This window comes from Anguilla anguilla, chromosome 16, assembly GCF_013347855.1.
Source record: "Anguilla anguilla isolate fAngAng1 chromosome 16, fAngAng1.pri, whole genome shotgun sequence".
NCBI classification, from domain to species: Eukaryota; Metazoa; Chordata; class Actinopteri; order Anguilliformes; family Anguillidae; genus Anguilla; species Anguilla anguilla.
In genome coordinates, this window is record NC_049216.1 from 27,814,179 (window position 1) to 28,102,536 (window position 288,358).

The window sequence follows — 288,358 nt, forward strand, 5'->3', positions numbered from 1 at the left end:
CCTACCCAACAGGTACTTTAAATTAAACAAGCCCACAGAAGAGCTAGTATGCTTCAAGTGCCTGCAAAAACATATGCATGTGTGAGTTGTTTGATCACAAGTAGAATGTGGGACTGGACCTCAGTTTTGCAGCCAGATCCGGAGTTTGGCACAGTTCTGTGGTGAAAGGGTGTCGAGGCAGGGCAAGATGTCAGAGTATTCTAGTAGACTAAGAGCAAGCAGTGGACCTCACCAGGCCATTAATATTCCTGTGTTGTTACTTCCCTCAGAACTAATTGCTCACACTGGGGGAAACAGACAACGCTGTGCAACCAGGCAATGTGCCATGTGACATTATCTGTGCAATTAACCTGAAAGTCTGCCCATGCAAATACTGGGTGCAGACAAGCAAACAGAGAAAATGTAATCAGAATGATTTTCAAAAGCACCTTGGTCACAGTGTCAGACCAGTTTTTGTTTTTTTAGTTTTTTGAGGGATGGTAATTTTCAATAAAATTCATATTATTATATTTATGATTCTTTCTGAATTATGTGGCACAGTGGTGCAGTGGGTAGCACTGTTGCCTCACAGCAAGGAGGTCCTTGGTTAAAATCCTGGCGGGGGCCTTTCTGTGTGGAGTGGCAAGGTTTTGTCATATCTGTGTGGGTTTTCTCCGGATACTCCGGTTTCCTCACACAGTCCAAAGACAAGCATGTTAGGTCAATTGAAGAGTCTAAATTGCTCCTAGGTATGAGTGTGTGTGGGTGTGTGTATGTGCCCTGCAATGGACTGGCGACCTGTCCAGGGTGTATTCCATCTTGCCCAATGCATGCTGGGATAGGCTGCAGCACCCCCCATGACACTGACCAGAATAAGCAGGTTAGGTAATGGATGGATGGATTCTTTCTGAATCACATTCCTATATACAGCTTAATTTTAGTTGCCCCTGTGTTATAAAGTTGTATTTAAATTCATACAGGTTGCATACCATACATCGAATAGTCTAATTCAGTGACACAAAATGAGTAATGCACCAGTGCTTCTCTTGCACCTCCTCTGTGTTCACATCAGCATAATTCACCTTCTAGATACCTTTATTTTACTCTGTATTGTGCTGACAAGTGAGGCTGATTGTTCTTCTCAGATTCTGATATGGTGTTTGTTTTCTGTTTTCAATGGATGTGAATGAACTGAAAGCAAACAAGGTACATTATGTAAATGCTACTCCCAAGACCAGTTAAAGATTACCACTAGTGTATGAACATAGATGGGCATGAGCATGTGTGTATATTGGGGGAGGGCTGGTGAATGGGGATCTATCTTTCAATTTTCTTTATAGCTGCAGACAGTTTAAGACCAAATGTGATCTCCAGTCAATTCCCTTACATCCCATTTGTTACAATTGAAGCTTTCTACAGTTGCCTTGTGATTCTCTCCCTCACCTTAGATTAGACTGGTAGAAATGAACACTAGGATGACAGTGAGGGGATGTACTGTGTATGTTAGAGTAGCAGATAAACAGTGCTATTTGCCTTGTGCCCAATAGTGAAGACAGAAGAAGATGTGTTCTAACAGTTATCCAGCATGGCTTGGGTTTCAATCAATTCCCCTCTCAGTCAGTCAGTATCTTTCCTACAAGGCTCTCTGTCATTCAATGCTTATCCATTTCACCCAAGAGTGGTCCATTATTGATATTACAGTGATGGGATGCCAGCAGAGGAGTGGAGTGTGACTGACAGGACCACTGTGTTGGCATCATTCTGTTTTCCAAACAGCCACGCCACTCGACACATCACACTGCAGTCTTCAGAATGCATCCCAGTGAACATGTAAAGGGGTGCAGTCATCACAGTACTCTTTCAATTCTAAATATGTCTCAGAATCCATACCCCCCCCTCCCCCCCATATTACATATCTGTATCTCTGAGCCTAACTGCAACATACAGCTTTGATATTTGCATTGCCATATAGAAATGGCGGCAGAATAAATGCAAATATTTATAGCAACAAGAAAACAGGGAAGATATTGTGAAATATAACTGAAAGGGAGATCCCAGAGAAACAACGAAAATATTAAATTTAAGGTGCAATTTTCTACATGAACTATGCAGGGGGTAAAAACTTGTTACACAAGGAGACACTATTGTGACACTGTGAGAAGGGAATTGCATAACAAAAGCATAACAACCTCTATTGTGTAATTAAAATATTAAAACCAAATAAAAAGAGAGTAAGAGCCCACTTTAAGGTTATATTAATCTTAAAAATAAAAATAAAAAGTTAAAAAAAGCATACATCCTGCAGCAGGTTGGATACATGATGTATACGGATGTTGTTGTATCTATTGTCATCACAGCAGTACACAGCACGTGTGTGTCTTTCATCCTATTTACACAAAATATTTTTTTCTCTTAATGATTAGGCCATATACATAATGATATCTGTTACAACATTGATACAAAACAACGCAAGTCAAATAACACAGTGTTGTCACTCACATGTCAGTGGCATGCTTCCCAAAGTAATTTCATGCAATGATACAAAAGCACGCTGAGGGACTCTTGAGTAGAACATACGCCCTCCCATTGCTTTTCCCTGCTGACGCATCTGGGTACGGGTATTATTGGTGAAAATAAATGTAGTGCCATCCATGGCCTCAGCAAGAGCTCTCTGTGGTATGAGCACTCATGCACAGTGTGTAGCATCAGCAGTAAGACCATACTTTGAGTGGACCATATCAGCGTCACCGTCACTTGATGTAATAAAAAGACTGAAACAACCATACAAATATTGATAGATGGAGTCCGCTCTGCTAATCAAAAGCTGTTGTTGATCTGTCTAGCCATACCGCTCATCTGTTCCCTTTCAGTTGAAATTTACTTTATCAATGACGCTTCTGACTTCAAACCTCTATCCTCTTAACCAAATAAGCAAACACATGGCATTGGCTGTGCTGGTATTCCCCAATGCCATTACAACACATGCCACTAATGACACAATAAGGGTACGGTCCTCATTAACCAAGATCAGTTAATAAGCCTATAAAATAAAATTAAAAAGCAGTCGAAGAAAGCTCCAGTGCCTCTAAAATGAATATTTATCAACCAGTATAACTAACTCAATAGTTAATTTGTATTCCAGACTTGTAGCCGCAGTATAGATTAACTAAGATCAGTCATTTGACATCTATATCAGCATCCATCAGTCAGGATGGCACAGGTTTCTTATACCACCTATCTGAAGTTAAATGATGGCTATTGTTGTGAAAAAACGGAATAAAATGTGTTTTGCGCAACTGTGGTTTCCAGACGTGTTGCTGTGATTCCCAATGACTGTTTTCATTAAAGAATCACCTCCTATATCTCCAGAGAGTTTGGGCTGGGAATGGATCTTAACACAGAACACAAAGAGGAGTCTTTGAAAAAAAAGAAAAAAAGAAAAAAGATATAAACTGATATTCCCAGGATATAATATAATATAATATAATATAATATAATATAATCTGTTATTTTCATTATTTTATTAACCCTCACCATTTACTTTCTAAACAGACATTCTGTAGTGGTAATTATTTTCTGGACCAGAGAGCTGAATATACTTCCCAGGAAACAAGACTGATATCTGTGCTGCCTTCCTTCTGCCATACAGAATGATGCATTCAATTTCAAATGGAATTATTCATAACTGAGTGCAGTTCCAATGCACAAAAAGCCAACGTGTAGTCATCTGCTCAGTTGTTCAGCTGTCACTTGTGCCAATCATTGCGCATCGTCGCATCGTATCCTGTGCTACTCCGCAATTTTCAAAAGGAGGAAAAAGTATTTGTTGCAACAAGACCAGCAAGGCACCTGCAATTTGGTTAAGTGGAGAATTTAATTGTTTTTACACCGAGTTGTCCTTCTGTAGACACTCGCCTGCTGTGCCTTCTCTTTAAAGCTGCCTACATTAACGACATTACAATGTGAAACACATACCAGTTAAACTGGCACAACCTTCTGTTCCACACAAATACTACATACAGCCTCTCAATATGACAAAATAGGCAAAGAATATTTTGTCAAAAACCAATGATACAAATAAAATGATACTTAATTTTTTAGTTATTTATTTATTTAGTGCATTTTTTAAAAAAGCTACTCGTACTTTATGCCAATAAAGTTGTATTTAGGAGTAAACCTGGTAGCCAGTGTTTTGATTATAATTTGGCAGGCATTTGAATGCTTTAAACATTTAAAAAAATCTTGCCTGCCAATCTAACCTAATGTTAAAATAAGACATTCTGGTAAAAAAATGCTGTCCACAATCAGTAGCCTACACCTTGTACTGCTATGGCTATTTAGGGACCCAAAGGAAAGCTTACTGACATTTGGACTCTGCATGGAATCTCTCCTCTTTCTTCTTCAGGGTTTATCCGTGGGATTGGAAGGCCTCAGCTTGTAGCCTAAATCCGAGCACTAAAGCGACTGGGGAAATTGCTTATTTTTAACAAATGCTACCTAGCCAAATCCTTGCTGTAGAAAACTGCATAAAGTGCATGTCATGAGATGTTATGCGAGTACTGACTGCAGTCTAATCCTGGCTGTAATTTGCTTAATTAAGGTAATTTGGGTAAGGAATTATATAACCTGGTGACCAACGTGGCTTGAAAATATCATGCCTTTTCCAACAGATAGCTTGAAATATCATGCTTCTGTCATAGAAATTTTGAGCTGAGCCTAGCTACCCACAATTCTCAAACCGTTTCTCCATCCACACTGTGCTCGGATAAATCACCACACTGTTCTGGGGGTTAGTTTCATGCATGAGTAGTGGTCTATAACGCTCTGTGTCTCTGCTCATGCGGCTGTGCAGACAACAGAGCTGACAAGAAAGATCCCGTGTCACTGCTGCAGCCGATCACGCCGTCAACCTCTGAACATCTCCATTAAGCCTCACATCCAAGCTTGCTCCCTACAGGTTGCCATTGTCAACTGCATTGACAGAAAAGAGTTGCCACCACCCTCTGCTGAATTTTATTAAAGAGTAAATGAAGCAAGGCAGATACGTGATTCTTTTCTTGGTCCAGCTAAATGAAAGAAGGCTTTTAAAAGCTACTCTAACACCTCCTTCAGTGCAGGCCAACTGTATTCACACACATAATTACTAAACATAAATAGTCCTCCTGCCTCTCTTCTATTTTGTAAGCCATTTTACAAATGAGTCAATCTGACTAAATTGATCATTAGTTTGGTGACAAAGTCACTATTGTATGTCCTTTGTTATTTTTCATGTTCTTCAGATTAGTAGTGTCAAACCACACAAGATAGAATCTGTGCATTGAGTCTGCTTTTTGTACATATGTGCTGCACTGTAAAATGCAAGATGTACAACAAACTGCAAACTGCTCTGTAAACACTGAGCAGCAATTTGACTGTTTCAATCTCCCTTTGGCATTGTATTTGATAATTCAACACCACAGAGCAGCTTTTATTCTTAAAATCATCAATGTTGGCACTATCATGCCTCTTTTGACAGAAGCAGCCAATCCAATGTCCAATTACTACCTTTTATCATGTGATACCCAATTACTCATCAAAATTACCCAAAAGCATGTAGACAAGGACTTCTGTGTAATAGAAGGTTCTATATTTCCAGCACACAGGGCTGAATGTAACGACAGAAATGGAAAGAGCAAAATGGTTTGACATAAAATTAACACTGTTAAATTAATCTGCAGCCAAATTATTCTGACAACTGACATCTAATATTCAATGGAAGAAAGAACTTCTGTCACAAACACAGACACCCTGTCATTTTGCATTGCAAATGTTTGCACTGACATGTTTCTGTATAAACTGCTTTGCATTTACATTGCTAAACAAAAGGTAAAATTCCAACACACTGAATACATTTGATTTGACCTTTGGAAACATAGTGTTATAATCATTTCAAGAGGGGAAAGAATGGGGAGAGAATTTAGAATTCAAAGAGGGTTCAAGTCACTCTCTCTCTTAAAAAGCATTCAAACAGTATCAGCTCAGCTTGATAAATAGACCCTGTCTACTACAAGTGTTTGGACAATATACATTTAATTTGCATCAGAAAAATAAATTCAGAGTAGATGTTCCTTAATCTGTTCAATGGTGCAATGTTGTGTAAATACAGCCAGCTGCGAAATATTAATACTTTTAGAAAGATTAGCCAATCAAAAGCGGGAAATGAGGCAAATGGTAAATGGACTGCATTTATATAGCCCTTTTATGCAAAGCGCTTTACAATTGATGCCTCTCATTCACCAGAGCAGTCAGGGGTTAGGTGTCATGCTCAGGGACACTTCGACACGCCCAGGGCAGGGATTGAACCGGCAACCCTCCGACTGCCAGACAACCACTCCTGAGCTATGTCGCCCCATAAGGCGTATTTGCAGTCTTATACTGGTGTGCAGGGGTTATCTTGACATCCTCCACTAAAACCAAAAAACTCAATGTACTATGCTACACAACATTCTGGTGAAGAGAAATCAGATCAAAGTGAAAATGTTTAATGACAGCCTTTAATGATTTATGAATGCAAACTACAGAGAACCAACCAATCGTTTTGCAATGCAAGAGCACACAATATTAATCACATATTGTTAGTACTGGCTGCTGTGTACACAGTGTCACATTGGACAAACACACAGTAGCTTCATTTTCTTTTTCAACCCACCATATTACTGTGCACCACTTCAAGCTAGCTACTTGTTAGTTTCTGGACAATGTATGGACCCTTGCACCATTATATAATATAACCGAACAAAGCATCATCATTTTTCATCCTATCTTCATATTTTCTGTCAATCTTTTAAACTTTAATTCAGCAAACATTTCAATCAACAAATAGTGAAGAAGGGTAAATGTAATGTCTGCTTGGTTAAAGTTGGGTAATTTTGTCACAAGTGATAGACACATGACATAGGTCTGAATATGATAGCAAGCGATGTGGAATGGTTTTCCTCTGAAACAAGTTAATGCAAATGAGCAAAAACTAAAAACCAAATGAGGCAAAATATCAGTGATGTTTATGGACTGTGTGACAGTACATCCCCACTACAGCACTCACATCTTTCATATTCCCATGGGTCCTCATTACCACACTTTGTGCACTGGTATCATGAATCAAGGGTCACACATAAATCAATATGATACCCCCTGAGGATCTGATCTGTCCAGGAGGTCAGTAATCAAAATAAAAGTTCTATGTCAGCACCCAGCCTCTATGAGTCACATGTATGGGGTGTCGGGGGTCAGTGTGAAATCCCCCCAGATGTGCTTCCTGCTAGCCATCATCAGCAGGTTGTGACCCTGTGGGTCCCCACCTATATAACCGGCACAGAGTGTGGGGGTTCTGTCTCTGTACACTGCAAGGTCCTTTGGAAGCTGTGATTGTTCCAGTAACAGAAGAGCCCTTGCAAACTAACGTAAAAAATAGCGCCTGAACAATTGCTGTACAGTATGCCTTGTTAGCCATTTAAGTCGTGACCTGGGGGTATGGAACAGGCACAAAGGTGTGACCTCCACCTACCCCAAGACTCAGCAGAGTAAAGGAGCGGATGAAGAAACGGAAGGATGTTTGTAGTAATTAAGCTTATGTTACGCTGGGAGATCACCATAAACATATGAAACAAATGGTTTATTCAGCCTTTCAACTATTTTAGGGCCCTATTTTTGCTGTCCAGGCACAATTGTCAAATGCTAGTGGTAACTCGAGGCCCAGGCAATCTGACAACAGAAGCACCACTGGGGACAAGGCAATCTGAATAGACCTAAACACTTTTTAAACACAAAAACAACAGGTATCTGAAATTCTGCTATTTTGGGACATTCCCAAAACACATGCAAACATGGTTCTCCTGAACCCCGTTGACAAGCTTGGCAAGATGAATCTGAGATGAACTTCACTGGAAATGAGGGTTGGCATAATCTCCGTGAGAAAATTTTAAATTAATGTGCCGTTAGAGGCTTTCTGAGGAAGTGAAAATATTCTTCCACCATCGAAGTTATGCAAATTTACTTCAGGACTTTTAGATTAAACTTCACATTTATTGTAAAGAAAAGATATAAATCCAACTTCCGTGGGTCATTGCTGTAGGACCATAGAATGTAATGATACACCTCCAGCACAAATTGCTTAACAAAGTCTAAGATACAAAAAGAAATATAGCAAACCAGGATCATTGAACATACACATATAATCTATTGTACGGATATTTTGGTTTTCCTAGGGACCATAAATGAAGGAATGTGAACCAGTAATTAGTCAGTTATTTCTCCATAATTGGGAGTGTGTGTGCAATACAGGAGTAAGCCTACATGGAGAGAATGTATTAATTGCACCCCACATTTGCAAGGCATCAGTAATAATGGCACCCAGCTTAGAAAATATAAGATGTAGGCGATAAATTTTGTAAGGTCTTTACAAAGACTGTTTGGAAACAAAAATATCTGGGTGAAGCCAGTTATTTATAGCTCTTAGCAGAAAGGCCCAGTAATAATGTTGAAAATTCAGGTAAGCAAGACCCCAAGATTTAGGGCATGGCAAAACAGACAGAGTGATCCTAGGGCACTTTCCATTACAAATAAAATTAGTTCACAGTGCACTAAAAATAAAAAAAGTGACTTGCGGCAACGCATTCATTTTGACTGCTGATATTCTTCCATGCAAAGTAACTTAAAGACCGTGTTTCATGTCCAACTTTAGTTTTGAAGGAAAAGTGTCATAATTATGTTTTTAAATATTGGCAATATTATAACAATTCATTATCCCAAGACAGATCAATCTGTCAGCACATGTAATAGTTGAAGCAAAGTGAACAGCAAATTAAGAGTTTTCGGAATATTTGAAAATGAATCAAAAACTCAAAATATGAAAATTCAAAATGAAAAATAATTAGCAACAATTGTCTCAGATCTCCCGGTAAGTTTATGAGAAACAGAAAGGAACAGACAGTTAAAAGAATGGTTTTATGAAACCATGCCCACAGTCCACTGACAGCATGGAGTGTATTGGGGAAAGAAACAAAACAAAGAAACAATGGAAATAAATCTCTCATTAAGGAACATTATGTGGTTGCTAATGTGGTGCATTGTTCCAAAGGCTAGTGAAATATTTCAACTGGGGGTCTGTTTCACGCAGTTCTGCTAATTATAACATTACAGACACAAAATAAATCACTTCATTATTAGCAATTCAGAGATAACTAGACATTTGATTTTCCCTTATGTTCACTGTAATATATTTGCTACGCAAACATTATTTTTGTAATGATATCATGTTTTTACTTTTATCTTAGATTCATTCTCGCCTGTTTTTATGATATCTCTTTATTCATGTCGGGCAAATATAATTTTTTATTGCCACAGGATGTGACAAGCAAAATACATGCCTTATAGGAATTCCCTGTTTTTGGGTTGGCTGATTACAGGCTTCAGAATCTATATTTTTAATCTTATGCAAACTTTTTTTTTCCTTGTTTCAGTTTATTTCCAGTTTCAGTTCTTTTAATCTTTTATCTTACATGTTAGAAATACGTAAAATGTCATATGTATGTGTTTTATGTATCTTACGGTATTTGCCAACCGTGTTGTTTTCTCAACTAAATTGCCCCACATGTAAAGTGTAACCGAACATGTAAAGTATACATTACATGCCCCCGCCAAGGCGTAACTTGGCGGCATGGCATACCTGCCATCCCAATATATGGGTGTGTAACTGAATGTAACTGAACTGACTTAGTAAGGCATGTGCATATTTACTCACATTTCCTTCCTCCTTACTGATCCTCCAAGGATTCCTGCGGCTATGAAAGGGTGACGCGTCAGAGCTGTGCTTTCTTCCGTCAGGCGTGGTGCGTCCTTTGCTCTGCTCGTCTCTCTTCTCTCTCTCCCAGAGAGTATCCCATGGGAAACGGCCCCTGTGGAGGAGCCATGGATGTCATCCGGATGCTGCCTCCACTGTCTCCCCCTGACAATTTCGTACAGTCTCCCCCTGACAATTTCGTACTGTCTCCCCCTGACAATTCCGTACTGTCCACCCCTGAGAATGTGATACTGTCACCCCCTGGCAATTTGATACTTACCTGGGCACTGGCATCCTGTCACTGCGTGTCATTATGTCCCTGCCCTGGATGGCATGCGCTTCAGTGGCTAGGGAAAACAAATACAGGTGTTCTTTGGAAACAGAAATTTGTAAATACATTATAACTTTGTAGCGATTTTTTTTATATTTGTAATTTTTTTATTTGGGATGTTCTAACTATTTCATTTTATTTTGTCCCTTTCTAACATTTAACACTTAAAATGAAATATTTATGACAAAGACTTTTTAAATTGCTGACCTTCCTGTCAGTATTGTTTGGCACTGGAGATTTTCTATTGCCCACTGGATACAATTATAGGCTGTGCCATTCAGAATGGACATCACTGTTTTGAGCCTGAGCAATCTCACTAGCTGACCACAACCAGGAGTCCATAATAATAACAATAATTACTATAAGATGAACATTATTTCCTCCCAATACTTGCTCAAATACTGAAACCCACCACAAACAACATCCCATTGCTCAGTCAGTCATTTGTGACTGAGAAAAGTGGCCATTTACTACACATGTGACTGCTTTCACTGCTTGGCAGTGGTAATAGTGTGTGAAGCAAGTGTGAAGATTCAGTGTGAAGAGTTTTATTACCCGTAGTGTGAAAGTCCACAGGTAACCTACTTAGGGGAGGAACACAAGGCAAGAGAGCCAGTCAGCAGTGCAGACATGCGCACTGCACTGTCGACAAGAAGAAGGCAATGTCATAAACAAGACGAATGCAGGCAGGGGATATCTGGACAAGAAATAACAGCAGCCCAGGGGGAGTTGTGTACCAAGAAATAGCAAGGATATTATACTTAATGGGTGAGAAATGAGGCAGCCTATTCCCCCAAGCCCAGAAACGGACTTGTTATGCTCTGATTTGCTTGTTAGGAAATGACAAGCTCATACATCACAAACATATTTTAGGAAATAACGTATAATGTTACCTGTCTGTGGCTGGCGGTGCCACCTTGCACATGGTCTCATTGATATGCTGCCAATCACTTTCAGACTCTCTGACATTCTTTCATTGAGACCTGGAAATAAATAAAATTAAAAAGTACAACTACTGTATAGACCCTGACCCTCTCCTGCCTTACTAACCCAGGCCATTAAAACTGGAAGTGCTGTAAATATAGAAATATTTATTGACAGCATTCCATTAAGAGTGATGAGCGAATGTGTTCAAAAATATACTGTAGCACCTAAATGGTAAAATTAGTCTAATCATAGATAGATAGATTACAATCTCAGGATTGTAATTACTACAGAGTAAATATTTCCAATCAATTAAAAAATGGTTAAGGAAATCTAAAATTGGCCTTAATATGACTAACTCTGGACAAAAGAAAAGGCTCATCATTCTTTTTTTAAAATTCTTACAGATGTTTTTGATTGGGAAAATGCTTGCCCTATTTTTCATACATGGAACTAGCTTGCTTTTTTATTTTTGTAAATTGGGACTCGGTCATTACTTGGGGTACCTTATGTAGATTGTTCTATTTTCATCCATCCATCCATTATCTATACTCACTTATCTGGGTCACGGGGGGGGGGGGGGGGGGGGGGGGGGGGGGGGGGGGGAGCTGGAGCCTATTTCAGTGTGCATTAAGAAAGAGGCAGGAATACACCTTGGACAGGCCGCCAATCTATCGCAGGGCACACACACCATTCACTCACACACTCATGCCTGTGGCCAACTTAGAGACTCCAATTAGCCTACCTACCTAGGTGCTTCCAATGAAACTTTTATAATTTACTGAAGTCAAGGATACTTGTATTCTAAAAGTCAATTCTGGGAGTGCACTGTATTTTCATATTGAATCATTCATTCGTAATTTAATGATGGAAAATTCAGTAACCTAAAGTTATCAATTGCCCAAGGTAGTGTAAGTTACAAAGCACTTCTGGCACTCACTAAAGAAATACTTTCTCTTTGGAGTTGTTTTGCATTTAAAGTTGACATGACATTTGACCAGTTTGGGTCATGCTCCTACTGACAAAGATTTGATACCTGGAGTCATACACAGTGCTCTTCATAATGTTAGGGAGAAAGACATATTTTCTCTTGGTTCGGCTCTGTACTGCCCAATTTTATATCAGCAATCAAACAATTCACATGTGGTCATAGTGCAGATTCTCAGCTTTTATCAAAGGGTGTTTTCATAAATTTAGGTTTCACCATGTAGGTTTACATAACTTGTACATAGCCCCCTCCCCTTTCATTATGCAAATGAAAGTAGTCATGTTTAGAACTTTGTCACTATGTAATTTCTACATGGTGAAACCAAAATGTATAAAATTGCCCTTTAATAAAGAGAATGTTTGTTTAATTATTTTATTACAAATATGTCATTGTGCCTAATATTACAGGGGGTACTGTATGTTCATCATAAAAGCGGGGGGGGGGGGGGGGGGGGGGGTGTTTCTGAAGTTACATAAGCTCCATTTGTCTCTTACAACACTCCTGTGTACTGGAACCTGAGGCATTTTGTTTAATATATTATAATTCCTGTAACCTCTAACAGTTATTTGGGATAACTGGGATTGCAGTGGCCTGCAGGTTGAAACGGCTGTCCGATATCACAGCCAGGATTGCCTCTGTTTGACACAGCCAGAGATATCCCTTCAGCTCAGAGTGGAGAGAATGCTGCCAGCTCCCTGTTGCCCTGCCTTCACAGATTATACACACAGGAGGAAGATCCGGTCTGACATAAGACGGTATCCTGGTTGAAAACTTGCCCCGCACTGCATGAGCCAATCACTACAAAACAAGCAAGAAATAAAAAGAAATAAACAAAAATGAAAATGTAGGAGATGCTGAGAGGGAGAGAGGTGCAGTCCGTTGACATATTTAAAGGTTCAACCTCTTTTCCATTTGAAAGACTGAAAATATAGGATCATTTTTTCAGGAGTAACGCATCCACCCAAGCTCAGCCTCCACATCATTCACAGGGCCTGGGAGAGAGTGAAAAGTGATGGGCTCTACAGAGGTACTTGCACAGGCAGAAATAGCACAATGTTTTAAACAACACTGCAGCCAAACTGGGGCAGCGCTGTGATTAATGCTGAGAAAGGCCAAAATAACTCCAAGGAAATGTGGCTAACACCAATAAAAAACTGGAACACTTGCTATGATTAATACCAAGAAAGACTGGAACTCTGCCCTGGTTAACACTAAGACAGGCTTGATAGCTGATTATCATTGTGCCAGACTGCAACTTCCATATTTAACTAATCTATTCTTGGCAGACAAGGCATAAGCCATTTTGTGAGGAAGACAAAATAAAAAGTTTCCTATAGAAAGACCTGTATGTGATTGGAATGGTGGAAGATTGGTTTCGGAAAATTACGCAAGGATGTCAGGCAGGTCACTCCTGCAAGACTATTGCATTGCAAAGATATTCCGCACAATTTCCCTGCAGGATAATGGCAGGGAATGGATAAATGTTCTTTTACATGTTTTATGCAAGGTTTACGATTTAATGGGTGCACTAGATCATTCAGCTATTTCAAAGTATATGTTCTTGCAGAAATTTATTTGGCGCAATTAAAAATGTACAGTTTCATGTCCTGCATAAATTTTACTAGGTTCTGTAGCAATAATAAAAAAAAATCAATCAGGTTTAGATCCTGCATGGGTTTACCCATCTTGCAGGAATAACAAAAACCTGCAAGTCCTCACCTACAGGAATTTGATACTTCTGCACAATGCCTACATGACACCTCCACAATTTATTCATAAATGGCAAACATTCTTGTAGGACATTTTTTTTATAAGGGTGTAAGATTTTCTTGACCGTAGTTTGCAGTACACATCTTCAAAATCCACTTTATCAGAAATGCGTCTTTTCTGACTGATTAATCCAAAAATATTTGACAGCATATTACTCTCATATTTCCCTGAAATACAGAGCAACAAGAATATCCTACTGGATATCCATTTGATGTATTCAAGGTGCTAGAATGCACAAATTAGGAAACCTCAACCTGCCTCAACCTGGCTGACAGACATGCCTACAAATCAGTGGGCAATTGTGAAAATGATTAGAATTAGCTGGAGGATATCTTGCACAAAAGTGATGCTGAAGGGCAAATGTACTGACATAATGAATATCAGATAAAATTATAATAATTGCTTGCATTCTAGAGATTAGTGCGTTGTTTGGAAGAATATTTATGACTGTTACAATATGTGTAGAATTATCTTTGAAATCAGTATGTATCTGCAATGCTTTGGTGGCCATTAATGTATCTGAACTACAGCTTACATGAATGGTTTTCCTGTTCCATCTGTACTGCTGAGACTAGCTCTTCCTGTTACTCATGCTGTACGTAGCCATGTGTTATTCAAGAATCCACACAGAAGACATCACCATTAACTTCATCCCACAGGGACTTGTAAATGATTTGTGTATTTCAAGAATGAGAGGGTATTTTATTCAGTAGAACTGGCAGTATTGTTGGTCATAATCCAAAACAAATGATCGGTAAACCAATCAGCACAAGGCAAATACATTGCGCAAGTGATTGCATCGTACAGATTTAATGAGCCGTATGTTTGCTCGGAACTGTGTCTAAAGATCTCTTTCAGACCCACGTTCTTTTTTCATTCAGATTGAACTAAATAATAGCCGAAAATACAGCAGGTAAATTGGCTTCAGGGACACTGGGACATTCTTGTTGTCTTAATATTTATTTATTTATTTATTTATTTATTTTATCATAATTCTATGCCATTTTGTTGTGAGATTCTGCCCCATGGAGTATGAGAAATTATTATTTATGAGGTTTTAGATAGTATCCTACTTCTTAATTTCCTTATGATTGCTCCCTTTATGGTCCCATTCAGCTCTCATGCATTCATAATCAAATCAGACCTTAATATTATCTGCCATGCTGTGGGTTAGAGTCTGATATGCAGTGGGACTGAAAATGAAAATGAACTTGTCAGTTACCTTAAAACCGATGGCCATCATTCACTCATGAGTAAATAGTCCGTATTACGATCCGTATTTAGTCTGTTAACATTCTGCAAACAAAACAATCAATGTCTGTTTTGGTATGAACTCGATCAATCTGATTACAAACAGCATACTGTAACTACAAATTCACTCCTGTCTAATGCTGGTGCAACAAAATGACTTCAATAGTAAAAATAAGCTCAATGTCACTTTATTGCTTTACCATAAAAACAAGTGTACTATTTTAAACAAAATCCCAGGGGAGTTTATAAGCACAGACATTAATTATGTGCAAAGGAATTACAAACAGCATGTCTGATATAAAAATACACCAACCACAAAGGTCACATTACAAAAGGAGGAGTAAAATTAAATTCTGGCTGCATCAATGTGCACATTACACTGGCAGTATTTTCCCCTGCACATAAATTAGAGTAGCGCAAATTAGCGAGCCAGCCCTGTTCTCAGTTGGTTAACTCACTATGTAATAACAAAACACAATTTTCTTTACATGTGATTGCTGTACCCAAAGGCCTGTGATTCATCCACAATAAATTCTAACCGCATTTTGAGGATTATTTCTCTGGGCAGAGTGTGGATGTTTAGCCAGTTTAGATAGGTGCAAAACAGGGATGCTCAGTGGAGACATCACTTTATCAGAGCATGGCACTGTTCACCCAGACCAGATTACAGACTAATCAACCACTTGCAGGCTTATCTCCATCATACACTTGTTCTGTTATATCTACAGCGCTGGGATTGGGCAAAATAAGATTACCATTTGGATATGCACTACGGATCACTACTGTGATCCAGTTTGAGGCAGAATTTGGTGTCAGGGTGAGAATGGAGTTCCTCCTTTTGAAACTGCAAAATCTGAGAATTTCCTGTTGCCACAAGCAAGTAGAGGGCTTGGTTGGCTTCTCCTGCTGTAATGAAATACCTACTGAACAGTGCCATTTTCCCAGCAAAGTCACATGGATATGGTAACTTTGAGATAAGGTCACCACAGCATGCTGTGATTCTGAATATGCGTTTGAACAGGTTAAATTTGCCCAGATTTAAATTTTCCTGCATTTCGTTGAACTCTCAATGATAATTACTGTGCCCCCGGTCAATAGAGCCAATTAGAGTTCCACTCTCCAAAAGAGATTAATGAATGCATTTTCAATGAGGAAATAATGAGACTAGGAAGAAGCTGAAGAGGTCAATTTTGACTCGCCCTAAAATTAGCATGAGACTTGCGCAGAGAGAATGCAAAGAGTATGGGCCTACAATACGAAAGTATTGCATCTGTACCTTGGCTAAACTAGTAGCAGATGGATAAATGATTAATGAAGTATCCAACATCAGCTCACACAGGCCGAGAGTCCACAGAGAACAATAATTGATTAAATCAAAACATGAAATAAAGTGCAATGACCTAAATGAAGCACACAAAGAGAAGTTTAGAGAAAAAGGTTTCTGAACCTTAGTGCCTACAAAAAAAAAAAAATCAGAACACATAAGGATCTCAACAATGATCACATGATGTGAATTTAATAAATGAAAACAGTTGCAATTAGATTTATGTACATACATAAATATACATACATAATTACACAGAGAAAGATACAGTACATTGGCTAATATATAATTAGAATATTAAAAGGAATAACTTATATCGCACGTAGCATGCCATAAAGAAATTATGAATGTGACACACAGATACTAACAGTAATGCGTATATGGCACAATACATAGCTGATAGACAACTAGATATTTAGAAAGTATGTTATGTGTCACATTCTTCTTTCAGGTCCTGTGTGCGCAACAGATGGTTGCATTGAGTCTCATACTGAGGTACAGGTTGTTCCAAATTTGGGCTTGAAGTTCAGATTTCAGAGGGGCCCACTTGTGTTTTTAGTGTTAGCTAGCTTGGCTGTTTGATTGAAGAAAAGCAACAACTAGGAAGAAAAACAGACCCCTGTGAATTCACTGGTGCCATTTGGACCATTGATTTCCACATGCTTATCAGGATAGAATCAGCTGACCTCCCAACAGAGACAGTAACGGTCTTATCTTAAACCTGTCACTCAGTCTTACCAGCACTCTCATACTTTTTAAATGTCAAATTGTGCTTTGAGTCCTATATCTGAGCACATATTGGCTTTACTGTCAGTCTTTTAGCGCTCTGAATGAATATCATTTTCTCTTGTTAATATGTATTGTTAATCACTTGGGCTTTTAATTCTCATTCATTGTGTACCTGAAATAAATATCTTCAATATTTTTTTAAATTGATTTGTCTTCTGAGTACTTATCAAATCATCAAATCATTTATCACATAAAAAGCTGTACTGTTATTCTTCATTTTGAAGGTGATAAATAATTCCAATGCATATCGCAGGAACATTTTCTGTATATGTGTTTCCTACACATATACATACTGCTTAAAGGGTAAAGCACCACATAACAACATCCCCAAATGTTATTAGACTAATTAATTTTGGTCTAGAGGTATTTCATTAAATTAAACTGAAATTGTTGTCAGAGGTGATAGAGATTCTTCCCAAAGTCAACAACCAGAGCACTCTTTGGGAAATTTGCTTTTTAGCTATCTTTCCCAGATTCATACAGGAAGACTGAACGAAACAATACAGCCTGCATGCTAACAGTGTTACTGCAGCTCTATCAATGGCTGCAGATGGACAGAACTAGCTAGCTTAGCTCCTACCATATGATCTAGTCTAATCCATTTCTACAAAGCAAATTAGCATCATACGTCGATTTCATTTGTTTTCTATTAGCGTTGTCATAATAACTTTCTCATGTGCATCAAGTAGAGGCTAATTCTTTAATTGAAAAAGGGCTATAGCTGATTTGACAGTATCTCACTTCCTAATTCTATCGCATCACAAAAAATGACGTAGGCGATCATTCTGAAGACTGTTGAAAAAGGGAGGCGGGGCAAAAATAGGAAGCAATTTGATCTTTTAGGGATTAGTTCTTGTATTTATTTCAATAAAAATATGTTTTTAACTGTGTAAATCATAAAGTCTTCCATTCTTCCATTTGGCTGGTTTATTTAATTTCCTATAATATCTTGCATATCCTTTAAAATATGGGCACAAGATTGCATTGTGAATGAGTGAAATATATTTGGGCATGATGCACTGTTCATTTTTCATCTTTTTTATTATTTAATTATAAAAAAGAGTTGATCAATTCATTACACCTTACATTGTTTACAAAGCCTTTCATTGTTCAGAACAGGCAAAAGCCAAACTCTTACAGAGGCTCATTCCCAGTATACTACTGGGTGTTCAGTGATAAAAAATTGTTGTATTGATATGAGATGAAAGTACCCCTGTATATCATATTTCATTCGCCGTACGATAATGAATTGGCACATTCATTCCCATTAGCCTCTAGGTCAGTGAGAGCCTGCTTGACTTATATATTCCTACAGAACAAAGCTGTCAGTCTGCAGGAAGCGGGGTGAAAATCAGATTTACTCAACGAGAAAAAGGGCCCATCTGCTCAGATCACTTATGCAGAAGTAGTCATTGGCTCAGCTGTCTCTCTTCCTCTGCTTCAATATTACTGCAGTAAAAAATAAATGCAAGGTATGATTTTTCTGCCTCTAATAAAGTATTAATATAAATACATTGATAAAAAAAAATAAGTGTCTGACACCAAGACAAAGAAATGCCAAGAGATCTGGGCCAAGATCTGGCTCCTGTTAAATATTGGAAATTCTGATTTTTTTACTCACCCTTTGCTCTGAAATGTGCCAGGTGTGTTAATACATGCCTTCCGCTACGACGCACAATTCCATTGGTTCAGTGAACTTCACAGGCAGTCCCCTCGGTTGTCTGAATGAAAGGATGAAAGAGGAGCAGTTGTGATATGGTTTATCTGATCCTCTAAAGACTGTCTTACAGGATTAAAAGCTGGCAACCCAGGAGCATACACAGCAGTGACTTTTTAATCTTTCTACCAGGGAGTGCTGCCATGGCCAATAATGACGTACTACTTCCTGGATTTTTTCCCGCTTGTACTGAATCACATTGTCTCTGGACATTAAATAATTCACTATGAAAATGAACAACCAATACATACATCCATTAACAGAAGAGTACAGACTACAAGCCTTGAAAGGACTTCTGGCACCAGGCATTTTCCTGCTGGCAGGCAAAGAAATGCAATTTTATAGATAACTATTCTCTCCAATGTCATTTCAGTAGAGAAATCACTATTTTAAAGTAATGAAGAGCCCTCTGTGACAAATAAGAGGGCGAAAGGATAACACACTGTGTAGTGACATTACATTAAAGGGAAATGCTAAAATTGCTGCTCGTGGAGATTAAGGAATCTCAAACAGAGAACGGGCTGACATAATGAGCTTCACAGATATATAGTCGTGATTCTGAAGTGAATAATTGCTCTTTAAAATGACTTAATTTCCATTGTATAAGGATATACATGTTCAGCAGACGTCTTTAAATGTTGGGCACACAGCAGGGGGGTTGGCTTGCCACTCAACTGATGATCTCATTTCCTGGCAGGTTTTCATCCTTTTTAGTAAATTTATATCACTGATATCAGCTTAGTAACTTGTTCACAATGAAGGGAGGAGGAGTTGTACAATATTTTTAAAGAAGAATTATAAAATGTGAATGACTGACGCGAATTCTCATTGTTTTCGTGCCAGATTCCTTTAAATAGCCTGCTTCCTACATCCAGGAGAGGAGCACAACCTAAACCAGACAAAGCCAAGTAATCACCCACATTTTGCTGCTCATGGGTAATGATGAATCATTTATATTATCACAAAAACAGTGAAAATAGGAGATGTGAACCTGTTACAATGGAATACAGAACAAGTAAATTCCAGTTTCTAAACTTGAAAGGTTGAAATAAATAGCCATGGTTCGAATAGCTTGTTTCTTTACTCATGTTCTCTCATTTTTCCCGCACAGTATGTGGTGACTAACACATTTGTGTTGTATTCAAAACAATACTGAATGTCTGCCAGTGTGCCCATAACTTTAGAGCACTACATACTGAGCCGTCTCAGCCATCATATTGTTCTGCTGTAAATGTATACCCACTGGCCTGTGACTGCAGATTCATTCAGATTCGAAGCGGATGGGGTTAGGAAGAGAGGTCATTTTCATTATGTGTCATGCTGTTCCAAATGAAAAATGTCATTTAGAAGCATAGAGGGGAAAGTCCTGCTGCATGTTGGATTCAAGCATGATTGCATAGTTCAGTGTTCTCGGTATGAGGAAATCAGAAATGGTGTTGATAGGAATGGTGGAAGGATATTTGTGCAGGTGTGCTTGTCATGTGGGGGATCACAACCAGATGCATGATGTCATTTGATTTTTTGCATTTCCAGGTGACATTCACTTAACTACTTAACTATTAAAGAATTCATCAGAATTCATTCATTGTTCATAATGGTCTTTTGTCCTGTTTCTGAAACAAAATTGCATTAATTTGCATAAAATAGTTACTCTTTCCTCTGATGTCTTTTTTGAAAAATGAATGTGAAATGAATGAGAATTTTTAAACCAGATTTTAATAAAATAACTATCATTTATGTACAGTACCTACAGCCAACAGATTATGACCGTGCTGCAAAGGATACATCTTAACAAGATGTTCTGCTTGTGCATATGGATTACAGTAAATATACAGGGCAATATTACTTCAGTCAATCAGTCCTCCTGATCACAGCAGATAATCATATAAAAATACATTGTTATTACAGAAACTGAAATACATAATGCTACCTCCTGAATTCCTCATGAACTGTACCCATGAATTCCTCATGAATTCCAATGAATTCCATTACGTGATTGTGGCATTCAATCCAGCAGCAAACCGGATTGGTCTTGGCAACGCCGGCTGGTGGAGGGAGCACACGCACCTTGGTTGCGTTAACCAATCATCCCAGGTGCTTAAAGGAGTCTTCCTCTCCACAGTTCAGGGGTGAGACTGGAAGCACACACCGAGAGTGCAAGTCTGAGTTTGGTTTGTACGGGCACTAAAAGACAAAGAAAGGCTGGCAACTGAAACGTTTGCCAGCTGAGACCAGCGGAAAGCTGACATGGCTGTCGCTGGGTTTCACATTACTTTGTCTTTGTTATTTTAGTTTGCTGTTTTAGTTTTAGTTTTCACCCGGGACCCGTGAGGGGGGAAGGGTGAAGGTGTTAATTTATTAAATTTTGGTATGGGTTGGCATTGGTGTGCGTGCGCTCTCTCTCTCTCGCTACGTGCGGCAACCAACGGTGCACACCCGGAACCGCCGCGTCTCCCTCCCAGGGGTGTCACACTGGCGTGTGACAGTGATCTTGATCATGAAAAAATGCTTAAATAACAAGCAGAGGTTATTAGTTCTACCATCTGGCTGAAAAAAAAATTGTGCTAATTAGCTAATCCAGGCAATTAGAATAAAATACCGGGGGAGAACTTCAAAACATGGATTTTCCACCTCCGATGAGTAATTAAATGCTATCCTTAAAAGCTCATTATTACTCAGTAGCTGCGTGAAATTACCCATCAGATAACTGACAAGGAGAGAAGAGGAGGAGGTGTCAGAGTGAGATGTTACTAGCCGCACTCCAGGGAGCCCTGCAACTGCAGCACAGCTGACAAGCTGAACGCTGGAAGCGCGAAAAGGCCAAGGTTCAGGACCAAAACCCCCACAGCAGCAACAAGCTCTTTCGCGCACGCGTCGCACGCCGTCTGTGCTCCCAGCTCTCCCCTGGCTCCGTTTCCTCCTGTCAGCAGGACTCCAGAGTGCCACGGACGCTGTGAAGTGAAAACAGATCCACTTCCTCTCTTCCTGTGTGACAGCCCCTGTGATGAGAGGGGGTGGGGGGGAGAGAACATGAGAAACACCCAGTGCTGTAACATAGGCTGCATATGTACATAAGACACCCACAATATTACTGATATCTTCCCTCAAAACTAGCAGAATTTCAATTGCCTCTCAAGCTGTGGAGGCCTTTTTTTCTTTTTTTTTGCGCTTCATGCTAGCTTCAGATTCACTGGACCCAGTACTGCTCTGTCCAGATTATAATTTTTTTGTTTGTTTAGCTGCAACATGGTGGTGCAGTGAATATCACTGCAGCCTCACAGCAAAAAGGTATCGAGTTCAAATCTGGACCGAGGGCCTTTCTGTGTGGAGTATGGATGTTCTCCCTGTGTCTGTGTGGGTACGCCAGTTTACTCCCACAGTCCAAAGACATGCAGGTAAGCTAATTGAAGGCTCTAAATTGCCCATTGGTATGAATGTGTGAGTGAATGGTGTGTGGGCCCTGCAATCGATTGGTGACCTGTCCAGGGTTTATTCCTGCCTATCACCCACCACTGGGACGGGCTCCAGCTATCCTTCTGTATAAGGAAACATGAAACCTGGAATACAGATGGGCTTATTGCTTGTTGTGAACTCTTTACCAGCCAATCAGAGCCAAAAAGCATCCAACTGATTTTGACTGAAATCCATTTTTTCTGATTGATTTCATTGTAAAGTCTGGCTTCAGTAGGCCCCCTTAGACAAGAGGGAATTTTACAATATTCAATAAATTACAGCATTTTGCCAAATATTTGAGTCACAGTGAAAGCAGTGACCAATATATAGTAGGATACAGTAAGGTATAGCAGTGCTGTGATACATAAAATTCTAGTAAGAAGTAAATCCAGCAGCATTGTGTTTGTGTGAAAGGAGGTGTGGGCATGTGTGCGTGTGTGTGTGTGTGTGCACTGTATATGAGTGTGTGTGTGTGCTTGCGTGTGTGTGTGTGTGCGTGTGCGTGGTGTGTGTGTGTGTATGTGTGTGCATGTGCGTGGTGTGTGTGTACTATATAGGAGTGTGTGTGTGCTTGCGTGTGTGTGTGTGTGTGTCTGCATGTGTGTGTGTGTGCATGTGTGCGCGTGGTATGTGTGTATATGAGTGTGTGTGTATGCGTGTGTGTGTGTGTGTGTGTGAGGTGTGTATGTATGCGTGTGTGTGTGTGTGTGTGTGTGTGTGCGCGTGTGCGTGGTGCGAGTGTGTATGTATGTGTGTGTGTGTGTGTGTGTGTGTGTATGTATGCGTGTGTGTGTGTGTGTGTGTGTGTATGAGTGTGTATGTATGCGTGTGCCTGTGTGTGTGTGTGTGTGTGTGTGTGTGTGTGTGAGTGTGTATGTATGCGTGTGTCTGTGTGTGTGTGTGTGTGTGTGTGTCTGTGTGTGTGAGTGTGTATGTATGCGTGTGTCTGTGTGTGTGTGTGTGTGTGTGTGTATGAGTGTGTATGTATGCGTGTGTCTGTGTGTGTGAGTGTGTATGTATGCGTGTGTGTGTGTGTGTGTGTGTGTATGAGTGTGTGTGTGTGTGTGTGTGTGTGTGGTAGGTCAGAGAGGTAGGTGCTCCATGATGACTGCCCTTACTAAGGCCTTTGATGGTGATGCTGGTGCAGAAGATTGCCTGCGGCCGTTTTCCCACACAGCACGCCTCCTCCACAGTGCATCTCAACTACATCTTACAGAGGCGATGAACACACACACACGCACCCAAATGCATGTACACACACATACAGACACGTGATACCTAATGGCAAATCCACTGGAGAAAATTCACTTTTAGTACTTTGGCTAAAAAGCACAGGCATATAACCTCTGACACAGCGGATGTTGCAAAAAATGATCACAAGATGATACAATACATTTCACATGATCTTAAAAACTAAAAACAAACCACATTCCAAACCCACACAGTTTGAACACTAACAGGCAGTAACAGAATAATACCATTGTAATCAAACTCAACGTGCAGTCAATGCCTATGGAGAAAAACAAGTGTTTGTCGAGAAAACTGGAAAGAGAGTTGCATACTTGCATAGTCCTGTCCCTTACTGGAACCAGTTCAAGAGCAGATTATCCAGACACAGTCAGTATTCCTTACCCACTCTGTAAAGACAGGTGAGTTCTTGTACAGTCCTGGTTTCAGTGGTTTGTAAAATGTTAGAAGGGGATTCCAGAATGACGTGTGAAACAGATTCCCTACACAGCCTGTAACGCCACTGTCCCTGCTGTAAAATGTCCTGTTTCACTGATTTGATGTGCGTCACTCTGCCATCTTAGTCACAGGCTAAGAGATGTGCTTTCATTGTCAGGATGAAGGCAGATATGCAAATGTGCCATTTTAATGTTTACCTTTTGTTACATTTTAAAGCCCTGCAATGTATGGATCAGGGCTTTCTTCATCAAATAGAATATTAGATAAGAACTGCTGAAACACTAGGTTTGCGTAAAATTCTGTTTAATATATTCTAAGGATGTGGTCAGCGATAGTATGATAGTTATGGGTTTTTCAAATTGCCAATGCTATTATTATTATTATTATTATTATTATTATTATTATTATTTATGCTCTTCTGATACCCAATGTTTTGTTTAGGCAAATAGCATTCAAGTGAACAAATCAAGCACTACAAGCTAAAATTGCCATTCTAATGGATTGTAATTATTAATAAGATATAAGTACTATCAGTAAGAAATGTTTTATTGGATAATGAAACCATGAAGTGGCCTTAAACACATTCACAATTTTCTCTCACCACCAAGCCTGAGATTCCATAGTAAGGTACAATAAATATGCATAACAATGCACAAAAAAGCAAAATGAGGTAATATATTTCAGAGCATGCAACGTCCCACGGATGTTCATCAAATGCACAAATTGGCCCCACAGTTCGTCTGAACAAAAGACAAACGGGTTTCTCAGTGTTTTAAGCTCTTGAGTACAGAAGTGATTTTCAGGACCACAGGAAAACCTTGGGGTTCATGAAGAGCAGAAAAGGATTTCTCTGACAGGATGAATGCTTTATGTTTATGGTGAAAGGGAATCCATTACGTGTTCTCCAGGGGTCAGGAGAACCAGTGAGGCTGTTATTGTATTTTCTCAAGGGGGGGTTCTAATGATGTCCAATCAACTGGTCAGACAGAGGTGATTAAAGATAGCCATTGATGTATAGGGGAATTGCAAGACAGGCCTGTACCTGAGTCTCGATTTGTTACACACCCTCCATGTGATAATCAATGTGCTTTCACATAAGACACCTTCAGTAACCTTTAAAGAACAAGGTTACTCATGTGAAAGCACATCCATTATCACTAAAGATCCACTGTTGTTCGCTAAAGGTCCACTGTAGACGGATACAATCCCAAAGTGTCTAACCTCTCAGAAATGTGATCAATATCTCAGGATTAAGAAGGAAAAGGTACTACCATTTTTGAAACTTTTCAACAGAGAATGTCATCATTCAGCTATCAGATCAGCATCAAGAATGGCTGAAAAAAAGGTTCATATATTAGACACAATCAGACACAATGCATTCTGGGACTGTACAGGGACTGAAGAGAATGAGAAATCTTTCACTGAGCAACTGGTAATTAATGATCCATAACTTGAATTACAACAGGCATTATGGCTATTAAATCGACCACATGCAGATCATCCCTGACTATTTGTAAGTTATAACTGGAAAGACTGAGAACAGCCTATTGGGGCACTATCATACTTAAGACCATTAGCAGTCACCAAATTATCCATTCTTAGGAATTTAATTTGACAAAAAAAAAATCTGTCTGTCAGCCAACCATAGCCTATTACTTGGCTGAATGCTTCATGGTCATGCAGCTCCAAAATATCTAACAATCGTAAAATCAAAAGCAGACCATATTCTTCTTCATACTTATAAACATCCTTGGAGATAAATATTCTAAACAGAACACACAATGGAATTAACAGATGGGCACAACTGATGTATTAATTAAAGAAAAATGCAGTGCTTCTCGGTGCTCATACTACCCTGTTGCCATATACTACAATATGTGTGATGCTAAGTGTCGCTCATCTTGAAAGAATGGTGGCTCTAAATGGTGTTGGTGGGTGAGGATTAAATCCCATTGCACTAACATTAAATAATATGGGCTCTTGGTTGACTTGGCCACTCTCTCAATGTGATCACCAATTCCTGTTTTTTTTTAAATAATTTTTTTTTTTACTGGTCAGTACATGGCTTGATTCACCACCACAATATATTGCATGGCAAACAGAAATATTTGACAGGGTTCTTAAATGACAACAAAACCCTGCTGTTGTTGATATTGTTACAGTATACTTATTTCTCTTAAACCAAGTTAGCAGTCATGGGACATACAGCATTGCACCATAGTTACAATTAACAGTGCAATCAAATCTTAATTGGCACGTCTAATTTCATGGTCTAATTTTTAAGGATAACTCTTGTATAGAAATTTGACCCCGTTTCCATGAGTTCTATGGAGGGATATCCTTAAAGCTAAGACCAGTCCAAAATTGAAAAGAAAGAATCGCCCCTTTGCGCCCTGACAAGCAGGGCAGGTGGTCCAGCCTCAGGCAAGCACAGTAATCTTGTTGCTGAGTCACACACTGACTTGAATCAGGGCATCTATATGGCTGTGCTGTCCTCACATCTACGCAAGGGGATGGTGGGACACCAGGGTGCGTTGATTCTATCAGACAGAGGTAAATGTCACATGGATGCCAATTGGATTTGGGCATGGAAGCTAGTCTAAATAAAACAATTACACTATGAGTCAGGGGTGCGGAATTTTATTACATGACTTGTCAGGATTACAAACACACACACACACGGTTGTGTTTTGTGCTTGCTATTTCTGCTGAGCCATTAGTCTTTGTGCCGCAGTCAAGACGTCAGCAGGGAAAAAGAGCTGTTTCACCCCCAAAGCTGCATACATCAGACGGCCTGAACCCCCCTGCGGTATAATCATTACCCTTGTTTTTGCACTGTAAAGCATTTTTGTATAGTGCAGTGCATTTAATAGTGTTCATGAAGTAAACATTCCATAGCCATCTAAATGAAGGGTATATGAAAGTTATGGAAAAAAGGGAACATTGCTTTAACTGCATGATTGGAAGACTGATGTTTAATAAGAGACAGGACTGCGTTTAATGTTTTATCCGTTTCATATTTGTAATGAAAGGCTTGTCAACAAAGGCCCTCCATCAGTACTGGGGAGTCACTGATTAAAACCATACTCAGGATATTCTGAAATCTTTTTTTTTTTTTTTTCCTTAAGCCTGCTCCCTGTTCAGATGTCCTTGAACAAGCCATTCCAGCCATGATCCAGCATCCATCTTGTGTCATCTGTTGCTATGTTAAGCCACACTGGCCTCCATGATTCATAAAGTAGCATGACGGCGGGTGATTAGCTTTTCAGGTGAATTACAGGTACAGATTGCCTGCATCGGGCTGTTCTGTGAAGCAACTGCGCTATGTTTCTTAGCAAGGCCGAGAGTCAAGGAGTCAGATGGCGCAGTGGGTATCAGGACAGGGTTTGGGAGCCAGACACACAGGAAGGGGACAGACACACTCTGTTCCGTCATGCTCAAACACCAACACTAATGCAGCCTGAGGTGAACTGCAAGCGCCAAGCGACCAGCAGAAATGCCAGGTTGCCTTGTACGCAGTCCTGCGAACACACTGGGCCTCAATAGCAAGAAAAAAAGGGCTATACAAGCTAACACTTGTTGGTCCCAACTTTCCAGAATTGTAAAGGAATGGACTTGCCTTATGAAAATAACATGAGTTGCTTACTACTAACTGTGAAGAGAAACAAACCCCTGCATGGGGAATCACTTCTCTTCAATCCCTTCTGTCAGAACGCTTGTAAAGTTTTATTGGTGCATTTATCTGATTTCCACAGATATACAAGAGCTCGGGGGGACAAGATATGACCTCACCTTCCATAGTGCTGATGATTATGCCAAAGGACAGCCTTGGGGCACATCCAGGAACACTGTGGCACTGACAAATGGCGCAAGATAGCAGTGAAATCCACTTCCTGTGTTGCAAAGGAGGAAAGGAGTTTATTGTACAATCATAGCTCTCTTGGTGTGTCTGCGTAGAAACACCATAAAAACTTATATTAATAAACGGAGAATCTAAGTAATTCCTCCCAAGAAGGTACTAGGTTTCCTCTGCTTTAGTCCACAGCTCAAAGGAAAGATGTCATACAGTAGTTTTATTTCTGTATCATGCCTAGGCTGTCACTGGTATTGCAGTCTTCAACTTCAGACTAGCAACTTCAGTAGCTCCAATAATGTAATGGAAACATGACTAATCATGTTTTTCAAAAAATATAATAATAATAATAATAATAATAATAATAATAATCATAATAATAATAATAAAGACCTTTCCTTTTCGTACCTCAACAGAAATTTTGTTGTGAGCACCAAGAAGGAAGTCGCAAGTGCCTACGTTCCAGGGTGTTTTAGCAGTTACAGATAAGGAATGGTTAGGTATTACTGTATACAATTCAAAGATAACAATGCAACAAGCTCAGATATATTCAAGAGCACTCAAAGAACTAAGGGACATTATACATTTATATATAAAAACAACTTACACACATTTATGCAATTTCTAAAAAAAAAGAGAAATTTACCAGAAAACTGCATGAGTAAAATACTCATGCACTTAATCTTTTCAGATTTAACATGACACAGTCTTTGATATTTTGTAGACAGTAAGCAAAACAACAACTGTTTTTATTATTAAATATATTTCTGTTCTTAGGTAATGCTGTAGAAAAAAAGGGAACCTGCCATATTTATATATGCTGTACGTACACATCGATTAATACATAATATATTCATTTTGCACAGATTAGCAAGGGACAACACCATGTTTTCAGCATGCAATGACCTGCTTATCTGTGAGAATGTTCAGTATTTGTACTTAACTCTGCTGACTTATAGACATTTTGGAGTTGAGAAGAAAGCTTTTCTCTTTACACAGTCCCAATTGCTCAGAGAATATTTCATGCATGGCCAAGCAAATAATGCCAACTGCAATAGACCACATTGATTAAGCCTTGAGGTCAGACAGCAATATGGCATCACTCAAGCTGAAAACAACTGCTCCCACAGGTGATTTGGATGCAGAGAATCACCATCGCAGAGGTTATGCATAAGGTCACATATACAGAATTGGTAGCTCCAGGGCAACATACTGAGGTCTATTATTTCCACTGATTTCTGGATAATGTTGCGAGTGAGACTTCGGATTGGTCAGGTGTGACTGGGTGCGAAGTTACTGCGCCATTATTATTGTGTTTTTATTTAAAATACACTCTTACCCAGAGCTGCCTACAGGGCAATCAAGGTATGATACATGAAAAGCATTACACAAGAGCTGCAACACTGAGGGTAGGCATACAAATTATAATATAGTACAACAGATTTACTGCATAAGCTAAGAGGCAGAAGTGATATATCACCACACACACATTCTTACAACCGAAAAAAAAAACTTTCACAGTCAAAGATAAGCTTCAAGTTATACAATATGTGCAATATATTTATACTGTATAATTATATTTGAAACTTGAAAAACATTACTGCAATACAAGATTAAAACATACCAATGAATTTCATTATATTGGAGGGTTATATAATTTCCTGTTGATTTTTGATGTACGTCAGAGCCAGATGGATCATTGGCTAATTGGGGGACACACTGGCCAGACAGCTACTGAAACATTGCAGTGTTCAAGCTGAATCACAGTCAAATGCCTGATTTATTGAATTTCAACATACACTGTTGAAACAGTAAGTGACACACAGTTCATGTATTCATATTCAACTGTCTTCAACATTCTGCAACCTTTGTCCATGTACATGGCATGCCTGTCATTTGTCATTATTCAGGCCACACTTTACATTATACAAGGCCAAGTAGACTGAAATTCAAGTTTTGCCATTATACATACAATGTGACATTAGCGATACAGTTCCTCTGTAGGTACAGTGTACTTGCACAGGCATTATGGCTTCTGTTAAAAAAATTGCAGATATGTTGTGCATGCTGCGATACTCAAGATAAAACCTGTCTAGATAGTAACAGTACTGAATTGTAATGCGCAAGAACATGTCTTCAAAAAATAATAACTTTTTTTCCAATTCCCATCAAGCATTTTACCAATATTTCACAGACATCACTAAAGGAGGAAAATTACCAATGAACTATTATAACCTTGCATACACTGTCTCTCAGTAAGGTCTATAACATCTTATTGGCATGACTTACTATACCAATACAATGCCAATATGGCTTGTTCAGTGGGTGAAGACAAGTACCCACACATGTACAGTATACACAATTGATTTGAAAGTTGCAATGATAATGGTGAGTCACCAAGCCTATGACTGACGATGCACATATCCTGTTAGTGGAGTCCTTCTCAGTTACATCATCAGCTGTAATTTGTACTCCGGCTATCTGTATCATCACCTGCGGATATTAAAGTTTTTTAATGAGCTTTTCCTTTGAGGACAGTAAGATGGTTTAATGAGACTGGTGTGAATTTTACGGAAAAGCAAAGGGGTTTATGCCATAGAGGCATACTTTCAGCTAATGAGAGAGCAAAGCACTATTGCACTACTGCAAATAAATAATAACAGCTGAATTATCAACATTTTTATATATTACATAAATGTGGTTATTTTTACTTGCGCATTTCCACTTACTAGATATGCAGAAGCAGAAGCCACCAGACATCAAAAAATGCACAGAAAATCTATGAAGTTACAGCAAAATGTGTTTCTGTAATTAGAGCAAATTCAGTTTATTTCTGAGTTGCACAATTTAAGATTTATTTTATTAACTCTTTCTTCATCACCGGCAAAGAGAAACCATTCAAATGCACACACACTTGCTGGCAGATAAGTGTTACAAGGGGAGTGTTTGTGTTAAACTAAAAAAAAGGAAAGCACTACATCTAAACTTTATATTAACAGCCTTGCAATCCTCTGAGGATTTAATTTAAAGTTGACTTCAAAACTTCTATATACTTGTTAGCAATTCCCTTGTCCACACTACCTCTTATATTCGTGACATTAAATGACACAGTTTTCATGTTTTGAAAATAACTGTACTTCATACAGGAGCCAATTTCTTTTCTACATCATTTGAAATATGAGACTCTTTCAATCAGAACATGATTGTGCTGTGTACCAATGGATTAAATTCTCTATCTTGGGTGCACCACATCCAGATTCAGTTATGCACTGGCATTTAGGTTACATGAGGGATTAATTGCATGATTAGCAAGTTACCTAATTACTTGGGTGGTACACCCTAATTGGGTGTACCACCCAAGTAAATAAATACACAAACAAATAAATAATTAAATATAAAACCAACAATGATAAGATTCACATTCTGTACATTTATACATTTTGACTGACAGTTCTAAATTAAACTTGTATTAATTATTTGTGTAGCCCTAGTGGGCCCTCTGAGAATCTTCACATTTGCACTTGTGTCTTTGACCTTGTTTGATTGGACGCCTCAATGATTTATGTGCTGTGTGCAGTTTACCCCGCAAATGAATGGCAAATCCTATTATTGATGTGTCTTCAACTGCAGGAAATCAGACTTAACAGATTCCCATCAAGGGTATTTGTTAACAATTAAACTCCATGAGTCTTTTTTCGAGGGTTTCTGTCACTATCATTATAATAGGCCTCATTCTACTCTGTAACAAGAGAAGATGCAAAATTTAGACCCGACAGCGGCGTAGAGGATTAGTGGCCAATGCAATCATACACACACACACACACACACATACACACATGTGCACGCACGCAAACACACACACATACATACACACACACACACATTTAGAGGAAATGAATTAAGCGAAATAGAGTTTTGTGCTCCACTAGGAGAAATAACAAGTTTATATATCACATGGGACTACAAGTTAAAAATCACTGAATCAGAACAGAATAAAACAGAATTTACTTTTTGGTATAAATATACTTTTTTGCCACAATATGATCCTAAGACATACAATATATACAATGTGGCCTACACAGAGATGATTAATTTAAATATTACAGTTTCGTTATACCGCTCTTCTACAAGATCCTCATCTCTTTCAGACAGTGAGAAATATATATAAAGGATCTTAAATAACTTACAATGATTACAACATTTCTTCTAATTATGTGACCAAATTAATACTGGAAGAGCTATAGCAAATGATGCTCTCAACCCTGATCCCAGATATCCACAGGGTCTGCCTGAGAAGACCTTAGACACCACATGAGGAGGAAATTGTGTTATAAAGTTCTTTCATTTATAAATTAAGCGCTGCAGAACAAAAACTAACAGATCCTTTGGCACTTTAGGTCCAGGGATGAGAAGCCCTGTTGAGCCTCAGGTACAGAAGGCAAGCTCAGACTACAGGCCATATCATTTTTTCTGTACTACCATTCTCTGTCTTAAAGAAAGATCTTAAGTGGCTATATTAAGCGGCTCTTTGGATTTCAGACTTACTTAAATTGAAAAATATTTTCTCAGTAGAGCGCAAGTGGTTACAGATTACAGCTTGGGATGACGGATTCATCAGTGGCTGTACCCTGAAGCTTCTGTCAAGGTCTCCCACCCTATATGAAATAGACAATCAGCTGAGTGACAAATATGTGAAATATTTCAGATTGGTATACTTCCACACACCATAGTAAAACTTACCGAAGGAGACAAAAGGTCAGTAAAGGCCAAGTAATTCATTCTTTGAAATACAGTGTCAACATTTTTCGTAGATCTATATCTTATGTAGGAAATGACAACTTAAAAGTGCACAGAATGTTTCCCCCATAATGAGTGTTGAAAGAATCAATCGTTGCCTAATTCTGTTCATTACAGGAGGGTAATTCAATTGTTTGTTTTGTGTGCTTGAAACAATAAATCAATTTCATCACACTGCTCAGTTATTAATAATTACATTCATTTGAATCTTGCATTGATTCATGACAGTGTATGTGGGCATGTGGAAAAGTTTAATTTAGCAATTATCCATTAAATGTTTCAATAATACTTACAATAGGCCTCATTCACAAAACTTAAAAAAAAATATTTTTACTTTTGTTCTTAAAAATGTACCTATGAAAAACCAATATGGAATTCATGACACACATGCTGACCTTTATTTTTGTGCATATCCAAAGTGTACGAGATGAAGAATGCTGACTAAATTTTATGCACAATCATGTTCATGTAATTAGCATAAGGAAATAGCCATGTGCAAATACAGATGAAAAATGATGAATGCCAAATAATGTTCTTGAAAACGTTCTTACACACAGTTTACAATCAAATGTCCTTCGTGAATGAGGCCGAATGTGTCAATAAAAGAGGATTGCTTATCAAAAACATATTTATTTATCAAATGGTGAATTTTTCTTCCACTAATGGTAAAATATAAAATATGAAATTGCCAATTGACACTGAAATACTTTAAAAGTGAGTTCTATTATAAAAAAAATTACAATACTATATTTGTACTTTTTAATTTAGTCAGGAAAGCAAGTGGGAAAAGATCTGGCAATTTAATTCACATTCTTAATTCTTTTTAATCAAATAGAAACCTTTTCTGATTTTTTACTAATTAAAATTAAGAAAACGTTTAAATGCCATTGCGAAACCTGAGGTCAAATTTTCTTCCCCAGGAAGAGTCACTTATGAAAAAGTATTAAAGCATTTTATTTGATTGACCCAGGCTTCTGTATTGGATTGGCATGTAAATAAGCAGGACATGCAAAATACTTTTAGTCTCTATAGTGCATAGGTTAATCACAGCCAGTGATCATGTTACATGTTCACCTACACCAGTATTAGCTTGAATGATATCAAAGGAATTACAGGATGCAATTAGACATGTCACTGAAAACATAACACAAATTGCACACTAACACAAATGCCAGACAATAGATCCTCACAGTTAGTTGACATTGGCCAAAACAAGTTTCTTTCACAAGATATTCCCCCAAATACTGTGTTCTTGAAAAAGTATGTCACGTTGTACATTAAGCTCCATTTCAATCATGCATAATCATTTGAATTTAATTTCATTTGTGTTTGCTAGTCTTTACCCAAGGAAAGCAGATTAACCACACACACAACCTTTCATTCAAATGTGAGATTTAAGCAAAGACAAATCCATAGACATAGATACTAAATGATTTTTTTGTAATCGTGTAAAATGCAATGTAGAACAAATGCTTTTAATGCTCCTGAATGCTTCTACAGCAATCATTAATATTATAAAACCTTAATACAGAGTACATATTAACTTTTAATGAGTGGCTCTTAAATGTACTTAAAGCTTAACGTGGATAAATAATGACTGCATGTCTTAGCAAAGAATATAATAATTGCATGGAAAACAATGGGATGGTGTTGATTTTGACAGCTTGGCTACTTTTTAATAGCACAGTTGCCATTAGACAGCCTGCAGAGTAGTTCCTTAAGTATCCTGTACTCAAGAAAGAAATATATAAAGGCTGGCTTAACTTTTCCTATTTGTACAATTTTGGTATTGCATATGAGGCCTTTCTTATGTGGACAAAGTGTTGTCTGTGTGCCTGAAAATGCACACATACAACACTTTTTAGTTTTTTATCATCATTGGAAACAACCTTTAATACCTAGCAGGAAAGCATATATATCGGTAATTGTTATTCATTTAAATGAAATTGATGGACCATACAGATTATTCATTTTTTTTAAGTGCTTCCAGTGTTTTATTACCTTGCTAGATTTAAATGACAGATTCGATAATTTTGTTTCTTACAACTATTGAGCTCCTTTGGCAAAATTTTTTACCTTGGAACAAATCACCACACATTGTGCTGACTGCCACCAAGTGAAAGTTGTGCGATGGCACAGCCGGGCATTTGCATTCACATGAAATTTGCATGCACAGAGTATAAATTAGCTTTAAGGCTATAATGAAAATTTAATTCAAATAGGGAGGATTTTACCCCCCAGTGCATCAGTGAAACGCTTTTGAATTCCTAGATGTTCCTGCTGTCGGAAAACTGGAGAGGCCTTCAGGACCTTGGACAGCAGCATCCTCAAGGGTGGAAAGCACTGAACTGAGCTCAAGGGAATCTTACAGTATCACAGCACGAATGGAAGCGGAGCAACAAAAACACTGTAATTCCATCACAGAGAATTGTTTCGTTTGTGAATTACTCAGTGATATAAAAATAAAAGCGGGTTTAAAATTTTAGTTAAAAAACACACTCATGCGTAAGGATCAGAGAGAATATTGCATAAATAATTCTTGTTAAATGTGATGAACACCGCATTATGCTTGGTTCATTTGCATATCTAACTCTTCAGGAATCCTCTGTAAAATTAGAATTTTTGTGATGTTTTTGTGATAGAGTGATGTCCTAAAATAGTTGTCTGTAAAAAGGTTTGGGCATTAAGGCAATCAGAATTAGTTCTATTGGGCAAGAAGGATTTAGTTACAGAGCTTAGGTGTGGCAAACTCTGAATATAGTTCAATAGGTCAACTATTAATTACCCTCTTTTTCACCAAGTACCCCTCTGAAACAAAAATCTGGCTCCCTAGATGTGACTGGCTACACAGTCCCTTACATTCTTAAGAGTTCTCTCATTTGAAAAGTGAAAAGGGTGCATATTAAATAATAATAATAATAATAACTTGATTATTTGACACAAAATATAAGCAATCAACAAGGTTTGAGTTCTACAATGATTGTCATTAAGTAACAAGTCCAAGAAATGGACAAAGCAATCGCGCTCACAAAGAGAGGAGACAGTCTTTTGTGTCTTGGCATTTGAAGTGTACACTCTATTACCCAAGTAATGTGCAGCCCTTTTTTCACCATAGCATTCTGGTAGAAGGTCATCTCATATTGTAGTCTGAAATCAGAGTACATCTTCCTCTTCTTTTTTGTTAAGATCCAAATGAGTCATCAACTCTCTGTTTTCCCCTACCAGCAGTAAGTCTATTTGACAGGCAGTACAAATTTGACATCTGAGTTTGAATTATTTTGGTCTTATGGGGTTAATTGCTAATTGAGTGGTCTGCTTTGCACCACATAATTAGAAACATAGTATTACTGTTGTTCTGGTTGATAATAATAATAATAATAATAATAATAACAAATACCACACTACTATGTTTTCAAACAGTAGTTTGTAAATAGCCAGCTATTTGTTTCATTTAAGTTCTATCTGTGTATAGAAGTACAGCTTTACAGGGCATAGCACCTGTGTTCAGTATTTTAATGTAATCCAGCAACAACATTTCTCTCATTCTCACTCCCTCTCTCATGTTCTCTCATTCTCTCACCCCCTCAAGCAGGCATAAAGGAAGCATACTGTATTTGTTCCTGCTTTACCTTAAATCCACACCTGAACAGTTTATTTTTCAGTAGGTTACACAAATTACCAACCATTAAGCTCATCAAAAATTCTGCCCAGCAAAAACTACTTGAAGAGCACTGACTGCTTGAAAAGACAATATGATTCTTGCTTTCCATCCTTCCTCCACTGTGTGGCACCATCTTATTAGGGCTAAAACCCCAGGATGATAAAACTGGATTAAAATAATTTGAAGATCCCTGGCAAAAATGTTGAAGGTAACTCATTTATATTGCAAAAGGTGTTGAATTCAGTTTTACTGATGGTAAGCCACTCTGGATCAGAGCATCTGCTAACCATGAATGGATTCTTTTTTATTATTATTCCCTAATGTTCATTCCCAGTTTGCATTACCTAATCTCAAATGTAGGACCATCCCAATGCTGTAGAGAGTGAGATGATGGGGATGAGATTTGCTCAGAGTACTTCCGCAACAACACTGGAGGGCCATCAAAGGCATAACATGTCCCCTGGAGAAAGGATTTGCTTCATTATTATGTCTCAACATTTCACAGAATCAGCACTCATTCATCCAGTGGCTCAGAGTCACTTGCCAGGCCTTTTATCTCACACTAGTCAATATTAATTTCTTGCCATTTTTCTCTCGTCTCATAGAAATAAATTCACAGAAGCTGCGCTGTATTCATGCAAATTTTATACCAGAGATTGTTTTACCCATAATAATCTTCTTAGCCTAAATTTCTGTAGGAATGCTTACCGTGAAACAACTCTATATTAAACTGATAGCGTAGATTAGCGTAGCTTTTAGCATATGATATTATGAGACACTTTTGACTACTAGCACAAGAATATATATTTGCTATAAACAACAGGAAAGCTACGTGACCCAGTCAGCTTTATGTTGTCCTTTAGTCAACCCAAATAAACACAGAGAAAAACACAGAGATTTGTTTGTGCAGATGAAATGTCAGTAGTTCCGATTATTAGAAGTTTCCAAAATCATGATTACACTTAAATATGTCTCTGTGGATTACAGTTAGGCTGCCACTCATATTGCAAAAGTTTGTTAAATTTGTTGTTATGGGATTGTTTAGATTTAAGACATAGATTAGCGCCTTAGGCAAATGATCATTAGTTTTTTCCCCCAAATTTCATGAGGTATTCAATAACCTTTTCCATAACGAAGAATCAGAATGTTATTTGTAATATGTACATTACTTTTCCACTTTTTCCCTTTAGTTTTTCCCTGCCAGTATCATCTCTCCACCACTCTTGTGATAAGCACAGCTTTTCTGTCTTTCACTATTCCCAGCCACCTCCCTCAGGATTTGCAGCCATTTGCATCCCAATTCATCTTGACAGCTTCCAATATAAATCTAAAAGAAATGGAGGTGCTGTGTTCTGTTTTAACACCCCCAGACTCCAGAATTCTCTGCCCAATCTTCTTAGGCATACAAACTAAAAATATTGAAAAGAATATTTAAAAGATATTTTTAAATGCTGTAGACTAGTTATAAGAAATATTAGCAGAAATAATAATAATAATAACAATAATAATAATAATACATTTCAAATTAATAATAATAAAACTAATATTGCATTGTTGTGAAACAGCTGTAGATCATGAAATGTAAGTTTCACCCCCCCCCCCCCCCCCCCCCCCCAAATAAAATATGTAAGAATCTGGGAGTTAACACGACATGTTAATTTTTCTGCCTTATTTTTAAGCATATTTAATTTGTTATGTAAAGATTGATTAGCTTTCCCTATCCCCTGCCTTCCTCTGGTTGAGTGACACAATAATGCTCCTCTTCCTCAAAACACTTTCCCTAATACATGCAATTTTGTTCAGGTGAAGAGGTCTTCAGTTTCCACGAGCCAATCATTTCATCACTATGCAGTCACTATGGAAACAGAAATAGTTCACTATGCTCCTGCAGTGGTCACCAAACGAAAGGAACGGTCTTAAGCGGCCACACACAGTGCTGATTGCCTCATGTTAAGTCACTGGAGAACCACTGGTTACTATACAGCAGGGGTCCTCAATCTTATCCAGAAAGGGCCGGTGTAGGTGTAGGCTTTCATTCCAACCAAGCAGTTACACACCTGATTCTACTAATCAAGCTCCTTAGCAAAGACTCTAGTGGTTGATTAGTAGAATCAGGTGTGTAACTGCATGGTTGGAATGAAAGCCTACACCCACACCAGCCCTTTCTGGATAAGATTGAGGACCCCTGCTATACAGCCATAATGAGCATGCGTACGCCTTCCAAACAGCCAACAATGTGCCCTCATGCACACAGGGAAATCAAAAAAAAGAAATCAAGAATTCCAAGAAAAGAAATCAGTCTGATGCCCTATTACAAGTCCAACTGAACCACTCTCAAATTATTATTTTTGTACAGAACAATAATTTTTGTAAAAAAAAAAAATCTGCGCAAAATTAAAAATAAATCCATGAAATGCCAGTTTTTAGTCTCCAGTGCATTAGCTGTTGTATATTAATGATGTGAAACCCTGGCTAATGAACAGTCACATAGCCTGTCACGAATGTATGTGGATTTTCTACAATGGGCATGCTTATTACCACCAATTCTTACCAAACGCTGAAAATAAATGTGTCATACAATGTTGGGCAATTACTGATTCTATACTGTATTAAACAATTAATTCTTAGAATTAATTTAGAAAACTAAGTCTAAATAATCTTTGAATGTATTTATTGTTCCTAAATGCACTGGTAATCTCCCCATGACTGTCATTTAGCCATGAAAAAGCATCATGGTGTGTGTGTGTAATATTTTCCGAATATTATTTTTTGGCAATAAAATGAACATGAATGACAATGCAATTCAATAATTTGAATTTTAAAATGAAAACAATAATTATAATATACTGTATATATACACACACATACAAAATATGACCAAAGGTATCTGGACACTCCTTGTTTTGAGGCTGTTTTTCATGGTTTGGGCTAGGCCCCTTACTTCCATTTTTAATTTTAATGCTACAGCATACAATCACATTCTAGACGATTCTGTCCTTCCGAACAGTTTTAGCATGACAATGCCCTCAGGCACACAGCGATGTCCACATAGTAATGGTTTTGTTGAGAACAGTGTGGAACTTGACTGGCTTGCACAGAGCCCTGACCACAATCCCATCCAACACCTTTGGGATCAATTGGAAAGCCAACTGCAAGACAGGCCTAATCGCCCACTCAGTGCTTGACCTCACTAATGCTCTTCTGGCTGAATGGAAACAAATCCCTGCAGCGATGCTCCAACATCTAGTAAAAACCTTCGCAGAAGAGTGGAGGCAGTTATAGCAGAAAAGGGTGGAACAACTCCATATTAATGTCCGTAACTTTGTACATGCTACACACCGGTGGTGGGTGAAGTGAGTTCTCACTCATCACTGTAAAGCACTGTGAGTGTTCAAAAAAGTGCTATATGAATGCAATGATTCATTCATTCATTCATTCATATAAAAACACAAAAGAGCAACAAACCATTCCTGTTTCCAAGCCATTTCCAAACAATTTCTCCCAGCAATGGTTTGTTCAAGGGACATTCAGGAAACCATTTTGGGATCATTTACCCGAACTTTTCAGGAATGTTCTGGTTTAAAAAAATAAAAACTGTAAGCTGAGCATCCAGATCATCAAAAGTGTTCTTCACTCACTTTCAAATAAAAACAGACAGATTATATATGTACATTTGAGTTCTGTCATAATCTAATACCCAGAACATCACATAGTATTAGGTAATTGAACTTGCTGCTAGACATACTGTAAGCTAAGCCATGAGTGGCTCAGTTAATTGCATAAACATCATCACACTTTGGCTAATATTGGTTATTAGATACTGAGAAATATCATTGTAATGCAAACAGAGATACAAAGCAGGTCTTCATTCCTCGCTTTGAAATCAGTTCAAATGCAGTACTGGATAATTCAATATCACCATGTTTGCAGTTCTGTTTAATAGCAGCACTGTAAAAATTGCCTCTTTTCTTTTCATCATGTCTCAGAGGTATTCATCCTCAAAAGATGACAGTAGTTATTGGAAAAATCCAGTTCACATAAAAGGACAATGAATCATAATGCACACTTCATTTCAAGGCTATCTTCAGTTTGGAGGAATCGGCAGTCCTGACCTTGTTCGGACGCTGTAGTGCATTCGATAACCAACCTTAAGCATGGATTTATTTCTCCTCCTCGCAGTGCTGCCCAACTCCCACTGAAGGACAAGGAAAAAAGAACCGAAGCATCGCATTCCTTCTCCTCCCTGAGGAAGTATGTCTCCAGGGAGTAGATGACATGGCCATTCACAAACTTGTCTCTTCGCTTTACTTGTGGGGCATCTGAAAGGATTAAAAAAACTGGGACAGAACTGCCACATTTTTTTTTTCTTTTATCAAATCAAAATTTGGACCAAATTCGCACCACAACTTAGTAATAACTTTACAGTGGTAAAAAGTTTTTTGTGTGGACACAGTATGTGCACGTTCTGTCAGCAGAGAACTTAGTGTTCCTCGTTCTTTCAAGAATGTCGACACTTATGCTTAGACTGAATCAACAACTGTCCTTAGCTTTGACTCACTAACTGCATGTTGTTGTTTTTTCTTCAGCAGTTCACCAAGTTCAGCCATCATGGAAAATCATTGAAAGATTCTACCGGAACATTTGCATTAATAAAAAAATTAAGGACCAATATTGATTCAATCTAGGCTTCTTATAAGGCATGAAAGTAATTATTTCGCAACTCCAAGGCATCTAATACTGCACAGCACATGCATTCACCATGTGCATCCATGCACCTTCTCCTACATAATATGTCTCAGATAACCTATTCACATGCAGTAGCATGTCTGATTGAATAATATCAGACAACTGAAGGAAAAGCGGACAAACACATACGTACTGGGAATAGCATGAATATTATAGCAAAGTAAAATCCTCATAATTCCCCACCACTGTTAAGTCTATTATTCCCAGAAGGTATTCTCCAATGAAGACTTTGTACTGTATATATATATTCTTTAGTAGTATACATAATATCATATAGTCAGCAGAATTGATCGTATTGACAACTATTGACCAATTTGACATTTGAATTTCAAATTCAACAGCAGGGAAAGAAAGCCTGAGAGAACAGATCGAAGAAAAACCAAGAATATAGCAAATAGCAATAAATATTTCATCTTTATTCAGGTGTTTCTGTTAAAAACATTCAAACTTCACAAGAAGAGGGTCTTCTCTGTCTGACAGATAAATACACAACCATAGCCACCGTCATTCAGTCAACTGGCTGAGAGGAATATAAATCAAGGAGCCCACGCTAGTACAGAGTACAGAGCTTCATTTTCTTTCTTTCAAATCATACTGAAAAAGAAGTTACAACATATTTAAAACACACAGAAGCATGCATGCAATAAAGCATTTTACTTTACCCCTCATGTGCTGTTGGAAGTGGAGAAAAGCTCAGTACATATTTATTCTTACACAATCTCCCTTTCTGGATTCAGAAGTTTGACTGTAAGTATGTGAAACTCGTCTCCTTTTCTACATCATATCCACACCAGTGTGTGTAAGAATCATAGCTTTAAGAATCAGAGGGACTGAGGAATTATATTTGTTTTATTTGTACATTAACATACACAAACACACAGCTAGATGTGTGAACATTGACTGACAAAGGAACAGCTCAATTATTTCAACTTGCGCATTTTTCAGGAATGGTTATGAAAAGAATTAGAAATAGTCAAATGAATAAGCAGTCCATTTATTCATGAAATTAGATTTTTTGTTATAATCACATTTTTAATAGAAACACAAATCATTAAGCATTAGCATGTTCTATATTAAAGTTCTGGCCATTAAAAACAGTGTCTGGGATTGTTCATGTACTTTTTAGCCATGGATTACTATCCCTCCACCCTGTTATCACTGATTTTGGATTTACCAAGTTCCGTCTATTGAATATGATATACTGAAGTGATTAAGTTATTTGAAGTATTTTCATTTCTGTAAATGTCTTGGCTTGATGTCTAGGGGAAGCCAAGCACTGACTGGTAGAAATGTGCACTGGCAGCACAGAATGACAATGTCAAACTAAAATCAGTTCTGTGGTGAAGACAGACACAGATTTGTTCATTTGCCTGACTGGTGGGAACTGCAGTTAGCAGATCACAACTATAAAATGGTCGTGGATGCTCTGAAAGCCTATGATAAGTACTTTAATTACCTTTCAGCCGTTTAGCTTTGAGTGCTTAAAATATGAAGAGGGTCTAAAAATCATTGATTGTATTTTGTGTATGATTTAAAAAATATACACAAATCAATCATTTAACAACTTTTAAATAGTTTCCAAGAGACAAAATTGTGAAACAGTTTAGAAAATTACAATGCCTGGATAATATTTTATTCTTAGAATCCCTGAATCATTAAAATCTCTTTAAATACTGAACAACATGTACATGTTTTGTTTGTCACAATCTACATTTCCATTCAGACATTTCTGTAAATGCACCATATTTGTATATTTTAAAATAAACATGCAAAAGTAAACTCTGTAACAAAAATTAAGACTTCTTACAATATTTATTTAATCTTTTAGAATTCAGCTCATATGTTTAATTCATATATGGCATATTTTTCACAGAAAACTTAGGTGACGGTGACATTTGAAAACAAGACACTTTATACGGTACATGGTGGGTTTGCAAGAAGAAATTTATTACTAACTTTTTCCAGGTAAAGGGGAAAGTGATTTAATGGGCTAATGATAATAGGAGTTTAGCCTGTTCCAGAGATCACACACAACCTTGCCTGCTTCATCTGGAGGTAGCAACAGACTGGGTTATACCACCATTTAGTCATTAACCTGCCAGACGTAGTCTGGTAGGTTTTTTATTTTTATATTTTGTCTCTGCCAAAGTCGCCATTTTAAATACATTATGGACATTTTAATTAAGGAAGCTGAAACTGTCAAAAAAAGAAACCGGAGATCAGTGCATACAAATATGTTTCCACATGCATCCAGGTGCATTTAACACAAGCATGTTTATTACTGGGTACCACTAGATGGACCTAATGAAAGCTGTACAAATACAAAAGTGTTACATTTTCACTTCAAAATATCAACTTAGTTTTTCTTTTCATTCTTCTTTTGTTCTGTTCATTGCGAACATTTATGCAGCATGCCATTTTACAGGAAACAAAGCACAAATAGTACATTCTCATTTAAACAAATTAAATAGTAACTGTCAAATCAAATCTTTGCCTTCAAAGAACTGTACACCAGGATGAACAGTATTTCCCAAATGATATGAAATCAGCAGTGGATTCAATAAATGCATCCAAATCTATAACAGTGTCTGGTGGTTATGGATAACAGTTCTGCTATTGCATGATGCTAATGAAGGGTGGCTAAGCAGGTTCTTGCACCCTCTCCTCAAATATCTGCCTACTTTAATGGTCACTGAGGTAGACACTACCAAATGGCCCATCCGTGAAGTGTTGAAGAAAAACATTTTTACAAAAGAGTAAAAAAGGTTTTAGTAACCCTTACAAAAAGTAATAATCTTATTGTTGAAGCAAGCATTAATGATAATATTTACAATTTTTCCACCAAAAAATACTGCATAATATGAAAATGTGAAACGACTCCTATCATTTTAAAAGTTTCAGAGTTTCATGCTATTAATCACGTGTTATGTGATATTAATTAATAAACAAATCAATTAGTTTGTTTTATCAGATTGAATTATGAGGCTCATATTGACATGTAAATGGTAATTTAGCTAAACACCATGTACCTTACAAGAAAGCACAAGTGTATACTGTCTGCACACATGCTGTATCATCACAGTACTGATGGAGGAAGGGCTTCAAGATAACATGTAACTGTATTTTGTAGGAGATAAGTGGTAGCTATCAAGATCCAATGGGTCAGTGTGTCATTTCAATTAGTAAAATGTGATGCATGCTTGTTTTAAAAACTATTATTAAAATTGTTAGATAATGCAATGGCCGTGCAACTGATCAATGCTGGAGAATATAGTATATAAAATGTATACAGTATATTAAAATCAGAGACATCATTTAAGTCAAACATTTTAGTGCCACTGATAGATGTGGGGTACAGGAACAGAATTTCCAGTATGAAGTATACTGACTACCTTTTGCTGAAATATTTCAATATTGAAGTCTTATCTTACAATATAGCAAAATCACTCGTTATTATTTATTTTGGTGTCAATAAAAACAACCACATGTGCATAGGACGAATGTGGCAGTGCTTAGAGCCTGATTATTTGAAAGGACAGAGCCAACCACCAATATGAGGAGGAGGAGCAAACACGAGCATCAGCCAATGAGACTGAGGAGTATACAACAAACCGACAATCAGAAGCGGAGGACCACACACCAACAACAGAAAACAGTAAGGAAAAAATACGCCAGGGGCCTGTATCACAAAGCAGGATAACGGAGTTAGCTGGATAACTGCACTCAGTAAAACCCAAAACAGCTCCTTTTACATCAGTCCATGGTCAGATTTGGGAGGGTTCCGTGTTTTACTCAGCACAGTTATCCAGCTACCTTAGCGATCATACTGTACATGATAAAGGCTCCAGGTCTTTAAAGTACAAACATACGTAATACTGTACTTATGCATTTTATGTTGTGTGCCTGTAAAACACAATATAAATGCAACTTTTGTCAAAGCCATTCATTTAATTGCAGAAATGACTTTTGACAATGAGCTAGTTGATCTTGATGGAATGTACATCAAAAGTCAGTCCACATCAATGATTACTGATTTTCTATCACGTTGTACAGACTATAGAATCTGTATATAAAATCCCTCCAGTACTTGTGTTGCAGTGGCATATGCATATGTCATACACATTCATATAAAAAAACAGGAACCCAGAAGCAAAACAGCACAGCAGCTTTTGATTTGATTGTTCAAGTTGCATTATCAAAGGTTGCATTAATGAATCATAGTGAATCCAAATGAAGAGAATATACACTCGCAATTTCCATCATCTGTTTATACAGTTGCCATGTCGCTGTGTTGGAGAGTAACTGCTGTAATTTCTTTCTAAAGGGAACATTCTGTCAGACTCTCTCAGTCAGCTGAACAGCTCACCTCAGAAAGGCTTTGCATAACTGAGTACAAAGGAAGAACATTCAGAAAACATGCCAAAATTAACCGAATACCAATTCACACAAATGTTTGATATTTTAAATGAAAAGATGGCCAGGACCATTCCCACCTGACCATTCCCATGAAACCATTCCCACGGAAATATTACAGGAAGAATGCATGGTTAATCATCCTGAATAAGCTAAACTACTTTCCCACACATTAAATCCAAAGACATAGCAGTTCACAGATCTGTTAATTATATCAGCACATTCCCTGTTTTGAGTTATACAGTCTTCTTTGTTCAGTAAGAAAGGGCAGTTTTGAACACCAGGGTTTTTGGAACTTAAATATTTTACATATTGGACAATCACAATCTCACCATTAAAGTGACCTATCAAGATCTTAATCCTTCACCGTTATTCTTTAATAATACCCATAAATTGAAACGACCAAGCTTGGCAACCTTGTTGCAGTAGTTAAGGAGTCCAACTGGAATCAGCCAGTTAGAATGCTGAGTGTTTGTGGACATGCAGTCGTCTTCAAGAAACACAGTGTTTATATAAATATATTCCCTTTTTTCCCAAGTAACCTTGTATATGTTTTTCTTTAATAATCAAAGAATAATGTAGTTCATATTACATCCGTTTTGATATCTGTGCTTGATCTCCGACAGTCTATGTATAAACCTGCATCAGCAGGCCAGCAGTGAGCTCAAAAAGAGAAATCAAAAGCAGGGAATAGGAACGAGGCATGGAGAAAGACAGAAGAGTTCACAGGCATTATAAAAATGGGGACAGTCCGGAGAAACGTGCAGAAAGAGGTGAGAGAGGAATTGCATGTGGCAGGCGTTGCAGAGTCCTGTGGTCCTGGTGGAAAAGTGTACGGGGTTTGCTTGAATGCAGTCTCCATGTTACACCATGGTTCTACACCACAACCACCCCCCCCCCCCACCCCCCCCAAAAAAGAGTCTAGCTCCCATGCTGAACGGATAGGGTAGGCAGCAGAAAAAGGTATTTTTCAAACAAACAAAAAAAAAATTTTGTCCACATTTTAAAATCTTTTTTTTTTTTTTTTTTTTTTACTGTATTTTGCCAGAACACTCCTGCCATCATCCACTCACCTGGATGACAGAGGCTGGCCGAGCTGTTCCTTTGATCTCTTTCTCTGTTATTCCGGCGTGTGTGGGACGGAGTTGGGCCAATCCACGACGGGGAATTTGGGAGCGAAGGCCTTGTGGCTGTAGTACTCCACAACCTGCTTGGGCACCTCAGCCAGGACACATTTGGCCAGGGCAGCAGGGGAGGCCTGGGTCAGGAAAGGTGCAGCGACAGCAAAGGCGCATTAGCCAGCTAAACACAGCTCGCGTCTTAGCGCTCACTCAAGGTCAAAGTATCGATTACCACGGGCATACGAAGCCAGTACATCATTTCAGCAACACTGCGAGGCCCAAAAGCTGGCATACTGTCATCAAATCACACTCATACTAAGGAACATAGAAAAACATGGGTGAGAAGTGCATTTGAATTGCATTTACAGTTGCTCTATGGGCTTCAGCCAACCGGAAGAAAAGTCCTAGTGGGACTTTGCACAAAGGAAAAATACAATTGAATGAGGCCATTTTACTCATCCTCCTTCAACTTCAATCTCAGAATGAATGGATTACTTTTGGCTGTACCCAGCATGCGTTCCAGGGAGCTGTTATATAACATGCTCTACCCATCTGCCCTACTTGTCAGTTTATCTCCATCCCTGCCTGCCTGCCTGCCTGCTTCGTCATGGCTCCACTTGAGGGTAATGCCATTTTCTAAAGGGCTTAGGAGGTCACATTATTTAAGCTAATGACAGCCAATATGGCAATTACAAAACACATGGCGCTTTTTGACCCCCCTCCACCCACACCACAGCGTTCATGCGCGCAATTTTAAATAGAAGCGCCCAATTTAAGCAAAAGCTAATGCCCTAACCTACTTTAAATGAGTTTGCCCGTGAAAGAACCGTGATAGGGTCGCAAACAAGCACTTCAGTAGGAGGGATTGCTGGTAACAGCACAGACCCTGCTCCATACAAAAACGAACACGTGATGTGTGAGTGAGCTAGACCCACTGTTGATGTATCCCTCAATTAAACTCACCGACTGAAACCTGAACGGCATAAACTTGCCATTTTAAATGAGGCCGGTACAGATGTGGAGAAGACTGGCCATTACTTATTACTTACTGGTTCTCATGAAGACCCACACAGCGTCTAAACGCTAACCAGCTCCTGATCTAATAAATAAAACCGCTGGAGCAAATAACTGCTTATTTCTCTGCCGCTGAAGTTTGATGTGTAAACATGAGCCGTTGACTGATAATTCTATAATTAGTTATGGGCATACTGTATGTGGGCTGCAGACTGACCGTTTTTAACAGTCTGTCATGTACGTATTAAATAAAACTAAACGCAGAGCAAATGAAGGCAGACTTACTGTCTTAAACTCCCTGAAGGGCACAAACTGGACAATGTCCCTCAGGACAGGCTCCCCTTTCGGGGAACGCAGGACCCCGTCGTCCCCATCCAGGATCTCCATGTCAGTGAAGTCTGCGTTGCCCACGCCCACGATGATGATGGACAGGGGGTGGTAGGAGGCGCGCACGATGGCCTCACGCGTGTCCGCCATGTCCGTCACCACCCCGTCAGTGAGGATCAGCAGGATGTGGTACCGCTGGGCGAAAGGGGGACCGGGCTCAGTGAGGAACATCTCCACTGTCTGACAGAGACAGCTCCCAGGCCTGAATCCTTAAAATGACTAACTGCTTGTCTTCAGTATGTTGCCTTTTTCAGATTCACTGCTCTTTTTCAGCTTTTTTTTTTTTTTTTGAAAAGCAGAGCACTCATCATCAATTTTCACACCTTACTTGGATACAGTCCTTATCCCAACCAGATCATTTGGTATCGCCCACCCACAGTAAAACTGAAATTCCACATTTATTGGTTTATGCTGAAGTTGAACATGTCCCTGGCGGCCATCGGCCAAAGCAATTACTTTTTTTTTTTTTTTGCAATAGCAACCTAATGTCCTTAATTCAGCTACATTGATTATGGAAACTTGATCAGTGATGGAGAAAGTGGTAAAGATTAGGGTTAAATAATAAATGAAGACAGCTGCAAGGACACAGTCAATGGAGAAAGGTCACAATTCTCTGTACTTCTCAATTAGTAAAAAAAGAGTAGCAAACACACACAAATAGACACACTTAAATGATTACAGAACTTCTTATTTCATGCGTTTCACAGAATCCAGTCAATTTAATCAAATTCTAGCGATTGGAAGCTTCCTGAATCTGTCGTGCCAAGGCTATAAATATTAACAGCAATGAGAATGGCGGGTATGGCTAGTCCTCTCTCTTATTCTACCAAAAACGCCACATAAATATAAGACAGAGTTCCACAGCGGGGACACTCACTGAAGCATCTTTGGTGACCTCCTCTCCCGCTGCCACTTTGGCTATTCTGCTGATGATGGGGGCCACGTTGGTGGGCCCGTAGAGCTGGATCTTGGGGAGGCAGTTCTGGTACGCTTCCACCACCCCCTGGATCTCTGCTCAGTGAGAACAACAGGCAGTTACGGCCACTCTGTCGCGGCTCGCGGTGTGACGGCGCTGCAGGGGAACAGGCCTGTCAGAAGACTGAGATAAAGGCGTCACCCTGACACCGAAAAAGGCGAGTGAATCGCGAGAGCCGTTCGGCTTCTTAAGCAGACGGTTGAAAGGGGGGGGGGGTGGGGGGGGGGGAGGGAGGGAGACAGCCTCTGCATTGCTCAGGACGTGAGAATCGACTCCAGTGGCATAACCTCCAACACGTTCAATGCTCAAATACACTAATGATGTGAACAGGTACAGGTACAAAACAGATTCTAGAAGAGTCATTAAATAATTTCTCTTACCTTCACATTCATCATCCTCTGGGTTGAAATTGATAGCAAAGTCATGAGAGACCTGCATGCGGGGAGATGACGCATGATCAGAGGGAATTCAGGTTACATGCACCATGCTGGGAGATCGTTTGTGACAGTTTCGGGAACAGTGCTGCCATAACATGATGCCCCGAATGTCACAGAGACCTCAGTGAAATGGGTAGAAACTCCCCTCTTCACTAACAATTACCTGAGCTCGGATTTAAGCATTCAAGAGGATGCAGAGTTGGTTCCCTGTTCCGTTTACATCGTAAAGTACAAGGAGATGTGAATTTAAAACAAAAAATTCTGCACGTTTCAACGCTGTACATAGTATTATTAAAGCAGTATTTTTTTTGCCTTATTCATTTGAATAATGAAGCATGGTAACACATTATCACCTGTTTTTATATGATGTACTCTAGCAAGGATTTCATTTTCAGATATGATGAAAAAAGAACCAGAAAAAAATCTCTTATGTAAAAATGCATTTCACTCTGGGCACATCTGATGTTATCTCAGGGTCTGATTCAGATAAGCACACTGCATGTGCAGATGTCATATCGATAGTGATTTACCGTGCATTTTTCTGACCAGAACATTCAACCACAAACCTCTCCTCCCCCACCCCAAAGGGGTGCCAGTCAAAACGGCTATATGTTTTCTCCATGCAAAGCAGAGACAATTTCCAAAAGTAAATATTTCCCTTGAAAATGAAATGTTTGTCAGGCTATTATTTAAATTTCAGATTGCCAATTTATGTTTCACTCGACGGGTTAGAATTTCTCAAAAGAACACAGTGAAATGAAAAACTGAATTAAACAGGACAAAGTGAAAAATTATGTAGCACGATCTGGCGTGGCATTCAGGACGGGTCGCATGTAAACACAAAGGAGAAGCAAATGCTGACTGTGACAAAACGAGCACTACTGGTACTAATCGAATTCTGACAAGAAAAGCATGTTTCAAGGTCGTGCGGCTAAAACTGATCACGGAAGTAAAAGACCTACACTGTGAGATACGCAGAACAAGTCGAATCAATTCAAACACTGAATAAAACATGATCATCTTCACACACAGCAGAATGAGGGAGGACTTCAAGAGCAGGCTTGGAAATTGTGTTCGATGGATTACATCAGTTTTGTTTTAGAATCTAGACAAAGGCATTTTAAAAGTGACCGTGCAGACCTTGAATATGTGTCACAACTTGAGAGCTAGCTTTACTAACATGATGCAGGATCACTTTAATTGCATTAATTAATACAATTAACAAAGAAAATGTTATAATAATAGATGGATTTTACATTATATAAAATAAAAATAAATATAGCCACTGAAGGGTAAACCAAGCCAAATCAATACAAATATAATTAAATCACCACATTTACCAGCAAGTCCATAAATTATTAATAACAAAGAGAACCCAACCTACCCATGTACTCAATACACATTCCAGTGAACAAATAATAATTATTGATCTTTTTTCAGATTTTCAGCTCATATGCAATTAATCACATGTTACTGGACTGTAGATAGCTATTCAAGGCCTGTGAATTGTGATGTTTATTTAATACAAAGATGCCAGCTGCCTCTTTGTTTTCTGGGTGACATTGTACCACACCATGCATCATATCAGTACCTTGCTTACCTCATAATTTGGTGGAATTCTGGCCCCGAAGCCCAGAGCAGAAAATCTTTTGTCACTGAAAAATGCAATAACACAGACATCATGCTTAGACGTAATGAACGGCAATGCAAGATTAGTGACTCAAAGCCCTGGTCAATGCGGAACTGTTGTGCGTCACTGGCTCTGCAGAGACATTTCAGAAAATCCTTAAATTGGTCCCAGTACCCAAACAGCAAATTACATTTTCACCTCGGCTCTCGTATAATTACGCACACCTTCTGCATCCCCTATTTAAATCACTGTGAGTCATAACACTGCATTTGTTACCTGTAGTTATTGTTTAAATTTGCAATAATAAGTTCCCGAGTAGAAACAGTGGCCTTGCAATTGCTGGTGTAAGTATTAGGGCCAAAATGAATTAATAACCTCCCTTGGCCACATTATGAAATTACATTACAATTTTTTTTAAAACTGTGCATGTCAGATTTCCGTTTTAAAATGAAAGGACAAGTGAGATCAGGCAGGCAAAAGAATAGTGGCACAGTAGGTAAGAAGACCTCAAATAAGGTTATAAAGATGGAAGAGGAAAACAACAGGAGACAGTACATCAGAGAAAGAGAGAGAGAGAGAGCGAGAGAGAGAGACAGAGAGAGAGAGAGAGAGAGAGCGAGAGAGAGAGACAGAGAGAGAGAGAAAAGAGAGAGAGAGAGAGAGAGAGAGAGAGAGAGGCTGAAAATAGCACAGTAAGAGAGGCAGAACCAGCAGGGGAAAGCTGTGAGACACAGATCTGATCACTCAGCCTGACACACGAGAACAAGGCTTCCTGCAAGGATTCATTCTCTAGGCCGGCTGGCAACTCAAACGCCATAACACCAAATTAGCAGAGGAGCAAAATAAATTAAAAGAGATTTACAGAGTAGGCCACATTTCTGGCAGATGAAATGCAGCAAATGGGAGAGACGGGGTGCCGAGGAGGCCCGGTTAGTCACCAGAAGTGTACAAATGGGTTTCCATTATCATGAGATCTCCAGACTGGTAGCCCCTCTGAATCGATTTGGTGCTCTATAAAGGAGCCAACATAATTGTAATAAACATAACACAGAAGCATAGATGCATTGCTCTGAGCAACATGAATACTATTTCACAATCACTGCCTCTCAGCACCCTGTGGTAGAGACAAAGCATCCTGTGGTTAAAAAAAAAAAAGAAATCACTACAAAAGAGTTACAGCTTTACATGGAAAATATTACTTTCCTGTCTTACTGAGGAATTACTGGGAGAGTCTTTCCTGCCTTACTGTGGGTCTGAGTACATGTAAAATATCTCTGTTTTTATCTATAGCAATGGCTCATTTCTTTCTCAGGTGACACTGGCTCCCAAACTGAGCGATGGTAAACAAGCATATCTTCAATCTCAGATAGCATCTAATGAAGGTCTGGATGCAGGAGAAGATGTTGACATGTCCAATTAGCTGTGAAATCCATTTAGTCTTACAAGGGAGAGAGCGAACAATACACCCACAGCAACTGCCAGGGGTAATAAACATCCTACTGTATGTTCATCAGCTTCAGGCACTGCTTTTCCTCAAGATTTTAACAGCCTCTCGCAAGTCAAGTTTCAAACACATTTCTTTTATCAGTGACTTAATGAATAGTGAAAGGAATGGCAAGATCCTTTTCACCCAGCCACAGAGGGTGACTGATTCTGTTATAATGTGGAATAGTGATTCTGGAACCAGACTTGCAATCAGTATTAGAATAAGTCGACTTAGTCATATCCTTGACAAGGTACTTACAATTGATTTCTTCAATAACAAGCAGTTGTATTGATCAATATGGTGGATAATGTCAGCTCAACATACAAGTAATAAAATGAATAAAATTGCACAAGCTGATGAGGAAAATGATCATAATCTGATGAAAAGGAGCAATACTATGCTAGTTATGACAGAAGAACAAAATTCTCTCTAAAAGGACAATAGTGTTCAAAACCCAGAGATTTATGAGCAAGCATGTTTGAGCTACCTCAATTAAATGATTGTAGCAGAGCACCTACACATGTACGTAAAGCATAACCTTTCTTCCTTTTTTCCAAGCTACGACTGTAAGTCCTGCACAAGGGCATTTGAAATGTACTTACACCAACCACCTTGAAACATCCCATTATAACACAAAAGCTCAACATGCCCGATAAACCTCCGGAGAACCAAAAGCCAGCTATTTTTAAAGCAAACTGACTTCATTTGAAAATCCAGACTGAATGCAAGGGAGGGAAGATGGCAGAGAGAGGATGCATGGCTTTCTCAGACCAACCGAGGCACAGAATCCTCTCATTGTCTCTTCTCCCCGGCTCTCCTGTGTCTCTGGGGGAAGACACCACCCAGCTCTGCACTCGAGAGCTGCCAATTGAGCTTCCTCACAGCCTCACAGAAAGCCATTTCCCAGGCTCTTGTAAGTGGCTTATTCTGCCTCTAATGAACCCCACGGGACACGAGTGCCCAGGAAAAGCCAGAATCAGCCGGTAGGGAGATGAAAACCCACTTGAGTGAAATAGGCCATGCCAGAACATGGCAGCCAGCACACGTCCATTGACAGAAAATAATGATAAACGGATAAACAAAGCACATAAAAGGATATGGGAACATCTGAGGGACGGATGGAGCTCTTTTTGTTGTGATATTTTTGTTATTCAAGTGAGTCACTGTGCCATGGGCAAGAGGGATCCAGCTTCAAAACACTTTCTGTAGGTGTACTTCCTCTGTTGCTTCAAGCCCACAGACCTTGCACTGAAAGCATTTCTCTCTTTTGGCAGAGCTTCAGTCAAGCAACGTTGGATGTCCCTGAATGCCACCAACCGTCTGAAGTAAATAAAAACCAGACCACTAATGATATGCAAATTTCAGGTGCTCATTAAATATTATTAAATATAATTTTTACAATTCTGTCCTAACCTCATCATGGGATTTGATACCATCCCTAATCCTTGACGCAATGCAGTCAGCAATATTCATGTTATAAGTATGTTAGTACTTGTTGTATTCGCTTGAATTGTTAGAAGTCCAAGCAGCAAAGCTGCTGTAACCCCATTGTTGTTATTAATTATTATTATTATTATTATTATTATTATTATTATTATTATTATTATTATTATTATTATTATTACTTTGCCCCAAAAAGTATCTGGATCTCAAACTGAAAGGTGTATAGCTACCAAATTTGGTACACTATATGATCAGAAGTATCTGGACACCCCCTGTTCTGGGCCCGTTTATCATGGTTTTGGCTAGGCCCCTTAGTTCCAGTGAATGTTTGACGATTCACATTCTAGACGATTCTAGACGGTTGGGGAAGACCCTTTCCTGTTTCAACATGACAATGCCCCCACGCATACAGCACAGTCCATATAGAAATGTTTTTGTTGAGAACGGTGTGGAAAAACTTGACTGGCCTGCACAGAGCCCTGACCTCAACCCCATCCTACACCTTTGGGATCAATTGGAAAGCCAGCTGTGAGCGAGGCCTGATTGCCCAATCAGTGTCTGACCTCACTAATGCTACTCTGACTAAATGGAAGCAAATCCCTGCTCCAGCATCTAGTATAAACCCTTCCCAGAAGAGTAGAGCTTGTTATAGCAGCAAATGGTGGACCAACTCCATATTAATGCCCACAATTTTGGATGAGATGTTGAATGTCAGGTGTCCACATACTTTTGGCCATGTGGTGTAGCTTGCAAATGTCACCCACGACTCAAGTCACAGAAAAAAACCTGCTTATTCAAACTCTTCCTAAACTGCTCAACCGATCACTATTTGCATTTTTTAAGATGAAATGTTATAAAAATTATGTTTTTCTCCAAAACATTTTGCCATACCACTCTTTGTGGTGAATGTAAATGTAAAGAGGAAGTGGGGTGTAACACCTGAACACTGCATGAAAATCACACAAAACTTTCACAGATGTATTTGGCTCATATCCAGAAATTGACCACAAAAATATTTACGTGCTATTACATCACCTTCAGATAAGCCATGTTTTGTGTGTTTTTGACCATAACTCAGGTTTAGAACAAAAATGTGGTGTCTATACATTCAGCAAAGAGGGCTGAATAAGATTTACAAAGTTGTTTAATTTCTGCCATATTTTATTTTCCACTATTTGAAATATTACATTCCACAGACAAAATGAACACATCCAAGACTAGAGGGCTAATGTTCACGAATAACAGGATTTTGACCCATTGGAGTATGCTGATGAAAATTTATCAAAATAATTTTTGTAATCCAAAGCGGTCGGCCACAACATACTTTCAAAATTTCTGGGGAATACAGGTAAAAGGATGTGATGCGTAAGCTGAATAACGCATGTGGCCTGGATGGAACTTAGAATCCCATTTTTGAAATCCACAAAGCATATTCAGAACAAATAGCTGTGCACTATAGTGCCACCATCAAATGAACCTTGCATTTTTCATATTTTTGACAGTAACTCCTCAACTACGCGGCCTAAATTCAAAATCCTTCCATTAACAGATTCATCAGACAGGCGTTTTGTTTTATTCATAGCATCCTGACAAATGATACACAAGAATGTGCAGTTGTGCGCCATTTCTGCAATGCTGCTTGGACCCCGTTAATTGCTGCTTGTGGCTATATTTTTATTATATGCATATCTGTGAGCTTTAATAAAAGAAGAAAGCTCATTAGAATACAGAACAGCAATGATTCAACAGCCAATGACCAATAACAAATCCACCCACAAACCTCTCTTTGTTTGAATGATGTTTTTCTTTTCCTACATCAACATGTATTTGTAAAGCAAATTAGAACCTTCTTTTTTTATTTTCCCCATGTACAAAGCATTCCTCAGTGCAGCACATAATGTTGTTGTCAAATTGTCACAGGGAAATATGCTTGAAACTATTACAAGCACACCCACAGTAAGAGTTGCAGGTGGGTTTCCTTATTTTGAATGGTATAACTTCTCAGTAATGAAAATGTGTGTCAAATGCCATGCCATATCTCCTCTGTGTGCCATATTCTGTATATTTCCTTTTTGTTTGGTGAACATTAATTGGTTTTGCATGTGCATTTGTGAAGTTTGAGTTTTATTAACATTTAATAACATTTGACATTATTTAAGTATTGTGTGGACTGTTATCTAGAAATCATACACCACATAAAGTGCAGTTCGTAAGTATTTGGATTGCGGCCCAATTTTCATTGTTTTGGCTGTGTACTCCAGCATATTAGATTTGAAATGAAAAAATGAGGTTAAAGTGCAGATTTTATTTGAGGGTATTTACATCCATATTAGGTGACCTAAACCCTTTTTATACATAATACAGGCCTGGTAAAGCATCACCAGGGAAGAAACCCAGAATCTGGTGATGGCTATGGGTTGCAGACTTCAGGCAATTATTAAATGCAAAGGATTAAATAGGATGACTTCATTTAAGATTATGCTAATTTGTCCAGTTACTTTTGGCCCCCCTAAAATAGGGGAACTATGTATAAAAAGGGTTGCACTAGCTGCACGGTCACCCAAAATGAATGTAAATTGGACATTTTTTTCATTGTTTAATTTCAAATCCAATGTGCTCGAGTACAGACCCAAAATAACAAAAACTGCGTCACTGGCCAAATACTTATGGGATGCACTGTACATTTCTGCAGCACCCAAAGTTTACCGAGCAACTTTATCGAGCCCACTAATGAGGGAACAGCCACCAGCAACGAAGATATTCATAGAGGAAGATCTCAGTCTAATGTATTCATTTTTCTTTTTTTGTTTCCCCACACCGTACCAGTGAGAAAGAACATTCATATTCTAAATGGGCTTCACAGTTACAGTCTCAGCGTGTTCAAATGAAAGTGGAAAGTAGTATTTCAAAAAGCAACCGTAATTACAGAATTTGTGCCCTGAGTTTTATTTTACCCATGTAAACTCCCTATTTTGCGTATCTATCCACCTACTGTATATGAGCAATCAATGTTAGAAGAATTACAAAAGCATTGACTCCTTCTGCTATTTACATTATTGGTGGATTGATGATCTGCTGCTGGGATGTGCCTCAGAAATGTTTATGATTATTGCCAAGATTAGCACTTTTTAAATGCTTGATGGTTTCTTGCAACACACCTGACAGACCTGTTAAAAGGGCTTTGAATTTTAAAAAAGCTAATAAAAGCATTTTTCCACTAATAATTGAATGCTACTTTTATTCATAAGCAGTGTCAGTAAAAAAATGCATCATTGCACTAAAAACATCCGTCTCAACAGGTTCCAACTTTCACCTGTCTTTTCCCCTTCAATTTAAATAATTTAAACAGAAAGCTGGCAATCAATGCTAAAAGGCAAAGTTAAATAATGGACTGTAGTTCATTACAACATAACAAACCAACATTTCTGTTTTTTCCTCTTGAAATAAGTGTTTACTACTTTGAAGCATGCAATACTCAAGCATTTAATGCATATGACTATGCACAAAAACTGATGAGACCTTGCATTAAGTACAGCTTAAACAAAACGCAACAAGGTACTGCAGAGGAAAATATGTCGTAGTAATAATTACAGGAAACTAAAGGAAATTAAATGATGGCCAGCAAACCAAGGTCCTTCTGTGAACATTCATTGCTGATCATGAATAATTCATTAGGACCCCAGCATGTCATTGTGCGAATATCTTAAGGCAACAATTGCTCTGCACTAACCAGAGGTGTATTTCGGGCAGAACGGAGAATGCGTCGATGTATTTACTATGCAAAATAAACCAGCAACAATCCTGTGTTCACATTTAGCCTAGATTGTAGAAAACAAAATTTAGCTTGCGGGATGTTATGCATTTAGCATTCCAATGTTTATATTCAGTACACTAGCTGCTAACTAACAGCTTTTCAGTTTCTCCAGAATCACAGATAATTTTGTGTTGGCACTTTTGAAAGATCCTTTGCCATGACCTGCGTGGCCTTGAGTGGAACTACAATTTATGAGCAGAAAAAACTAAATGTTGATAAACCCAAATTCCACTTTCTTTGGCATCCCCAAACTTTTAAACCATTGTAAAAACTGACAGCAACAATTGTTGTCTCTGACAGCCTACGCTGTCTGAACTGTCTATTACCAATCTGGAAATTATGAGTCATCCTGATGCCAACATCTCATGAGTGCACTTCACTTGTTAAAACGTACATACTGCAACAGCAAACAACTTCAAGTAAAAATTCTCAAGAGGAACTAAAAAGCTGCAAGGGTTTGAAAATAAGCAATAAATGTAGCGTTCCAATGAATATACTCTCCTTTTTATCTTCTGACTGTGGTGGACTGGTCCCAGAGGATCACACTGAAGGTAGAGTGCCATGGTTTAGGCTGGTTAAAGTAGGAGGGGGTTACTGGGGGTAACTTACAGTGGGCATCCTGGCCTGGCTACTGGTACAATTAAACCAGCATCAACAAAACCTTATAAAATGAAATAAATTAAGCATTGACACTGTGCGACCTCAAACAATGGAGGTCCATCCTCCTTCTGCCTGAGGAAGGCTAAAGCACTCTAACACCAAGATTCCCTGACATCATAAATGCAGTGCAATATGTGGTTCTTCCACTTGAGTAAAAAAAAAAAAAGAAGCATATTCAATCATAAAAATGAATGTGATCATCGGCAAATACCTGTCATAATCCTGGCAAATCTCTCCCACTGCTATCAAGGCCTTCAGATACTCGTTTGGCTGGTAGGGGTTGATGTAGTGCAGGGAACAGCTGTTGCGTGGGTCCCCATTGGACGCGGTGAAATCAATGGCCACCTGGAACAGTGACAAATTGGTAGAGGGGCTTGTGGCCCATTTCATAGTATACAGGTGCAGCACACATTGTTAACTTTCTGAAACACAGGGCTTGAATAGCAAATAATACATAATATTGCCACAACCAATAATGGTAAAATAAATAGTCCACCGACCAAACTATGGCTATTTGGCATGTCCTGATTTGAGGGATAACGGTCTCTCTCACTGGTAGAGTATCGTGGTCATAATTACAAGAGAAAATACACTATAACCAAAAGTCAGAAAATAAGGTTTTTTTTTTTTTTAACAGAAATCTCAAACTGACAAACTGGCACATAACCAACTCTCCCCAGTTGACTACACTTGCCAATGGTTTTCAAAGAATTTTTTTCAGATCTGTTTCTGAGGGAGGTTTCTAACATAGCAGGCCCTTTAATTAATATTCATTATTGATGGCATAATCCAGTCCTAAGGGGATGGGCAGGGTGAAGGGCAAAGTTTAAAAAGGGATTCAAATTGATCTGGAGCAGCTGCCTCTGGCAGAAACACGATCTGCAGACCAATTATTCACACTACACAGCCCCTAATGGCAGCAAGTGAGAAGAAAAAGAAGAAGACAAATTTTCAGCCTGACATTTTTATTGACTATATACTGTACAGTAAAATAATAATGATTAAAAGGTAGCCGAGGACAGCAGCAGTTGTGTTCAAGCTTGTTTACCTTTCTGTTCACCTTAATATGTGAATGCGGCCAATCGCCAGTGTATAATATAAATGAGATAAATGAATCAATCCCAAATCTATTTTAATGTATAGCTTCAACAGTACTGGACACCGAGCACTAAGCTTACTGTGAAATGAATTTGGCATCCTCCCATGATGTAATCCAGAAACGAGTAGACTCTGTGAAGCTGAAGGGGAAAAGTGGATAAGGTCTTAATTATATGGTAAGTACTAGGAAATGAACAGTGTTATTAACCTCTGGCTTTATTTTAAGTGCTTAAGGAAGTCGGTATTGATTTAAGCGACAGGCCTCTGTACAAATGTTATAGGGGCTTCGGTAACTGCAAGTGACACCATGAGATACATCAATGAGAGGACTGACCAATATAAATACCAATTCATATATTAATGAGAGAGTTCCCTGTGTTCATATCAGGAAAAATAGAATATTATATTAGATATTTGCCACTGAAGACACGGCCTGCTGGTCACTGACTGAACTCAAAATATGTTGGTCTTCAGCATAATTGAATGGCAATACATATGGACAAGGATGTTTTTTCCACACTGTTACGTAGTAATTCTGCAATTGATCTACTTAGATTTGTGCCCTCATACCTTGAGGTCATTGAGAATGACCACCCCGGAGTTCTTGTAGTTCCTCTTTTTGAGTTTGTACTTTGGATTTAAGCAATCCCACGTGACCTTGGGACATACAAAGAGAAAGTCAGCACAAGGAAAACAATGGAGACTGCTAAGTTGCCAGTTTATACACACTTCTGGCATTGTCAGCATAGCCATGGGATTTGTAAGATCAGTGTTATTGTCCTCACTGTGATGCAGTGCATTAATGAGAATGATGCATAGTAAATGCAGGTCAATTGCGGATTCTCTCTTCTCACTGACCTTGTTTCCTCCGGAAATTGTCTGAAGTTCTCTGAACGTGGTGTAGAACTCCCCGATGAAGTCATGCTTGCCCCTGGAGTCATAGTCCCAGACCAGACACTGTTAAACAAATAATTATTACTCATCTTTCACTTCTTTTTCGCTCCAATAATGACTTCCTATGTATTTGCTGTGTAAGTCCCATTGCTTGTTCAGAGCAGGTACCCAAAATGTACAGTGCAAACATGCGTGAAGTATTCGCAATTTTAGTTCCACTGCGTTACATTTCAGACAAGCTCAAAAGATACACAGTAGACTTCAAAGGTATGCATATTTACCACTCATTTTCTTAGCATAAACCAGAATTATAAAAAGGTATGTACTTATATTAAGAAAAGCTTGCATCAGGAAGTAAATACAGAAGGGAGGGAGAAAGAGAGACTGCTGAGAAGGAGAGAGAGAGAGCTTGTATCAGGCAGTAAATAAAAAAATGGGGGAAAGATAAACCGCTGAGGAGACAGAGAGAGAGAGAGACTGCTGAGAAGGAGATAGAGAGAGAGAGAGAGAACAGAGAAAGAGAGGGGGGCAGAGAGACAGGCAGACACTGACAGAGTCAAAGTTTTGCTGGTCTCCCCTGTGTCTGTGTCCTGCTCTGGGAGCTCATTAGCGTTGGCAGCACCACCTGCGTCCGTGGAGCAGCGCTTACCTTCAGCTTCCTCTCCTCGTCGCAACTGCACAGGGAGATCAGAGACACTTTAAAGGGCTCCCACACAGGGTTCAGGTTGTTCTTGATCACCTGTGAAAGGCAACAGGAGCGTCAAACACACAGCAGCCTCTGCATCTGAGGAGAGTGGTGATCTTCAGTTTTCCTGCTGCAGTTGAAAAAACGGATGTCACAAAGAGGTACCGAGGTACTCCTATTCAAATGACATAAATATTCCAAAGGCTTCCTAACCTCAGTTCTGTGAACGAGTTGTTCAGACTCGTCGTCGTTGATCCGGAATATTTCCAAAAAGGGATCAGATTTACTGAAGAGATCCTGTAAAAACAAACAAAAAAGGCCAATGCTATTGTAAGGTCATGCTAATTGCTGAAACAGGGAACTTGGATTTTTAAAAATCACATTAGGATGCTAATGGAGAATCCAGATTCCCAGAAATGCAATTTGGTAAGAGTTTACTGACTCTGAAGAGCACAGGCAAGAATATTACACCTCACTATCTGTGCAGGAAAAAAGAGACATCTTGTTCCCATTTTCACAGCTTTTATCCAATACATCTCTGTGGGTGCAGACATAAAATCAGGTATCCTTCATCTGGTTGTCATAGTAACATCTTGCCAGTAATGACAAAACAGACATATTGCAAGTGGACATGTGCTCACCATCAAAAGGTGAGGATTTGTACCATTCATTAAGTAGGCTAATTCACATACTTGGCCCAATGATAAATGAGAGATGCACCACTCTAAAACATCTTATCTTTGTATGAACTGCACCAAATGTTCTGATGCATGAAAGCAGGGCACATTATCGTATGACTTAGTAAACTGTTGCAATGAATAAATGTGACTACAAGCATCAAAAGAAAGTCACATTTAACACAAATAACAAAAGAAAGGGCACATCTGAAAAGCCAAGCTTTTCTGAAACAGAAATAGATACTACACAAATGAACAGTGCCCCAGAATCTTGCCGCAATTCATCTATTCATTTGTTAGCCAGGCAGCTGGGAAATCTGTGCTGCAATAAGTCTTGTATAACTGAAGCAATCAAATTGCTCCCATTGATACTGTCCTTGGTTTTTGAGCCCTTCATGATTGCTGACTGCATCATTAAAATAAAATAAAAAAATAACACAAAGCCTTTTTTAGATTTAAGATGCATGTACAAATTAGTGGTGAGAGTCTTCTGCGAACTACAGATAATGTACACAGATTCTTAAAAGATGATCCTCCCTGCCTAATGAGATACTCAAAGTCATCTTAACAGACAGATTCCATTTACAGATTACTGACTGGTGATTAATCAGCCTTCACATTTGCCAGACTAATCCCTTCTTTAGTAAGGTTTTGTTTTCTCAAGACATTGTTCTCTGCCTTCATACGGGTTACATATTTCATTTCATAGATCCATATGGCATTACCACTACCATGTACCTGTGCAGCAGTTCTTAAATTATGGTCTGGACCCAAAGTGGTCCTCATGTTATTTCTGGGTCTCCACCCTGGGTCACACCTAATAAATACACCATCACCACCATGCACCAATGTGCACAATGCTTTTATATGAAGGCAATTTGCTCTTAATGTGGAAGAACAGAGATAAACAGCCTGCTGCAATCAATGCTAGACAGAGGCAACACGTGTGAGAAAATGGCTGGCAGCAAAGTTTGCAAACAGTGTAATGGGCCATTATATTTTATGTTCCCGCTAAATTAATCGCTACAATTGAACATGTGGACTAGCTGATAATCTAAAAAAAAAAAGCATAGTAAACCTACAGCCTCACAGTTACTATCATAAGTGTATAATGTGGGCAGTTTTCCCATTTGTGCATGGGCATTGTCGCTGCTGTCCGCTTCCATGACTGTAAAACAGCACAACTCATGTATGAAAGGCTGGCGGAGAGCCCTCGCCGGTGTGCCAACGTTCCTGTGGTGCCGTCGGAGAAGCGGCAATCAGCAACTTTGAAAATAGCTGATAAGTGCTTTAAACATTAATGTTGGATGGGGCTAATGCAGTCGTTTCCCTGCCACAGTACGGGAGGCTCTCCGAGGTTGCTGTGTGGATGTTTGTGTTTCAGATCCAAAATTCCGGAACCGTCCTCCCGTGCATTTCTGCAGGCAACCTCGCCCCAATCAAAGCATAGATTTTATCACAGAATTTCTCCATAGAACTTTTTGGAGCAGGCTCAGACTTTTACGTTTGCCCTTATTCAGTCAGACAAAAAAAAAAAACTCTTAATTTTATTTATTTATTTTGATCCTCGGTGAGAGGTGCAGGGTTCAGAAGCGAAGCAGGCAGGCCGATATTCTGTGATGTCTCTCGTGATCTGACATTCTGTCTGGCCCAGGTAAAATGCAAAGATTAATACGTTTCGAAAAAGGAAAAGAGAACAGGGGCGGGGAAAGAGACAGATCGCCAGAAAAGCAGTTTTATATGAAGGGGGAGTTTGGCGCAATGCCCTCAGAGAAAGTGCACATGAGAGAAAAAAAGAGAGCAAGAGGGAGTGATAGAAAGAAGAGGAGGGGGGTTGTAGGGGGGGGACGGGTGGGCAGTGTCCCACAGAGGGGCCACATGGCTCAGTTTAGTCATCTCTGCATTCAAGGGGAAGCAGTTTGTGCCTCCAGACCACTCATTCTCACAGTACACCATGTGAACATCAAGCACTACATTCTATTCACTAGAGCCAAGCTTCAGCAGGAACCTTGCCTCCATGGCACTCTATGTGCTTCCATGGAGGACAAGTAAGACAAATGTTATTTTCTACTTTTACTTTTGGTTTTTCTACAACCTGAAAGAGATCCACAGACTCGGGATGAAGCTTAGTTAAGCCTGTGGCTGAAAAACACCACTGGAGTCATTTTAACTCTGCGGTTTTTAACAAGCAAAACAAAGCATATAAGATTGGCCAGTGGGGGCGAAAAGTAATAAGCATATTTGGAAATCAAAATTGCATTGGGCCTCGCCTGAGCTAAAATGTATTTTACAAGCAATTGTCTTATGCTTACAATTATTAATGTGCTTCAAAATTTCCTTCACTTCCTTGCACACAAGGGTACAATCAGTTCGATCCACAAACCAATTTCAAAGGGGAAAGACCAAGAAATCACAGATAAATCTGCGTTGCTGGGGAAAAACAATGAAGAAACCTTACCTTATCGTCCAGTTTTTTAGCACTGAAGGAAAGTTCAACATATCCATTGTTCCCTGAAATTTCCTCTGCATGAATCTAAGAGAGAAGAAACAAACATGCGCTTGGCATTTTATGGACATTTTAAGTTGTTCATGTCATTTTAAGTTGTTTTTCATTAGAGGTGATGAGCTCACACTGGCGAGCATGAGAAAACAGTGAGAGAAAAAGGCAGCAGGACACGCCGAGGATAACACGGAGGAGAAACTAATCTGCTCTTCGAATAAGAGGACAAGCACTGCAGGTCCTTTTGCTGCCTTCACTCACCTCTCACCTCATATCAGGTTAATATCATAATAACACACATTTTACCTTTTTTTCCCCGCCATCGCCATTTTAACAGGTGCAATTGTTCTTTGTGCGACTGGGCCCAGTGTGAAGCAAAAATAAGAGTAACAATGGGAGACATTCGCTTTATTGTTATATAACATATAATCATTACATATCTCATCTAAAACAATTAATGATTCAAGCGTTTGGAACACCTGGCTACATAATGACTATCTGTGGCCACTGGCTGACATTCAGCTGAGATTTAAATGTGCCTATAGGCGGTCCATGATTGCAATCTGATGCCTCCCCATGCTTACAATTCTATGACTGGGCCACAACAAGGGCCGTTAAACCCCAGTCACGTCAGTGCAGCTCAAAGCAAGGAAACTAATTTGTTCAATGAACATGGTTATTATTTTGAACAATTATATAACTACATAACTGCCAAAACAAATTGCACATGCACAGAAGTTCAGAAAGATATAATTATAAAAGTTTGCAAGTCATTTGTATAAAAATGGACTAGTTTTGAAATGATACACCTTTAAGCGATAACATTGATTACTGCATCCAGACGAATGTGAAACATGCTGAAGTGAGTTCTTGCATTGCTGGCCAAGCAAATGTCTGAAAGGGGGCTATATGAGTGAGATCTAGGGGATGCTGTAGCGGAAGCAGAGTCAGACATACAGCCACTCAGATGTATTAAGGTGAAAGAGCGGTAAAGGCAGCGTTGCAAAGGAATGTTGTACTTGACAGTTCAGTGAACCGTGATATTCAAGTGACTTTTTGACATGCTTCTTCAGTGGAGTAGTAAAACATACAGATTAACTCAAGACAGAATGTAGAGAATTTTCTAACCAAAAAACTCTTAATTAATAAAGATTAATGAAAACATGGTTAAGTTCCATAATTATCTGCAGAAACATATTTTTGTATAATGTAGGTTTTGCTCATTACCATGCACTTTGTACTTCAACACTTCAGTTTCCACAAATAGTTTAGATTAAATGACTATGCGCCCACACTTTAATTTCAGCCATAGGTCCATCATTTAATTAACAGAAAACATAAGTTGAAAAAAGTTATATTTTCACTCTTTGTAACAGGAATATCCATTTCTGACACAAGAAGGCAAATCATCCCACGAGACATTAAAGGCATTAAAATCTACAGCTCTTTATACTTCAGGAGCTGAAATTTCGGTTGGAATGACAGACGGCATAGACCTGGGTTCTCCAGATCCAGGACTGCAAACCCCTGCACTAGACCCATTATACCATTTTATTTTACTCGTGGGCACTCCCCAGTCTTCAATGAAGTACAGTAAGTTCAGGCACTGAATTTCATGAGAATAAGCCTACCGTTATGGTGGATTTCCCCGCGTATTTCCCATATTTCAGAAAAAGAGGCTTCACCATCTTCTTCTGGGCCACAATCTGTGGGACACAAAAGGCTTATGGCTTATCCGGGGCAGAACAAAATGTCCATTACTACAACCCATTATCTCCCATCAACACTACACTTTTTTAAGACAGTTAATGGTCCAAACAGAGCAGTTTTCCTTCAGATCCATCCTTGCAGGTTGCCCCCTAGGTGAGCCCGGGCAGTGAAAACACTCGGCTTATAATTATGCTCATTATTAGGCTGCATAATTCACGGACAAGCTCTATAGTCAACAGTACAGAAATAAGCAGTCCATTTCAAGAGTGGTTTCTGCTGTTAGGCATGTATGCATTGTATGCATGTCAGGATGCAATCTGGCTCGTCTGTTTAAGCTATAAGTCTTGTACTATGCCTATGAATGTACAAGAAACAGCTAAGGGGCATGTGGTAGTGGTACAGAGTGGCATTTAATCCACATACTTTCCAGGTCCTCTGAAATCTAGTGGGGGGGGGGGGGGGGGGGGGACTGCTCAATGAATATTTCTTAGGACTCCCTGGTAATTGACTCACTTAGTGGCCAGCCAACTGTTCCAGTCAGTTCACACGTAAAAACATTCACTTCCATCCATTAGCAAAGCATACAGTGGAACTGCAGACACCACAAGCACAGGTTCAGGACTTTCATCCAGCCAGCCGCAATGTCCCCGTTAATGACTTCATTCCATCCCAGCCACCTCATAATGTTTTCAGGTCATTTGTTCCCGCCGGCTTTTGTGTTTAGTGCCTCATTCTCCAAGCCTGCTAAGTTACACTGAATATAACAGGCAAACAGAAAGGCTTTATAGAGAATTCTACAGATTAGCCAAAGGCTAACTCAGACTACCGTGCCTAGTTTTTTTTCTTTGAATATAGGACAAAGACCATAATGCAAGACAGAGGATATGGTTAAAATTTATTTAATAAATTGTGTTGAACAGTAGCACACCTCACCCCTCAAAGAGTGTGTATAGCAGGCTAATGAACTGAGGCAGGTTAGAGGGAACTGGCTCTGTCCTACCTGGCCCAGAGTACACTCCATGCCCCCCAGGAAGTCATCATCACGAGTGCCAATGCTGTGCGTCCCATGGATGTCATAGACTTCAAAGCGCAGCTTCTGCACCTCCTCAAAGTAGTAGTCCAGGGTAAAGACCTTTCCAAAAACTGGGTGTAGGTTACTTTTGATGACCTCTGTCCTGTCCAGCTGCAACAGAACAAAACAAAATGACCTCAGCTGCGGAAACTCATCTTGGTTAAACCAAGCATTTCAGTTCAGCAAACTATATTGAACTCTGCCAGGGGGGCTGTTCGGAAATGACACTTTCCAGTTTAGCTAAACTTGATCACCTTGTTTGAAGGCAGAATAGTGGTGCATCCTTTTGCCAGTTAAAAGTACACAATCTTCTACATATTTAAAATTATTAATATTCACGGTATCATACAGCCCCATCTGTCAGAGATTTTTATAATTCCTCTCCCTGTTTTTACATCTAAAAATAATGTTTACACTGCTTTCCTCCCTCTTCACAATATTTAGCCGTTGCAGATGTGGCTATCAAGCCTGCATTGCCCACAAAAGCCAAGGGAATTATTTTAGGAAAGAGTTCAACAGTTTCACAGGCTTCCAGGAAGGCAGATTTCACCCATCTGTGCGACTGTATATGAAGTTCTTTCTTGTTTATTTACTCTCTGGATGGTAGTAAATCTCAGATCTAAATCCTGTGGAAGACATTTTATCTGAAACAGAGAGCTGACAGGCTCGGAGTGTTTGATCAGGTCAGAATGTACTGCTGTTCCCTTCCTGCACATTTGTTTCAAAGCCAAAGTTTTATCTCATGAATTTCTTCAATCATTGTCAATAAAAATAGGTAAAAGACGTATATATTGGTTTTGTATTTATTTCTCAAAATAAATATAACGACAATACATATGAATATAAATGGGAAATAGTCTCTGTGGTGAAGCAACATTTCTCAAAGTTGCGGTGTCAAAATGCTGCAGTTTTATGTTCCTCCATTAAAGACCTCATTTTGCATCCGTGCACTCCAGACTATTTCCTTTTTCAATGGGGTGACGTCTCTGAATGATATCTGGATTATTCTAGTTGCAGGGCTGACCCTCCATCCTGTGTGATTTAGTATTGATTTTACAGCCATTATATGATTTGAAAGTGCTTACATTTTTCTCACCTGAACACAAAATTAAATTATTAGCAGAATACCACCAAATAATAGTTTAATGTCAGGCAGCCTACAGTACTTCCCATTCCTAAATTGAATCAGAAAAGAATCAGAGAGACTAGTTTTTGGTTTTATGGACCAATATTATGGAACTCTTCTTTTGCATACATAAAGATTTATAGTGAAAAACTTTAACCTCAAGATTTATTTAAAATAGCTCTTACACAAAACTGCCTTTTTATGCTAAATTCTTTCCTGTTGTTTTGATTTTAGGGCAGTGATACATGTTTCTTTTATGTCTAATGTTGGGTTCTTGCAATCATCATTGTACTTATTTTATGAATTTACATTACTATGGCAACTAGATTGTATTGTTTATTTTATGTTTATATTATGAATGATTCATAGTTGACACTGTGAAGCATTTTGGCTGAATAGTATGTTTTTTATATTTATTTAATATTATTATTATTATTATTATGATGGCTATTGTTATTATTGTGCTTGTTATTGTGATTGTTATTAATATTATTAGATGTAGGCATAGTGGTTGCAGTAGTAGTAGTTGCGATATTTCCCTTTCAGAAATTATTTTTCAGCTTGCTAGCCTCCATAACCTAGAAAGTGCATTCATTAATTTCAGTTCAGCCACAAATGAGCATGGCCCATGTGGATTTGCATTAGAAATAAACTAACAAGCTGACTACTAGGGATTAGGAAGAGGCATTAGACATACACTTCAGAAAGAACTCTCCCACGGATCACAGTCAATAAAAAAAACTCAGTGAACAGTATATGCATTCACAAACTGCTGATGGCCATCTTAAAAACCCAACACCATGGTAATACAGCATGCAACTCTTTTTACACATTGGTTTTCTTCGGTAAAAGGTGTAAAGGTGGCTTGCTGAAAAAATCATAAATGCAGAGGATGAGTCATTATCGATGTATGAGTCTTCACATGAACAAAATAATTTCCTGAAAGAAGTGGTAGGAGCAAGGCTGCTTAATTATCCTTTTTCATCTGCCATCTGCCTGGACAGCTCTGTCGACACTTGTGTTTATTTGTGCAGCGAAAGGGAATTGGGGATGCAGAGGCAGGGATGGGTGTCGGCCACCAGAGAGACTATGTCTCTCGTAGAACATAAAATATGCTCATGACTTATGTAAGAGGGACTTCTGAGGTCTCTGGGTATTATATATTCATCCTGTGATTGATTTGGGTCAGGGCCTCGCAGCTAGTCTTGGAAGACTTCTTTTTTTTTATAGAAAAAAAAAAAGAAAAATTCTTTGCTAATCAACTGCGCTAATCAAGAGTCTTTGCATTAGGTCTAATCAACTTGTTTTTACTCATGAGGTGGCACAGAGAGTTTTCTCTGAAGCCTGGTGATAAAAATATTGAATCTATAAAAATATACACATATGCGACAATAGGTGAGGATTACATAAGCATCTTTTAAGCAAGATATTTTATGGCTGAAATAAGATGTGGAATATGAGGGGAAATGCAATTCACCCTGGAAGTGCCCAATTTCTGTGTTATCCACTTGCATTTCTGTTCTCTATACGTATCACTGCATTCCTATGCATATAAACTCAGGCGGTTAACGTAAAGGCGGGATTGCCTGAGAATATTTAATGCATAGGTTGTGAGGAGCCATCACAAAAGAACATACAAATGAGACAGAAGGATAATTATCTTATTTTTGGATGTTGCCAGACAGATTTGTGGAGTTGAGCAGTCTGTTCTTCATGCCTTAAGCCCTGAGAGTCATTGCTGCAGTTTTGGACCGTTTGTCCATGGGCTGAAATCCAGCACTACAAGGCAGCACAGCACCCTGCATCTCAGATTGAACCCTGGCTGGGAAGCGAGGGCTGAGGCTTTTAGCTCAATGCTTCCAGCCATGCCTGGTATCATACATACAACTGTGGTATCATACATACAACTGTGTCACCTCTTCTATAAAGAAGAAAGGGGATCGAAGCATTGCACATGCGCCAGCCCAGACTGGGGGGCCTCCTACAGCACAGAGAGGCCCTACAGGCCCCTGGGGGGATCTTCATATTAATAACAAGGCCCTGAGTGAGACAGAGAGAAATTGCCGCGTGCATTGCGTACAGTACACAAGGTGACCAGTGATATTGGTTTCGTCCTCCCTACATCAGCGTTGATGGCCCTGAGATGACACCACCTGAGGCTGAATTGCGATCCAATCGTGGTGCACAGCAGCAGCAATATTGGAATCATGTTTCACATTGTGAGGCGTCCATTTCAGGGCAGCACAGCATCGCTGTATCCACATATTGGCTTCCTAAATGGCGCATTATTGCGGGATAGAACCAGCCTATTACTGAAGGAGTAATATAGCGGAAAGGAACATTCTCTAGTTCTTAGTAGAGGCACCAAATAAACTGATTTCCAAGCGGGGGAAAATATCACAAGGTTGCATCTTACCCAACAATTTTAGGCATGTGACCAGCCAATCTGAACCAATCAACCGAGAGGTTAAATGAGAGTCTGTGTATACAGCGTACCCTTGGGGGTAAATCATTTACATTCATAGTTTTGAAGCCCTTTGTTAGTCACAAGCAAGCTTGTTCAATCAAAGCCTTGGTGCTTCCACATCTATTTTCCTATGCCGATAGTATCTCATTAAATTGTAGTGCCTGACATTTCAGTAGATGGGATTGAATTACAATAAAATGTATAAAGATAAATAAAACTATCAAATGGCGACACAGCCTGTAAATTCCACGTGAATATGAGGAAGAATACACAAGTATAATGTAACTATAATTAAATCTGTAGTAATGTGAGCGCAACCAACAATAAACAAGTGCACAAATCTATGCCAGCTGCTCTGTAACAAGATGTACCTGACATCTTTTTCAGTACTCATCGTCACTTACTCCTTGGACACTGGGAGATGGCGTTTGGAATCTGTCAGGCATGCATGAGTGAATAAACTGTATTACCCATCAATAGATTATTCTATATTCCCACTCAGGATATTAAATCGGTTTCCCCCACATTTCCCCACTTTAATGTGCTCCTTAAGAAGAGAAACCTCTTGACTGGCAGATGCTGAATGGCAGTGGTGTATGTTAAAATACAGACCGAGAGCACAGCTGCAGAGCAGCCAAGGCACAGGAGATTACTGAATACTGTTACCATAATACCGTCAGATGGACAGCTAAAGAAAAACACTTGGGAGAAGGACCTTGCACTTTTGACCCTGTGCAGCCAGACTCAGTGACAGCATCAACATTGCACTTGCGTCAAGGTCAGGTGTCAAAAAGGCATTTCACGCTGACAGAAAGCTTGGGAGCATTTTCTTTTCACTCAAACATCCAAACTCAAAGTATGTACCAGGAACTTGTTTTTCATCCACCATCCCTTAAGCTGTTATTGCAACCAAACTCTGACCTACTTTTGACTTCATGACACCCCATTATAATGGACTTGTCAGACTGTTCTTTGATCAAGCACTATTGAGGGAAAAAATAACATATTTCTCATTTATTGTTTCTGATAAGGGCAGACGTATAGTGAGTGCTTCGTTTAAGCTATTACTGTATGGAGGCATCAGCCACTCAAGGCTGTGGTCTGAAAGTACATTGAAAATACCCCCTGAAACAGTGACTCATGGTTTATGATGATAAATTGGTATATCCTGCTTTACCAGACATACTTGGATTGAAAATATGATATACAAAATATTTGAAAAGTCTCTTCCTAAATAAAAAATGAGGATGCTTCTTTTTTATCATTTGCATACCTTCTGCATTATATAGTCCAAGGAAGGTGGCTGGCTAACATTATGAACCAAGCTACCATTCTAAAATATTATATTTATATTGGACAGACTTTAGTTTTTTGGAAAACTGGCAAACTATTTAATTTTAAAAACAATGTAAAACATCCAAGTTTACTGATGACCCACGAGTACGTACTGTATAGGCCACATCATTCATCATGGCCCTGAGTATGCTGCCATTACACTCTAATGCAGACCCTGTCATGCCTTCTGGCCTATTTCATTCATGGCCATAATGACCACGTAATTCACCAAAGTACTGCATGTTCAAATAGAACACAATAACATTATGAAAGCAGAATTCCTGATGTTTATTCACACTTTTACAGTTTGTTTTCAAAAATTGTTCATGCGGAGGACTGCCGCAAAACACCACTGATTATGTCGCTAATCAATGCTAACTGAAAGTATCAGAACAAGAGTGCAGAGCTCTTAATTAGTCTTTAATTCTCTCATTTGCATTTGCCGTGAAAGACATTAATTCACTTCTGTTTTATTCTCTTTCTTGTTATGTTGTTACATATTCATTTGCCACTTCCTGTGGTAACAGAAATAAGTGCTACCACTTGATTTTACTCCCTTTTAAAATGGCCAATTGTGCTATTCTTTCACATCACCATGGTGCCACCCACACCTACGCAGGAAACACTGCAACTGAAACACATGGACTCCTACAATGCACCCACAAACCATTGACTACTTTCCACACTACTAGACACACAGCATGCTGTAGAAGAGCTAGTGTCAGTCACAGAGGTACACCTCTCAGTGATGACAGCTGGTAACCTGTGGGTCCAGGCAAATAGGTACGGGTCACTAATGCAGCTGTAAGTCATCCTCCTCTGGTGGGAGGAAGCTGGACTTGAATGCCCAATGACTTTATACACCAATTAATTTCAACACAGAGTGAAAAAAAAAACAATTACTGTCACTCTTTATACATCTCTGCCAACTTTGCATCCCAACCAGGCATATTTAATGGAGTCTCTAAAGGAGGAAGACAGGGTTTACACTCCATACCAAACTAATATGAAATGATGTACATCGATCACCAGTCTTGAGATATGGCTGTTCCCAGTCAATTCACAGAACCTCTAAGGTTCACAGTTTCATGGCTATACAGACTCAAGCCCTATTAATTCATCCAGCTTAAGTGAATACTGTGTAGGTACACATTAAATATTTACTCACATAGTGGCATACTGAATACTGCTACATACACAGAGCTAAAAGCCTAAAAGAAACTTCAAGAAATCTGAGGATATGTTTTTTTTTTTTGATTAAGGGAATCTGAACTACGGGAGCCAGCTGTTGAACTGCAGGTGCATCAGCCAACAAAGTCAAGAACAGTTCTTCTTGCAAAACTCAGAGATAAGATACTTACAAAACCATTCAGTCAAATAATTTCACTCTTCTAGATCTGGCTTTAAATAGAATGTCTTTCATGAATAATACAGAGCAGCTTGATCAAAGACTTTTGCTCAACCAAGAGCATTCTTCTGCAGCACTTTTTTTTTCACCAACAAACTTTGGATCCGAGACATGAAGTAACAGCAAACAGCAATTTTAATCAGTTTAACCGAAGAAACACAGCAAAAAACGTTCTAGACACAGAAATGGGAGAAATTCTGACTGCAGAAGAAAACAGTCAGCTATTCACAGATATTCTGAATACGCATTTCACATCTGACTGCTGAGAAAAAAAAAGCATTTACCTAAATGTCCCAAAACAGGGAATGCAACATCACACTGGGTCTTTACAGTACCCCCTTATTATTCAATTTCCCTTTTTGTGAAAATGGTGCCATTAATGTAATCAACAGGGTTTTCATGTATCCTGTTTGGATGGTTCTGAATAATTTGGTCAGGGGTATGAATAAGGGGATAGGAATAATTTGGCCTGGGGTATGATGTAGGGGGTAGAAATAATTTTGTCAGGGGTATGGAGTAGGCGGCAAGAATCATTTGGTCAGAGGTATGAATAAGGGGGTAGGAATAATTCGACCAGGGGGATGAAGAAGGGGGTATGAATAATTTGGCTGGGGTATGAGGTAGGGGGTAGGAATAATTTGGTCAGGGGTTTGAAGTAAGGGGTAGGAATAATTTGGTCAAACGTATGAAGTAGGGCTGTAGTAATCCACCCTGTTCCTGGAGATCTACCATCCTGTAGGTTTTCATTCCAACCCTAACAAAGCTCACCTCATTCAACAGCTAGAGCTCTTGTCGAGTTGCTAATTAGTAGGTGGACTCAGGTGTGCAACATTATAGTTAAAAGGAAAACCTACAGGATGGTAGATTTCCAGCAATATGGTTGGTTACCACTGAAGTAGGGGGTAGGAATAATTTGGCCAGGGGTATGAAGTATGAGATAGGAATAATTTGTGCAGGATGCAATGTATCCATTTGTACAAATGCAAATTGCCTTAAACAACTGTGTCTTATGAGTGAAAGCAATTAAATTTAGTATTACTTAGTTCCGTGTCATTTGCCTGTAAAAGAGTGGGGCTTTGAAAAATATAAATGTTGAAATTCCTTGCAGTGAATGGTGAAAAAAGAGCCATGTTTCCACAATTAAAAAGGCATTTACAACCAAAGTTGTCTAACATAACCACCAAATGGCATCTGCCACTGAGAGGCATCCCAGTGGTCATCAAAACATTTCCAGGAAAGCATTTGACTTCTGTGAGGGCTTGCATTTTGAATCATTACATCAATTGCTACTCAGCTAATGAGCTCTCTTTCTCTGCAATGGCAAACCATCAGACTTGGCGTTTAGGGTCTTCAACACAGATTATTTTCACATCACTGCTTTTCTCACTATGCATTGCAATGAAACACAACGATCACCCAAGGGTCCCTCCTAAAGGGCAGCAAATGCATTTTTGCCTTCATACCCATGAGATGCGACGTCTACATTCTGCAAATGTCATCTGCTGGAAAGGATGTCTGCAAATGACACGTCAGACATTTGGCTCACTGACTGGTTGGCCTTCGATGCTAAAAACAAAAATACTCTACTTATTGTATCTTTTAAATAATATAATAATAAATGTTCAGATATATTATTGTCATGTTGTAAAAATTGCTGTATTTATGCACAACTGAAACTCATCTTGAAAATATTTTCTCTGCGCATTTCAGCATTAGGATAACATTTATTGTTTTCAGCTGTATACAGTATTATCATTCTTGTAGCATCAAAACAATTAATTAGTATGTAAAACAGCCATAACCATCGGGGAATGCTTCCAATTGCTGGAGATCTTTTGTCTATTACTACTCCATTACACTGGTTAGAAGAGAATGCATTTCAGATGCATAGCTCCAAAATATTAATTCTCACACAAACAAGAACAAGGCATATTCCACATCCTCATTTCACCTTTACCTTGTCCACCTGAATGATGATCTCGGAAGATCACATTACAACTGACAGCAATGCCAATGGTTTTTCCTTCTCTGTAATTTATGGTTTATGTCTACACCTACTCAAAACTGGTTTGAGCACACAGGTGTATTTAAAGTATAAAAATATGTATACATCTTTGTCACTTCTATTAAAGTAGGTTTCATTCAGCAAAAGTATCTGGCATCTTCCATTTAAAAACCACCTGTTAAACAATTGCAGTTATCTATTTATTTTTGGTAGAATAAATGCAATATTGAATTTACAAGGCTGAGGACCATAATGATACATCTAGCATTGTGTGGTGTCTACTGTGTGAAACTGGATCCATTTCAAAGAAAGGTACGCAGCAGCCATTTAACCAGACTTAACATACACCTCCCTTCTGCAGTCACCACTCTGATCTGGCACACAGAACTACTATAATGGAGGTGGGATTAAGATTCCATACTTCACCCTGACATTTCTGCACATTGAGTTACAACTGTTGTATGAAATGTGCTATACAAATAAAGTTTGATTGATTGATTTTAACATGGACAGGTCCTTGCTTGGCACTTAGTCCTGTAATCATGCTTTATGGCGTGTAGTTTTTAATGAAGCACTTGTCATTTTCTCACTCTGAAATATCCATACATAAATCCAGCCAAATCCATCATTTTTTTCCACCTGAACCACAGGTATTCCCATGGCAATATGCAAAGCAAGTGGAGAGTGAGTCACAGTTTACCATGTAAGCGTGTGAAATCTGTGAATATCAGTAGGCGGGAGACTCACCTCAGTCCATTGTCCTTGTGCTTGCACCATGATAATGACACAGGGGTCGGACTTGTTGAGTGTATCCCGATCCAGCAGGGCCTTGCAGGAGACCCTAAGCTCCACCTTCGTCACGCATGCAGTGGGGACCACACTGAGGGCAGCTGCCGGTGACATCAAGTCCTGGATGTTATTCATTCTGACCTGAGACAGGGGTGAACCCAACTGTCACAGGATAAGAGAACTAGCGTCACAGTCCAGAGCCACAGGACCCTTTAAGTACACGTATCTGAATTCAGTTCTTGGTAGCACTAAGAGCTTATAAGTGCACTCATAGACCTGGATTGCTGAATAAAGTAATCCTGGGGGAAATCCTTTTTTCAAACTACAAAATGTATGACTATTCCTGAAGAAGGCCTTCTTTCCAAGAAAGGTGGACAAGTGTCATTTCAGATGACGTTTAGTCCACACTCATCAGATCTAGCAGTTGAGTATGCAAACACCAACTAGATCATTTGAAGTGGGCGAAGAGTGGATTGCTTTAAGAGTAGATTATTTATTCCGGATGTAAGTGATCAAGTTGTCAGCAAGCTGTTCTCCATGAATTTGATTGCAGAAAACATTCCTTTGTAAATCTGGAGATTGCCTTGTTTCAAGTCCACCCCAACACAGGAGCCTACTGTGAGCAATAAAATAAAAAATGTTAATAAATAATACATTTAAGGATAATCTCTGGCTACATCTATCATTATTGCCTTAGCCACAAATAATGCAGAAAGAAGGATCATCAAAAACAATACTACACTGATCATTCTCCCACAGAAACATACATTTTCAACCAAAGGAAGAGCAATGCAGCTGAAAATAAGTCTAGCCAAATACGCATGCCAAAAATTCCCAGATTAATCCATAATGTTTGCATTTCATGAATGAACACAAACCACAACAATACAAATTGCAATGTAACATTACTTTTACCTAGCACATAACCAATTATGTTAGTTACACTGCTGTAGATTCACCCCAGAGGACACAACTGCAAAGACATTATTCAACAGACTCTACAGTCAACAAAATGTAGGCTACAGATGCACATGCAGGGACACACCCCTTATTCCTTATCTGTAATATGAAGATGGAACTCAAGATTCACAGACAGGGTTAATGACATGGAATGGAATACAATATAGTTACATAATTTCAAAGCATGTCAGTTGACCTTTAAAATAGATAAACATTTTACAGTATAATTTACATAGAGGAAACATTTACTACATTTTCTACTACATTAAGATATTTACTCTGATTAGACTCTGAATTGATCATGTCATTTCATAGTTTCATGAATGTGAGTACGTGTTGAATGGACTTCTAAACCAGAATCCTTAAATTATGTAACCATTAACTTGAATGCGTTCATTGGTATGAAGTCATTAATATTTACCGGGTGTGAAGGTTGAGTAAAATGGTATTTCAGCATTTTCTTTACAACGTTGATCTGTCCCGGACCAATTCTTAAATCGGACCTTAAATATACAGCTAAAGGACAGGCTAGCATTCACTCGAAGCTGTTATGCCTCGTATATTGGTGCCGATTTTAATAGGCGTCGTTCGAAGACATGGCCGTGCATATCTATGCACCTTTAAAATTACATTTTCTCATTTACTTAAAAGGGCGAAGTATGCTGCTGAATTCCCGTGCTACTTTTAGCCCTTTTATTTGTTTAGCCAGGCGCTTTGAGTAAAAATCTATGACCAATTCAGCACCACCAGGACGGACAGCATGAGGATAGCATCAAGAATTAACTTCATATTTATTAGATGTAAAATTATAGCAAGTTGTAAAAAATGTGGTTGCACGAATCGATACGGAGAAGGATTCGTGGACAGTATAAATGAAACCTGGGACGATATTACAATGACTCCTATTATAAAGGCTTATTGGTTACATACGTGAAATTAATTACTACCGGCATTGCAGAACTGTTTTTTTATGCTAAAACGAGTGCTCATGAACTATTCCTCAAAACTAAAATTTAAGACAGTTCATACATGAAGCCAAACGTTTCCATGTGAAATGCCAAACCCAAATATCCGTATTTATGAATACAATTATTTCCACTGTCCAAAGTTTATTCTCGCGACCCGCGGATATGCTACACATACAAATATTGTCTGCCAATAATTTCTGCGCGCGTGAGTAGCCTACATCCTAAAGACTGGGGGGACGGCTGTTGTACATGGGAAATGTTCCAAAAGTATCTAGAAACTGCAGGGACGCGATGCTATTCTGTTCAACGATGTTACCCGCAACAATTTAGAGAAAAAACGATGAGGGGGAAAAAGTCACAGTAGCGTAGCCTACAATGCGTACGAACCCTGGTCAGACTCGACAATTCCCTTAGAACAGAGCAAAATTGTAGATTAATGCGATGTTTGTATAGACTACTATTTCAAATAGGATTTGTAGTTCAATGATTGCAACGTAATTTAAACGCATGATTATGCAGGCGAAACTATAATTAATACGCACTGACTCGTTACGTGGTTGAGGTCTATTTTAACACGATTGCTAGCCATGCCACATACGACAAACGCGTCCAGAAGATATTACGAGAAGCTGAACTCGCCAACTGCAAGTGACAATTCAACTCAAAGTACCAAGGATAACTCCGCGTGACTTGTTTTCCCATCACTTTTGTTACATTCTCACCCAAACACATGCACGCTTAGTGCTAAGCTTTCCGTGAATGAGGCATCGGTTTAGTTTCAAATAACTTTGTAACATCTTGATACAAAATACGTAGTTAAAATAAAATACAAGGACTGCACACGTGCATTGAAATGAACGGACAATGTAACAAAACGTAAACGTATCAATGAGCTGTGAAAAAAAGGATGGTCTACATTTGGAACGTCCTCCCACTTTTATGATACTATACCACGAAAAAGCAGCCAAATTATTCTAACAACTAGTGCTGAATTATGAATAAATTTACTTGATGAATAATTAACTAAATTAATAATTCAATAATTATTTCGTCAGGTAATTAGGCTACTCTACATCTTCAAGGGCTCACAATGAAATATTTTGGGAATATTTCTTACCTGCAATATTCATCAGAACATGCACTGTTTAAACCTTTCCAACACAAACTCAGGATGCGATGGAGATAGCAAGGGAGGGATCTAAATAAAAAAGGGCGTGGGGGTTGTGGGGTGGGGGGTTGGGGGGAGCGGGAAGTGAATCACCGGTAGTTCTTTCGCACGCTGCGCCGCTATTGTCCTGTAGAGGGAGATACAGAGGTACTTCTCTTGTCGACCAAACAGGCAGAGCTGTATAACATGAAAATTGTCCAGAAACTATAGATGGGTGTACAGCCATACCTGAAACTTTGTACATTCGGTGGCATATTCATTGTAGATTAAAGTCAAAGGAAACAGTCCCTGTGTTATTAAACTGATTGAGTAGTCGCTTGCAGCCAAACTCAAAGACAAATTGATACTGTTCCTGCCATACATCATTGCTCCAACAATGAATAATGGTTGTCCAATGCAAGCTGATGTTTTAGTTCTTGAACCAGATTACACAGAGGACTATGTCTGAAAACCCTGCTCTATTAGCAGTTTGTAAATCCAGCCAGGGGACATTAAAACCTAGCCCACCCATCTTTTCAGTAACCACCTGTAAGCCAAGATACCTAGCTATAGTTTATCTTACACTTATACATCATATAACTAATTGCAGTTAGCTATATAACAAGGAAGCATCCATTCAAAAGCCTCTACAAAGCTTATAATATAAATGCTTGGTATGGCCAAACAGATTTCAAAAGTGTTCTCGTCTGGGTGCCAAAACTGTTGTACTTATTTTATAGCCTCTTTCAACATAGCTAATTTTTCCCCTTTAAATATAATCCTAATTGCCTCTGCATCTGTTGAAAAATCCAAATGGGGTCTTGCTAGAGGAAAGGGACCAAATAGTTTTTCCCCATTCAAATAAGCTATAGCAATTGTGTTTGTCATTATATATTACCCAAGGGCTTTCATTATACTTGTGTCATTGGAAATTATATTATTTTGGTTTTAATGATTTTAACAATATCACACTGTAATGCTACGAGAATACATCTTTTCCAGAGCTAGTGCTAAATCTCACATTGCATAATGAATGCACATCATGCATATTACTATAGTTTATTGAACACTGAAACCATTTACAGTGAGGTAGCACATCTATTTGTTATGATAGGAGTCTGGATTTGAACATTTCTTTATAATTAATGATGATCTGACCTCCACAGAAAAAATGAAATGAAGTTAAATGAAAGAGCATAAAAGAAGAGGTAAAGAAATAGGGTAAAACACCCGTGGTAACATAGGAGTTATGTGCACAGTGGAGCAGAAGAATTATAGCTTGTTGCTGGTGTTTGTAACTTATTCCCTTGAATGTGTTTCACTTGAAAGTCAAAATCACAGCTCTCAAGAAAGTTCATTACCCCTATCCTATCAAACTCACCATCAACTGGGACTGTACAGAGCTCACTCTCTTGCTCTCGCTTTCTCTCTAGCATGTTCACTTCACCAGCTAGTTTGCTCACCATATGCATCATCAGATGCAGCACTGGATTTCAGAATCAGCTACATCAAATCACTCTGAATGGTGACACTACAATTAGAATTATTTTAGCATTGCATTGATTCAAAATCCCAGTTTTCCTCCCTTCCCCTCACGTCTAATGGTCTGAATCCACTTTTTTCCTTATCATTGGCTCATTCTTTTTCTCATCTCAATCTTGTAAATCCACCGACTGCTCATAACTTTATGGAGTGCAACAGATTGTTTTTCCCCATCGTGGGTGTGGCCTTCACCGTGTGACGCATTATGCACTGTCTCCTTATGGACAGTCCGTTACAATGGAGGCAGTATTTGGTTGTGGTTCTTATTCCACAGGCAACAATGTTTATTTCTGCATCAAGGACATGGTTTCAAGGACAAGCTGTGCTAATTTAAGGGACTGACAGTTTTTGGGGTTGCTAGACACTCCAGAGGAATGACAGGATCAATGATTATTGGCTCTAATGAAAACAAGTGGTGTTGCGGAGCATGGACCACAGGTGAGCCGAGGGTCACAGACCCTTGATATCGTTTTAATGTGCGGCATTAGTCACTCCATCTCACCAGGAGGAAATTAACTCTCCTAATTTTCTACTAAACAGTAAACATAATTTTAATAGTAACAAATATTCCTTTATATAATAAAATGAACTAGTGTAAGTAACAGAGTGTCACCCAGTTTAATTTACATTAGTTAGATGGGCAGTTAAGTGTTTAAGGGCCACGCATAATTCAAAATATTTGCAAAATTTAAAAAAATCTATAAATAATCACTTGCTTAAGGGAGACAAATATCCAACTGACATATCACGATCACAGTGTGACACACAATCAAAACAGAAAATATAGCTCACTATTTACTTAGCAGCTCTTCACAACTAATCGGTTAAGAAACAGTTGAAATGCATTCAAAAACATTGGCATCAAAAGAATAACAAACAAGGAAATGGTAAATTTGGCACATTTACCTCTTCTTTCCATCCATTCAATCACCCATTTTCACCCAGTATTCATAGAATTTCACAGGAAAAGTCTCCTGAGACAGAGTGATGATGTCATGCCCCCACCTGTCTTGTCCTGCAGTAAAGTAAAAATAATATTCTGAAATAGGACGACATAAACAAGGCACACTTCAGTAGAAACAAAACCCTTTGACCTGAATTCCCCAGCGATTCGGTTGTCTTGTTATCAGACATCTCTGGGAACCACCACCTGCCAACATTGAGCATCGATCAAAAAGCCTTCCTGTCACTGCTCACCATCCTGCCACAATGCTAAGCAGAAATGTCTTTGCCCTCCTCTTGGAAAAAAAAAGTTTTTTCTTGTGCAGTATTTACATTTGCCAACACATAAACAAATACACCAGTGAAGGCAACAGTATGAAATCGTTGCCAATACACTAGCATTCTGGTTTGTTTATTGTGTCCCTTTGTCTCCAAATAAAATGTAGAATAAAGAATGTAACACAGGGAGTTAGTGCAGCATAGGGATTCAGACCCACAAAAATGATCTGGAATTGATGTGTAAGTAAAGTACACTCCAGAAATGTAGCCATTATGAAATCATTTTTATTCTTAAAAAGATGTGTAACAATTATTCACACCACAACATGTTGTTTGGCCATTGCAAAAGCTTGATCCTGCCTTAAGTAAACATTTTTTTGTGGATTTGGAGGAATGCTGTGGATCATTGTCCTCCATGCAGGAAGGTCCAACCATGACCCAGATTTAACATCCTGGCAGAGGCAGACAGATTTTGGCCTAGTCGATGGTGCCATATATTCCAATAAGGTTCCCAGGGCCTTTGGAAACAAAACAGCCCCACACCATAAGATAGATGTACTGTATCAACCACCATCCTTCACAGAAGGAATTACATTCTGTTCTGCATGACCATCCTTATTTTTGCACTAAACCCACCCACACTGGTGTTTGTGGCCAAAATGCCCAATTTCTGTTTCATTGGACCACAGAACCCAATTCCAGTGACATTTCACAAGCACTCCATGCACTTACGTTTGTAGTTTGATGACAGTAGAGGGTTTCATCTGGCAAGCCTTCCAAACACATTGTTGGAAGGAGGTGGAATCTAATTATAGTTTTGGTGATTTGTGATCCTTGGAGCCAAAACACACTTGCACCCGCTTCCAAGTAGTTTCATTACAGTTGCAGGGGTTTTAAAATTCTTAGGTAATGCTATAATTGTAGAGATGGGTATTTTCTGGTGTGTAGCTTTTTACAACCAATGCACAACTTATGAATTAAACAAATGTTTGTCTTATTTCAATAGTGTGTTCACTAACCTTCCTTATGTTGATGACTAAGGGAGTTGGGTATGTGCCACGTTATATTTATACCCCAGTGAAACAGAAAGTCATAGATGACCACTTAAGAGTTCCTGAACTTTAAAAAGTAAAATATAAATGGCAAAATACAGCTATTAGCTATTTTGTTCAAAATAATTTCTAGGGGTGCAAATAATTGTGATTTCTTTTTTCTTTTCTTTGGAGAAAAATATTTATATTGTTGATAAATAAATATTTTTATTTGAACAATTGTACCTCAATTAAGGGTAAGATTTATATCACATTTGAGTCCAAAATCAAGCTGATAAGCAACAGTGATATTTTTTCTTTGTCTTTTTTGCTCATCTTTACCAAGGATGGCAACAATTCAGTTGTATGAAAACAATGTCTGTCTAGACAGAAGTTATTTCACAGCAATACAGATAAGTAAAAAGTATGATTTTTGGAAACTGGGGGTGTTTATCACCAGTTAAATCATTATACCTTTGCTATGCATTTCATTTTTATCATTAAAATTTATGTTTTATAGATAATAAAGACTGGCTTATGCCCAGTTTCAAAGCTAGACAACAGGCTTCAGCCAATGAGCCTCATTCACAAAACCTTTCTTAAATTATTGCTACTTTCGTCCTTAAAAATGTTCCTATGAAAAACCAATATGGGATTCATGACACATGTTCAGACCTTTGTTTTTGTGCATATCACAGGTTTATGAGATGACGAATGTTGACTGTTCATAATTGTTATGCACAATCCTTTTCATGTGATCGGCACAAGGAAACAGATAAACCGGTAAAAAAAATGACGAATGCCAAAATGCTTGTGGAAATGTTCTTACACATAGTTTACGATCAAAAATGATCATACGCATGTTTTGTGAATGAGACTGAATGTGTTTACTACGCCACTACTTGTCCACACGTGGTAAAAAAATTAGACGCCAGTCCATATTGCTAGAGGAATGATTTCTGCTCTAATCCTAATATAAAGACATTTGTAAGATTGAGATTAACATTGTTTCACATCAATGGCAGGCTGGTGAGTAGGTATAACTTCCTCAAATGGTATGGCGTACATCATAAAATGATACACTATTGACAGGAGACCAGCACAATAAAAAAATTGCCTGAAATGCTATATATAGTAAAAGGTAGCATACACAGAGTGGGTTGCGTAGCATGTTGCAAAATTCACCAGCTCTAATAAATACTGACAATTAAAGAATTCCTGTGAGGCGTTTCACTTTCACCCAGAATACATTTATGGATTCAGTGCATCTGCAGCTGCTCGGAAGCATGTAGAAACACTTCGCTTATAGTGAGGTCCACAGGGAGCTCCATCCAGTTCTTCGTAGTGGTGCAGTTCACATTATTGCAACCTCCTCCAATTCTAACCCTTATACCCACAGTGAAAATATGAAACAAACTAGAATCTGGTCCACAGCAATACAGTGGGATTTTCGTCTTTTATCTCAACTTCCCCACGCAGTACTTTAGCAAGTGCGGCTAGGTTAAAACATTTACAGACTGTTTTTCATTTTGCAGTTCTGCACAATCAGAACTGTAATTCTGATATATAGATTTATTTATGTCAATGCATCCCCAGAACAAGGCCAATGTGGCAATATTCAATTCACTTCAAATTATGTATGAATTCAACACATTTAATGACATACAACTGTTTACGTCTGAGAATTACAAAGAGCAGAAAACATGTGCCTGGATAAGATCTGGACCTGTATTTGTACACAAGTTTAAGCCATAATGGCAAATTATTTAATTCAATAAATAAATCGTTTTCATAACCAAACTCAAACCCTTGGTCTTACAGCAGCAAAAGTCATTAAATTTCTGGTACATCCACAGCTATAGTGTTGGTGCTTGGTTCCCTAATTACCAATATATATTTAAGATATAAATTTAAATATATGTTTTGCACATATGAAAGTGCTATTCATTTTGTTTCCTGAAAGGTATCAGAACACTTGTCAAATGCTAATGAAATTAAAAAGGGAGAATTCTTACTACCACTGAAATGCACTGAGATTCACAACTAAGTTTATGAATGAGTAGCTCATAGGGTTTTATGTTCCACTTCCCATGAAACTCAACTATGTTCTCTTATTCGTTTACACCACCTGTGTCCTGCCTTGCATGGCCATTTGGAATGAACGGGAAAGACTGCTCGGGGATTTCCACTCGAGATCCGTCCTGCTGTATCTCACAACCACAGCCATCTGCCATCTGTTGTCAGGAGCCGGAGATTTACAAGAAAGCCTCTTTGTAATTTTATTCATGTATTCATGCACATGCTAGTTGACAAAACTTCAAATATAGAATGTGGAGAGAATACATAGTACACCAATTAATGGAGTGCCATAATGCAAACAAGAAGTGCAGTTCGTAGACGTATGGAAAGCTGACATAGATTATAAATAGGCACTTCTAAGCCAATTCACATTTTTTTGATATTCTGCAGTATCACTTTTAATGGGATATTGAGTGGCAAACCTGCTATTTGATTGATTATGGACCCAATTGGCTATAATTTCTTGGTTCCTCAGACTTGCTAATAATCTATCAGGAAAACCTTTTGAGTCCTTCTCGAATCAATCTCCAGATCTGATTACTCTACTGCTCATTAAATCAGCAACGGAGCCAGCACTGTCCCAATGTCCTGTGCTGCGCACCCCAGAGGCCTTTCAGCTTCCATACAGCAGTCAGGAATCAATCCATTCCCAACTGACGTCAGTTGGCTTGCGTGAGTCAACCCATACATCCAGCGCTGCCTGTGAGAGATGAGGCATTCTGCATACATAACACATGGACCCGAGCCGGCAAAAATTCCTCCATCGCGTATTTTTACGAGCCAATTAATATGCGAGTACAGTGAGCGAACTCTGACCCACAGAGATGCACCACAAATAGAAAACAGAGAGGAGTGTGGAGAAATTTGTGTAACACTCCCACTACCCTCTCAGCAGACGTGCACCACAACTGTATACTTCTGAATGGAAAGGCGTTACAGAGAACAATGTTGCCGTCATGACGTGATGTTAAAGAGGGAATTCTGAACAACCCAGCTAACACAAAATGTTCTCACAATGTTACTGGAATGTTTTGTCAATGTTATTACATTGGCACTACAATGCAGCAACGTTGAGAACATTTGATGGCTCTTCAGCATTCATGTGATTTCAAGGAGCATATGAGCTCTCTGAAATCACATGAATGAGATGAGTAGCTGTGTAAGCTATGCATCACCCCGAGGCAATGCAATACAGTGTGTGTTCAGAAGTGCACATACTAAACACAATGATAAATGTGACCTGTTTTCCATGATTTTCTACCTCTATTTGCAAGGCTTCAGTTTCTTTAGGCTCCTCCATAAAATCTCACATTTTGTCAATGATCCCTCTTTATGTGCAGCTTGCTGTCCTGACAAGTACCTGGAAACCTAGTTACCATGGTGATAAGGAAACCAGAACTGTATTTTGTTTCTAAATGCACCTCCATTGAAAATTGTTTTTCCACAATATAAAATTATGTAACTGTTAGAAGTGTAGGCCAGGGGTCTGAGGGGCTCCAAAATGTCAAACCACCTCTCTCAATCAGATTTCCTTTGATACCGATTCAATGTCTGTGTTCATAGGATTCACCTACTTGACTATTCAAGCACATTTGCCGTTTCTGGTGTCTCCAGGCAAGTATAAACATATTTATTTGTAATTCATTGAAGAATTCAATTTAATGAATCCTCTCAGGAGGCAATTTTTTTTTTCCAACTGGAAAAAAAGCTTTATCAATTAATTTGAATGCCTCACTTACAGGTACTCTAGCTAAGATTTGTATTTCCAGGACACAACATTACATGAAACTAACGATTACAAGACGCTGTATTTAGTTTTAATTAATGGTACCAAAATGCATGGGTTAGCAAACCATAGTGAGCACAAAAACTTATCATGCTCATACAGGTATTTACTGCCACCACCTGGTCAGAAGTGAATATTTGTTTTGTGAAGCCAATTCACAGCCTTTTAGAATTTAGCCCATTCACTCATTTCTTCAATGGAAAGCTCATTCACTTCCCACACTGAATGCACAGCAGGCTCTTCCAAGAACAGAGCATAAAAATAAGCAGACAAGCAACCAATTTAGACTACAGCAACTGAGACACTGTCCCTGGCTGCACACAGCAAAGTGGGCGCCGCTACGGGATGCAGTGATCACCGGAGCTAAAAACCTGAAGCAGCCCACAAAGCTGTGTGCTTACCAACACACGACCGCCCGCCCACATGCAGGTACTGACAGAATGCAGTTCACGCACATAGTTGTTGCTAATATCAGCCTCAATTGTGGTACCAAGGTTTGGTGGGAGTGTGGCACATATTTTCAGAAAATAGCACCCACAATACTGGTCCAGAATCAGATCTATGCATTACCCATAACCCCAAAACATTCCGCTAACAAATTAAAAAAATTTATCAGAATGAGCAACTTTCAAAAAAAAAAATTTTTTTTTAAACATTACCCGTTTCTGGGGGTTAGCCTATCCAAAAACAGCGTGCAGGTTGCATTTCCAACCTAATCAAAAATATATTGAAACCATCACAGCAGACAAGTATTGTTTACTTATCTGTCCTAGAATCAAGGACAGGAATTAAGTAGAATTTTTCACCAGCACTTTCCCAAACTGCTTGACAAGCACTTCCCTTCCCACTAAGGCTACATCCCCAGATCTTAACAGAAATAAGGGATGTCGCACACCAGTTGTTTTTCGTGGTTTGTTTTTATTTTGCAAAGTTCCATAGAAAGGTTTATTTCTTCTTCTCCACATCCTGTTCTGCGGCCTCCTTGGCTCTCTTGGCGCGGATGCCGAAGAGGCGGGCGTTGGCGCGGGCCATGCGCAGGCTGGCAAATGCTTTGAAGTTCTTCTCGTCCTCAGAGATCACGCGGGCCTTCTCCTTCTTATGGACCTGCAGAGCGGAGGAGCCAAAGGGGTCAAGGATGGGCTGACAGGTACATGCCACTGCACACCAGACTATAGAAAAGAAACTGAGAAGCACCGACTCGCACAGACTTTCCTAAGAATAAACAAAAGTAAGACAGAATTCAAGTGAATTTGGTCTGGAGAGAGGGCTTACATTTCTGATGGGCATGATAGGGCCTGGCAACTGTGTGGCCATCTTGAGTTCCTCAGCCTGGAGAAAGCACAGCAAAGTAAAGCAGAGGAGATGCAGTGAGTGTCAGGGACATCTTGCCATCTTGACCATTCATTCATACATCTTTAAGACTGATCACAGATTATGCAGTCGTCAGCTGGAAAAGGGTTCAACGGAAATCATCAAAGTAAGTGGCAGAGATTCCGGAGAAATTGTCATCACACAACTGCAAATCCAAGGTTCCCTCCCTATCAATGACTATAAAACAGACCATGAAATACCACCTGCAACATTTTGTGCTAACACCTGCTGAAAGTCCCCCAGTGCTGGATAATACAGAGGGGGTTTAGTTTCCCGCGAGTGGAGTGAAATGAGTGACTCACAGAGCTGTCTCCCTTCCTGGGGGCGGTGGCCTTCCGGGGGAAGAGGATGAGCTTGGAGCGGTACTCCTTCAGCCGCTGCACGTTGGCCTGCAGGGACTCTGTGGATCTGTTGCGCCGACGGGGGTCCACAGAGATGCCAATGGTGCGAGCCACTTTCTTATGGATGCCAGCAGCCTTGAACACATCAATCAAAACCAACCACTGAGCAACCAGCATGCAGAAATAGCCCTAACGGTACACACAATTCACCCTCACGAGCAATGACACTTCAAATCAAACTTCCTTGCCTGGTAGACCTTACGGCTTTGCATAGAGGTAAACAGAGTGGAAATGTGGTAAAATTTCAACTTTCATCTGCAACGGCCTGGACTTCTAGGGTGAATGGGTCATTCAAAAGTAAAAATTACTAATTAATTAAATAATTAATTGAGTTACATTATGTTCAGCTTTTCTTTTGGCATTAGCATTTCCAGTTGCACAGGAGGAAGAAGGCTTCAAGCTACAAGCTAGGTAAAGGTTATACCAGGCAGTCATCAGCTAAAGGGGTTCAAGGAAAATCATCAAAGTAGTACAGAGATTCCGGAGAATGTGTCATCATTTGACTGCTGGTAGACCCTTTGGATCCTCCTATACACACACCTGCTTACTGAAGGCAATACCAACACAGGTATGGCTGGATTTAATGAGACTAGTTTTTAATAAGTACAGATGATCTACTTCAGTGTTGCAGACACTGACATTTCCACAGCAAGTAAAAAAAAAAAAATCAAACTCAAACATTGTTTGGAAATTATTGCAGTAGGGATGTGCCTAAACTTGGATATTGCCAGCTTTTATTGCTATGGCAGGACCATCTGTGCACATGCAACATCCCAAAAGTGTAATGACAAAAAACATAAACTGCACACTGAACACAACCTAAGGAAAAATGGCACTGAAGACAGTACTGAAATCTTATCGTGACGGTCAATACCTTCAGCTCCTCCAGGGTGAATCCCCGTCCAGCGCGGACCTTGGTGTGGTACCTGATGGTGGGACACCTGACTGCGGGCCGCAGGGGACCAGCTACCGGACGTGGTGCAATGCGGCGTGCTTTGGCTTGGCGGGCCTTTCGTCTGCAAGGAGAGGCGAAGACCAGTCAGCAAGACATCATCTTTTTATCAGTTTAAAGTTTTCATAGCCTTCACCAGGTTGGCAGTTACCAATACACACGACCATTCAGGATAAACATAATGCCATTTGTGTACTGCTGATCAAAGCTTTAAGTCTAATGACTACATGGCCAGTGTGGTAATACCTGCGGAGCTTCCTGGCAGGCTGGTTGAACCAGGTGCGTACCCTCTTCTGCCAATCTTTATGGAAGTGAGGGTTCAAGAGCATTCCATTCCTACTAGGGGCCATGATTAGCTACTTCCCTGTTAACACGAAAATAAAAGGAATATTCAGATTATGCAAGGTTCCAACACACAGAAACATCAATCACATTTGGTCTCAGAGTTCATTAGCTAGCAAGCAAAATATAAATCTGTCCATTTATATTTAAAATCTGAATGTGCAACTCTTGTTCAACGAAATTTCAACGAAGTTCAACGATTTTTCCTCCGTCTGCAATCCCGCGCACTTTGTTCAATCGCACCACACAAGTAATCACGCTCTTCAGTGCTTTAATTGATGCAGTTGGATATTTATATACAAGTATTCGAAAAGCCTTTAACCGACTATTAGCACATTAGCTGAACAAGACCGTTACTAGCCAAGTTAGCTAGCTTACCAACACTTGGCAAAAAGGATAACATAAAACCAAAATGTTCGCCTACTTTTATTAATGCTTGACAACGAGAATCAGGGTACAAATCAGCGGAAAGACCAGCCGTCGAACCAGTAAAATTTAGTACTACGAAGAAACTGCATAACACACAAGCGGGCACGGGATGCCAGACACAACCACGGGTCAATGAAACCAACATAACACAGTCATCCATTCAGTGATAACTTCAATAATGAGTTTTTACTAACGGAAAGACAGCATGTGTTATAAATATGGGTTATACAAATCCAACTATGCTTCAAAATAAAGGATTAACATGGATTTTATCAAAAATGAATCACCACAAAATCCACATACCGTCCAGTGAGAAAATGGACGAAAGGGAAAAGGAAGTACACGCTAAAAGAATTGTGGGATATTACAACGAACGGCCAATAGCAATCGGTATTCTATTCTTCTTTTTCTCCTCATATGTCTGACAAATACAACCCGTTACTGCCATCTACTGCGTTGGAAGTCTAACAGTCACATTTCAGTAATATTCTGAAGTTGGAGTAAGAAAAAAAATATATACGTATTATTTATAATATTTTACTTGAATAGATAAATAAATAAAGCACAGATAGAGTAAGATTTCGGTAATCTTATATCTGATACAATAACGGAATTATTGCATTTATTACTGTTATTGTTTTGTAATATATAATACTGCATTTGAATATTACATATTCATTTAAGATATGTATTCCTTAATTGGTGCCAACAGATGATAGCACATGAGCGGAAAAAGTCGGACTTATCTCACACCCAGATGAGAGAAATCTAACATTTCACTGCGCTAAAATTCCTCAGAAAATGTTGTTTTCCTCAACAACATTTGTGTCACAATTATTATCTTTCTAACAAAATCTAAAATATGTATATTGCAATATATATATATATATATATATATATATATTTAAGATTACTTTTTCAGTAAAGTCCATTTATACAGTCTTTACAATAGTCTTTACAAACTCTTAAGTGGTCAACATTGACTTCCTGTTTCACTGGGGTATATATGAAGTCACATATATGCTAAACGCCCTTCAATATCCATTAACATGAGGAAGGTCAGAAAGCACAAAAATGAAATATTAGACATATTAACTTTCTGGAAATCTGGAAATGCCTATAAAATAGCTCAATTCATGAAAATACCCATATCTACTATTTGGGCAATAACAAAGATGCTTAAAAGAAAAGGAGCTGTGATGGATTTGCCTGAAAGAGGACATAAATGTATTTTGCCCTCGTGCACAGTGAGGAAAATGGTTGGATAGCAAAAATTTTAAAAATTTAAAATTCTCTAAGAATCCCAGTTGTAACAAGTTGAATTATTGGACTTGGGTTATATGATCAGATGAGACCAAAACAGAGCTTTTTGGGTGGAGTTAGCCTAAAAAGAGGTCAAACAGAGAAGAACCTAATCCCTGCTGTGAAGTATGGTGGCGGATCTGTGATGTTGTGAGGCCGCTTTGCTTCCAAAGGCTCTGGGAAACTTGTTAGGATACATGGCATGGTGGACGTCAAGAACCAAAGTCTTTGACCAGGAGGCTAAAACTGGGTCATGATTGGATCTTCCAGTATAAGAATGATTCCTCCTCCAAATTCACAATAAATGCATAACTGACCACAGAATTAAGCTTTTACAATGGCCATCTCAGTCCTGACTTAAACAAGCTGTGGAGAAGCTGAAGAGGAAAGTCCACGATTGAAGACCAACTACACTGACGGATCTAGAGGGATTCTCCATGGAGGAAAGGTCTCAAATCCCTTGCTATAGTTTTTCCACCTTATCATTATAGGGGAATATCCAGTCTTTACAAAGTAAAAGTGCACAAAGTACTAAATGCTGGGGTGTTAAAAATTATGATTGACTTCAGAGCAATGTTGTACCTATAAGACAATATAACTTTCTCATATTTCTGAGCAAAACAAGCATTACATAAAAAATAAAGTGAATCTCTATGCAGTCTGAGGATCTATCTCCATTTTCAGCTTTCGGCATTAGTAGCACCATCTCTCTTTGAATTATGATTTGTTTTTAGCTGATGACTATGTTAGATTGCATCTAGTGTATTGTCAACAAGCCAGTTGTTTATTGCAAAAAAGGCAATGACAAAAATCTAAAACTGTCATAAAACAAAATTCCTTTTCAGCACATGCTTATGGAACAACATATTCTCAGTAATTGTATTTGACGATGAGACACATACAGGAATACCCAGTTGAGCAAACCCTGAAATAAATATATAAATAAAGTATTTTTCACAAAATAACCACTAGATGTCTGTCTAACAGAAGCTAATATGGTCAAAGCAAGACCTCTGCAAATGCATGCTACTCAAAACAAGATCTTTAACATGGGTGATTCAGGTGCCTCTTGAAAAGCAAACTGGTTCAGATATAAGAGCAATAGGCCATGTAATCTTGTAAAATTATCTAGGATTTTGCATTTACATTTTTAACAACATTATTGCTGTACTTAAAAAAAACATTATAACACTATTTACAGGCTTTCGTTCAGAAGAAGAAGCAATTATTTTATGTTTTTCTGATTTAGCAGATGCTCTTGTCCAGAGACTGGCAAATATTACTTTTAAAATACAGTCCATTTACACAGCTGAATAATTTTCCCTGATTTAAGTACCTTCCTTAAGGGTACAACAGCAATGTCTACAGGGGAATCCAACCTGCAGCCTTAGAGTTGCAATCATGATGGAATAACTGGAACAATGTTTTCAATAACCTTAACTGATAGAACAAAGGATGCAGGTATCTGCTGTAGATTTGAAAAAAGGGAAAACTATGGGTTAGTAAGGGTTAAAAACATGATTTTATATGTATGTAAGCTGGTAAGGGCTTTGCAGATTAATGTTTTTTTAAGTGTAAACTGACTGCTCGTTACTTCTCTTGGCCAGGGCTCCCTCGATAATGAGATGGAAACTGCAATGCGACTCACCTGGTAAAATAAAGGAGAAATACACTATATGACCAAAAGTATCTGGACACCCCAGTGTATTAGCAGTTGTATATTAACAATGTGAAACCCTGGCTAATGAACAGTCACATAGCCTGTTACTAATTTATGTGGATTTTCTGCAATGGGCATGCTTATTACCACCAATTCTTACCAAACGCTGAAAATAAATGTGTCATACAATGTTGGGCAATTGCCAATTTTATACTGTTAATTAATTTTTGAAAACTAAGTCAAAATAATCTTCTAATATATTTATTGCTCCTAAATGCACATGTAAATGAGGTGATTGTCATTCAGCCACGGAAAAGCACCATGATTTGTGTGTGTAATATTTTCTGAATGTAAATTTTTGGCAATAAAATGAACATGAATGACAATGCAATTCCACAATTAGAATTTTTAAATGAATGAACAATAATTATATATATATATAAGTATCTGGACACCCCTTAGTCTGGGGCTGTTTTTCATGGTTTTGACTAGGCCCCTTAGTTCCAGTGAAAGCAAATCTTAATGCTATGGCATACAATCACATTCTGGGCAATTCCATGCTTCCCCAACAGTTTGGGGAAGGCCTGTTCCTCTTTCAGCATGACAATGCCCCCGAGCACACAACAAGGTCGATACAGAAAGGGTTTTGTCAAGAACAGTGTGGAAGAACTTGCCTGGCCTGCATTGAACCCTGACCTTAACTCCATCCAAAACCATTGGGAACAATTGGAAAGCCACCTGCAAACCAGGCCTAATCGCCCAATCAGTGCTTGACCTCACTAATGCTCTTCTGGCTGAATGGAAGCAAATCCCTGCAGCAATGCTCCAACATCGAGTATAAAGCATTCCAAGAAGACTAGATGTTGTTATAGTAGCAAAGGGTGGACCAACTCTATATTAATGCCCTTAATTTTGGATGAGATGTTGGATGCCAGGTCCCACATTGGCCTTGTAGTGTACATTTTTGAATCTTTGTGAAGCTCTAAAGTGAGATACTCAGTGTGGAATTGCAGGAGTTAATGATACCCTGGCCTTGTCTGCTGCTTTAACTCCCCTTCAGCTCTGGTCCCGTGTTCATATTGCCAAACACAGGCCTGACCTGCTTTTCACTTTATCTTTTTAGATCCTTAATATCTAATGAAAGAATGTCATTACCAAATGTTTTTGTTAAAAGATATTAGCCCAGGCCTTATTGTCAGACTTTGTTGGCAGAGACATGGTGGAGGGTGTCTTTGATAAGATTTGTTTTTATCCAGTGGACCATACTTAAATTAAACATTGGATTGCCAGCTTTATACTGTATATTACTGAATTTTGGCTTGAAAAAACTTTATAAATTTAACAAAACGCTGGTTAATTCCCAGGTGAAGCCTATTACCATACAAGCTGAGAAATAAAGGTACAGTGGAGGTATATTTATGTTCCTAAGGGAACAAATTTCCCAAATGTTCCCTGAAAGTACAGTAATGTAATTTGAGTACTAATACAGTAAGTACCTTTTACAAGAAAGGTACAAATTAATCATGTATTTCTCGCTAGCGGCACAGGTTTATATTACCATAAGGCACCACCCCAGCGACAAGCATTTGTATCTTTATAGGCACTTTTTCATACTTTTGTTCAGAGTGTAGTTCAGAGTCATGTGGTCCTTGTAGATCTTCTCATACTGTTCTGCTCTGAAAATGGACTACTCAAATACTTGTCTATGTTGTCTTATCTCATGGTTGCCTGGCCAATCACAGGTCAGAACCAGAAGTTTATACAGGAGTGTCCAAAACAAGAATGGTTTTTTTTAACTCAACTCTTAGACCTGCTTCTCAGCCCTTGATATTTTCAACATCTCATATGACAGGCCACTCCCAGCAAGGGGCAAGAGAGTCATTGGGGTTTCGGCCTGTGAGTTCTTGGACAGTGGTCATTTCCCAATAGCCCTGCCCTGACAGTTTGCATTTTACCAATGATATCAAAGGAAAGATCTATGCCCTTTTATGGGACATAGCGAAGGAGTTAACCATGGTTTTTCAGCCATGTATCTTGGCCACTAACCATGAGCACTTTCTCCCAGCAAACCAATGAAGATGAAATAAATGTAATTAGCTTCCATTGGCAATCCTTTTGCTGGAAGAGACAGTTATACATCTAATGGATTCTCGCTGAAAAGATCAGCAGATTGCTGGGGTCGGGGACATTGTGTTTCTCGCTGTTCCTCATGGAAGACTGGCCTGTGACTTTATTTCCATGTATGAAATTATTAAAGTTGGAAGGAAGAAAATGTCAGGAGAAAAGAGGCTCAAATAAAATAAAAAACATTAAACATCAAGGGGAGCACCCTGAAATCTGGCCTTCTCCTCCTTCAATAGACAGGGAACATGTAAACTTTAAAGGGCTCGGGATACAACTGGAGCTTAACTGTAGTTAATATCCAGTGCCTAATGAATTTTGACAATTTTTTGATATAATTGTCTTAATAATGATTGGACATCCCCCACAACCTTGTATTTTAAGACAATAAAGTTATAAAAACAGAGTACAACATGCAACATCTCCTTGAGACAGCCCTGCTTGGAAAATGAATGTCATTTCTTGTTTTTGTTATTTCAGTGGTAAAACATATACATGCTATGCGCTGTGTCAGCGGTTATTTACCTTATTTTGATGAAGACTCATACTTTCTATAGGTTTTGTAATGTCTTAGTGCTATTACATTCTGTCTTGAGTCACCCCCCCCCCCCCCCCACCCCCCACCTCCCACCACAAATGTGAAAGTCTACCCCTTTTTGGATAGTAGAATTCCTGTTTTTCAACTTAGCAGCTGAAGGACAAGGTTTAGCAGGATATGTGATAAACCAATATTGTTTTCACAATGAGTGACTGACATAGACCGACCAACCACGACTGCAAAAACAACACTGGGACAGTCAGCAAACATCTCTGGCACCATGGATACAACAGAAAGACAAAGCCCTTGGTAGTGGTGCTGGGTACCTGATGAAAAACAACATAATTAAATTCTCACTTGGTGGAGAACCTTGGAAGAAATACAAAATGTGCAGATGCTTCTGAAATGAACATTCTTTTCATTTGAATCAGTCTTGTAATTTACATTCTATGCAAAAAAAAGAAAAAAAAACTCTCTTGTAGTAAATAAACTTCTGAGATCTTCTGACCTTTTTTTCCATTAGGAGAACACGACTTGCAGTGAGATAGTCTGGTGGCCATGTAAATACAGCAAGAATGCCAGCATATGTAAAAGCATATTTTACTTTCACTGTCCCACTTATTTTGCCAAGGTTTAGTATGCAAAGCTAAATCAGATTTACCTAAATTATTTCTTTACTAAAGGTCTCACAGACAAACATCTAAACCAATTCTGTTTCATCAATAATTCCAAAGGTATTTTCAGTGCCTGTGTCTTTAACGTGGAAGTGTGTGATGAATGACAATGACAGAAGGAAACAATAACATTCTGAAAAAAGCTCACACGCATCTCAACATAAATATGCAGTGATGCAACCTAGTCCCATGATCCAGTCATCAGATTTCAGCAATGGCTTCATTGTTGCTGTAATTCCAACATTTCCAATGCAACCCACTGCATTTTTTTGGACAAAAATACTGCTCTGTGGTCTGTGTTAAATGTATTATCTGACACACTTGACCAGTAAACTGTACACCGCAGTGCATTCATTTCACCAAATATGTTAAGTATTCACCACATGCACTAAACCATTGGCCTTTACCGGTGGCATTCAAATGGCTGATTTAAAAGATCCCTGCTTGGGAACTACCAATTAGAGTAACTCAGTGGTGCTTATGCAGTTGGTTGTTCAAAGCCAAGGTTGTGTGAGTTACTGCTGAGAACAGAATTAGCAGGAACACTGCCATGCCATCCAGAGACCTGTCAGGAGAAGTGAGAGTGGGAGAAAGGCACCGGAGCTGCTAGAGAAATGAGAACGGGGTCTTCCCAGAGGACTGCAGTACACAAAGAGAGCATGTGACATGACTCTAAATCCAGACAACAGCTCTGTGCTCAGCGAGATGACAAATGAGAAAGATATTCCAAAATTCCACTTGTGAAAACTTTTTTCTTCGAACCCAGATTGTACTGACATGAGATCCACGTGCAGTAGTTACATAGAGACAGCAGAACACTGACCCCTAGTTTTTAAAAGACAGCATACAGGCCTGGTCTCATTCATTCGGAGCTTCATACAGGCTGGTAGAAAGCAGAGAGGGTAACAGATTGAAAAGGGATGGCATCTTCAATGATGCAGTGGTGGGGATTGAAGATCCTCCCAAGAGATTCATTACATTACATTTACATTACATTACATTACAGGCATTTGGCAGACGCTCTTATCCAGAGCGACGTACAACACAGATTCACAGATGGTTTGAACCAGCTACCGCATATACAGTACCACATGTCTTACCTGTATCATATAGGATTTTCAACAGTCAACACACACTTGTCTTCATATCAAATAATGGTCTCACTTTGGCGTTAGTTTATTTCATAAAAGTGTGGCGCATAACATAATTAGGACATGAGTGCCTCTTGTATTATTTTTTACTGGAAAGTATACATAGACATGTGCATCCCATCTATGTACACAGAGGGGAGCTGTCCTAATGTGTGACTCAATGTTCAGCATAACATTATAACTGTTACATTCTAAGAAAAGTACATTTCATAAATAAACAGGAAAGCATTTTAACATTAAAATGACTAACCGCCAGCAGCAGGCACTCATTTCATACCACCCTCTGACAACAAATATTTCTGCCACTGTTTTTTTCGCTTGTGTGAATCATAGCCAGCCAATAACTGCATTACTGTGTCAAATCTATAAACTGCAACAGTGGATCAAAGGCTATAGAACCGCTTCTCATATGTTCCCCAAAGACTCATAGTCATATGAAGAGGAAATAATCATTCTTTGCGTCCTCATATTTTATTGCTTTCCTTTTTACAATGAAATTCAAAAATACATAAACATACTGTATGTCCTAGCCATATTTAAGGTATCTTTGCGCAGGGATGAAACTAACATAGCAATTCACATGAACATGCTATATTCTATGTTGCTGAAATTATAACAAAATCTACATATCACTACAACAGCTCAGTTGACATACTCATAATGAAAGGATAAAATTAATAGAATTGGCATTTCCAGTGCCAGCATTAACATATTTAATCAACTCTAGGTAATCAAGTCTTTCCAGTTTCACCTTATTTTATTTTGATTTATCTTTTCTTTAACCAGGAAAATAAGTGAAAATATGCCTTATGGTTTAATCTCATATACCCTACTTCATATATTGTTTGTAAAAATGGCTCAAATATACTTGTGTATCACACTTTTCATATTTTTAAAACTATTGCTTGTCAAAGACAAATCACAAGCATTAAAACATGCAATTTAAATTTGCATAGATACAAATATAATTCCAAACATATGCATAAGTTTGGGGAAAACCATGTCACCCCCAATATTTTCATATGAATGAATTGCTAGGCAAGCTAGTATTCTTGTGAGACATGACATTTCACTTTGTTGTCCAGCAGTGTGCCTGCCCCAAAGCTGAAATGAAACCTACGCCTACGCTTCCAAATAAATTCACAAAGATCATCTCTGCATTTAATGATCATGACTGATTTTGTTCAGTGGTCGGTGGTAAATCCACAGTTGAGTGAAAATGCGTTCTCAGCCTTGGCGAAATAAACTGTCATTGTAAGCAAAACACCCTTGAGGAATATAGATGTCAGAGATCAATTTGATTCATCGAACCTTGATTGGTTGCCACACTGAATTCTGAAACTGTCATGGAATACCTGTATACCTGACCAATGTTTGCAGATACTAGGCCAGTATCTTTACAAAAAAAATATATATATTTTTTTAATTGAATGAACAGTATCTGTGCAAAAAACATCACAGTCCCTTTGGGTTGTATTGCCCATAAAGAATGTATTGATTGTAAAAGTAATTACATTTTTAAAATTATTATTAATGATATTTAATGTGCATCATGTAGTCTTTATGTTTCTAAAGTGTCACTCAAATTTATAGTGGTTTTCCATAATACCAAATACAGTCAACTCAGTTCTAAATGGTATTTTAACTCGCTTAGAAGTGAGTTATAAATTATTATATAGGGATTTAATAGACAAATGAGCAGCAAATATTACACATAGCAACTGCAAATACACATTGAGCTATTAATAATTTACTGCGGATTCAAACAGTTAAATAAATATTCGGCTCACCTTAAACTAATATTACACACACCAATTTTTATGCATAACACTTTACAATATATAGCAAAATGCATATTATTTATAGATTCAGGACGTTATTGTTTCACTTTACAAATATGGCTTCATTAAAATATGGCTTTATTACATGCACACACAATAATATTATCTTCATTACAGAACACCTTGTTTGTAAATAGTAACCATATAGAGCTATTTTCTCTGAACGGTAGCGCAGGATTTGAGGAGGCCTGATGTAGAATCCTGTTTTGATTTGTGAAAATAAATATTCATTCCAAACAGCTGCAAGGTGCAACTGAACAGTAAAACCCAATCTTGGCACCACCATTTCATCTCTCTTATGTCAACTTCATAAGAAATCAGACTGAAAACATTACTTATATGTTCCACTCATACTTAACCATTCTAAAGTGTCCAAGGGATCATTAGTACAACTGATGACCACAACTTCCAAAACAATCTTGTTGTTCTCCTTATCACATACAATACTCAATGACCCATGGTCAGATAAATTATATTATTTTATATGTATATTCTATTCATAACTTAATCACAAGATAATTTGTTTGAGATAATGTGCAAACAATGCTTATTTGAACTGTGTTCTCATGAATGTACTACATTCTTGAATAAGGTGGGAGGGGTTAGGAATTTGAGAACCAAATGCGCTGGCTAGTCAAATGTCAGCATGCCTAAACTTCCCCTGTTTTTCACTTGTAGCCCACTAATTATGTGGGTGTGGGTAGAATTAACCAGAAAGTGTTGTAGAACTCAATGCTTCTTTTCAAATTTTCAAAGTCAAACTTACAATAATAAACTACAATGCCTGGACCTTAGTAAAGGTGTTTCTATTGCAAACACAGCCAACGTTTAGTGGAGGAACTCCTGCAGAACTTTGTGTACATAATCAACAATGTTAACCTACAGACTGTAGATTATCTGTTGGGATCATCTTGCCATTGAATACTTCTGAAAGTTAAGATAATTTAATGATTTGTGTGAGGAGAATTATCAAATGACAGTAAGATAGATTGAGAGAGACAGATAGACACATAGATAGATAGATATTTTATTCAGCCCCCAGTGGAAATTTGGTTGTTTCACAGCACAAAACAATTGACGTCAAAGATAATGCTAAACAAATCAGAATCTATTTCTGGTTTTCATGCCAACTTCTGGCCTTAATGACATAATCAGCCTTAACATTTGCATCATCTGACATTTTAGCTACATTTCTTGATAAACACATGAATAACAGCCAAAGACTGTTCCTGTGTCCCCATATGAAATGTTTTACTGTGATCTTATCTCAGAGTGAACCAGTGTTGATGTACACAGCCAAGTGGCTCATTTAGCCAAGATAACTGGCGGACACAAAAACCTGCATACACACAGGCCCTCCAGAACCAGAATTGCCCATCCCTGCCCTCGTGTTATTAAAAGTGCAAAATGAAGCAGGTATGGAGAGGAACCTAATAGGTTGAGTGGAACACTTGGGAGTTGTGAAATGACCAAAATAAGAGTACATCATCAGGACAGGGTCTTCTTCTCCATCCTGTTCAGAACTACAACATAAATGGTCTCCAGAGGCCCTTCTGATGTGGAGCTAATCTTTTTTTATGACATTATTCAGCCTCTAAAGGTCACTCTTCTGTACATTGCCCCAAATCCCTGCATACAAAAGCATACAACCGGTGACAACTCTGTGATGAAACATCTTGCTACACACATTAAAAGCTCTCCGTGTGCCATCGCAATTTTAAAAAGTGAGTTTACTAAAAATATTTTGCCTAAATTTTAAATTGGAATTAAATTCGACTGTTCACTTTCCTTTCATAACACTCAATTTCACGTAAAGCAATCAATTAATTAAGGACTACTATGTCAACCAAAAGAAACAATAAACAAAACGAACAAGAAGCTTCATCAAAAACTGAAGTTATTCATCACTGAATTCTACGGTCCTTGTAATCTGTTAAAGACTGTCATGTGACAGGCTTCTGCCCACTTCTCATCATTGACGCGCCTGCGTGAGTGGGAGGAGTCGCAAAGAAAATAGAGGAACGTAGCTACTGACTGAGTAATAAGTGTGGAAGCGTTGTCAGTTTTGAAAGGGATAGAGAAAGAAACGCAGCTAGTTACTCATATTTCAGTATACAGTTGAGTAAAGGTACATTTGCGTTTTTCTTACTTTTCTGTTTTCATTTCTTCAACTTTTATTCCTACATCTTTTCAACATTACAGCGATCGCTAGTCTGTTACATTTCTTATCAAGAGGGTGTCCGATTTCCCCTCCTCAGAGGCATTGCGATGCCCTCTGATTTCATATCGCTGCTCAGCGCTGATCTCGACCTTAATTCCCCAAAATCGCTATATTCTAAAGGTAAAACCAAATTAATTATTTGACTGGTGAGCATGTTTGTGTTTGTCTGTGGGATGATTATCTGTTCGTCTTGTGTGGGCCTTATCTCTTTAACGTTACGATTCCATTTACTCTGAACGTGTGTGGTAGCTAGGCTAATTGGCTAGCTAACCTTGGCTAGCAAGTTACGAGTTTGTAGGCGTGTTGTGTGTTTTCGTAGCTAACGTTACGTTCACTCCATACCCAGAACGAAACAGTATGTTTACTTAAATTGACGTACATTAAAGTGGCTGGTGTCAATTATTTTGACTTTACGGACTCTGTTAACGTTTACCAGCTATGGCAGCTATTGTATTATTGTTAGACTAACATAGCTAGACTAGCCACGTTACATAGCTAGGCAACAGCAATAAATGATGTTGCTAGCAGCCTTGATCATTTTAGCATGTTAGCTGTAGAGAATGTAAGCAATTAGACTAACTGCTTGACAAATGATTTTGATCTGTAGCAGTTAGATCTAATGTTACTTCGTTTTCCTCCAACGTTTGAGTAACTTTGAAATCATGGATTGGTTAACCGTGGCTTGGCATGTATCTAGACTAATATTGGTGGTAATGTTGAAGTTGTGGCTTGCTAGGGTACTCATCTCTGAGAAGGAGGCGGAGCTGGCTAGTTAACGTAGCTAATAGTAATACTTTGGGGGACTGTTTCGGAGCCATAATCTGTTTTTCCGGGCAACGCTGGAAAGGAAATGCTACTGAGAAAGTAAATGTAAGAGTACAATTGTCAACATATCTGTAATGATGAGATTATGTACATTATTTACGTATAGAGTTTAAGGCGAGTATTCGCTTACCTAGCGAGGTCTCGTTAGCTAATGACTGTTCCTGAGAAGAATTCTGTTTTTTTGGGGGGGGGTTTGGTATAAGATATGGTTCATGCTCTTGTATGCAAGCTGTGGAGCTAGTGTGATCTAGCTTTAATGGTTTATTTATTCTTAGTTCATGACTGCTGGGTTTGCACGATGTGCGCTAGGCTAGCACGCTCTCTGTGCCTGCTAGCATGGTAACGTTAATTTAACGTTGCTTTGACAGCTGACAGTCACCTGAATTGACTAAATCGGATGCACTGTAAACTATGGGCTGTACAGTACATTTCTTAGAACTTGTTTTGTGTTCAGGCTCGTGGGGCTTCTTGAAACATTAATTCAAGTATTGTTGATATTTGTAAAAGTTATTTGTAACGTTAATAAATAGGCTATTTGTAGTTGGGTTTCCAAATTTTAGGCTGAGATTAAAGCTAACCCATCGACCTGTAAAATAATTCTGGCTAAAACCTACCTAGTGGAGGCAATCAGATTGCTGGATACTAGCTAACGTCAAAAGCTGTAAATTCCTTTTTCGGCTGCTCTGTGTGTGAGTTCGTGCGTGCGTGCGTGCGTGCGTGAGAGAGAGAGAGAGAGAGAGAATAGTGTGACCGACTGACCTTCTCTGGTTTGAGGTCTTGTCGGCCATAAAGCAATGTCACCAATATCGGGCAGAATTATGTATCCTGTTAATTTTGTGTAAGTTAACTAGTTAGCTAAGTAATGTATCTAGATATTTATCTTATCTGTTTATCAATAATTACATTGCTCCAGGGTAAAAAAACCCCCACATTTGCAGAAGACTGAGGGACAGTACCGCATGTCATGGTTGTGTCCCAGAAAACGCAGCACGTACAAATAACATTTCATTATGGTCTGATTAAAACCCTATATTGGCAGCAGACTGGGTAACACCACCATATTTTATGGTAGTTCACAGAAAACATAACTGGCTTGTACAAATTAATTTCAGGTGGCTATATTTTGGACTGATTATTGTATTTATTCACAGTTTGTAGTTTTTATTCTAAAAATAAAACTGTCAAATTAATCCACTGATTTTTTGATCCACACCCCTGCTGAAAATTCCAGCTAAGACTAGTCTGGTCAAAGCTGGTCTGTAGGTAGTTCTAGCTAGTCTATGGTTGGTTAAAGCTGGTTAAGCTGGTAGAGTAAACTGGTGCCCAAACTGTTAGACTAGCCAGGTATAGGGTGGTCAGCTGGTTATTGCTTATTTTGTAACGTGTAGGCAAAACAGGCTTTGGGGGGTCCTCGTGTTTATGTTTTGGAAATCCACAGACAGCACGAATCACGGTAAAGTGTGTAGCCTTATCACGTCATGGGTCCAGCAAATAAAATTCCCCTTATATTCCCAAAAATGTACTAATTCGGAGAAACATCAATAGAACGTTCATTGTCTGCTTACAGTGTTGACTGTTTAGCCTTTGCATACAAGCTGACAGTACTGCGTACATTGAAAATCTCTGGAGCAAGATGAGCCCACCTAAAAAGTACTGCCAGTGGGATCTGCTGTGTGCAAGCAATGACTTAACATGGAGGGCATAACATCCCAGTACACAGCTAGCCAGTGGCAAGCTATTATAGTGACGACTGAGAAGCATTTTAGACATTGAAGTTACGTTTCGAAAGGTAACTTAATTGGCAAAAATTATTCAAATTCAGTGAAGAACTTGATCCCATATTATATTCGTGAGCATCTAAATACATTCTCAAAAATATTATTTATTATTATTCAGTATGCTAATGAGTAAGGAGTAGGCCTCATTCTGAATAATAAATGTGGTATGTGAAATTGTGGAATGTGTTTGACATGTTGAATGGGGTGAAGTGTTTGAATAAAGCTTCAACCAGTGCCCCTCAATCAATGGATTAGTAAACTAGCTAGCTAATGTAGTTGTTTTCTACAATCTTTCAGACCTGCTGCTGCCAGAAGTGGCGTGGGAGTGGGAGAGAGTCACAAGGCGGAGGGAAAGGAAGCTAATTTCAGCACACTTCTTCCACAAGCATACAGTATATAATATATAGTATTTTATACCTTTAAAGACCCATAATATCATTTGGTTACCAAGTGTCCTGGAGTCTCCAAATGGCCTTTTTGGAAACTTGCCTAGACAGAGCTTGGGAAAAAAAAACAATACACAGTACTCATTTTTGGTGCTATTGTCATCAAATCTGAACCAGGATTTGTCCAGCATTGTGGCAGTGGCCCCATTGCGTTAAGCTGACCAGGCTCAGCCACAAACATCTGTATCTACTCAAAAAAATAAATAAAATAAATAATCTTTTGGGTGAGGAAAAAAACTATCACTGTGTTTGAGCTTCTGTTACTTTGTTTCTGTAATATTTAGAGTAATTCTGACTCTAGGAAAGCAAACTCCCAACTTGGGTTAGGCTACCTTTCAGAAGAGACCAGAATTATGCCCATAGCTGAAACGATTCAAGAATAGTAACCATTTTATTTTGGATATGTCATTTTCAGACTTGTGTTAAAAAAGGAGTGCTACAGAAGGGGTTAAGCTGGAACTTTCTGCAGTATATATAATTCCAATATGTAATTTGAATATCAGCATGTAATTTTAATGCAAAGCCTCATACAGATAGACCGTTAAAATCATTAAATGTTGATGTGTCCAGGGCCCATTCCTATATTAGGGCTCGCTGGAAATGTTTTATAATTTAAGCATAAATAGCTATGTGTCAGTTGTGCCTGCACAGAAATTGGGCCATAGGGAAGGGGTGGGGACATGCCTCTGCTGACATATAAATTAAGCTATAGACTAGTGGGGAAAAAAAGCTATGCTAATGTGGGGGAGGGGGGGGGGGTTAAGAGGTTCAGCATGATAACTCCCAGAGGGTTTTCAGATAAGGTGAACTACCGTGTGAGAGGACACTATTACACGTTCAACACTAAAAGCTAGATCAACATTACATTACATTACATTACATTCATTTGGCAGACGCTTTTATCCAAAGCGACGTACAAGAAGTGCATTTTCATGATCGTAGACAACTGCTGAACACGGGTTCAGTAAGGTACAATTACTTATTTTGTACAGCTATTTCTAGCTGAGAACAATGAACACTATCCTGGTCTAACATCTGCAAAGCCAAACTAGGCAGAAGATTAAGCTAGAGTATTAGGACAAATACAATTTACCAAGAAGTGCAGGGATGGGGCAACATGTAACAAGTGACAAGGAAAAAGGGTTTTTTACAACATATTACTCATGCTGTGTTTAAACTGGTAGTTACTCATCACTGTAATATGTGCTAAAGCTGTGTTTTGATTTTAAACTTTTAGACTTTTAGGAAATATGGACAGACATCTGAGGGCTAAACTGAATATTTAGGCCTAGATGGTTTTGTTTAAATGTGGGGGTCATACAAGTGATGACTACATTAAATGTGACACCACAGCCCATCTTCCTTTTTTAACTGCTGCTGGAGTTGTCTAGATTGAATAATGTTTTGGTGTCCCAACATTTTATTTTAGGGAATGCTTTAGTTCAAATTTCCTTACTAGAATATGTTTCTAATTTAGTTTAATGTGTTGTTGATTTTTTAAAAGCACCAGTTTGTGCAGACCTGTCAGTTCTAATGGTCTCTGGACCTAGTGTAATCACAGTGGAATCCATGGGAAGAGTGCTTACTAACATGAATTCTGAAGCCTCACGTGGATGATGGTGGTCTAAGCTTCTATGGCTTCTTTCAATCAAACCTACGTATCTGTCATACCCATTGCTGTTTCTGATAGTGCTGTAGAAAGTTTTATGAAGCATTTGAGTGTACTATGTAGTGCAATTAGAAAATCTTTAAGGATAAGTGGATAATACCACTTGAATAATCACTGTGAATTATTCATACAGAAAAGTCTAGGCCTATCCATAGATTTGCTTGTTTCTGTACACTGCAAGTCAGTTCATGTGCATAAGGTTGGCTCATGTTTGTGTTGATGTTTTGGAGCACTGCTGATTTTATAGACATTTTTCAGTGATTGGATTGTTGTTTTTTTACAGATTGTAATTGCTTTCCAAATCCAGTGTTTTTTCCTTTTTGAAATGTTAAGGGATATAGTGTAAAGTCAGCCAGATTTTATGGTGTGGTAGGGATGCCAGTGGTTTGTGGGGGAGAGCGCAACAACCTCTGCATAGTCTGCCTAGACGACTGGTCTTCAGTGTCGCTGGTGCATGAACAAAATTTTATTTTGAATGTGCACTGAAATCTACCTTCTCTGGATTTCAAGAGTAAATGTTAGTTGTAATGACTGTAGGTTTTCTGTGGTCAAGGTAACCTAAATTCTAAATGGAAGGTCTGTTAATTTTTTTCTGGGACTCAGTCTTTGTAGGGAAAGGGCCTTCTGTTATGACTGTTTAGCTATATTTTTCCTGGATGTATTTAATGAACTACTTGTATAATAATTTGGAATCAGTTTTTCCTCAAATGTTTTAATTTAAAGCTTAATTAGCCTAATGTTTTCCACCATGCTATATTTAATGCATCCATTTTGTTTACTAGTATGCTTCTAGGAAGAACTCTATGGAGCAGGGAAAGCCCTTTTCCCATTTTTTTCAGAAGAACAACCTTTTTGTATTAGAATCTGCAAGTCAGATCTGGCCCGGAAAAATCTTTTTGTTGTGCCCATATGATTGGTATAATTTTTATTATTATTTGTAATGTAGAAACAGATTCAAACACCAAGTTTCTGCTGTTAGGCCAACTTCTTTTTCCAATTTCTTATAGAAAAAATAATGTTTGGCCTGATTTTGTTTTGCACGTATACATCTCAGAAGTGTATGCTATTTAAAAACAAAACAAAACAACAACAAAAAAAACTTTATTTTATGTAGGCTAATACGAAACAGAAATGGAAAACTCCCCCTAAAAGCCCCGGCCTGCATTATTTTAACCAATCAGACCCTCTGGTGGAAAGTTTACTAGACAAAGTTAGCCTACTTGGAGGGAAAATAGGAAAGTTTTTGCTGGCGACAAGTGCAGTCCACAGTCAACTGTCATGTTTGAATTTGGACTTGGTGTCAGACAGACAGTGGTTTTAGAAGCCTTGGTGATTTTGTGCATCTGTCTGCATGCACTGTGAAGTTCCTGCCTACATATTGAACTGGATGTTTCCCTTAGGTTATGATTTTAAAAATGATCTTTTCCTTTCTCTTTAAAGTCATTCAGAGGAAATCAGCCCAAAAATTTAAGGGGGCTGGGACAGTGAAAACAGGGGCATTTGAACAAGTCATAATGAGTGTATTTTTACAAGAACAAGTGTGCACTTACAGTAATCCTGATAGAATGTGAAACCAGCTTCATACCCTGCCAGCTTATATATTAATCAACTTTATTTGTACAGCACCTTTATACAAAAAAGCAGCTCAAAGTGCAAAGGCTGTGAGTTGGCTTTGTATACCAGTTAAGACCCTTTACTCTGAATGTTCTCAGAACCATTAAGTGGTTTGCAGATCACAATGGTTTTTGTTTCTACTTTCTATTTTTTGTGCTCTGTGTATTTGAAAATGCACTTATTTTTATTTTTCATAGTATTTTCCTAGATGCAAAAAATGTTATGGTGGTTTTATGGGTTTACTCATGTTGAGGGATTTGAGTCGCAAGGACCTTTACGGGATTGATGTCATTGCTGGATTCATGCAGTCTGGGGTGGTTTACAGGATCTAAAGCAGACTTAACCTGCAGTCATTACCTATTAATGGAAACCAAGCAATCAAGGTGTAGTTGTCTCATCAAGATTCTGTGACTTGTTTTGATAGTTTATTAGCCTACTTCTTTGCAGTGGACAGAATGATACCAAAGGATAAACGGTTTTTGCCTCCTTGTCTGGAATTGTCTGACCCCCCATGTCCGTGTGGCAGTGCTGTTTGAGAATGTTTCCCTAAAATGGGACCATGTTGGAATGTGGTCACTGTGGTATGCAGCTCAGAAATGACCGTGAACAAAAAGACCTCAATATCCGGGAAGCCTTTTGTGTCTGGGAACTGGATGCTAGGCACTCGGTATTCCAAAGGTGTCACATTCCCAGCAATAGGAGATGTATCTTTGTGGAGCTGCTGTGATCCTACCCTGAAGCGCTGGATTTTGGGACCTGCAGTAGTGCTGTTAGCTGTGGTAAAGTATCAGAGGAAGTAGGCCTACAAGGTCTGCAGAAGTTAGGGTGCTGTGATGAAGGGAGGACTCATGGAGTTAAATGATGGCCGTCATGCACCTTTTGGAAAAATGACCATTTTCTTTGCTGTGCCATCACCATGCTGAGATGTTTTTGAAAGTACCTTTGGTTTATGGTGCCCTTGGGGTAAATAGGGTTAGTTCTCAATTCCTGCAGACATTTTTTGTCAAAAGTATTCACTCTTGTAATTAATAGTTCTTACTCCTTAGAAATAGGAAATGCATCTACCGATGCTTGTAAATCATGAGTTCTAACCATTAATCACAAATCCTGAACTTTAAAGCACATCCATTATTTGTTCATGCTTGGTTACACAGAAGTATGTTTCTTTATTTGTAAACATGATCCACGGTTCTCTTTGACCCAGAAAGTAATTATTGATGATTTCTCACCATTTTGATCTATGATCTGACAAACAAAAAAGACATGACCCCAGCTATCTGATTTATAATGTAGCGTAGCCTATGCTTTGATTGTGCATCATTACCAACTTTTTGAAATAGCATAAATAATATAACACAAAAATAATAGAAAAAATTGGCTGAACTTTCTTAAGACATTGTTGAAGCTGAAACTATTCTGTTTCAGTGGTTAATGAGTAATAGGCGATAGTGTTTTAAGACAGTAATTCCACAGCTGACAATGTAGAAATCATCAGAACCTCCAATTAAGAACTGTGACCTCAAAATGAACACTAGAGCTAGACATTTTGGCAGAATGCTAATAATCTGTTACTTGCTTTTGTAGGATTTAAATGAAGTTATTGTCATCAATGTTTTTGCTTTTCTCCAGATCTGTCATTTCCTTGCATGTCTTCCACACCAACAGCTCAATTCCACACTGTTTAAAAAAGGTAGTGGAATTGCAATCCTAGTCAATGTTGTCTTCAAACCGTTTTGACATTGGCTATGTAGGATGTCCCCCTTAGCTTGATTCGATTCCTGTCTTGTCACTCAACAACAGTTGTACCCATTTTAATTGAATTGTCATGGGCAAACATTGGTTTTAAAGACGAGTAACTGCCATGTAACTGTAAAATTGACCTTTCATTGAGGCTCAGCCTGCCGTGGTTACTGTTGCTATATTGTACTGTAATGGGTTGCGCTAATTAAAATGAATTCTGGTCACATAAATTTGCATTGCATTTACATGTAGGCTAGTATTTTCACGTTAAATATGCTATATAAGGTGGCCCTTATATAAATGGCTGCTTTTATCATTGATTAAGCTTTGAAGATTTCCTTGTACATGCATATAAAAGAATCCTGCTTAAGCACAATTTGTACTCCAATAACATTTCTATGAGAATGTTATTTTTTTAAGTGATTGATTGCACCAGTGTGGACTAAATTCTAAATAGGATAAACCAGTAAAATGAAGCCTCTGCCATTTTGAGATGATCTCTTGTTAAAACATGAGTCTGTTCGTAGGAAAGATGTGCTAACTTCATATCCTGTGTTATTCTGTTCTGTCTTGCGTATGATTTGCCCCCCCCAGGTTTCTCCCTTAGAATGACAGCTGCTTCAGAGCGCTAATGAGAACTCAGCCTTTTGATACGAAAATGATATGCCAGCATTAACAAAACAGCTGGCTTCCTCCTAATAAGCACACTTGCTTATGCCACTCTGTACTTTTGCTGACTTTAATTTCTCCACGTACAGATCGTCTTCACTAATTTGCACAGCCCTCCTCTTGGCCTTAGCTTTGCAGAGCCCCCGGGGCCAGTGTGCACTAATGAACTACAGGGTCATGTGCACCAAAGATGCAAGCTTTGCTATGGCAATGGAGCTGGACATATGGACATGGAGCCATAAGTGATGGCAATCCACCCTGGAGATGCTTATAGATATGTATTTTTAGCAATTACTCACTTGAGGGGTATGGAGAGATTTTTGTTTCCTTAAATGTACTTTCTCCAGTCTCATTAGTAACTTAGGGTGAGGAATCTCTCATAAGAACTCAGGTGAATCTGCTCTGTGGTATAATGAAGCTGACAGTAAAGTTATTTAGAAATGACAGAACCTTTGGACCAGAGGCAAGGCAGACTCTGGCTGCAGTTAAAACAATAACTGGCCTCAAACCTTCTTTCACATGCTCAGCATCTCCTGGTTTCTCTCGCCCAAACAAAGTCTATACTTTTCAGATATGGGATTGAGCTAAGAAGCTGAGGTGGTGGGATAATGAATTTTCATTGTACGTGTGCAGCTTTCAGAACGTTAGCTCCACTTGTTATTCTAGGTGTACGCTTTCTCAGACTGCCTAAACGCCACAGAATGGTTTATCATTAACTATCACATAGGAATTGGGCTGGGCTGTGTGTAAATGTGTATGTGCGCTCTATTAATATTGACTTTGCTTTGTTAAACAAACTGGCCTGTGTACAAGCCTTGCTTGAAAACAGTGGATTCACTTGAATGTCCACAGATGCTCACTTATCGCTGAAGGCCCTGAAATAGTTTTGACTGGCAATAAAAACAAAGCCGTGTTCATCCATGAGGCACAGGCTAACATTGCGACTGCTATGTTTCTTTCCGAGTTGCGCTTTCTGTCCTCCCTCCATCTGTTAGCACACAGAGAAAATTAGGAAGGATTTTGCTGTGCCCTTGTTTTTAATCTTCAAATTAAGCCAAATTTTGAAAGTGGCTGTTCAGAGTTTCTATGACCTGACTGTGTTCCTCAAGGGGTTCATCATCCTTTTGAAATGCTGATTATTCTGTATTTGCCAAGGCCGCACAGTTTTAACTGATCTGTTGCTTGGATTGGTAGTTTCTTTGTTTTTGGTTGTATACTGCCACCCTTTTTGCTTTTATTCTCCTGCTGTGTCTTTCTGTTTTGTAGCTGGTGCGAGCACATAGCAGGCAGCAGACTCGCTCTCACAGTTCGTTCTGATAAGATCACTCTGGCTAATTGGGCATTGGCCGTTGGGACTCCTGGCCAGAGTCAGCCCTGGCACATTCACTATTCAAATCAATGCCAGGGGGTGCACCAAGTGCTCTTGGGCTTTATCTGAAGGGCCATTTGGGAGGCCACAGATATTAATGATTAATAATCATGCTTTCACTGTTTTTTTAAATTAAATGGGTATTCCTTTTTTATCCAATGAAGTATTCTTCTCGCAGGCCTTTTGGCGATTAGTGTAAATGGCATATTGGTAATAGCCTTTCCGCAATAGAAATTGATGGTTGGAACAACATCAGGCTGCGTTTATCATTTCTGTCAGTTCTTTCAGATCATTGGAGATGGTAGCAAAGCTGTGGCTCACTATTGCCAGTCTAGGCTTAGCTGTGCAAAAGCAAACCAGTAGCCTACTGGATTGCATTTTGGTTATTTAAACCTGCATTAGCCTAACACATGTTAGAAGTTGAGAGCATCCTCCTTACAGGCCATAGCATAGCATTGCATGCACCACCGCAGCTAAAGGGGTACTTTTTCTTGTGAACGCTGGTGTGAGAAGGGTGCTTTGCTTCCAAGTATCCCTCTCAAGCCCCAAGAGGAGGCCTGTTGCAGTGAATACTGAAAATAACTTGCCTGAAGTGAATACTTGCCTCATTGCCAAGTTATACTCAGCTGAATCCTCTGGCTTTGATTTCAAAGCCTGATCATGTGATCAGCTCATTTACAATTTTTAAAGCTCTGTTTGCTTTTACACATGGCAGAGCTCTACAAAAAAAACAACTTTTTTTTTTTTTGCAAATGATTTGCTAATAGCCCTTTGTCCTCTTTTTGTGCAGCGATTGAATCTATATTAGATTGTCCGCATATAACTGCAGACGGTTTATAGAATAAACTGTTTTCAGAAGCTCAAATGAAGATATGTTTACATACAAAATGAGTCATTTTTATTTTTTGGAAGATGAAATGACATCCTGATGTTGCACTGAAGGCCTGAAATCTTTAGTCTGTCAGATTATGGTGCTTCTTGTCTGGGGGTAATTGATGTTTCGATGAAACCATCTTGTCATCTTATTTATGAATTTGTCATTTATGATGAAGTGATTACAGTTTCTGTCTTTTTCCTTCCTTCTTTTACTCAACTGAAAGGATGTGGTAAAAGTTGTTAAGTGAGACGGTTAGAAGGTGACCAAAAACAATATTGCTCTAGCTCACCTACAGTGCTGGATTTCTTCTCTCTCTCTCCGAAGTTGTGCAGTCAGTGGAGAGTGTGATCTGTAATATGTGTATATATTTCAAAAGAAACATAATTCAGAATTTCAACAAGCTCACATCTCTCAGTTCCCTGCCTTCTCCCCCTCTATATGTGGATTGACTTGACACGGTTAATAAAATATTGATGACACTGATATATTCTAAGACAGTAAATCTCATCCAAAAAAGCAGATCTTGACAGTAGTTCAGAAGAAAATGCAGATGACATCCATGGATTTAAATGATACATTTTCAGCATCCAAATTTAAATGATTTTTGATCTCATCAAGTCTTGATGGGTTTTTTTTGTATATCGAGCAGTGAAGAAGAGCTAGGTTAGAGTACTGTTTTGGAACTGTAGATGACATGACAAACTGTACCAGAACATTATCTGCATTCCCTACACAACCTAATTTCTCTTTTGATTGTCCTAGTTAAAAAAAGGTTAAAATAAAAATAAATGTGACTGCATCAAAAGCATAGATTCATCTCTGGAACTTGGAATGGATTCTTAATTCACCCTGTACGTGTTGTGCATTGATTCAGCACAACGTGTTTGTGAACATTTGCACAGTTCTTTTGAGATTTTACTGATTATACATCCCTGTGGTCGTGTTGAAACAGGTATTTATCACAGAGCCCATTGTTCCTTTTCCTGAACGTGTAATGCAGTGCCCTATTTGGAAGGAAGTTGGTCATTGTGGTGCATTGTATGTGCAGCATTAAAGCATTCTGACACTAACTTCTTAGTGTCCTCCAATGGTACAGAATATTCCTCATTATCATTATTGAGCTCCATTCAGTGAATCCTATACCATAGAAAAATGCACCATTTAAAGAATCAAAATGCTCAGATTTTTTAACAGAAAAGGCGAAATGCAGCGCATTGTTCTGCAAAAAAAACATTGCAGGAATAAAGCTGTGACAAACCAAAAGCAGAATAAGTAACACAAATAGTGTATTTGAATGTATTAATTGGTTAAAAGTAATTGTACATGAACAGGTGATGAGCAGTTTTAAATACAGCTGTGTCTGTGTTAGTAACATTTCACATCGTTGAAACGTGAATAATCCTTTTTTTTTTTTAAGTAGATGACTACATTAGGTATATATTTTCTTGGTGAATGTCACAAAATGAGTGAATGAAATGGATCCTTGAAGCACAGTAGGTTATTATGATTTAAGTTAATATGGAGGAACCATCTTTAAACACGGCAAAGGCCCCATATACCATGGCCCACCTTCCTCCCCAGCCATAGGTCCAATTAATGGGCACTGCCCTGTTTCCTGATCGTGCTGTTGCTTCGGAAACGTGGAACAAGCCCGGAATGACCAGAGTTTTTAAACTGGCCTCATGCTGTGGCCAGAGGCTAGCTGTTTGCGTGGGATGGTATATGTCATCCATGGAGGTGGCAGCATGCCTCTTCAGTCATCACCAGTGTGATTGAATCAGCCTGATAGAACTGCAGTGTCGATTCACTTTGCTTGGTATGCCTGTGAAGTGGTTTGTGGTCTTAAAGGGCCAGCAGCACACCCTGGGTTCGGCCAGATACACGGTTACAGTTGTTATTTCTCTTCTACCTGTGTTCTTCCACTGCTGTAAATTGAACCCAGGAAATTGAGCCCAGTTTTGCATTAAATCCATTTATACAGCTGGATAATTTTACAGAAGCGATTCAGGTAAAGTGACTTGCTCGATGGTACAGCAGCAGTGCCCTGACTGGGAACTGAACCTGAAACCTTTGAGTTACAAGCCTGGTTCCCTAACAATTATAATACACTGCCACGCTGATTCAGAAATGAAACCCATCATGTGATAAAATTTTCAATGTCTGACAGTGAAGACACTGGCAGCTCAGCTGCTCCTCTCTGTCATCCAAACAGGTTTGCTGTTGTTAAATGCCTTGTGTTAATATTCTGGATTCATACATATTGGCTATGCAAGGCCATACTGTAATGGTCCAAATCATGGAGAAATCCATCACTGACTCTTTCTTGTTGGCGGTGAGTTGTCTCCATTGGTGCTGACCCACCGTCTTTTAGCGTTCGCTATACGCATCACAGAAATAATGCTTGCACATAGATTCAAACACTACGTTAACATCAATAGAAATAACTGCTAGCTAGCAGAGTGGTATTCCGCCATATTATGTAGTGTGAGCATGAGAGAAGTTGCAGCACCTAGTTAGCTAGCTACTCGAAATTTAGTCATAGTTTGCAATGTTGCAACTGGTCAAGTTTCCCATTTCAATAAAAAAATTCATTTTAAAGGTCATGGCTAAATAGGCTGCTACTGATCAACCTGAAAAGCTAGCCAGAAAGTAGTATATAATTTCACCCACCAGTTAAGGCTACCCCCTGTCCAACACTTTGGCCAGAGTTCTCTCTCTGGTCTTTCTAATAGCAGCCACTGTCTAGGCAGCCAGAGACCGCCAACAACAATTTCTCCTTCCACATTTCGTCAGCTAATGAGTAATGTTACACTATTTAGTATTTGGTTGTCATCTCTAGTGAAACCTCCCACACCACCTCCTATTGGTAAATTTTGCTTATCCAAGACCTTGCATTGACAACAGTTCAATCTAAAACTGCCACACACGCACAATGGAAATGGGCTTTATTGTATTTATTTCAGCCTAATGGTCCTCCTCAGATAACATCAAAGTATTTATTTGACACAGCCTTCAAAAGGGTTTGGATCCTGGGTGTGTTCCAGCAGTCCCACTTCTAACAGGGATTAAGGTGACCAATGAGGAAAGGCAGCAAACCAATAAAGCACTAAACCAATTTTTCAACTAAATAAAATGATGAAGAAAAATCTATGAATAAATCAAAAGGAATTATCAAGAGCATTTCCACCTTATGGATACCATAGGCTATATGGCACCGCCTATGTGAAATGAAATGAAATATATGTGATTATGGAGACTATTAAAGCCAAGAAGTTTCAGTATTGGTTTTTGGATTAAAGTCACTGATATTAAAATCTTAATGCTTAAAATGTCCTGTTCATTCATGTGCACTGCTTAAAAATGAAAAGTAGCCCACCAAACGTTCAGAGAAATCTTGGTGATTTCTTTTTGCGTTTTTAAAGAACTTGGAACTTAGTAACTTGGGCTCATTGTATCATGTGGTGTTCGTTGCCCCTCTGCCTTAAACATTATGATGAAATAGTATAAATGTGCTTTTCTTTTTTTATGGGCCAACCCTGTCGGAAAGATCTGTAAACGTAGTTTCGGCTTACTCCTTTAACTTAAAGTGGTCTCAGGGGGTTAATCGTTAACACTAACCAAACTGCAGTAAAAAGAATCATTGGCCCCAGGTCAAAATATTCTTGCAATATTTTCTGTGTGTGACTTTGTTTCAACTTGAAAGCAGCCGAACGACACAAGATGTCCACACACATTTCTCATTACCGACAGCACTCAACACACAAGTCAGTGCTGATAATTTGCTGTGGAGTTTTATACAGAGTAACATTTTTTATCATGCTCAAGTAATAAGCCTTTTACAGTGTTAATGCAACCGTGGCAGTGTTATTGTTCATCATTTTTCATGGTGCCCTTTGTTTTTAAAAACATTTCTTGGAGATGGGGAGGGCAGTGCTAGGCTAACCTGAGATGGGGTGCAGCTTGGTCGATCTGGGCAGTGAGGAGAGCAAAATCTATTTATTTATTCCATGTTTAAAATGGTTGGCATTTCGCCTAGTATGTGGCCTGTGCCAAGTGTCCTCTTTGAACCTGTTTCCTGTATTGCCAAATTCAGGATTTGGTCCATTTAAGACTGCAACTGTTACTTTTTTTCTCTAAATATTTCCCTGTACTTCAGGATGGTAATCCACATATTGAGCTTTGTTCTCTGTGATAAGGAACTGTTTAAATTCTGTTATGGGTCTGTTCTGACAGGAATGTTTTAGTCTTACGTTGCACCATACTTTTATTGCCTTTGATGGCTACAGTTTTATCAGTTTTTAAGCCTAATGTGGTACTCCATGCTCTTAGTTGATCACCGTTATTGAAGGCGCTTATTTCAGAAGGTTCCGCCCCACGCCACTGTTGACATGTTAGCCTGACACAGTTGTCAGTACGGAAGCATTTCAGAGTGCTTTTCAGGTTGTCTGGAGGTTGACTGATAGTTCCTGATCTATGGTATCTGCAATTGGAGAACCAAACAGTGGCCAACTGTGAGTTCTGGATGATCCTGCCTTGCATGCTGTTCCTGTTCGTCCATTTTAAATCTGGATGTTTGAGTGACCAGCGATGTGGAGTGTTTGGGTACTAAACGAGAGCCAAGCTCATGCTTTTGTTCCAGTGAGGGACGACGTGATCACAGGGTCATCTTTCACCGCTCCCTGGTGAGAGGGAGAGAAAGTGTTTGGGGCTGACCAACTTGCCAAAGCTCCTCTTAAGGCCCTTTTCTCTTCATTGCTCCACCTCTGTCCTCTGCTATTATCCCCAGTGGATTAGTTTACCACTGCTGGAACTGGTCACCATGGTAAAAGCATGAGATTAAGTGGCTGTCCCTGAACCAACAAAGCCCGTTCTGTTACTGCGGTCATGCCGTTGACAGTTCTAATCTAGATTCAGGATTATAATTAGCCTGGGAGTGTGAAAATTACTACCTGGACTGCTCTAAATAAACATTATGATTTTAGCTCCCTATTAAGCTCTTAATAGCAGTTGCAAATGTGCCATGGTCCTTTCTTGCTCCCTTTTTTTGTACATTTAGGCTAAGTCTTCCCACATTGTCTTTCTACTATGAATCGTGTTGCGTTACATGTGCTTACATGTGATAGTTGTTTTTGTGTGTGCCTGCAAACTAGGAGGTAGGTTCATGGCTGCTAAAATGTTTTACCAAAAGTGTGGTCACTGATCTTTACAGTGTGGGTTTAGTGATACAGTGAGTGTCCTTAATGGGTTGAGCTATCAAGGTTACTTAGAAGATGAATATGCACATCTCTAGTATTGATCCCGAAAAATATTAGTAAGACCCTGTTCCAACATCTGTTTCTCTGCAGAAGCAGCAAGAGAACTGCAGAGAAATAAGATATGATTATAACAAGCATGGAGATCCCGGCCACAACCACACATCTTACAAAAATTGAAGATGAGGGGATCTTTGAGGAGATTGCATTCATCAATTCCAGACAACTGGCTGAAAGTAATATTTGTAGTAAATCAAAGTGGAAGTATGTATTTATCTTGTTTAAAATATCATAGGCATGAATTATCCTCAATAAAGGAATTCCTACTTATGACTGGTGGATGGCATTTTTGTCACGTCATTGATATTTCACACCAGAAACTAAACCTTTCTGTGCAGTTAAATGGTTATGTAATTTAAACAGCTTCTTTCTCTCCTGCTGTGGTCAGTTCTAAACAGGAATAAAAATTAAAAAAAAAGGTTGAACATCAATATTTTTCCTCTGCAAGCTGGCGAACATGAAGGTGACACCAGCGAGCAATAAGCAAATTCAGCAAATATGTTCAAGTGAGAAATTTAAACAATTAAAGCCACCATACTGGAACACTTTAAAAGCTGCACATATCATTAATGCTTCAGAGTTCTTTTTAGTTCAGAGCCGTCCTGTACCTAATTTCACTGTTCATATGAACTTTCACCAAAGCTAATGCTATCTGACCGTCCAAATGCTTAATCGGGATTCATAAATGTTTGTGTTGTAAAGTCATTCTCTTTAAAGCTGTAAACTCTCTCTCCGGTGCCCGAGCATTGGGGGTCAGACGGATTTCCTGGCACAGTTTATCTGTTCGGCATTTCAAAGACTTCCGCTGCAGTGCAGCTCTCCTTGTAAAAATATAACGCAACACAGTTGTGCAAATTCCCTTTCCTGTGTTTTGCTTCTTTTCCTCTGAGTCACCAGGCTGGGCAAGATGGCATTGCAAAAGATCCAGGCTTTGCCATTGGCTGCCTTTATTCACAAAAAAGGATACCTAATTGCCAATCAGTTTCCTCAATACTGAAGTTAATGAAGTTGTACTATGTGATGATGGCCGTTATACGCAGGGTCTCCGTTTCGGTATTCTGCTGGGCTACCACAGGAATGGCACAGAGTGAGCGTGGGACTCGCTGATACTTATGCTGTCCCTTGACACTTGCCAAGAATCGCCCTGATCGTTCTAACAGGACCCTCAATAACAACTTGGCCCTACAGCGCAGAACTGTATCTGAGGTTTTATATTCTGCCCTCTGGTTCATGTAAGTTGAAACGGCGTTTCCTCCAGTGGGGAAAACGTACGGATCTATGCTCGTATGCGAGTGCTCTCTCTGTGGTGGGGGAATGAGCAGGGTAAAATGTGCTTCTTGCCAGAAGCCATTTGGAAAGTGCAGTAATGAGTGTTTATATTTAGTCCTTTGATAGCTCCACGTGGTGTTTATAAATGAGTGCCTGTTGTAGGAGAAAGGACGCACTCTCATGAATTGCATGTCTAGGCATGGCCAGGTTGTATGTTCTGCTGTACGTAACTGAGTGGGATTTTTGCTGGGGGGGGTTTTTTTTTTTTGGGCAACTATAGCTACTGTGCAACACATTTATGCAATTCATATAGGGACATGATTTTAGTTTTTGCATGAAGAGAAATAAATCAATAGATTCAATCAATCAATAGTCTTTTAAAACAATATAGCCAAATATTTATTTTTCCGAATGTGCAACTAGAATAGTTTAGACTATTGAGCTATGCCCCTGGTAATTCACTGACCATTGTCCCTACCTATAGCCTATTTCACATGGAAAGAATATAGCTATGAATGGTTCTTAATTAATAATTTTCTGGAAGGTGAAATACTCAGTAGGTAGTAAATTTTCTTTTGGTTGCCAGTGAATTTTCACATTGGTTCAATCAGAATGACGGCCCTGATTTTGACTGTAGTGTTGTCTAGCCCGTTGGCCTTGTGTGTGTGTGTCTGTGTCTGTATGCGTGAATGCGTGTGTGCGTGGGTGTGTGTGTGGGCGTGTGTGTGTGGGCATGTGTGTGTATGCATGAATGCATGTGTGCGTGGGTGTGGGTGTGACTGGGCGTGTGTGTGTATGTGTGTGTGTGTGTGTGTGTGTGTGTGTGTGTGTACAGTACTGGCTTGTATAAATAACCTGCATTTCACAGCACGCTGTCACACACACGCTGTCTCTGAGCCTGGGTCAGGTTCTCTGCTGCTCCTACTTACAGTAGACATGTAAGAATGATAGAGACACTGCTTCTCCAAGGAGATTCTCTTATATTTTGCATTGCCATGAACTCATTACATCCTCCTATATTTGCCTGATGATATTTCTCATCTAAATATTTTATATAATCCTTTGCCTGAAGATGTAGTTTGGGTCATTACTGAGAATTATGCTTTAATGCATGCTTTATAAACCAAAAAAACTTTTTTATTGCTATGCTGGTAATGTAATAGTTGACTTTATGGAGAACATTTATATTATTTTGATATTAGTGTATATTTTTCATTGGTCTTTCAGTGTCTGGGCCAATTGAAAACATTAAAACTGATATAGGCTAATGTCTAAAAACCCCAGAAAGTGAACTGTCACTTTAAATCAAAGTAGCATTACGCAGAACGTGTATGCTCTTGGACATGTAGCTGTGTTTATTTGTATAGCGTTACCATGCTGTTAAATAAGACCTATAATTCTTGGCAGTTTTGAGTCCGCGAAGCGTAACCTGATTCCACCAGGTGGTCTCGGGTCATCTTTAGATTAGAGGCAATAAAACACAGTGGTCATGAACAGTGAACCCAGTGACACCAGAATCTTGCCATAAATCCTGGGTTGCTATTAATTTTCTGAATGTTCTTGAAGGGATGAATGGATCCAAGACTTAAATGGATATTACTGATATACAGCCATCAATATCTTATACTTCGCTTTCTTTATCTCAGTAATTTATTTAGCTACATTACGTTGGTTTAAAATGACACTGGCAGGTTTCTGCATTCGTTGTTACTGTAAGAACTATGTTGCACGTAATGGGAAGCACATGGTAGAAACTGTGGAATGAAATGAACAGGCCCGCCCTCCCCTCCAACCTGGTGCTGGCGTTTTATTGGTTATGGAGCAGTGCTTGCGTCTACAGGTTAGGCTAATGTTTGCACAAGAAGTCATGCATGGGCTCAGCAGTCACAGAGCTGTAAGCCAGAGGGGCTGGTGCAGACACTGTGACTTGTTTGTTGAGAATGCCTGGGCAAATGGCTGAGATGTTCAACTGTCATCTCTGCATTCCAAAGTTCTGCCTCACCTCCGCCTCCCCAAAGCGTTGGCCTCAATCAAAATTTAGATTGAGGTCGGTTGAATGATTGTGCAGAACTAGGAACCATCCAGAAGTAGGTGTATACAAGAACTTTGTCATGCTTTATAGGATAACATCAAAAAACTTTGTTCGTATGTCCTAGCACATTGAGTGAAACACGCTGAGCAGTTGAGATATGGCTATCAGCCAGTAAAATCTGTTAGTGCTCTTCATAGGAGGGAAGATCCTTGAAATCAACATTAGTCATTAGGAGTTCATTCTGATTTTCAGAGTTGCTCGGGAAGGGTTAGATGAAAGTAAGAGTCAGTGGTCAGGGGCACACTTGTATTTTCTTTTCAATAATAATTTCCTGAGGTAATGATCTGTGGCTGGGACAACAACCCCTCTCTGGAAATGGAGAAGGATGGCGGGTGACAGAACGCTGTGTATATATCCTTTTCTCCTGCGCGTGTGAAAAAGCGATCTTTGTAGGCCAGGATTGAATTCAATGTGCCATTAAAGATTCATCGCGCAATGAACTGCTGTAGACGGAAGGGGCTCAGATGACTGACCAGGTCAAAGGAAAGCATCGGGGAGCAGGTCGGAAACCAGACTGGTTGTGTTGCTATAAGAGTGCCTCTGAGTAAATATTCACCATGCAGACAGGGTTTGGAAAGCTTAGACCGATGTGCTTTCTGTGCATTATGCATGCAGTGTAAAGAAAGGCCAAGCCTCATGTGGACTGTGGGTTGTACGTAGACGGATGATACACCTATATCAGCAGATGTCGAAATGGCTGCTCATCTGTGATGGACGGCTGATGTAAGATGGGTTTGGAATGTGTGAAGGAGGTTGCAATCTGATGAAGTGTGTGGGAGTTTACTTAAAAGTATGCATTGCTTTTTTGTATAGTCTACTCAAACTTGTTCCACAACACTGATACTGTTAACTCTTTCCAGTTATCAAAAGCTAATAACTGGAAATTTAAATTTGTCTTGCCTTTTCAGTAATTTACACCACGATTATCAGTGGGCTGCTAACTTGGTGGTGGCGTCAGCCAACCATGTGACCTTGCTTGAACCTCTGTTTGAGCAGGCAGTATTATGGTGGCTGATGTGGATGGATGACAGCTTTCTTGCTGTGGAATATCCTTCTTGTCCAGGTGCTCAGTTTGGAATGATGGCCTGATCTCTGATTTATACCATATTTTTTTCACCATTTTATTACAGTAGTGGTGCTTTGAGAAAGGCTCAAAGCTTTGCCAATGTTTTATAACCAATCGTGTTTAACTGTCATAGTGATCTGTAATGATTTAAAGAATGCCAAGGTCAGTGTCCATTTCTCATGGTGAAGAAATTAGGTCTCCTTCATATCTGTCACAGGGGGTGGTGAATGGCTCAAGAAAGAGGCCAGTGGGCAATTTTTGAGGTCAGGGCTAACATCTTTTACAAAGAAGCTATCTTATCAATATTGTTCCCACTAACATGGCCACTGTTTGGGAATCATTAACTTTGGCACTTACGATCCACCAATAATACCTTAGTGGCCATTAGGTCTAAGCGTTTTAAGATGTAGCCTACTTTCTGTCACGAGAGCTTTCTTGTCTCTAATTTAGCCCATTAAACATGGAATATAATATAACTTGGAAGTTATAAACGTTCCCCTAGAACCAAAATTATTTTTTCCAGGTCAAAGGTCATCGAGGATCCTCTTATTATAGTCTTGTTTACAACTTCCATCCTGTTTACAACTCTGCATAACTGAATATTTGCTTTTTTAAATCTTCCTTGAAAATTTTTTATCCTTTCTGGAAAATGGGAACCTCCACAAATGGAAGACTTAAGAGCTTTTTCTAAATGTACTCTTGAGTTCTTGTTAAATGGGTGCTCATGGGGAGAATGCATTTCAGCTGGTTGCTCTGCCTTGTTACTATGCTGTGACCTGTAGCCCATATGGAGTTGTTAACGACAGTCTTAACCCCTGAAGGGAGGTCCCATAGCCATGCCTGTTTGCTTCTTGTGAACGAGCAAAGTAATGTACTGGTTAAGTCCATCATTTCTCAACCATTCCTGCATTCATTTCCTTCATATCTAGGGCTTATGCCATAGTTAAGTGGCAGCCATGTTCCTTAGGTTCTTCTGACTGCCACCACTTTGTTGGTCTCAGAGCCCTACTGTTGGAACCTTAGCATAGTAGATAGAAAGTTGACTGTATTAAGGGTTTTCAGCAGAAGTGCCTCACCCATGGTGTGAGGGCTAGTAGGAGCATGTAGTGCTGGAGCTATGTAAACTACATGTATGGTGCAAGAGTAATTATCTGCAGAATCAGAGAGAGAGAGAGAGAGGGTAAAAACATGTTTTCTATTTTTTTATGGAGTTGGTAGTATTGGTATTAGTCATATCTGTCGTTCCCTGCTTCACAAGAGGCAGCCATATGTCCCGGTACGGAAAGCAAGCCCTGCTGTGCTTTTGAGAGGGGAACCGATGCAGTGGAGTGGGAGTCTTTACTGTTTGAATGCCCTGTGACTGTGGAAACACTCTGAAGAAGCCAGCCTCTGTTTCAACACCACCTCTGTGCACCGGGTACATATTTTCTGTCTGTGTGGTTAGCAGACTGTTCACTGAACAGGCCTCCACTGGGTGCACGTGTTCTCACATGTGCCGAAAGTACTCGGAGGGCCTCCTGCACAGTAACCGCCCAGGGGGAGCTATTAATATACTGCATGCAAAACCCAAAATTGGCCCGTCTTCAACACGGAGAGATTGGGTGAAGGCAGAGGCCTTTGTGCTGTTTGTGGGAGGAGAATGAGGTCAGAGGCATGCACCGAGCGGCATGGAAACGGTTACTCTGCTATGAGTGCAGTGCCTCAGTCCTGTAGTAAACAGCAAATCCAGTTCAGTGTCTCTCTGTTAGGCAGTCAGTCATGACGGTAAGCAGGCTCAGTGTTGCCATACCCTGGGCTCAACTTCAAGTAATTAAAGCTGGCAGTTGGCAGAGAGTCAGGCGAGTGTAATGGCTGTGGTAAGTGCATACCATAATATTTGGATGGGGAATTCATATGCTACTAAAAGTATTGTTGTATTTCCCTGTTTTTTTTTTTTAAACTCTGGAACATGCCTCCAGTTTACTCTACGGGAGGATTTTATAGCCTACCCCCTTTTCTCTGACAGAACTGTGCCAAGCCAAGTCAACCTGGAAGCTGGTCTGGCCTGGAGGAGGAAGCTCACTGGGGTTTTCTTTTGCAGTAGCTAGGCTGTAATGTGTCACATGCATCTCAACAGAACGCAAAGCAAGGCCACTGTGCCTCAGAGTGTCAAAAGATGTGTCACACATGTGTCAGTCAGATAGCATTCCAAACCGTGAGAAAATACTGACTGTTGGCTTTATTTCATAATTATCCTTTTTTTCCTAGTGGTGCGGTTGTAACCTACAGCTATTGGTACTTTGTGTGATACGTAAACCTAGAACTTGATGAAACTATAGCTTACTTACACATCTATATCACTATGGAGGACAAGAATGAATGTTTGATGAGGTGGAACTAATGATACGATGCGAGATGGACATGTAATCTTTCAGCAGATAAACTGCCAACTGGGATTCACAGTGTGTTATCTGAAGTGTGCTGTAGCACAGTGACTCCATGCAGTTTGGTAATACTGATTGGCCTGCTTGTTACAATATTACTGGTTGTCAGTTGACGACAAAAAAAAAAAAAAAACGTCCAAGTCTAGCCATACCTTCTCCAGTGAGCCTAATTCTGGGATAAGAGTAGAAAAATGTCATGGAGCGGATTACAATTTTTACAATATAGGCCTATACAATATACACTATATTTATACACAATGGCATTTGTTCAGACCCTCACTGTCCAGGCGCTCCTGGCCTCAGCACCACCAGAGGATGCGGGGATGCTCTTATACTGTACCCATTGACCTTGAAGTCCTCATTGACCTAGAGGTAAAGGAAATGTAGTGAGCTAGTCATGACCTCTGCTCTGTGGTTATGGTCTTTCTGTGATTTAGGGCATGTCAGAAACCTGTGGGCGTAGCTGAGGAGATGGAAAACCAATAGTTGGGGGAATTTGTGACCCATTTACAAAGAAGTAGGCATAGGCCTAGTTAATTTTCAAATGTAGCCTTCATATGGAAATATTTGGAATTTACCATCTTTCATGAATTAGTCCACAAATCATTTTTTTCTGACCACAATGCATCACTGTTGTGATAAAGTCCCGGCTACTCGCATGAGGATAAACATTTGATGTTTTAGGACAGATGTCAGAGGATGCTATTGGAAAGAAAAGGTGGCCAGTGTGTTCAGTCATCAGCATTGTCATCATAATTGCCAGCTGAGTATTGCATGGATCTGTGCTTGTTCACATGCCAAACATAGCTCGAGGGCAGTGTACTCTTGTTTCCTTAATAATAACCCTCTGCCATCCTGGAGGGGGGCACTATGTGGGCGAGGGGGCGGGCTGTTACCATCACTGAAACAAGGCTGCATTAAGGTCTCATTTATTCCTGGCTCTGGTTGTAAGACATTTTTGAACTGTCCAAGTATTTTCCAGACTGATGGCCAAGCAGGACAATGGTCAGCTCTGGTGATTAGCCAGGGGCTGTGGGGTAAATTTAGAGCTGTGCTCGGACAGGCTCATGATGGTCTTAACTTCTGCCAGAGTTTAATGTGGGCCACATGTTGCATGGAGGTTGCTGGGAACCAGGAGTGGTTCACTAAAAGGTGAAAAATAAATCTTTTCCCCCCTAGTACTTTGTGTGAGAATTTTAGCTTGGATTTTGTAATGCATATGCATGTATTTATCAGGTTTTGTTTTGCTATTGCTGCCTTTGCACAAATGGACGTCCAAGGCCTGCTTTTGTTTAGCAGTGCGGCTGCAGACCCTCCAGCTGTGTGATGCGCAGATTTAGCCGTTTAGCGCAGGCTCTTGTCCAGAGGCTGACTGCGTTCCTCTTTCTTCCCAGAATCGGTCTATGACCTTCTTCCCAAAGAGCTGCAGCTGCCGTCGTCGAGCGAGAGCAACCAAGCGGCCATGAGTCAGAAGAGTGGTGGCGAGGCCGGCCCCCCGCCCCCAGCGGCCGTCGCTTCAGGTAAGAGCCTGCTGCCAAACCCCCCCCCCCCACCGCCTGCCCCTCTTTACCTGCTTTGGTTTCGGTGAGCAGTGCTGCCAATGGTACCATCCTGTTTCCTGGAGGCTGCCCTTCTTTAGACTACCTGCAAGACCGTCCAAAAAGGAGAGGCATGAGTTCCAGCTTGTACCCGAGCTCAAAAGAAGCTGCTAGAAAAGTTCAGCCAAAATCACACATACTAAGCAAGAGTCTGTTAACGTCTAAGTAGGCTCAGCGATAGCACCATTTCCCCAGGTCGTTCTTCATCCTTCAGTAAATGCACAGTACTGAACATCTGAATGTGCAGTCCTGGATTAGACTTTCATTTACCCATTTCTGAGAACACAATCACTTGGCTCTCACTTTGGACAACAAGCAGTTTTTTTTTCTGGATATAAAGTTTTCTCATTTTAATTTGTGCATCGTTTTTTTTTTTTTTTTTTTTTTGCTTTGCATGCTTATCTTATTTTCCCAGTTAATCCTAAAGAGTAATCATTGCTGATCATGTCAACACACTATTAGTGCCTGACTGTTTGGGCTTCCTTGTTAATCATTCTTAGTACTCAGGCTTATTATCATACTGACTGGGTATGATCTGAACCAAATTGCCTGGCCGTAAGCTGTAAGTGTTTTTCTATTGAGTACATGTTATCAGAACATGTACAATGCACAGTAGGACCTCTGAGATATGAATGCATTGATAATGGACATTGTTCCAAACTCTGAAATGGTCTCAACTTAGTATATGATGTGAAAATGCATTGTATAAACATATGCTCATTTCAGAATTTATGCATCTATGCCATTATATTCAATATTCTTATTTAGTTTTTTTAAGATGTGAATTGGGAAACTGACCTGCAGCTCCGCCTCTGGTTGAACACTGTGCCTTGCAGTTGGAGTCTAAGGAAACTGTCCTTTCATTTACTACTTGTGACATTTTTCTGTGTAAGAATAACATCCCTGTCTCTGGGACACAAGGCCTAAGAATGGCATGTTATAAAAATGGCAAAGTGATTAATAAGGTGGCTAAAATGAACAAAAAAATGAAACTAAATGCAAATAACTTGAATTCTACTGGGAAACCAGTCATTTCCCATGAATTTCACAATTGCAGTTGGCGCAAACTTAATCTAAATTTGCCACTTCTGTATATAAATCTCTACTTTTTAAAAATTCCACCAGTCGCTCAGGACTGAGAGACAAAAGCTGGATACAAAACCATTTCGGTACTGCTCACAAAAACATTGTGATCCAAAATGTTCAAATGGTTGAGTCAGATTTATTGGAAAAACTTTTTTTTTTTTTTTTTTTTTTAAACATGTTAACTTTCATCTGTTGCAGCTTATTTGTATTCTCCACCTCTTAACATTTGAAGTTAATTTGGTGTAATTGCTATTTATATTTGGATACTGGAATTGCACAGTAAGATTATACATACAGTGCAGTCTGTAAGTGCTTGGACAGTGATACAATTTTTGTAGTTTTGGCTCTGTACTCCAGTTTATCGGATTTGAAATGCAACAATGAATATGAGGCTAAAATTCAGACTATCAGCTTCAATTTGAAGGCATTTACTTCCATATTGGGTGATCAGTGTATGAATATTTATACAAAGCCCCCCCCCCCCCCCCCCCCATTTTAGGGGTTCAAAAGTAATTGGATGAATTAAACATATCCGTAAATAAAGTCATTGTATTTAGCACTTGGTTGCCAATGCTTAGCATTCGATTACAGCCTGAAGTCTGAAACCCATAGACATCACCAGATGCTTGATATCTTCCCTGGCGATGCTCTGCCAGGCCAGTACTGCAGCCATCTTCCGCTTCTCTTTGTTCTTGGGATGGTTTGCCTTCAGTCTTGTCTTCAGCAAGTTAAATGCATGTTCATTTGGATTCAAGTAGGGTCGTTCTGTTATTCTTCTCCTGAGGTTTACCAGTGGTTTGCATCTTGGTGTCGCTTCACTTTATGGTGGTCTTTGAAACATCTATGCCTACATCCTGGAGAGTGTTCTTGATCTGTTCAGCAGTTGAAAAGGGTACTTTTTCGGTCATCCACTACAGTGATCTACCAGGTTGTTTTCTATTGCTGGGCTCACTAAAGCCTTTTTGCTTCTTAACAATGGCTATGTCTGTGATCAGTTTATTTTGATTTTTCAGCCTTTACTGGCATTGACACTTCTTTGGTTCTCATCTTGAGAAACAATAGCAACAGACTCCAAATGCAAATCCCACACCTAGAATCGACTACAGATGTTTTGTTAGCTTTCTTGTGCATGAAACAATGATGCAATGAGAGACAGCAGGCCGCTGGGCAGCTAATTGTCCAATTACTTTTTGCCCTCATATTCATTGTTTCATTTCAAACTTCAGTGTGCTGGAGTACAGAGCCAAAACAACAAAAATTGTGTCACTGTACAAATACTTACAGACTGCAGTGTATGTATATCTGCATGCACATACCAAAGTCAATTAAGATTTAAAAAAAAAAAAACCAAACACATTTTTGCAAGTGTTGGTAATTATTTGTATATAATTTATGCTCAACATTCAACTGATGGATTAAACTAGCAACAGCCTTTACAAAATCAATTCTTACACATTTTGGTATTGACTTGGAAAGAAAACATCACAACAAATTTAGAGTGAAAACCCCACAATCTTCACAGATTTGATTTGTACAAATATTAAAATTCAAAATGCAATTCACTTTAGTTTTTCTACTCTGCCCCTTATTAAAGTGCCCAGGTTTAGAGTGAGTTTCAGTAGAACCAGAAGTCCGTTGCCTTTGGACATCAGTACCTAACTGCAGCCAATTGCATCCCTCTGACGAGGCGGGACATGCTGGCTGTAGCTGAAGGAAGGTGAAGTATTTTCCAGTTTAAATGAATCTAATTCGGGACTGCAGGTATCACTGCAAATTGGCCTCACTTCTCCTGGCTATTTCCTCCTCTTTTATCATTTTATTTATTTTAACCCGAATCCTGGATTCCAGAATTTTTGTTATGTATGGCTTTTGTCAGAACACGTTTATAGTGTTAGTGCTGGCGAGAGCACTATGTTCAGCTCTCAGCTGAACAGACCGAATGACTCCCCCTCTTGTAAACTGTAGTTAGGTGTCAGACAGGTTTGGGGAGGGAGTTGGGGGGGAGGGGCAGGTCTTTCTTTGGGCCTCTCCGTCTGCCTCTGCTTTTTGCTTCACCAGCGTGAGGCTCCACCCCCGCCCGTCGTCTCTTACAGTCATTCACTCACTCACACTCACCCCCCCCGACTCATGCTAGCCCTCTGTTTAGCAGGTAGCTCCCTGCTCATGCCCTGTCTGCACTGGTGCTGCTGCTACTGCTGCGCAAGGCTGCACGTAACACTGCACCTGGGCTGTGTGTCTGCGTCCACACGCTCGCTTCTGTGCCCGCCGCCCCGCCCCCACCCTCCCTCCTCATTACTCAAGGCTGCTGTTTCCCCTTTGCCTGTTGCCCCAAACCCATCGTCCACATCCGTTTGAGTGTGGATGATACTCAGCTTTCCTCATTTCAGACCCTTTTCCCAGCTCTGAACCTTTACTTTCAATGGTTGCCTCTTTTCAGTAAATCGGAGCAACATGCTCATTACACAGTCAGATGGAAGTGCTCACGTCAACCTTTTCCCTTGACTTACAGGTCATTTGTTATCAAACCAGTTAAACCTAGTTATACAGATCGAAAAAAAAGAAAGAAATCCCACTAAAACTGGGGGAATACCTAGGCTGGGCGTGAATTTGAGGAATGGAGTCTAGTGTGGAAGAGGGGTCCGTGTAATCTCTCTGGGCGTGTTTGTATATGAACACTGCCTTGTATGCACAGCAGAGCAGACTGATGTTCTGCTCACTAGGCCCCCATTAGTGAAAGAAAACTGCTCCGTTGTCATGGAACTGGCTCTCGTTGCCCGTGGTGACGGTGGGCCTGGCACGACACCCTGTGGGGCCTTTACAAGTCAGGGCTGCACACACGGTGCCTCCCCCCCGCCCCCCCCCTACAGCAGACTCCAGACTCCACGCCCCACTTTTACAGGGCCAGCTGCTGTCAGGCTGAGGTGCCAGGAGGAATCAGACTTTTAGTTTTGCCAGGCAAGGTTTGCTGCATGAGCAGTGAATGTGTATTTCTCTGTTTATGTTTGCAAGTAACATTGCATTTTGATCATTATATAATCAAGAAAATGCCTCAACAATGACGCAAGAGGTTAAAACGATGATTTTAAATGTTATTTTTGCCCTTAGAGAAAGCTGATGTGTATATTTTGGTTGTGCTTAACCATTTTAACTGATTTGCTGTCATGTTTTAGGAATGACCCAACATGCTCAAAGTGAAAGTTAATGTTTTTTTTGTTGCTAGGATGCTAGTCCTTTTGCTGTTAATGGGCTTGACTTACATTTCTAGCTCTGACCCTCAGAAACAGGCCCTGTGATAGGTTGCCTGACAGTGCCTGTCTTATCGGTAATTAAATATAGTCCAAGGGACAGTTATCTCATCAAATTTCACCCAGGGTACCATATAGGTCAATTTAACTTCCTGTAATAAATGTCTTTTTATATGTTATTTATCAATTCTTTAAAAAATATATTGTTATTGAATGATGCTTTGCCACTGCAGTTTGACATGGTGCTATGGAACACACTGTCATAAGCAATGGCCTGCCTGGAGGCTGCAAATGGGTACACTAGACAGCCTGGCACAGGATGTGAGGTCATTACAAAAAACAGTCTGTGTAACCTTCTTAAACAAGAGGGGATAACCATCTCCATTCATCTTCACCTTTGTTATTAGCTAAAAACAAGACAGTGATTTAATTTGATCATGGGCCATTGGCTCACAAACTCTTGTCTTTTTAATGCTAATCACCTTGTTTTTCTTCAGCAATTAAGCAGATTCTTGCAGTTCTTATCTGATCAAGTGATCGGTAGGACTCATCGGTCTATAAGATAGGTAATGTAACTGTTATAAACTAGATGCAACTTATGTTGCAATACTTGTAGTACTGAGCTAACTTGACTGTTTCCATAAACTGTGTGTAAAATATTTTTTAGATTAGCAAGTGTTCTTTCTCAGTCACTGGAACTATATATAGGACAGGGCAGGGTTTAGGCCACCCCACATCTAGTACCAGTCTGTCTTTAGACATCCAGATGTCTTCTGTATCCTGCTGGTGGGCCTTATTTTCACTGTCAGGGCTTTAAGGCAGACAGTGCTCCCTTTCAGTGGGATCAGGCTCAGAGGTGAGGCACCATCCTCAGGTGCGAGCAAGTGCTCATGGACACGTGAATCTGGAGTCTGACAGTGCCAAAAGAAGCTGTCACACCCCAAAGATGAAGCTTCCAGTTGAATAAAATGAGAATAACATTCTTAATGGATACATTAATTTATATGAATCCTATTTCACAGTGGAGGCTTATCCGATGGTGCAGTCTTTCATTTTTGTTGAAGACAAAATCCGAAAAGCCATGGATCGCTGAGCGCCAGTTGGTTTGTTCTGTGGGAGGCCAGTCTCATGCAACCCGGTTACTATTGCTCTCATCTGCCTGAGTGCATGCAATGATCCCGCAGGTTACAATGATAACTGTTTTTTTTTTTTTTTTTAAAGAAGCAGAATACTCGCAGCCCATGGTTAAATGCAAAGTGGAACAATGGTTTGCAGCCACCGTGAGCTTTTTATCCTTTATTATATTTGCTTAGATCTTATGCGAAGAAGCTGTTTGTGGGTTTGGTATTTAGGTCTGTCCTTCATTGCATTTTAAGCTCTTACTTGCCACGTCTGTCAAACACAAATTTGTGCTGGGCATCCCTTCTGCTCCCTCTAACACATGCCATAAATAGATGAATACAGCGCAGTCTGTTCTGCCTTGAAAGGGGAATGAAGGTCCCATTGTTTCCAGCACAGAGCTTATGTTTGGTCTGTTACTAGTGACTCTTCACTGAAACAAACAAACCGATTAATATTGTCCTCGCTGTCAAGCTTCACAGGGGGCACACAAGGAGCATTAGAGACTGAACAGCAGGTGTCATTTGGGAGCCCCCAAAACCTACAATTTCTGAGCAGAGAGTTGACCTTCTTATCGGTTTGTATTTAAGTTGCAGTTTGTTCCTGTTACCTACCTTAAGCTTCATCACCAGCATAAGCATCCATACCAGACTGTGATCATGCAGGTGCACAGCACCGTGGCTTGCAATGCAAAACAGTCAGATGACAATCGGTGATTAATTAAAAATAATTTAGATATAAATGTCATGGTAGTGAAATAAATTTGGAACATCTAACAAGTCGCCTGTGTGTTTATATAACTTTGGCTCCTGGCTTTGGTGTAATTAGGGATACGCTTACATCCGGTTTAAATTTGGCTGCAGACAATCAATCAGGTGTGTCCCTTAAGAAATCCACTTATTTTACTATTAATGGATGAAAGTAATGAATGCCTAAACACTTTAAGGGTGCAGAGGGAGGACCTGAAATGGCACTTGCTCAATGTGTAAATGCTAGGCTTCACTTCTCAGTCAGACACCTTTCTCCGGCATCACATTGGACTTCCTGATTTAGTTGCTCAAGCCTCAAATAGATCTGTGATCTTGCTGCTACTTAGGAGACTATATTTTCACTGTTCAATGCTCAAACAGCACGACATGAAGTTACCAAGGGAAGGCGAAAAATGTTAAAAATCAAGATGGAGATTTAAAGGAAAGGCAGTCTTCAGTATCTCGCAACCTGAATTTATATTCTTTTCACTGCCTGTTCTTTCACGCTCTCCTTTGTCCTATTCTGCCTCGCTCAGCTCATACTGTTTCTTGCAATGACGGTAGTAGGGAGGGTAATTCATATCGAATCTCTAACTCAGACAAAGCGGTTGGATTAGAATAAGCACATTTTGCTGAGCCGAACGTGTTCAGCAAAGCTTTCTTTTCCCCACTGCCAGAGCAGAAGCGAGCTCACTGGCACAGATATGCTCTCCTGGACTTCCCCACTGCCTTTTTTAAGCCAACAGCAAGACCCAGCTGTCATTCGCTGGTTTTATTCAGTGCATTTATGGTGTTAAAAACCCCCAATGTGTTATGGATTGAAGCATTGGTTACAGAGCTCATCTATTCCATAAGCTGAAGCCTTTGTTTTTGACCAGGACATTGGCCTGATGTGGAGTCAGCTGGGCCACATGGACCTCTACCAGCATGGCCACTTATCATTTTTGACACACAGAGACACACACACACTACATTCTATCTTCTGCACCTCTATTTCACTTCATGTGACATCATGGAATGGGTTATAGAATGTAAAACCAGTTGAGCCTTAGAGGTTTGGCTGGATCTGACAGAGCTTGGTTGGACAGTTTCATCTGAAGAGTGATGGACTCCCCTTTCTGGACAACTGTCCTCAGTCTGTTTGAGTGAGTGAGAGTCAGTGGATGGTTGTTGACAAAATCCTCCAAATGTTCTAATGTAAGAAAATGGACAGTCAGATAGGGTCCTCATAGTGGCTGCAAATCATACAGTAGGTTTGGTTTAGAGCTTTAAAATGAGTCATCTTTGCATGGAAAACATACTCTTTGCCCTTTAAATAACAGCGTTTGATTTGATTGGCCTTTAAAGTTTGTTTGCTTTTTTGTGTTTGTTTGTTTTAAGCTAATCCCCAGGTCTTTTTGTTCTTTTTCTGAACTGCCATTTTAGTTTTTATGGTTTGTGACCGTGGGAAATGAATGTGTGAAAATGGAACTGGAAGCTGAATGTTATGTGGCAGGTTAGGAGTTATCTGTTGGGTCATTGTGGGCTGTGGTAGGCGGGTAATGTCTGTGCTGAGAATAGGATGGCACACAGCTGCTGCCGTGGCAAATGAATGCCACTTTTGTTGGCACCCAGCGGCCCAGTATGGGAGGACACAGCTGTGTCTTTGCGGTCCCCCATCACCATTTGTTTGCCTCCAGAGTGGAGGCAGTGTCCTTAGAGCTCGAGTCAGAGCTGGAAAGTTCTCTTGCCAAATCCCCCACTTAAAAGGATTTTTTAAAAAGCCTTGGCGGGTTCACTGTGCCTTTAAGAAACACTTTATTTTTGTGCCCCTATGCTTGTGTTTGTTGTTTGTTGTGTGTGTGTATGGACATTGTCGTGAGAAACAAACCCATTACTCTGTCGGCACTTTGATCTCTGTGGTCTTCAGATTTCAGGGTCATTCTACTTTTGCTCATGCTACTCTACGCCTCTAGTATTGTATGTAGAAATAACAAATACAGCTTGCTCTCTTAACTTTCAGTAACTCAGTTCACTCACATTGTAATTCTATATCTTTGTGTGTGTCTTGTAACGGGCACCTTAAAGGTACAGTTTCTCCATGTGCTTTGGGCCTCTAAATTTCCTTTGTGGTGTCATGGTGATTAATGTATGATGATTTAATAACGTAACGCAAAGTGCCGCACAATTTGAAAGCATTCTTGTGCATCAGAGCAAGGCCTTTTCACTCTGTTGTCTTTTCATCAGTCACCTTCCCTATGCTGTCTTTCCACATTTTAAATATGTTAGTTTTAAGCTACTCTATCGTCAAAATTTGTATTTTTGTCTCAGACGTTCCTTATCTTTCTGGGTTGTTTTTTTTTTCTTCCTTTCTGTGATTTCACTCTTGTTATAGCCCTGACAACTGAGGCATATTATGTTACACATGGAAAGGGTATCATTGTGAACTTTAACCTGTGGAATCAGTGAGACCCATAGGAAAGTATGTGGTACCATTCCATTGCTAGCATTCATTAGGATTCTACACTGATGTCGCAGAAAGGCTGATAGCCTCCATGCTAGATAAGACTGTGTGGCTCTCTAAATTTGTCTGGAAAATCCAATATCGGAGGGGGGGGGGGGGCGGGGGGGACAAAAGAAAGGTTGGATATGTCTGATCTGAACTGGTGCCATGCTCTGGAGTAATTTAATGAAAAAGAGAACATTTATAGGTATATGTTAAGAAATGCTTTTAAGAATAACAATCTCTAGAAGCCAATGTTTTAGTTGGCAATGGGCCACAGACGTCTTGTTGGCATCCTTCCCTTCATGTTTGTTGGCATTTTTGAGACTTTCCTATCTAAAAAATTGATGGCCTATGGGAAAATGAATGGTATTTTCCTAATTCCTTCAAAATAATGAATGGCATTTGGGTTTGTTTGCATATGTGCTTTTCACACATTTTTTGTAATCTAAAAAAAAAAATGGTCTAATTTAAAAAAAAAAAAAGAAATTGCTAACAGCTAAGTGGTTAGCAACCCATTGCACAATTTCATCATCGCACACAGGGCTGTTTTCAGCTACCTTTCATGTGCGTAAACTGTTGGCTGTTACCTGTTGGTGTAATAAATGCCACATATTTTTATTCTGCATAGTTCTCCTTTGATCCATAAATCCATATATGGGTAAAGTTATTTTGCGTTATGTCAGACTTCCAAGGCTCTTAGGGGAAAATGACCTTATCACAGAGGTTATCATGACCCAGATGACTGGGTGATGAATGTGTCTCACTGATAAGGTGTTTATAGTGCGTATATAGTGCGCTTTGGCTGTACACAGAGGTTATTTGTTTACAAACTGGATGGCAGGTTATCCCTCAACATTTATTATAATTGATACGTAATAGCTAACTGCTAATTAGCTGATCATACACCATATACTGTAGACATAATATAAATGATTATGCTGTGTTTTGCTCTCTTAAATAAGTTGTTTGATCAGACAGCAATGTAAGCCTATATAAGTTAGCTAGCCAGTTAACTATTGCAGCCTTGAAGTTTTATTTTTTTAATGGAAAACCAGTCTTGCCATTATCCCTTTGAACTTAGATGTTCAACATTTGTTGATTTTATTTTTAAGTTAAAGATCTGTGTATGTCACATTTTAATGCCACAAAGATTACTTGTTTTTGATTAATGAATCATGCTTTCCCTTATGTTCATTGCTAGGTTGGCCAGCTTATTTTCTGCAGTAGCAACGTCAAAGTTACAGGAGTCCACACTGCCTTGCTATGCCTAGTTAATGCGCACCGTGCTGTCCATATGAGAGAGGCTATTTTTAATCAGACAGAAAGCCAGTACAGTCTCATTTATGCCAGTTCAGACAGCACAATGCTAGAACTAAATTACGTTGTGTGAAACTCTGAAACAAAACTGTATTGGACGCGTTTTCAGTTTGTCATTTAGTGTGGCATAAATTGGCACTAAGACATCATGCACAGAATCCCTATTCAATTTTGATAGGCATGTTTATCACTGCTTCTCATGCTCCATCATAACTGCATCTGTTTCCCCTTTAATCACCTCTACAGGATTAGAAAATAATGAAACATTTGGAATGGGAAACTTCCAGTATGTTGGAAAGACTTAAGAGACTTCTTTAGTTTTCAGTATATAAAGTGTATTGCATTGGCCTGAGGTAAAAATTCAGTAATTCCAAGGTGACCTTGGTGAGGTCTTTCCATTAAAGAAACGTCTCCACTGGGTGTAATGGAGCAGAAATATGCCTCATTCACCTCGGTACCCACAGTCTCCCTCATTAGGGGACAGTACTTCAGCAGGTGGGCTTCCAATGCTCATTTCAGCTTTGACTAATACTGCTCTTATGCTGCTACTTACCACTGCTTGCAAGGCCTGGCGTAGTTTGGTCAGTGTGCCTGTGTGCGTGCCAGGATGCTCCAATCCGGTGTTGTCAGAGGGGTCAAGTCTTGGCCACGGCACTGCAGTGCCTGTCAAAGATGAGGGAAAGTATAAGTGCTTTGCTACATTCCTAATATGTGGAGGCCCTCAATGCATAAAACGTTCCCAGCACTCATTAAAAATGTTTTAGAAAGGTGTAATAATGAAGCACCCTAGCTACGTTGAGTATGCGTAGGTTTTATTCTGAGCAGCTTTTAACTACATTTATAAGCCCCTCACTCTGATGTATTAAGTTCCCCATCCTCCATCCTCCATCCTACATTCAACACCTTTAATGCTGGAAGACAGCACGATACCGCCTTGTGTCTTGACCTTCATTCAGCACTTGATGCCTCTGGGAATGCTTTCAAAATGTAGTCACCCTTTGCAGCCTCCGCGAGTCTTCCAGAAAGCTCTAGCCAAACCAGGTCAGGCGAGGTAGGGAGCAGGACTGGCAGCTTTTGCATTTGAGTTCCATTTTCACTAAAGTAGCTTTGTTCTCTTTTAATTTTGACCAAAAAAAAAAAAAAAGATAATTTCATGAATGACCAGCTTTTGTTGCTCATTCACTGTCTCATTTTTATTCCAGGAAGTTCCCTCTGAAGCAGGGAGTGTCTGCATATAAAATGGTCTGCAGTTCTCTGCTTCATAGGTCAGAAGCTTGTTTATTTTGTTTCTGTGGCTACGCTCAGTCCCAACCAAATTATCTGAACCTGTAACGAAAAAGCTCCAATTGGCATGCATCATTTGACACATAATTTTCATTAGTTCCAAACAATTATTTAGGATCGACTGTTTTGTTGTACATATTCATATCGATAAATATACATGGTACTCTGTTTGTTCTGCCTCAGTTATTGTATCAGTATTTTTCATTCATATATTTTAAATTTAATACAAATATATGTGAATTTTTCATTCATGCATATTTTTAAATCCGTACAACAAAACCTAATGTTCTGATTTGGGAAACATTTGGCATATCATTTTCAACTGAGGCCAGTTTATTTCCCAAAATTACAAATTTCAGACACAAAATCTTATTTTTATTCTACACTAAAATATGAAATAATGAACAGACAGACAAGCATGCACACATACACGTGCACAGAACGTGCACACACACAGATTATGATGCTACATAAAACAAAACAAAAAAACTGATTTGAAATTGGGAGTCTTTAAAAAAAAAGAAAGAAAGAAAAAAAAAAGGACAAAAAACCCAAATGCAATCATCCCCAAATTTCGCTGCTTGACTGGGACTGCTAGCCAACACTGATGGAGAAGCCCTTATTCACTGTCCAATTGTACACACTGCAGATGCCAGCTCCACATCCTCTTCTATGCCCATGGGAGGTCCTCGCTCTGCTTTTCCTGCCTCTTCCAGCCCCACCATGCACTCCTCTACCTCAGTGACCGACCAGGCCTCTGCTCACAGCGGCTGCACTCCAGGTCCGGGGGTAAGTAGCCGAGGGGTGGCGGAGATGCTGGTCCTGGAGGGCCAGCTGTCGGTAGCCGAAGCTGGCACCAGCAGCAGCGGTGGCAGCGTCCGGGCTGGAGGCAACGGGGGTGGGGCAGGGGCTCAGCCGCCCCAGCAGCAGCAGCAGCAGCAGCAGCAGCAGCAGCAGCAGCAGCACCAGACGACCCCCTCCAAGCGCCGGACGGTCCTCAACATCTCGCCGCCCCCGGAGGACCTGCTGGACGACAGCCGCATGTCGTGCCAGGAGGACCCCCTCCAGGACTCGGAGCAGAGCAGCAGCATCTGGATGGACGACTCGACCTCCAACTTCAGCTTCATGAGCTCCAGCTCCTACAACGACAACACCGAGGTGCCCCGCAAGTCTCGCAAGCGCACCCCGCGCCAGCGCCCGGGGCCCAAGCCCATCTCCGCCCAGGACGCCAGCATGGACGTGTTCGACGCCGACAGCGCCAAGGGGCCGCATTTCGTCCTCTCCCAGCTGGGCCCGGACACCAAGAACTGTCCCAAAGGAAGGTCAGTTCTCAGGAAGTGCTCACTGCTATCATGGCCTATGCATTTTGTGAAGCCATGAATTCTAAATGAGCTTGCTAGGTGGTCAGGAACTTTTTTGGATAAATATATCTAGTTGGCACTTGTAGATGGAATTATGTAATTATAGCTAAAATTGTGTAAATGTAGTTGAATTTAACTTGTGTTATATATTTATTCAGCCAAGATTAGTATATATATATATACAGCCAAGATTAGAATCCTAGAATTAAGCATTACTGTATCGTTTTGTAATGTGCATGGCCTTTTAAAAAATATATTTTAGCATAATTTTATTTATGCTAGGTAATGTTCACTTTGATTTTCGATAGATAAATCGTACCACAGTGATCGTCAGGTTGCTATGGTGATCAGGGAAATAGGGTGTTTGTTCAGAATGCTGGTTTAGAATCCCAGTTCTGTATAGTTAAATCAATGCAGGCTTTAGCAGATGGTCAAGCCATTTGGCTGTGTCCGATTGGCTTGTAGGAACAGTGCAAAATTAACAACTGCTGCCAAATTAAAACTAGGTAGCTCCTAGAGCTATATCCGTCTCAGGATTTCCATGAGGCCAGCGAGCAGCGGAAAGACATTTTTACCTGCTTTAAATTTAGTCGACAGTGCTCACTGGCCAAAACGTAGTTTACGCATATAAAACTGTTAATCCCATGCAATCACAGTCTTGTATTAATTTAATTACCAAAGAGCTTAAAGATAAACTTAATAAAAAATCTACATTTAATGTTCTTGGTACATTAGTTTATGCTATAATACATATAGAAAAGGTAGTTTGGTTCAAAATGAGTGGCAGTTTATTTCACACAGTATTGACAAAGGTTTGTGCAGTATTACACACACTTGAATCATGTGTAACATGTTCATTAAAAGGATGCAAAACAAAATTATGTAAAAATGAATATTTCAGTATGATACATTTCCAAATCACTTGAGTTACAGCTAAGGTGCCTGTGGGGAAATGACTGATCTGATACTTCCTGGCATTATTCGTTGTGTGACAGAGAAAAAATGACTGTTTTAAGACAGTGTAGGTAATACATTTCCTGTCTCTAACACTTTCATATTTCGTTACGTTAGTCATGTTTGCCAGAGACAGTCCAGCAGTTTATGATGATGCACCTGAACCGCATAATTAAAAGCACGGATCCCTTTTTCCGACCGCCCACACAACTACTGCGTAACATCGTCAGAATGCTTCTGTGTAATCCTTTCCTTTCCAGTGTTCAGAACTGGCACAGAAACGTGGTAAGAGAGCACTGACTCCTGGAGTCTGAACCCCATTGTGTTGCAGCGGTTCCGAGAGCCCCCAGACGCCCATCCAGAAGGGCGGCACCCTCTCCGGTCAGTTCCCCGTGAAGGCCGAGGGCAAGGAGCTGAAAATCCTGGTCCAGCCCGAGACCCAGCACCGAGCCCGCTACCTGACCGAGGGCAGCCGGGGCTCGGTGAAGGACCGCACGCAGCAGAGCTTCCCCACCGTGAAGGTAGGCTCAAAACGAACGGCAGGCCCCTGTACCCGCGAGCGCTGTGTTTGTGGACAGTGAGCACAAGCACACAGAAAATTCTGTGTTGATACTGCTTTTTCTTTTTTTAGCGCACCCCTATCTGTCCTCTAGCTATTACCACTATCAGCCTGGGACAGCATCACTGTTGCAAAACAGTGAGTAAATAAGCACGTGTGTAAGAGCCCCGAGCTGCAGCGCTTGTGTTGCCAGCTCACAGCTATTTGTTTTTCCTTTTGTTGTCTTGTGAGGGACTTGTCTGCTGGTATTTGCTCCAATCATGCACTAGACCGCCTGATTTCACTAACTATTTTACCTCCTGGGTTCAGGAAGTAAGCTCATTAGTGAAATCAGGTGATGTTGTGCATGATTGGAGCAAATGACTGCGGACACTGTGGCCAACAGGACCTGGAGTTGAGTAGCCCCGCTCCACTTCCTTATTTTAAATGGTGTTTCGCATACTGTGGATCACATGAATGTGCAGTGTGGGAGAAAAAACAACTTGGGCCGCTTTACTTGAGAGATTAATTTCAGCGTTTCATTCATCCCTTCTTTATTGTTTGCATTTATTTTCCCACTTGGCCTTGGATAATTAACACACTGTTGTATGCCTGCTATTTTAGTAGCTTTCTCCTGAAAGAAATCATCATTGAGGAAGAGGCAGTCTTGCACATTTTTTTGAAGTTGTTAGAGAAACTCTTTTGTCACAGGACTCATTTCAACACACACTCTAATTATTGCTCAACACCATCTGAAGTTAAGCTGTTGATATTAGTTTACTACTGTTGATTAGCTGTGTACTTCATAGCCTTATGCATTTTCCCCATTTATAATGGAGTAATCTTCTCCCCCAGTTGGAGGGCTTCAATGAGCCAGTGGTCCTGCAGGTGTTTGTAGGCAATGACACAGGCCGAGTGAAGCCACACGGGTTCTACCAAGCCTGCAGGGTGACAGGCCGCAACACCACCGCGTGCAAGGAGGTGGACATCGAAGGCACCACGGTCATCGAAGTATGCCTGGACCCCAGCAACAGCATGACCCTAGCGTAAGGACCTTTTCACGTTCACACACGTATGCACGCTGCACGGTCTCGCAGACTGCATTAAAGAGGCTAATACTTGATTTGAATTTCAGGTTTGATTAACATTTGTATTGACATGACATGTTAGTTAATCAAGCCTGAGCTCTTTATCGTGGAGTGCAAATGGTTATTCCCATCCTGAATTAGAAAAGCCTCTAGCACCTGGTGTGTGTGTGTGTGTGTGTGTGTAGTCAGGCTGTTGCAGTGTTGTGAGGACTTTGGACTGAACAACAGCTGAGCAGGTGTGTTTGCTCTGAGAGTCCCCGCCCTCGGCGGGCTGGCCCCTGTGGGCTCACGGCTGTGTGTCTCTGCAGGGTGGACTGCGTGGGGGTCCTGAAGCTCCGCAACGCAGACGTGGAGGCTCGCATCGGCGTGGTCGGCTCCAAAAAGAAGAGCACGCGGGCCAGGCTGGTGTTCCGGGTCAACATCCCTCGCCCCGACGGCTCAGTTCTCACGTTACAGACCCCCTCGTCCCCCATCCTTTGCAGTGAGTGCCTTACCATGGTCCTAACTTCTGCAACCAGCTGTCTAAGAGATGAGCTTGGCCATTTTTTTTTTTTACATACTGAGGAATTAGAGGAAATAATGTGAGTATCTTTAATTAGTTTTGAAGTAACACAAAAATGAAATTAAAAATTAAATGATTCATAAAACAATATATACCATACAGTCTGTTACTAGATTGTGTCATCTGAATTTATTTAGGGTATATACATCCATATTGGGTGAACTTTGTAGGAATTACACCCCTTTCTATACACAGTTCCCACACTTTAGGGGTACAAGGAGTATAGAGCATAGAGCCAAAACAACAGAAATTGTGTCACTAACAAATACATATGGGCTGTACTGTATATAATGTAAATGGGCAAAATCTAACTAATGGTTAAATAGATATAAAGTTTAGGCTGGTTGGAGACAGCTGTTAACATTCTTGCAACTTTACTGCTGGTTTACTTATCATTGGTGCTTGTGCTGTTGTGTTGGCACCACTGCACTGCCCACTAGGTTACAGAATGAGGAGCGAACAAAAGACCCCTTTTTTCCACTGTGCTCAAAGGGCTAAATTAAAATCACCCCAAGCAGACAAAGAAAAGCTACTTGCAGACCTGACCTAAATAAGCTTATTTGGCTAATAGTATCTACGTGTTTCTCGTGGGAGAACCTCTATTTATTTCTTTGTAACATTTCTCTAAAAGCAGTTGGTTGGTAAGAATCCCTTGTCATTAACTCACTGGATTAGAATAACCATAGTGACAAGACTGAACACCATAATTTGAGACATCAAATTCTAACATCACTATAGTGAATTTTAACAATTTTATTCCTTTGTCAAAAGTTAGACTTACTGAATTTTCTGATTACCATCATCTCCCTGAGGAAACATCATTTCCTAAAGGAGACTGTAAAAATTGATGCTTTATAGATGAAGTTGGCAAAGCTGGCATGTAGGGTGGCACAAACAGGAAAAACCACTCACAGGCAGACAGATTTCTTCCACGTATTGTTTAAGGTTTGGGAGAACTGTACTGCGGGGGGGGGGGGGGGGGTGCAAGCTTCTATTGTTAACAGGAAACTTTGAAATCTAACCCGTGGTATTTCTGGTCAGATGGCAAAAATAGGACTCTCTTGACAAGGCAGTGTTATGTTGTGAGTGGCAGGGGTGTTGAAAGAGGCTTCTGAAAGCAATGAGAGTGTGGACTGGAGTGAGGGTGGGGCTGATCCTGTTTATTACAACTTTAATTTCAAAAGTTGTGGGAAAGGGGCTCTGTGAAGAGGCAATCCCACATCTCGATTCATGACTAACACAGCAATAATAACCATTAATAATTACCACATTAGTCCCAATGTTTTTATACTCAGCTGCTCTAAATATAAATTACATTTATTTAGCAAGACTTGGAAATGAATGGTGTTTGGCTGGGACCAGAAATGATCCTTAGCTAAAATGCAGTGCAATTCAAATAAGCTCCCTTTCCCCCCCCCCCCAAACACTAACATTCACCTTCCAAAGAATCATGTATGCTCAGTAATGGGTTTAAGCTGTTTCGTTGGCTTCCCCCTTGATCCACACACTTTGTGAATAAAGTGATGCAGCTTAAGAGTGAACCTGCACACTAAACTGCACATTACCCCACTTTAATCTTGGTTTGTATAGGTTTTGAGTCTCTCCCTTGACAAATATTTGTTCTTGAACAAGTGTGTCTGCAAGTTTGTCATTCATTTTTAGATCTTCACAGCACAGACAAAGAGTCTCTCTTTTGGCCACAGATGTGCCTTTGGTTTAAAAGGAGTGGTACAATTTCAGAATGAACATGCTTTGAAGTTTGGCACAAACTGAAGAGCAAAAGACCTAAAGTAAAGCAGGACTGAAATCGTGTTGTGCCAGTGTGGACTAGGATTAACTTGATTGTATGCCTACGGTCTGTCCACAGCCCAGCCTGCAGGAGCTCCAGAGATCCTGAAGAAGAGCCTGCACACCTGCACAGTGAAGGGAGGCGAGGAGGTCTTCCTGATCGGCAAGAACTTCCTCAAGGGAACCAAAGTCATATTCCAGGAGAATTCAGCAGGTACACTGGGAGGGTGTCTAGAAATCCACTGTGATGTGTGCATGGTTTCCTGGAGCCAGATGTGTTGGTGAAAATGTGGCTGTTTATGTGGTTTTCTTGTGGTTTATGCATGTCTCTTAGTTTATGTATCTGTGTGATAACTGATTACTTTTTCTTCCCTCAAGATGAGAACTCCTGGAAGGCTGAGGCTGAGATTGACATGGAGTTGTTTCATCAGGTAAACATACCTTTCCGAGGACTTTCTGAGAAGTCTTCAGTTTTGCTGTTTCAGATTTTCGCAGTGCGTGTGGAAACTCCAGGGCAGTGCATTTCTCTATAAGGAGTAACCGTTTATGTGCATTTCCCCTTTTTTGTTCGATGTAGAATCATTTGATAGTGAAAGTCCCTCCGTATCAGAACCAGGCCATCTCATCTCCCGTATCTGTGGGGATCTACGTGGTGACTAATGCAGGGAGGTCCCACGATGTGCAGGCTTTCACATATACACCAGACCCAGGTCAGTGTTCTCTCCTGTTCCAACGGCAGTCTTCAGCAGCACTTCCCTTCTGCTGTAAGACCACGTCTTTACCTCCAGCTCTTAGACAGGCTCAAATACAATCTACATATATCTATGTAGATATATCTACATGCTATATAATACAACTGAATACAAATCTTTTTCAAATCAGAAATGAATGGATGTTAAACAATGGAACAAAGCGAGGATGTTAATGATCTCTCTCTTGAGAATCGCTCAGCCAGTTCATATTAAGCTCCACATAAGAATTTTCATCTTCTCAAATAACATGTACACAAGAGTCAGGACTGATTGTTTTGGGCTGCTGACTGGCCCATGGGATTCGATGTTTGGCACGCACTGAGGTTTGGTGTGGAATTATGACCATGTCAGTACAAACTGTGCCTAGCAGCCCCGTAGGGCACTGCGTAATTAGTTGCAGTCTCCCTTGCTGAGGGTTGGTTTCTGTTGGGGATATTGTATTACATCTTGCTAGAGTGACTCCTCTGGTCAGTAATGCATCTGCGTTACACCTGCCTGTGCTACAGTAGCTGTGCCTGAACAGTAACTATGCAGCTTAGCTAATGCACAAAGGACACTAGAGAAATGAGACAAGCCTGCATATACAACGGGCCATTCCATAGTGGAATAAATTAAACAAAATCTTTGTTACTGTGCATCCAGCATATTTTAGGATCTCACATTTAGAATGGTTTTTAGTGTGGGACCATGGCCTTCAATGACAGAAGGTAAATCCATGAGCAGTGAGAGGCGCCTGAGGAAAAGCTTTAGAAGGATTAGAGAAAGGTGATGCGTTTGAGCGGGGCCACAAGTTCACACCACAGTGCAATGCTGTTTTTGCAGCAGCGAATGCGGTGGATGTGCCTGTGAAGAAAGAGGCTCCATCTCCGGCAAATCCCTGCTCGTTTGAAGATCAGATAAAGGGTGGGTAGCTGAACTGCTGTACACAAGTGCACTTTAAACCATGGGCACATCCAGCTCCTCATATTCCAGCAAATGGATTCGTAGAATGCTATTCTCAACCTCCCCCTGCTGCTCAGCCAGACAGAAAAGCAATCCTCATAGAGGACATTTCTTCCTATGTTTTTTGGAATCTTGAAACCCTGCAATCGTTGAATGTAAAATCAGTAACCAAGCAATTATTCAGTCAAAGCAGATTAATTGCCTCTTTGAAATTCTCTGTATATAATGTAAACTGTGTGTGGGACTGTGTTCATCGTTTGTTGTGTTTTGGCCTCTATTGCGACTGCATGCTAACATGACTTCTCTGACATTGATGTCGCTAGTGATAAGTGGCGGCTGTAGCTTGGACAGTGCCTTGATGGCCCCATTGATGCCTCTTATCAAGAGGGAAGACGTCACCCCAATGGAGGTTTCCAGTAATACCTCTGCTGCCGGTGTCTTCAAGGTAAAACGGAACAATGAAAATGACTTGTCTCATAAAGTGCAATCTGCTTTGATCCTCCTGTACTGAAAAAGCTCATTGGTTCAAACAAGTGCGTTGCTGAGAAGTAATTAACAACTGTGTACCCTTTTCTAAGGCTTTGCCACTGATTTCCTTCTCTTTTCTGGTTCTCAGCAGACCTCAGATGGCATCGGGTCGGCCCAGCAGTCCCTGGCCATGAGCTCTAGTGTCCCGCCTAACAGCATGCCCTTCCCCAGCACGATGCCTCTCCAGCCAGGGGAGCCAGAACAGCCGCAAGCTCCCGTCTTCACCAACGCCGAGTCCTTGAGCACCATACAGAAGCAGGACATTGCACCTAACACCTCCTTCTCTGTGCCTGGTGACTCCCTGCTCCAGCAGGTACCCCAGCAGTTCCTCATGGAGCCTAGAGAAAGCCTGCCTCAGGAGAGACCCGGAGGCAGCGCTGGGGTGGGGGTGGGCCTGGCTCCGATGGTGGAGGCCCAGCAGCGGCAGGCCCAGCAGCTCCCAATCTTCCCGCAGGATGGGGTGGCCCAGCTGGAGAGGGCTGTGCGGGAGCTTCAGGCCGGGGGCTTCTCCAGCGCGGGCTCTGGAAACGACAGCCTGGTCCAGCAGGTGCTGGAGGCAGCCGCGCAACAGCAACTCAACTCGGTGCTGTACAGCACCACTGACGAGCTCATGCAGCAGCAGGTCCAGGAGAACATGAACAGCCTGCAGCTGCAGCCGACTGAGAGCTCCCTTGCCAAGCAGCAGCAGCAGCAGCAACAGCAGCAGCAGCAGCAGCAGCAGCAGCAGCAGCAACAGCAACAGCAACAGCAACAACAACAACAACAGCAACAAGTTCTGGAGAACCTGCAGCAGCAGCTCCAGTCGGAGCTCTTCCAGCCTACGTTACCCATGCAGTGCGGCCTCTTCCAGGGCGGCTCTCGAAGTGAGGCCCCCGAGAAGCAGGGCTCCCCACAGGCCATGGTGCAGACCCACGCCTCCCTCTTTCAGCCGTCCGAAGGCCTGCTCTGCCCCGCCTCCCAGCAGCAGCAGCAGCCGCAGCAACAGCAGTCGCTCTTCCAGCAAGCGGGGGAGCTCCTCTCCATACAGACCTCCAACTTCCTCCAGCAGCCTCCCTCTCACCCTTCCCCTCCCCAGCAGCTGTTCCACACCCCCAGCCCGATGGGCGAGGCGCAGGACTCGCAGGGGACTATGTTCCACACTCAGAAGACCTCCGCCACACGGGAGCAGGTGCAGGCGGCCATTTTCCAGAACACCCTGTCTGTGCTGACGGGCTCCACGCTGTCTCCCGAGCAGCAGTCCGGCGCCTCCGGGCTGTTCCTCTCTCCCAACACGCTGCCCGCTCAGCTCACCGTAGACAGCAGCCAGCAGCAGCAGCAGCAACAACAACAGCAACAACAACAACAACAGCAGCAGCAGCAGCAGCAGCAGCAGCAGTTGGCTTTCCTCACATCCCTGCAGACTTCAGCCGCAGAGCCCCAGTCGGTATTCCAGCCCCAACCCCAGCTGCAGCAGAGCACCCCTATGGAGCAGCAGCAGTCATCTCAGCCTCCACCACCTCAACAGCCACCGCAACCACAAGGCTCCCTGTTCCAGAGCCTCTCTTCCCACCCCACTGCCAGCACGCACACTCCGAGCCAGCAGCAGCAGCAGCAGCAGCAGCAGCAGCAGCAGCAACAGCAGCAGCAGCAGCAGCAGGCCAACCTACTGTTCTGCAGCAGTGCCATGAACCCCCAGGATCAGCCCCCCAGTATTCTCTTCAGCAGCCAAGGCCAGATGCCCCCCATGAGCAGCGGCAGTCTTCCTTCCCAGACGCCCCAGAACCCCGCTCTCCTTTTCTCCCAGGCCACCGCGGTGGCGGTCACCCAGCAGGAGCAGTCGGAGCCCATGTCCTTCCAGGACCAGAGTTCAGTGACGGGGAATCCTCCGGCGAGCGAGCCCCCCCAGCAGGGCCTGTTCCAGGATCAGCAGCCCATGCAGCTCGCCCCCAGCTCCAGCAGCGCCCCCGAGCAGTCCGTCACCATCTTCATGACCCAGCCCAACATTTCGGCCCTGCAGGGTGGCATGGGCACCCAGGACCTCCCACAGTCCACCATGTTTGCCACGCAGAATGGGGTGGCTGGCCTACAGACCACGACCTCCTCCCCTGTGCAGCAGCCGGGGTCTCTCTTCCAGACGGCAGTGAGCGGGACCATGACCCAGCCGGGCCAAACACAGCAGCCTGGCCTCTTCCTCTTTGGAATCCAGAACGGTGAGGACATCTCCCCCTTTCACCGTTAGGTGTTCACATTGTGGAAAAATTTTGTATTGTCATTTAGCAGAAGCTTAGCAGACTAGAAAGTATTTGCAAAATAACATCCAGTAGTTTACCTTCAGACTATGACTGGATGTTCATTTGTGTCTTTTTAAGTCTATATTTGTTGTGCTAGTTGATGTAATTTAGTACACACTTCATAGCATGTTCAAAAAGTAAGATCTAATGGAGGATGAAGAAGGCTTAGATTTAGATTTGTGACATTTGTACTATTGAGCACAGAACCAATACCAATATTTACCAGTGTTTTAAAAAGTCTTCAGAATATTCAAGACTGACAGCATAGGGGAATACCCAAGATAAGGACATGTGCTTAACAAATTCCTAGTGGAATGTAATGTGTTGGGTTCTGTGGAGGCTAAATAGGTCAGAAGCAGCTATGCTATCAGTGTCTATTTATACAGTAAGCTGAATTCCATTCCAGGGGAAGAGTAGTGTTGACACCATGACTGATTTGGTCTCACACAATGCCATTACAAGGACAGAAAGAGATCGTACTGAGAGGCTGCATTCCAGCCCCCACCCAAGCACCCTGTGCTGACTTTTGCAAATAAAATGCACTTCTCTCTTAAGTCATTTGCTATTTGAGTTCTGAAGTGTTTCCCCTCAGTCTCAACTTCCTCCATTTTCCACTTGGTTTGCAGTGGGTTCAAAGGTTTTATGGCGTTAGTTGACACAGCACAGATGAAGACCCTATTTTCCCATCAATCTTGGGGGGGAAGCCCTTAGTGTCAGTAGATGTTGAACAGATGGGGTTGCAGTCTTTGACTTCCTATTCTCTCCGCCTCTCAAGAGTGTGGCCCGCTGATAAACTCCCCTGGGCCGATGCTGTCCGATCAGCTCATCGCCATCAGCCAGTCGGGCCAGAACCAGCGCGACAGTGATGCCCAGATACAGTCCCTGCTCAACCAGTCCATGTCCGAGTCCGGAGGCATCCAGAACAGCATGACCGCATCGCAGAAGATCGACGACCTGCTGGTCAGCCTTCAGGGGCAAGGCAACAATCACTCGCGCTCCTATTAGTATGGCTGTGGGACGCAGGTGAGTAACCTCATCTAGAGCTCCTTCATCTCTTCGAGACTTAACCGAACTTGGTGAGAGCCTTCAAAAAGGTTCTCCTGAATGCTTCCTATTCCAATATACCCAAGCCATTATAAATACATTTCTATGCATATTTTCCTTGCCTTGCAGGACCTAAGGCCCGGTCACGGCGGGGAGGTTGAAGAGGTACAGAAGAACCGGGGAAGGTCCTGTGCCCACAAGCCCCATCAAGCAGCTCACAACTGTAAAATTCATTCCTCGTGTAAGAGTGGCACAGGGGGGCAGTGCCAGCCTTCTGCCAGTCCTGGGGTGGAGCGTGGAGAAAGAGAAACCCTACATGCGATCCGATTCATTGTTGTGTAGCTGTCCGCCGTTTGGCTATAGCTGTGAATGAAACATATCACGTGGTGGAATGTCTGTTAAACACGTCAGTTCTCAGTGCAGCACTCTGCAGTTTTTAGTGGTGTTGCAGCAGTCAAATACACGGGAGTCCTGAATTGTGCAGGACCGCTCTGTGTGTATTCGTAACCGTTTATAAAGCATTGTTCTTTTTAAAAAATAAAACTCTTTGGGGTAAGAAAAGAAAATATACAAATCAAAAGAAGCCTTTGATATTTTTCACCTTATACATTCAGCACTTTATAACCCTTTCCTTTGTGACCAGTTACTCCTTATATTGACCTATAGCTTTCTGTGTATACTCTGTAGTCAGCAATTTGTTCTTTTTACTAATTATTTGGAAGCGTTGATTGTTATATGGATATTTTACTCATGTGTAATGTATATATTTATACTATTTTCTTACTCATGCATGTTTTTGAGTCGTGGCTTACATTTTATAAAGTTGGATTCATGACATAAAGTACAAAAAATTAACTCCCTGCTCTACCCCATTCTTTCCCAAAACTTAATAATTATTACACCATTAATTTCTTTCTTGCCCTGGCTCCCCAATGATTCAAAAGGAGATGAAGTCAAGGGATTAAATGATTGAGGAGGAAAAAGCAGACCCATATTTAGGTCATTAATTTCCATCAGAAATGTACAGCATTCTTTTTAGTGTGAAAGTGCATTTTTTGTCTGTATGTGAATACAGACATGCATATTCATAACCGTATGTGTAACGATATACGTAACTTTTGTGTGTGTGTAATGGAATAAATTATTTCCTAATGTTATTTGTACTGTTTAAGTACAACTTGTACATAGTTTGTTTGTAGTCACATCTCTGTGGTAGATGTTGTGATCTTATGATGTTCTTTAAATGTCTGCCACATTTGTGCTGGGCACATGAATTGGTATCAGATCAGAAAGCTTTCCAGCCCCTTGTGTTACCAGTGGGACATTCAGAAGACAGCCTAGTTTCCTAAAGGCAATGTTGCATTCCTTGCCTCTTTGATTTTTACATTGTTATCAGTCTTTCTTGCTCTGCTTCGTGGTGCTAACTGCAGGAGGGATGGAGACGTGTGTGTTTCAGACATTCAAGTTCATATTTTAATTAATATTCTTATATTGGTTAAATAAAAATCCCTAATACTAACTCCTTCTACCATGGGTCAATAAAGGAGACTGATCGTCTTTGGGGTCTGAGGCCATGTCTCTAGGATCATAACTCTTTTTAGTTATGATCTAAAAACAGTCAGTTTGCAGTGCAAATTACAAATGGATATAGTAAGTGGATGTCAGTTGGTGGTTGTTGGTTGAGGCTTGCATTTTTTGGAGAGGGAAAAGTAGTAAAGATTATCTGTGCTCTTTTGCTTTGTTTTGCGTAAGTAACTGTAATTCTCAATGTCAAATGGAGAGTGAAGCTTTGCTCTGCTAGAGAGTTGATAGTACCTGACTGGAAAGGAGGCAGAACTGGTTGTGCTGTTTATAGAAAGTGTGCTGTTGAGTGTTCACTAAACCAAGGGGCTTGTCTCTATATTTGCAACCAGAGGAATAGCTCAGTGAAGCCTATTTTGGATGTTTTTGTGGTGTTTTCTGTCACCATTTTTGTTACTCTTTTTTAAAAAACTTATATTATTATCATTACCTTTATTAATTTAGCAAACAACCGTTGTTGATGGACAGTGTATGTTTGACCTCTGGGCTGGTGAAGGTGATTGGAGAGGGCCATATAGTCCTCTATTGTCCTGACCTCAGTGTTCAAACAGTGTTCTTTCAGTTGTTTAAAGGGACCTAGCGCAGAAGGATGAGCCACAAACATACACTGGAGAAAAGAGCTGTCTATTTAGCCACCTTCAACTCAAATACTGATGCTTTTTCCGTATGTCACGGTTATGTGTGTGTGTGTGTTTTTTTGTGATATTTTAGAGTAATTGTACTATCATTTTTTTACTGGTTTAGTTTTTAGACAATTTCCCATCTCCATTAATCATATCTAATTTATGTTTAAAACATTAGCATTGTATGCCTAACCTTCATGCTGTATAGTTTACCGGTTGTTCATGGTTGGTTTTCAGTACTCTGCTGTTCTGGTCTCTTTTTTTCACAATTGCTTCTTTCTTCCCTGCTGAACCTGTACTTGGGTGTGGTGTTAACATGTGAAATGTCAGCATGTTTAGCACATTTTCTCTTTGTAGATTAAACGGCAAAGTAGACAAATTCCACTTTATTTGGAAACTTAAGAGTTAAATGTACCATGTACAAAATTATATAGACACAGATGTTGTAGTTTCTCCATTTAATATACTGTTGTTCAAATGCCTGGCTAAAATCAGTTGTACGGTATTTTGTCCAAAGCTGACAGTAACAGTCCTGAGATTGATGTTTTAATCAAGACTGACCCTCTACTGTCACATCTTGAATTATTAAATCATCATCTAAACTAAAAAAAAGCACAGAAGGTTCAAGGACAGTAATGCCAAACACAAAGCCATATAAACAGGAAAAAAATAATCCAACAACTCTGATTTCAGAGTGTAATTTAGAAGAAAAAAAGTGTACATTACCTCATGCAGTGTGAGTAGCATTGTGGCTACTACATCTGACATCGGACCAATTGAACTGATATTGACATTCTTTATATTTATATATTTTTGGCAGCAGCTAAATGAAGTCTTTTTGATGTGTCATAAATACCCAACTCTTTGTTAAACATCATATTAAGTAATTATATTTCTAAATTGTCACTTGATAAAATTGAGTTGTGCTTTTGAGGGGGCCAATTTATTCTTTGCTGGGGCACAGATTTTGTTTTGCCTTCACGGCCACACCATGTTAAGACTGATGTAAACATTAACACAAGTAAAAGTGTTGTGTTCAACTTACACACACACACACACACACGTGTGTACATATATAATATATATACAATTATATTATGTCATCTGGATCAGATGCCAACTTTATTCCAGGGGTATCTGTCATTACCGTATCCTTTTTTCTCTTTCTTTTTTTTTTTTTTTGAAGGAAATACATGTGCCTTGACAAATATTGTATTTATAATAGGAATCAGATTCCTGTACCGTTGCTGCCTATTTCAATTCACCAGTGGTACAGTTAGTCAGTGGATGTCCTTAGTTCATGAATGACTAATAAGCCCTCAGTCTTCTAAACAAATTAGGTTCTCTTTCTATCTTTCTCTCTCTTGCTCTCTCTCTCTCTCTCAAAAATGTCCAAAAATCTAATGACCAGATAAATGTACTTTTGTAAATTTTTCATGCTTATTTTGTAGTCAACCATTTGTAAGCATATGTGTTGCAAGACTGACTGTAAGTGCATTTTAAGTCTTGTCTCAAACCGCTATGAAGCATGACCCACCTACATATCTGTTACCATTTTTCCCCTGTTTAGTCATTTGTAAGACTTCACTATGAGGGAAAGGGAAAATGATAGATAAACGTTAATGAACGGTAACTTAAAAGGCTTCCTCCAGGGGAGCAGCTGTATCATGTTCTGAAAGTGCTATCTTCACTTTGTGAAGATGGACTTCTCTGCTTTCTAAACACACCACCAGCATTCTGTCTTATTGTTTTTAAACATCTTTTTAAAAAGTATTATCAGTCAGTCATTTGGTCAATTGGTTTGCACACTATTGTCATTGTGTGTTCCTTTTCCTGTCTGGCTGTTGTTTGATGTGAAAGCTTGCTTTATTACCAGTACACGTGCCCTTTATTTCTGGGCTTCAGTAATTGACAAATAGCACTGACGTGGGGTGGGTCGAGGGAGCCTATGTGTTTTTAGCTACCATGTGAACAACTTGTTAAATATTAAATTTGAAATATATATGTATTTTGCTTTTGTTGGGGCATTTGTATAATCTTGCAATATATTTCTGTAAACTCGCTGCTATCTATATCAATAAAAATAGATTTTAAGTTCTTGTTTTTGTCATCTTTTTTTAACATTAAAAAAAAAGATGCATTAGTTTGTGAGGTGTGTGCATCAGTGATTTATGTGTTGAAACTATACTTCCAGTAGAGACTTTCAAAGGACCACTTCAGTAAACGCCTAAAAGAGAAATCAGATTAAAGACACCAATCCAGTTGAATTTAGGAGGGGACTAAATAAATGATAAATCCAAGTGAAAATCACAGACTATCAAATCTGATCAGAAATTGGAAGAGAGAATGGCAACCATGCCAATGCCATACTTGAGGACTTGAATTGATTTCAAAACCTTTTCTGTGTGCATTTGGAGTGGAACTCCAAGCAGTGGTCCTTGATTTCAAAACATTAATTGGTCTGGGGATGACTGTTCTCTGGTCACCCTGCTGGTTATAATGAACTCTTAAATTGTTAAAAATGTTTTTAATTAATCATGTTAGGGTCAAAGATTGCCTAATAGAAGCTATTTTTATTATTATTATTGCTACATCTTCAGGAGTCCCAGAATCATTTGCACTTTACAGAGTCCTTTACAACTTTGCATTGAAACTGAAAGTGGCCTATACTATAGGATTATTATAAGCAAACAAAGTACTACACAAACAACAGTGTTTTACAGAAATGTTAAAAATATCATAATACACTAGATCTACCTATGATATTCGTATAGCTAACTCTAGCAATCCTATAGTACATTTTTGTAAGGGAATGAAGAAATAAATATGTGAAAATATAACTAAATTCATAAATAAATGATTAATATATAAAAATAATTCATTGTTAAATATAAATAAATGAATATTGTGTATTAATTATTTTATTTTTATTTACTTCTTATTTCCTTCTGCTGACATGAAAATGTCTATTGGCGTTTAATATTAGCCTAAGACTGGTCATTTGGTGCATGGTACTGACTACTAATTGATCCGAACAGCTATTGTGCAAATTTTTCTGCCAGACCTTCCTCGAAGAAACATAAAATTTACTTTCTAAATCTAGCTTTGGGCAAGTTAGCAAGCGAGCTGAAAATTAAGAAAATGAGCGCGTTAGACGCTTCATTTTCAATAGGAGCAAATGTAACTGCCCTGTTAAATCATTATTTTGCTTGCTGTCTAATAAGGACGACTGTAACTGCCACTTAAACACACTGGGATTTCAGGACAATGTTTTCCATTATACCTGTACAGTAACGATTGGATTTTTCAAGGATACACGGTTCTGTGCTGGACATTCCGCCACCCCGTGGTTAAAAAAAAAAAAAACTACAACACGAGTGAGCTCTGTGAGCTGATTAAATTTTTTAAACCCGCCCCCAATGAGGTTCTACTACGCATGTTTTTCTACCAGTTGCCTTACTGCCCGGAAACAGTTCTTTCCGCTGTGCACGCCGAAGAAGATGGCGGACGCGACGGTGATGGATGGAGAAAATAAACTCAGTAAAAAGTAAGAAAATATGTTCTATTACATTGCATTTTTAATGAGGCGCTACATATCATCTGAACTGTTGTATGAACAAGTGGGACAACGCGTGCGTAGCTAGTAATGATAGCACCCGTTAAACTGTGCAGTTTCACAAAATTTCATCAGCGCCAATGAAGCACTATGGGACAATGAGTATTTAGACCTTGCCACGTGGTTTTTAGAGAACACGAAGTCCAACTATCTCTATGGTTGAATGGGATTGTACGCATGGTTTTTGTAGTTTTCTTTTGTAGCGGTTCTCGGTTGCTTACAAGAAGTTTCGGTGGAATATGACCACATCTCCCACAAGCCATTGCGACAAGGTTACTTGCTTTAGAATCTAGTGTTTTTAACGTGTGAAAAGATAGAGACTACAACTTCCATCAAACAATTTTTGCCATTATAGACCAATGCTTAAGGAATTCTCTTATAACTAGCCGTACTATAAAGAGAAATGACCGAAACGTCTTTTAGAGAACTGGTAGCTAATGTATAGACGTACATATGTAATTTATGTTCGTCTCTGCGTCCGCCAATGTCAATTTTATCCAGTTATGTTTTAGGATAAAGGAAGCTAAGCCATATGACAACAGCTTACTGTATTACTTCTTTAGTGATACGTGACTAAATATAACAGACTATTTGCAATTTAACATTAGACATGTAGCTAAATAGTTAATGTATTTGATGGGTAACAGGCTGTGATAAACTTTACTACTTCACTTAGCCTAACTAATTCACGTTTAGCCATTTGAAGAGTAGGTTTTTGGAAAATCCTATGTCAGTATTCTAGAACTCTATTACTTTCAGTTTCCACTTGTGATTGTTACATCAGCATTACATCAGATTTAAGAACATTCCCGTTTTAAACTTACATTGCCTTCCGATGCAATCTAATTGCCAGGATAATTATTGAAAACGTGTTATATGGGGTAGCATTTCAGGTGACGCATGTGGCCACTCTTGGACAGCAGGAAGGGAATCTGAGAGTCTGTGCTGCCTCGCTTCATGTGTGCTTGTATGTCTGTCTCTCCAGGTCTGGGCAGTGATTGAGTAGCTCAGTAGCACAGCTCCTATCACCATGCTGACTCTGGTCAGATTTGCCAGGCAGCAAGTGTTCCAGGCCTTTGGGGTCAGGGCTCAGAAGTCAGAGTTTGCTCGTCCCGTTTTAGCTGCCTTGCCCACACAACTCCAGGGAAATCGTTGGCGTGGTGACAAAAGGTTGGTGGCTTTTTCTGTTTGTAAAGAAAAATGACCAACCTTTTGTCATCATCCTGAAAGATTCAGGCTGGGCTTGCATGTACTCGTAGTAGATCTCTACTTAGACTCAGCCTGATGTGAGGTTCGCACTGCGATTAGAGCAGCAGTTAAAGGTGAAGGTGAAAATTGGCCATACTGAAAAGTGAAAGTGAAAATTGGCCCTACTGAGAGCCTTACTCTGGCATTGCTCTGTACACAGTGAGCTGAAGAGGCGCCTGAAAGCTGACAAGAAAGCGGCAGAGAAGGAGGCAAAGGTTAAAGATCAGGTGGAGCAGAAGAAAGAGACCAATGACAAGGGAGATCAGAACCTCTACAATGCCGACGAAGAGACTCTGGACCCCAATGTGAGTTTGACAAGAACTGTGGATCAAATTGAGCCGTGACAAATTGATTAATACGTGGAAATGCAGACACAGATTCTTGATTAAGCCATATGTAGGTCTTATATACTGTATGGTCAAAACTACGCTGACTTTCTGGTTAATAATTATAATACACCTATTGCAACAAATTGCAGTATTAAAGTCAACAGACGTGTCAAGTGCTTAGTGTATTATTTCTCAATATAGCAATACTACAAGATACGCACACAAGCCATCCAAGGGCTGAAGGGCACGGCAGAGGACCCATACCCTCACAAGTTTCACGTGGATCTGTCACTCACAGAGTTCATTGAGAAGTACAACCACCTACAGCCTGGAGACCAGCTGATGGACGTAGTCCTCAATGTGTCTGGTGAGAATTACGAACCTCTTGCTGTATTTCCACAGAAGAAAACCAGTTTTACTGTGGAACACTATAATAATCATGGTCTCTTTGAGCATTGCTTCTTCTGTGTTAGTAAAAACTAAGATGGGTCTTCCCTTCCTCACTTGAATTTAGGCCATGTTTTACACATTTTCTTAACTCATACTGTCAGTTTAGTAAAATTTAAAGTGTAGCATTTGTATAAATTTGTCAATGCGCACAATGCTTGTTTTCATTTGGTGTGCAAACAATGGCAGTTGAATTTCAAATTACAGACATGATTCTAAAGGAAAAGTAGCTAATTTTCAGAATGTAGTCAGGTTGTTAAATTTGCAGAAACCCTTTTGAATTTTTTCATAGTAAATGCCGTTGTCATTTGTATTGTCAATTGTGCTATGCAGGTCGTGTTCACGCTAAGAGAGCCTCAGGTGCCAAGTTACTGTTCTATGACCTGCGAGGTGAGGGAGTCAAACTTCAGGTGATGGCAACATCCAGGTATGCAGCTCAGGCATGTAGAATAACCTAATTTTCTCAAATTGCAATTCATTACTCAGATGTGCATTTTAATATGTGCTTTGCTCTTGCTGTTTACCTTATTAGGAGTTACAAGTCGGAGGAAGAGTTTGTGCGCATCAATAACAAACTGCGGCGTGGTGACATCATTGGTGTCCATGGCAACCCTGGGAAGACAAAAAAGGGGGAGCTGAGCATTATCCCCATTGAGATTACCCTGCTATCTCCCTGCCTCCACATGCTGCCACACTTGCACTTTGGCCTCAAGGATAAGGTGAGCCAATGACAAATCTGTTCACTGAACTAACATATAGTACATACCTGACACAAACATGTGTACCTTAAAATAAGGTACCATAGCAAATATCAGTGCAAACAAGACAGGCAAAGAGAATTTGTGGGTCTACAATTATTTTATTTTTTATGTTTATTTATCCTTTATTTAACTGGAAAAACCATCTTGAGATCAAAATTTCTTTTACAAGTAAAATTTTTTTTTTTTTTTCAAAATTTCCATAAAACAGTTACAGACAATCCCCTTCTGTCTTTGAACACAAAAAGTGTTTACATAACCTTTAATTGCTTCATCAAATTGGAAAATTATCATGGCATCTTGGAAGATGATAGTTATATACTTTCAAAACGTTATTTCACGAACAACTTTCAGAACTTTTAGAAAATACCAGTGCATTTTCATCTTTTGCTCTGTCATTCCCTCCTTGAAGGAAACACGCTTCCGTCAGCGATACCTGGACCTGATATTAAATGACTTTGTGAGGCAAAAGTTTGTGACACGTGCCAAGATCATCACCTACTTGAGGAGCTTCCTTGACCAAATGGGCTTTCTGGAGGTGAGGATGCATCACAGCTACTGATGAACCGTTGGGCCATGGTTTTACTGAGAGTTTTTAGTACATGTGACTGGTAGGCAGCTGGCAGCATCACTGAAATCTAAAGCATATTCATGCTGTGTAGTTTTGTTATATTATTGTAGCACTGTTCTTGTATGATGAGAACTTCAAAGATTGATTAGGAAAAGAATGTAAACCATTTGAACAATTCATTTATTATCATTCTATTTTACAATGTAACTCAGTATGGTTTGTATGACAAGCATTTTGTGTGATGTGTATCAATGTATATTATATCTGTAAGTTTAAGTTTTTAAGGGTTGGAGCGTGATGTTGACGGGCAGTTGCGTTGACAGATTGAGACGCCCATGATGAACCTCATTCCAGGAGGTGCTGTGGCACGACCCTTCATCACCTACCACAATGAACTAGACATGAACCTATATATGAGGATTGCCCCTGAGCTTTACCACAAGGTAACATACCCTTCACACTGTCTGCACACCTGAACTAAGCACAGGATACATACATTGAATTGAGACTTGTGTGGTGGATCACATGACATTGTATAGAATGCTTGAAGTAATTATAGAATCGACAGCATGAGTAATTGATTTCCTAATAATCTCTTTAGAGGAAACTGAACTGTTTCTTTGCGACCAGTGAACAAAATACAGTCCATGTGGGCTCCAGCTCATAGCTTGGTGTCTCTCTTCTGTGCCCAGATGCTGGTGGTCGGGGGAATTGACCGCGTTTATGAGGTTGGGCGGCAGTTCCGAAACGAGGGCATTGACCTGACTCACAATCCGGAGTTCACCACCTGCGAGTTCTACATGGCTTACGCAGACTACCACGACCTAATGGAGATCACAGAGAAGCTCCTCTCAGGTCAGTTGGGGAGAGGCCTGGACCAGACAGGCAGAACGGGGCCAGGTGCAGCGCTAGCACAGCCCATTTCTGCTGTTTCACCTACGGGTTGGAATTTCTAACCACTAGATATTGATTGAATGCATTGTTGTGTGTTTTGTCTGCACTGAGAGTCTTTGTAGCTCTACTCTGAAAGACGTGGATGCAAGTATTCCTCTCCCCACCCACAGGAATGGTGAAGCACATTACAGGTGGATACAAGGTGACCTATCACCCAGATGGACCTGAGGGGCAGGCTTACGAGATCGACTTCACCCCTCCCTTCAAGAGGGTCAGCATGGTTCATGACCTGGAGAAAGAGATGGGTGTGAAGTTCCCACCTCCGGACACCTATAACAGCAATGGTGAGAACGGAAGGCCCTAGAGACCCGGCTTAACTGCTGCTTTGCCCTTCAGACGTCCAGTGCAGAACACATTTTCCCTTTCTCCAAGCTGTCGATTCAGCCTTGCTGCAAACGTTGGTTGTTTCCAGGAGATGTTCCAGTGAACGCTGGCAGAGGTTTTAATTCATTAAGGCAGTTAGATGACTCACATCTTCCCCTTGGTGCTACAGGGTGACACATTTCTGAGCCATGTTTAAATGGCGGAACTGGAAAGAACAATAAAATTCACTCCCTGACATTGACTCCTTTTAATGATATAGTGATCAGAGCAAGTGAAATGCCAAATACTGAATATGGGCTCCTTGGCACTGACTGTGCAGTTATGCACCATTGTGTGGCTACACAACAGCCATTGATTGGTTCCTCCTCAAACTAGACTTCTCGGGTCTCATTGGCCCATAATTCTCTTCCAGAGACTCGCAAGTTCTTTGATAAGCTGTGTGCTGAGAAAGGGGTGGAGTGTCCAGCTCCCAGAACCACCGCTCGCCTCCTTGACAAGGTACACCTCAGAGCTATGTCACAAATCTGATTGGTTAAAATAATAATGTAGTGGCAACCCTGACACTGGCCCTCTGTGTCCTTATGTTCTTACAGCTGGTGGGAGACTTCCTGGAAGTCAAGTGCATCGACCCCACTTTCATCTGCGATCACCCCCAGATTATGAGTCCGCTGGCTAAATGGTGAGCTGACAATATCCTTTCAAAGCAGAGCTGTTTGAAGATGGTGTAAGGGCAAAAATCTGACAGGCAACAGCATATTTCCCAGACTAGTCTGAACACTTGTCTCTTGCTCCCCCCGCAGGCACAGATCACAAAAAGGGCTGACTGAGCGCTTTGAACTTTTTGTGATGAAGAAAGAGATCTGCAACGCCTACACTGAGCTGAACGACCCAATCAGACAGAGGGAGCTCTTTGAGCAGCAGGCCAAGGTTAGCCTCGCGTGACAAAGCGATGCAGTCTCACAGCAGGCAAAGCCCCAAAGGATAATTTATGCTTGTGCATGGAACCCTATTTATAAATCAGAGTTAAGCACTTTAGGAATGCATTAAAAAGTGCTGTATCTGCCAGAGGGCTGACTCTGCTGTGCCGTTTTTCATCCGCGAACCCAAGGCCTGTGCTTTTCATGTGAGCTGTACCTGCTGGTAAAGGTGTTTGCCTTGCTGTGTTCACCTCAGGCCAAGGCGGAGGGCGATGATGAGGCCATGTTCATCGATGAGACTTTCTGCACAGCGTTGGAGTATGGCCTACCACCCACTGCCGGCTGGGGCATGGGCATCGACCGCCTCACCATGTTCCTCACAGACTCCAATAATATCAAGGTACGGGAATATGGCTGGGGCGTCTAGTAGTGTCAGTGTCACTGCTTAAGCATATTTCATGTAGATATGAAAGTGTGCAGTTCCTGTAACAGCATACACACACACACAAAACGCACTGTAACACAATTATGTTCTTAATTTTTATGTATTTGAAACTTAATTGGGGAAACTCACAGGGCTGTCAAAGCAAATGACATTAGGTCAATACAGTCTTGCACAGAGCTGGGCAATAGGGAGAAGAGGTGCTGACTGGGGTAAACCCCATTTACTTGGGTACAGAATGCAGTTTACACTAAACTTGTTGCAACAGTAAACTTCATGTTTTAATACCACCTGTCTTGTCCCAAACACAAACTTTTCAGAGCATCAATAAATGAATGTATAAATAAATATGCATGGAATATCCATGAACATGCCAAACTCGCTGAACTCAAATTTCACCTCCATTGAGTGTTAGAAGTGCATGTGTATGAGATGTATTTTACTCTAATCAGTCATGTGTTGAGTGCATGTGCAGAATGGTATCAGGGAGCATAGTCTCGTATGGAAACTCCAGTTGGTCTGCTAATCTTGTAAGGACATTGCTGTGTGGACTTGAGAGTAATGGGTCTTCTGATGAGACTGTTCTTTTACAGGAAGTCCTCTTCTTCCCTGCCATGAAGCCTGACGACAATAAAACGTCCGCCCCCACTGAAGGCACCTCCGTGTAGTCTTTTAACCCTTTCATGACCCTTGCAAGTAGAAAAATCATTCAAGCCGTGGGTGTAACAGCTGGGAGATGATTGGCTAGTTTGTTTCAGGTTTCTGATTATCAGCCATGTAACTTGGGGGGGAAACCGTGTAACAGCTGTGCTCTAATAAGGGAAGGACTATTTTAATTGTTTTTCCAAAATGTTTGATTATATGGAAATAAACTCAGAATTATGTTTTATTTTTGTTTCACAAAGCTTGTGATTGTTGCCTGGGATGTCCCTAATTATCCGAAAATTGAAAGGAACACAGATGTAAGGTTATTGGGGTCTTGTTACTAAGTGTATTGTTTTCTTGTCGGTAAGGGCATTCTAAACCTGTTTTGAGGGAAAGTGAAACTCAATCCATAAAATGCAGCCTAAACTAATTTTAGTGAGATGAAAATAAAACTATTCATGATTAAAATGTTAGTGTCATCTTTTGCTTTGTGTTTACTTGGAAAGCTTGATTTCAGTTAGAAAATTGTTGCTGCTCTAGTAGTCCAGTATAGATAAAGTTTTACTTTAAAAAATGTTTTTTTTTTTCATTTTGTCATTGTATTTTGTTATGATCACTATGTATTCATTATGAAATTCAGGGGTATCAAACTCAAATCAAAAACGATTGCAGTGTCTGCTGGAACTTGTGGTTTCCTTTCTATCAATTAAGGCCTTGTGAGGTGTGTGGATTCCCAACCAGTGACTGCAATCAATGTTGCGGAAAGCTAGCAGTGCAGGGGGATGAAGCATAGACTGTATAAAAATAGGGATGAAGCCAGGGGCTCATTCCAATTGCTTGCATCCATTCCTTGTGTCCCTTCCTAGCTCCTTGCTTGACCTGCTGGAGGATGCAAGGAAAGGATCGAGGAAAGGATGTGAGGACACATTGCTTGCCTTCTCATTTTTATTCTTGTATCTTCCCAAGCACCCTTCCAACTGACACTTCACTAAAGTATTTAATTCCTAGTTTTTTTGCACATAATCTTTCAAATTCTTAGACCTATAAGGAAACACTCCACATAGAACCAGCATTGGCTGCAACTGGCTGCTGACAGCAAGGAAACCACAAATACCTGCAGGCACTGCAGTCCTTCCAGGACTGGAGTTAGACACCTCTGCCCAAGCTGGTGTTCGCCAACTTTTGTAGGTTTTCAGTTCACGGAAATCCAGTGCTCAAACTCATTCTGAACATCTGTTCTGCTATGCATGTTTTATACAATAATTGTGGGTTATATCTAAGGTGGTTAAAAGATAAGGCTCTGTCCAGTTCTGTCAAACCCCCATAGTCTGTGATAAGGTCCAAAATGCAGTTGTGCCATAGACTGTAGTAAAAATATGGACCAAGTCACTGTGATGGTCACCCATTGACTCTCCATAGGCTTGGTGAAAATCACTTTAAAGCCCAGGAAATACAGTTTGTGGACCGCCCTGTACAAATTGGAGCCAGAGACTGCTCACTAGGGAAAAGGGGACCCTCATTTGGACATGTTCCGGTTGTCCACTAAGCAACTGAGATGCAGTGACTAAGCACTGAAGCAAACTGTGCCTGATTTGTTCTCACAGTCTTATCCAAATAACACAATAAAAAATGGGGACATATGAAGACATTAAACGCAGAAAATACACCTATTCCGACTACATTTTCTTGTGGTGGAAAAATGACTGACTAAATGGTTTGACCGTATTGTTATCATTGACTTTAATAAAAACGGCTGGCTGAAATACATAATAGGAGTCAACCGGAGCCAACCGAGCTGGCGCTAGTGAGCAACGTCTCTCAACAGCAAGTGAGCCATGTACCATAGAGCGTACACGGGTCTGCCGAAAGCCTGATGAATTGTGGGATTGTAGAGTTGTGTTAGTCTCTTTTAAAACTAGCTCCTTGTTACCTTCTGTTTCACTTTTTAGAAGAAAAATGCCAGACTTACCCGTCGAAAAAGTTGTTGTTCACCCGTTGGTGCTGCTTAGTGTGGTGGATCATTTTAATAGGTAACTTGATTTGATATTATAATTGTTGTCATTCTGTGTGAAACTGTAGACTCGTTGCTGTCACGAAAATGCCCAGTCACTGGCAAGTGTTAAGATTAGCAACCATGTTACAAGCAGGGAACATGCTATATCAGTTGAATTAGATAACAGCCATGTGTGAACTAAGAAACGATACTCCGAGATATAACATAGCATATGCTAAGCTTAGTGCATGTGTCTCTTTTTCGAGGCAGCCAACGTCGTTATTTACCCCAATCAGTGTTAGCTACGGGGTTTCATGGGGCAAGGTGTGTAACTGTTAGTCCTACTGTAGCTGAGAGGACCGAGGTTAAAATCGGTAGTGTAAACTGGCAAGCCAATTTAGCGAACACTAGCTATCTAGTCAGGCATTCTGATTATTGTTAGCCAAACAAGTTCGCAACCAGGCTACTGTATGTCACTACCGAGAATCTCCGGTACTTATAGGTATAGGTGTAGCAGTAACCGAAACCATCGCAAATCGCTAGCTGTATATTTAGAGTTATACATGAAGGATTTGGTATAGTCTTTGATGTAATTTGAACAATTCCAGGCATACTGAACAATGTAATGTGTAACTTCCAGCCAATGCTTGCCCCACACCCCTACCACCACCACCACCACCAAACAATACACATTCAATGCGTTATTGGTATAATGATTTATTTTTACTGATTTGAATTGTTGATGTATTATTATTTATTTATTTTTTCTAGAATTGGAAAAATTGGTAACCAAAAGCGAGTTGTGGGTGTGTTGCTGGGTTCGTGGTATAAGAAAGTTCTTGATGTGTCCAACAGTTTTGCAGGTGAGTTTTTTTTGTGCCAGGTAAGTTCATGGTGAGGACTTTTGCATATGCTGATTACGGTATACTCTTGCCGATAAAGGTTTCCTTTAAGAGGCCTGTAGATTAGCTGTATGCTTGTTTGGGATTGATGGATGTATAACTGCATTTGCAGTACCATTTGATGAGGATGACAAGGATGACTCAGTGTGGTTCCTTGACCATGACTACCTGGAGCATATGTATGGAATGTTCAAGAAAGTAAACGGTAAGAATAGTCAATGTACACTTACAAGAAAGAACTCATTTTGAAACACCTTTTCCAGTAACTCAATGCAACTACAGTTTAATACTAATTTTTGAATAGTTAATAGCTAAAGTTATTTCTTCCTTTTTTTAGCCAGAGAAAGAGTAGTTGGCTGGTATCATACAGGCCCAAAACTACACAAGAATGACATTGCAATCAATGAACTCATGAAGCAATACTGTTCAAATTCTGTGAGTAATTATTTTCTGCCTGAGCAAAATTCTGTATGCATGTTTTAATATGATACTTTAGGAAATGATGCACAATAGAATACAATATACTTTCTAAGCAGGTCCATGTAATAAAATTTCTGCTTTCTGTCTCAGGTTTTAGTTATTATTGATGTGAAGCCTAAGGATTTGGGTCTACCCACAGAAGCCTACACCTCTGTAGAGGAAGTACATGATGTAAGTACTTCTGGCCTGAGTGAATAGGCAGTATAAATTAGATGTGCGTCTGGCAAGTTGCACTGGAAATGGTGCCGTTTGTTGTAATGATTTAATCATTTCTCAGGATGGCACTCCTACATCCAAGACATTTGAGCATGTGACAAGTGAGATTGGAGCTGAGGAGGCAGAGGAAGTGGGTGTGGAACATTTACTCAGGTAAGAGATCTGTATGGTTTTAAACTTGGTGACAAAACCCACAAGAGACTAATAAAGTATCATCTTGACATTAAAACCTGGTTAAATGTTAATTGAAATTTTCAATTGCTTATCGACTAAATGGCAGGTAGGCCTGTGATCAGTTACTATCAATTACAAAGTGAAGTTATCTTCTTAATCTATTCGTGGATGCTGAGCCACAAAATTGCAATTTTACTAGCAAAGACTGACCTCACTCGAGCATAAGAGTTAACACTGCGCTACAGTACCTTTTACTTGTGGCGTGAGGATTGTCCTATGCACACAGGTCTTTTGCGTTCGGAGAGAACACTTGCCTGGCAGCGCAAGTATTGCCTTTTGCTCACGTGTGCGAGTGCTTTTTGATCATGTGGAAAAAATACTCACGTGCGTGAGTGTCTTTTGATCTTATGGAGAGAAAGCTTGTGTGTAGGAATGCCTTTTGTTCATGCGCAAAGTTTTTAGTTTTTCCTCGCATGTTTTTTTCACTGATTTGCCACCACAGATCTGAGCTCAATTTTGGGTTTTATGTAATGTGCTCTAAACCTCCATGTACAGGCTCCTTGTACCAAAATTATTATTATTACTATATTCTACTCTTATGTGTGCAGTAATGACGTTTAAATTTAAACGAAGTTCAAGAGCAAATGTATACAAAACCTGTAACTTCTAATATACAAAAATAAGCTTCTTGACTGTACCTTTTTGTGAGCATGCCTAATTACAATGACGACAGGCTTTGTGAAGATGATTGTAATTGGACATATTTTGCCTACTCCTCTGCAGAGACATTAAGGACACAACGGTGGGCACCCTATCACAGCGCATCACAAACCAGGTGCATGGGCTGAAGGGACTGAACTCCAAGCTGCTGGACATCAAGAGCTACCTGGAGAAGGTGGCCACGGGTAAGCTGCCCATCAACCACCAGATCATCTACCAGCTTCAGGACGTATTCAACCTGCTGCCTGATGTCAACCTGCAGGACTTCATTAAGGCCTTCTATCTGAAGACCAATGACCAGATGCTGGTCGTCTACCTGGCCTCCCTTATCCGCTCAGTAGTGGCCCTTCATAACCTCATCAACAACAAGATCGCCAACCGTGATGCGGAAAAGAAAGAGGGTCAAGAGAAGGATGACAGCAAGAAAGAGAAAAAGGAGGACAAGGACAAGGACAAGGACAAGGACAAGGACAAGGACAAGGATAAAGACAAGGATAAAGACAAGGATAAAGACAAAGACAAGGGAGAGGCCATCGGTAAGAAAGATGAAAAGGAGAAGAAATAAGTGACTGTAGACAAGGATCAACAACAGCCATGCCTATATTTGAGATCGGTGCAGGTGTTATTTTTTAATAATAAAAAAATAATAATAATAATTTTTTCTTTAAATTTTATTGTGCTTCACCTACTGTTATCATATGCAGTACAAGGTTATGTCGGCACTGTATTGATCTTTTTTTAATTAAGAGGACATTTTCTGAATTTAGTAAAAATAAGAATAAAGTGACATGCATTTTTAAAGTTGTATTTTCCTTCAGACAAAAAAGAGGTTAGCATCAAAATGACATCATTAAATATGATAGAGAATAATGAAAGGCCAAACGTTTTCTAATATACTGTAATCCAAAGGATTTGAGTGAGTGGAAATGCTGTATACAATCACTGCAAGCATATCAATTCCTTATGAACCTAAAGTTATTTTAATTAAAAAGTCCTTGTATACCTTTTAAGTATTTTTTGTGGAAATTTCATTTAGGTTTTTTAAGTAAAGTACCACCGTTCATTTCTATGAATGTAAATGGTAAAATAGACAAAATGTTTTAACAGTGTGCTTCCTGTTAAGATGCACTTATGTTAAGATGCATGTGAAAACAGAAGATAACTTAGTTTAGCTACTTGTGTACACATTTCAAAATGATAAACTAAGTGATTAGTTGTCACTTAAAATAGGATTTTCTATATCACAGATGCATTTTTTAACGTATGTCTAAGAAGATAAGTTGCAGTGGTCATTGTATGAGATTTCTGCGGATGTGGTGAGAGTGTAATGTCCTCTCAGACAAAATAAAGTAGTAAAAAAAAAAAAAAAAACAGTATTGTGGTCACAATACAAAATACAAATTTAGGTTCCAGTACACTGTAGTTTGTGTGAATCAAAACGGACAACAGGAGCAAATGCTTTGAAATTTGTTTCAGGAACTTCTGGGGGATTAGTGTCATGAATAGAAAAGGTTCAGCTCAATACGTCACCAATCAGTGCAGTCAATGTCATAGTTTAAAAGAAGCATCTCGGACATAGCCATCTTGTCCAAGTCACGTTTTCCTGTCAGTGGACCAGAAAGTTTGTCAGTAACTGATGCACCATTATATCAAGACAACCACTATCCATGTGAGGTTTGGCACGGCATTTCCTGGCCACAGTCCTCGGGCTAACCCTTGTTTTTGTTCAGTGGTGACTGAAACGGGTGGTAAACAGCAGATAAAGGGCTTTCCTATTCCAAATGAACTGTTAACAACCTGCCTTTCAGTGCAAGGAACATAATGAAGGAAACAGGACAGAGATTTGACCTGACTGGATTGTGCTGTCCATGGATAAATAAAAATGGGATTTCTCATTGATGCAAAGGAAGAGGTACACTAAAAGGTCTAGGTGCATTAGGTGCATAAAAATAACAGTGTGCACAGAAATGTTGTTATATCGGGCAACAAGGGGTTGTGCTTTGTCAAAAAAAAAACAAAAAAACATTTTTTTACAATACCTGTACCTGCACAGGACAGATTCAAATCCAAAATGAAAATGTACATCCAGTTTCTGAAGGTATGGGCCAATATGTAAAATCTAACCCAAAGTGAACATCCATACTAGGGTGAACTTAATGCATTTTAGAAATATGTGATTTTTCTTAATGCTGAAGGTATAGCAATATGTTACTTTTCACTTTTGGCTCGAATGATCGTGATATTAATGAATAGCATTATATGTGATGTTTTCACATATATAGTGAAGGGGGATTTTGGGAGAAATCACTTCACACCCAATTTATTGCACCCTGTGTGGGTACAGTTATCATCTTGCACCACAACACTGAACACAAGGTGACTGAGGTGGGGAGGATGTCCCATAGGATCTTTGATGGCCACAGGGGGTTGTGACCTTGCTTTGATGTCTCATTCAAAAGACGGCATCCTCCACAGCACTGACCCCATCACTGCACAGGCGTATTCCGTTTTTGCTCGCTCAGAAGGTAAGACTGCCTCCTACTGGGCCACTAATCAGCCTTTGTTTTCATCCACTTTGCAAGAAAACTTCATCCCACAATATACACAACTTTATCCCACAATATATTCATTGTTAGTAAACGTGTATCAGCAATGTGCAATTCATTCCAGGGCTTATTATCTGATATGTGTAAAATATTTTAGTTTCAGATCATTCACTATAATAAGCACAGTGGATTTCACATGACATTTCTGTTATAACTCAATATAGATCAATAGTCCTAATATTAAAATTAATTACCATTTCAAAGGATTAAGCAGGGTATCTATACACAGTGTGTTTGTCCTGTAATCCACCATCCTTCTTCCATTTTCACATTGCACTAAAGGCCATTACATGACATAAACTCCAGCAATCATTGTAAGAACTTTAGCGGTATATTTATGCTCCCGAAAATTATACTAATTAACAAAATTATACAATTATTTCCTAATTCGACTTAAAATGCGGGCTCCATAAAGGCAAGGACTGTCAGCAACGAAAACAGCATTCAGAAAATAGGGCATTCAAAAAAAAAAGGTTTTTTTTTTTTTTACTATCCTGAGTTCGCCTTCGTAGTCAGAGAGTGTACTGAAGCACAGGTTATAGGTGGTAAATCAGATTAGTGAAAATGGATTTGTGACGTCAGGGTTTAAAACTGCGTGTAGCCGGCACGGTAAATCGAGAGATAGGTAGCACAGACAACAGTAGGCTAAGCCTTTTTTTAGGGGGCGGACATGGCACTTCAAATGTTGTAATATCGAAAACGAACAAACGGCGGAAGGATGGCTTCTTTTCTGCAGGTAAGGGAATGGCTAGCAATACAATAATAGCCTTATAATAATTTGAGCGCAAAATAAAAAGATGATATGCGGTGACGTTTATTTTTAATTTTGGAGATTGCACGACGTTTGCTGGCAGGACAGAAGCGTGCCAGTACAAAATCATTGCGGGCAATTTGCAAGAAATTGATGTGTAGCCCATGGTGCGACTGCCTGTTCTATCAACCCTATTTAGCAAGCCAGCCACAAAGCCAATTGTAAATTGAGCGCCTTAACTAGCTGCAAATTACGGTAGCAGCCAGGGAATTTTATAGAACTTGATCGTTTGCATGTACAAAAAAGATAAGCTATACAGAGATTGCTATAGTATATTTGGCTTGGGGTGGAATAGGTTTAAGAAACACTGATGCAGAGTATTAAAAAATAAAAATGCATGCATGTTCGCCCTTAATGTCAGTTAAACGCGAGTTCGCTGTAGTTTGTTGCTAAGGCGACGCCAGCCAGATTCGCCTCACGTTCACCTTCATATGCGTACTTAAATAACACTATTTTAGAACATGCATGTCAATATTTTCAAAAACAACTTGATAGCTGGATCATCGGAATTCTAGTGCTTTTATGTTGTCATTTGAAACTAAACCGGGAAATACTTTGCTAAACAAATGACCTCTTCTCACTGCAGATTCCTGATGCCGAAAAGGGCCATGATTTGAATTTGTTTTGTGTTCCCAAACACTATGAAGACGATTTGGAGAGGGTCATTATTCCACATGGAATTATCATGGATAGGTAATCAACATGGAGAATGCTCTCATGTTCTCCATAGTAGTATTGAACACTGCCATATAGCCTACATGTGGAATTTGACCTCTTGTATGAGTTAGTCTGATCATCTCTTACTGCACCAGTTGTTGGCACACGTACCTGCCTGCAGAAAGTCTTTTTTTAATTCTTTTTTTTTTTTTACCATTAGGGATCACAATCTCTCACTACCCCTAAAACAGTTCTGCCTCACAATGGAAGTCTGATACTGCTAGATACTGATACTGAAGTGTTAGATATGTGTTTTCAAATTCTTTGTTCATTTATTTAGTTGACAGAACAAACATGCCAGTCACACACCAGCACCCAATGGCAACATGAACATATTTGTGTTTGTTTTTGCAGAACATCGGATCTTCTGTTTGAACATAACTGACCTTTTTTGTAAGCTTTTGTTTGTAAGAGCAACTTCGTGTTTTCCTCTTTCTGTAGGACAGAACGTTTGGCCCGTGATATAATGCAAGACATGGGAGGACACCATATTGTTGCTCTGTGTGTTCTGAAAGGTGGTTATAAATTCTTTGCCGACCTGCTAGATTACATCAAGGCACTTAATCAAAACAGCGATAAATCTGTACCGTTGACTGTGGATTTCATTAGACTTAAAAGCTACTGTGTGAGTGACTCATCCGTTTCTCTTCCTTTTTATCCATCACTGTCACTATTTCTGTGTTTTTTTTTCAGTAACGGTTCATTTGGTATTTGTAAATTGTGTGTACTTTGCTGCAATACTAATTCCAAAATAATTGTTAAAGGTGCAGTATGTACGTTTGGAGCAACAAGCAAGAGAGAGCTAGATTTTGGAAAAAACATTCCACAACATCCCACCCCCTCCCCTCAGCTTCCCTCCAAAGCCCCTCCCTCCAAACACATGCTCGCACACTGCCTGACTGGAGTACTGGAGAGAGGACATAGCTGTAGAGCATTGAAAAATAGGGAGAGAAGTGCAGCGCGTCATCTGTCATTTGCAGATGGAAAGGAAAACGCATAACGCCATCATAATGACATTGCTATAGTTTTTACTTACAGCTATAGGCTGTAGCAAGCATGATATTATTGGGAAGAATAATTGAGTTTAATGCAGTATTGCTGGCTAGGTAGCGGTAGAGTTTGCTTTAGCTGGTTGCGGTAAATAAAAAAAGCTAAAATAAAAGCAACAAAGTTAGTGATACTGCATAACCAAACTTAATTTAGAATAAAAAAATATTATTTTTTTTCTACAGCTCATTTCATGAAGCAGCTGCAAGTAACTAATCTACCCAGCTACTTGACAATTTATTTTTGTTTGCATCAGACCTATCCAAACCAATCATTTTATAGCTAACTAGCTTTAGCACTATCTCTGCAGCGCCACTGCTCTGCTCTTATCAGTGTAGTCCTGCCCTGCCTGCTCTGACAGGGCCGTGAAGGTGCAACAGGATTGACAGGCAGGAAGGGAAGCCTCCTTGCAGAGAGCTGCCCTGATTGATTGAGACTCAGGCGAGGTGAAATTTGGATTGGCTGATTTCAGAGCCTGGGACAGTCAGAGAGACCGTATTTTTACATTTAAAATTTTTTAGAGCTTTTAATTTATTAATGCCTGTCAAGATGTGAAGGACATTTAACCAACTATGAACAAAAGTATTCTAAAACAAAGGTACATACTGCACCTTTAAGCCTACATAGCATTGTGCAGTGTTGTGATTTGCCTTTTTTTATTTATTTTTTTTTTTGCACAGTCTTGATGCGTGTACATGTATGTTAATGTTTTTGCCTTAAGAGGATTTCTGAATGCTTTTACTGGCCTTGCTGAATGCTTTTAAGACAGTTCACAGACAGATTCATCTCGCTTTTTAAGCTGTTGATGTTTTCTAACATTTATAGATCCCTCGGTACTGTTCATACATGCACAAAATTATTCACACCCTAAATAAAAATAATCAAAGATGACTGCATAAAATAAATAATACAAATAATGAGCTATAGTGTGAAAACAAATGAGAAAATTAACACTAATGCAATTTCTCAGAGAAAACAATTATTTAAAAATATTAGGCTAAATACTTGGCCACAAATGGATCTTTCAGCAAGATCCCAGGCATACTTCAAAATCAATTAAATGTTTAAATGTCCACAGAATTGCTGATTGGCAATAGCCATTGCAGACTCCAGAGTTGTATCTAAATAAAAAAGTGGGTTTGACTGAAGAGAGCAGTGCACACGCACAGACAGAAGGCTCTTAAAAAATTCTATATGGAGAAATGGTCTAAGATCCCCCCCCCCCCCCCCCCCCCCCCCCCCCCAAAAAAAAAACAAATTCCATAGTACTGGAAACTGGGGTGGGAATATTTGTGACACTTGTGTTGATTAATTCCATTGAATCATTAAAATAAAATATTTTCCACACATTTGAGAATTAAATTTGGAATTAATTATGTGGAAAATATTATACTTGTGTTTATCAAGGGTGTGAATAATTTTGGAGGGCACAATAACACACACAAGCAGGCTAATAACATGTCAATATCATGTTTAGTGAAAACCTATGGAATTCCTTATTTTTTTAAATTAATTTCTTAAATCATTGATTTTGCACCTGCAACTTTTATTTTGTATGTGAATACTATGCTTTACTGAAAATACAGAGAAATTGTTTATGTTTTGTACATAATAGTCTTTGTTTCCCCAGAATGATCAGTCTACAAACAGCGTTAAAGTTTTTGGAGGAGATGAGCTGTCCACCCTGACTGGGAAAGTGAGTGTGTAAATGTTATTGCATTACTTTATTCATAATGGTTTAATGTGCCTGCTCACACATTTTTAAAATTCTTTCATATCTGAAAAACGCCAACGATGGGATGATGAAAACGTAAATGTTTTAATATTAGTTGGAAGTTGGAGAGGGTAAAATTAAGTACAAATGTGATAATTAAGATTTTGCGGCTCACACTTATGACCCCGGCCTGAATTGATTTACACACTTTCCTCTACAGAATGTTCTGATTGTTGAGGTAAGATCATTTAAATACATTTTTCTATTTATATTTAAACACATACTGTGTTTATGCATATTTTGTATCTGAATTATAGTCTTAAATCTGTGGCACAAGTAAGAATATATAATAAAACCAAGATATTACTTGTACTTTACTATCAAGGTGCATGTTCTGATGACATAAGATGGCAAGTGACTTGGGGGTTTTTTTTTTTTTTTTGCATTTCAGGACATTGTAGAAACAGGCAGAACAATGCAGACTCTGCTGTCTCTACTGAATGGATACAACCCCAAGATGGTTAAAGTTGTGAGGTAAAGTTGTATATATGTACTACTATCTAACAGGCTATGCATTAAATGGGTTTGAATACGGAAAATGGAATTCACTTGCAAATTGCCTAAATGCTAAATTGATCCTCTGATTCGTATATTCTTACAGACTGGCCATTGGCCATAACAAAAAGCTTCCATTTTTTATCTCCTGTATAATGTATTATATGGACACAGATGGAGGCTGCACTATGAAATGTATATCTTGAGGCATCCACTTTAAATAGGACCACAGGTGCTAAGAAGAAGATTTAAACCATGTTCTGGCATAATTGTTACAAAATTACCTACAGACCAGTCACAGTTCATACCATCATTATTATGTAAGATTGTCTTATTTTTGCAATCTGCTGGGGAAAGCAGGAGTTTTGTTTAATTAATGGTCCAAAGTTTGTTTTCACTATATTGTGCAAGTTGCATGAATTTGCTTTGGTTTATTTACACATCTAGTAGTGTTTTTGTATGTGTGCATAGCAAATTGCAATATAGTGTGCATGTGCTGTTTTGTAAACATATTGAATGCATGCAGTGTTATTTCATTACAGCCTTTTGGTCAAAAGAACACCAAAAAGCTTAGGATACAGGCCAGACTGTAAGTGTTTTCTTACAAAATGTGATTTCTCGATCCTTGAGCTGTATAATGTGCTATCACTCTGAAATGACATATCATTGACAACATGAAATGCAGAGCAGAGTGTATTAACCATGTTGTGCTTAAAAGGTAGCATTTATACAAAAAATCCCTTTAGATGTAGTTGAACCCCAGATTTATGTACTAGCGCACGTGTTCAGACTGATTATGCAATGCTTTTAGGCTGAAATCTGATAAGCTCCTTAAGTACATCCCAGAAAGAGGTATTATTTGCACGTTATATCCTCGTCCTTATGAGACACGGAAATGTAGGTAAAGGCTATGCACTAATTGATTTATGAGTCAATGCGGTCCTCAAGTTTGAGCTGTCAAATGTTTGCTAATTGAACAGATTATCCAAGGAGGATAAATGGTTTTTCTAAATTGCTGAAAAGCACATAGGCACACATGTTCATTTATGTATCATGAGATTTTTTTATTCAAACCATTCTAATTTGATGAATAAGAAATGTAGCTCCCACTCTTCTAAGTGATTCGTGAGACACTGTCATTGTGAAAATGTATGCATTCAATTTGCAGACATCGGCTTTGAGGTCCCTGATAAGTTCCTCGTTGGATACGCCCTGGACTACAATGAATATTTCAGAGATCTGAGCGTAAGGGTTTCATTTTCACAATGCATTGCTCTTCTTCCACTGATATTAAAACCCAAATGCAATTTCTTAACTGGACAATAAAAATAGCAGACCCCAGTGTGCTTAGCACTGGCTGTGGGTATTTTTAATTGCTTTATTTATTTATTTATTTATTCCACAGCACATCTGTGTCCTGAATGAAAATGGAAAAGTGAAGTACAAAGTGTAAGAGAGGAAACTCACGACTGCTCATCCACAGGAAATCTAGAGCACTGTGAAGCTCCGTATTTAGTTTTTATTTCTTTCGTGAATGTATTTTATTTTTCTAAGTGAATACCCTTATAAATGAGTGTGTGGTGAGAATTCTCATTTTTTAAATATCTTTTCTTTCTGTTCACTAGGTGATTTTACAAAAGATACAAAATATTATTATTGGTTATTATTAGTTGGTTTATGCCAATGAAAAAATATTCACGTTTTCCCCATAATCATTACGTTACATATTAAATCTCACATAATGGGGAAAACATGTCTGGGGACAATGCAAAGCAGAAGTTCACTCAGTTTGGTTAGTCCTTGATACACACAATGTTCTGCATTGTAATGTTTTCCCCAAAGACAAAAATAATTTTGATCATTTCTTTTAAATATGGAATGTAAGACTGAATGTTGTTTCATGTCGGCTGGTGACAAAACTTTATTTTGTGAAAACTATGTATTTATTTTGTGAGAAGTTCTAAAGATACATTATTTGCAGCAATAATTATTTTTGGGAGTTAAAAATAATAGATAATATTGGTAGATAATAAATTTGGATCTAGTACTATCTCTATGTGACTCTGCTTATTTGATTTATGTATTGTCATGTTTGTGCCTTTATTTACACACTTATATCAGTAATGTTACAGATATGTAGGTCTCAAGTCAGTTGAGCTGATTATTAGCAAAAGAATGAGATTTCCCCAGTCAATTACATAAAATGTGCTCAATTTGCTGCTATGCATTCTTTATTATGATTACAAAACAATATTTTTTCTGTTCATTTAAAATGTTTGGTTGCATTCAGAACATTAGCGATATTATAACCAACATTTCTATTTGTAAAACTAATTAGTTGTGGCAATTATTTAAAAATTGAATAGGACATGTATCAATGGTTAAAACTGGATAAAGAATAAGAAAATGTGAATGCCAGGGAAGCATAAACTAGGCATGATACGTTTCTTTTGTGATTAATTTAGAGCGAATAAAATTGCTTTAAAGCATTTTTAAATGATTGTTGCAGAATAAGAAATATTCTTGATTCAATAAAATATTTTGGATGAAAGGCGTAGTATCAGTGAGTATTTTCATTTACTGTTATTTTAATAAGAAGAATAACAAACGTATTGTTGCTAAAAAATAATCAATATTGGTGATGTTCTGCTGCATTCTGAATAAAACATTTTAATGCATGCCATAAGCACCACATATTCACTCTGAATTGATAAGCAATTCCTCATTATTGTTATTCATTATATGTCATTATATTTTAATGATTATTTATGTGCCATTTAGATAACATAATATTGTATACACTGATATAATCTCATTCACAAACCTAAGAGATGATCATTACTTAAACCATTAGCCACACTAATAACTTGATCTAAGTGGTTTGTAATGTTGATCATCTGTGACCAATTTAAAATGTTTCAAGCCATTAGCAAGCAACAGGGTATTTAAGATTTAAGATTTTGCTCCATGTAAAGATGGGCTTTGCCTCAGTGTACTAAATGACTTTTCTTCTGTAAAAACTTGTGTATCAGTTAAATAGCATAAATTTCCATACTACAGGGTCTGTGTAATCAATATAATGGCAGGAATACAGTTCATATCCTATTAAGCAAAGTGAGGAGGTTTACAAAGTAATTAAAATGTTTTATTTCGATGTGGACAATCATTTGGGAAATATTGGTATGGCGCATTTACCCTCTTGTACAGTGGGTGGCAGTAATGCGCGTCCCTAGTGAAACATTTGCCAAATTAAATTGAAGAAGAAAAATACGTCATATTTGTGAGACAACGCAAGACATAGGACATGACTTTTTAAATGGATCTTACTGAGAACGGATGGACTGTATTCATTAGTTTAATTTATTTCAGTTTAAATATTACTTTTGCCACCACCTTAACATCATGATGATGTCACTTTCCAGATTTCTTCTAAGAAATGAAGTAAGTTTAAAACGTAGTTCGTTAGGCAGTCTATTTAGCTAGCTATGTTACAGGTAATGTGACAGGAGTAACGACTGAATATTAGGTAGCTACGTTAACTCTTCACAATAGTATCAGCTAATAGCACGCTAGCTACAAGCTTACCTGGCTGTTATAGAGGCGTATTTGATCAGTGTCATGTCAGATTTGATAAGATCAACTACGATAATAGCTGCCTGCTTATACTGTAACTAACTACTTACCATTATGTTAATTAACGTCATGATGCTAACGATGCTTTATTCAGTACTATTGTTACTTACTCACCAGTTATCTTGACAGTATGTTTTAGGATTTAACTGCGTGCAAAGATTTATGTCATCCCGAACGAATGGAGAAGTCAGAATCACACAAATCCTAAAAGAGAGCTTCCCACAAGCAACGTCTGTTAAAGTCGTGGATATTTCTGGTAAGTATGGTTAACCAACATCATCATTTCAAATAACTGGCTCGACGGTTGTTAAGATGCGATTCCTTTTCTCTTAGTATTTCTTTTAAGAAAAATACATTGGCTTGGAATTATTCAATTAACATTTGTCCTATAACTTTGAAGAATCAATCACGGGTTACTTTTTTTTAAATGGCTAAGTTTGGTAAGTTAGTTTTAGTTCTTGCAAAGCTCACCAAACTATGTAGGCTAAATGAAAATAATATTGATTTTAGTCTCTGGTCAAAGGATAAAAATAATTAATTGTCTTTGAATGACCCCCAGGCATTGTGTGATAATACATGATGCCCTCTAAAACCATAACGAGTATGTATAAGTATGTATATCAAACGTGATTAAACTTGTATGTTTTCTAGGTGGCTGTGGAGCCATGTATGAAGTACATATAGAATCAAATGAATTCAAAGGAAAAAGAACAGTGCAACAACACCAACTAGTGAACCAGGTGATGTTGCACGTTCTTTAATATTATATGAACATAACTGGGCGGGGAAAATGTCAGATTTAAATTTGCATTCAAAAGAAGTGTATAGTATAAAGGCTGGGGAAATTGTATACAGTTGGATGTAATTTATTTGGGGGCTGGTGTTGGGGGTGCTGCTTTAATCGATCATTGTCCATATTCTTATTTCTTCTACAGGCACTTAAAGATGAGATACAAGGGATGCATGGATTAAGAATATTCACAGATGTTCCCAAAAAGTAGAAACAAGAGTTCATTGAGACAGAAGAAACTGTTGATTTGACCAACGGTGGAAGACCTCTGACGGCATTAAGTAAAAAGCAGCAAACCCCAAAGTACCTCTTTCTATTAGATAATGTGTTAATATTACAGGCAGCATAACACGATGGTATAACTCTAAAGTTGTTTGTTCAGTGACAAATGAAGCATTTCAGCGATGAAACAACAAAAATAATTACACATTTGCCACTCCATGACTTCATTTTGTAAATAATTTAAAATGCATGTATGCATTTTAAAAGTATGCATTTAAGATTAATCACACATTTGTTGCTCTTTATTTTTAGTTTTAAAGTTTTACAGTAATGCTATTGGAGTGTCAGTTCTGTCTAAATGCAATCTACTAAGAGTCGCCTCTGTAGAAATGTATATGCATAGTGTAACCAATAAGACAAGAATTAAACTGAACACTCAGTCAAAATGTAGTATTTCATGACTGATGTTTAATCACTACTTGACAGACATCTTCTCAGATGTGATCAATAACATCCATGTTTGTTCTTCCAAAGTACAATCAAAGTAGTCTCCAAATTGTGAGAGTTGAGTTGATTAGTAGATTAACAGGAAACCATGTGTTAAAGATGTTGTAATTGTTTTACTGTCTATCTATTTGTTTTTATAACATTTTTCAGACATTTTAGCAAGTTTAAAAAAATTTTTTTCCCATTCTTTAGAACCAAAATAGACATGTCCTTTTTTCCAACTCTGAAAAATAGGCTGTCTGTTGTTATTCTTATAGATTTTGACAACTGTGCCAGAGCATAACCATGAATGTCACACTGTTTTATTTCTAAATTTAAATGAAATTACTGTGAAACTATGCACAGCACTACAGCATCTTGCAAGTATGCAGTTTCCCCAATATTGTCACAGAAAACACTTGCCTTTATTCACCATAAGTGCTGGAGTTCTCACAAAGTACATGTGAGATCCATCAAAAAGTGCACAGTAAGCTGAAATTCCAAAGAGCTTGAGTGTCATAACGTAATAGCTCTGCTTCTCCATTGTGAATTATCTACAATGGCTTTAGGAGCTCTTCCCATTTACTGCTGTAGAGACTACTGCATTAACTTTAAAGACACGCAATTTCTGTGGAAGTCCTTGTACTCTGCACATGAAAGTTCAAAAAAGTTGCTCCAGCTTTTATTGGCAAATTAATACTCGACTATTCTGCTTGGTGTGATCTTGTTGTACAGTGAGCTTATTCATATGGCCAGTACAGTACCTGGTTACACCACGAGGTGGCAAAGTATTCCTGAAACTTGGTTTTGACTAATGGCATCCTCAGCCAATTGAAGAGAACAATGCCAAACTAAAATGTTGTTTTCTGAGTTGTGCACCACCTAACAGTGATTTTCTGAGATGGAAAAACCACACAACGTTTTTCAGCTTTATGTAATAAATTCCTTGAGGAAGACTGATTGTAATGGGAGGCCTAACACTGAAATTTTCTCCATTACAAGTGGACAGCTACTGTGCAAAAAGAGGTGAATTAAGGACTCATTCCCAGTTTAGCTGAATCCAGAGGAAGTGAGCCAGATGGAATAAAAGCTCAGATGATATAAAATGTAAATGGATATATTTCTGGCACTCCATGATCAGAGTTTCATACCTCTGGGCTAAAGTACTGGATAAAGCACCTCAGCTGAATTGAAAGCTTAACTTCAAATAAAATGATAGATTTCTAGGGCATAACTTTGAGGGGGACGTTTTAACTAGGAACTTTAACAGCTTTAACAACTCTGTGATAGATGCATCTGTATTGGTTACTTGCACAAATACTACGTGTACATGGATTCATTGATTCTAGGATGTGGAGCCATTTAAGACTGAACAGCTGAACAAAACTACTTACCAAAACGTTGTTCTTGACAGTTGAAATAAGAATGAAAAATAAAAAGTTAGAAGGGTCCACTATTCCAACTGTGTTCTTTTCTTCATATTCGCTTATGTCTCATCGACTACGTCGAAGTAAATCCTCTCATCATAGGCCTACTTCTCAATCGAGAAAACGGAATGGAAGATTGGACTAATAATAAGTAACGGTTGTGTGCAGCTCGTGCATCCACGTCACTTTCCAACTCTGTCTTTTTTATCAGTAGTCCTAACAATTTTAAAGAAGTTTTTTGAATGGTGAAATGATGAGCAAAAAATGGCTTTTGTTTGGCTTCATTTGTTTCCCCATTTTCAACATTAACAAGATGTTAACGCCTAAATTGACGCATACGTCAACACGTAGCCTAGCCGGTAGATTGGCTGTGATTGGCGGAAAGTCCATTGATGTGTCAACTGAGGATATAAAAAAAGGCTATATTGAAATAGCCTATTAGCCTAACAAACACGAGATAAGAGGATTTGTGCTCGACATGGCTTGGTTTATCCGTCAATGGCTCACATTCTATGGCTACTCATTTTATTTAAGCTCACTTCTGTAGCTTAGGTCTATTTTTGAAAATGTTTCCCCTCAAGTGAGGCCCTCCACAGTGAACATTCTAATTTATTGAGTTTTAACTCTATGTAACATTGGCTCCTGCTGCCAGTTGGGGCCTAGCCACAGAACTGAATAAAATCAGTTATGTGGGCCTAGAAATTCCGTTTTCCTCTTGACTTTTTAGCTATAACTAGCCCGTCACTCGCAACAGTGCAGCATACTATGGATCAAGGGCCCCCCAATATGGTGACGCCGTTGACTTTTTGTTTTAGCTTATGAGAGTTGTCATGGAAACATTCTGGCCAGATTGCAACACTTGCTATGCCCACCACGCGGTTACATGTAGCAAACGCATAGAAAAGAATATTAGCTGCAGAAGCAGCAGGCACAGTATTGTCTCTGCAGCAGAGTTCTCCATTTTTAATATACTAAAGTAACCAAAAGCACTATGTTCTTGAACATTGTAACGAAATATCACGTTCTTTAATTCATTGTGTAAATGTATTGTAATGATTTTATGCGATCCGATGTTTTTATTTTATTGATTTTTTTTACAGCGTTTAAATAATAATCTAGACTACCATCCATCAGCTGAAGTTTTCGGCTGTTCTGTGCAGCCGAGGTAAACCAGCATCTCAATATTTTCAGTAGGCTATCCAATCACTCTAGTGCACATTTATACTCAGAGTTACGGTAAATAGAGACCACAGAAAAGGCTAAAAATCTGTTCAACCATTGCCTGCTGCTTGCTGCGTACTGAGGGGGACAACCACTAGCGTATTGGAAGCGACACCTGATACTAGGCGAAAGAAGGCATCGCTTTTAGAGCATCTCAGGAAACCTAGAGACATGGCAAAAGAGGGAGTGGAGAACACAGAGGAGACGCAGCAAATGATAGAGAAGAATGCTGGAAAAGAGCAGGAAAACCTATTGTCTGCATCAGGCACTAAAGAAATGCGAGCCGTGGTATTGACTGGCTTCGGGGGTCTCAACAAACTCCGGGTCACCAAGAGACCGATGCCAGAACCGCAAGAAGGAGAAGTGAAAATCCGTGTCAAAGCTTGGTAAACGTTCATTGACTGTAATTGTAATTGTAATTGGGACACGTTTGACACTTTATTGCAGACAGCTTACAATGGTCTTCTTCCCTTAAATCTAATTTTCTAACTTTTTATACGTTGTGCACGCTGCCACTTCTGGACCGTTCTTGATTGGCCCAACGTTATTGCAGTAATTTTCTGGGCAATGTAGCTCGCTGTAGCGGTATTGCATAGAAGGCTATAATGTACATTCAGCAAGGTATTAAGTTGTAGCTTGCAAATAGGAGTTTGTGTCATGAAATGTCTAACATAGTTTGTAAACAGAACGCATGTTTATACCTATAATGTTTAATTAATCATTATCGTAGGCCTACGTTGTTTCATTCAACTGTTTTATTATAGCCCATAGGAAAAAGGACTGTGGCTAGGCGGTGCCAGAAGTAGCCTAATGCATAGCATAATTCGGTATTACAGAAAATTCAAATCAACCGAGTCAAATGTGGCTTTTACATGTAACACTTTATGTGTGTGTACACCACGAGAAGTCATATGCACTGTTTCATTTACATGACATATCGATCTCTTTCACCCACACAGCCACAGGTGCCTGAATGATTTGCGCAAAATCTGCAGCTAGGTGCATACAACACTGAAATGTGGCGACAATAGACGATCTGCGACATTGAGTGTACTGTCGCTCCTTCCTATTTGTGTGATGAGTTTACATTTTCTTCTCCAAGATGATTCATAACACAAGCTTTTGCCCTGTTGCAGCTGTTTTTTTTTTCTTTTCTTCATATTTTAAATTTGCATGCGGGTCTCAGTAATAAAACGAGAACTTCGTCTTTTAAACCTCCGTATATTTGAGAAGTTTTATTTGTATGCTAGCATTAGTACTATCAAGAGAGCTGTCAGTTTAATGTATTTAAATATTAGACCTTTTGTGTCGATCATTAGTTTTATTAATCATCATAATGGAAAAACGCGATTACATTGTATTGTAGCGTAGAGATTTAGGGACAGTAGCAAATGGTAAACATGGTTTGATTTTGTTATCTTCTGCAGTGTTATGGGTACAGTGAGATTATGTCCTCTCCTCAGTCAGGGACCTGAATTCTTGAGAGATTGGTGTGGAGCGAAACACACTGTTGGCTATTTATTCATATCCTCCCTGTACCAGATTTAATTGACTGTGACCAGAATGGTACTCTCCAGCCCCTCAGCTCTCCGTGTTAGGGGGAGCTTGGGAACACACTATACTCCAGTATCCAATTTATGCTTCATCTCTCCCACCCACTACTTCACTGGGAACAGATACAAAATAATACAGCCTGACAGCAGAAAAACTAGAATGCATTGCTTTTGTGCTTTAGGCTATAAAAGTGTGATTTCATCTTTAATCAACCTCTTGAAAAATTCAGGGGTTTGCTATATATTTTATTCATAAAATAGAGCATTAACATATGCATTCTTTTTTGAAGATTTGTGACATGAACCAGAGTGTCCTTGGAAGATACAGCATAGTTGTGCTTATTTACTTGGAAGACAGTGATGACCCTCAGCAAGTTGATCTGCTCTATGCTTTGTTATGAATACTAAACTAATGGTGCACATAATTAGGCACACCACCAACACCATTCATTTTGCACGTCTCCATGTAACTTTGAATTAATTGTTTTTATAATGAATATGTGTAGTTTCCAATGATACTTGCTATTTAATTTGATATCATTAGAAATTAATTGCTTGAGCACAAGTAAAAGTGGCACACAGAAAGAAATTTGATAGTGATCACAATAATAATGTAAAATTTCATTCTGCAGTGGTTTGAACTTCCTTGACTTGATGGTACGCCAAGGAAATATTGATAACCCACCCAAAACACCACTTGTCCCCGGATTTGAATGTTCTGGAATAGTGGAAGCAATGGGAGACAACACAAAAGGATTTGAGGTCAGTCTGAACATAACCTTCATGTCAGTTTCACACAGTCAAGTCATCAATCTGGGGCCATTTAAGTTATGGTGGGTTCATAAGTAATTTAGAAACATACAGTACTCATGAGAAACTTGAAACCAGTAAATTCAAATAAGAAAAGGTCAAAACCTTACTTGTTTCCAATTATTAGATGCTTGTTCAATGTTTTTCAGCGAACTCACCTGATTGGATTAATGATCACAATTATGAAGCAGTAATTAATTGATGGACATACTTAAAATGATTCATTGCCCATTATATCCAAAGTAAACATTGCTATGATTCGCTCAGTTTTATTACTTCAGGCTCTCAACAGACAATATTTTCTTCTTGGTTTAAAAAATGGTGTACATCTGCCTAATGGTGCAAGCAGATAAATGGAACAGAATCCTTAGTAATCCATGAAACACTGAACACCCATTTGGGTATTCTTTTGAAATAGGAAACCTAAACCACTATATTATTAAGACAGTTCTACTAAATATATACTCTTAACATGAATGAAACTCAAATTAATTTAAATTGTCTGTATGCCTTTATTGTCCTCTCGGTTTATAACAGGTGCCATACTTGTCTCAGCTATGGATCACATGAAAGTTGTTCAGTACTGACAATGCTATTGCCCTTTAATAAATTGGCAGGTTTCAGACATGTCTACCTTTCCTAAACAACTTTGCCCCACCCTTGTAAGCCTCTTTATTCAGGTTATGGTGCTGAATATTTATGATGGTGATTCAGACTTCAGCATAGGATGAGGCCACAGGCTAAGCCGTGACAATCTATCTATTGTAACCGTTTAAGAAATGTCATTTGCATCAGTCATTCGTAACCTTAACTTGACCTGACAGAGTGTGCATATTAATAGTGTTGTCATGGGTTACCAGACAGTGGAAAGGAAATGAATGCTGATTTTTCTCCCTTATAAACATAGATCAGTCAAGGTTTTCAGGTTAGGGATTGAAAACTATTTTTGAGAAAGTGCCAATTAATAATAATAATAATAATAATAATAATAATAATAATAAATAACAACAACAACAACAACAATAATAATAATAATAATAATTTTATTTATAAAGCACCATAAAGAAAGATGTTAGGTTATACAGAAAAAAATTATGGTAAAAAACAAAACAATAATAAAAATATTTTTTGTTTAAAAAAGAGGGGAGTAAATGTATGCATGTGTATGTGTGTGGTTAAATGTCTTACATGTACACTTTAAATATGCCTTTCAAGCTGTCAGTACACTGTTCTCTAAGTCAGCATCTTATCAAAGAGGACATGTAACATCTTTTAGTAACAAATATCACCCTGAAAGAGAATTTGACTTTGGTTTTGTAAAAAACAAATACCATACTCACAATGGAAAAGGAGTGAAGACACAATATAATATGACTACAAAGAGATAACAACTGTAAGTAGTAGTGGTGTGTGAACAGGCCACAGAACACAGTAAAACAATCTGAGTAAATATATTATTTGCATAATTTCGCTACCTAAATTCCAGCTAAATTATAATTTATGAAGTAGCCCTGCAGAATTCCATGCTTTCAGGTAAATGTTATGCACGGCAGTATGGAAACAATTGATTCTAATATATACCAAAACAGTCTCTTGAAGAAGGTGGAAACAGCTTTTTTAACGACAGTATTTTAAGGTAAATTTTAAGCAAATAATTGAAGAAAGAAAGAATAAACAAATAACAAATAAGTTTATTCATTTTCTGCTGTGGAAGCTGATTTCACAGATAACTTGTGTCCTCTAACTTGTTTTCACAACACAGCTACCAGACCAGGTGAAAGGCACCTGAAAGTGGCCTTTTTTTGTTAACTCTTCCAATCAAGACCATTAATATTTCAACCCATTTCAGATAGGGGACCGGGTGATGGCCTTTCTGAATTACAACGCCTGGGCAGAGGTGGTGTGCACACCCCTGGAGTTTGTCTATAAGATCCCAGATGACATGACTTTTCCTGAGGCCGCTGCTTTCCCCCTGAACTTTGTGGCCGCCTACATGATGCTGTTTGAGATCGCCCATCTCCGGGAGGGAATGTCCGTGTTGGTTCACTCAGTGGGAGGAGCTGTGGTAAGGCAGCCCTTTGGAAAATGATAATGCTGGAGGTTATCATCAGTTCACTCAAATCAGAGCAGAGTTGTGTTAGACAAATTCTGAGTTTAAAAAAAAAAGAAACTTGAAATGAATGGTGCTGATGTTATATAGATAAGATAGAGACAGCTGGTATCACTTTGTGAGAAACCATTGCAACTCATAGTCAGAGAGGCAGCCAGCAAATAGTATGAGCTGCAGCAGATAGTGATTTGCATAATGGTGTTACCATGATTAAATGTCAGATCAGGAAACAATGTGCTGTATAAAATGCATAGTTTAAAAGATGCTTTGTCCTGCAATGGATATCGTGCGCAATATGTCAGGGGCATGTCGTGCCTAATAAAAACCTAGCCACCTAGTTCAGTACAAATATACATTGACATTGAATTTTTGTTGTTTTGGCTCTGTACTCTAGCGCAATGAATTTGAAATAAAACAATGAATACGAGGTAAAGATTCGGACAGCTTTGATTTGAGGGTATTTACATTGATATTGGGTGATCCATGTAAGAATTACAGCCCTTTTTATACACAGTCCCCCATTTTATGGAAGCAAAAGTAAAGGGGCAATTGGCAGCTCAGTTCTTGGCCAGCTGTGTGTGTTTGTATCAGTAGCTCATGCTCAAGAAGGCTAACAATAGGCCAAGAGTTGCTTTGAAGTGTGCTATAGCAGAACAGGCCTGTTAATACGGCTGATCTTACTACCTGACTTTTACAGAGAAGTCATTGATCTCACATGTCACTATGATGACAATATTTAGCATACGTAATATGCAATTCAAAAGATATGGGGGAAAAAAAGACCAGACATAAGATTTAAATGTAAAAATGTGCTGAAAAAGTGTTAGTGCATATTACTGAATGATTTATAGAGTCCATTCAGCATTCAGTAATTATTTGTATTTGATGGAATTCTTTTGATTCACATTATATTATAATGACAGGACACTCTTGTCAACAGCGACTTACACCGTAGGAGTGCACCCACCTGAGTTATGTTAGCAGTAGTGGCAGAGCTTGCTGACTGTATTCTGAGATGTTGACATGCATTAGTATTTAAATAATTTACATGCATTGCAGCGTTGCAATCAATCCGTAATTGAACTGAGAATTGCTGATAAATTTGAATTGAAAATGGTGATAAAATAGAGAATTTGAATTTGAATGAGAGGAAATTGAATTTTTTTCAATAGAATTGCAATACCTAATGTATGTCATTGTTCAGTTTAAACAATGTTTACTTTGATGTCAGTGGTATATTGTTACAAGGACTATTTCTAAAACAAGTTTGAAACAGTTACTTTTTAATACACATCATTATGAATCATTCTTTTCATTTTTAGAAACAATGTAGCTAATTTTGAGATAAGTTTGGATGTAGTCTGATAATTAATGTGCATTTTATTCAGCATTTGAAAAAGGCATTTCTCAGAATTCATTACTTAAAAGATTGCTAAAGAAAAACAATTGATTACTGACTGTTTCACAACACCATTTGACATCTGACCTCTAAGTAATATTTTAAATAATATTGGGATTGTTTTAAAGTGATAGGTGGTTTTGTAAGCTGCCAGAGGTAGATTAATCATAAATGGGTAGAGTTTATTTTAATGTCATTGATTTAAATTCCATTTCCTTTTATTCCAATTCAAATTCCAATTCATGGATTGATTTCGAATGAATTCCAAAATTTTGCATTTACTTCAACTCTGATACTTTATTTACAAATTACATTCAGAAACAAAAACAATTTAATATGAACAAAAAAGATTCATGTGAAAACAAAAAGATGTTAGGATTATTGGATTTTTACAAAGAACCATGATGAGCTGTGCAATCTATTTTAATTAGCTGGTTCTACAGTAATATTGCCTGGCAATAACATTTCTGAATAGGTCTGGTCTGTTCTATTCAGTTCCCCAGTAATTGTGCAGCTTTTCTTCTGAATAATGAGATGGTGTTGTGATGTGCTGTCCTTAATTATTTAAGAGAACTAGCAGCTTAAATACACTTTGGGGACGTTCCTCACAAACTGCTAAAATGTGTAATTTGTTAGCCTGCTGTGACATCACGGTTGTGATTTTGTGGGATATACAGCAATTGTAATGTCTGGCATGCACTATACATATATGTAAATTTTATGCATGTGTTGGCACTTTAAAATGTTGTACAAAGTTAGGTGCGAAAGAAGGGATCATGCCTTGCTGTGCTCATTTTCTGTTGTGTGTCAGGTGCTCATCATTGTTCTGACAGTGTTCTACAGTGACCAAGCATGTATGAAACTGTTTAGAATGTTAGCAGGTGGGCATGAGATGCTGTGCAGTCTTCGGAATGCACAGACTGGCAATGACTGGTGTGTTTTTTTTTTTTAGGGACAAGCTGTTGTTCAGCTGTGCTCCACCGTACCCAACGTCACAGTCTTTGGAACAGCTTCTCCCTCCAAACACGAAGCCATTAAAGACTCTGTGACTCACCTCTTTGACAGAAGTGCTGATTACGTGCAAGAAGTTAAGAAGTAAGTACTGATGCTATTTTACTGTGAGTTAAATTTAGGCATGGCAGCACTGAGGGAGTTACACAATGATATGAAGAAACCCATTCAATGACAATGTGAAATAATTTCAATGTATTATCAATGTTGATGGATCAATATTCATGCAGTTACTTATAGATACAACAGCACTATGTATCATATAGGGCAATAGCCAGTTTTAATATATTTCTAATTAAAAATGATTCAATTGCTATTACAGTAAACATACACATTGGACTAAGTGCTGTAAATATTTATTTCATTCATTGCCTAGATTTCTACAGTCCTTATTGTTGTTGTAAAATCACTTTTCATGTCCAATGATTCCACAAATCATACTGTGGCAGAAGTAGGAAGGAAGTAGCGGTGAATGACGAGACATACACTGTGGTTGCACATGAAGAGTCCAGCGTTGATATGAAGATGGCATTTGGCATTTGTTTTTCTGGCCTTAAAGAGGCACTGGTCTCTATGGCAACATAAAGCTCTGCATTGCAAATAACCAAGGAGTATGGGTGAGGTGCCAGCTGGTTCTTGACGCCGATAAACCTGAAACAGGCAAGGTGTGGAGGTTATGCAAGGACCTGGTTTATTCAGTACACAGATCTACTGTGCTGGAAAATATGGTGCTTTTCATTCTTCTGGGACATTCAGTTCTGCCACTGCTAAATGCTTAGAAGTGTTTAGTCGCAGAAAATTTAGACCATACAAAGACCATATTGACCTCACTCCATAAAGCGATGTAAATTCCTTACTGTTCTTTGAGGAAACCTGTGCACCTGAATCTCAGCTGTAAAGCAGTCTAATGATACAATGCTTTGGCAGTTAAATGACCTCGAGTAGCAGAGTGGTGGTCTGGGAAATGGCAGTGTTCATGAAAATAGTACTGTCAGTGCAATGCGTGATTTTCTTTGTACTTATTACAGCTACTGCTGTGTGCCCTTAATGTACTCTTTGGGTATTCCATTGGTCCATTGGTCTTGTCAGTTAACATGAGGTCAAACTGATTCTTAGAGGCTTGAGGTCTTACTAAAGGGTGAAATGTGTAGGAAGAAAAGCACATGCTGTAGATGCAATAAAAAATGAATATCCCAAAGAGGGAGATTAATAGGCCTTTCATCTCTGTGGCCTTGCATACCACCTGGGATCAGGAGGAAAGTCAAATTAAATGGCTCTGAAGTCAGCCGTCTTACAATAGGCATCACAAGACTGTTGAGCTGTTCAGCTTACTGGGCGGCCTCAACGCCACACAGACTGCTTATTCATACCAGAGTCAAATTGTACTGTAAGTACTTAGAAGAGCACTGCTTCTTCTCTGTGGAATGCCATACACATCAGAATTCATTGGCTAACTTGCGTAGGGCCTATTCACTTCGCTTATTACCGGTTGGAGATAAGGGCATGAATCAAATTAATAGTATATATGATCCAATCATACTACAGTAGTTGGAGTTATCAGGTATAATTTGAGTCAACTGAAAACAATTTAAAAATAATTAATTATGCCTGTTAATTCGCTGTCTTTCAAATGAGGTGTTCAACTGAGGTCCTGAGTCACAGTGGTCATTAAAGGAGCCATAAAGGAGACTCTTATCGCAAAAATTAGGGGTTTCCCCGCTGTCTTGGCTAAATTCTCAACCTGCCACCTAATCACTACCAGTTTAATTGGCTAAAAATTGTTCTCTTCTTCTCCGCCTCATCTAATGTGTGGTGAGTCTTCTGGCACAAAATGGCTGCCATGCCATCACCCAGGTGGGTGCTACACATTAGTTGTGGGCGAAGACATTTTCCCCTCATCACTGTAAAGCGCTGTGAGTGTAAGAAAAGCATATATAAATGCAAGGCATTATTATTATGTATATGAGATGGTTTTTTTCCCTTTTTTTCCACTTGGCATATCCAAAGTGCACACTTATTTAGATGGTAGTTCAAATCCATGTCATTCTGAGCATGCACAAAATGCTTCAGTATGTTCGCTATAAAAGAATAATTTGCATGGTCCTGTCAGTAATGGTTTCTCTTTCACAAAGAAGTAATTGCCTTTAAAATAGATTCTCATTTGCTCAACCCAAGACAGATCACTGAGAATTTGAGATGTAGGATGATTCCTTTTGTTGCTTACCACTCTACAGTTTCACTCAGGATGCACTGGACCTTTTAAACGCAATTTATCCAGCGATATCAAATGTGCGTTTGTTCTCTGATAATCTTTGCTGATGGTTAGGTTATTTAAGCTGGTAAATGAGCATGGGGTTTGCGTAAAATATGAGGCTTAATTAAAAATATAATGTCAAATAAAAAACATCATTATTTTAAGCCTATTATTAGGAGCCTTTATTGACCTGTAATTCAAGCCAATTTTGGAATCCAAGAAGATGATGTTTGAACTTAAGAGTTCAAGGCATGAGTATTAGTCAGAACGTATGGCTATCCTGGCTGTTTCAATGAAAAACACTGACTCACGCCTTAATTTACTTTTGTGAGCAGATCATTTTATAAAATGATCTAACTGTGCATGATTGGGCAGTCTTTGTTAACAGACTGAGTCAGAGAGTTCATGTCTTTCATGTTTTCAAGGAGTACGTGCCCACCAAATTGAATCCTAGTTGTTGCTTTGTAGTATAATGTAATATAAATAATGATGTTTCTGATTTGAAATTTTACGTCACAATGACGATGCTCTTGTAATCTCCTGAATTAAAAGAAAATGACAAAGGGGTCATACTTACTCAAATCTCACTCTCATGAAACCAGTTTGAAATAGAATATGCTGATTGCCAAAAATGTCCATTTATGTAATTGGTGTAATTTGGCGAAAGGTGAATTAATGTAACTGAAGATTTGGGGGGAAAGCTTGGAGTCGGAACTGTGTGTAACTGAAAAGTCATGGATGACAGTTCATTCTCTGCTATTTGCAGGGTCTCTCCAGACGGGGTGGATATTGTGCTCGACTGTTTGTGTGGAGAGAACACTGGAAAAGGCCTGGGTCTGCTCAAGCCCCTGGGAACGTACATCCTCTACGGTGCGTATAACAGGAAGCGCTTCACCACCAGACGCATGACTCACACAGCAGGCGCTGTCAGAGGCTGCTACCGTAAACCAGATCCTCGCCAGACACGTTGCCGTTTCAGTTTGAATCATGGCAAACATGTTGAATCATGGCTAACATTATTATTATGTATATGAGATGGTTTTTTCCCCCTTTTTCCACTTGGCATATCCAAAGTGCACACTTATTTAGATGGTAGTTCAAATTCAAATTCAGAATTCAGTTCAAATCATGGCTAACATTTTTTAAAAATTCAGTTTGAATCATGGCTAACATGTTGCTGCTTCAGTTTGAATCATGGCTAACATGTTGCTGCTTCAGTTTGAATCATGGCTAACATGTTGTTGTTTCAGAGCTCTCAAACTCCTTTGCATTAGCATTTTGTCCAATTAACAGTATTCATTGCCATTTATAATGTGTGTATATCCCCTTATTTGTGGAGAAATAAAACGTCATAGTGGTATTGTATAACATCGTATTGTAATAATAGCTACAATTGTTCATGTCAGTGTTCTAACTCATTTTCATGAATGGTGTTTATATATTAATGGGTTTTTATGTTGTTAAGGAGGCTGCATACCGTATCTCCACATACTTTCTCTGAATTTCAGATATTCTTGAAGCAATACAATTACAAGATTGGTTTTCCAGTGCATTCCATTTATTAGATTGATGGTAAAAAAAAATCAATGTCTTCTGTGTTCTAGAACTTTATGACCATGAGACAGAACCGCATACAGCAATATCATTTTGCAAATGCGTAATGCAATTTGTTTCTTCGGTTCCTTAAGGTTTTAGTTTCGAAATGCCAAACTATTGTTGTTTTGTGGGTCTAGTCGAATGATAAATTGTGCAAAACAAGTGGTGTCATTGACATTTAGTGAAACAGCTGGATATCGTTTCTGTCTGTCAGATAATTATTCTATGTGCTTTTACTGTGTTCACTTTGTTGCCACTTCCATTTAACTGCATTGTAATATTGAATTGTGCTGACAAGCTCTTCTAATTAACTCTTCGTGGCATGGTTGATCTTACCTGGACTGTTTTATCGAATAATTTCTGAGATTACAGTGCCACAGCGATGCTTTGAAGGTTTGAAAACCAGTCATGCCTCTAAATCACATGGTCAAGAATTTTTACACGCCCTGTTCACATGCAATTTAAATATATGCTGTGTATTTAGAATAACTTGGAGATATCTGACCTTTTTCAGAACATTTATCCGATTAGGTAGTATTTATTCCAGCTGCTGAATTAGATTCCGTGAAATGACCAGATGTTTCATCTTGTTAGTGTTGCCCCTGCTGCAGGCAATGTGATTGGTGCAGTAATTGTGATTTGTCTGTAATTTGCTTACAAATTACTGTACAAGGCATACTGTTCACAATTTCTGTCTCACTGTAGTCACCATATTTCTCTTCTCTTAAAATAGCAAATGAAGTGAAGTTGGCTGCGTGAACACTGTGTGAACAGCACTGATATTGGCAGACTTTGTGAAAGATGATAACGACAAGACAAATTTCCTAAAAGGAGAAAAAAAAACATTTAATATCTTGGCAATTGTAATCTATTTTAAGGACGTTTTACTAGTAAGAATCTATAACAGCTACCAGAAATGTGATTTGGACAATTTTGTAATTAAGATTCTGTACTTAAATTGTAGCATTTATTGAATCAGCTTGATTTTGGTTTCATTTAATTTGTCTTAGATTTGGGTTTGTCTGCTTAGTTTTGATGTGTTTTAGGGAAAAGCATTTTGTATTTGTTTTTACCGTTAGTGTTGTCGTAACCAACCATATCTGTTTATATATTGTATGTAAGTTACTGGGAAAAAAAATTACATGACATTTCCTAGTGGGATTCATACAGCTTGACCCTGTTTGGAAAACAACCATGCAGGAGAAGCTAAAAAAAGCAGGCCAAAATAATATTTGTCTTATTTTATTTTGCTTTGCAATGGCTTTCAGCCATGTTAGAAAGGTTACACTGGAAAGAACAATGCCAGCCTTAGATTGCTAGATTGCATTAATGTCTGTTTGTGTTAGGTAGAATTAGAAAGCAGTCAGGGTATTCATATGCCTGAGAGTTATAATTGCAAAACAAACTAATGAATCACATTAATCGTATTCATCTTTTTTTGTTAGACAGGCTGTGCTAGACAGATAATACATGATCCAGAGCTGCCAACATTTTCCTCTCCACAAAGTTTGATACTATTCGCAGCTCTCCTAAGGACTTGCACAGCAAGCCTCCCACGCGTGGCGTTCATCTGAATGGACTATATAAACTTGTGCCATGCTCTTCCAGGTTCTTCGAACATGGTGACAGGAGAAACCAAAAGTTTCTTCAGCTTTGCAAAATCTGTGAGTATCGTTGAAGCTGTGATCTTTTTTTCGATTGTTTACTGTTTGTTGTACCTTTTCAATCAGGATATCTTCAAAGAAAAGAATCACATAACACTGCGTAATTCATATGATCAGTGCTTATTTTATCTTTTTAAAGAGATAGAGGTCATACATGTATTTTTACATTAACATTCAAGGTTATAAGTTATAATATCTTGAGAAAAGAAATACATGTCAAACAGTCTAGTCTAGATCAGTCTTCGAGAAGTTGTAAAATGCTTAATGGCTAGTGACTTAACTGTAGCTGTCTGTTTTGTGTTTGAATGGCAGTGGTGGCAAGTGGAGAAGGTGAACCCCATTAAGCTCTACGAGGAGAATAAAGTCATTTCTGGATTCTCGCTGCTGAATCTTCTTTTCAAACAAGGACGAGGCAGTCTGGTAAAGACGGTGGTGCAGAAACTCCTCTCTCTCTACGACCAAAAGAAGATCAAACCACGGGTGGACTCCCTGTGGGCTCTAGAGGAGGTAAGGACACTTGGAGTGGGGAGTGGTGGGGGATGAAGGAGTTGTGGACTGAAGGAGCATCAGTAGTACTGTAGTGCTGACTGTTTGGCCACTGCAGTGTATGATGTGCTCTCATACGTAAGCCTATTTTCACAGCCCAGGGGAAACGTATGGTTATTAACATTGGCTGCTTTATTTCCCTTCAATTCCACTTCATCAAGGTCATAGGCTGGTTTGATTACTGACTAAAACAAAGGCCTGTGCCTACAGCATGAGTGCGTTCTATTTAAATAATAAAGAAACAGTCATGCAAGTATAACAATTCCAATGATAATAATGTAATAATTTAAATTAGCATATAAGTTAACATAGAAACATTAGAAACATACATTCTACTGTACAGTAGGTACAGTATGTATTTTTAATTTAACAAATACGTAAAACAATTTATTTGAATAGTGTTGAGATGGTCTCTCTCTCTCTCTTTTTTTGTCTTTTTTTGACTACTGCATGGTCACTTGTCTGCCCCATTTATTCATGTTCATATGTTCATATGCATGCATTGGTAAAAGCACAACAATAGCACAGTGCACCAGTGTTAGAGTTGAAAGGTGTGCTGTGTTGGTTAAAGCCACAAACATTATTTAACACAAAACTTCCTCAGAGCCCAATGTTTTTTATGGACACACCTCTATTACGATGCCCAACCCATGTAGAGGCAAACAGATTTACTGCAGACCACAAAATTACCAAACCGGGCAGAGGGGACAAATACCATTACTACCGTCGTCGCCAAAACAGGGCCCATAAATTCAGACGGCCTACATCTGCTTAGAGAGCAGCCATTGATCTCACATTTGGACCTGTGCTATACCAGTCTGTGGAAACCAGTTCAGTTATTTTCCCACTGCAGAGAAGCAGGTTTATGGTGCTGTCACCTTTCATAAATCTTCTGTGTTTTCGTGTTTCTCCGTTATTTCTAGAACGGATCATAGTGGGGCTGTAACAGGGCCGAAGTACTAAGTTACGCCCCAATAAATAAAAATGGAGGCTTTCTGCTCCGTGTCCGTTTGCTGTCGTGTGATTGACAGTGTTGCCTTCTCCGACCCGGACGCTGCTCAGTCTGTTTCTCAGCCTGCTGCAGCACAGCATTGCAATCGCAGCGCTCCGTCGTGGATGAGCAGAGTAGGCGTGAGACTCGCAAGACGGCGACGTTTGCGCTGCTCTTCAGAGTGTGAAGAAAATCAGTTCGGTGATTGAAGTACGCTTTGTGCACAGCCCCCTTTGTTTTGCCTTCAGCGTCTTGTTGATTAGAAGGAAGGTACACCGCAAAATTATAATAAAATTTACTCTGACAGAGCACAATTTACACAAATAAGAAAATAGAGCAATATTCCTTTTTGGACTGGTATATACCCTGCTAGAATTTAATTAGCACAGAATATTTTTCTTTCCATTTAGATTTTTGCCTTGGCTTGAATTCAAGCACAGACCTGAATGGTATGTGGTAGTATATTGGCAATACTCATATCTTACTTTGCGTGTTTCTTCTCTTGTAGCCTGTATAGTGCTACATTCTGCAGCAAAATCTGGCATTCATACAGTATGTAGCTGTGTTCCCTTCATTGCACTGCTGTTCTCATTTCTCACTTTCTGGCCCCCATGAAATGAAAGGGTTTGACTTGTGTGTGATCGATTTTACTTCTTTTTATCTGTAGGGTTTTTATTATTTCAGGTCTTTGCGTTTACCGGAATGGATTGTACAGCATGGATTTCTGTGGTCTTTCAATCAGCCTTTCAACATATCCTCCATCAATGAAGTCATGTTGAACTGAGTGAATTACAAATGTTGTGCACATTTTTAGTCTGACACTGATTTTTTTTTTTTTGCCAGACTCCTTTTTGATCTTATGGCTTGATCAGGCCAGGGCCAGGGCATGCAACCCCGCCAAAACTTGCACCTGTAACTACAGGTCCAATCTCCTCTGCAGGGGAGCACCTTTAATGGCCAAGCCATTCAGTCCCATCAGTTTGGCGCTTTGAAATTCAGTGAAAGAATCCGTTGGGCCATATTATTTTGTTTGATATGTCTGAGAGAGTTTCAAACTGGCGCCAGGCAACAGGAGACCATGGAGCAGGCACAGATTCTTGGTTACCAGGCTCTTAAGAATTTGTTTTCCTTTCAGAATAGCCAACGCAGTGGCCCGTGGTTCACATTCTCACACTGTTATCACATGACTTATATTAGAGTAAGGAACAGTGGATTTGAGTGGTGAAAAATATTTAGGTACTTTTGCTCACTGCGAGTTTGTTCTTTCTGTAATTGCTATGCCAGCCGAGTTGATTTTGGGGGAAAAGTGAGAGAGATGACCAACTCCCCACTCATGTACAGGGTAGCCATGGTTTCAGCAGTTTGTTTGTTTTAGAGACACATTGCAGAAAGCAAACTCATACAGGGGTGGGTGGTAACTAAAAATTGATTGTAACAGCCATGAATTTAAATTGAACTGAGCAATTGACCAAGACTCCTGATGAATTTAAAAGCTTATTGAAAAAGAATTTGAGAGCACAGCTCCTATTTTTTCAAATGTATTATGTTGAAAGACAAGAATTCTTTCCAAGGCTAGTTTCCAATGGGAGCCATATATATATGATAATTCATTTAAATGATACTTTATATATCTTATTTGAAATCATTTGTTCAGATTAAGAATGTTTAAAGAAATACAAAGGAGCAGTATATATTCATAGAAGGTTAAAATCTCATCAGTGTGAATGTAGGGAAACAAATCAATCCATCTCTTTGGCTCTTGTGTGCTTTCACTAGACAAAATATCTAAGGCTGTTAAAACATTGTCACTATTGGAATCATCAATTTGTCAACATTATGGAACAAACTGTAATTGTATGGTGTTAATGTTAGTGAATGAGATGTACCTAATGCTAATGCCATGGTGATATTATTAGTTAATATCTTAATGCCTTTTTTTATTGGTTTATTGGTTTTAATGCAAATCAGGAATAGGACTGTTGTGCTGCCATCTCCAGTAGGAAATGCTACAATGGCTGGGAAGACTACCTTTACATATGTTTTAGCATTTTCTTCCTGGTTATTTTTATCTCATCTTGTGAGATGGGTTCATCACGTGGTTGCCTAGGAGCACGTTTGAAACTGTCAGATATATACATGATAGAGCCTTCCTAACCGATCTTTCTTCCTCGGTTGATAATACAATCCAGCCTTACAACCAGTACTTACTTTTTTTACATAGCTTTTTGTTAAACTGAAATGAGAAAAGCAAAAAATGCGTATTTGTTCCACGGATAGCTCATCTATCTAATGGATAATTTTAAAAAATTTAATGAAAACCTTTTCAATTAAAGCTAGAGATGGAGCGCACAAATTTGTGGTTCACTAAACTGTGGTTCACTAGACATTCATTCAATTCATAACCATGCTCAAGGCACACAGTGATACACTCAAGAGGGTTTTGTACTTAATCCTTTGTGTCTAAGTGATCAGAGAACCATCTGTGTGAAAAACTGCTCTTTTTGAAAGGGCTTAATATTGCTTTGTATTTTACTCTAAGGAAAGCTCTGCTAGCAGCAGTCTTGCCAGCAAGAAGGAGGAGGCTTGGGTTCAAGGCTTACGGAACTTAGTTCCCTAGTATGGGATCCATGTAATAAAAGATTAAATTTGATCCATGTTCTCCTTTAAATACAGATTTTGACAGAGAATACGGTCAACTGGTTCTGAATGTGAGATGTGGAATGGAGTGTAGTTGTGGGTAGTTGCAGTATAATAAATGCCATGGGCATGATTTTGTGAGCTAACGTGTGGAGCTAGCATATATCTGTCATCTTGTATTTAATGGCCCTGCTGTCCTTAAGCAACTGCATATTTGTGTGCTGGCTGACTTTCCATTAGTAAAGACCCTACTTCAGTTCCATTACCTAATATCTAATAACATTGTACTCCCAACGGACCTCCCAGGTTGCAGGTGAATAGGCAGGCCGTGTTCTCTGAAATTGCACTTTGTTATTACCTAAGTGAGTTATCTGTCTGTGGGATGTGTAGTCTTCAGCACATCTCCACCAGAAGGCAGTCACTAATGAGGGGATGGACATAGCAGGTGGGTGGTACACAGGGAGGGAGGGCTGGAACCCCAGAACCCTGAACCTCACCATGGTTAACCAAGCCACAGTTCACAAAATGGACAACAATTGGACAGTTGTACATTACAGATATATAAAATAAAAATGGTTAATTATTCCCTGTTTCGTGAATGAAATTGTTTATTTTAAACGTTACAGAATACGTATCTGGTTTTATATAACGGTTTCATAACCAATTCCATTTTATTCCTGACAAGATGAGGTTCCTGTTTTCAGCCTGTTTTTTATTGCTGCTGAGTTTAGAATGTCAAAGCGGCATATCAAACAGGCTGCACCTTACGAACACAAACACAAGAGATAAAAGCCGGCCTCTTGAAGCTTAGTCTTGCATTTGATTCAGTATCTCAGATAGGTGCCACTTACACATGATGCTGTGTGTTGTTGTTGTTGTTTTTTCCAGGATTCTGCTTTGATGAGCGACTTTGAAGCTGTAGGCCCAAATTACACTTACCAGTGCAAGTCCAGAGCATGACAGAGGCAATTCAGTTTCAGTCTGATAACTAAAAATACTCGGAGCAGTGCCGGATATCATCTTAAGAGTAATGAACAGCAAAATATCGCTGCGCGCCTTGTTGATATTTACAGTAGGCCTTGCTCATAAATTCTCAAGGAGACTTATTGATGAGACCAGATGAAAATATATTGGATCACATCTGGTTTTCTGCTGAGCTGCAGAGGAACCCTGATCCCTGGACTTGTTGTGCAGGGAAGGACAGATCATCCTGGGTCGTCTGCCCGGAAAGCAAATTACTGTGAAGTGCGGTCTGCACAGTCAGATGCTCACTGCCTGCTGGGGCTTCCACAGGGCTTTCAAAGCTGATCATTTAACATGTCTCTCTCGGCTCATGAGCTATTGCCTCTCATGAGCACATTTGACAAGCAGTGGGTGCTCTGTGACACAACAAAACAAGTCATGTTGTCCCTTAGGAGGGAAACAATGTTTAAATTATGCATGGATGTCTTGTCACTTCAATAATTTTCCAGAGCCAGCACGTATTTGATGGAAGAAGTGTCAGCGATACAGCAAGTGCTGGCATTATCCGATCTCTGTCCATTATTTCACTAGGGGTTTTTTTTTGTGTGGACAGACTATTAATAGCAGAGCCACGTCATTAATTTTGTGGCAGAACAGGGAATATGGTGCTGCACCTCTCTCCAGCACACAGCTGCTTGAAGCTTCAACATCCCTCCTGTAGAGCCAAGCTTTGCAGCGTTGCTATGGGGACATAACCGGCATTGCTATGGGACCTGGTGTGATAAATGTGTCAGAGCAGGTTGACCCTCTGGCCCTGTGGTGAGATGGTGGCATGTCCAATTTCTCTTATTGATTGAGTACTGATGATATTTAGAGGACTTTTGGCTCTTGGCTTGATGCTCTTATCACCCTATTTTTCTTTTTGAAAACACAGTTTTAGGACAGATTCAGCCAGACATAATGGACATATGGCTGATGAAATGTTTATTTTTGTACAGTGCTACAGAACAGAAATAGCCTGTTAAAAGCACTGTTCCTTTTCATTTGCAGTTTAAGCATTGTAAGAGGACTTCCATTTGAGATATTACCGTGGACTCTAATACACATGTTCTAACAGAATGGGTTTTCAAAGTAAATTCCAAACAAAAAGCATTAGTTTTCCTCATCAAATAAATTATGTGGTTAAAATGCACTCATTGGGGGGTATTTATATACACTTTGGCTTCACCATGTAGAAATTAGAGCACTTTTTTTACATAGTGCACCATAATGTTTGGGACATATTGATGTTATATTAATGAAATTTAACCTGTTTAGGACTTTGTGGCATGTTCTTTCCATGCAATGACTGCTTGAAGTCTGTGACCCACAGACATTACCAGCTGCTGAGTATCTTCTCTGCTAGTGCCCTGCAAGGCCTGTATTGCTGCCATCTTCCGCTCCTGCTTGTTTCGGTGTCAATTTTTTTGGCTTTGAAAAACTTTGTTCCTTTAGCGGTATGCTTAGTATCATTGTCTAGCTGCAGTATGAAATTGCTGTCCAGTGAGTTTGGTGCCATTTGCTTAAACCTGAGTAGAAAAGATGCTTCTGTACACTGCAGAATTCACTCTGCTGCTGCTATCAGCAGCTACATCATCACAGAAGACAAGGGAGCCAGTACCTGTGGCAGCCATACATGCCCAAACAATAACACCCCCACCACCATGTTTCACAGATGAGGGGGGTGCTTTGGGTCTTGGGCAGTTTCTGTTGGCCTCCACACTTTGCTCTTGCCATCACTCAAATACAAGTGAATCTTGGTCTCATCTGTCCACAAGACTTGTTTTCCCCAAAACCCTGCAGGCTCTTTCAGGTACATAATATATAAAAAAACAAACCTTGATTCGAAATACCACTTGAAATGATTGGGGCTCAAATATTCTTCCAGATTTTTGAGCATTACCAAATTGCTTGAAAACTACTGTAAATTATACAATAAATTGTATAATGTAATCATTACTCAAACCAGAATGATTCTGTTTTTGACATGAAATTGCTTTATCAGTACAGCTTTGCAAAGAACAATCCTGTAAGCTGACCTGGGCCCTCATAGATGGACAGTAACCTTAGGAGTTTCACTGATCTAATCTTGTAGGGGCTGTCTGTAGTATTGCTTTGTCACAAGAAACTGTTTTGGATGCCTCCCTAGGTATATTGATAGCTTTGTTGGAGCTCTTCCATCATTTGTATTTTAAATTAAATTTTTAATGTAATTTAAAGTCAATTTTATAGCATTTCTCTAAAACAGAGAAACCAGCAAGACTGCAGCTGAGTAAGTGTGTCTGTGTGGTAGGGGTGAGCCTAGATTGCTCAAAGCACTGGAGGAACTGCTGATGTTATTTAATGGATTTTCAAATCAGGACCAAATGCTGTTTCCCATAATTGGTTGTTTCCTCCAATACAGAATGCTGCATTAAATGGTTCAGAACACAAGGCTGCATTTGATTTGTTACTGGAAATGAAGCACACATTACATTTCACAAAGGGTTCTTTGGTAATGGCTCTAGAGGATGGCATAGAAAACCTAGAATAATCTGATTTAAAACTCCTTTCTCTTGATCATAAATCTCCTACTGAAGCCATATCCATTCTCTCGACAATTAGCAACCTCAGTCTGCCATTTTATGTTTATTATTATCAGTTGAATATTATAATTTGAGTGAAATGTCCATGAGCTTGCCCAAGGGTTCCACAATTGCTTGAATTATCTTGCACTTAGGGTACTGCCAAATTCAGCTCAACAGGTGCACTTAACCTGATCATCATTATAGGCACCAAGGGAGTTTTTTGGATTAATGAAAATTGAGTTTAATCAAGTTTAAGTTTAATCAAAGAGCCCTGTCAGGGCTGTACATGAACAAGGTTTAGATTTACACAGTAGTATATGACCCTTTCTATGCATTTGATGTTAAAATATAGTACATATTACTCTTTTTTCTAGTGAAGTTAAGTTACAGTAACATTTTGTCAGATGATCTTATTCAGAATGCCTTACACCACTTAGATTATTTACATACAATCCTTTTATACAGCTGGGTATTTACTGAAGCTATTCAGGTTACATACTTTGCTCAATGGTCAAACTGCAGTGCCCCTCCTGTGAGTCAAACTCACCAGGGTTACAAGCCCATTTCCAAAACTTGGAAAACTACACTGAGCCTGAGGAATTAATGGAATAAATTTACCATTGTTTATTATCGATGAATTTGCGTGTCTTCCCCAAACCTCCCCAGACTTCGATGACAGTTCCTTCCTCAGGGAGACCATCCCCCACCCCCAGATCCAGACAGATCCCAGGCTCATCCGCAATTATGCTTCCAGCTGCGCATGTTGTCCCGTTATGACAAATTCTAAATCTGGCAACCCTGCCTGCCATTATGTAGCATAATGGTTAAGGCAAGGGAATGGGCATTTACGTGAAATCACAATAGTTCGATGATGTACATCTGTTTAGAATGCTATTCTTGGAGCCCCTTGGAATGACTGAAGACCAGAGAATAAGTGGTTTATTTCAATGTAAATTCTATTCTGAACCATTTTTAATGAGGCCACTCAGATGACACCTTTTTTGTGATAATTTGTTTTAGTGATAATTGTCGTGATTACTGGATAGCCATGAGTTAGATTAGCATTATTAATGACATGCTGCCCTCAAGGTTGTTTGTTATTTCTGGATTATATGCATTGAAAAATCTGTTTGACAGCCCTCTTCACATGTGAGATCATGTCAGGATAATGCAGTGTGTGTACGTAAGGTTCTTTTTTTCCACAGACCAGCTGGCCTCAGGATGTTATTAGGCAGATGTGACAGATACCCATAAATGAGAGCACTTCATTTCCTCTGTTGGTTTAAAAAAAGATGAATATGATCGTGTTAACACCGCATGCTCGCCTCGACATTCGGAAGCAGTTTGGATAGTAATAGGACTTCTCAGAAGGGTAAGGACAGATGAGACGTATGAAACCGCTGTATTTGGGCCTCTTCATTCTCCTTGCCTCTGATAAAGCACCACTCATTACAAGGCCCCAGGCATCCGAGTAACAGCTTGCTGTGAGTTCAAAAGCTAGTCATTTGTAGTGGCACCAAAAAACCTCAGCGGTAATTGGAAACAGTAATTGCCTCTGAGAAAAACAGCGTGTTAGAATAAGACCGGACAAAAAAGAGGCACACAATTTTAATGAGTACAATATTGCCGAGGCTGTTTTTGTGTAACGTTTTTTCTGTGCATTCGACGGTGCATGTGGAATAGTGCTGTGCCTAATGAAGGAAGGGGGAGGGGGGAGGGGGGAGGGGGGAGACTGAGCTGGAGAACATTGAGAGACGGACAAGGGAGCCGAGAGGCTGTGAGTTCAGCTGGGATATTTAATGGGGCTGCGCTGGGGTCATGAGGTATTTCAAAGTCCAGCCTCTCCCTAATCCCCACAGAACATTCAATGTAATCCCTTTTCCCTCCTGTAGCAGAGCCAATTAGTTACCATTTTTCTCAAGGTCTCTGGCATGCATATAATTCTGCTGCAAAAGCAATGAATAGACGTGGTGAATAAATCCTATTGGAGACCCCGTGTTACATCCTCCATGGAGAACAAGCAAGTCTGATCACTCTGTGCATGTCTGTTTGCCTGCCTGAACCAGGTAGCTGAACTTGTTCAGGGCAGATTGCAATCAGCTTTAGTGAAGTGACATTTTGTATGGTATGGAAAAAATTATGGTCCGGGACTATTGCAATATCTTTTATGGGTGGCAGAGATATTCACTCTCTAGTACAGCGGTAGGGGTAGGTTTTTATTTTAGCCCAGCACTATGACACCTGATTCAATGAATTAATCATCACACTTCTATCAAAACCTTGATAAGTAGAATCAGGTGTCACAGTGCTGAGCTGAAACAAAATCCTGCACCCATACCAGCCCTTTTCAGATAAGATTGGACACCTCGGCTGTCATGTCACTAGTTTCTTGTGTATTTTTACAAATTATATTTCCTCACAGAAAAGCAGTTATTTTGAAATACGTTTTATAATGTTTTTTTTTTTATTTTTATTTTATTTTTTTTACGAAATACATTCAGGCAGCTGTGCAATTAATTTTATGACATGGTGACCACCGCCCGACCACCACAAGCTCGGACCTTCAGTGAAAATGGTCACAGTGCACTTATTTAAATATATTGTGCTGTATTTTTATTTTATTATTTGTTGTGGGAAAGCATGTAATGCTACAGGGTGTGGTTACCAAAAAATGAACACAGTCATTCCTTATTCGTGAAAAAGGAGAGTGGACAGTCCTTGTATTTTGTGTATTATGTGCTTTTTCATTTTATTCAGAGGGGCAGAGCCGAGAGGGATACAGCTTGATATGAGATCACAGTACAGAGGGTGCCATGGTGGAAAACCGAACACTGGCTGCATGGGCATTTGTATGTGGGTAGAGGGTTGGCCGCCCGATGGATTGTGCCATATGGCCTCCCCTAGACTGTAATTTCTAATGACGGACATGCCAACATTTTTCCACTTGCCAAAATGCTACTGTAGCTTTTGGGGCTGCTGAGTGGCTCATCCTGTTAAGACGGGATGTAGTGTCTGGTGGGCCCTGCACTTTGGTTTTGAATCTAGACCCTGCCAGTGCCGACTGTGGCCTGCAGCTCCACAGGGTGACGTGCAGTTGGCACCAGTGTTGCCCAGGGAAGGGGTGGTTTCAGTTGGCAGGGGTGGCAGTGTCTCATCATGCACTAGCGATCCCTGTTGGTGAACTGTCTGCCCACAGTTTGACATGTGGACTGCGGTGTGAAAATAAGCGGCAGCTGATATTATGTGCTTTGGAGGAGAACACGTTTGATTGCGCTCTGCTGAATGTACAGCAGAAGTTGCAGAAACAAGTGCTGGTGATGAAGAAGTTTGGGAAAATAAAATTTCGAGAAAAAGTAAAAAAATATAAGCTATTATACCTATTGCATGATTTATCTATACATTGTATGTATAACTTATTTATTAAACCTATCTTAGTAGTTTTTGATTGATGTTCAGTCATTTCTGCAGTTAATTCAGTTTTGATTGATTTTCTCGCAATGAGAAAGGCGGCAAGGAAAAGGTGTAAGACTGAGGTGAAGCCGAACTGCTGAATGGCCGCTTTTGTGCTATAGCACAGAAACCTGGACTCTCCTTTATGCTCTTAGCCACGCCATAAGGCCCGTGATGACGCTTTCTTTACAAAGGATTGTTCCCCTGTCTGTCTGACCCGGAGAAAGCCGCTGTTGTCGTCTGTGTTGGTTCTGGACGCTGCACAAAAGAAGCGTGGACATTCTTTGCGGTCTGCACCATTAATCTGATTAAGGGGGTATTTTCAGGTCTCGAGAACCGGGTCTTTGTTCAGTTGTGTTTTAATCAGCATTTAGATTTGTTTTGCCCTCTCACAACACTTTTGTATATTAAAAAAAATAGATTCTTTTTCATTTAACATGGTGGTGATACTCTTCTAGAGTAGAAAAACAAAGCCACTAATATGCTTGCTTAAGAAGATGCCCTGTATAGTTATTTTGCTTAGAAGAATCTGGGTAGAATTGTTAATGTGCTACATAAATCTCTCACTTGAATTGGCTACTTCTCATGTAGTGGTGTTTTCTCGATGCCTTCAGAATGCAAATAGCCAAGTCTGATATTGGATTTCCAAGAATGACTACTTTTGAATATTCAGATGAAGTTGGAGGAGGTCCTACCTTCTGGTCATGTATTTGGGAAAGAAATGCCACATTGATGGCTATTTTCCAGTCAGTGCATGGCGAGCTGTCGAACTGGCCAAATGGTATTTTTGTCATGGATTTTGATGTGCCTGAGCCATTTGGTAATTTTGTGACTCGCCATGTGCCAAAGTGGGAGGGGAGCCACTGCTGCGGGTGTGTCAGTCAATATCTCATAGCACAGTCCACTTTTGCATGCAGGTTAGGCTAATTGGGGAGGCTAAATTGCCCATACGTATGAATGTGTGAGTGATAGATTGGCAACTAGTCCAGGGTGTATTCTTGCCTCTCACCCCATGCACACTGGGATAGGCTCCAGCACCACCCGTGACCCTGACCAGGAATAAGAGGGTATAGATAACGGATGGATGGATGTCCTCCTAAGGATATATGACAGTTCTCAGACTCGACTTCCTGAACAAGTGGTGGCTGGTGCCTTTTTGTACTTTGCCAAAGTATCCTGTTATATTTGAAAGGCATTTTCATGCCAAGAATGCACCTCAGCAAACCTCCAGATTGAAAGTGCCACTGGCAGGAGTCCACTGAAGCAGTGTAGAACTCTGTACATTAAATGCTGCTGACCCTTGCAAGGCACCTGTCCAATCACACACAGTTTTTATTTCACTCTGCCATTTTATTCTGCCATTCCTGGTCATATTACTCAGTGCTGACCCTGTATTTACTCATTTCCTTTTCTAGAGAAGACCACCTGAGCTTTCTTGCTGTCAGTTCAGAGAAGGCTGGGGTGGGCTTGGCAGGAAAATGCAGTCCATTCTCCAAAATCAGGCCCTGTGAAGAGGCTTATTAAATCAGAGACGGTTGTGAGCCAGCACGGCTCAGCACCAGCCCTCCTGGCCTTGGCAGGAGAAGTTCACAGGGTAGTGGGGCATGTAGTTCACCAGGCGGTCACACTCCCCCAGAGCTGGAGTGTGTGGGCGGGGACTGCCAAAGGAACAACTTAGACACAACAGTCCCGTGGAGTTTAGGATGCCTCTCCAAAAAATTAATCATTGTCTACACTAGTATAAATTTTAACTGAGGGAATTTTGTTTTGTACGCTGTGGACTCATGTAAACTGTGTTAGAATTGACATAGCACTAACCGTTATTTTGTGTGGAGGCGATTGTAAAAGGGCCCTCTGGTTTGTGTTCTGTAGCTGACACAAAGGGTTGAGGGGGTGTTTGACCGTCTCCTCTGTAGCACAGTTCTGCTGCCCTGTCCACTTTTTGTTCATCTGTTTTGTTTTGCCCCCCACCATGACCCACTTTTGTTTTGTGCTCGACCTCTGCCTTCCTTCACAATGATGGAGACCTGATTACCCAACAAGCTGAATATATAACAAAGAAAGAGGTTTCTTTTTTCACATTACTCATTAAAATATTGGGAAAAGGTTATTTATTTATTTATTTATTTATCAAGGAGCATAAGTGGTTCATTGTTTTGTAATGAAGGAAATTAGGTTAGGTATGCTCCAGCCTTTGCTGAATCACGGGTGCCAGAACCCAGTCCTGGAGGACTGCAGTGTCTGCTGGGCCTCAGTGTATAAATGCATTTAAGCCTTTGTGTGGTTAACCAATCCACACATATGTGCATGAGTTATGAATTACACACGTTTTTAATTTCAGTCAACAGTGATGTACATGTGTTTCTTTTGTGCTCAAAACTTGGGCTTTTTTCAGAAGAAAAATTGAGTCATCATGCAGTGGAAATGTCTAGCATTGTCATGTCATGCTGGACTACTGCCAGTGAATTATGCACATGATTGCCACTGCAAGTCCCCATAGATTTTAATGATTTTGTTAAAATGGTGCAACTGTGGCTATTCATGCATTCACCTCCTGTATTTTGATTCATCAAACTCAGCTGTTTTTAATGTGCATCACTTCACCTGACTATTTCTGGAACATTTGAATGCAAAATGGGAATTTACTTGGACTATATTGGAAAATAATTCACAGAAATTGCTTCTGTATTCAGTCAGAAAGGCATTTCAGAGGCCCTGCTTTGATTTCCTTTGGTGAAGCTGCAGACATTAATTGAATTTTCTCAGCCATAATATCATTTTAGACAATATTATTTCAGCAAGCAATTCTGTTTTAATTGCCTATATGGACAAACTGTTACCAATGGTGAAATTTCATATTTTTGATGCTATTTATCAAAGTGCAACTGTGTGTGTGTATGTGCTTGCATGAGTGTATGCATGTGTGTGTGTGTGTGTGCATGCGCGTGTGTGTTTGTTGAGTGATTCAGTGAAAAGCCCTGATGAGAAGAACAGTATGAAACAGAGAGGGTTATTAAAGAGGAGCATCTTTCACCCACTCAGCTGTATGGCCGGTAGCTTCTAGACTTATAATCACAGAACCTTTGTCTGTGAGTCACACTCATTCAGAATTGAGAACACACACTTGTTCCAATCCTGGAGAACAGGACAGTTTCCTCCCCCTGTGTCTCAGCTAATCGTCTGCCTGGATTGGCCTCCATCCTCGCTCTAGTTGCTAACTGCCGTTTTCACACAGTACAGTACTCATTGTTCGTCCTTTCTTTGGAGAGCTGAACAGAAACTTTTTGTCTTCTTCTGCGTGCATTTGCCGTGCTAAAAAACAACTGACCCGAAGGGAATGGACATTAGATATTTCATGCATGAACTCTGTGGGTCTGTCCTTACTTTTGTGACATGAAAAGTATCAGGAGATATTGCTACTGTTCCAATAAGGCAACTGATTTATGCAGTAATTTTATCCTTACCAGATGGAAGATTTACTAGATGCATTTAAAAACACTTTCACTTTTGTATCTTGCAAGTGTGCATTCCTTGTGTATTGGATAGATTTCATAACAGTAACCGGGACAAAGTAAAATTTGTGATTTGTTTTCCTCCAGTTATAATCCAGTCCTGTTTCATGGTTTTTTTGAAGATGCTGCATATTCTGGTTGTGTTTGTATGACTGCAGTGCACATTTGGTAGCCTGTTGCTACACATCTGCCGTAGTGTGTACATTTGAAATTGCTCAGTCATAAAGCAGTCCTGTCTGATAGTGAGCTACCTCTTTGTTTTTGCAGTTTGTCGCAGTTTAATGCTTAATCTCGGTGGGGGGTGGGGGTATGGTGGGGGGTGAGTTGGTTAGCTGAGCTGAACTGTTCTGAGGCTGATAAAGGAATTGGATACAGGTTTTAATTGACTCTGAAAGGACCTCGCTGGTCTCCCACTGGAATACATCCCCCCTGTGTTCTTTGCTTTTACTGCCACCTACAGCTCAAGGCAGAACAGTGCACTGAATGTGAGTTAATAATGTACAGTAGGTGAGCTGAGAGGCCTCTGCTCCTGGCCAGTTTGCTGTGACCACAGAGATGTATATATGCCATATTTATATTGCTTACTAGTATGTCATACGCCATTACTCACACTACTAACCATCCATCAACAGAAATGAAAGGTTTGACCAGCTGACAGAGACCTGGTAAGGATGTGTATTATAATAATACAATACTAGCTTGAAGAATTTTTTAACATGATTTATATTTTAGTCAGTCAATAAAACAGAAACTGTATTTGGATAGTGAAACAGTTTAGAATCTACCGGTTTTGCATGAATCACCAACATCTCGATCTCCATCAGAGGATTAGGCAGCTGGCGATGTGAGTGTGGCTGTGAATGTGGGCGAACTGCAGAGGACTGAAACGCCGTGTTTCTCACAGGTAAAAGAAGCCATGCAGAGAATTCACGACAGAGGTAACCTAGGAAAACTTATCCTCGATGTGGAGAAATCACCCACTCCTTTGGTAAGTGCATCAGAACCCTTAATGTGTCCTGCTGAAACGAAGCTCTGCATTTCAGATATGTCTGCTGGTAATGGGAACTGGTGGGAGTGCAGAGGAAGTGACATTAGCACATTACCCTCTGACGTTAGGCCTTGTATGCTGATGTCACTAATCAAAGCCGTGTATGTTTAAGTTCCTGCTGGAATCCCGTCTCCCTGCACCAAGTTAAATGGGGTATTTTCAAGAACATCCATATTATACTGAGAAACCTATTTTGTTTATATTATCATACATACTATGAGCCATGAGTACATGCTGAAAAATGACTAGAAAAGTTTTTGATATATCGTTTTTGTGCTTTGTTTGTGTTATTCTGATAAATTTGACATCTGCTTTTCAGCATGACAGTTGGATTTATATTGATTTATATTTGAAACATATTATACTTTTATACATATATACATTTTCCCCATGTATTAGTAAATGGGAGCCAGTTTTTCTCTTGTTTCCTGATTGAATAAAATTAATCAGGAACAAACTCTGGAAGGGGATATGGTTTTCTTTTCCCTGCACTACTAGTGCATTCTGTATCATCTGTTTACGGTCATGGCACTGTCAGTAGTGCTATTGTACTGGTAACTTTTTACAGCTAACTTTCTATGCAGTTAAGTTCAAATACAGTTAAGTTCAAATGGAAGAAATAATAGCACTGTGTGGGCAAATCGGTGCCAAAGGTATATAATGCACTAGTCTGATTAGACTTCCTCTCTTCCAGATGGCAAATGACAGCACAGAGACCAGTGAGGCTGGTGAGGAAGAGGAGGAACATGAGGACAACAATGACAATAAGGAGCGGATGCCATTCATCCAGTAACAGGTCCTGCAGTGGCCAGTAGAGAAGTCTTAAAGGGACTGTCCCAGGCCCTGTCAGCCTGTACCTTGTGCACCCTGAACAAATGCTGTAGTGCACTCTGTGTGTGTGTGTGTGCGCGTGCGTCTGGGCATTTTGTGCATTGTGTGGGTTGTATTTGTCTGCCTGCAAGCAGTTTGGGAAGAAAACGTGGCTTTTAAAATTTGTCAAAAAAAACAAAACTGAAGTGCCATTCCATGTGCTGTATTAAGAATGCGCAATATTTAGCATTGCAGGAAAAAAGCGGTTGTGACGAGATGCTGCCTTTTCTTTACAGCCTACTGGGTTCTGCTGTAGTGTAGGGCAGTGTCTGTACCATGTGCAGGCATGTGTGTGTGTGTGTGTGTGTGTGTGTGTGAGCTGGTGTGTGGCTGCGCTTCAGTGAAATCATTGTCAGAGCATTCTGGACTGCTGCAGAAAAGTATAGCCGCCTGGAGAGTGTGCCGTTCCGTCGGGTAGTCACTCTCAGCTTGATTTGATTGTAGTGTACGTGGCTGTCTTTGAGCTGCTGCACACACGCCATTCACAACGGTCAGTCAAGACACCTCCACAAGCAATCATCTCCTCTTCTGGCTGACTGCTCCCCAGAAATCACTTTTGCCTTTGTTGTTATGTTCGCACTGCCGGGAATGAAAAAAAAAACACCCTGGCAGTGATGTTGCCATGCCCACAGATGAACTTCTTTGCAAGGAAAAGCTCACTATTTTCAGTAGAAATGAAAGGCTCTGCATCACCATTTCCCCACAGGTCAGGGAGGACTGGCAGGGATTACAGTGTTCCTCTCATACTGTAACAGTTATACACTTCCTGTCGTGTTAAGACATATATATCCGATTGCAGCTGAGCTGGAAGAAATAAGACTTAGGAAAGGGGCAGATACCTTCACACCTTTTCCTAGCCTCCATTTCTCTTCATGATTTAGAAACCTTTCTGTTGAATTAATGACCATAGTGTAGAGTCCTTTTGAGGTTCTCTTGTCCATTTTCTCAGTTATGCTTTTTGACAGCCACTTGCTGTCAAAGCCAAATGTGTGCCATAAAGCAAGACCAAATGTTCTCCAAGAAAGACAAAAAATTAAATTCAAGTCCAATTTTCTAAATTTCCCAAACACAGTGGTAACTTCATTTTGAGTTTTACTGAACTTGCCAAAATAGGAAAAAAAAATGAACACACATTTATTTTGATTGAATCCAAGCCATTGTATAGTATGCCCATAAAATAACCTAGCAACTGCACAGCGCTTTGATTTGGTCACTGTTACAGGTGAACCTACCTTTTTGTTTTCTGTTTGACTTTGTCTACTTTTGACTGCATTTGTCTTATAATGCCTGCTACATTATGTTTACTTTAGCACCTACGTATTGTTTGTTGTACCACACAAGGTTACCCGAGCCTGAGTCTGAGTTATAGAAGGGCTGCCTGGCCTGTCTGCACCAAGGAATTATAGATTCATAATTCATCTCAGTATATTTGTATATTGTCTTAAGTAAGTTGTCTCTAAACCAAGAACCAGCATAATAATAATAAACCTACAGTACATGCAAGGACATTATCAATGTTTTACTGTTAACAGTGAGGGTTAATTTACGATTTAATTGGACAAGAATAAATATTACAAAATGAAAATTTCCATGTCTACATAGAGCATGAACTATTTTAAGGGTACAGAAATAATAATGTCACACTATGTTTTTGAATTCTGATACGCTTACTTTTATTTGGATATATTTGCAATTAAAATGATATAAAAGATTTATAAGTAAGATATGTATGGATTTCTGACAGAATCTATGTGATCACCAAGGGAATTCTTCCTTTCAAAAGTGGCAAATCTGACTGTACAAAAAGTCCAAACTTACAAGATAATTTGGCAACCTTGCACTTCCTATATGTATACAGTATATATATGAAAAAAAGAATAACGCACAGTGTGAAGGATAAATAATACCATATATGATTAAATATTGTACAGATTTACTGTAACAATGACAAATATATTTTTAAATCAGTATTTTCACATGTATGTTCGCATATTTTCATTTCAGGAAAAATCTCAAAAGATGTATTGGAATTGGAATTTCAGCTGATATCAGTTTAGTCCTTTTAGTATTTCAGGGAAGCATAAAGCACTGACACAGTACAACAGTAGACTCAGTACACTACTAATTACGAAACTAGCTGTTATCTGTGCCATAGCACATTATTGGAGTGTTGGTGGGTGGGTGTTGTCTTTAGGTATATTTCCATATTTTTTTCTATTCCATAAAAGAAATATACTCTTGCCTAATCATAATTCACATGTGTGTGTGTGTTTCCTATTTTAAGTATTTGTTCAATTGTCATGTGTTGTCATACCATTGTTGATCAGAATTTTATGAGAGCACAGGTCTCTCACAGAATTGCTGTCTTTCTAATGGTATATGGCTAATGTGAGATATTTAATCTTGTTAGTGCAGAGCAGAGGCTTACTGTGATTTGAGGTTCATATGAAAGTATTTTGTTGTATTATAGGTCTTGGGTTAATATCAGATTATGTTTTACTTTGTATCTGCAAAAATCCTGACCAGCTGCTAGCTTTAAACAATCCAAATGGAGATGTAGTTAAAACTAACAGATCATTTTTTAGAAAAGGAAAACTAAATCATGGATTATCACTGCAGTAAAGTGACTGTAGCTTCTTAAATTACTGTGTAGTAGTGAAGCACATGGGATTCTAACTTACACTTGCTTAGTTGCCAAACAACTCATATTTCCTCCCATTTAAGACCTACGAATGAACTCTGAAATAGAATACAGTATAGCACACATCCATGGATGAACATATGGAAAATGAATACGAGTATTAACTGAAGGAAACTTCAGCAGATCCATGTCTGATTGTCATGTGGCAGTCCTAACAATGGTTTAGTCTAAAGTCTAGGCCAATCAGCAGTGTTTATATAAGTTCAGCATGATGTGTAGCTTTTCGTTTGCCTTAAAAGAAGAACTTCATAGGCTTATTTGTCAGCACAAGGCTGGTTTACAGACAGATATAGAAATATTGTCCTAATGTGTTTGTTGTTCTTAGTGCTTTTGTTATGTCGTGCATACGCAGCCAGTTGTTTACTTGAATAAAATCTTCTGCAGACAGCTTCATGAAGGTGCTGTGTTATCTTTTCACTCTGTCATCATAATGAATCTGAGCGTACCAACAGACATGCTAGCTGTCAGCTTGGAGCTCCCTTTTGCCACAGGGGTGAAAATTACCCAGAATGCAGTTCAGGTAAATGCCAGAGAAACTAAATTCATAAAGTTTCTCTTAAAGTCCACTTTGAAGACACTCAATGCCATTGCTGAATGTTACTAATACTATAAGAAGTTGTGTCTGCTCAAATGATTAAAAATGACACTGAATGGCTACATTGATATATGATATCCCTCAACTGTAAGTAGATTAATTAGCGTATAAACTTGCTTGTCAAATAATTCTGTCACAATTTGACTGTTAAAACAATTTTTGGCAGAAGGAAGGGGGTGAATCTGGAGCTGGCCATTGAAGTGAATTCTTTGATTGAACTATTAAACATGCATTTTTTATAGTCATATAAATTTTGTATATAGTTCAGCCCACATTCTTATTATGAATGTTTTCTCTTCAGATGGCCTGTTATTAACGTCAAGCATCAATGTGTTTTTGCAAACAGTATCAGCATGCAACTAGGTTTGTAATTATAGTTGTTTTTTTAATTAAAATCTATAACATACTTTTGAAGTATTATTTAAAGATGTAATTTTAGATCTTAAGAATGCTATTACACTTTTGTATATTAGTGAAGATATGGTATAATTGAGAACAATTGGATAATGTTCTGTTCATATGTTAGAAGATGTTTCTGTTTTTGCCATTTTAATTTGACTTATTTTTGCCTAATAAGTCATGGCATATTTTTCAATGAGCACAGCTACAATGTGGAAAGCTCTCTCTCTCAGTTAGTAATGTCCACACAGGGCATTTGGTGTGTTTATGGGTCTCCCACACAAGTGCAGAGGACACTAGACGGACAGTGATGCTGTCCCATCTCCAGGGCCTGACCCTGGTGTCATGTGATGTTTGTCACTCCAGTGGGGATAAAGTTGCACGGTGTGGCACCTCACTGTCAGCAGCATCTGGATTGATGTCATTTCTATTTCAATTTGCGGTCTGCCAGGTCTAGAAAGGTCTTTTACATTCAGCATCTGCGTCAGTCATGCATTCCTACTGTGAAGTACATTTATCATTTAATTTCATTTGCATTATGCTGAAGCACCAGTGAAAGTGCTGAGAAGTATCCAGTTGAAACTGCTATTAATCAACATTTGTCTCTGAACCATGCCATGCGTATCAGTTAGACTAATGCCTGTGCATGTTAAAATTTTAACTTTGCTTTTGACCTTCCCAGATTTGTTTAGGTTAACTAACTTCTCACACACTTCTAAGTTAAAGCTCCAACAATTCATCAACGTCTTTTCACAAGTAAAGCATGTTAGCTCTTTTATTTAGAGTTCTCTTCAAATGAAAACATGTAACTAATGCTTAAGAGAATGCAGACTGGAGCCTTAAACGGATTCACTTTCTGTGGAGCAACCCTCTATCAGACAGTAGTATATTTCTGCACAGTACTACACTCTGTGTATGTCAACTTATAGCTGTGCAGCTTAAAATAGCACAACCTAATCCCTGCCAGAGGATACGTGCTAGACCACTGTAGTCTTAACAAGTTCTCTTTTCACAAAATCAGAAGCCCAGTAGGACACTTTGGTGTTTGCTTTAAATATTCAGGTTTACATAATGATCTTAGGCACAAACTGTAGTTTCCTTGTTGCTGCAGTCTTGGCCTGACTTCAGGGGTAGTGCTTATTAAAAAAAAAACAGTGATATACTTGCCTTCATAATGTCTGAGAACAAGTTCAATGGTAGCATCACCTGATAAATATGTTTATTTCCTGGTACCTTTGAGGCTGATGTCTTTGAATAGCAGCCTCGGGTGTTATTTGTATATAATTATACACAATTGACTATGTGGTAATTTGTTTCTAATGCATCATGTTGTTTTGTGGGGGTCTCACACGTGTAATCAGTATGCATATTTTTTGTCCCAATTTAAGCTGTGAAGTATGCTTATACATTTTTATTCTCGTTTAAAGTGTCATTTCTAACATTGCAGTCTCAAAGAGCTTATACTCATGACTACCAGATGAGTCACTTTTTAATTGTAGTTTGAGTAACTGTCACAATTGTTCATATATATCAAGTAGAAAAGTGACAATTGTTCATATATATCATGTATGAAAGTGGAACAGTCATTTAGCAGTAAATCAAAGGGCTGGTTGTGTAATGAGTGAAAAAAAAACTGAAAGAGTTGCATGCAGTCTCAAGCAAATATTTATGAATGGGCAGAAACAGGGGGATCTTTGTGGTCTGTCCACCCTGGGTATTTCAATCACCTTCTGTAGTTCAAAAAAGCAGCAAGCAGCACAAGTACACAGATCAGGCCAATGAGATCAAGTCGCGAGACAAGGACGCAGTCAGTTAGAATTCTGCGAGCCGTCCAGACGGTGTTCTGACATTTTTGAGTGATATAAGCAGCGCCCCCGTGTTGAGCTGCAGACATGGGACGTCCCGGACTGGTTTTTCTTCTGGCCCTCATCTCCATCTCGCTGCAGCAGGGGAACAGCCTGCCCTCCCGCACCAGGAAAGCAGTGTCTACCAGGCAGACAGGTAACACGCGCTAATGACACAGGCTCTCGGGAAACGGCACCTACTGCACTCTACTGTGATGGGAGATAAAGGGAGTATGATAGGTTGGAAGCCTTTTTAAAAGATGACGGTGAGGGACATTTATTTGGTTCATCCTTGGTGAAATTTAGATTTAAATTCAAGTTGTAGTTAGATATAAATATTTAAAAGCAGATAAAAAATCTACTGTTTGACATGGATATTTACTTGTAAACTTGTGGATATTATTTGCGATAACAGGCTTGTTGATTTAAATATTAAAATGATATTGTGCTACCCTTGGTAGTGCATTGTTTGTACATTGTTGAGTACATTGTTTGGCAATCCCCTGTTTGTTTTTTTGTCCATTTGTCCAACGGAGATGAGGATGACCTGAAGTCCCAGATCAATAAGCTGTGGCTGGAGGTGAACTCACTGAAAGAGATGCAGGCTCTGCAAACAGGTGAGCTGAAGGATCTGCTGTCCTTCTCCGTTTAGTGTTGGGAGCCTAAACCAAGCTGACGGAGGCAGTGAGGTGACTCATTCTCTTCATGAAGGAGACAAAGCAGGCATAAAGCAATCAGGTGGCCAGTTTCTAGTTTACAGTAAGGGCTCTATAGTAATCTCACATGTTAGCGCACCTGCTGCCTTCAGACCTGATCCAGAATTCAGAATCCACGGCACAGCGCATTCAACTCTTAGAGTGGAAATATGACAGTGTGAGGCAGGAGATGAGACATCACTTTTGCCCTGTGTTGTCACAGGTGTGAAGCCACGATGGCATAAACGTAGAGGGTTCCTGTCACATTACCCACGGCCAGGGGAATGATTAAACGATTGCAATGCTAATGGGTTACAGGAAAAGCCCAGTGAAATACATATAAGCCAGAGTCGGGAAGAACTGAACTGAACTCGTATTTCAAAGCGTTGGTTTTTAATATTTCTCTACTGCGATAAATGGCTGGCTTGAGCACAGAGGCTAATTCATAGCCTGCAGCTCTGAGCCCTTTTGCACAGGGTGCATATCTGAAATCTGCTTGCGCACGGCGAGTGCATATTTTACAAGTGCGCACTTGTGTGCAGACATCGGTTTCAGGACTGGGTGTTGTGCAGATCCACAGGTCTGCACATCTTCTGGATGGGATGAGACCAGACACCATTGATTAATTTGGTGCATCCATCTAACATGGATGACTGACCAAAGCCAGTGAACAAACAGCTTTTACAGGCGGCCGCACCAGGAGCCTGGATGAATAATGTGATCGGGTGGCTAAAAATGGTCTGTGTGGCTAGAAGTGAGTTTGTGATTCTGTGAGGGTTTAGGCATGGTGACTTTGGTGTTTGCAGTTTGTGTTCCGTTGTTCCTTATGATTTTTTCACCTGCTCTTAATGCTGTAACCTATGAACTTATGATTCTGAAATGAGTTTATGAATTGCTGATTCTGTGATCGGTATTTACAATTTTTATGACGTTATGATTTTTGCTTGCTTTTAATGCTCTGACCTATCTAGCACCCAGGGACAGCAGATGGAAATCTGGTGCAGTATATTTATTGCACACCATCAAATAAATTTTAATAAAATGTTTATTTTTTAAAGTCTACACAATTACATCGTTCAGAGAGGCATGGGTTGCTTAGGTAATTGGTTTTAGTGTGGGCTTTAGTGTAGGCTTAGCTTGATTATCCTGCTTTACATTAGCATTGCAATACCTATACCTTACCAGAAAAAAAACATATTATTTTATAAATTTAACTGCATGGTCATACCTACATACTCTCGCAATTCAGTAGTAGAACTGCCACACAGGGTACTGCTCAATATCACAGCTCACCAGCAGGGGTCAGCAACAACTCAGCTTGAACCCTGCAAGAGCATTCACTGCATTGATTATAAATGTGGGTATGGTAGTACTTGTATAGTCATGATGATTTCTTTTTTATAGGCCCCTTTTTCAAAGAGTCTTAGAGCACTTTTCACTGAGGGGATAACTCACTTCATCCAGTATCTATATAGTGTAACACCCACTTGGGTGATGTCTGGCAGCCATTTTGCAGCTAATTACACAATCAGCTCTAGTGGGGAGGCAAGGAATGTATATGTATTCTGTGAACTTATTCACTTGTGTGATGCTAAATTTCAAACAAGAACTTTCTAAGTGTGCTCTTGAGTAAAATCCCTGTAGTTCAATGTTCAGAAATTCAGTACTTCATCTAGACTATTTACTATCACATGCTGATCAAGACACATTTTCCTTCGTAATTTATTTGTAGTGGTAATACTGAATTCAATGTTTCAGTTTGTTTCTGTTGGGAGAAGGAATTTTGAAATAGAACATACATTTTGTTTCTGTGTTTACCATTAAATACAGAGTGCTTCTGTCCCTCAGTCTCCACCAGCTGAAAGGGCCAGTATATCCTACTGGAAACTTGGTTTGGGACACGAGGACATAGTAAAAATGCTATGCTTGTTTAAACATTCAGCAAATGTTTGTAGAGGCTTTAAAATAGATCCACATGCTTCACTCATTGATGCTTTTCTTAAGAAGTAAGAATAAAACACATACTACAGTAATCACTCTGTTGAATCAGAATTGATTTCCTAAGCGGACCACCATCAGCTAAGCAGTTAGTTGCTTTTAGATGAAAAAGACCTGAATGACCAAACTGGGCTGGATCAAACAAAAGCCAAAACACTTTCAGGGACAATATATGAGCCTTCCATGGTGAATATTTGCCCTAATGGGTTTGGAAAATGTTTTCAGAGAACTGGTGCATAATTCTTGTATTCTGCTAATGTGATGATACATCAAAAGGTCTGCAGAGTTCAATTAGTGGTAATTTGACCTTTGTTTCTTAGAATAGGTATCATTGGATGTACAGTGCTGTGAAGTATTTGCCCCCTTCCGGATTTCCTCTATTATTAGACAAAGGGAATCTGAATTCTTAAGAATTTTCTGGTACAGAGCAGTGTGACAAATATGCAATAATAGAGGAAATCGGGAAGGGGGCAAATACATTTTGATGGCACTGTATAGTTTATCTCAAGAAGCCAACAACAGGGTAACTGATGCTGTAATGGAGTCACCGTGTCACTCTGTTTTCAGTTTGCCTCCGTGGCATCAAGGCCCACAGGAAGTGCTACTTGGCCATCGAGGAGCCGAAGCATTACCACGAGGCCAACGAGGACTGCATCGCACAGGGCGGCACGCTGGCCATCCCGCGGGACCTGCTGGAGAACAGCGACCTGAGGGACTACGCCCGGAGGGTCTCCCCGGGCTCCAGAGAGCTCTGGATCGGGGTGACGGACATCGTGAAGGAGGGCCAGTACGTGGACGTCAACAGCGTGCCGGTCGGCTTCTTCAACTGGGATCGCTCCAAGAAGCAGCCCACCGGGGGCAAGAGGGAGAGCTGCGTGGCGCTGTCGCTCCCCGCCCAGGGCAAGTGGCACGACGAGGTCTGCCGCAGCCTCAAAAAGTACATTTGCGAATACCTCATCCCATAACCGGCGCGTCGGCGTGGTGACGGGTGGGGTCGCTGGTGCCCAGGTTCTTCATGCTGGTCATTAAAAGAGATCTAAACAACCCCATAGGCTCGTTCCAGTTTTTCATGCATCCGCTGATGAAAGAGGTCTGAGACACCGTTGCCTAATTACCAGCCCCCAATTTGGAGCACGGCCGGTTCTTTGGAGTTTTTATGAATCAAATCATAACAAGGGCTTGCGAACTAAGTCAGTAATTTAGACTCTGTCTGTCTTACTTTCCAAGCAGTATCCCTGGGACAAATAGTCACTACTCTGTGTGACTGACAGTAACCGAAACCCAGATTGTACCAATTACTGGTATACAGATTATCGTATGCTGTTCCAAGGTCGGATGCGTAATCCTCAAAAATCAACATCTTCAGAACAGAAGCAGGCTAATCACCAATGCATTAAAAAAGGAGTCTAGTTCAATTCTTAAAGCCTCTTTTCTTCAGCACTCTAGCTATAACACAATTATTAGTTATAGATGATGAGGTGTGGCCCTTGTTCACTCTGCACAGTAGGACAAAGCAATCATAGACTCCTCACAAAGGCTCCTGATTACTCCTACACCAACTGCTGGGCTTTTGTAATGGTACAAAATATATAGCCTACAGTTTCTGTGATATCCTCGTCCTTCTGCTCTCTGTATCATTAACTTTTCAGAATCAAATAATGACTTTGCACATCTTGCATTGTGACTCACTCACAGGCTGACTTATGTCAATACAGGAGTACAAGGAGTAATAATCCTCTATTTAAAAAAAATTAATGGAAAATGATTAGTTGGCTTAATATTGCTAACACACAGTGTCCTTGAATTTTCCAAATACATGGATTCTCTGTGTTTGCTGTTCCTGCAAACACATTTGTCACAAAAAACACAATGCAGCAAGCAGAGTAACGTTTCTCTTGTTTTAAGAGACCAGGGGGTGGTTGAACATGCAGCTCAAAGAGCCTCTTCTGTCTTATGGGCTCGGTTATAGAAACATTTAATTCCACTGAAACTCAGGATTGCAAGGAGGCAGTGGAACTTCATTCAGAGGAGAATGATAACGGCTGAACAAATAGCCTTATCTCGATAAAACAGAGACAAAATTTTCAGGCATATTGCCTTTCACTGGAATGACACTACTGAATTTTATGGGGGTATTATTATCTCAAAAATAAATAAATAAATAAATGTAACTGATCCACAAATAAATGCAGAGATATTTGTGGATCCAATACATTTATTTGTGGATCAGCTGCATTTATTTGTGGAACAGGTCCATTTATTTATTTATTTTTGAGGCAATTATACCCCCATCGGATTTCCACTGTAAATGAATGGCTGTCTGCCTGAACCAGACCAGGCGATGGAGGCAATGTGAAACCAGCTCCCTGCTCTGTTTAATAATGGACACAGTGCTACCATAAGCCACGCTCAGAGGTAAGGACATTTTGTACAAATAACTTTTTACATTAATATTCATGTCTTGGGAACAAAAAATGAAAACTTAACACTTATATGCTAATACTTAAATTACTTGACAAAAATGTCTTTGTCACAGATGCAGTTGTCTTAATGTGACAAAAATACTCTTTATGAACTTGAACTGCTGTCAATGTATTTTTACTACAGCATGCATTTTCTGTTATAATTTATGTTTCAGAGGTGAGAGCAATACTATGCAATCACCTACACTGATATTGTGAATCAAACCAGCTGGATAAATAGATGATAATGCCTAATTAATGATCTCTGGGTGGAAGTACACAGAGCGCAAGCTGATGACAATGAAGATGATTATGATAAAAATAACTGTAAAATTAATCATTGGCATCTTCTTGACTGTTACAGTATAGTTGTATATCATGGTGAACATGTGGTGAACACAAGAGAATCAAACTACATGTAGTGATTGGGACTAGAATGGAGAATCCATATATGGAGTGACTGGGACTGTCTTTCTTTTGATGCTGTGATGATGTGGTCAGTAAAGCCGCCCTGCTCTTGGAGGACGTGACAGTGTCTGACGGTCATCTGCAGTGAAAGAAGGCTCAGAGGCAAATGCAGAGGGGCAACTGTAGTGGGTAGGTAGCACAGGCGGATGCACGGTGGTCAGATTGGGTGAGCTGTTTCTGTGTGACAGCAAAAACGCACAGCCTTGCTTTCGGGTAACTCTTTACAGACGGAAGAAAATACATTAACACTAAATCACATAACCAAAGAGCAACTGCATTAGTGACCCATAATAAATATGGTTTTCTGAAGATTTATTTTAATGAGTGAGTTCAAGGTTCCCCTCAAAGTAACCTCCCGTGACGTCCCTTTGATACTGGAGCCGTAATCTGCATAATGATTGACCAAGCCAAACCAAATACTTGCAGCAAACTATTTTTAGGCTGTTTTCAGATCAATTTACAGTGTTTCCACACCATTCAATGTGAAATATAATGCCCGGTTTGGTAAGCTGTTCTTATAAAATATATGGTTACCTTTTCTGGCCATGCTCAAGCCTTAGTTCAGGATTGGCAGAAGGACTGCTCAAGATTAGACACAAGCACACTCATTAACATTACTGTGTGAAAAAACACAAGAATTTTTCTATTCAAATTTGATTTTTAAAACACTGTCTGTGAGATACTGTTCCGCTTTTGTTTTTGTACATGGGCTGTTCAGATATATTCTATTGTTTTCTGAATTTTATAAAGTAGACTGATTTGGCAGGTATCATAACATAAGATAACATAACATAATGACGAGAACAGACCATTCAGCCAAACAATGCTCACCATTTCCCTGACTAAATTAGTGTTCTGGTTACCTACAGACTAGATAGCATCTAACACCTTATCCAGCCTACTCTTGAAAATCCTCAGAGTTGCCCCTGCTACGTGACCTGGCAGGCTACTCCACACATTGACTACTCTGCATGAAAAAATTCTTCCTCATGTCTGTACAGAATTTACCTTTAGCTAATTAACATTTATGTCCCGTACTGTTCTACTAACAGAACTCAACCTGAAGAATCTCTTGTAGTTCACTTTGTTGATATCCTTTATGAATTTAAAAGCCTCAATCAAATCACTTTCCAATTGGTTTGCTGTTGCTACTATTGCTAGCAAAATGATTTAAGAGCAGATGAGATTTTCTGTATGCACAGTCAGCACTCTGCAATCACAAAGAATTATGAGAGCGTGAGCAGTACACAGGATTCAGCATGATATTCCTCACACAAAAATATTCCACCTATTTTTAGACCAACACGATCCTCCCTTTAATTCATTGCCTAAGCCCATTTGATTTGTTTTCATTATCTTCCAAGGCTGAAGCAGTGTCAAACCTGATTGTAAAGACAGGAAATGATTCTCTGTGCACATTTCTTCCCAGTGTCACAGCAAAAAGAAATTACCCAGAGGTCTTTGACTGAAGACTGATACTGCTATCTCAAAATCGATACAAATGCTTCTTTATTCGGTATCTCTGGGCAGAAAGATGTTCCCATAAAATGACAGCGAGAGGACTTATTGTGAAATCGGTTGGGAAGCAGCACTGAATGGGAGAAGTGCAGCAAAGAAAATGCTGGGAGGAAGTCCTTATTCGGTCATGTCAGAAAATCTAATCGTCATTAATTCAAAAGCCTATTCAGAAGCAGAGTCGTCTAGTGCCTCTATGAGCTGCAACATCCACCAAAATTTCTCGATTTGAATTTCAGTCACTTTGATGTCATGTGATGTGAGGTCATATGATTGATGTCCACATTACTATTTCTGCAATCAATTGTTGATACAGGCATAACACCTTTAGTGCAGTTGTATGCAAATATTGACCTGTTGTTCAGGCTGTAGTGAGCCAAATAAGAAACGTTAAAAAGATGAAAATGTCCAAATAAGTAACTTCATAAAAACAGGTGAGGTATGTTGCCTAAGAACAAATAAATTATATATTACACATAACAGAATATATAAGCAAAAAAAAAAAAAACAAGCGTGAATCCCCAATAGCTGCGACCGCACATGCGCATACATCCATGTGTGCATGCACCCACGCGCACACCCTCACACAAACACGTGACCACTTCTTTGGCTCATGACCAACCTTTCCACAAAATCTTGTGCAAATCTGTGAATCCATTCGGGAGTTATGCGCCTTTTTGTGACAGGCCACACCCATCACCACGCCCCCTCTTGGTCAATCAGCCTGAAAGTTACTCAGCTCTACCTTTGGTCATGACCAACCTCCATGCCAAAATTTTAATTTCAGCCTCCTGGGGTGAAAACTGTGGCCGCTCCGGGGTGGGACACTTTTGTGGACCAACCGACCAACCAACCGACCGACCTACAGACAGAGCTATAGAGCTGCGGTCGCAGCTAATAAAAAACAAAACGCTATTTTCAATCTCACTGCTAGACATTCATTGTAGCTGATGTATAATAACGCAAGGAAGGCCATAGCTTTACTATGTCAGCCAAACACAAATAAAAGGCAATTAAGATCTAGAAGCCATTTAATGAATGCAGCCATGTGAGCCCATAGCTTAGAGTAGAGCCAGGGCCTGGCATGCTCTCCTCCAGCATCAGCACCATGACGACCAGGGGGCGGACACTCGTGTCACAGCTTGGACCAGCAGCCCGGGCCTTCTTAGCACTTCACTATGGCAGGGCCCATTCGTCACTAAGCCCATGAAGGTGAGCACAGTGTCTGTGTGGCAGTGCACACAGAAAGCAGTGAGGTGAGAAATTCTCAAACCCCTGACATTACAGAAGGGCCTGAGAAGGCCAGCGCACAGATGAGTGCGGTCAGCTTGAGTCTTGCCCTCCCACTCCTTGGGCACAGAATCTTATACTCTTCCCCTCGCCTCCCCCAATGTGCTGTGAACTCACCCCATGTGCTGTGGTCTCTCCTGTTCAAAAGGTTTATTTTCTAGTGCGGGGATGGAAAAGGCAAGCCGACCTTTCAGTAAATGCAATGCCAAAGCTTGCCTTCCCCTGCACTGAAACCAATGGCACATTATTCATCAAGTGGAGCGGTGCAGTACAGATGCACTGTCAAGATTCCTGTCAACCATTTTACTGGTCCAAAAGGACCCTGCTCGCTATTGCTATGGTCTCGATTGAACAGGTGAACCACAGACCAAAAAATCCAAATGGCAAATATTGAGTGTTGTGGATGATGCAAGTGCCTAAACCCTGTCAGGATAAATAATCTGAAAAATCGCGCATTATTTGTGAACCATATTATGCAAATATATGGAAATGTTAGGAAAGGTAAATGTCAAACTTATTTATTTCTGTAGGGCTGACTGTCTGCCCAGGAGGCTCAGAGGCCTGGAGACTGGATGACATTTCCTTTCATTTGTGTCAAACGGCCCTTCTTGAAACATGGGGCAAATTGCTGCTGAAACATGTTTGCATAAAGTATTCATTTTGATTATGTCCTGGGCAACTGCAACAAGGCAGAATGTGCGCTGGCATGTGCGATTGTCATAATGCTAGAGCGAGAACCTTCTTGTCAAGTGTCAAGTGCAGTATCCAGGATGGAGTGTGTGTTGAATCTGCACCTCAAGCGCAAAGAAAATGAGAATTGAATGGCTTGATGATGTCACCAGTGTAGCAGCCAGGCACATGTACTTTCACACCAGTCAGGTTTCGGGCAGTGACAAGCAATAGTAACACGACTGAAATCTACATTTCGGAAGTTCCTTGGACCCCTGAGCAAAATTTCCCGAATAATGACATCTGCTGAACAAAGGAATGGTGTCTCCATTACAGCACTAGAGGGAACTAAAGAGTGATGGTGATCTTCAAGATATGCTACCTTGCAAAAAGAACATAATAGGACAACAGAAACAACTACTGCAGGCAACAGTTTGATTGATACAACGAGGCACTGCTTCAACAGGCCCCAGCAGCTTGGGACGATTTGCGCCCAGATGCCCTTGAAATCATCAGCCTGCTGGGAATGAGTATTGATCCTGTGCCGCTGCCATTCTTTGACGAATGTATGAAGAAATGCAGATTGGCCCTGAGAAGGTTAGCGATTGACATTAGGTGTCCAAGGGCCTGGCCTTTAAAAGGATTCCAACACAGCAAAGTGGTATTGGCATAATCATACCTTGTTGATGAATGAATCGGCCCATGTTGCAGCCAACATGCTTCAACTTGGTCTATAGGAGGTGTGGACTCCATGGCGAATCAGGCACGAATCTTTCCAGCCCCCTTTCTCAGTTATTTTGATGGTAATTCAGAATTAGTTCCTTCAACACCACTGGAAATAAGTTATTAATTTTTAAATTTGAAACAGCATGACAGTGTTATTTTAAAGGAGAGCAGAAGAGTCCATCCACTTTACATGTACAAATTACACTTATAAATCAGATCGTAGTACAGAAAGTGCCATGGTGGAGAATCAAACCCCTGGCCACGTGGGGGATTTGCTTTTGGGTTGAGAGTCAGCCCCCCTATGGACCGCCAGACACCGTGTTTGTATACATGCCTCCATCTTGACATATTTTGAATGATAATCATTTTTATTTAAAATGAGTTGCTTTCTATATATTGCTAGAATGTTAGAGTGAAAATAAATTAAATTTGTAATGGGATGATATGACATCTTAAAATAGGTAGGTATATTAGGTTAGTGCTAAATGTTTTAATTGGCTTGGAGTATTTCCTTGGCTGAATTGGAGCATCCTTCCAGGATGAACTGAACTAATCAAACCTTCAACAGCACATGTAGCTGTAAAATTGGTAGCCTGTTAACAGTGTAATGTGCTCATAATTTATGGAACATAAACGTTACCACAAGGTAATGTGTGTGACCACGTCATGAACTGTTATACAAGTGTGTAATCATGAGATGGAAGGCCACAGCCACTACTGTTCTGAGCTTGAACACCTCAGTTAATATGTACCGCAGTTTATAACCATGCAGAAAATTCATTTTATCCATTATTTTCTTTTGTGGGATGGAAAAAAAACAGTCCAGACCATGAAAGACACCACTGTACATGTGTCCAGTCCACGCATCTTTCAAATGATTGGTTGAATGTGGAATGTTCTCCCCGCTAATGAACAGGCACTTAAATCTGCACACAGATTGATCCCATTAGCTCTTATAAGATCTGGACAGCTTTGGCACCCTGATAATGACTCATTCACTGCATTATGTCCTCTACTCTCCAACAAAAGCATTTGAATTCCTGTTATGCACATGTTCTGTTCTGTATCATGCTTGGATCCTTGTTTTCTCAGTGTATATCAGCTTTGTGTTCACTGACTAATACATATATATTAACATCCTAAGTGGTTTGAAGTTGCTTGGATTTTCGAATGAAAATAGAGAAACGAAACACTGTATAAATACAATACTCAAACAATATAATCTGAACCTTTATTAACACAGTAATACTACTTTTGACTACGAAATATTATTTAGTTTGGTTTAGCAGCAAGTTGCATAGCAACATGCCTATTGAAGATTGAACAACATCTTACCACTTCTAATGCTATCTGTTTCGTGTCTGTAACTCAGAAGACAAAATCAAGTAGCGCATTGTTCAATTGATTATTTCCATTATTCCTCTGGTTATTTGTTAACTGAACAATGTATTTTTACAGTACAATTAAAATCTGTGCTGTCAAGAAAATCTGATTTTCTATGCACAATGGTGGCATGGCATGTGTTGCAAGCTAATCCAGTTTAGATTCGGATAAAATATCTTAAAATTGCTTGAAAATGACCGTATTAATCTTCATCAGTTAATTAAGATCAGCAAAACATAATTCATTAGCTCTGTTGGAGTAAAACCTAACATGTACAGTGGGTCCCTAGGACTAAGATTGGGAAGCATTGTTCTGGAAGTACTTAAATATATGTGTATATATGTGTTATATATATATATATATATATATATATATATATATATATATATATATATATATATATATATATATATATATACATATTGCTATGGTTTCAGGTTTGCACATGCCACATATGTGTGTGTGTGTGTGTGTGTGTGTGTGTGTATACATGATACCTCCCAAGTGGAAGCTGAAGAACAGTGAAGGATCTGTGTGTTGACTGCCTGTTGTGCATTATGAAGCCTTAGCCTTGGGTGATTGTCATGGCAACATAGTTATTGAGGCATTGGTCCCACATCCAGGTCTGTAACCAATGAAGAGGATGCAGTAGGGATGACAAGAGGAGCAAAGCAATAGAAATTACATTAGCTATCAGGAAGAAGGGATATGTATAAATCTGTGACACAACTGCACAAGTGTAGTCTGTACCCACTGAATCTCTTCAGCAAAGAGCCAGTGTCATATTCAGTGTCACATTCCTTAAAATGGTTTTAAAACATGGTACACATGGAAATCCACAGATGACACAAATCATATAACGTCAATATTCCTGTCACAGCAGGAATCCAGCGAACAAAATCCATAGTAATTTTTAGTCCCAAAAATGTTTGAATTCGGAGAAACCTCAATAGAATGTCCATTGTTTATTGTTTACTTGCAATTTTACAAAGGAATTATCATTGTTGTCTGGTGTGCCATTGCATGCACACCGAAAGTATTGACAGGCAGGGTGAATGCAAGCTACTTTTAAGCATACTTCTTCCATGAGCATATAATATACAATACATATAATTTTACACCTCTAAAGATCCATACTATGATTGGGTTCCTTTTGGAGTCTCCAAATGGCCTTTCTGGAAACCTGCCTAGACATAGCTCAGAAAAAACAATGCAGAATGCTCATTTGTCCAGTGTTGTGGCTGTGGCTGTATTGTGTTTCTAAGCCCACCAGACACAACCACAAGCATCTGTATAAAATATTTTAGGTGAGAAACAAGCTTACACTTCCCACTGTGTTTAAGCTTCCGTTACATTGTTTCAGTAATATTTATAGTAACTTGGACTCTTGGAAAACAGACTCGCAAGGGTTACCTTTCAGAAGAGATGAGAATTATGCCTGTAGTCAAAAGGGTTTAAGAAAAGTAACCATTTAATTTTTTTATTTTTATTTTGGGGATGGTTTGTGTTAAAATAGGGGGTGATACAGAAGGGGTTAATGTGTGTGTGTGTGTGTGTGTGTGTGTTTGTGTGTGTATTTGTGTGTATTATGGTTGTCACTGCTGTTACTAATTAGTAACAGCAGTGACAACATGTTGGAATTCTTAAATGTCACCACTTGGAAATTAAGGTCCTCATGTTTGTTTGGGACAAACAAATGAAGGCAGGGAAAAATTATGATTATAAAATCATAGCCATCTCATTCTGATATTTTTCCTCTTGCTGATATTGTTGTAGCTAGAAAATATGAAATTTCTGAATTTTATCAGATACTCATATCTAGTTATTTAATATATGTAAATAATAGATAACAATGATCTCCAAATTATATTGTATCATGTTAAAATCAACTTGATATCTGCAGTTGCATGACTCTGCTTCTAACTTTTTGCAGATGGTGCCTTCCTTGTCCAAATGGTTTTATGAAAAACATTTTAATGACAAAGCTCCTGAACAGCTACCAGTTTATTCAGGATAATGGAGAGAGTAATTACAGTTCATTATCTGCTCATATAGAATACTAATTTACCCAGTTGTCATTGCCTTGTCATACACAGTAGTGAAAGCCATCCAAGCATTAATGTGCCATTTTCTCAAAGCATTTCATTTTAGCATGCTGTATTATTTCTGTCCAAAATGTCCGCTCAGGCTGCTAATTATATTAAAGGCTTGATTGCATAAACAAGAGCCTGATGAAGCAGCTGCTGCCAACATTTTTTGTATCACCAAAGAATGTAATGATTTAAAGGGAGAATAGCAGCTGTAGGGCAGCTAGGTCTGTTAGATATCCAGCCAGAGCTGCAGAGGACCACATGCATGACATTTGGTTTCCATGTCAGATTTCATGGTACTGCATGTGTCTCTGCCTGGTATCTCTAATTAGCACCTTTTTTTTTTCTTCTTTTGACGAAGCAGACGGAGACTGCACGTTGCCAAGCACCAGAGCAGAGGTGGAAACCAATTACTGAAGGTGGCTTAGCTTGTCTTCCCTTTCACCGTCTCCAAGAATCATTAGCATTTTTTCTCCTCCTTCAAATGTGACAAGTGCTATCTGGTTGTCTGAGGGTGCACTTAGATGGCAGGGAGCACTAATAAAAACAGGCAATTAGCTTGAGTGCATTAGCTCTGTTTGGCACTATAGGTTTAAAGATAGATAATAGCAGGGGATCCAACAGGTTCCTTCCTTTGACTGTCCAATAATATGTACAGTCCCAACCAGTGTATATATATATATTGCAAATTTACAGTATATACCTAGTATATACCAAGGTGGTCCCATGCAGTGAATTAGAACATACTTTTTTTTACTTTTTATTTGAATTAAGCACATTAATATCCAATCCCCCATAATGCACCCTGTGTAAAGGGTTTCTGCAAGTAATGAAATTATTTATAATGGTTATATTCCTAAAGTCATCAAAGATATATTTCCCTTTCACAAACTGCCCTGGAAAAAGTACGACATTGTCAAGAGAGATAAAGATCATGCAGCGAAATGTTTTTCAGTGCTCCTGCAGAATTGTATTTATTGTTTTGGGCTGGGATGCTTTAGTGTGGACTGTGTCCACAGGCTATGGTGTCAAATGTTGTCATTCAAATGTCTGAAGAGTCGTGTTGCTCTTCAGGTATGACTGATACAGTTTCATGCAATGGTGGAAGCTGGACTCGCAATGGCTGGGCGGATAGCCATTTTACTTTCTGGTATCATTAAGCCTTAAACCAAAGCCTTCATCATTATGGTCCATTATGCTTGCTTTGTGTGTGTGTGTGTGTGTGTGTGTGTGCATGGGCAGAGGGGGGTTGGGGAAATTTAATGCCTTTAATCTTTAACCCTGTGATTTATGTTATCTTGCACTTATGCACCATTACCTTTCTACATTTATAGTTATTTTGCCTCTCTTGTTTTGTACTATTATTAGCCTGGGTGGTAAATTGGCGTCAGATTTCAATTCTGCCAAATGCACACATGCAAGCATTTAGAATATACAGAAAGGTTACAATATATCATAATTATCATGTATGTTAAAATAGGGCTGGCATATTATTTACAGAACTGTATTAAAATAGGTCCTCAAATGGAGAAAGCGGGAGCATAATAATGTACAAGGGTTTATTTGTTTGTCTGTCAGACTAAAGTACCAGTTCCTGCAGCAGTATATGTGCCCCAAAGCCCATAAATTAATCTTGACTACACTAGAGCTGATTGTGGCTCAGGCCCCCTATAATTGACCCCGGGAGGGATGGTCCCATTTAACAAACTGTCCTCTTTGCCATCTCACAAGAGTGGCTCTGTGGGTCAGTCGAATGGCTGCTGTCTGCGTCTGCTAGCTGTGCTAGCTTCACTGTGCTAGCTGTTCGTGTGTCATCTGTCAGTGCGCTGGTGGGCATCAGGGTGAACAGAACCAGTGACTGACAGAATGTGCCTCAGAGGACATGGGCTAGCTGTGCACTCCTGAATTAAACAAGAAATGGGGCTGGCCAACAAATACAATCTGGTGTTTGGCATTAAAACAAAAATTGGCAAAATTCTCAGATAAGGTTTGTTTTTCTATATTACTCCTGCAGGGTATAATGCTCAAGGATTGATTGGTCTTGCTATGGTTTCAGGTTTGCACATGCCGCATTAATAGAATAAAGGAAAACATCTCACAGTGATTTCAGCTGGTGAAACACAGTTATTCAGAAGGACAGAATGCAATTTCCTTTCTCGTGGGCTTGCTTTCTGTGCTAGCATCATAAACAAGGGCCTTTACTGCCCTTGACACAAGCAATTTTCTTTAGATTTTTTCCCCACAGAATTGCATTGTCTTTGTTGTGGCCGAAGTCATATTACCAGCTGCCTTGATCCAGCTCACATTACCTGAAATCTGCTGCTTAGAGTTTGTCAGCTCCATCTACAGTATTAAGTTGCATCATTTTATTACCAATATTACCAAGTTCCTGTATTTCATCTTCTACCAAATTTCAGCTGACTTTTTAAATTAGTTGTGGCAGAAATTGACATTATGGTGAATAACAGATGACAGTATATCATTATGGTCAAAAGCTCACTATCAGTATATGTTGTCTTTTTTGGAATATACACATTCTCACACGAGGAAAGCCTTCACATGTTGAGTTCTGATTGCTTGTAATCCTCATAATATTCATAATCAGCACAGTGCTATGGGTGCCATGGTGATATACCGTATGTGATTGATGATTTTGAAAAAAAGACAAGTTAACTGTGAAGCTTAACAGTTCTACATGGAAAAATATAAATCCATAACAATTTTTCATAGCCCAGATAATTGAAGTCATATGTTCAGAACAGCCTATTATTTTTATGATTCGTTAGTCAAAGGAATCTGGAATTTGAAATGCGCACTCTAAAAGAAGACAGCCTCAACTAAAACTGAAGAAAAAAAAAAAAAACAAAGAAAAAAAACAGCTTATTGTACTAGTATTCTACTATTACAGAGCGCAAGTGGTGAACATGGTCACATGAGAAAAACAGGCTGCCCCCAGTATCCGGTCAAGACAACGATCCCGCAAGTCTCTCTCTCAGACCTTGTATTCCAAAGAACTCCACAGCAAGCGCGAGTCGGAAGCACTGCTGCAGTCCTGTCAAGTCGCATTGCGCGCACAGCTGATACTTCTGGGCGAACTAAACGGCAAGACGAGGGGTTAGGAAGGACTCTCAACGCTGTTTTCTTACCGCGGCCGTTTAATGACGCCTACTTTAAGAAATCTTTCTTCTTTTTTTAGCTCTTCTGCAGCACTCTGCTGCTCCTTAGTTATCTTTATTCGTAACTGGATAGCAGTATTGCATTTCCTTCTTTTTCAAAACACTTGCCGTAACCGGTTTTGCAAGTCACAATGGGACATTGTCAAGCATGAAAAACGTCGAGAGCGACAATTATGTGTAAAAATATCTTAAATAGTGCCCTTCGACAAATATGCATTGTACGTGGTAAATTTTAACGTACGGTCATACCATGAACGGGGTAGATATGGAAAGCTCCGGAGACCGCTTCAACAGCAGTATGGAAGAGAAGTACAGAGCTTTGGCTTATGACACTGCACTTAGTACTTTACTGGCAGTACTCGTGTATGTGGTCGTGAAAGTGAGTTTAGATGGGATAAGGCAATGGCGAGCGAGGGTGTCGGTTCTTATTGTGGGTTCAGGTCCCATTGGCCTCACCGCTGCCCTTGTCGCTGTCCGCTCTGGCAAGGTGCTGAAACTGACGGTGCTGGACGAGCGCTACAGGACCGCTCTTCTTTGTAGACCTCAGCAAATCGCGTTGGACCCCACAAGCGTAAAATTTCTCCTCGGACTGGGGGTGGATTTTGACAATATGGAAGGGTGCTGGCACAACGATCATTTCTTCACTAAAATTGGTGTATTTCAAGAATATCTCTTAAGCATTCTGGAGCAAAAGAAACAGACGATTGACATCAAAGTCCATTTGGGGACAAAGGTAAGCCGTACCTGTTTCTACTAAGAACAAAAAAGTGTGTCTATGTGACCTTCTCAGACGATGGGAGATTCATATTCTTGAACTGATAGTTTCTAAACCACATGCAACTTTCACGGCTATTTACTTGTTTAAGTATAGATATAGTTATCGGCATTTGCAGATGACTGACAACTTCGCTGAATAGGAACCGGTAGTGCGTTCAAATTAATCGTCAGAAGATTTCTTAACGATATTTGCTGGTTACGTCTATATTTGTATTGGAAGGTAGACGGGTAGAAATCTGAACTAGAATCTGAAAGTCCATTACACAAAGCCATATAATTAATTTGTTGTGTAACTGGTTAAAGCATACATGGCAAATACAAATACAGGCATATTTCAAGCCATTCGGTGTGTATCTCCTGTATTATTTTTATTTCTTAAATGTGGCTGATTAAGATCCTATGCATCATAAACACACTGAAAACCATTCATGAAAAAAAACTTCTCCGTTGACAATAAGTGATTAAGAATTAAATTTATTACACACCACAGCTTCCTACAGCTTGCATTTTTGTATAAAACAACACATTCACTGAGGTGATTATTTTCACACAAATAGTATATAATTGAATGGACATAACAAACTAAATTATGTTGGTTTTGTTCAGTGATCATTTTCATTAAATTAAGAGTTGAAGGATGAATGTGAATCTCAAACATGTTATTTTATAAATTTATATTCCATTCCTCTTATTACTAGGTCATTTTGTACAATCAACATTTATTTTTAGACTGGCTAGGATCCTATGCAAGACTAATTAAATGGGTTCATTTTCATGGTTGGATGATTATTGCTTATCAGGTGGATAAAAGTACCTGGAGCAACTAAAACCATCAACATGGCAACCTGAATGTAGGCTATTTGTGATAAATGATGCAGCGACAATTCCTGATATGGCTGCATAATACTCAACACAGCGTCAGTTCAATGGATTCATCCTGTCTATAATCAGTATGCTGTAAACAAACTTAGAGGTGAAGCATGTAAATTTGGAGAAATTAGCAAGAATTTTGGAGAAAAAAAAATCCGCCACACCCCACCCCCTCCCCTCAGCTCTCCCTCCAAGGCCCCTCCCTCCAAACACATGCTCGCACACTGCCTGACTGGAGTACTGGAGATAGGACATAGCTATACAGCATGAAAAGTAGGAAGTTGAGTAGAGCATCTGTAGAAAAGCTAAAAAAACCCCCCAAAAAAACAAGAAAGTTGGCAATGATGCACAGACTATATTTTGAATTATATATAATTTTTGCTATACAGAACATTTCACCTATAACATTTGTAGATGAAGCAGCTGCAAGTAACTTTGCAACCAAGCCAGTAGCTACCAAGCTACTTGTCGATTTACTTGTGTTTGCATCAGTGACTGACATCATTCTGGTGCTGCCAATCTAGCCAGCTCTTGCCATCCCTGAAAAGCCAAACCAATGTTCATTCCTGTCTTGTCTCTTGCTAAGTTCAATTTATTTTTGGTCAAAACCTTTTCTTGTTCAGTATAAGCTGTTGTAGGCAAAGGCAGAACTGGTAATTCTGGCAGATTCTTCTGCGCCATTCTTGTTTTAGATGTCTAGAATCTCAACCTATTGTTTTCTATTAGCACGCTAGCTTTAGCACCCTTTCTGCATTAACTCTGCACTTATCTGTGTAGCCCTGCCCTGTCTACTCTGGCCTGGCAGCACTGTGAATGCGCAACAGGATTTACAGGCAGTTAGGGAAGTGTCCTTGCAGAGAGCTGTCCAGATTGGTCGTAAAGATTCAGGTGTGGTGAAATTTGGAGTACCTGATTTTGGAGCCTGGGGCAGTCACAGAGACCAGTTTTTTTCTTAGAGCTTTTAATTTATTGATATCTGTCAGGATGCGAAGGAAATGTAACTAATTATGAACAAAAGTATTCTAAAACAAACATACATACTGCGCCTTTAAGCAGTGAAACTTTGAAGTTCAAAATTCAGCTAATATAAAGGCAAAATTCATTCAAGGGTTTGGGTAAAATGAGAACTCTTTATATAACTGCATGGTTCGGTTATTACTTTGGACTAACATAAGGGTGAATTTAACAAAATAAATGAACTGATTAATACATAAAATAAAACAAATATCTGTTTTTAAAAATTGGTTTTATTTATTATAATTTGACTGAGAAAAGCAAATACGTAATGATGTATCAAATGCTCATGTTATCTAATCATGCTGGATGAGTGCCTGCCCTGAAACCCAGCCAATAAAGCACGCTACACTGCAGCTGCCAAAGAGCGTTGGCTGGAACTGCAAGCACACTACACCCCTGCAGGGGCACAACCGACGGCGGACACACTGGAGGAGTATTTCAGAATTAGGTATCTGGTGTGAATTCATCCCCTGCTCTAATAGACTGGTTATATTTTGGAACATATTAGGTCTTACTTGTGTGTTCACACCACCACGGGAAGACCATAAAACAGCAGTAAGGGTGGAGGCCCAATAATATGCTATAAAGAATTTCCGGTAAATTCTTTACTCCATCCTGTTATGACCTGGTCAAGGGTCAGACCGTAACAGGATGTATGATAAGGGAAATGAGTGAGGAATGGGTGAGGGAAATGTACTGCAGACCGATGAGTAACTCTGGTCCGTATCTGTCTGTCCAGAGCTAACAAAACCTGACTAGTGTTTGAAGCATTACTGGGCATGGGGCGGCTTTGAACACAAAGCTTCGAGGCAATCCGTCTGCAGTCTGAGAACCAATTGGCTAAATAGCGTACCCCCAACGAAGATCTAAAATTCCACACTGTGTAACCTTCAAAAATAATAAAGGAAACATAACAAAGCAAAATAACAAAGTAGTGTCCCGATGGGAGGATTTGTAATCCATCTGGGAACACACAAATTAACCAGAGCACTATACGGCGAGCAGAGGGCAAAAAAAGGGTCAAGGTTGAGAACAAGCGAATGGTCAAACACGAAATCCAATCACCAAAAAAAAACAAAAAAAAAAAAAACAGAGGGGCTAGACAAGAATCAAAATTGAATACAAGAGAAAATGGTCAAACACACTAAATCACGTGGGAAAACAAACCAGAAGGTCTAAGGCAAGAATCGGGGTCGAGGGGAACGAGTCAGTGGTCAGGGCTAGATGGGAATCGAAATCAAACAAAATAGGGTCAAATACAAAAAGTCAAACGAAGCAATCACTATACACAACACACCAAGCACAAGTTTGACAAGCTAGTCTCCACTGGTAAGTGGCATATGACGGCTTTTTCAAATGAAGCAACCAGAGATAGAAATGCCAATCTGATGATGAACTGGAAAAACAAAACACCCGCAACACAAACTTACGACTGACATAAGGCTGACATAAGATGGCATACCAGTTATGTTACTGTCATAACATTTACCAGTAAAAATAGTGCCAGTTTTATGTCATTTGACATAAACTGACATCATGCTATGCCATTTTGTAGCATATAACAGTGCTATATCAGCCTTATGTCACAGGGTTCAAGTAAAGGGTTATCAGATTTCCTTGCCAAGACAACTGAGACCAGCTGAGTAAAAAACTGGAGCACTCAAAACGAGCTGCGTGTATATAATTTAATAGAACAGAACAGGGCGAGGGACAAATAATCCAGACTGACGTTTCAGTGTAAGAAGTGTAACCTTCTTCATAGTCTAGGCAAAAAATGTGGGGAGGGGCTATGTTCACTGTTGAAGGGTAGAATAATTACGTAAAAAGTGCACGTACAGTACGCATCTACATGTGTACATTTGCGGTTCCCTGTATTGATTCCACACACAGTAAAATGTCTATTGTAACCATAATCATTCACAGTTTATCAGCCAAGTTCACACTAATTCAAAGGGGACTAAAGTATGTCTGGCACCGTGCTTGTGTCTGTGTGTGCATGCATGCAAATATATGTACTGAGGCACAGTACTCTCATCTGTATGTACTCTTATTAGGATTCAGCTGAGCCATTATTTTATCTCCTGTTATAGTTCTATTTGAAGAGAATACGGCTCTCCCTGAGATGCAGTCATTCGGCTTGTTACGTTGATCATTATGAGGGTAATACTTGCCTTCCGGGTATGTCAGGTCTTTCTTATTTAATTAAGTGGCTTTTATTTCCCACCAGGTCAGAGAGGCCAAGGTTTTATAAGAGAGAAAAGGTAAAACCAGTGCGACCACAGTGCCTGCCCTACACTACAGTCTGGGCAGTCAGCGAGTTAGCTCTCTTATTTTAAACCGTCTTTTATTCTCAGTGGAGATCAATACCTCCCTGCGGAGAGATGTGTGTTATGTTCGCAAGTAATGGTTTTGTGTGAAGGAGGCAACAATTGAATTTTTCAGCTTTCCTTGCTAATGTTTTTGGAGGGTCAATTTGCAAGGAAAGTTTCGATTGGCTTTACATCCAATATAGTTCAAGGCATCGATACCGCACGTACAGCGACTGCTCAAAAATTGGATCTTTCCCCAGAGGTCATTTTTAGAAAAAAGTGGCGTTAAGGCAACTGACAGCTCCTTCATTTAACATTTCAAAACATAATTTGCCATGTAGTTTGGAACGGAAGCGTTTTGGAAGACATTCTTGGCTTTTGATTCTGGGTAATTTACAGTATAACAGAAGTCTGCCAGCTGGTCCTTTTTAGGCTGTGAGCTTTCTGCAGGGGCGGCAAAAAAGATGAATCATCACCGTAATTGTGCTTTGTTTCATATGCATCCCTTGGCATGACCGCTGGTAACTCTTATCATATTCAAAATGCAGTTACTCTGAGTCAAAGTCTTGTACTACATGACAGATGTGGATCAGCATTTTGTAATATCATTTCTTTAAAATTCAGCTATGAATTAGAGGTAGGGGAAACTTAAGCTATTTGCAAATATCTAATTTTCTTAGATGTGAGGAACAGTGAATGTCAATGAAGCGATGAGGCTACTTGCCTTTCAGCAGTTATGGTGCACCAGAATCCCCTGAAATATGATCATTATCATCACATCTGCCATTTTAATCTCAGAGGCAATGTCCAATTAAAAAATTCTACAATACCTTTCATTAATGAGATAACATCCCCATGAAAACAGGGACAATTTTGGTCTAGGTGGACAATGATTTTTTTCATCTATTCATGCAAATGAACAATTTATGGGGCTTGTGTCTAAAAATAACATACTCCTTGTCTCTCTAGGAACAGTTGTGACCTCCTGATATACAATAGTTTACTCACATGCACACTGGTGGAGCATTAAAACAGGTCTTTCCACCAGTATCTATGAGAAGTGAAGTTTGAGAGTGATGCATTGTGGCCTTTTGGAGGCACATGAAAATTCCATGTAGGAGGAAAGTGTAGGAACACTACAAAGGGCTATAGTCTTGTTTCATTTTATGTGCTATACAGAAGATAAACACCACCCTGTGAGCTGAAGTTTTGAAAGCTTGAGAAGTGATTTACATATAATTAATGTCAGTACCTGTTTGACCTCAATGATCATTGAAAGTACAGTTCAAAAAACTGTTCAGATACCAATATCAAATCGCTTAACAGGATGTTGGGCCATCATATGCCACCAGAACAGCTTGCATGGCGTAGCACTATGGCACAGAATCTACCACAGCATATGGTTAAGCTCTGTCTAATTAGTTGCTTGAAAGACCTGTCAACAAATGAAGGTATATGACTAAATATTCTACATTCAATACTTTACAATGGCAATACGATATTCTTCCAAATGTGGGTTCCTGGGTGACCTAGGAACAGGTTGCAAATTTTTAAGGCTAACTGGCCACTTCTGTGTCTTTCCCCATTCTCATTATTCTCCCCCAGTGGCCAAACACAGCTTCCATTAGATAAAAAATGAAACTTGCCTACTAGGCATAACCCCATAAAATACCACGTGTTCCCTAAGATTGCAGATTCTTTCCTACCTAAACAATTTTATATCGAAAGGTATGGAAAGAAACTGGGAAACCAGTAAATGCTGCACAATTTAAAATGTCTTGTAAACAGGATACATATGTTAAATGCAGATATTAAATTGGTGATAGGGAAATAGGCTTTATTAAACTCGATGTGTTCCATGCTTCTACACACCAGTGTCTCCTGATTGACGAACAGCTAAAGGAGGGTGACTCGCATGGAGCTCAGCAGTGCAGCTTTCAAGAATTACAGATTGTTGTGCACAGTGTTGTTTCACCGAGACAGGAAATGCAACCAGATAAAATCAGTTTTACACCAAAAGGAGCCAGGGCTATATTCGCAGGCAATGGAATCCTGTCGGTCCTGCCTCCGCCCCCACCCTCCCCCTAACAGAGACCTTGCAGAGGACCATTCAAGCATTTACAAAAGCCTTTTCTTCCCCCTTACAGGAACACACTCAAAAGGTTCATTTTTAGAAGAAGCATATATTATATTTCTTGTAAGACTCTGCTGCGGAAATAAACACAACCACAAACAGCCAGACCTGGGGGGCGTACTGCGAAGTGGGATTGTGGGGTTGGTCCAAGATTGAACCCTGGGTTTTCCGTATCGTGAAGCTGACTCACTTTCAATTGGGGAATATTGCCATGGTAACATATGCACAGCTAACCTCATCCCTGTTCAGGCTAACGAATGGAAACATATAAAAGCACCACCCTTTGACCAATCAATTCCTTTGTTTTGGAAAAAGGTGTCTCCATTCTGGTAGGCTCCCATAGAGCTAGGTGCGAGTACTGAGGTGTCTTCACAGGGTGAGACAATGATCTTGCATCTTACAATTGTGCTACATAATATAGTCCATGCCTATTTGGAGTTAATTCACAGTTAATTAAATTAAGACGATTAATAAATTAGGACAACGGGTTGCCTAGTTATTAAATTCTATTTATTCATTGTAGTGTGCTAAGGAAACATTATTGCTGATGAATGGCACTATTATGCCAGCTCTCAAAGCTGTCATCTCCCCTTCTTGGCAGAGAACGCCCCCTATCCTTTGCCAAACTGTCAAATGCCAGTGTATTACTGATGTTCTTCTGTTGTCTAACAGTAAATAGTATGTTGCACAAAACCCTTTCTCTATAATAATATTTCGAGATGTGTTTGGTGTGTCCATGTTATACTTTGTGGGTACAACTCTCTAACTGCTACGTAATATTGGCTTGTGCTGACAAGCTTATTCTTAACAAATCCTTCATGGGATAATTTCATGTACCTGCATTTTATCTATTACTTTCTGAGAATAAAATGTCTACCGTGATCAGATTGAAACACTGGTTATGATGTCACTAGGCATGACTAGGAATTTCTATGGTTCCTAATGATGAGAATGTATATTATTTCAATATTTTACTCAGTGTTTTGCTTTTATACTGTGTATGCATTGACAATACATTTTATTTCATCCAGTATAAGTACAGTATGAAAGGCCCTGCTTTAATGCTTATAGTAAAGTGTAAATAATGAAGACATCAAGACATTACATATCAAGGTGCACCCCTGTGCAATTAAGCAACTCATTCCACAGAGCCTTGTTTACTTTAATTTCCCATTACGTTGTCAGGATAAACTGCAAGCGGACTTCATTGCTGATAATGAAACAGGATATCCTTTTGCTGGTTTACACAGGCTTCATGTTGGCTGGTGTTTGACCGTCACTCGTTAGCTCCTTGGCTGTTGAGCAAATACGGGCCAGGATTTCTCTCACTGTTTGTTTTAGACTAATCCTGCACTGCCCAGCACTGGTGGATCAACTGATCTATCTCCGTGCATCACCGCTACCAAAGCAAACATTCATTAAACCCGTGAGGGTGACAAAGAGGTGCCATATTGATCAAGGACATTTTTACAGGCTGACTGGAGATAACACATGTTCATATACAGTAGTCTTCATTTTCATTTTTGGCTGGACCGCAACAGCGGGGCCAGCCCTACAAGCACGAATGTCTGTGACTGAGTGACTAAGTGAATGAGTGAGTGAGTGAGTGAGTGATGATTGATGTTACACCATAGGTCGGCCGAGTTATAAGGTTACACCATTGGTCGGCCGGATGAAGTGTGTTAGGTCCAGCCATATACTAGGTTTTGACCTGGTCTGACTGGTTTTATACTGACTGCCAGTAGGCATAATTCATGTGAATGCATGGCAACAGCAAAATGACTCAAATACACTGGATGACAGGTCTAATATGATGCAGCAGCGGGAGGGTTTTATGGATTGGCAGTTTTAATGGGGAACTTCATTACTGCCACTGTCAAATTGAATAATAGATCTCTTCATCCAGGTTAACAGCCATTTGTTTTAAATTCTTCCTCAATTTCCCCCTTTTCATACAATATTTGACTCAATTAACATAACATGGAGAAGTTTCAATTTCCTATTAAGTTTTCATTATCTGTGCGCTCACTCTATGAAGAGGTAAGAAATACAAAATCAGGTCCAAAAAAAAAAAGCAATCTGAAGCCTGCACAGGTGCAAGGCTCTGATTGCTTTTTCATAGCTTTCAGATTTCCAGACGTTCGACAACACATGAAATTAAGATGCGATTAATGCAAGACGCGAATTAATGTGATTGCTTTGAACCATGAAAACTGAACTACAGGTCTCCTCAAAGGGAGAAAAGGAAACTATAATGAAGCACTATTGCAGTGTAAACATTAATAATGAGTTTCAGTTACGGTATTTCAGAAGTTTTATACTCAGCCTGTAAAGCATTGTTTAGTCTTTGTTATGAAGATGATAATATGGATGATGACATGATGATGATAATTAAATTTATTTTCTTCACATGTCCATATTTGCTACAATCCACAATGCAAGCTTGCAAAATGACCCAATTGCAAAGTTAGTGTGCCATTGATACAGTCCCCACTGCAGACAGTAGACATTTGGGGTGTAATGATACATTGATCTGGAACGATGTATCGATTCAAAGGGCAACGATCCGATCCAATCAATACAACCTGCAGAACTCGACCCGTATCATTATGAATCACAGCAAAATATTTATTTAAATAATCATACAGAAGTTTGCTCTGTAGCAACAGTCAACATCATTGTTCATGTTTCCAGTTTAAGCTCACCATAATGCTGTTTTTTCTTTTGTTAAACGTGACGTCAATAAGTTTCTGCACTCTCAACTTCATGTTGAGTTCATACTGTATCAGAGCAAAATCTGTGATGTTGCCACATATCAGTGCGTTGCCTTAAGAATCAAATTCATATCCTGTTGTGGTGAAGCCTGAGGTTTACGCCGCTAACAGACAAGCACTAAAACACTTTGTCTCCTGGCAGTTCACGGAGGACTACCTGCGGAGAATCCCCGGCCCTGATTGGCCGCGCATTATCGTGGTGGCGGACGGCTCCTGCGGGGAGTCATGCTCCGTGCTGGGGATCAGCTCCGACTACATCGTGGAGTCCTGCAATGCCTACGGCGCCAACGCCACCATCGAGAGACTGGACCAGAGACAGGTGACCCACTGTGCCCTGCCCAGCAGGGATAACCACCTATTGTCAATAAATATGAATGTATACTGCCTCTGTTGCACTCTTATGACATGAAGCACAGCATTATGGGTAGCATATCTCACTTTTGCCTTTTTTTGGGTGAATGTATTATCATGCTTGAGCTTATATTATGGACATAAAGTATGGCACTCATGACTTGGCCTCTTCATATCTCTTTGCTTTCCTATCTCTCTTTTTTTAGCCAGCTCTAGCAGGTGTTAGTCCCTCACAGCACAAGGAACTACAGAGCATGATAATAATTAAGCAATATGGATGAGCTGGGAAGATGATACCTTTCTCTGTCAACAGTTAGCCGACCGTGGCTCTCAGTAATCCTCCAGGCCACAGATGAGCTGGTGTAACGCGGTCCGTCTCATTACAGAAAACAGACAGGTGGGCGGTGATTGACATAGACTGTAGGCACACACAGAGAGACACACACACAGACCCCATCTGGTCTCCTTTAGAGTCATCTTACAGAGACTGAGCCAAAGTCAGCCAGCACATTTACCCTCAAAGCAGCTGACTCAGATTGACAGTCACTGAGGCTGGAGAAGGTCACTTTTTCTGTGGAAAAGGGCAGTCTATTTGGACAGAAACGGGATTATCCGAGACGCTGTTTGTGTTTTGCATGTAATTTTATTACACAGGGTTTTATTGTTATCTGCCAAAGGAAAACTGTATCTCATGCCAAAGCTACATTTTTATGTCTGCTATTACATTTCCGGCGAAGCTGCCAGACACCTTGACATAACGAGGACATTGTAATGTTCTCCTTAAAGGGCACGCCGCCATTAATTGCATGGCTACTGCAATGCACGTATTGTTCCTCATCAAAGAATCTGATATTTTCATCTCTCTTTATAGTCTTCATTACGTTCTAAGAAATGACAGTCCAGCAAGGACAGCCTCCTCGGTAGAAAGTTTTATGACCTTGTAATTATCAGTCTGTTCTGTCTCCACGCTGCTGACTGCACAGCAGGATAACAGCCTTTATTCCTTTGGGCTATAATGGCGGAGGCGCAGGGGGAGACACATTGCATGTTAAATACTGTGCGGGATGTAAACATGACATCCTTGTGTTCCATAATTCTGGTTGATCATGCAGGCCATTAATGCACCTCTGGCCTCAGAGCCACATCAGAAGTTCAAGGGTGAGGGAACAGGGACACGTGAGGTTAATACGTTGAAGGGAAGGAGAAAGGGAACGCAGCACAGTGCTGGAAACCATAAACAGCAATGCAATTAAATGCGATGCGGAACTAATTATCTACAGGAGGAAACAAAATTTAGTGACGCGATCTCTTTCGTGGATGGATCTTGTGTGATGACATAATGTTGGTTTCAACAGCTCTGCATCCAGGAAATAGTTTTCTCTTGATGTTCTATTCCACTAAATATGCACTTGGTGACTGTACAAAGGCCAAGGAATCAATGGACTCTCTACACTGCAAGCACAGCGAACCTACCGCCTGCACGATCATTGACATTTTATAGAATAGTAATGAGAAAATGTGCAATTCATCTGCAGTCATTAAACACCATAGAGAGGAGAATTATAACTGGTGACAGAGAGTGGTTAAACAATAAATACAAAAGCAACATCTGCTTCAAGCACTTGACTGAACTCAAATTCATATGAAGCCGCTTACTGGTGTGCTCGTTTTAAAAATCTTTTCATGTAGGGTGAGACTCTTGGAACACCACCTTGAAAACCACCAATGACAGACTTCAGAATTCTGCCCTGATGAAAGAGGCATCATGGGATATATATGGGTGTGTTCAAACAGGCAGGACAAGCATGGAAGGCAAAGAGATAATGAGATAATGTGTCTAAAGACCTCTACCATTTCCAAAATGACAGAATGGAGGTAAAACTCCTAAATACATGCAAAGGCAGAAATGTATATCGCGTCTTTAGACTGAGCAAAATGCAGACTGCCACCTCCCTCTGTTCTTCAACGCTCTCGCCAGTGTGACAAATGTGTTTGGTTCTCATATATGCCATTACTCTGAATACATTCTTTTCAACCAATTGATTTAGAATTAGACTATGCTCCAGGTCACGCAGAGTCAATTGAAAGGAAGATATACAAGCAAGGGACATCTGCAACGCCATTAATCAAGTGCCCACACAGGCAGCCCAGCCCAGAGAAAAAGGACACAAGCAACAGTTTATTTGATGAAATGATGTAGTGAATAATAAATGGTTGGGGAGAGATACAAGCACGGAACAGCTTTTCCCCAGACCGCAAATGTTGAACGGTCCAGTGCTTTGGGACTAAATGAGTTTAGTTTTTGCCCTGCTGCCAAATTGTGCGGCTGCAGACTGCGGCCTGTCCTTCTGCATAGACCACAGCAAGGCTCTTTAATAGACGGTTGAGTGACAGTTTATTATGAGGCTTGGAGAAGAAGCAGATCCCAATAATGGGTTCAAGGAAAGGTCTGCAAGTTTTTATCATGTCCTCGAAGCTTGCTGCTAAGAGACCATTATACACACAGTGCAGGGCTTTCTCGTAAGAGCATCTGCTTGAGAAACAAGGGATCTAATGCCATAGATTAATATGGCGAAGGTGAACTGACTGACTTGTCAACTCTTTCCTCACCTTGCCAGTGCGTGGATCTACTGGATCTACTCATTTCTGTAACTTCATGGAATATTTAGATTGCAGGACTTGTTTAAATAAAGGGCTTTTTGATTGATCTGGTCGACCACCGTTCCTTTGATGTGAAAAAAGATGTTTTAATTCAAGCTTACATGAAAGGAGGTTGAACTTAAAAAGAGCTCAGGGGAAAAAGCACACGCAACTAAAAAGGAAACATGACGCACAGCCATCTATTTAGCACAGATCATTGAATTTGACACATCAAACATTGCACTTACCCAATTGAAGTAGGCTCAATTTGTCCTGGGTAATGCAGGTTTAAATCCTGAATAGATTTGTTTGAGGTCTTTATTTGTAGTCAGAGGTATTAATTAAAAATATATTCTGTCAGACTTGTGGGTTTGAAATCACTTTTTATCAACTGACATTTTCCATCTTTTTTCTGGTAATAAATCACTTTTTTACACTTTGATATCGTTCACAACAAATCCATCAGACCTCTTCTACAAAACAGAAATGATATATTCATGGATATTTTATTAGGCAATGTGCATGACACTAGCTGAACAGTCCTTAAAAATGCAATGTACTACCCTGTAGTCAGTTTTTCAGCAGACAATTCAGAGGTATGATTACATATCGGTGGTTTGGCTCTTCCTAATGACAGAAACAAATGCCATAAATATGTCTGTCTAGTTCTGTCGCTGAATATGAATGTGTTACCGAGACACAAATTATTTAAAGAGTAGCAATGTCAGAATCACTGCTCCAACATCTTCTGACACTGGAAACACTGCCACTGTGCCCTTTTACCCTTTCCCATTTAGCTCACCAACCACAACATCAAAGGGGGAGCTCTAACAGATGTCACTGTAATGAATGTGCATGTGCAGAATTAAAAATGTATAAACAGTGTCTAACGATCTCGACTAAACACCTGTGACACGGAGCCGCCGATAAAGATTTGCGCTTCTGGACTCGCCAGGCTCTGAAATAAACACGGCCGTCTCAGTGAAGCGGCTGCTTATTGCATCTGAAGAATCTCTCAGTCTGCGTGTCTGTAAAATTCACGGCAGACATCTTGAGGAACATGGGAGAAATCAGACGAGGCGTAGAGGAAATGGCAAAGCCGTAAAGTCATTCAGCAGATAAGCAGGAGTTCCACTTGAATCCAATGTGCCCGGGAAGCCAAACAAAGCCTGGAACTGCCTGCATAGGGACAGCACCGCATACAAAGCTAATTAATACGAAGTTGATAATGACGGATTGCAAAGATGATTTATCACAGTAAGAGAAGGAGGCTGCAAATGCATTATGAGCGGATTATCTGTCCACAGCCTTGTGATCGCTGGAATGGAATGGAGATTGAATGCCACGGTATTAAAGACCAAACAGGCTGGTTGAGAATTATCAGGATAATTATGTAAACAGAGGCCCATTGCAATGGAAAATTCCACAAACTATCAGAAATATGTTCCCCAGTGATACGCTTTTGCATGTTGTAGCATGATTTAAAATGTATCAAATCAACAATGTGAGAACATATGTACATCTCTTTTATTGGGAACCATTTTTTGGAATCGAGCCCAACTCTGTTTATTTATCATACTGAGTGCTTTTTTCCCCCCTTGAATATTTGTGTTGGGAGAGTGGCACTAATTTCCTGCCATAGGTGCATCCTGTTTCAGATGCCAGGCCAGAAACCGAAAAGGCTGATTTTTGTGCAGATTTGAATGCTGGCAGGGAGATGTTAGTGCCATCATATCTCATTTGGGAGCTATTTCTGATTTTGTTTTCTGTCATTCTAACGCAGGGGTGTCAAACTCAAGTCTTGGAGGGCAGCAGTGTCTGCAGGTTTTTTATGGTTAGCAGCCAATTTAGTCCTTAGAGGCAAAGTGTGGGGCCTCTATCTAATCAATGACAAATTGGTCACTGAAACACAACAGAAACAGCAGATAGTCTGCAGTCCACCAGTATTTTACATGTTTTGGTTGCTGACCAGGCAGTAAAATGTTCATTGTTAAATCAACTCTTGCATATGGTACATATGATCCGTACTGAACTCACATGTACAGTACTGTTAGAGTTGAATTGACACTGGACATTTTACTGTGCATCTGCAGTCAGAGGGAAAGGCAGAAAATTCCTCACCACTCCATTTTGACCACCATGAGGTGCTAACCTGGGGTTCCTCACTCTCTACAGGTTCCCACACCTGAGATAAAGGCACACAGTCTGTACTTTGACCTGTCTGCGTACGGGATGGACACCGCCAGGGAGTCACGGAATTCCGCGGTCAAGCCAGGGTTCCACCTGAAGATCTACGGGACCTTCCGCAACCGCTACATGGCCCTGGCCTGTCCCTCCTCCGACTCCAAGATGGTTCGCTTCCTGCGCCACACCGCCAACTCAGCGGTGAGTGCCATCGGCGCTCCCCGCGATTAAACTACAACCCTTGGCTTTGTTTCTTTCGCTCCCTGTTCAACATCAGGAAAGGCGAGTCGCTCTGCTATTTGTCCAATCCCATAGCAACACGTACTGTATGTCAAATGGGCTACAGTTCACGAGCTCTTCTGCAGGGAAACAGCCGTCTAGTGAGAATGCATGGCGGTTCAAATGAGTTCATCCTGTATGTGGTATAACCACTATTACTCAACTTTTGTTAGATTGTCTGTTAGATTGTTTTTTTTTTTAAATTTTAAATCACTGGGGTAAGGAGCTGGAGCATGAGCCCAAGAACACAGGACATCTAATTCCTCTTTATTATCTTTAGCGGAGTCCTTTTCCTGCCTCAAGGATTTGAGGACTAGCTTAAATACCATGCTTTGGAGACCACTCAGCACTGCGTCACATTAGAACTGATTGCATCTGTGTGCTTTCTACAAAGCACTGCCCACAGATCTGAACATAAACAGCTTTGGGCCACTGAAGCCACTAGCCTCTGAAGTAGCAGATGGTATTATGCAGCAGTGATTATGGGAGGTGCAGCCATTCTATTTGCTGTTATTAAATACCCTCTTATCTCTCTGGTGAGGGTGACTTACTTTGAAAATTTTTAATTTAGAAAGTGTGCGATGTATGCAGCATGCAAAGCCTTAACCTCTGACATAATTTAAGAACCATTAATTACTAAATTGTCCTTAAAGGTAATTTGATATCAAAGTACAGACAATTTCAAAAGAACAATCTTTTCACCAACATTCGTAATACAATTTGATTGTACGATTGTATGTTAGGGTGATTTAATTTCATTTCAAAAGATAAATGATTGCAAATATGACCCAGGTCTGGAATGACTAGAGTGCTGGACTGTTGCACTTGGTCATGAGGTTTGTGTGACTCCTATTTCCAGTTTTATTCATCAGTAATGTTTAAAGATTTCCAGGGCAGAGCTAGTACAGTGTTTCTTCTGTCACTCATCTCCCAGCTACATATCCTGTAACATTATGGCAAATTACCCCGTTTTATTCAAACTCATGGATTGCTCTCCCTTTCTGAAAGGGGTACATGTTGCAGCCAGTGGGAACCCATAGGATCAGACAGAAATATTACCGAGGAGAACCAGGTGCAGTGAGGTGGACTGAGGATGGTAGGAAAGAACCCAGGGGAACGCAGATAGCAGTACATATTGAACCCCCTATGAAACAGTACCAGCTGCTGCGCACTTTTAGAAGTGGGCACATTGTAATCAGAATATAGGCAGAACCAGTATAGGCTATATTTTAACCTTTAACTGACACACCAAAAAAATATAAATAAATAAAGATCTGTGAGTTGATCATAAAACCCAGAAAACACGTAAACTACTTGCAAAAATCACGTAAGGAAGGCAACTATTTTGGAATGTCAGACTGTTGCTGTAGCGGTGTGATGCACTCCAGTCCGCTTCAGGTGACAGTTAAACAGAAACATTCTACCGGACTGACGTGGAGCTTCTCTTAGTCACCGGGAGAGCAGGAGGAAATGCGCACGGCTTAACGAGCCACCGTCATCACAGACGGAGCATACTTTACAACGAACCTCTCCATTCAAGAAAACATACATGCGGTTACCTGGTTACGGGCGAGGCGCGGAACCGAGTGCTGACGCGCTGAGACGAGGGGAGCCATTATCGAAAGCGCGCTGGACGGGACTCTGCTCAAACCAGAGATATGATTAAATCCACGACGCAGAATCTCCTGTTGTGTCTTTGTTCCTGCGATGATTCAGCTTCTCTTTGGCTTCACAAAGGACCTCTATCCGTGCCTTTTGTTGTCTCTTGGTTACCATCTTCTTTTCATTTTGTGGCTTTAAACCTAATTAGGAGACAGTGATTATGGCGAGGGGGTGCTGTCCATATGACTTCTTTAGAAAGCATCTACTGTCCGGGTTTCTGTAACCTGAATGGCCGACTCTTTATGTCGGACCAAAAGCACCATGAATACGGAATGTTTCTTTTTTTTGTTCAATCAATATTTATTCAGTGTATTTAATGATTTGGCGTTGGACAAACCAAATGGAGAGAACAAATACTTGTCATATACTTTATGTGTAAATCAGGAATGTGTTAATGACAATTTTCTTAAGAATATACACTGTACAGGTGACATGGAATGACAGAAAAACCTTACTGGTGCAGGTCTAAGAGCGCATTCATTTTCAATTTTTTAAATTACTGTTCACAAAGGTCCTGTTGTTCTTACAATATGAGGAAAGGTGCTTCAGCTGGGCTGGTTGTTGATACACTATATGACCAAAAGAAAGTGGGTACCCCTTTTGGCTGTTGCTGTTTTTCATGGTTTGGGTTAGGCCTCTTAGTTCCAGTGAAGGCAAATCTTAGACAATTCTGTGCTTCCCCAATAGTTTGGGGAAGGCCTTTTCCTGTTTTAGCATGACAGTGCCCCTGGGCAGACAGCAAGGTCCATATAGAAATGGTTTTGTCAAGAACGGTGTGGAAGAACTTGACTGGCCTGCAGAAAGCCCTGACCTCAACCCCATCCAACACCTTTGGGATCAATTGAAAAGCCAACTGCGAGCCAGGCCTAATCACCCAATCAGTGCCTGACCTCACTAATGCTACTCCGGCTGAATGGAAGCAAATCCCTGCAGCAGTGCTCCAGCCAGTGTTAAGCCTTCCCAGAAGCATGGAGGTTGTTATAGCAGCAAAGGGTGGACCAACTCCATATTAATGCCCATAATTTTGGATGAGATGTTGGCCATGTAGCGTATAAACGTATTTAATGCCACTGGTGAGCAGTATCTATTTAAAAGGGCAAAAGAGGGTGACAGTCCCTTGTAATGCATAAGGTAACCTCTGTCATTAGTGGGTATTAATGTAGCTAATATATTTAGAGGAGTGGAGGCCAGAGGGAGTGATGAATGGAAAATGAATAGTCCAAATGTGTGCACATCGCTGCTGTCTCCAGACTCCAAACATACATCAATCCTGAGTGGCCAGATAAATTGCTCCATTAGAGGCATCTGGGGTGTCAGCGGTAAGGGCGGACTTCAGCTGGTCTATATTTAGCCCATGCAGGCGAGTGAGAGCCGTATCTTGCTGAGGCTTTGGGGGAGGGTTTGGGGCGGCGGAGGGTCTTCACGGTCATCATCCGCTGCTGTGCGACAGGAACATTACGTCTGTGCAACACATTGCCACGGATCATCGCCCTTGACGCACTTTCCCAGCAGGAGATGACGCTGAGAGAAATATGAAATTACCATTTGCGTACAGATAAATTAAACTGGAACAGGTTTTTTTTTTAATGAAATCAGGATTCATTGTTTACTCAAAGACACCATCAGGATATTATGGTTTATTGTCTCTTAACGGTAAACACAGAGCTGTCAGAGGATATTCGCTCTGACCTGAAGAGTTTGCGGAAAGGGAAATTCATGCCATAAAGACCTTGTCAATTTATCAGTCAGTATCATATGCAGCGATTGTGCAACATCTCCCCACTAGGACCACTGGAACCTGGGACAAGTAACCACAAAAAAGCAGGCTTATTAAATGAGTTCGTATTGTACATATTTATACGATATGGAGCAATGTAAATACTTCAAATGAATTACAGTGAGCTTTCAAGCTCTGGCCACAAAGTGTACAAAACATGACAGATATTGAAAGGTATTTTTGATATGATAATTGTGCCAATTCTTCTTGTGAGGGCAACTCTTCTTGAGGTACCCTCACAATGGATGCAGAACGGAAATTTTGACAATTCTTTCCTAACAGCACACAAGCTACTTTCAACTACCCACTTATCTATAATATAGAAACTAGTTAGCTAGCAAGTGAACGTTTTTGGGTGCTTTGAACCTATTCAGCAAATATACAATGTGCTGTAGGCTATATGTACATAACATTTGCTAGCTAGCTACCTGTAACATGAACACCATTTCACGTCCAGAGTAGCGCTGTTTTTAATCACACTCACCTGGTGTTGCTAGTTAAGATTAATACCACCACCTCTCGCACATGCTTCAACAATGGGGAATCAGAGACTCAGCCAGTCCCTCAGTAAAAGACATCCACTGCTCTTGGCCGGCAATCAGGGTGCAGCAAAAAGGGCAATTAAGCATCTAAGAATGCAGAACTGGAAACCTGCTTTGAACGTGGCGTTACATGAATAAGTGCATGGACTTATTCAGTATTCACCCTAAAGAAATTCTGTACAAAAATTGAATGCCTAGCCAAGAGTGACAATATAAGCTCAGTAGCACCACATGTTCCAAGAGCTACATTACATTCCATTACATTTATTTGGCAGACGCTTTTATCCAAAGCGACGTACAATGAGTGCATACCGAAGGTCATTGGAACAACTACAAAACACAGGTCTGATAAGGTACAATACTCATTATGTAACAGTTACTCATAGCCAAGAACACATTAAGTCCAGTTCACACAGTAAGCATGGGCTAGGCTAGGTCAGAAAGTTACGGTAAGTCAAACTAGGAGGCATGGCGAGCCACAACATCAAGATAACAATACAAGTGCAATATAAGTGCTGGATGGAGGTACAAGTATAACATGAAAGTGCTACAGGAACAAATTAGAAGGATTCAAATAATAAGAGTGATCCTATATTGGGAGTGCCCTACAGAGTAGTGATAGTTAGTCCAGGTACAGTCTGAAGAGATGGACAATGACTAAGAGGAACCTGGTTTGAAGAGGAACAGGGAGTTCGTTCCACCGCTAGGGTGGAGAAGCTCCATGTTTGGGACAGTTAAGCCCTAGTTAAGCTATCATGTATAACAATGAACCATTTTGTCCTCCAGATCATGAAGAACATATTCCATCAGTCCTTTAATGCCTACAAGACGGACATTGAGCCACGTCTGAACGACCTGACGCTGCATCACATGCAGTGCAGTCGCAGGCTGTTTGAGATAATGCTGTCTCATCGCCGGGTCAATGCGGCCTACATCGAGGGAGACAACGTGGCTGTGACCATCGAAGGCGAGGCCGCCCGGGTTTTGAACTTTGACACAGGTAACAACAAACTAAACTAAAAAAGTAAAGCTCTCAAAAAAACAGCCACAATATGCAGCATAACAATATGTAGCATAACTTTACTGTACTGTACAGACCATCCATGCTTTGCATATACAGTATCTGGGCTTTCTGTACTTCTGACTGTATACTTTCCAGTTGGACATTTAGCTTGTTAGCGTTCACACTGCACGCCACATGGAGTTAATGTGTTTCACAGTTCACAATTGTTTGTGCTGGCTTCTTTCTACCCATATCTGATCATGATAAAATTAGAACTGCTAAGAAAATGAGCTCTTTAGAGGTTCCTGGAATCTGCCTTCTGAGAGGGATTGCAGTGACAAAAACCTGGCTGATACCGTACAGCCAGTTTAATTCACCCGACCCATCTGACAAGGTCTGTGGGCTGGAGAAGGGGACACGGGGGCGGGGGGGATGATACGGATTCCACACAGAAACAAAACGCAGATGCTTCACTGTAATTTTGGATAAAAATATAAAAAAACGCTTGAACAAAGTTGGATCCACTGTATAAATGTGACAAGATCTAAGAGATTATGTTTCCCTTGGATTCCAGGCTGCGGCGTGAACGTGGGATTGAGAGGACTGGAGTCTTTAGGAACGTTTATTTACAAGACTGCAACTGCACTCGATCAGAATGATGTCTTTGAGGCCCTTTCAGCCAAAATCCAGCATTCCAAACAGGTGGCTGAAAGCTTTAGGCAAACGGGACTGGCATCGACTATGTTTGAGTGAAAGTGCGTGTGACTTGGCAGTGCAGCCTTTCCTGAAAACATGCACTGTACACATAGCACACGGTGCAGTACATCGTACTGTACATTTTATTGTGGTCGCAGTGGCTGATAGCTGACAGTCTTGTTCTACTGATTAAAGATGTGACGTCAATGGTTACCTGGAGTGCACTGTGTGTAAAAACGTTCTTGCACCTCGGATGATTGAGGGATGTTCAGTGCAGTTACTCAATTAATAGGTGCAATTCAGTGATTTCAAGAACATAAATACATTGTGTAATAATAAAGAAAAGTTTATTCAATACATTACTGTAGCTATGCGTGTCTAATACGGTTTATACAGTAAATGTTCAGTCCTGATGCACCTGATTCTTTGTGTTCCTATGGTAATGCGTGGTCTAGCATGTCTGCCCGGTCTATAACTGGTTCACTAGAACACACTTCTATAAATAAGGCCCAGTATTTCCACAAACTGTTTTATAGCCTGTAATTTAGACCACCAAAATGCAAATATAATTTCTGCAGCAAGTAACCTGACAAAAACTTATTAAAAACCACCTCATTTCCTGATCTGGATATATGTGCCAGTGATACATTAATGTTTACTACTACAATAATATTATGTCAGCTCTTCATTTTGGACTTCAACTTTCAAATAGTAATTCAAAAATACCCTAAAGCGTGAGTCAGACACTATCCCCGTCACTGCAATAGTATTGCATTGCATCATATTCATAAAGAAAACTGATGAAAATATGCAAATGTTTTCACATAGGTAAAACTATTAATCATTATACAATTATCAGTTATTCTCATCATTCAGTAATCTATCAAAACCTGTTATGTGTTCAACAAGAGTGGCTGCAGAGCCACATAGTGGATTTCATCTGAATTACAGGCTTCAAAATCCAACTGCCAAATATGCAGGGTCCTATTTATAGTACTTCTCAGCGCAGCCCTTTCAGACTGTAAAGCTTCTAAAGGTAATTTGTTTTCTTTGAATGCTGATCACTGTAGGCAGCAGAATCTGGCATCCTGTATATCATCAGTACTCTTGCACCAGTGCTATCCAGTGTAATTATGTTATAATTCTGTAGCCAAAAATATTTACTACCAACCTACAGCCAAAAATATTAATCCACAAAGTAAACCACCAAAATAATATTTTTATATGTTCAATATATTGTATATACTGTATTACAAAATGTGTCAACTTATCACTTGAATGTGTCGTTTTATGCATACAATTTTATGTATGGCCACTGGATGTATGCTGTAAAATGTGCAGAAAGTTGTAAACTTGAAAGTGGAAATTCATTTTTTTCTTAATGTTTGGAGTATTGGTAATTCAGCTGTGAATCCTGCAATTCTGTTGGTTCTGGGAAAAAGTGGAATATTCCAAACTTTCCCGTGCAAATGGGTTGAAGCTGCCACAATGAAGATGCTTTTGGTTTCAGTTAAGAGTACACAATGCTTCACACATTACTTGGCCCTTTAATATGAGATAATACAGTGCTATATGGTAATAAAATAAATATGGTGAGATCATGATCCTGAGCTGATGTTTAAAAAAATGTACAGGCATTGTTGGTCCATACAGAGAAATTATATACCCTCGTTCTGATGAAAGCCCTTGAAAATGTTTTTATATAGACCTCTCAACTTGTAAATAACACACAGTTCATGCTGAATTTGGAATACATTAATATAGGTTACACCTCTAACATTTAATGTACATAAGAGGACATTAATATTGTATTGTTAAGCATATTGTTTCAGTGAAGGTCTAACTCTTGAAGGGCCCTCATTTTGATTGATTGCACTGTAATCATCATTCCAACCTCAACACATTTTCAATGGAGTACCATGAAAGTGGAGACGTCACCATTACAGAAGTGCCTCATGGATAATAGCAGAAAGCTAACTCTTTTTTCAGCTGGAATTCATACAAAAATTGTAAATAATGTAATAATATTTATATCAAGGATGTCGTTCAATAAAATTTCCTGTGTTTGATATTGTGAACAGTACTGTCGGGATATTACTGTCCTTTCCCTCTCATGTTGTTCTATATTGTTAATTGAGCTGTTGTTTCATGGAGTATGATTGGATTTTTGAGACTAATCTCACAAATTGCTAAAATTGTTGGGTCTATTTTTTTATTTATTTAATGTAAACAAGACAAAAACAGATACCGAGTAAGAGTAAGTAAATAATTAACACATTTGCTCCAGAATACCGTTTGCCCATACAACACCTTGTATCAGCCCTTATTTCCCTTATCCCAAATTAAAATAAATAAGGAATAAATATACTGAACATGCTTGGCTCCTTCAGATTAGAATGAAAGCCTGTTATTTGAAATGCTGCAGTCTGGGTTATTTTTAAATATAATCAATTTGACAGTGATATGAATATGTATTCAAAGCAGCAAAACCTTGCTGAATTCAATACATCAGCCTGAGAGCTTGGAGAGGTGCCAAGATACTTCTTTTCATTATACAAGTATCTATTTTGTTGTGGATGTTTCTTTTAAAGGTAGACATTTTAAAAATGCAAGCTCCTTGACAATGAATGCTTGCTAAATTGCCTTGAATTGTGACAGTGCTTGACAACGATTTGTCAATTTGTGTCTAAAGATGCGTCTAATATTCCCTCTTTATTGCTGCAGTGAGTGCCTTTGGGTTAGATGAAGCAGTCAGGCAAACACACTGCATACCATCTGTGCAGTTAAAATTGCAGCAGCAATGTTTAAATTAGAACAACCACTTACCCTATATCGCACATGCCAGTACTTGGGAATTGTATACAGCATTGTGTATTTGAAGTGACTTCTTAATTCTTCCCTGTCTCCGTAAATTCAATAAATACTTTGGACTTTTTCAGGCGGTTATATAATTTATCTTGCTTTTGTGATCATGAAAACGTTTTCGAAACTTTTTATCGAATCAATTTTATGGTTAGCCTTTTTTTCTATTTTTTTTAATACTGCCTTTGTAAGACTGATTTTTTTCTTTTTTTTTAAATACTTAAATGCCAAAAGATTGATGAAAGCTTTCCATAAAAGAAAATACAGTAAAGGTGCCCATTTTATGACTATCACTGATACCCCAATGTGTGTCTATCTCGTGAACATGAGATTAAGCCAGTTCTATGTACATTCTGTAGAAATGTAGCACACCATAAAATAAACAGTTCATAATTTAGTAATATCAACATCACTAATGTTCAGTTATATCTTATTCAATTTAATGGAGTCCTTTTTCTAATAGATCATGCTACTTTATCAATTGCACTGCTGGGCAACATTTTAACAATTTGCAGAAAAAAAATAAAATTACAGAATTATTAAAGTCCAGTGATCAAAATTCAGGAAATAAAATTCAAATGTCGCATTCTCAATTTCCATGCGAGACAGTGACATTGTCACCTTGAGCAAGTGCTTTTAACCCATTATAAATTATTTGATCGCTGTATTTATATTATTGACTATTTTATACTTTAATGAATATTAAAGAAGAGTCACAGAATGGCAAATGCTGATGGAGCCACCAGAGTAGATGGGACTTTACCACCATCTAAAGTCTAATGGGGGAAATGCACTCTTGATACATGCATTGAAAAGGTTCTGTCCATGTATTGTCAATACCAAACCAAATGCCTCAGTTGAATAGTTCTGGTTATCTGGAATGAAACCAAATGTAAAAGTACCCATGGTTACAGTGTAGTGCCATACCAACGCCAATTTTTTAAAGTTACAGATGTTAGAGCAGTGGATGTAGATTTCTAAACTTGACACCCGATAATTACTGAACTCCAGTGAAAACTCACCAGAGGCAGACACTATCTAGTTCATGTGGTTCACTTTCCATAAATACGTTCTCATAACATCAAAAGAGTTATCTGCACAAATCTTTGCAGAAAAAAACATTCGCATCTATTAGTGTGTCTGTATTATAAATGTGTCATTTCTATGCTAACCACACTCACACAAAAGACTAAAAACACCATGGAAACTGTGAGCACAGGCAAGTCACCTGTTAGATTTCAGGGGTACAGTCAACAGCCGACACAAATATGTTTAAAATAAACGAGAAATACTTGCTGGTGTAAATGACTAGAAGTCAACGACTGATTGTTTTGATAGGGAATTGATAAGTTGCGATATGAGATGCAGGCCTGGGAGCTGCTGGCTTAATTGCCATACTGTATTTTGTGATTCTGTAATTTTTTATTTTATTGTAAATTGTTATATGTTATGTCTGCAACCCTGTTAATTGTGCTGCTGCCTGTCTTGGCCAGGACGCTCTTGTAAAAGAGATTTTTAATCTCAATGAGACTTTTCCTGGTTAAATAAAGGTTAACAAATAAATAAATGACCAACCAAAGTAACAGAACTGAAATATCAGTTTAACAGAACTGAAATATCAGTCTACAGACTTTACATTAAATCTCCTTGTAACTCACGTCATCTGTGTGAGGAGTAGCATCCTGCGCAGAACTCTGAACTCTGTACGGTCGTTGCTCCCCAGCACTTGTTTTTAATTTGCCTAAGAACTGAATTCTTGACTTCGCATGGTGTTTTTTTCTCCGGCTGCTCCCTCACCTGTGCCTTCCATGGTTCTTGGCCTCCCGTGGGTTCCTGTTGCACTGTGGCATAGAATATTTGGTAAAACACATGTAATTATGTAATATTCCCACTATTAGGCCAATAAGGAATAAGTTTTAAAAGCAAAACCTGCCTTTGCATTTCGTGGACACATTATCTTTGAATCTAACAGCAGACATCAGCTTCATGCCAACTGGCTTTTTAGAAGGGATGACAGAAAAGCCACTGTTCATGAAAATCAATTAAAAAAAATTAGTATCTGGAGCAGACAAACTGCCTTGAGATACACATATGTGGAAGCTGATAAAATGAAATGTGTGAATAAGTTTTTATTTTATTTTAAGGAAAGTCTGAGTGTACACCACAATGCCCTATGGAAAATAGTTAGGAGTAAACATACATACGTAGGCCTACATTCTTTGCCTGAAGTACAGTAGAAACCGAACCAAAGTCCAACTTACAACAAGCCTACTAATGAAAGATTTAGTTTAAAAACAAATAATTAAAAAACAAACAAAAGTATTGGGAAGTTATCCATTATGTACAGTTTAATATGTTCAATAGCCTACCTTAATATAGGCTACCTGTTATCGTCATTAATTGGTTGTTTTTTTTAATTTTTACAATTATTATTTCTTTTAACAAGGTACAAACTGGAAGGCCTACATTAAAATGGCGGCATAGGTGGCGTGTGCTCATAGAAACGTTTTGTAACCCTCATCGCTGGTTTTTCTTAGATCCATCATGTGCTACTTGGACAACATAATTCCCTTCAGCTCCACTTAAAACAAGTAGCTTAGCCCAAAAGGATTTGTTGCTGCCAGGAAACAACACAATGAAACGTTGCAGGTAAGGTTAACTTGGGACAACGTGAAGACACTTGGAGGTTTCGCTGTAACGTTAACCTATGGATTTACCGCGTTGTGGTTTCCAGTAGGAGGATACTTTAAAGTAGTTTTCAATGTAACCGCAAGATCTGTTGCGGATTGAACAATGTAAAACAACTTTAGGCTAGACGACAAGTCCTTTATTTAGCTGTGGTTTTGTGTTGAACAGATCAACGTTTGCAACAACAAAACTTCACATTGTTTACACGAATTGGATTGTGTTCGCCTTTCTCAAATTACCACAGAACCGTATGAACCACTAACGTTGGCATCACTGTTTGGATTTAAGACTGGCTACAGCGAAGGTTCCAAAATAAAAGGCTATGTATTTTCAAAATGTGTCAGTAAGCTTCCTGAAATGAAAGGTTTCAAAATGATTTATTGCACGCTAAACTAGAAATGTATGCCGCCTCGCGCCAATTGGTCTGTCTGGCTTTGCTACTCTGTTGCTTTGGAAGTTTGTAATAAAATTATCATTATTAATTACTCTTTGAATGTTAGTGATTGTATTTCCCAACGAAGTAAAAGCATTCGATATTCTGTGTTTGCTTGCAAATATTATAAGACAGCATACCAGTAGGCTTTAGTCGTCATTCAATAGCAAGAAGTCTGTGTAACCTTCCTGTCAGTTAGTACTCGGCATATATTTCCCTCCCGTATGATCAACGTTACTAATTAGACACATACGATGATCGACAGCTGTGCTCCCACACTGGAGCGTGCTGTTTTTACAGTGTATAGAACCGTAAACATTTTTAGAGTTGGCTGGGTTTTTTCCCCTTCAAGCAATGGGAAGTAGATAAAAATGCAAGTATGTTACCTGCACACACGAATGAGACCACTCCTAACAATGCAATGGTTTGCAACAGTGTGGTCGTATAGCCTAAACATAGGACATTTTGTAGAACGCTTGATGACCTGCTGGCATTTGCCATATATTAATAGTTTGCTAATCTAGATTGCTAGTTTGGCAGAGAGTGAGGATTAGGCCTACGGCTCACCGTTCTGACACATGATGACCAATTCCATGCCCTCAGTAGTCCAGTTCTCCTGCTAAGAAATATTTTATTTTACATCAAATCATCCGACCGTATTGCTGTGAGGTGACGGTGCTATGCACTGCACCACCATGCCTTCCCTACATAAAAAAAGACGAATACAATAATTTTTCAGTTTATGGACCATGAGGCTGCAGATATTAATATAGAATACACTACTAGCTATTACATTTGTGGCCACAAAATATAAAATGTAATCATTTGTCATTTTCTGCCAACATTATGTTGCCATTGTTGGGGAAAAAAAAGATAAAAAGCTGACAAAAATAAAGATACTATAACGCAGAATCATCTATTATTGTATAATAAATGGTCTGCCATGATACATTTTAAATGAGCTCCATTGACTTCAATCTTAAAACACTGTGATTGAATATAACTTAAATTATGTACAGTATATTTGGTGTGCATTTTTTAATTATTGTTTTAACAAACAAGCATTATTAGGGTAGGAATAAAACAATTCTTAAAAACGGATGATTTTGAAAAAAAAACAAAAAACCAAAGCCTTAGAACAGCTAACCTGCAATTTCTTAAAATGCCACAAGATGCCAGCAATACACAGATTTATGCCAGGATCTGCAAATTATGTTCCTCAAGCTTTTTTGTTTAATGTGGAATATATTTTCAGACTATCGTGATCAGATAAACCATGGGATCATTTTGCGGCCACTATTTAAAAAAAAAAATAAAACACATTTCTGCTGATAGTTCTGTTGTGAAGTGGTTACAACAGAACAAGAGCAATGAGTTTTTTTTTTTTTAGTTGTATGTCCTACTTCTGACTCATATTGCATTCAGAAGCCACGGTTATTGTATAATGCGTGACGACTCTCACAGATTTAAGTTTTTTTTTTTTTTTTCCTTTAAAAAGAAAATGGGACGATAGATGTTTAGGCCTGCAGGATTTCTGTCCTGTCAACAACTATCTGTCTGACGCACCTAACCGCAGCTGAGCTTGAAGACGTGAGCCTGAGCAGGCGTGTCATAGGTGTAGTGGGTTGCTGTAAGGTCATGTATCCTGCTTGTGCGTGCACTGTTTGGCATTGGCGTGCCAGTGTTACATGTCTCTTCTAGAGGTTCGGGCCAGAGAATCCACATGACCTCCTTCATTACCAAAAACATTAGTGTGCCACAGTATCAGTTACACAACTCACGAAGTGTTTGGTGCCATGTAGCCCATGTCTTTAAATGTCACAGCTTTTGGAGTGCTGAGCATCGACTACTAACTTGTTTAACACTTAAGAAAAAACCTCTTTGTCGGTACTTCTCGCATGTCTCTATAAAGTTTCCATGCTCATGATATGCTACCAGACAGGGACAGAACAAGCAGGCTTCCAGGTACGGAATTCAAGCTATATTCAAGCTGGGGCAACAGCAAAAAATTTGGCTGGGAACACATTCTTCATAATGAACAAATCAAATTGACACTGACATTATATGTTGTCACCCTCCGCCATCTGAGACACATGAGAGACAAATCATCCCCTGAGAAGCGTTCCATAAAATTCATTTTAACGTTATCAGTTTTCATTCGGGGGTTCTGAGTTGGTGGGAACCATCACCAGCTTAAAAAAGAATGGGGTCATTTGTGGCCATGTATAAGATAGGAAGGACCTTTGAAACTGAGGTACATAATGTTAAATGTGTAGCTAAGCGTCTTAGCTTAGCTAAATTCACAAAAGGTACAAAAATTTGTGGAAAAACAAATATATGAAATTTCCCTCAAGATATTTAGTGTTATTTGTTATTTAACAATTTTCTTTGAGAATAAGTGGGTCACACACATATCAGTGGAAAGTGATGGGGCACCTACCTGCTTTCATCAGGACAAATGGGTAAATAGAGAAGGGCATTGGGAAAAGGTGAAACGTTATGAAACAGAACAAATGTACTGATTCAGACATTTAATATCACTCTAGTCATGGTCAAAAAATGGTTGAAATGATGCTCGAAATGTTTATTTTAATGAATTGTGTATTATTGGGGGGAAAGTTACTTTAAGGTCCCGTGAGGGCAATGAGATGATCTGAATTTGGGGTCCACGTATTTTGGGCATCTGGGGAGTAGAGCACTCTGATTGACACTTTAATGAACACTAGGCCTTTGCGAGACCCTAGAATGCATTTTGCTTGGCTTCTGTTACCCCAGTGCCCATTACAGTCCATATGGTGTCGGGATTACTTTTACACACTTTAAAATGTAATGGAATGCTCTGGAATAAATTACTAAAAATAGCTGTACCCTGTGTGTGTGTAACGTGTGTGTGTGTCGGTGTACGTGTGTGTAAACCCTGTGTGTGTGTGTGTACCCTGTGTGGGTGTTGGTGTATGTGTGTGTGTGTGCACGCCCGTGTGTGTGTCCCGCGTGTGCGTGGGAGGCAAAGGGATTAACAGAGTTGCAACATGGATGATTAATGATAGCTGGTGAAGCAGTGGTAACACAAGTGTTGCTCCTGTTGTGGGGATCCTCTGACTGGTTGGTAGTGTGTTGTTTGTTTAGTTACACAGACCAAATCCTGAACTTCTTTGGGTTACGATCTTCACAATAGCTGATGTGGAGTTTACCTACAAAACCATGTTAAAATTGCAGGGGCAGGGGTCTTTTGATGTTCTGAAAGTAAAGGTTCCAATAATGGAATTTGCCAATTAGCACAATTCTTCATCCAGGAGGTAGAACTAATTAATGACATCAGCTGACTGAGTTTGTGGGTGGAAGAAACACGACATGACTTTCTGACTGCTGGATTTTCCACCTCTGAATAGTGCTAATATGTTTTTCTCAGGGTATATTGTGGTGTAGTTAGCATATTACAATTACAAGCAGTTACAAATATGATCTTAGGAAATTGTGATTATTTCCATTTTTACACACAAATGAGACATATTAGCAGTTATGGAAGTACAAGTTTTCTGATCTTGGAAAACATTTAGTACTTGTGCTAACCAATTGTGTTTTTATCTCTTGTGATATGTCTCACACTTTCTCATGTAAGATGTCATATAGCAGAGGTAAAGAACCCTGTTCCTAGAGATCTACCGTCCTGTAGGTTTTCACTTCAACCCTAACAAAGTACACTTCATTCAACAGCTAGAGATCTTCTTCAGCTGCATATTTAGTTGAGTCAAATTATGGATGAAATGAAAACCTACAGGATGGTAAATCTCCAGAAACAGGGTTCGTTACCACTCTCATATAGACTACCTTTAGTATTGCTATGTGGTTTAGCTAAAAGTATTTTTATGCATTTGCAAGGTGAGAGCAATTACAAACTAGTCAATCCTGTTAAAATCCATGAGAAACTCAAACATCAGAGTTGGTCACTCCGAGCGCCAATTCCCCTGCAGTGACTGCCTTCCCCCATGGTCAGTCATGCACAGTGTTCAGTCTTTTGTTTTGGGGTGGGAGGAACAAATTCCAATTCAGTGGTCCAAGTCCTGAGACTTGGAGCATGTCCAGGCGAAAGCACTGATGTTCATCACCAACACTGTGGCCTCAATCAGAGCTGCATTAGAACCAGAGGAATAGATCAGTGGCCAGATGGAGATGCTTATGGTGAGGTTGATTTAATGAAGGGATAAAGTCATTAACATTATTAAGTGTGATTGCCGTTTCACGGCCCACAATACATCAGCCAGTGAGAAAGAGATTAAACCACTTAGTGTAAATGGCTGAAAAAGCTGTGCTTTAATAAAAGTGCATTAAATGATTGAAACACCTTTTCTGAAATATGTTTGCCTTGAAACATTTCCTGATAGTACCATGCTTATCCACTTGTGATGGTGCTAACCGCAAATCGCTTGCGGATACATTTAAATATGGAGAAAGAGAGGCCATCCATTAATACATTAAGCAAATATCAAAATGAAATGTAGCATTCACAATCTTCTGGAATGGAGGGTACAAAATTCCCTGTGTCAGCTATTCAGCAACTGGAGCTGTAGGCACCGTAATACCATTAATCTACCCGTTTCCAGCAACTTAAATACAAGGAATTGGTCTCCGTGTCTATTAGCCTACAGCCTCCTGTCGCTGTTTTCAGCAAGTCATTGACCACTTGGTAATATTTACGGACAAGTGGATCTTAAGGATGTGTCTAACATTATTAAGGGCCCGATGCAATTTTGCCAGTTTTTTTCTGTGTGATGTAGCAAGTGCATGAGCAACCTATTCCAGTGTGACGTGGTACTGACCTTTTTTCTTATACTGTCATATTCCCACTCTCCTCTCTCACTTTTCTCCCTCTGGGTCTGTATCACTACCTTGTGATATAGTGACATCTCTCTCTCTCTCTCTCTGTCTCTCTCTCACACACACACACACACTAGTATTTAAGGCATTCCCCTTGAAAACAAATTAATTCAATAGATTTCTAAGCTGGAATATAACTTGTATATAGCTAAATCAAAATAAGGTGCTGTAAGATAACTGTAGTTCACAGTGGTTTCACTGCAGATGGAGCATTTCAGAATACGTTAAAACCCAGTTAATAGCTAAGTTGCAGATAGAATTGCAGCTCTTTGCAGGCTTTGACAAATCAAAAGTCACACGCAGGACTGTCTCTAGGTTTGTGGAGAGAAAAGTGTGTCAGTGCTCATAAAGGCGACATCATATGTTGTACTGGAATTCATTTCTAAAGGGCAGGCTCGAAAACCTTAGGATTAATTCTTGAACAAGATTGATGGCAAGTTTGGCTAGAACAAAAATCTTAAAATTAAATTGCCATTGTCGGAGTAGTATTTTTACTTGTTTACAGTTTGAAACATGAAGTGTTTATCTTTAATTATAACTGCTAAAAGCTGTAACATAGCAATTTACTGGAAATGTGGGTATGGACCCTGCCTGGTGTATATAACAATAAAGATTGCTGTCTTTGTGCCTCTGGTTGAAGCTCACTGTAGGTCTGGATGCTATGTAGCCTTTTCCATTTTGCTTTTCTGCCCAAGCTAAACAGTCAAAATCCAAACAAGCTGTGTCATTTCAAGCTGGCTCGTTATCTAGTTTGCTGTAATTACAGCTACATGTTTGTCTTAGCTCTGTGCCCCACCAGCTCAGTGCACCAGCGCAAATATCATTGCGAGTTTTCTTTTTATATTTGATCCATGTAATCTGTCCATTCCAAGTGCTGTAACTAAAGACAATTGTCAACACGCTCGACTAGCCTGTTAAATAGCTTAACTGCTAACTAGCAAAAATTGTTTGGGTCTGCATAACTGTCATGTTGTCTGGCACAGTAATGCTATCAACTGTTTGAACACTTATGACTGATAAACCCTCTGGAGGAGAGTTGAGTTGATCTGTTCATCCCTCAGCACTTTTTTTGTTGTATGTATCATGTGAATCCGCTCCAGCTAGGTCATATATTTAGCACATTCTTGGGCAGGAGTTTTACATGCTCCTTTAGACAGTGGAGATACAGTGAGGCTTCCTGTGCCAATGTTTTAGCTGCTGTTCGTTCCTGGTCCAGTTGCTTTTTAGTGGAAAGCGGCAATTCTAAATATAAGGAACCATGGTTCAATACCGTGTAGCTAATTGCAAACATCATGGAAAAACACATCTTTTGTGAACATTTTCTCCATTCTAGAAGTTTGTGTTTTTGAGGCCAAAACATGAATAAGAAATTATTAGGGAAATTAATGGAGAAAGAGAGGGGCACTTGAACCATGGAAGTGTGGTCGTTAAGCAGCAGCATTTTATAGTTGAAGGGATTTATTGGAGGGTGGAAAATATAATATTGCCACATACTATAAAGAATGTAGATTCCTGTCTGCCCAGGCACTCGCTACAAAATTCCTTTATTAATTGCATGAGATGAGGACACGCACAAAACTTTACCTGGTGTGACTCCTGTTACTATTTGCATTATGGCATGTTTCTAAATATGGTAATTTTTTTACTGCCCTCCAAAATTATTCACACGCTTGGTGAAGATGAAAAAAGTGACTGTACAAAATAAATAATACAAGTTCTAAGCTATATTTTAATGTGGAATCAGAATCAACTGAAATAACACTTCTCTGAAATCATACATCATAATCGCAGTTTTTCTTAATCCTTGTACTTTAGTGCTGGGCCTGAGCTGATGCATGAATTTAAGCATTGACCTGCACTCTGCACTTCATCTGTATATTGAATGTACTGACTTTACAGTTTTACACCCTGGATAACTAAAAGAGAATTGTGAATATCTCTGATGCGAGCTATGACCGGAAAATCAGTACAGAGATACTTTATAAACAAGCTAATGGTGCACAATTACTGCACAGTGACACACTCTGTTATGCTGTTTTAGAATAGTATGCACATCGCTCAGGTCAACACAAAAAAACGTGCTACGATGTGGTGAGCTAACCTGGTGAATAGTTTCTAGATGCAAGTCTTTCAGCTGCTTCATCACTGCATCTGAGATCAAGTGCCGAAGTCCCATTGCTTTTTCTGATTATATTCACACCCAGGCCCAGCTGACTTCGAGGGCAATAGTTGTGAAACCTCTGAACTTTTCTCCTGTAGCAGAAAGCCTCAATTAGATAAAAGACAATAATTAGCAAATCTTTTATCTTTGCATATAATTAATTCTTTAATGAAGGACATCTTAATCAATGATTTGGAATGACAAGTTCATAAATAAATTAGTCCTGCCAATGGCTGCTTGGCAGTAATCGATGTACAATGTTAAACAGATATAGGAGAATGGGGGCTGCTGCTAAAGCAACATGGCGTTGTCAATACTGACAGCAAGCTACATTTCTCAGGCTTTAGGCAAAGATTCAAACCAACTTGTACAGCCATAAAATGTTATGCTGCTTACACACAGCGGTGTTTTAAAGTATAGTTGGTTATTTACAGTTGCCTCTGTGATGAGTGTAATTTAAATACGCATGCTATTTTGAGTGAATTGGACTGATTTTGGGGGGAAAATGAGACACGCTCAAGTCCTGTAAATGAAACAAACCGTTGTATTATTTAAACCTTTGCTGTGTGTTGCTGTTATGTGGCCTAGAGTGTTGATTTCCTGAAAATCTCCATACCTGTCATTTCAGTGTTGCGTTTGGAGTATGTTTACCTTAATTTATATTGCCTTGTAAAAGGCCAATATTTCATGCTCAGGGATGGATTACATACAAGGAAACTTTTGTGGTGAAAACCTTACTTTCCCCTCGTGCTCTAATATTCCCATGGCCAAATCTGTAGGGGCAGAAGTATTTGATGGGGGAATAAGGGCTCAAGAGTCAGTCAATTAAATCATCACCCTCCATAGTTCAGCCACAGCCCAGGGCCTGGGGTAAGATCTGCTGCAGGCTCACAAATGTCTTCTGCCTCCGGACTTCCACAGGGAGACCCAAACATAATTCTACCCTTGCATGCTGAAGATACTATGATTTAATAAGCAATTGACTAAAGATGGAAAAAAGTATTATCTGTGTTATTTGAGCGTTTTCTTGGATACATGGAGGGCGACATGGATAGAAAAAGAGTGCATTGTTTTATTTTGAAATAAAAGTTTTCTAGTTTTTTTTTTCTTCTTTTCATTAATAGCCACATCTGCCAACTCTTGTAGTTGTAATTTGAACATTACATATCGTTCTTGCACAAACATTAAAACACCTCCCCCCATGTATAAGGATAGAAGCCATGTGCGAAGGAATAGTGATGTCTACTCCTAAAAATATGGCGATAAACATTTATCACCAGCTAATTTGCTATCCTGTAATGTAATCTGCAGCAGGTGTGTACAACATTGACAAATCTACTGCTTGGATGATTGAAACCAGTGCTGTTTTTATCCAGGACTGTCCAGGCCTGGCCAAGACAGCACTGGTTGTCTCTCTGAGAAGCTGGAATTAATTCTGTGTGCTAGCGCGAGAAGATATAGTTACTGCTTTAAATATTATCAGATGCTTTCAGCAGCATAACCGCATGTGTAGCAGCTGAAGCTACACCTGTTTTTTTTTTTTTTCTTTTCTTAACTCATTGCGTTACTTGCACCAACCAAAAGTGTTTGTAAAGTATTTATTTTCCAAAAAGGGGGTCTGGATGAATGGTACCTTCAGGTTGGAACTCTCAGGTATGTGAAGGCTCCCTGAAAATGGACCTACTATAGTGGTGATTGTGAGAATGAAGAGTATTTATAAATGCCCTTATTCATGTTCCCAGGGGGAAGGGGTTAATGTTGGGGCCCACGGCAGTTCTGGGATGACGCTTTCCACAAAGTCCACCGACAGACTGCAACCCGAGAAACTTGCTAATTAATTCAGGGGGTGGTGTAAAATTCAATTTTCCATATATTAATATATTTTGTGACACACAGTTATTTTAGTTATTTGAACCTCTTACCCACATCCCAATTTGGTCATGGCTGAACAGGGGCTATGGGCACTGAAGAGGCAGGGAAACTGTAGACGGCTGATGGAAACTGGAGAGGATGGGGGAAGTGCTGTGATCGTGTCATTCCCGGTGATTTACATTGGCGGTGGTGGGATGAGCTGGGGGCCTTATTTACAACTGCTGTTTCTCCAGAGCGTGGTTTATCATTGCTCGCGGAATTGATTTACAAACATGTTTCATACAGCGTGTTTTTTGGATTTAAGAAACAATGTTTTGATGGAAACAGTTTTTCTCAATGCACATAGCATGTTTCACTCACCTAAAACCACTGGAGGGCAGCATTGCATTTGCAGATAAAAGTGAACAAACTGGTCTGTAGCCTTTTATTGGGTCTGGCATAATATGCTTTATCTTTGAAAAGAATTTGATCTTCCTGATAAATGCTACAACTGATTCTTTATTCTTAACGCAGCACAAAACAGAATAATTTGAAAGCCTCTAAAATGTTTCCATCAACAAGATATTGCATTTTATTGTAAACTGCCGCAACAGAATCTTAAAACTATGAAAAATGTGTTTCTTACAGTTTTGTAAGAGTATATATACTTCATTAAATTGTTTACATTGTGTCATGAACCTTGACATTTTGGGGTTGTCGGAAACTCTTATATTGTATGTTTAAGGGCATTTATTTTGATTGGAATATAGATTGCCTTCTGAAACAAAAAGAGAAAAAGACTGGATCCACGTGCGATACAATTACCTTCCGCCACATTTGCAGAAATGGGAGCAGCTCTTAACATAGGTCAGTATTGACAAGTTTTCTGTTGAAAGGCAATATGTCACTGACACTCAACAAATTTATTGGCAGATTATCCATTTACAAGAATTTGTCTGTAGTCCCTTCTGCAGATGTGAATCCACAAAGCCAACCTAATGTATGCATTCTTGTGTCTAGAGATGATTACTCATGAACCTTGTTTGAAAATGCCTTGCTTTCGCCTCATACTCTATATTTTTTTCAGAAAGGGAAATGAAATGGTTGTTCATATCACTGAAAGTGTACATTTATGACTATATTCTGTCCAAACCTAAGGCATATTATTTTAAAACTGAATAACAACATTAAGCAACTGTTCGTTTTTATGTAATATATTTTTGATTAACCTCCATGCCTGCAGAATTCAACATTGCTCAAGTAATGAAAAAAATTCCATTGGTTTAATTTCATCGAGTTAAGCACGCTGGAGCTAGATTCAGTCTGGGATTTAGAGCTGACTTTGTTTTAAAAGATTGATTTTATACAGTAGCTTGCTTACTGGCACACATCTGTAGGACTGTACACTGACGGATCGGGTGACCAGTTTTTAAAAAATCCAAACAGAATGATCCTCAGACAAAACAGCTGCTCTTCAGACGGATGTGAGCCCACAGCGGCGTCGAAAGCATATTTAACAGCTGTGATGGAGGATATATAGCATGAAACATGGCTGTAACCCTGCAGCATGTTGTTTAACTAGCCAGCATTTCCTCTCTGCGTTGTTCAGTTAGCGGTTCCGCTGCGCTCTTTCAGATGGGGCAGAAGGCTCCTGCCCGGGTTGATAGGCCTCAGAAACGTTTGTTTGTTTTTCAGCACGATTGCGTTGTTGTGTAGACGTTTAGCAGTTAATCACGGATATGAGCGTTAGTGAATGATGCTGTCTTGTTTTGATGGTAGTAATGCTGAACTACCCGAGGTACACAGTATGCAGGTTTATCAGATGGTTGCTGATTAATATGAATGTGAAGGCAGGAGTAGAGCACCATGCAGGTGGATGGGGCAGTGTGTCTGTACCTTTTTATGTGTCTGATATGATTGAAAAGCATATTTCAAATACACATATAAAAGACAGACCACCAGTTGATTTTGAACATCAATTGTGTGTGTGTGTGTGTTTTTTTTTGTGTATTTTTACCACATAAATATTACTCTATGAGTAAACCTCACACATTTTTTTGCTATAAACCATACCAGCAGTATATTTATTTTAATTTAAAAACCCACACATTCCAATCTTCATCTTGATGCATACTTCAATTTTAGCTTCTAGTATTGCAGTGCAGCATTTATATGCAATTTGCATATGAATACAAATACAACTAAATGTGGTTGGATTTAATTTGGGTATTTACATGGAACTACTAAAATATCTTTGCATTTCAAAAGTGATTTTCTTCTTATTTTGATGTACTCGTATTTTAATTTTATTTTGAATTCTGGTTGGGCCGTTCTTGTTTGATTTATTAGTTTTTTCTGTGGCGGACATGATTGATGGAGTAGGTCGACAGACAGTTATTGACACAACACTAATCAGTAAATCTAATTGTGAAAGCCTTGTATTTTAAAGGGTAATTTTTGCTTTGATTAAAAAGTATTTGACCCTATTTAAGGCAATTGATTATTCAATAGGCTAAAATCTAAAATATATTTGGAGACACTCAAATACTTATTCACATTTTTATTGCCATTTGGATAATGGGAAATCACATTTAAACCTTTTAACACGAAGAGGGAATTTGCATGTCGAGTTAACTCTGCGTTCTACTTTGTACAGTAGTTTTTTCTGTGTAGGAGGAATCATTGTAGTTTTCCAGGTATTCCCATGTTCTGTTGGACATAATGCATATACGTGTATCTCTCCTACCTGCATCAGTTAAGTGGCAGTTGAAATGCAATTCCTAATTGGATTTTCTTCAGAGAGAATTCAACCCTCTGTCCTACCTAAAATGTTCAGTGCCCCCCACCCCCCAGATATGTGTGTCTGTCTGAATGTCCCCCAACCACCCCCCGCCCCTCGTGCATCTCCGAACATGATCAGTGACAGTTATAGCCGGGGGGTGAGGCTTCTGTTGACAGGGGCGTCAGACCCTGATTTGAGGCAAGTCATCACAAACGACTGCAGCTGCCTCTTTGAGTGACACATCCCCGTTACTTGGAGAACAGGCCCGATGACTAAAGTTCTTTGGACAGAAAACTTTCCTTGACAAGAAGGTGACAGGCCCTGGCACAGCTGGTCTGTGGAAGATCGTGCGAGGGGCCTCCCTGGTCGCTAATTTAAGCCTGGCGGTGGCAGGCTGCCGGGGGCATACAAGTTTGCGTACGCATACACGGACTGACAGTGGGCGGACCTCTACTGGTCCCCAGCTTCTTATATAACCTCTCAGATAATGTCACATGGTCATCAAAGCACTCTGTGCATTACCTCTGACATTAAGACGGTGTTTAATTGAAACATTAGTCCTCCAATCAGACAAGATATGCTTCTAAGATTTGTAGTCCCATTGAAATAATAATGTTTGACTTCAATAAAGGCATACATGATACACAACAGTATAAAGCTATAAATCTGAAAACTTCATCTGAAACGGAGTCAAAAGTAAAGTAAGTTTTTATTATTATATATAATGTTAATCCTCTATTCTGGCCATCTTGAGTTGTACACAGCTACTCTCACTCTTACTTACTGCAGTTGTGTTTCAATGGCAGACGAACAAGCTGAACAAGCCTGAGTGCACCGGTCCTCTTTGAAAACATTTCATTTCTGACTCTAACTTTAACTCATATTTCTATAATTCATATGGAGCTCTATCGGTTGGCATGGCAACATTTTCCTTGATGTTTACCACGTGACTGGTTTTAGTGTTTTAACGTTTTACGAGGATGCGCTGTGGCCCGACGCCCAGGTGCCCCACTGCAGTAGCTGCCTTGCTCTCCGTGCTGCGGGTGCGTGCGTTCCCAGAGCCAAAGGAACGAACGGGATAATTTGTTGGTTTACAGAAAACCCGGCTTAAAAGGATGCTCACAGGAGGGGATTTACCGTCTGGCAGGTCACCGGCTCGGGGCAGTCTGACTTATGCGACCTGTTACACGTTAAACCAACTCTGTGCGCCGCCTCCCCGAATTACAGGCCGCCGACGTCCCCGCCGAACTGCCGGACCATTAATTCTGAATTTCTCTGAATGTCGTTATATATTTATGCTGCCGTGGAAGCCATTTTTTTTTTTTTTTTTTTTACTCGATCCTGACCCATTCTTTGTCTGCATCTCCTCGGCAGAAGTGCTCTGTATATCATTGGTCCACCTTATCTAATTTCATTAATGTGATCTTGTGTCCATTCCCTGACAGTTTAATGGCTATTATTTGTGGCTCCCTTCAAATAAAGCCTCAGCAGTAAATTGCAGTGCACGGAAATTGAGATATAAATGCCACCCTGCATTACTATATAATATCTATTCTTTTAATTAAGTGAAAGCAATAGTGACATTTATTGGATTGCAAGTTACTTGTTAATGGCAATAAATTGCAGTGCAAAAAAAAAAAATCATTGCTTATTTTACATCAATAATTTGTAGACCTTTTGCTAATGATTATTCATTATTCTCCCACTGTGACTGTCATGTTTGTTAAGGCATATTGAATATAAAAATTAGAGGATTATGTTTTTAATGATATAACTGAAGTGGCAGGTGAAATTTTTTTTTAACTCTCATTGCGGTGCTATTGAAACTGTACTTCTCCTTCAGCTTGTTGCTATATATCCTTTCACTGATGTCTGTGTCAGTTGTATTTAGCTCCATGGAACTGTATTGCATTCGCAACATTGCCTTACCTTAGCTGTTAGCCCTTAAAGGGATGACTGAGAGATTAAAGAATGATAAATTATGATGTTACCAACTCTTTTTTTTTTTTTGCATGAATTTCCATAGGTTTACAGACAGTGGTACTGTTATGCATTGCCTTGAGTGGTTATGTCTGCCAAAAGTAATTTGCAAATGATAATCTTTTCTTGCAGAAGTTGAAGTTCCTTTGTCAGCAGCCTTTAGACAGTGCCCAACAGTCCTGCAGCCACTGGGAACAAGTGCCAGATATAATGAGGAAACGATTGGTTCACTGCATCAGGAACAGGTGAGCCCAGCAAATGGAAGGAATAACTGTCTGCCATAAGACATTGTCATCCTCTAACAATCTTATTCAGAACATAGACATTTATTAGACAAGCTTACTTACCCATCATATAGTATTTTATATCATCACATTTATATCATCAAGTCTTTGTTTTTTTTCATTTTGAGTTCTTTCATTAAAAAAATGTTTTATTTTAAATTGTTTAAATAGAATACTTTAATAATGTGCCATATATTACTAACACTAAACATAAAATGGCTTCATTTAGTTGTCTGGAAACATTTTACCAGTAAGTGTTTAAGAAAATGGTGCAGCCATGATGTGGATGGCTGGCATTGCTACCGCATTGAGCATTACTGCATTACTGCTCCCAGCCCTTTGTGCTCTTCCCACTCAGTTTGGTTGAGCTACATTTCAAATGTCAAGTGATACTCCTGGTCGGCCTGAAAGAGGTGTAGGAGAGGGATTTTAATTCATCCTGTGAGAGTACAGTAAACATGCAGCCCAATTAAATTGCCCTGGCCATGTTGCATATGCTCACAATAGCCAGAAAAACACATTAAACCAATCCATCAAAAAACAACATTTTGGCTTTCATTTGAATTAAAAGCCTTAAATGTAAATTATTTTTAGCATGTTGCTGTAGGAATAACCTTGAATTCAGTCTAAAGGTTAATGTATGGGGCGCATTGAATTAAATCTGAGCAATCGCTTTTTTAAAGCACTTTCATATACCTTTATGAAAGCGGGAAAGCTGTTTGTTTTAATGTGCCCGTGCTTCTCACACTGTGTTTCTCTGGAACAATGCAGTGTAAGACTTTTTCACAGTGATGGATCTCATTGTGTAACAGTCGCAATTTGTCTAAAACAATACTTTTAGGCTGCGTGCATGAAAGTTATTGTTTTCCTTTCTAATGAAAATGAACTTTATTCATTCAGTATGCAAAAATCTACTAAAGCAAGTAAGTGACCTGAACACATTTTATGCACAAGTGTAATGAAATGAAGCCTTTCAAACACACACACACACATACACACACACGTATATATATATATATATATATACACACACACACATATATATATAAACATGGTATATCCCAGCAGCGGTGAAAATGACATATACTGCATTGCAGTGCATACTGAGCATATTATAGAGTCTAGTTTATAGGATCTTGTAGCTTGATAAAATGTGCAAAGGGAGAGGGCTGGTGTTTTGTATGCAATGTCACTGGCTGTCTCAGTCATTCAGTTGCCACCAGCTTGCCAATTGTGTGAACATATTCCCTGTCGGAGCGGTGAACGTGTCAAGCGCTGCCACTGCTAAGACTGCCGCAGATCTGGCCTCAAACCCAGCGCGATCTGACAGCAGTGCCACAAAGATAACTTCCTCAGATGGAGGAGGGTGAAACTTTTTGAAAGCCACCCCTGGTGACACAGAGTCAAAAAGAACAGTCAGCCGTCTTGGTGCGTATCCGTCTGCCGGGGCTAATCTAAATGCTGTCTGGCCAAGTTGCGGTTGAAAAGTTTGAGGAGGAGAACACTGGGCAGAAGAGTGCGAGCGCTCAAATGAGCAGTGACGAGAGGTGATGTGGAGAACCGGGCGAAATCCCGGGCCTGATGAAGCCAGTTCCCCCCTGTCCCCTTCGCCGCAGGACCTCTTCTGCTTGGACAGTGTTGACCAGCTCTGTCATCTGGAGTCATGCTCTGAAGAACTGGCCTTTTTGCTTTTCACGATAGCATTCCGAAGGGTCACCCTTGTATTGCATGTTTTTCCCACTCCTTTCCTTTGAAACTACTCGCTACTGTCGTGCAAGTAAGCAACAGTGACGTCAAGCCATGTTGAAGGTTGCTGGTCATTTTGCAAGGCAAACAAATCTTCAGAGAAAGACAAAAGCTCAAGTTTTATTGTGCAGACCTACGGTGCATGAATGGGGTTAAGCGGTTGACTTATTATTTTCCGTGTAAATGGAGCACTTTTAAAATAAAATAGGTAGGTACTGCTGTCTAAAAACGGCAAAGAAATGCTGTGGATATGGAGTGAAAGTGGATCAATTTCTGTTCAGCATCAAGCAAAAAAAAATAACAACAGCATCTTCCTCCTTCCAGAACCTCGACATGTATACCATCTGTTTTGGTTTTGTGAGATTAGAACAGTTAAAACCAGCCAGGTACTCTCTGGTCATTGGGAATAGTTAATCCTGCATCACAGCTGCACTTTCATTAAAATCAAATTAACGCTTATTAGTCCTGTTGATACAGCCTGCACCCTGGAACAATATTGGTTTCAGGCTTGAATCGGCAGGGCATCGCCTAGCAATGAGCCCCTTCTAATTCTCAGATTTAGGTTCAGAGTTTATTTCACAGTGTAATGTGGAATGCAAGTGAAATTAACTCTCGGACATGTATTTCTCTGACAGTGCTGGATAAAGTGACTTTTTATAGGCAACAGATTTTCTGATAAAATTGATGGATGTAGAAGATTTACAGTGGATGTACAGTATAGTTTAACTGGTTATGATGTTTTATTTGTCATTAAATAAAATGTATATTGTCCAGATATTAGCACATTTTCTATGCTGATCCATGCGGTGGGTTGCCTGTAACAATAACATCATCATGTTATCAGTTTTCACAGCAACAGTGGGTATACATAATTCTAATCTGATATTTTTATGGTTATATAAATTGTGATTCAAAGTAAAGCCCTATAGGCTGTATTATTAAACTGATATTAATCTGATATTAAGTCAATGTGGAGATCAGTTTGCATTGCTGTACATTTGTCTTGAAATTATATGGTTCTTTGTTTATGTTTCTCCAGTCGAATAGCTATTTGCAACGCTCAATTAGAAAATTAATGAAAAATGAGTAAAAACAGCATACATGTCTTGCTTAGATGTCCTAAATAAAAAAGCATATGAAGTCATTTCCAATAAAACTTGTATAGACTATTCGAAACCATCAGCTTGTTTTGTCAAGTTTAAACTCAGATGCCAGATATTTTAGTAGCATCTGAAATTGTTGGAATTACATCAGTGTTATCTCTTTCTGTGCAAATGAAACAAAACGTATTAGCCATCTGAGGTTTGTTTTTACAAGGCAATCAATTTCAATAAAAGAAAATTAGATGAGTGCTTTATATATTTGACAAATAGATAATTGGCCTTACTTAACCCTGACCTTAAGACGACACTTTGCTTAGTTATAATCTTCTTAGAATTATTGAAGCATTCAATTAACCAGATTAAATGACATGGCCAAGAAGTGGTTTACAAATTAAGAAAGGCTTCAGAAATGCTCTCCGATCCTCGCAATCATCTGATGAAGTATTGTGGGGGAAAATGTTAAAATGGGAGTTCATGGGCAGCACAAGTGAAACTCATAAGTGACTACAATGCTTTTTTTTTATCAGTGGCTTTGTGTGTAAGCTTCAGATAGCCCCCTTGGATAAGAAGGCATTACGCAGCCTGACAGTTCTTAATGGAGTGCCCAGTGGAGTATCATATCAAAGGGCTGCCTCTTTCACTGGCTTCCCCCCCTTAGAAAAATCATGCCCCAACACTGATGTTCGCGCGGGATCAATGCGATAACTTGAGAGACCGAGTCCCTTATCAGGGCAGTCGTGGTCGTAAATCCCGGCTAATTTAAAGGGGTATAAAATGTTATGATACAGAAGGGCTATTCAATAAAGGGGTGAGATTATTTCTTCATGGGATCTTACACCTTTTGCATGCAAATTTAATGTCAATTCTCTGTAATGTTTTGAAATCTACTTATCATTACTGCCACACTCAGATAATGATCATCTAAGGTTTTGTTTGAAATTTTTAATTTATTTGGTATTGCCCCTAATGTGCTGCTATGGTTAAATCTTATTTGCTTCAGCGGGTCAACTGCTTTGACAGATGGGCTTGAGATGTCTGTTTTATTTGACTCTCCAATCCTGTTGTTTTAATGAAGTACACTGAGACCCATTTAATTTGTAGTGGTATTCTTCTGGAAAACCATGTGTATATGTGCTGATGAGCAAAGGACTGAATACAAATTAGTTTTCAGGAGCAGAATCAAAAAAGAAAAAATATTTTAAAATAGATATAGAATTTTTTTACAACACTTTAAAGTTGTCCTTCGTAAGCTATATAACTCCACATAGCATCTTCATAAGCACTACATAGACATTCATGAATGCTTATGTCAATTCTGCAAATGGTGGGTTTCACTGGGTATGTCAGGCCATGTCACCTTCTGCATTAGTGAGGTTATTGCACTCCATATGCCTATTTGCTTGTCTGGAGGCAAGCTATTTTCCACCTGACTGCTATCTATGCATCAAGCTTCTGACCAATGTATCACAACCTGGACTGACATAATCAACATAAAACTCCTGTAAGAAATGTGTCATATTGAAGCCTAATACATGAATGAATTGTTTTAACCCTGCCCACTAATACAAACGCTCAGTGAGGTTTTGAGAAAAAAATGTCTGAGAAGACACAATTTGCCTCTCAAGGATATTCTTTATATTACAATGAGTGAACTCATATTCCCAGGAGCCTCGGTTACCTTTCAGGACCTCTGGACACAGGCCTGGAAATAATCAGATCTCAGGGGTGATTTATTAATGCCTTCATAGCAGGTTAGTATTCAACCTCCAGGAGGGTTCCAGTGTGTGATTTTTACTGTAGCACTGTGTTGTGTGCTGTGTGACCCCTTGGGGGTTAGCAAAAAATGGTGCCTGATCCAAGTTCATGAAGGAAAGGATAAAGTGGCGATAAATTTCAACCCCCCCCCCCCGATACACACACACACAGTGAATTTACCTTTGATAAGCTCTGTCTATTGCATCCTTTTTCCCGTATCAATTAGCACAGAAGGCATATAACTTTGATGGTGAGAAAAATGAGTTTGATTGAACAATGCATCTGTGTAGTTGCATGCTTTGATGTTGAGGGTCTGTCTTTGCCATGCACCGTTCAGTAAATCCAGGAGACATTTTGCAGGTGATGGTGAACTGGAAAATGATATGTTCCGAGGAAATCTGATGATTTATTGTAGGCTTTGTGTTAACCCAATAGCAGTTTCTCTCCCATGACAGTTTAAAAAAGTTTTGCTGTCTAGAGAGATCTGTGAAACATAATACTTGGCAATTAATAGTTATTTGGTCTACAATGTATGGTTCTGATGCAAAAAAAACATGACACATATATCTTGTTTTGTCTAAATTTCCTAGACCTCTCATCGGGTAGATCAAGCCAGAGTGTAAAGACCTCACAAGTTGGAAGCCATTAACAAGGAGAATAGTACCATTTGGAAATCTTGTGTTTTGCATTCATATTTCATGTAAATTTTAGGGAACGTGATTTCATGCCTTGCGGTGGATTTACTGATGTCTTTAAGAAGTTTCAAGTCCAGAGTCAATAGATCATAATGAGTCTTCACCTGGTACTGTATAAATCTGAACAGCTGAACCTGAAAAGGTTGATACTTTGCTTAATATTTCCCATGCGGGCTTCTGCCACCCTCAGGCTTTTAAACATTCACCGTCTGTTTCCAACCTCTCAAATGTAATAAATCTGGACCCAAAGCTTTGGTACACATGTTGTTATTATTGTTACAATTTGTGGGTCAAAGGGAACAGGTAGAGTTCAGGTAGACTTTCACAGAGCCTGGAGAATCAAAATGAAAGCTTGAAACCTGCTATTGTAACCTTTCCCCCAGGAATGTTTCTTCAGCTGTTTTCCCATAAATTGCTCTAGTGGGAGGTACACAGAACTGACAGCAGAGCAAACCGCAGGTCTTATATTTTGAAAAAAGGGGCAAAATTCGTATAGTGTGAAAAAGTGTTTTTTATTTATTTTATTTTTTTAGCTCATTGAACAGAGACTGTTTGCATTTGCTTCTTAAAATTTGTGTGCTTAGGGATTACTGTTTAGTATTCTGTTCAGCCATGATGAAAAGTAACTCCACACTGCTTGAGGGAAGATCATGCAGCAATGAGAAACACTATATGGTGCAAGAAACTAGCTTCCTAGTTTCAGTTAAAACATAAAAACACGCTAAATGCTAGGAGCAGTATGGACAAATAAACATGATGGGAGGGTGGTCCTTTTTCAGTCTTGTGGGTAGAAGGTCACCGAATGAAACCCAAAGGTTTATGTGAAAGTCCCTGTTTGAGCTGAACCTATTTCCGGACTTTCAGTATCTGTTGCCCATTTCAGCAGCTCTCCTTCCATTCTATAATTTGTCCAGTCGCAGATGCAGTGCACAATAGTTTGAATCTAGTCTAGTTCTTGAGTGCGATGCCTGCCAAACCACTGATATTGTATTCCATTCTGTGCTATTGTGCTGAGAATACAGGACAGAATGTGAAGTGTTTGGGGGTGCATATGCTATGCCACAGGTAAATATTTTATGTATAAGCCCTTCAGGACCGCGATTTCAGGCTCCGGGGTTATGGTGTCAAGGCTCTGTTTGATATACAACTTAAATCACTTTGAATTTTAATAGAACCGTTTGCATAAAATCCTCCGTTGTCTACATCACCTCGCAGGCAGAAAGTCTTCTGTCAGGTATGTCCTAATGAGGGTGGAGTGCATGCTCGTTTACAGTTGAACTCGGCCCAAATGCACTGAAAATGAGAATTGTTTATATCTACATTTTGGCATGAAATAAACCGTTTTCTTACCTGGGGCTATGCGGTTTATTGATCCGGAGTGACACGTATCACACATAATGAAATGATGCTATCATGTCCAATGAGAACACCTGTCTCCCTCTTGGGGTAGATTGGCAGAGAGGAATGCCAGGGCAAATTAGGCAGTGTGGTGCTGAGAAAGAGTCCCCTGTCAGGGGGCTTCACCACTGAGCAAACCTGAAACAACACATGAAAAAAGGCTGGTGTGTAAAGATGCCATTTTAAAAGCAAGTCAAAAAGGCACTGGGTTGAGAGTGCCCTGTGACATGCGTTCGTATTATTTTGCGAACACATGCACAAACATGCACAAATTTCACCATTTTTTTTTCTTTTTGTAAAACAAAAAGGAAGTATACTGTTCAGGGAATTTGCATGCTTAAGGATGATATTTTCTCCAAAAATATCAGCAAGTTTTCATGACAAAAGAAATTTTGGACATGACGTGGCAACGGTGCTGTGAGTTTACTGTACGTACTCACAAAAGAAGTCTTGTGTTGAATATAAAAATGCACAGATGGCACTGATGTGCCCCTTTAATTAAAGTCATCTGCCCCCGTAGGCTGAGTGCCCAGATGTGGTGTAAGCTATGCTAATGGTCTGTTTGTCAATGAGCGTGCTCATAGGGGTGAATGGGAGACGGCACCTGATGATCAATAAAGTTATTCGCTCTTATCTAATGGGGTCAGCCTGCAGAATTACTGGATTCTGGACACTGCTTATTTAATACGCATTACCTCACGTAATTTATTACATTGCATTATATGAATTATATTTTGGTACTACTGGTAACCTACTTGGTTAAACTACTGCTGTGTCCGAAGTAACTGATTAAATAAATTAAACAAAAACCATCCAACATCTTATTCAAAATTATGGGCATTAATATGGAGTTGGGCCACACTTTGCTGCTACAACAACCTCCACTCTTCTGGAAAGGCTTTATACTAGATCTTGGAGCATTGCTGCTGGGATTTGTTTCCATTCATCCGGAGGAGCATTAGTGAGGTCGGGCACTGATTGGGCGATTAGGCCTGGCTCGCAGTTGGCTTTTCAATTGGTCCCAGAGGTGTTGGATGGAGTTGAGGTCAGGGCTCTGAGTGGGCCAGGCAAGTTCTTCCACACCGTTCTTGACTAAACAATTTCTATATGGATCTTGCTGTGTGCCCCGGGGCAATGTCATGCTGAAACAGAAATGGGCCTTCCCCAAACTGTTGGGGAAGCACAGAATCATCTAGAATCTGAATGTATGCTGTAGCATTACGATTTGTCTTCATTGGAACTAAGGGACCTGGCCCAAACCATGAAAAAACAACCCCAGACCAAGGGTTGTGCAGATACTTTTGGTCATGAAGTGTAAATGGTTAAATGCACAGTTTTTGTTGTTTCAGCTCTGTACTCTAGCACAATGCATTTGAAATAAAAATAAATATGAGGTTAAAGTGCAGACTGTCAACATATCAGGTGATCAGTGCAGGAATCACAGGCCTTTTTATTCATGCCCCCCCCCATTTTGGGGACTGTGTGTATATACCATATATACCCAAAATGAACAATTGTTTATTGAAAATTATTTTTTAAAAACAGCAAGCACTGTCATTGTCCACTGGCCACGCAAAAATCCACTGTGAGCTGCTACAGAAGTCCACTTTTAATTTGAAGACAAGTTGAGAGATAAAAGTGTGTCCAGATAAAATATTTTGTGACTAATCAAATTGTCAAACTATGATTTGAAATAGGTGGAGAGGGAGATAGATAAAGCTTAGTATTGGTTTATTTTTAATTGTGTGTGTCCTGAGTAGTTTTTACCCCAGTTTGATTTCGAAGAGTTAGGCCCTGTGTGGATCTTCTATAAAATGTAGTTTGCACTGTGTTTACCTTATAGAATCATCACAGGGTTTCCCTTTGTGGGAAATCCATTAGCAATGGGCCAAAACAGGTGCTAAACTTCTGGTCTTAATTATTATCCCTTAATTTAAGAGGCTAGGCTGCCCTTATTTCTACCATCCTCAGTTTTTAAAGTGTAGATATATAGATCTGTGATATAAAAAAAACCTGGCCGGTCTTAATGCATTATACCCTATTGACATGCACTAATTTTGATATATAATGTGGGATGAATCTCTAATTACATTTTGGCAGGAAAGGCACAGTTACTTTAGCACGGCACTTAATTATATGTATACTCAAGCTTCCAGGGTAAAATTCAGTGTGATGGGGGACCCCATCACATCCACTTCCCTTTATCTCAGGTGAGGTGCAACTGCTGTAAACAAAAATACACTATAAAAGGTAATTTAACACTGTCATAAATTTTAATATCATTTATTCCCCCATCTTACATTTTATGTTCCCTTTAATGTTAAAATTAACTGTTAATATAATTTGAGCTTTAATTTTTAGTTCTTAATTTGCTAAAGTATGACTTTATTCAAGGTATTGTTTTTCAAAAATGTGCCAATGTTGATCACGTGACATGTTATAATTGCATTTACTTACAATGCACATCATCTGAAGTATGCAAAGACAAATCCTTTGATCCATTAGAACAAGTTGTTGTGTTCTGCAAAAAACAAGCAGTGTAAAACAAGAATGAACAAACCCTGTTTTTTTATTATTATACTGCCCTGAACAGAGCTCTTTGCTGGATAGACGGAATCCTATGACTCCCTACCAACCAGTCCACTATCTCTTTCTATAGTGAGAATTCAGTTGCTTTTGTCTGAGTCCCTATAGCAACAACGAGCATAGGGACACAACCAGACTGCTTCTGGTTCACTTGCCTAAATGGACAATTCTCCCTCCTCGTGTACTGTACCAAATAACAGAATCCTGTCCCTTTCAGATATCCATGATCTCTCAGCGATTCACCATACTTCCAATACAATATTTCTGAATGCCAATCCGATGCATAATACCTCATTTTATAAAGCAGGGGATTGGTGTCATTTGTAATAAATGAAATCCCTTGTCGAATTTCTGCTTCTTTGAGAATGATTGAGATTTGCCCACAGTCGGCAAACAAAGATATCCGGGTGTGTATTGCACTGTTTGCCAAGACATGAGCCTCTAATTCAGCTTTGGCAGAGGACCAGCCTTCCTTAAAATCAAATTGTGGCTGAATGCACAGTTCATCACTGTACTGTTCAGAATAAATGTGCCTGGGGAGTTTGTGTATTGCAGATGTGGAGAAAGAAACAACAAAAAAATAAAAATAACTATTCTGGTCTACAAACTTTTGAAAAAAAAACCTTGTCAAAGAAAGTTTAGTCTTGACATGGCGCAGAGTATTATCTTAATTTTAATTCTGTTTTGCCATATGATTGCTTTTAATTTAAATGCACCTACTGTTTTTTAGTCACAAATATGAAATATAGGAAGCAATGTTTTATAACTCTTTCCTTTTTTTAAATTTTCTGACATATCATAGCACACTGAAAATGTGTTTTTCACCATTTTCACATCTGAAGTCACTATGTAAGAAACACTAAGGAGTGCACTCTCCTCTAGTCTAGTGCACTTGCCGGTAACAGTGGCTACATTGCGCACTAGATGCCCCATACACCACAGGAGAGCTAGTGCCAGTTGGAGGTGAGGTGACGATGCATCATCCTGTTAGTGACAACTGGCAGCTGGTGGCCACCTGGTGTATTGCTGGGACTGGAGGAGTCCTTGTTCGCTTCAAGCACCCCTACCTTTGGTAGGACAAAGCCAGTTTCTCCCATCACTATAGACTCGTGGTCATATATAGTCATCCTATGGGCCTTGCGCTTGTAATGAGTGCTATTAGTAATGCAGCTAAAATTCTGTCTTTTTACTTTTTTTCTAAATTGGGTGAAATCTTGAACTTTGTTCTTTTATTTCACTTTTGGTTTTATTAAAGCGTGCTAATTAAACCTATCCATTTAGCTGGATCTATAATTGAAATCTGTGCATATGCAGTACTGGTTAACATAATGATTTAATTTAAGTGTAGACCATTTAAATGCCATGAAACATCTCCTCAACCGAATGAGAAGAGATGTTGGCAGAAGGCTGTTTAGGCAGTTAGCAGGGGTTTTATATATCAATCAGCAATATGGTCATCGTCCAGATTGGAGCTGATCAATACAAATTAAAGGATGCTAAAAACATGGGATACTTATTAATTCACATGATATGTGTTTGTCTGTCAGCTAATGCAGTTTTATATGGCTCTGTGTTCTAAATTTATGTATACAGTCAACTCCAGAATTATGAGCATCCTTGATAAAGATGACCAAAAAAATGAGGCTGTATAAAATAAACAACACAGGTAATGAGCTGCACTGTATGCACAAAAAATGGGAAAATTATATTCTTTTGGACTAGTACAAATGCACTGAAAAAAACAATTATTCTATAATTCAAAAATATAGGTGACATAACTGTTGGTAACCCTGCTTTCTGTACTTTGTGCATTGCTCCCTTCCAGAGAATAACACTGTTGAGTGACAGTGGTCTTGCGTGGCGGTCTTCTGTGTTTAAGAGATTAGTGATAATATGGAGGGGGAATTTTGACCATGACAGAATCTTTTAACATGCTTCAGAACCTCCAGATCTTTTAGTCTGCACTTGTGGGCTGCCTTCTTTGTTTCAAACCACAGGTTTTATATCAGGGTCACTACACACTAACGCACGCACGCACACACACACACACACACACACACACACACACACACACACAGACGCACATTCATTCCATTTATTCCATATGCACTGCAAATTTTCTCTGTTTTCTGTGAAAAGCAACACGGCTCATAATGCACCACTATAGACCACTTAGCGTGAAGTGTCCATGCTCTTTATGTAAGTGTGTAGACTGAGGGCCCATTGTTTCTTTATTGTTCTTTAGTTCTGAATCCAGGCTGTCTTTTAGCTGTGGGCTAACATTCCTGTTCCCTGTAAATCAGCAAATGAGATATGAGATTTATTTGAGGCACAGCCTCGTAAAGGCTCTGTAACTCTTAGAAAACATTGTTAAAATAACAGCGACTGCAGCGATAAACAGAATAACCAGCATGGGTCTCTTTAGCACTGACAGGAATAGAGGGGTTTCACTTTTAAAGAAAGATGTTATCAGAAACTTTGGAGCTTAACAGCAAGTGTGCCAACATCCCAGGGCATATCAGGATAAAATACGATGGAAATCACCTCTTAGAAATATCAACAGAATGACTAAATATCATTTAAAAGTACATTTTCAAAAATTGTCTTCGAGACCGATTATTTTCTTTTTTGCTGTGTTGTCAGTTTTTATGAGTGACTTGGATTGCACATTTTTGAAACAGTTTCCAGCCAGCTATTACTTACAGATCCTTGGGTAATTATCAGCAATACAACCCTCCAGAAGATTTATTTTCAGAATCTGTACATTCCTTTTTCTTTTTTACTTTTTTACTTCCTTTTTTTTATGTTCACTGAAGGCAAGATTTTCTACACTTGTTTTTCTCAGATTCTCTGTATTCTTTCTAAGATTCTTTACCAAAACCATAGCCACCACCTGGCATCTGTCTAGTGTCTCTCTAACCTACACTGGGCACACCTGACATATTAAGATTAGGATTTTGCAATTTGTATACAGGTTCAATCTGTACGTCTGTCTATTCCGTGCCTGACAATGGCCTAGTAGCTGCTCTAAGAAAATAAGAATTATGGAAATGATTGTGCGACATTGATTTGCAGAAGCATCCTTTCATGACTGTTGTGCTACAAATTATTACACAGACTACTGCTGTGGTAATAGAATAAAAGTGCATCGGTGGGTTTACTTGAGGACTTTTCTCAATGTGCCTTTGCATATTGAAAATTCCTGTTTAGAATGCAGCTATGCTTCCATCTTACACGATGAGCAAAAATGTGTGTGTGTGCGTGTGTGTTATTTTAGCCATTATATATGTGTGTGTGTATATATATATATATATATATATATAGTGAAATGAAAAAATACTATTTTTCCCATAACCCCCCATGTGTTTCTGCTGTCACAGCTGTGTTCATCAGCTGTAGTAAACAGGAACATACATTTTCACTTTGTAACTTTGAAAAACAAAGTATCCTCAAAGCTGTTTCTCCATGCGCACGAAATCCAGTAGACATTGAGAATACGATATGAGACAATCAAAGGAAGCCGCAAAAAAAAAAAAAAAAAATGGCACTGGTCTACAGCTAATCATCCTGTAAGTTTAGACAACAATAAATAAGGAACGTTAAAATGTCATGCCCCCTGGTATTTGACTCACTTTGCCTCTTCTCGGTAAACCAAAATAACTGGGAAGACTATGTGGGTATCAGAGGTTTCATAACATGATTGGAAAGGTTCACAGTGGTGGTGAGCTGGGGTCTAATGCTGAAGCCGTCGGGGCAAGGATAAGATTTCCAGAGCCAGGGGGCTGTGTTATGGGTTGGCAGCCAGGGGCCAGAGAAACTCAGATATAGCGGCCGCATAGCGGGAATGTTGCTATATTAATGAGATCCAGGCAGTAAATTGTGGCTGGGCTTTCATTTTTAGCAGCTGCCATATGAGGCGCTTGGCCCAGCGAGGGGGGCCCGCGCGGCCCGCTGCGAGGCCCGTTCCTCTGTGGATGTTCGGAGCCCGAATGGCAGCTCCGCAAATTCTCCTCCTCGCCTGCCTAATTGACACCTTTCAATCAGCTCGCCCTCTTAAAGGGGCAGCGGAGTCCCGTTAAACAGGCTCCCGGTGCAGGAAGGGCTCCCAGGGCCCCGCCGCCCGCGTCCGCGGCAATAAAAAGCCGATCTGAATTTTACGGCGGGAACACGCCAGCGACTCTGCCCTGTGAAAACAGGCCAATTTGCCAGGTAATGAGCGTGCTGTGAGCCCTCAAATCCGTTTCCTCGGGGTTCCCACTGGGTGTGCATCCATTCAGGCCCGCTGCTCAAAGGCCTGGTTTCTTCTCTTCCTCTTCCAATTATCATACTTCGCCTGGGATTGTGTCTTAATTGCTCTTAATTAAGCTTGTACATCGTTCATTATCTTTCCCTGGTACAGAAGTATTTCATTTGTGCGAGGGTAATTGTTTTGCGGTGGTATTCACAGGATATCTGAAGTATACTGCATTCTGAAGATGAAACAGTTTTTTTGAGGTCCTGTGTTTGTTTTTTTACTGCGTTCCTCTACTATAATCTCGAGTGGTACTTGCAGGTACTTTTCATAGTTATGCTCAGAGTATCGCTGTTTCATTACAATAATAATTTATGCTTTATGCAAAAATGAAGTCTTCCTTAGATGTAGTTGTTGTATTATTATGGAGATACTTCCTATGGATTTTTATTATGATCACCATGACTCTGCACTATTGCGTATAATAGTAATGATTATAAAAGACGTAATGAGATTATTCACACTTAATTTGCTGGAATGTTTACATAGTGATAAAAAAAGGGAAAAGAAGTGTGATGATTTAAAGGATGTGTCAGTGACTACCTTAACTTTTGGGAGAAAAAAGAAATTAAATATTCATATTGTCATTCATTTTTACAAATAAAAAATGAAGGCATAAGAAATAAAAGGCAACTAATCAAATGTTTCGACTCGAGCAGGTTCTTCTCACCTGAACTACAGCTGTTTCACACAGCACACATCTGAGACTTTTCAACAGAAAAGCTCAATCAAAGCAAATGAGTGAACTCAAGTGAAATCCATAAAGTACCACTGAATGAGGTATTCAGAATCTCTCCTTCACAAGAGCCAAAATGGATGGATGG

At 39.6% G+C, this 288,358-nt stretch overlaps 10 protein-coding genes, 1 long non-coding RNA gene and 2 other non-coding genes across 24 annotated transcripts; 8 read left to right on the plus strand and 5 right to left on the minus strand.

Annotated features, from left to right (window-relative positions):
• Positions 1-42,066: 42,066 nt before the first annotated feature.
• cpne7 (copine VII) lies at positions 42,067-79,364 on the minus strand. Its single transcript, XM_035396559.1, has 16 exons — positions 79,279-79,364; positions 76,192-76,849; positions 67,032-67,214; positions 65,953-66,027; positions 64,280-64,354; positions 61,358-61,441; positions 61,109-61,198; positions 60,424-60,522; positions 60,136-60,222; positions 59,646-59,705; positions 58,679-58,812; positions 51,035-51,089; positions 49,378-49,429; positions 48,899-49,032; positions 47,920-48,156; positions 42,067-46,757 (listed from the first exon to the last, which is right to left on the minus strand). The coding sequence occupies exons 2-16, from the start codon at positions 76,366-76,368 to the stop codon at positions 46,620-46,622; spliced, it is 1,680 nt and encodes a 559-aa protein (XP_035252450.1). The 5' UTR covers positions 76,369-76,849; positions 79,279-79,364; the 3' UTR covers positions 42,067-46,619.
• A 32-nt stretch (positions 79,365-79,396) lies between these two features.
• LOC118215847 lies at positions 79,397-83,089 on the minus strand. Its single transcript, XR_004762902.1, has 3 exons — positions 82,804-83,089; positions 81,757-81,865; positions 79,397-79,456 (listed from the first exon to the last, which is right to left on the minus strand). It is a non-coding gene; the product is annotated as an uncharacterized LOC118215847 (long non-coding RNA).
• Positions 83,090-87,865: 4,776 nt separating this feature from the next.
• On the minus strand, positions 87,866-90,844 carry rpl13 (ribosomal protein L13). Its single transcript, XM_035394937.1, has 6 exons — positions 90,766-90,844; positions 89,938-90,055; positions 89,614-89,755; positions 88,641-88,814; positions 88,240-88,296; positions 87,866-88,071 (listed from the first exon to the last, which is right to left on the minus strand). The coding sequence occupies exons 2-6, from the start codon at positions 90,039-90,041 to the stop codon at positions 87,913-87,915; spliced, it is 636 nt and encodes a 211-aa protein (XP_035250828.1). The 5' UTR covers positions 90,042-90,055; positions 90,766-90,844; the 3' UTR covers positions 87,866-87,912.
• On the minus strand, positions 88,393-88,476 carry LOC118215885. Its single transcript, XR_004762930.1, has one exon. It is a non-coding gene; the product is annotated as a small nucleolar RNA MBII-202 (small nucleolar RNA).
• LOC118215884 lies at positions 89,156-89,237 on the minus strand. The gene has a single exon (XR_004762929.1). It is a non-coding gene; the product is annotated as a small nucleolar RNA MBII-202 (small nucleolar RNA).
• A 10,890-nt stretch (positions 90,845-101,734) lies between the features above and the next one.
• Positions 101,735-154,130, plus strand: nfat5b (nuclear factor of activated T cells 5b). 11 transcript variants are annotated; one of them, XM_035395952.1, is made up of 15 exons: positions 101,735-102,090; positions 104,871-104,965; positions 126,514-126,639; positions 138,652-139,324; positions 140,649-140,838; positions 141,711-141,901; positions 142,252-142,424; positions 144,373-144,507; positions 144,672-144,724; positions 144,871-145,003; positions 145,868-145,948; positions 146,311-146,432; positions 146,604-148,704; positions 149,561-149,808; positions 149,959-154,130. In XM_035395952.1, exons 3-14 carry the CDS (start codon positions 126,582-126,584, stop codon positions 149,788-149,790), a joined length of 4,140 nt encoding a protein of 1,379 aa, XP_035251843.1. In that variant the 5' UTR covers positions 101,735-102,090; positions 104,871-104,965; positions 126,514-126,581; the 3' UTR covers positions 149,791-149,808; positions 149,959-154,130. The 11 variants fall into 11 exon arrangements, with proteins under 11 accessions (XP_035251843.1, XP_035251841.1, XP_035251842.1 ...); XM_035395959.1 differs by lacking the exons at positions 101,735-102,090; positions 104,871-104,965 and adding exons at positions 129,398-129,520; positions 137,921-137,983; XM_035395950.1 differs by lacking the exon at positions 104,871-104,965 and having other exon boundaries at positions 101,739-102,090.
• Positions 154,131-155,457: 1,327 nt separating this feature from the next.
• On the plus strand, positions 155,458-162,752 carry kars1 (lysyl-tRNA synthetase 1). 2 transcript variants are annotated; one of them, XM_035396158.1, is made up of 15 exons: positions 155,458-155,580; positions 156,635-156,819; positions 157,058-157,202; positions 157,428-157,593; positions 158,007-158,100; positions 158,206-158,392; positions 158,844-158,969; positions 159,326-159,445; positions 159,695-159,857; positions 160,067-160,240; positions 160,693-160,778; positions 160,874-160,959; positions 161,081-161,207; positions 161,454-161,597; positions 162,233-162,752. In XM_035396158.1, the coding sequence occupies exons 2-15, from the start codon at positions 156,680-156,682 to the stop codon at positions 162,305-162,307; spliced, it is 1,833 nt and encodes a 610-aa protein (XP_035252049.1). In that variant the 5' UTR covers positions 155,458-155,580; positions 156,635-156,679; the 3' UTR covers positions 162,308-162,752. The 2 variants fall into 2 exon arrangements, with proteins under 2 accessions (XP_035252049.1, XP_035252050.1); XM_035396159.1 differs by lacking the exon at positions 156,635-156,819 and having other exon boundaries at positions 155,460-155,580.
• Positions 162,753-164,119: 1,367 nt separating this feature from the next.
• On the plus strand, positions 164,120-167,999 carry LOC118215404 (26S proteasome non-ATPase regulatory subunit 7-like). The gene is made up of 7 exons (XM_035396160.1): positions 164,120-164,314; positions 165,049-165,140; positions 165,292-165,384; positions 165,517-165,614; positions 165,750-165,830; positions 165,937-166,028; positions 166,833-167,999. Exons 1-7 carry the CDS (start codon positions 164,241-164,243, stop codon positions 167,332-167,334), a joined length of 1,032 nt encoding a protein of 343 aa, XP_035252051.1. The 5' UTR covers positions 164,120-164,240; the 3' UTR covers positions 167,335-167,999.
• A 1,871-nt stretch (positions 168,000-169,870) lies between these two features.
• hprt1l (hypoxanthine phosphoribosyltransferase 1, like) lies at positions 169,871-176,432 on the plus strand. The gene is made up of 9 exons (XM_035395138.1): positions 169,871-170,111; positions 170,773-170,879; positions 171,345-171,528; positions 173,581-173,646; positions 173,885-173,902; positions 174,116-174,198; positions 174,762-174,808; positions 175,388-175,464; positions 175,625-176,432. Exons 1-9 carry the CDS (start codon positions 170,094-170,096, stop codon positions 175,670-175,672), a joined length of 648 nt encoding a protein of 215 aa, XP_035251029.1. The 5' UTR covers positions 169,871-170,093; the 3' UTR covers positions 175,673-176,432.
• A 1,065-nt stretch (positions 176,433-177,497) lies between these two features.
• Positions 177,498-180,806, plus strand: bola3 (bolA family member 3). The gene is made up of 4 exons (XM_035394893.1): positions 177,498-177,660; positions 177,982-178,108; positions 178,504-178,592; positions 178,788-180,806. Exons 1-4 carry the CDS (start codon positions 177,622-177,624, stop codon positions 178,851-178,853), a joined length of 321 nt encoding a protein of 106 aa, XP_035250784.1. The 5' UTR covers positions 177,498-177,621; the 3' UTR covers positions 178,854-180,806.
• Positions 180,807-181,973: 1,167 nt separating this feature from the next.
• On the plus strand, positions 181,974-214,112 carry LOC118214785 (synaptic vesicle membrane protein VAT-1 homolog-like). Its single transcript, XM_035395010.1, has 9 exons — positions 181,974-182,384; positions 184,184-184,313; positions 186,211-186,426; positions 188,823-188,965; positions 191,902-192,005; positions 194,340-194,395; positions 194,708-194,902; positions 210,005-210,088; positions 210,843-214,112. Exons 1-9 carry the CDS (start codon positions 182,170-182,172, stop codon positions 210,939-210,941), a joined length of 1,242 nt encoding a protein of 413 aa, XP_035250901.1. The 5' UTR covers positions 181,974-182,169; the 3' UTR covers positions 210,942-214,112.
• A 2,404-nt stretch (positions 214,113-216,516) lies between these two features.
• clec3a (C-type lectin domain family 3, member A) lies at positions 216,517-220,260 on the plus strand. Its single transcript, XM_035395012.1, has 3 exons — positions 216,517-216,714; positions 217,094-217,174; positions 219,818-220,260. Exons 1-3 carry the CDS (start codon positions 216,606-216,608, stop codon positions 220,213-220,215), a joined length of 588 nt encoding a protein of 195 aa, XP_035250903.1. The 5' UTR covers positions 216,517-216,605; the 3' UTR covers positions 220,216-220,260.
• A 12,610-nt stretch (positions 220,261-232,870) lies between these two features.
• On the plus strand, positions 232,871-256,127 carry si:dkey-234i14.6. The gene is made up of 5 exons (XM_035395221.1): positions 232,871-233,762; positions 243,053-243,229; positions 248,077-248,286; positions 253,132-253,345; positions 253,923-256,127. Exons 1-5 carry the CDS (start codon positions 233,280-233,282, stop codon positions 254,099-254,101), a joined length of 1,263 nt encoding a protein of 420 aa, XP_035251112.1. The 5' UTR covers positions 232,871-233,279; the 3' UTR covers positions 254,102-256,127.
• The last annotated feature ends 32,231 nt before the right edge of the window (positions 256,128-288,358 follow it).

Bases quoted from the DNA above. Each gene is read 5' to 3' on its own strand.
- cpne7 (XM_035396559.1), bottom strand. From the start codon at position 76,368: ATGAATAACATCCAGGACTTGATGTCACCGGCAGCTGCCCTCAGTGTG. The intron at 51,090-58,678 runs GTATTTGCCGAT...TGCATTTTTCAG, and splicing joins ATTTGCCAGGATTATGACAG to TGACAAAAGATTTTCTGCTC. The intron at 49,033-49,377 runs GTAAGAGAAATT...CTCACTGAGCAG, and splicing joins AGAGGATGATGAATGTGAAG to AGATCCAGGGGGTGGTGGAA.
- rpl13 (XM_035394937.1), bottom strand. From the start codon at position 90,041: ATGGCCCCTAGTAGGAATGGAATGCTCTTGAACCCTCACTTCCATAAA. The intron at 88,815-89,613 runs GTATTGACCGTC...GATGTGTTCAAG, and splicing joins TCACCCTGGAGGAGCTGAAG to GCTGCTGGCATCCATAAGAA. The intron at 88,072-88,239 runs GTAAGCCCTCTC...TCCGCTCTGCAG, and splicing joins CTATCATGCCCATCAGAAAT to GTCCATAAGAAGGAGAAGGC.
- nfat5b (XM_035395950.1), top strand. From the start codon at position 102,018: ATGCCCTCTGATTTCATATCGCTGCTCAGCGCTGATCTCGACCTTAAT. The intron at 102,091-126,513 runs GTAAAACCAAAT...CTTTCTTCCCAG, and splicing joins AAAATCGCTATATTCTAAAG to AATCGGTCTATGACCTTCTT. The intron at 144,508-144,671 runs GTACACTGGGAG...TCTTCCCTCAAG, and splicing joins ATTCCAGGAGAATTCAGCAG to ATGAGAACTCCTGGAAGGCT.
- kars1 (XM_035396158.1), top strand. From the start codon at position 156,680: ATGCTGACTCTGGTCAGATTTGCCAGGCAGCAAGTGTTCCAGGCCTTT. The intron at 157,594-158,006 runs GTGAGAATTACG...TGTGCTATGCAG, and splicing joins CGTAGTCCTCAATGTGTCTG to GTCGTGTTCACGCTAAGAGA. The intron at 158,970-159,325 runs GTGAGGATGCAT...TTGCGTTGACAG, and splicing joins ACCAAATGGGCTTTCTGGAG to ATTGAGACGCCCATGATGAA.
- LOC118215404 (XM_035396160.1), top strand. From the start codon at position 164,241: ATGCCAGACTTACCCGTCGAAAAAGTTGTTGTTCACCCGTTGGTGCTG. The intron at 165,615-165,749 runs GTGAGTAATTAT...TTTCTGTCTCAG, and splicing joins AGCAATACTGTTCAAATTCT to GTTTTAGTTATTATTGATGT. The intron at 165,831-165,936 runs GTAAGTACTTCT...ATCATTTCTCAG, and splicing joins CTGTAGAGGAAGTACATGAT to GATGGCACTCCTACATCCAA.
- hprt1l (XM_035395138.1), top strand. The intron at 170,880-171,344 runs GTAATCAACATG...CTCTTTCTGTAG, and splicing joins CATGGAATTATCATGGATAG to GACAGAACGTTTGGCCCGTG. The intron at 174,199-174,761 runs GTAAAGTTGTAT...ATTTCATTACAG, and splicing joins AAGATGGTTAAAGTTGTGAG to CCTTTTGGTCAAAAGAACAC.
- bola3 (XM_035394893.1), top strand. From the start codon at position 177,622: ATGATGATGTCACTTTCCAGATTTCTTCTAAGAAATGAA. The intron at 177,661-177,981 runs GTAAGTTTAAAA...TTATCTTGACAG, and splicing joins GATTTCTTCTAAGAAATGAA to TATGTTTTAGGATTTAACTG. The intron at 178,593-178,787 runs GTGATGTTGCAC...TTTCTTCTACAG, and splicing joins AACACCAACTAGTGAACCAG to GCACTTAAAGATGAGATACA.
- LOC118214785 (XM_035395010.1), top strand. From the start codon at position 182,170: ATGGCAAAAGAGGGAGTGGAGAACACAGAGGAGACGCAGCAAATGATA. The intron at 184,314-186,210 runs GTCAGTCTGAAC...AACCCATTTCAG, and splicing joins ACAACACAAAAGGATTTGAG to ATAGGGGACCGGGTGATGGC. The intron at 192,006-194,339 runs GTGCGTATAACA...ATGCTCTTCCAG, and splicing joins GGGAACGTACATCCTCTACG to GTTCTTCGAACATGGTGACA.
- clec3a (XM_035395012.1), top strand. From the start codon at position 216,606: ATGGGACGTCCCGGACTGGTTTTTCTTCTGGCCCTCATCTCCATCTCG. The intron at 216,715-217,093 runs GTAACACGCGCT...TGTCCAACGGAG, and splicing joins AGTGTCTACCAGGCAGACAG to ATGAGGATGACCTGAAGTCC. The intron at 217,175-219,817 runs GTGAGCTGAAGG...CTCTGTTTTCAG, and splicing joins GATGCAGGCTCTGCAAACAG to TTTGCCTCCGTGGCATCAAG.
- si:dkey-234i14.6 (XM_035395221.1), top strand. From the start codon at position 233,280: ATGAACGGGGTAGATATGGAAAGCTCCGGAGACCGCTTCAACAGCAGT. The intron at 233,763-243,052 runs GTAAGCCGTACC...GTCTCCTGGCAG, and splicing joins AAGTCCATTTGGGGACAAAG to TTCACGGAGGACTACCTGCG. The intron at 243,230-248,076 runs GTGACCCACTGT...CACTCTCTACAG, and splicing joins AGAGACTGGACCAGAGACAG to GTTCCCACACCTGAGATAAA.